General features: G+C 40.9%; 2 protein-coding genes across 2 annotated transcripts; one reads left to right on the top strand and one right to left on the bottom strand.

The window, feature by feature from the left end:
- The first annotated feature begins 1,427 nt into the window (after positions 1-1,427).
- Positions 1,428-84,060, top strand: LOC139202669 (adhesion G protein-coupled receptor D2). Its single transcript, XM_070832215.1, has 24 exons — positions 1,428-1,433; positions 1,541-1,565; positions 2,406-2,630; positions 2,970-3,611; positions 6,198-6,386; positions 6,652-6,725; positions 7,129-7,428; positions 7,711-7,822; positions 8,237-8,383; positions 8,797-8,899; positions 9,044-9,155; positions 9,587-9,642; positions 9,894-10,020; positions 10,553-10,656; positions 11,979-12,081; positions 13,461-13,614; positions 14,032-14,165; positions 14,580-14,695; positions 16,650-16,770; positions 42,284-42,325; positions 46,880-46,933; positions 50,171-50,324; positions 66,103-66,185; positions 82,903-84,060. Exons 1-24 carry the CDS (start codon positions 1,428-1,430, stop codon positions 83,038-83,040), a joined length of 3,321 nt encoding a protein of 1,106 aa, XP_070688316.1. The 3' UTR covers positions 83,041-84,060.
- A 285-nt stretch (positions 84,061-84,345) lies between these two features.
- Positions 84,346-153,145, bottom strand: nr5a2 (nuclear receptor subfamily 5, group A, member 2). Its single transcript, XM_070831881.1, has 7 exons — positions 152,483-153,145; positions 149,091-149,209; positions 145,012-145,153; positions 136,942-137,651; positions 113,966-114,085; positions 109,825-109,972; positions 84,346-87,456 (listed from the first exon to the last, which is right to left on the bottom strand). The coding sequence occupies exons 1-7, from the start codon at positions 152,562-152,564 to the stop codon at positions 87,209-87,211; spliced, it is 1,569 nt and encodes a 522-aa protein (XP_070687982.1). The 5' UTR covers positions 152,565-153,145; the 3' UTR covers positions 84,346-87,208.
- Positions 153,146-206,628: the final 53,483 nt, after the last annotated feature.

Genomic DNA, 206,628 nt, shown 5'->3' with positions numbered 1-206,628 from the left:
ACAACAACGTCATTTTAGTCTTTTTCTCTTACTTGGCGGGAAAAAAAAGACCACCTATAAGAAGATTTGTATTGGTGATGGTGAATCGGCACTGGAAAAATACAGTCTGGATTGTAATTGGGAAATGTTTAATGTGTTTTTCAGGATCTTTATATACACAATCCTTATTCGAGCTAAACTCTCAAACGATCCCACATATTTACACACACTATATATACTTTTGTGTCCCAGGTTCTTCACAGCTGGTGCAGCCTTATTTGAACGACTCTTGTAAGTGGGCAATGAAACCTGTAAATGAATCTACATTCACCTCACTGTGTTTAGTTATTAGGAGTTAAATTGTTGCATAATTATTGTTCCTAATATCGAAGGGGGTCTGCTTTGTAGTCCCTGTGGTGCACTATGGCCCTTGGAGGTCCTTGAACCCTACTTTTGGCACCCTTGTGCTCTGCTGTCCGCTGGTTACACCCACTCCTCCTCTGCAGCCTCCCTTCGTGCTCTCTGGAGTCAGACACTACCAGACTCCTCCTGTACTTTTCTGACGGACTGAAAGAGCGCAGCGGAGAGTAAAACATACTCTGATCAACTTTACACTCAGTGGAATAAAAAAACAACAACAACAACAACACCGTCACTTTTAGGAGTGGTTGCATGCTGCGTTCACTGACACGACGCGATTGGAATGAGAAGACGCGCAAAAAACTTTTTCACAAAACGAGTAATTCAGGTAAAACAACCGATTCCTTTTGCTTTTTATACTTGACCAATATAAGAAAGCATTGTACGATGAAACTGCATGTCACGCTCAGCTAATGAAAGTGTTATTCTTTTTCAGGATGCACTGGTTGTTGTTCACCAATTTAGGCTTGCTTGTGAGTACTTTGACTTTGTATTTACGTTTTAATCCTGTCGGATATTTTAGACAAACACGTGTCGGCTTTTAACAAGGGAAAGTTTCCAAGTTCCCAGATTTTATTATTTTTTTTCCTGAAAAACAAAATACAAGGAGGCTCGCTGTGTTTACACGTGTGGAATGGTTCTCCTGTGAACACCCCATAAGGGTCGCTAAAATGTACAGAAAAGCCATAATCTCATACTATGAAGTTATATTCGTGCCATTAGGGATGTTTTTTTTTCTGCTATTTTATTATATTTCTAGATGTTAAAATATTTCTTGTGATAAAAGTGAGTTTGTTATCGCCACACTGCACCTTTTCTGTATTAATTTGAATAAATCCATCATTATTTTATTCCTGCACTACCTCCTTAGATCTTGTTCCTGTTTAATAGTAGGCGCTTTAATTGCTAAATACTGGCTTTCGATTGGCTGATAACGTTTTACGTCAGGACGTCCACGTCAATTAACTTCTCTGTGACACAGGTGTCTCTCCCTGGCCTGTCTCTTTTTTGGCGTAGGAGCGAACCACATGATGGTGTGTTATGTTATTAATGAGGAGACTGTGTGGTATTGTTACCATATTATTAGTAAAGTGTCCCTTCATGCCCTCAACATTGAGCTAAACTTGAACTTCTGTTTCAGGTTTGTTTTCACAGCTATGTATCAGGTAAGTCTCTTTCTATTTATCTTTTTAGTCAAAGACATTGTGAAGCTAACCTAGCTTTAGCCACCTTAACCACCAGCTACTAAGCTAGAGGTTTGAACCAAGGCTAAGACGCCAACTAGCTTTAATGCTAAAGCTGTTGCTAAAGCAGGCCTTTCTGGTGTCAAGAGCCCCCATATTGACACTTATCAGGCAGTGGTCTGCTTAAAATGTCTCAGGGATTCCCATCTGATCACATTTAGTTATTTGATTACTGTCTATACTGCAGGATGGCAGATGAACAGTAAATAGTGTGAAACTGGGGAACAGAATAATCATTCTTATACATTTTTTCTCACTGGTCTAACTCTTAGTCTCTGAAATAATGTGAGAAATTAAATGATTCTACATTTTCTATGGGAACCCCCTGGAATCTCGCCATGACCTGAATCAGTGCTCTAAAGTGTAGTCATTGAAATACACATTCTCTCACTTAGCTGACGTCTAGTGCTATCTAGCTGCCCGGCAGGGGTGGACAACCAAGTTAGCTTGATTCCTAAGCTAACATCGCCAAATGTACATTTCAAAACAGTTGCAATAAACTACCAGAACAATTCAATTTAAATATGTTTGTGGCTCACGAACAGAACTGAGACATTTGTTTGTGTGTGAGAAGCTTCACTGCTCTTCCTCTGGCATTGGTTACACAGCAAGAAGCTCCACATATGATCTGAACAGGATTAAAATGTCCTTGGGGCATCAAAACCAAACCAAAACACTTTCAGCCGTATCAGTGTGATTTGTTACCAGTGCAGTGTGGTAGGGTTCTCTCCTCTAATTTCTTCCATTCTCTTTGTTGAACAGCCTTCACACTGGAAACCAGAACCCTGACATACGATGAGTCTTACTACGAGTATGTGCCTGATCGCCTGCAGTGGAACAGTGCAGGCAAACTGTGTAAGCAGCGCTCTGGGACCTTAGCCACCGTCTCCAACTCGGTAGAAAACCAAGAGCTAACCAACTTTTTAAAGTCCTTGAACATCTCCCAACCTGTGTGGATTGCCTGGAAAGTCGTGACACATATGACAAGTAGGTTCAGTGGGCCATTTGTGACACTTTATATTGATATATTAGCATGCCTTCTTGTTAAATTATAGTCTCGTTGTTTTTCCTGTCCCAGACACCTTTCTGCCTACTCACTGACTTAACAAAAAGGGTAATAGAATATAAAATCATACTGACGATGCTGTGTTGTGTTGGCACAAGCTGTTGGCTTAGCCACAGTGAATAAATGTTTCCCTAATGTTTACAGTAGGAATGGGACCACAAAGTGGAATTTTATGATTAGGTTCCATGTTTTCCGTGAGCTGTGCCAGGATTTTCCCCCAATAGTAATGCCGCTTCTCTCTTTGTGGGGTGAAACCAAAGGCTCCTCCCAGACCCTGATTCTGAAGTTCAACGGACGTTCGGACAGAAAGCATGCTCGTCTCCTGCACAAGTTCCCCTCCATGGGCTCAGTGACCGTTTGCACCCGTCTCCGCTTCAATCCAAATTGCTCCGGAGTTTCCACCATCTTCTCTTATTCCATCCAGTCATATATTAATGAGTTCCAGCTCCGAGCGAACCTCATCCAGGGCAAGCATGTTCAGCTGGCTCTACTGGTCCATGGCATGCATGGACCTTACCAAGAAGCCTTCGACCATGATGACTCCTGGCACTCGGTGTGTGTGTCTTGGAGCCAGGATGGTGGACGCTGGGCTCTATTTACTCATGGCCTTGAGGTCTCCAGTGGTGATGGCCTTAACAGTTTTGACAGCATTGGCCATGATGGCGTTTTTATCATTGGGCAGGAGCAGGACACCTTTGGGGGCTCATTTAAGAAGGATGAGTCATTCTCAGGGAGCATCACAGACCTGCACATATGGGATCGGGTACTGAACAGCAGCGAAATCTACACCATGGAAAAGGAGTGTTCACCCATTTCCTCTGGGCTGGTGTTCAAGTGGAGTGGAGCAGCCATGGAAATAGACTCCTCCCTCAGAGGGCTGCGGATAGACAGCCCATGTCAAGGTACATTTGTGAGGATGCAGCAGGGGGTGGGGGGAGAAGCTGAAGGCTTACAAGAATCCAACTGGAGCTAATTTAATCAGCAAGTACAGGGAAATACAGGAATAGTTTACACCATAAAAAAACAGAAAACAACCCAATCAATCCACAAGGTTCAGTGGTCTAGAAGCATTACTGTTAATGCTGTTTACAGTTTAGCTTAGCTCACTTTGGCAGTAAGGCTGGGTGGGGTTGCTATGCTGAAAAAAAACAATCACATAGTGACCGTTTGAAATTCATTCTGGACTACTCACTTTTCAGTAACATGCCAAAATCTGAGCTGGCCTGATGTGGTAAACCCCACCCATCTGGTCTTCCAAGCAGTGTAACACAAATTCTACGAAGAAGCTGCAGATACAACTGGACCCAAATCTGCTCTGTCTGTTTCATCTTCCTCTACACCCACACTGGACTCAGACACTATCAGGTTCCTTCTGTACTTTCCTGGCAGACTGAAAATAGATTTTGATCACCATTACACTGAAATTGAATTAAATGACAGACGTTGAATTAAAAACAGTGACACCACTTTTGAAACCTGCATCAAACATGAATTAAATCTGTTATTATTTGAAAAATCTAATTGAAGACATGAGCTCAACATATGACTGCAAGATCATTTTATAGCCAAAGACCAAGACAAGACGTTTTGGGAGAATCTTGGCTTTTCGTGATCTATTCGGAATACTTGACCAGATCTGTTCCAGACTAACTTGGACAATGCCCTAATCTATGGCTACAATGCACCTTTGTTTAAAAAGACTATTTTTAATATCTTGTAAATTCTCCAACCTGATCCTCAAAGGTTTTGGAGCTTGTATAAATCTCATCCAACACTTTAGCTGCATTACCAAGAATTTAATAAAAAAACATACAAAAAAAAACACATAACAAAAGAACAGCTGTTGTTGTTACAGTAATAGAGTACCTATGTTACTAAGTTTATTGTATATGCAAGGATTGGTTGTTATGTAAATTCAGTGATGGTATTGGTACACACTATTCCAGTTATAGTGCATTGTACAGCTGAATTATTTAGGAAAATAGAAACCATATAGTAGGGCTCTGTACTGACAGATGCTCATTATTAAATGACTCAGATTTGGATCAGGAAAAACACTTAATCAGGGTATTCCTCATCCTGTCTGAATTTGTGGCATACTTTGGCACATTTACACACACTGAACACACACTGTCATTTACACACACACAATCTTCTCTCTCTCTCTCTCTCTCTCTCTGGCTCTAATGCTTCTTGTAAATGTTTTGTGTATTGCGTCACTATGAATCCCACCCTTCAAAATAAACTTCTCCTGTTCTGACATCATCCTCCCTAGTGAGCAATGAGAGTCCAAAACACTGACTCCCTCTCCTGGAACTTAGCATGCAGACAGAATAGTGAGCTTGCACTTGCAGGAATTCATTAGCCATTTCTTTTTTAATTTAGTCGGGTTATGTGTACAGTAGCTGTTGCAGGTGCGGGTCTCGCCGTTGCCAAGATTACTCCTTTGATTTTTCAGTAAAAGGATTTTAACCAACATGGCAGACTCCTTAAGTTTTCCCATTCTCTTTCTCATCAGACCAGTTCAACCATGCATATATAGGCCACACTACTCCCGCAGATGGACTGCCATAGATTCAACCATTGTAAACGGCTGGTCTTCTGATCAGCAATTATCTCTACCACTAAGTGTCCTCGACGAAGACCCACATTCTGTTGGCTGTTCAACCATAAATGTCAGTATATGCTTATAACCAGAGTTGTTTCAAAGGTTTTTACCCACCAACAACAATTCTTCCTCTCACACATGATCTTGTTTTGGTTGAATCTAAATGCCTGGACTTTGCTCTTGCAGACTTGCAGACTTTGCGTTGCACGTTCCCTGGAAGTCAGAGAGCGTTGAGGGCTGTCAAACCACACAATTCATTCACTTCACAACAGACCACAAGCAGACTTTCTGCAGACTTCCGGAGAGTCTGCTTTGGGATGCAGACTTCACTAATTGAGTTACTCAAAATTTGTTGCCATATGGACATGATGTAATTTTTCCAATTGCCAACTAAAGAACAAAGAGCTTATTATGAATGCGTAAAATAATCACTTTATCAAAATGTTATTTGAATCATATGGGACAGAAAGAATATTTAGCCTCATCATGATACAGAAATATGTACAAGTATAGGCACGTCAATTAAAATGCGTTTTTTAGTATAGTAGTCCTTAGGCCTGTATATCACCGGCCTATATAGCCATGCAGTGTTGCTCCCTCGCACACTTGCTGTGATGACACATCACAGGACATACATCTGAAGTCCACAGTTGCTCAGTCCAGGGGGGACTTTGATTCGCAATGTGCACGGAGAAGAAGGACTATTGACAGAAGGGTCCATTATCGTTTTTTTTTGTTTTTGTGTGAAAGAGAGAGAGAGAGGGAGAGAGATATTAATGAGCTGTTTTAAAATATTGCATTATCCACACTACTGTGACTGGACCTGACATTTAGTCAAGAATTTAACATCAAGACTAACCTTCACCATTTCCTCCGCTAGGGAACTTCACTGTCTTAACAAATTCATTCTTGGATTCCCTCCTGGATGGAAACTCTTTGCACAGCTCCATGAAGCTGTTCCACAGCCCTCAATCTGGTGATGATTGTGGCGTCTTTGACCCTGTTATGGGGAGCAGGGGCCTAGCCAAGTGCAACTCGTTCAGAGGGGCCGTCTGCCAGTTTCAGAAAGGTACCAATGTTAATAATGTCAATTCATTTTCATGCATTTTAGTCTTGATGTAACATGATGACTTAGTCTGCCGTATCTAATCCAGAGAGACCATGAAAATAGAACATTACCCGTCCATTGCCTCTCAATCCAATACAGTAGCGAAGCTGTCAATACAATAGCAAAGATTGTTGAATCTTTGGACATTTCTAAGGCTGTAGTGCTAGGTTTTCCTGCAATAGATTATAATATGTTGTATTATATTTGTCTCTATTTCTGTCAGCAGAAGTGCTGGATGTTTTCAATTTACCAAAGACGCCATTCTTCAGTAGATTAAGCATGGATCCCCTGACCAAACCTGTGAGTCGGACAGTTCAGCTGTCTTTAGCACATCATTACTTTAGCAGTGTAGAGCGATGAATTGACAAGGATTTCCCCACTTTGCAGCAACACAGAATATTTCTATGGTGAACTTTAATTCAGCCCATGTAGTGGAGAAAATGTTGGCCATGTTTATGGATTTACAGGTCTGATACCAGATATGAGAATATCGGCATGCCATAAAAGTAAAGTGAGGTAAAGCACTGTCCTAATTAAAAAGAATAATCTTTTTGAGAACTATACCTTTTTAAGTATTAAGTAAAGAACCTGTTGTACTTGGTGAACAAAAGTGTGTAGAAAGGAAATTATTAAATGAACAGCTTTTTATTGCATCCACCTTTCCCCAGATAGATAGATCTTTATCCATCCCTCTTTTCCTCAGGTGATGGAGGAGCTGAGCGTTAACACCTCCTGGGATAGAGATGTGACCTTGCTGCAGCCACTGACCCAGGCTGTTCTGCAAATATTGGAGGCTGGTGACCCGAACCTTCTCACCTCCAGTGATGTCCTCTACCTCTCCCAGATGATTGAGACTGACCTGACTGCACTGGCTAGCGCTCAGCCTGCTGGAGCTGACACAGCAGAGGTCATGGTGTCCATTGCTACCAACTACGTAAAGGTGGCGAGTTTGATGTTGGAGCCCCACATAGCTACACAGTGGATGGGCCTGACAGAGGATGGGGTAAGGGGGTGAACTGTGTTTATCTGTTTTTCCCCCGGGAAGTAGTAGCAAACTGCAGAAACCCTTTCTAACCAGTCAAAAAACATGAACCAAAGATCTCTGAAAGAAATCTATTAGTCACTCAGATTCAACCCAACCGTTGCTTTTATCCCAGGAAGGTCTCCTACCACGCTTGTGTTGCATATTTGGTCCCACCGTAAAAGGTTGAACTTTACCCATGAAAGTTGCTTTCTCTCCGCCATGAACCTGTCTAACTTTTTGTTGTCTGTATTTCTTGCACAGGTCAGCGTGGGGCCATTTACTATTGTCAAGAGCATTGACAGTCTCACTGAAACTCTTGCAGACATGCTCTCTGCTGAGGGAAGAGACTTCACTCTTTCTACCAAGAACATAGGTAATAAAAACATCTTCAATGAAAATATTGATTATCTGTCAAAACACAGAGGCCATAGTTTCAGTGGTACTCAAAAGATGATAGAAAAATCACAGGCACGCTTCACTTGAAGAAAAGAGGCCAGTATTCTTGTGATGTGAAGATTGCAGTATTGCACTTTTTTTTCTTGTTTGTTTGTGGTGAGGCTTTTCTGACTTCTTTAGTTGTTTACCCTCCTTCATCTACTTGTTTTGCAGTGGTTACATGTTCACAACTTAGGGTATAATTTTTAATACACCAATATGCGTACCATATGTAACGTTATTGACCCCAAACCGTTGGTAGCTTTTGGCTTCATAACACAGATATATTATTATAGATATTGTTGCATTTCTACTCATGGTTTGTGAAATACTCTGTTGTCTTTGTTTCCAGATGTCTACATGAAGTGGCAGAAACTGTCTGAACAGAGCTGTAGTCAAGTCTTCAAACCACCTGCGGTTGGCTCACACACCGCCGGCAGCAGCGGTCAGAATGAGCTGCTTATCCCCGACACTGAGCTCCAGAGGATATACACACTGGGTGGGAAACACACACACACACACACACACACACACACACACACACACTTGAAAATCCATTTACAGTACAATTATGAGTTACAGTATATGGTTAAATTATTAATTATTATTATTTATTATTATTATTATTATTATTATTAATTAAAATTAGACACATTAATTGCTATAGAAATTTTTATTGATTTTGTCCAAATGCCTCCAGACTATGGACATTTTGGTGAGAGAATTTTGAGAATATGGGTAAATAAAAGTCTTATTTTTCGCTGAACAATGGATTTGCATTACGTTGCTGTCTTGTGTAAATGTGTGAAAGTTGTTTTTAAAGTGCAGAACTCAAGTGATGCTCAGCAGAATATTTTGTATCACTCAAAGATTAAAGAATATACATTGTTCTCCTCCCCTCTCTATGATCAGGTTATGAAGAAGTGATGTTTATTCATACCCACTACAGCCATCTGAGTGAGATTCTATCTGAAACACAGGAGCCTCCACCGAGTCACCAAGAGAAGGCAAAAAGGTCGGCTGTAGTTTGGCTCTGGGTTTGTCTTGCGTTCGGTTTTAAATGTCGCTGACTATTCTGAAATAGAGCCACCTCACCTCACGCACTCACAGAAACAAACAACCTACAGATGTAAGCGGCAACCATTGTCTGCCTCCCCAGAATTCTCCGGGGTCAACTCGCCTCTGCCGTCATATCCGCCACCGTCCGCGACGCCTCCAAGGCCCAAACCATCTCTGTGGCTGTCGAGTACACCCTCTCCTCGTCACACGTGGTACAGTGAATTCTTTGGGGGGGATGATAATTAATGGACATTACAACTGATCAAACCAAATGGGACCATTTTAAGCTAATTAGGGTCTGCAGTGTTAGCTTGATAAAATGGATACTTTTTGGAGTACAGCTTTGCTTTTTTGAAAGTTAATAAAAGTATTCACTTCTGGCTTGAAACTAAAATTCATGCTGATGGCAGGCTTCTTTGTAAAAGGGAACTGTGCTTTTGGGAATGGAAAGTTGAGTTACAGTTCAGTGATTAATTCACCAAATGCAGCGTTTCTCTACTCAAATTTCATCTCCCAGAAAGCAGTGCATGTCTTTTATTCATTTCACTTTTGGCTGGTTAGAGTCCAAGGTAATATATTAGATATATAAGAACGAAATAGAAATGGGAGGAAAACAAGTGTAAACATGTGTTCCTGTTTCTAGGTGGAGTATTCACAGCGTGTGACTCCTGCTTGTGTCTTTTGGAATTTCAGCTTGATGTAAGTTTCACCCACAATACAGCCACAAATGAAGAGGTGGTCTCCTCTTGTGGGATATTGATTTACATAGACATATTTCACTCTTTTGATGCTTCATGTCTTAATCTTGCCCGGTCTTGAGTAAACATAATAAATATACATGTATGCAAATCCAAAATTTGACATCCTTAGATACGCAGATATATTCTCCCTGAAACTGATTGATAGGTGTGTGTCTGGGTGTGTCTGTGCTTGTTTGTTGTGCCGTCTAGGTATAATCCTACCAATAGCTGGTCTAGTGATGGATGCCGAGTGACTTTTACCGGCTCTGGTCTCACTTCTTGTCTATGTAACCATACCACCAACTTTGCAGTGCTGATGAATTACCTGGAGTCAAAGGTAACTCACAAGAAGTGTTGTAATGCAGTAAATCACACATACTGAGTCAGAGGTTGCATGATGGAAAGTTTCAGCTAGGTCTTATATTTTAACTGTTGTTAAGGTTGTGAGTAACGTGAAATTTTTAGAACTTATGTCGCATTTATCATGTGTGTGATAGTTGTTTTTACTTTCTTATAACAGAAATTATTCCAATATTTTACATCTTAATCTGAATGTTGCTGATGTCAAATCTAAATCCAGGTGTGATGTTTAACATCTAAAATTTTGGATAGGATTTAGGAAGTACACTATATAAACCAGCAGGCGTCACTCCCAGTGTGCCCATCCTTTTGAAGAATGCGGTGAAAAAACAAAACCATCATGTTTTGGTCTGAGATTCCATATAAGAGAAGCTTTAACATTTTTGAATTGTATATTTTTCTGCATTTAGCTGTTACACAAATTCAGTGTCATTGTAATATTTTGACAAAATCCTCCTCTCTCTCTTTCTCTCTCTCGCTTGCACACCCACCGTTTCCCTCTGTCCCAGTGGAGTCCTGAGGAAGAGCTGATTTTGACCAAGCTAACGTTCATTGGTTCTGGGGCATCTCTGTGTGCTCTGGTGGTGACCTTGATGCTGTTCACTGTGCTCGAGTGAGTAGCTGATTTTTCTGTCCCGCTTACCTGCGATGCCAACAGAGCTGCCTGCTTTCTGTCTGTCTGTTAATGCCAATGGTTACAGGTCAGCCTCAACCCCTATTGAGTTGCTCAATAAATTCAGCAACGTAAAGTTCCTACATTTACAGTTGGGCTGATAATCTGTGTTTACGTCTGAGTATTTCTCTGCAAGAACACAAGAGGAATAGGCATACTTACTTACTGTGAAACCTGATCAATTTCTTTGATCAATCAGGTCAAAGGAAGGGCTTCCCATGGGCCAATGTTGGACTTTTACATTTCTTCATTTACTACTATTTAGAAACTTTGCTCCCCCAATAATATGGCATCAGCAAAATTCTAATTCATAGAAATTATTTCATGCTGCCACACATGATGTTACCTCATGTAAGTTCAGTATGCTGAAATTGATTTATGCGTATTTATGTTTGCTGACAACAAAGTCAGCGCACCACAGTGAGATGGATTTTGATGTGGCACTCTCTCCCACACACTAAAAAGAGAGAGAGATAACCTATTGGCTCAGTATTGCTCATGCTCTGTTCCTAAGGCTGCTGTGAGTATTGACTAGTGCTAATCCAGTAATTACTGTGGTCTGCATGTGAGTCCACTGTAATGGTTTATGGCGGCACCCTGCAGCCGTTAATTAACATTAGGGTCACTAAGGGATCACAATCAGCAGGAGAGGGCCGCCATGGCGATTTACGGCTGTCCAGAAATCAGAGAGTGCAGCCATGCATTTAACGCACATGCTGGTGTATGATGTACATGCATTTGTGTACTTAAATACACACACACACACACACACACACACAGGTTTGCACAGCTATCGTTATCAGGACATTGCACTTCCATTCATTGAGGTCAGCCTAACCCAGACCCTTAACCATATCCAATTCATGGGTCACCTTAATGCTAACCTAACCTGAATCCACACAGTACCAGTAACCTTAACCAGGATGAACCCACGAGAACTACTGGACCCACCATAGTTTGTGTTTATACTGGAAATGGTGCCAATAAGGATAGAAAAACACACACACACACACAAAGCAGGGGTAAACGTGTCCATGCATGCATACATTATGACAGTGGCTGAACCTGTCAGTGGGTAATGAGATGCTCTTTACTTCATTTACCTCTAAACCAGATTCAGCTGTCGTTTGATTTATGTTGTGTCATTAGAAATATTAAGCTCAACTGTGATGTAATGCTCTCACGTCTAACCATATCTTATTTTAAGACAACATGACAACATCTGTCAAAAGATTTGAAGTCATCCCTGTCTCTGTTCATAGTATCCCCAAATCCGACCGGACGTCCATCCACAAGAACCTGTTCATCGCTCTGATCTGCGCTCAGGTGCTTCTGCTCTGCAGCGGCTCGGCCATTCACAACAAGGTAAAGGCAGACTACTAAATTATCTTGATTTATTTACAAATACATAAGATTTAATGTTATTTTATCAAGTGGCAGACTGGTAACACATGAAGGTGCATGATAAATAGGAAGGCAATATGCTTATCGTTATTGGCTGCTGTCGGATCCAGTCCCACTCTTAATGAAAGATTAATTATTAGTTAAAAATTAGAGCAATGAGAGATATATGTAGCTTATTTAGATTTAATGAAGCTTGTTTTTTTTATTTATTTATTATGTAGGAAGTTTATGTTCAACTCTGACAATTATTAGAATGATTTTCACAATAAAATAAACTTAAGTAATGTAAATCAAGATCTCAAAAATTCCAAAATGTTTTTAAATGTTCTAATCCTCTCAGCATCCATGTCGTCGCTATCTGTGGCATTTACAGTACAAGCTTTTGTTAGCTAGACAACAAAATTTGAAATGGCTGTCAACATATTGTCTACTCTCCTAAAATTCATATGTTAATCAGGTTTTTAATAGCTACCTTAAAGAGACTTGAAATGCCAATCCATTCTGGGGTTCCCAGTAAAACAAACATTGACATTGGATGTTACATAAGTGGCCACTAATGTCATATCCATCAGCATGAACACATGGCTCAGTCTCTCAGTAGTCACTCAGTGGCCTGCAGTTGGTTTGACCCCTGGTCCTTTGACCCCAGGTCATGTCAGGGTGGGCCTTACCCCTGGGGGCAGATGGCCGCTTGTCGGAAATTCATCAAATGGTTCCACATGTTGATATGTATATATAATATGGGCTTGACTGACCATCAGGAAGGTAATTTTTCAGATTTTAACAAGGTTTTTAACACTTGATTTAGGCCAATCCAGACCTATTTACAATCAATTAATCTGGAGGTAGGCCTGTCACCATAATTACTTAATCGACTTATCATACGATATATGGACATGACCGTGATCATTTTTCTGACCTCAGTATTTGCCCAAGAATGTCACCATCATTTAAGCCAACATGAAAAAACTATGCTGAGGCTTCCTTTGCTGTCATTTCTGATTGGCCATACGTGTGGAGATTTATCAGTGCCCCAATGGGCGATTTTTCACATTCCAATTTCATTTTCTGAATTACTATTACTATTATTATGCTATCATTTATATTGTCATTTTATCAACAGCATTAACTGGTCCTCAAATGACAATAATATCACTATCACAATTGTTTCTGGGACAATATATTTTCCAACAAATTTGACATTTCTATAGAATACACAGTTGGTCAGCTATACTTCCTTTTGGTCACCATAACTGTCCTTAGGAGGGGTTTGTGGACGTAGACAGTTTTCCACACAAAGCAGACTCCTTGAACACGTGCCTGTGCTGGTGTGTTTGCAGGTGGCGTGCACACTTGTGGCAGCACTGCTCCATCTCTTCTTCATGGCAGCGTTCAGCTGGATGCTGGTGGAGGGTCTACTGCTCTGGAGCAAGGTGGTGGCAGTCAACCTGAGCGAGGACCGACACATGAAGTATTACTATCTCATCGGCTGGGGTACAACAGTTTAACAATAGTCAAATCAGTGTCTTTAAGCATGTGCAGCTAATCTCCATGATTTAGCTGTGAAGGATATTGTAATCTACTGATAGAGGATATGAAAAAAAACCTGGATGTAAAAGATTCCCCCAATTGTTTTTCATTTTCATTTATGGATGCTCTTTTTGATTGACATAAATCTAATGTAAATTAATTTTCTACCCCATTTGTGGGAAACGTAAAATGATACTTTTATGAAACTAAAATTGATTTTTGCCTAATGACTGACTATTTTCACAAGAATGGTCTCTTAATGTAGCTCAGTTTTTCTCCTCTCTCCTACATCTAGCTCTTATCCAGCTTCCTGACTCTCTGTGTCTTCCTTTATTCTCCCCCCCTCATTTTTTTCTTTTATTCCCCCATCCCTCCCTCCAGGTCTGCCGGTGCTGATAGTCACCATCACTCTGGCATCAGCCTCAGACAAATACTCGGCTGACGGCTACTGTTGGCTCAGTGTCCAGAATGGCGTTATCTGGGGCTTCGCTGGGCCCGTCATCTTCATAATCATGGTCTGAAAAACCTGAAATCTTGATCTTATCATGTAGTTTTGTCATGAATACTTAAAACACAGAATCAGCTTGTCAGCATCAAGTTGTACTTGTAATTCTGTCCTGTAGTGCTCCACATTAGGTTTGACTATGTAAGATAATGTTACCAATAAAACAGGAAACAGGATGATGTTTCACATTGATGCTTTTTAAACGACAGGAGTTTAGTACAAGTGTAGTCTGTTTCATTACTCTTCTCTCCCTCAATCTCCTCCCCACAGAGTGTCAACATGTATATCTTTGTATATTTATTTTCCTTCATATTTTAATTGGCTTTTTTTCCTCACCTCAGTGCACCTCTTATGCACTCATCTCTCTCTCTCTCTCGCTTTGCCTTTGCCTGTTTTCTTATTTACATTCTTGTATTTTTGTCAGGTGAATATCATGGTGCTGACGAGGGTGGTGGTCATCACCATCTCCACAGCCAAGAGAAGGTCCATCATGTTGGCCATGGGCACTAGTCCTGTGGAACAAGCCTATGAGCAAATGAGGTATAAACCACAAGGAGGCACCATTTGTCCTCTTTTTTTAAGATTATTCACCCAGGCCACAGGCCTTGGAGCAGACAAGCTGTAGTCACTGAGCATCAAAAAAAAAAGAGCAGCAGTAAGATTTTATATTGGATTTGTCATTTTAAAACCGCAAGCCTCATTCGTCAAACAAGATGGGAATACAATTTGAATGGATTCCATCAGTACTTTTCATATAAAAAGCTTCAAGCTTAAACCATTTGTAATGTTTCTAGTATCTCAGGTCCTGCCTTTAGCGTTTTTAATATCTTTCAGTGTCGACAAGATACAGAAATTATTCAGATATGACTTTTCTCGTGTTTTTGGTCTTGGCTCTTTTAAATTTAAAAGCTCTTATTGACCTGTCATATTGTTTAGTTCCAATTTATTGGCACAGTATTATTTCTGAAACATTGCATAAATATTATAGAATTCATCAAAACATTTTATTTATCTCAGGGTCTATTTTTTGCAGCAGTTTCATTTGAGATGCATTGTACTGTCAGTAGTAGAAGCAGGGGCAGTAGCTGTTGTAGTGATATTATTAACATTGTTATTATGGGGATCCTAAATATGTTTTGGGGGAAACTCTGTTGTTAAAAGTGCTGTTAGCAGCACTTTTACTGTCAAGATAACCATATGGACCAAATCCTAATTCAAGTATTAATGGAAGAATTTCTCATTCCTTCTAATAACAGAATGAAAGAATATATAATTTTCTTTACTTGTCCTTTTAAATGTATGTTATTTAATCATCTAATTTTTGTTGCGGCCTTGTAATGGTAATGAAAAAATACCAGAATTTCAAACTGCAATGTTTTGAAATATACAATGAAATTACATTTCAAATATATATATATTTAACATCTTACTTTTGTAGCTACAGATGCTCAGCATAAATCCTCACCAGTCTGCTTTTTTTAATTTGTCCTGTATTGTAATTGGTTATTTGAAATGTAGGCAGTGTTTGAATTACATTTTCATTACTGGTTTTGCATGCAGTCAGCCTGAATAACTGCATGTAACTTCCTGTAAGATTTCTCATGAAAAGCTTTACTTTACTGGTTTATAATATAATGTATCACGGTTAAACTTTCCTTGTTACACTGCGTTCTTTGTGACAGCGTTCATGCAAAAGCAACATTTTGCCATTATTTTTTGCTTTCTTTTTTCTCGCATTGGTGTTCGGTCATTGGAGGGAAATTCTGTTGCGTATGACCCAGTAGTTTTCCCTCTGCAGGCTGGTATATGATCCTATCATGTTAAAGTGTATATGTTTTCTCACTACCTCAGCCCACCAGGGCTCACAGTAGGTGCTTTATGAAAGTTTTCAAAGCTGGCCTTGAACCATTTGGCACCCCTGGGTGGCAGCCATCGCGGAAACTCAAACACATTCCTCCGCTGAGTAAACTAGGGCTCGCCACCCGCCATGTCACACACACTCGAACACACACACAGCTGGTGTGGTTTGGCGGTCACTTGAGCGGGAAGATAATTCCACTCTAAACAGAATTAAGGCGGATTTAAGGTGGGAAGTTGTCACCCCATGAGCCTTCCCAGCCAGCAGTGTTGTATATGGAACGAGCAGCCTGCCAAAGCTGCTCAGTTTTGTCCAAAAAGATCTGAAAAGTTGACAAACCCAGAATTGAGCTCAGAACGATCAGGGAGGAAGGAGAATTTTTTAGGGATTACTTAAATTAATTTTATCGGGTGTGGTGTAAATTCAGCTCAGTCAGCCAGTCAACCAGTTCAGAGTTTTTATGGCGTATGCATGTGTGCTCCATTATGATCTTATGTGTGTGCATGTATATTTGCCAATATGCATGTGTGTATGCTTACATATTTGTGCTATGAATTGTTTTGGTGTGCTTCATATTTTCTTGTGTGTGTGTGTGTGTGTGTGTGTGTGTGTGTGTGTGTGTGTGTCTATGAGCAGGGCTGCAGTGAAAGCAGTGTTGGTGTTGCTGCCCATCCTCGGATTGACATGGCTGTGTGGCGTCTTGGTGCCTTTCTCCATTGTCATGGCGTACATTTTCATCCTCCTCAACTCCCTACAGGTACATAAACACACACACACACACACACACATCATTGACTGTAAGTGTAATGGTCATATGAACGCATATCATTTAAAGTCAACAGGAAAGTAAACAGAGAACATGCAAGAATCAATAAAAATTAAAAAAATAAAAGCATATATTCAAAAAGGGCATATTTTGTGATCCAAATGTAAACATAAGGATGGCCCACCACTAAACACAGGATGAGAACCTATCTTTATTGATTCCTTTTAATACAATGTCGAATGCAAGGGCCAGTAGAGAAACAGGTGAAAACAGGTATACTCAATAATAATACTTAATTTTACAGATGTTAACACGCTTAAGATTTATATTGTCAAAAGTGACAGCGTGGGCTTTTTTTAACACATGAATCCAAGCGTGCATCACTCTCTTAGATGTCGCACTTGTGATAACAGAAAAACAACTCAAATTTTGTTACCAAACCATTCTCGACCATGCACCTGTTGTAATAAAGTAGAAAAAATGCATGACAAAATAATTCTACAGCTAAAAACTTCAACAGTTTAAAGACTTTAAACGGACTTTTTTTTCTTCAATGAGAAACAGAAAGGTTTTCCATTATACATTGTAATTCTGCCCTTCTCTCGTGGTTAGGGTACACAGACTGTCAAGGTTTTTATTTGTCAGTGACAAGGCTGAGGCAGAAAGGAGGGTGCGGAAAGAGCCTTGGTCTGGCTTGTGTTAAGCAGGTGCTTCATTTTAACAAGGAAAGTCGATTTGTATTGTTTGTTTGATTATTTTTGCTTTATGTATTCAGAGGTCAGCATTATTGTTGTTGTTTGTGCCTTATCAGCATTGATTTTGTGCTTTTAGTGCTGAAACCCGTCTTGTCACAAGGAGTTTACCCGTGGGCATCACTGCTCCATTTGCAAATGGTCACAACTTTGAGAAATATTGGTAATGCAGAAAGGGTGATATCTGTGCAGCTTCATTCCCCACTGCACTGCAGTGATGAGGGAGAAGGTGGGGATGAAATCATATACACATTACCCAGCTTCCCTAGCATGTCCGGATCCACCACTGCGATTTGTAGCTGTCTTTTAATCAGCGGTATCTTTAATTGAGCTGTATATTTAACGAGAAAATCAATAGAGGTTTTAGCTGCATTCTGATCATTAAGTGAGGCCCCTCGTTTACCATAAATAGTTTGTTTCCCCATCACATCTAATTATATTTTTCCATGCCAACAGTAATTAATACAGAAGGTTTTTCTGGCCTCTTATTATACAACTCCGTTGCTATTATGTTAACACGCCTCATATGGATTTCTATTCTGTTTCATGCAAGCTGTCATGTGCGTCTGCAGTCTTTCTGTTTGTCTATCAGCCCACCTCTCTTGGTCTGTTACCTGTCTGTTCATCTGTCTTCCTGCCAATCTGTTTGACTCTCTTGGCTCAGTTAGAACAGAGCAGAGCCAGATGTGTGTTGATAAATCATTATCGTCTCTTATCTTGTCAGCCACATCACTTGTCTCATCCCTTTCAAAATGTGCTGAGCCAGTCGCACTGTTGACAAACAATACAACTGAATGCAGATTGTACTTGTATAAGATAGTTATATTTGTGGAGATATATATATATATATATATATATATATATATATATATATATATATATAAAAAGCCTTATGATTTGGTTCGATTTTGAAACATCATCAGAGCCCTACTAAATTTAATAGCAACTACTACAGTCATAATTCTGCCGGATCTCATACTGAAAACAAAAGCGATAAAAGCATTTTATATATTTAATAAATTCAAGTTATCAGGACAGTGACGACGCTTGCTCCTCATTTTAAAGGTGACATGTGATTGGGTCCTTGCGACATTGACCTTGTGTCCTCACAGTGAGCACACAACTGCTTTTGGAGTTAGCACATTGCTCGGCTAACGTGACTCCCCCTCGGAGACGCCAGAGCTGATGCAGGATTAAGTGGACCGTGCCTGCATAGGCTTGTGGGGGCTGACCAGTCGAAGCAGACTGGGCTTTTTTTTCAGGAGGGGGGGGGCTAAAAAAGACGGGAGCTTAAGTCTTGAGAAAGAGGGTGAAAAGAGCAGTATGCACAATATAAAAAAAAAATGATTTTTTTTAAACATTACCGCATGTAAAAATATTCTTGTAAGACCCCTAAATAAAAGTGTGACCCTGAAAATGAACTCTTTTGAAACTTGGTCCTCAAATCTCCTCTCAGCTCAGCATTAAGGACTCAATTTTATCTCATTTGATCCTTGGTCATGCATGCTGCACAGGGCAAAAACATGCCTCAAGACATTCCTCAAATCAATTAAATAATTGATTTTGATTTTTTTTGGATTGATTTAACATTTCTTTTGTGTGTCTTGATGGGCTTTCTGGGTAGCTCTAGGACAGCCCCGGTAAAAGCCAGCTGCTCTGACATAATAGAGCTTCCTAGTGAGTCTTTAATAAGCCTCAACAGGTCAGGACCCAACAGGAACCCCACCAGGCTCCAAGCTGCTCCAGTGGCACACTGTTTACCCCACGGCTCTCTGGTCTGCATGGGGTGTGGTGACACTTAAAGTGGTCAAAGATCCCGCATGTTTTAGAAGAATTTCCTTTCATATTTAGGTGAAGACCATATTCCTGTGCTTTGGCTGCATTTCCGTTAATTTAGTTAAATAGTGTTGGCATGACTGAACATGATCTTATGTAGCTATGACATTTCTGTCGATGTTTTTTTTGTTGTTGTTGCCATATAAGTTACAGGATGAGTTTTAGTTACAGCTACACAAGATCCTTCAGGTTTGAACAAAGTAGAAATGTAAAACACACATTCATATAATTACAGACACACTGCCAAACAGAAGGGTGCATATATAATTAAAATGGGTTTTAAGGTGAATCCATTTAAGAGCTATTAGACCTAAAAGTGCTCAAACGTCTGTGCAGTTCACGTTTGATTTTAAATTTTCAGCACTTATAGAACTTGAGCTCAGAAAACCACGGCAAGAAAAGTTTTTAGCCACGCTAGCAGTTTGGCTCTAGGGATGGCAATGTGAGTCTGCCTGCTGGTTGGTTGACTTTTTTGCTTTTTATTGATCGCTGTCTGATCAAAATTTCAGTTTGTCCAGTACTTTGGTTCACAACCAAATAGACATTATTCCCATCACCCTCGGCTGTGCTTTGTGTGAGCATGCTACTCTAAAATAATCTAAGATCGAGCTCTAAGCATCAACATGCTAGCATTATCATTGTGGGCATGTTGGCAGGCTAATGTGAGCATTTAGCCCTAAAACATTGCAGCCTTACTGGGCTATTAGCACATCTGTAGGCTCTTAGTCTTAACATGGGCCATTTTTTGCTTATCCTTAATGATGCGGCACATTAATGAAACCCTGCATTACAATAGACTACTGTTGTCCTGTAGAAGACAGTCTTGCCCTCCTCAATGCCAGTGATTCCTTTGGGAGGCAGAACACAGTTGTACATAGTCTCACCATAATGGCTACTCATAAAGATGATGAAATGTGTGAAACCTTAACAATAATGCATGCAAAAACTGAGCTGGTAGGCAGGAGATGAAAATGAAAAAATAAAAATAAACGCTTAAGTTTTTTTTTTTTTTTTTTTTTTTTTTAGGAAATCGTTTTTTATTTGTGGCTGTTGTATTTTCAATGGGGCCAGCCAAAGCAACATAAAGCTTAAGCGGCAAGCCTTTACTGTTAAATCAATAAAACAGATAATGTTGACAAGCCTTTTTCATTGCACTCCCTGCTGCCCTCCCTGCTCCTGCTCTTTCCCCTGCATCCTGACCACACCGTCTGAAGTGTCTCTACCGCTGCCGTTATTTCTCTCAATAGAGACCTGAGCAGGCCATTTTGACAGTCTGTACCTGGCAAAATCCACGTCTGCTGCAGTCGTCTGATCTTCATCTTTTGGTTTGGTTTGGTTTTTACTTGTATTTCAGTAACTGATGGCTTGAGATGATTATAAGCTTGAGTTGCAGTAGCGTCCTGGACATACCTGATGTGTAAAACTTGTTTCAAGTTGTTTCATGTTTGACTTTGACAAAACAAGAAGATAAAGGATTGCGTTTGCTTTTTTTTCTTTACTGTTCTTCGGGTCATTGTGAACTTATATGCAACTGATTTGCGTGGAGGAGGTGCATACTGAATTTTTGAGTGGATGTGCTGTTCCCCTGAGTCGGTGCTAACTTCCTACACTGAGCCAGTAGTTTTTATGAACATCTTCACCATAAATACAGGCATGCCTCATCTGCTTCCTTATCAAGCTAATGATAAATAGCATGGTGTGCTGTGTGTGAGAGAGACAGAGAAGGTGGATGGGGGGGCTCTTTGGGTAGCCCATAAATCGCTCCACCCTTCGTCATCCAATCTCTGGGCAATGTCATTCAAAACCCCGGCACTATCCATTACCTGGGTATAATAGGCTCCTGGCCATGCAGTGTCCATCTTATTATTACCCCATAACTTAAAACTATCAATAACTTTGAGCTGCAGAGGGAGGCAGTGGGGGAAAGAGAAAGGAGCAGAGGGAGAAAACAAAGTAGAGAGGTGAAGGAAGTTAGGGAGTCGGAAAGAAAATGTTAGGGTAACGGTCGTCTACCACAAGTTGCTGAGAGCACAAGCGAGTCCCTGTGGTTTGTTTTGGTAACTTTGCAGGCAAGGTATTTGTCAAAAATATCCTTTTACTTCTGTTATGTCCGTTTTCTGCCTGTGGAGGGCAACCCTGTGCCTTGTCACTGCAGTGTGGAAATACAGAAAAATCAATAAGAGATTTTTTCTTAGCCATTTCATTCATATTGCATTGATGTCTTTCATATGGCAGGAACTGATGACAGCAGTGTTTTTGCTTTTCTCATGAAATTAACAGACTACTGAGTCGTAATGACAATTTACATGCATTCAGTGGAGCTGTGAAAGTGAAAATTTATCATTTCACTCAGAGATGAACCTGATTTTTTGAAAAGTAAGACTGTATATGTCCATGAAGAATGCAGTAATAGTACCTTAGTAGTTCATCATTTTAAAAGAAAACAGACTACACATTGTTGACATAATATCCCTTTCTCATCACCAGCCTCAAGTCGTAACAAATTCTAATATGCGAAAAGAACAGCCCTTCCTCAGGTTTATATGGGATTATTTCAGAAAATCATTCAGTGTAATTATTTTACACTTCATGTAAAAGTCCTATCTGCTAAAATGAAACAATATAACCCCCCCCCCATCAGTACATGGTTTTCATCTGCTTGTGATTATCTGTAGTTACAATTTGAATGGGGGGGTTGAAATAATGCACAAAATATTAGACACTTAATGCAAATGGAAGACTGAGGCATGTTTTAATTCAAAATGAATATAGTTTCCATTGAAACAAATACAGCACCACCTTACTTCCATAAACAGGCACTCCCACACTTGTTTAGTGGAGCATGACATCAGACTGTATCCAAGATATAGAAATGATCAATAGAGTGTTGCCCTGCTTATTGATTTTTGCCATATGGGAGATTTGTTGTGTGAGTAAGCAGTGCTTTTACAGCGTCTGAAGTGATTGTTTGAGAAGAGGTGATTTCTCTTTTTTCGTCAACCGTGCAGCTCAGTTACTACAAAATCGTATTTGTACTACTGGAGTCAATGGTTATATTCCCAGTTTGACTTAATGCGCAAAGCATAGTGTTATCACTGCCAGGTAGGTGTAAGGTCAGACTGATGTACTACCAGTTTATCAACCTTTTATTAAATGCTACATTGTTAAATATTACAGTTATATCAACCACCTCAGCACTGCATTCATAAAAAGTTAATATGCACAGATTTAATTTTAAGTGTGCTTATTTTCTAGTTATAGGATTAATTCAATATTTTATGATTTAAGAAAATACAGGTTTAGATGGTCAGGATTCCAAAATCATCTGTGTTAGTTTTGAAGCGATTTGTAGGTCATGAAATAGCATTACTCCCAGTGAAAATCCTAAATTCTGAACATTTTGCTCTATGCTTTTGCTTTTTTTATGCTTATGCCAGTGTTGTAGAAATTCCAGCCCAGTGATGCACGATGCTAGACCACACTCAGACCCGTCTTAGTTGTTAAGGAATTGTTCTGCTCCTGCAGAGGTAAAACAGAGGTCATCTGCACGTTGAATTTTACACATGTCAAACAGCAAGTGCTTTGCCAGGAAAGACACTCATGTAAAGAGGAAAGAAAGGAAAAGTGAGTTTTTTATCGGTATGTTTCCACAAAGTTGGTGTTCATACTTCTTCTGATCGCTGTTCTAAATTAGATTTTGTTGGTGTTTACTTATTTTGATGTATGATTATATTTACATATGCTGCTGACGTGCTATTAATATTTAAGATCAGTTTTTACTCCAAAAGATTTTCACATGTGTAAGAACAAGTCACTCATTTGCACATGCCTTACCAATCAAATACAGCGTATTTTCTATTCTTCTGTTACTTGGTTTTTGCAAACTGAGTAAAAAATAAAACATCTGTGAGTGAGGCCTGATGATTTTTACAGGGAGCTCTTATTTAGGTGTTTAGGCCTTAACAGGTGGTAGGCAAAAGTGAAAACTTTCCTATATAATGTAAGTGGGAGAAAGTGTGCCTTTTAATATTACCTTGAGTCAACCTGCAGTTTTGAGGCTTTGTAAAAGCCTGAGTAACGCCATCTCCATACTTGCTGTCGAACTAGAAAACTAAATAAATCACATGTAAGTGGATCCATAGTGGGGTTCCTGTTTTGCCTAACACTGTCACATATTAATCAGGTGTGATTTACTGTTGCTGCTATCTCGTAACAGTGTGGTTCATGCGTCCTAAAAAGCTGGTGCATCAAAAATATTTCCCCCACAAATTATAATTTCAACCTTTACTTTGACTCCAACCCCACACAGTTCAATATAGAATTAGGGAGCGTTCACCGTTAAATTGACCAGATCAAGAATAAATCACAAAAAAGTGTGCGCGTGTATGTGTGTGTTATGCGCATAATGTGTGTAACCACTTGTCACTGTTACCCACAGCTCCCTACAAACCAAAGAGCTAGAACTTATTTTAATTCCTCATTTGTCAGAAGAAACAAAAACTGCAGAACTTGGGTCCAGTTTCCCGGTCAGTCATCTCCAGTCTGCTCATCTGGACCTGGACGACTGTCCCATACGTTTTTTTTTTCCTTTGCTGCTTCCCCTCCTTTTTTCTTTTTTCCCTGCTTCACTGTGTCTGAGGCTCAACTGGTTTTTGAGGACTGATAATGATACCTCTATAAATAAGGTGAACTTCCTGATATTTTACTAACATTTACTCACCTGAAGGTTTATTTTAGGGTGGGCAGATGCTTTAAACAAGGTAACCCAACACATTTATTCTATCGCAGGAGGAATATGCTTACTGCCATTGAGCGAGAGATTAAAAACTGTATATGATGAAACAATGAACTGAAGAAAGAAATGCAAAACGCATCACAGTATTTGCAGATTTAAATACCGACGTGCAAATATCTGATATTAAAATCATAAGCAAATTAGATATTAGTGAAAACTGGCCTCATGCATTTCTGATTAAACATATTCCAAAAAATAATTCATAGAAATTTGATGTGAAAATCCAGTTTGTACAGTTGTAAGTCTGGGATGTTCACTGGAATATAGTTGGATTGTACGTAAAGTTACCACACAAAGAGAGAAAGTTATTTTTCATTTAAACCTTGTATCAGTGCAACCTTGGTTGTAACCCAGTACCTGGTGCAGGCAGTCATGATACGTACGGGCATACGTACACATACAGGGACACGTGTAGGAGCATACACACACACACACACACGTGTCAAACCCCTCATTGGTCAGATTATGGGGTGAAATGTTTTTCTTTTTGGATTATTTGAGAAAACGGGAACCATATTCCCATGACATCCTTATTCAGAGTTGTCTGTATCTCACATCACACACAATTTATAATACTATGCTTATGTACTATGCAATTACTCTATATTCACACAGTATGTATTCTTTATCCAATGATAATTACTTTAAATAGGTTTGAAGTGAATTCATCTTTTTCATACTACACAAATATTTCACAATAGTAGTCTATAGGTACGCATTTTTACATTTTAAAATACACAATAAGATTAGTACAAAAATGTACTAAAGACGCTCAAGTGTTTGCTTATGGCGTAATGAAAAACTGCAAGGGTGATGAAAACTTTTAAGTTAATGTAGTCATAGGTAAAATCATGGAGATTTATTTATAAAACCATATTTTAATTAGTGTCTTGGATAATTATGAGGTGGGGTTGAAAAACAAACAAATAAATGCACGACATGATTGTTTGCATTCCCATTGCCTGGGAAAATAACTTTCCCTTTGAAAAAGAGTCCACTGTTTGCAATGCATCCTCAATTACCAGCCGCAGCATTAAAACAATATTCAAACGGGATACCAAGGTCAGCACTGACTCCCACCACGCTTCTCTGAGATGGCACTTATAATGAGGATGTAGCACAGCTTTTTTAAGTAGTATATTTATAGTGTGTTTTGTCTCAACTTGTACTTATTTTTTCCCTTTTGTCTCTTTTCATCTTTTTCTGTATTTTTATGTTTTGTTTTGTTTTTTTTTAAGTTTGAACATTAACATTACAGCACTTTTGCACATTTCATAATACTGTTCGGTCCCCTACTTGAAGGAAGGATTTGTTACAATTCAAGATCCTTTATGCCAATCATCACCTGCATAACCTCGAAATTAAGTCAAAAAGGACGAATAGAGAGAAGCTGTTGGAAAAAGTCACCTATATTCTCTACTGTAAATATTAAGTCTGGGAGCGAAGAGGCGGACAACCAAAAATGAACAAGGAGCGGCGGCAAATTAGAATGAGGAAGGACTGATTTTGGAGGGGGGGGGGGGGGATGAAATACAATCGCAGAGATCAGTTTTTAAAAACTAGCCTGGGAAAATAAAGCGGTGAGAATAATAAGCTTCCTGTCAAAAGAGGCGAGAGAATTCCTGTCGTTGCTCACGCCGGCACCCTAAGACCTCTCCTTGTGTTAAACCCACTGGCATTTATTTGCCTTAGAATTACCTGCCAGCTCAATTTAGTAATAGCCTGTGTCATAAGAAAGCAAACCATCCCCTTTGCCCCTGCCCTGCCATACCTGAATGTCTGCACTTGTGTGTGTGTGTGTGTGTGTGTGTGTGTGTGAGGGCCTGAGAAAAAAAAAGAGAGAGTACTCTCATTTGCCGACTTACTGCACATTTATGTTTGTATTGTAACCCGGGCTTTGATGCATTTACTTATATGCATGTGTGTCTGTGATTTTTTTATTTTTATTTGCGTGTGTGTGCATGTCAACAGGCGTGTTATCCCATCAGCTGACTGCCAGCATCATGACCTCACTCCCCCTCATCCAACCCACACAGCCGACAGCGTCAGGAACAACTCTGACACCCGAAATTACCCACGTCGAAACAATGACTGTTCTATATATAAGTTCACCGCCTTTTGTATTAGCTGACACCACTTCACATGTGCACACAAACTCTCTCCCACTCACACACACACACACACACACACACACACACATATCAGTGCTGGTTGGTGGTGACTAGGTTAGGGATAGTCCTGGCTTCCCTTATCCTGCCACGCCGCGGCAGATCTGTAGATTTGCCAGGCTTTGATGTATACTTTGCGGGTAATTAGTGAGAACTGGGTCAGCACAGGGCAAGAAAGCAAAGCCCTGTTGTTCTTCTAGTGGGTGGGTGGCTGGGAGGTGGTTGGAGGAGGGAGCTGAGGGTGTCGGGAGGTTAAAAGGCTGTCAAATATCAGATCCAGTTTACATGTGAGCCATTTTCTTTTCGCTGCATTAAGGTTAAAGCAAATAAACACTGCCGTCTATCTTCTTGTTCTAAACTACATCAATATGAGAAAATGTGATTGTGTTCTGCTGCTTTTTATCAAGTCAAGATTTGATAACTGTATTAACTATTAATTAATTAAACACGTTTGCCATCGACCAAAACATATATTTATTATAAACCATTTAATACCAACCAACTTTATTTAGACTTAATATGAACTTTCTAACTTTATTTAGGCATAGTCAACCAGAACAGAAAATGTGTTTTTAGCTTCATTCCATTATATAGTTGAATAGCTAAAAAGGTTGGAGAGGTGTGGAACAGCATCCTTTTATTGAGAAGCTGCTGTCAAGAGTGTCATAAATTAAGCTTAGATCCTACATAATAGCTATAATGATACATTTTGATGATTTAAGACATCATAAAATACGTCATGACCAAATCCAACACAGAAAACTCAATTCAAAAAGACATCTGTATAAGTGCAACAAATTGTAACCAGTCAAACAACATTTTTTTTTTTACAGTAACTCCATTTAAACATGACAAGAGCTCGTTGTAATACTTTGATTTATGATACTGGTGTTACACTATAATCAAGACAACTACCTGTACACATGGGTAGGTCATTAAGAGACCATTTAGCACAATGTAAATCCCATGCAGAGATGATTTATGGGTAGTGTGCGGAGGTGTCCGGGGAACAGGGCGGCTACCTATATATTTTACTACCATTACAGCATTGTGTGAAAGTAAACAAAACAGTGACGATGGGAGCTGGGAAACAACAGCTCTGGCAGCAGGACACTGATTGGGATGTTGATGTTGATCGTCCCACTGGCCTCTTGCCCTTCCTGCTGTGGGCCCTGGCTTGTCCCCGACAGATACCCCAGGTCATTTCCTATGCATGTCAACACACAGATACACACTCTTCCCGCTGAGTGTTTACAGCCACATGCTGATTCCTATTAATCTGCTTCTTGTCGGGACGAGGTGGAGGGAGGGTCCTGGAGGGTCTGTGTTAGACTGGGAGGCCGCTGAAGGTGGGTATAACATTTACACGCACAACCTGAAAGCCCTGTCTGACAGTTTGCACCAGGCCTGGACTTCTTTTTACACTGAGCAGATGTGGTCTCCCACTTGTTTTCCTTAGTAATTATCCCTCATTAAGTGAAAGCATGTGCCAATCAAACAGCTTGAGAGCGAGAGCAGCGCCTGGGCCAGGGCAGAGAGGGAGGGAGGGAGGGAGGGAGGCAGAGAGACCTATAGCCTCATCTCCACAGTTTTTTAAAGCACAGTGTCATTTCAGAGTCATTACTAGATTAAAGGCAAGCCTTGCCGTGGTGAGAGAGCTGCAGCAGCTGCAGCACTGGCATTATTATGGCTCATTTGATTTTCTAGTGGTTACAAATTTGATGATTATCACATTTAACACTTGCCATGTTCAATTATAGCTTAATGTCATGTAGACATTTCAATCTTAAAAAGGGTTTCTCTGTCATTTATTACATTACCATCAAAGCATATAGGTTTTAGGAATTGTAAGGCATTGCTTCAGAAATGAAATCTGATCTTATCAACAGTATTACATGTAATCGACACGCAAATGTTTTTTCTTTTCTTATTGAAATATGTGAAGCTTAATTAAATGTATTTCTCCTATAAACATCTAATCAAAGGACTTCATGTAATGTGAAAGTATTGCTATATTGGTTCTGGGAGTGAAAAACAACGGTCAACTCCACCAATCTGTCTGTCATTTCATAAGTTTTGGGGAGCTAGTTTTCTATTTACTCAAAAAAAGCCAATTATTCATTTAAGGTTTCATATTATGCTCATTATTTGGTCCATTTTTTTATTTGACAGTCCTGAAACACCTAAACTCTCCGTTTTTAGCTCTTTTCTTTTAAAGGCCCCTCTCCCGAAAAGCCCAGTCTGCTCTGATTGGTCAGATCCCACAGGCCTGAGCAGACTGCCCACCTTGTTTTCAGTTTAGCTCTGTCTGTGATTTCGAAGTTCCAGAGCCACATCAGCTGAGATAATCTGCATTTCTACTGTGAATAACACCACAATAATTGCTTATAAACTAAAAACTTAACCACATATGTTTGAGCAGGGATCTGTTCTAAAATTGGAGAGAAGTGAACAACATTGGCAAACAAGATTACATTTTTCCATTACGTTTACCACAGGTAAATACTGCTTATGTTATTTATAGCTCTGTGTCACACGATGTTAGTTTAGTTTAGTTTAGCATTTTATGTTTATCTTTACAGGGACAGTTGTGAGAAGTCACCTACAGAACCCAGTGAGGTAGAAAGCAGCCAAACAGCCAGTGCTATGGATGAAGTGTGGACATTACGCCCTTTTTTTAAAAATTAACTACCCACACAGCTAGTTTGGCATGCCCTGACCGTAGGGTACCATTATCATTAAAGGGCGCAGAGGAATAGCTAAACATAAGACACATCGAGAGGGAGACGCAAGGAGAGGGAGAAACCAGGAGAAACCATTGTAGTATGAGTATAAATGTACAGTAGGTATTTAGCCATTATATTGATGAATATAGCAAAATGAGCTGGCTTGATATAAACATACTGTGGTTACTCATACTCCACATACTCTAGAGTAGCTGGAAACTGTAAGTGAGTCTAAGGTTGTAATAAAAAAAAGCTTAAATCAAAGTAAGAAGTTTAATAAATAGCTTATAGTGGTTACAAGTTTAGGGTAGGTTATGATTAGGTTTAGGGTGGGTTATGGTTAGGTTTAGGGTGGGTTATGGTTAGGTTTAGGGTAGGTTATGATTAGGTTTAGGGTAGGTTATGGTTAGGTTTAGGGTAGGTTATGTCTAGGTTAAGGGTAGGTTATGGCTAGGAGTAGCCAAGAGCATCCATGTAGCTTATATGATCTGTCCTCTTTACTAGAGTAATGAGCAACATTTCCATTGCATAAGAACCTAATGTGATGGCAATGACTGTTCCATGTGTCAGTCAAACCCTCAGGCGTTACCAGGGAAATGGATTTATGATTACTAGTGTTACTGACACTAAGTGTATCTGTGGATGAAAATGGTTGTAACATTAGTAGCCTCAGACTCACTGATGTTACATCTGACGTTGGATCTGACCCAGTTGGCCGCTGAGTGCTAATCATAGTTAAACAAAGTTGCCAAGCAAATTAATTCCTGCAGTCTGACCATTTCGTTTTCATACGTAGCTATATAATCATCTTCATGGCATGTCTATCAAGTATATTTGCGTAAAGTTACAGCAGCAGCTCGTACACGAATACTGGAGAAGATCACAGAACAGGAGGTTTTTTCATGCAACGGTAATAACGAAGGTAACACTATCTCAGCTACTGCTGTAGTAAAAAGTTTTACAAAAAGCAACAAGAAAAACTGCTACCAGCATGCAGCTCACTACTCTTGATTTTTAGTTGGCTTCAAATGAGGCTTAACATTCACACGGTTTCTCTTTATTGTCCCTCAATATTACAATATTACATTAGTCCACTTTCGCCTGAGCCTGTGTGATTACAATAGATGCTACCCATCAACAGGCTGACCTGTAAAATATACAGTAAAACAGCATAAACATAGCAAAACTTAGAGCTTCCAAGTGTGAAGCTGGGTCACAGACCGGTGCAGAGTCCATCCTTGAGCTTATATCGGTTGAGTCTGGGTGGGCCAGGCTGGGGATGTTGTGACATCACAACCTTAAAGAAGTCCTAACAGCTTGTTTCTGAATAGAGGCTGTGTGCATTTCTCCGTGAATTGAACATTTTGATAGTATTTATACAGCACCTTGAGCTACTTTATAATAATTTCTAAAATATAGGACTTTTAATAATTGAGTCAAAAGAAAGAGGCACAGAATTCACAAAAACAAAAAAGTAACAGGGCAGACATATGAGTGTATTAAAGAAAAACATTTGACTGAAATTAGACGGGTGGAAATAAAAAGGATTGCACTGGGATGCCCAAATTATTTGTCTAAACATGAGTCAAAAGAACTTAATAAGGTCATTGTAGTATCATGACTCGTTGTTAATGCAGCTTTAAGTTCAGCACAGTTCCCCTCATACATTCTTTATCTCATATGTAAATATGATCTTAATTGTTTGCTGTGTGGGAAATATGAGGAAAGACATCTTCAGTTACTGAAAAGCTGTTTATGCAAAATCGTGTTTGAGTGGGAAAAAAAGTTACTGGTTTTAAATTTCCTGATCGGAAATGATCGATGGAACAGATTCTTTTTTTTTTTTTTTTTTTTCAAAATCCATGTGTCCTGCCATGCATTTCAGGCAGTGACAAAAACACAAGTGATCTTCACAACAAAAGGGAGCTGGGATAAAAGAGACAAGTCTCCAAAAAATAAAAGAGAGAGAGAGAGAAAGCTAAAGAACGAAGATATATGAAGTCTTCATGTCAATGAACTACCATTCATTTTCACTTTGAAGTCCTGCGAACCGTAGTGAAGTGTGATTGCATGTGACAGTTGCCGAGTCTGCCGGTTTATCATGATGGATACACCCTGCCACCACGGTGGTGCTGCAGCACGCATGTACACACATGCACACACTCATGTATGCACACACACACACACACGCACAAATACATGGATACATAGACACACAGAAGTGGGTTTATGAAGTGTACACAGGAACAGATAGAGAACCACATATACGACCCAAATATTACACTTTTATATGCTCTCACTCAGAGACGAGGCTATGTTAGAGACTCTCTTCAAATTGTACATTACATTTCAGGACTTTCAACATTCTTGTGACTTATTTTGATTCATTTAAATCCAGGAACCTGTTTTGTTTTACTTCTAGCTCATTTTGGGAAAATAAAGAAACAAAAAAAATTGGTCATTTTGAATGTTGCCTCAAGGAGTATTAAAGGTATAACTTGTGTTTGGGATATTGTTTCAACTTCAAAAAGCCTCAAGACAGAAGCAGATAGATTGAGACAAAGTGTGGAGCTACTGCTCTATTGTGAGGATACAAACTTATAAAAGGGCTTTTTGAGACGAGTTTTTCTGCTCGCAGTTATCTATTATATTTAAAGATACCCTCTGTGGTAGATACATGTGCCGAATTAAAAAAATATTACTGCTCACACGTAGAACTTAGTTGTATCCGTGCATCATTTCTTCATATCCAAATAATGTATTTCATGTCATTTACATTCCTAACAAATACAAGGTCACAGATGCACCACAATAATGTATCACAAAACCATTGACAGTTCACACCAGTAAATAAATGAAAGATACACATTCTCTCTCTCATGGACTCACATCTCACACACTCATCTACACACTTCTTGATGTTGACACATGCCATTAAGCCCAGCTTGGCTCACCTCAGCTGGGAAACGGGAGAACAAAAGCATCCCATAATGGTACTTGGAGCAATCTTTTTTTTTTTTTTTTTTTTCCTGTTTTGTACCCAAAAGCAACTTGTTCAGACTTTGCATATTGCATCCATTTGTCATTGTTAGTCAAGGGCACTGCAACACAGACTTGTCAGCAGCGCAGTTTTAGTTATTCTGTTCAAATGTTACAGCGAATGTGTAGGGTGCGTGTGTTTGTGTGTACACATGTATCTGTCAGGTGATTTTAAATGTATTTTCATGCCTAGAAATGTATGCATATGAATAACTGGACACAATTCGCACTAGCTGAAAAAGAGTGGACCAAGGGTAAGCATCCCATTGTTCCTTGAGCAAAGCGTACACTCTTTAATGCAAAAAAACATGGTTCCACATATTTGTTTTCACAGGTTAGGCTCAGAAAAATGGTAAGCTGAGGCTCTGTTGGCATACAGGTACCCATCATCACAGAAACCTGAGTACAAAATTGGTGTTTGTACGTGTGAAGCCAGTGAGACGGATTTGTAGACGGATTTATACTCAGATATTTGAACGTTGCACTGTGCCATATTTATGCGCATTTGTATGTGTATACACTGATGTGGTAACCGCATCTATGTGCATGTACAGCACTTATGTCGGTAATCGAGCACCTTATGCACTTTGCAACGGAGCATCTGTAAAAGTGTACGCACGCATTTGTGCATATGTACAGTTTCTATAAACCAAACCCAGTTCCCAGCTGCTGTTTTTCAGGGCTTGTTCTCTTCCAACATTTTTTTTCCCTCTCTGTCAGTGGAAAACTATGCAATTAGAAAACAATCTGGTAGATTGACAGCGGGATCACATACAATTTGACAGGGGGGTGCCACAGAAAGGCCTGTTGGATACCTAAATATTTCTAATTAAACAGCCCTCTGGACTGGCAGCGTGCTTTCCCTCACCAGTTCAAAGACTCATGCTTTGACCCATGTGTTAAAAGTTTGTATCAGTTTTCCATGGCTGTGTTTTGCTTGGCGTCTAAGACACGCAACCCGAAATTGTCTTGTTTAAAAGCTAGTTTGTTTACAGTTCACTCTCTTTCTCGTGCTCTCTTAATCCCCCCCCCCCCCCCCCCCCCGCACCCCTCGCCCCCCCCCTCTCTCCCCACATTACCACATGTGTGCAGTGTGATCAGGTTCAGGGTGTAGTTATCCACTCCCAACAGGCCCGGTTTGTGTAAACGCCTCGGAATTTAGTTAATTTCAAAGAAAAAAAAAAATTCAAACACCACGTGTATTAGCGAATGGAAAGATCTGCTACGCTAGTCCATCACTCCCCATCCCCCCCAACCCCTCAATTCTGCTTTTCTTTAAACGTTAAAACAAGTAAAATACAGTGCTCATCTGTTACTTGGGCGCTTCATCAATAACATTTGTCCGTCTGATGTAAAATCGATATGACATACACTGACACAATGCCAGAGCAATGGCAAATGTGCCGTCATTTGTCATCGACTGGCAATAAAGATATGTCAGAATTGATTTTAGCCCATTTTTCCACCTCTCTCTCTTTATCCCTCTCTCTCGACCCACCCTCCCTCCCCCCTTCCTTGCTCTTTTGCAGTAGCAGTAATAGAAAAAAATAAATGAATCTTATAATGACTGAGGCATGGTCAGCCTTGCCAAACTCAATTAATATTGGAGCAAGGGGCTGTAATGATTTGAGGGCCCACGTGTTATGTTTTCATTGAAATGCCCTGCCAGAGATGTTGAAAAAGAACAGAAGAGGGATAGATGGATGGCCGGTTGGGTGGGTCTGTTCTCTGGTGGGAAATGTTTTGTTTTGACCTCTCCTCAATATAGATGTTTCTAACAGACTTAGAAACTCTTCCCTGATTTTTTAATACTTCTCCTCTTAATTCCAGTTTTGGGTTAGCTGCCAGGGAATCTTGTGCTCCTGCATGAAGAAAATACAAACTCCTCACCAACCTTGGATTGATAGAGTTTACGAATCCTGAAATCATGTTTAAACTGGAGGGAAATGCATAGTATGTGTGTTTGTCATGTTGTGTTTTTTTTTTTTTTTACATTTTAAAAACATATTTTAATGTTCCTATTATCTGTTCAGCACAGCGCTGGTGACCAGTTTTATGCAACTGTGCTCAAACTGACAACAATAAGTATTTTATGAGAGGTTTTAGAGCTAATTCTATTTATTTATTCCAAAAACATATCAGAGGGATATATATATATATATATATATATATATATATCCCTCTGATATGTTTTTGGAATAAATATATATATATATATATATATATATATATATATATTACACAGGTGAACACTGGATTAAAGCCTCAATGATAAGAAATCAGAGTGAAAGATTATTAAAATGCCAATCATGATGTAGATACTGGAAACAGCACTGAGAGTGAGCTTTATAAATCATTACTTGTGCGCATAGTGTACAACTTGGTGTTAATGGGCATTTCTGGTGCTGCTTCTTTCCCCTGTACATGCAGTTATTGTACAATTCCATGTCCCTCTCTAGTGTGTGCGATCCAGCCGGTGTCCGCCGCGTGTGTGTTTGTGTGTCAGATTTGCCATTGCGGTTTGTTGCCGCTGGGTTGTGTGTACCCAAGTTGCGCCGGTGGTAGCGAGCAACATCTGTTTCGGGGTTGTTGTTCCTCTTGGCTGCTTTTCAATTGGATTTCCTCAAGCAGGGCCAAAAGCTGTCACCTCTGCCAGGCTCTGTTAGCAATCACCGCCGGCCCCTATATTAAGTAGGTGGTTCAGGGCTAAGCTAATAACTCTCCCTCCTCTCCTGAGCCATCACACACCAGTACTGGTGTTGCTGCCGGCCTCAGTGTGTTCCTGTGTGAGTGTGTGTGTGTACAGTTTTCCTCTGTGGCTATACACCCTGTAGAGGCAGGCTGGCTAGGGGGTCCCCTCTTCAATGTGACAGCCCAACTGACTGGGTGGGTGTGTGTGTGCGTGTGGGAAAGAAACAGGGAGAGTCCTAATTGCTCCTCTCAAAGAATGACTGATGCATTTTCCTTAATAATGTACAACAGGATGGAAGCAGGAAGACAACTTTGACCCCGATCCCAGTCTCACACACAGACTATATACTGTCATTGTGAACCGAATAGAGAGTTTAATGATACTGATGGACATCATGACGTGTGCATTGTTTGAAATGCAAAATGCTGCAAATTTATTTTCTTGCAATTTTACCAGCAGTGTAAACTTTTGAATGCACAAATATGGTGACTCAAATTAAACCTGAATTAAAGATGAAGTTGCAGTTTGACAATAGAAATTCCTCCTGTTTATAGATGTGCACCATTCCTAGTTGACAGACTACTTTAGATAACTTGTAACTGAGAATGTGGTGAACAGTTTTAAATCTTCACTAATAGGCCATACGCTGTACAATGCCGGATGGTTCACTGTTCTAATGAACATAGCACAGCTTTTGGGTTCATTATACATTAATGTCCTTAATAATCTGTATAGAGAACATTTCTGCACTTAGGTATTACTCTGCACGTTCATATTTACCTGTACAGCCTGGTATTGCTTCAGTTTTAAAACCAAAGAAAAAAAATTGCAGCATTTTTTTCCTATCTTGAATGTTTATATGGTCAGTCACAACTTCAGTGACCTTTATGTTTCCTGAACTTTAAAAACCTGTTAGACTGAATACAAAGTTACTATGAGTTCTTTTGTTTGTTCCATATTTTGCTTTCCCACTGAAAACTGTCTTGCCTCCCACATGAGTTGAGCAAAGCTTAGCTGGGCGTTAAAAAGCCTTTATCTGGAGGTGTTTACCTCATCAAACTGACAGAGTGGCAGGCTGCCCGTCTACCTGCCTGCCTGTCTGTCTGCTTTCATGTCTTATTGCCAGCTTCTCTGGCCAGCTGGAGCGGTTACACAAAGCTGGATTTGAACTGAGGACCTGCAAAGTATCAACTCCCTGTTTCACAGCTTTGACAGACACTTTGATTTGACATGCCATGAGCAGTTAAAGTGAAAGTTATGTATACATGTTAATTAAACTGTTTATGCGTGGAGGGGTCAGAGACATTAGCAAGCCCCAGCGCAGAAGTGTGAATTTCTTTTCTTTTTCCCCATCACAGCGTTTTAACCTCTTCTGTCTCTCATTTCCGTAATGATTACCAGGTGCGAGGGCAGAATTTTTCCTCCCCTTTTTTTTTGCCAAGTGGGGATGCAGACAGCTCTATTTGTGAAAAGTGTCTCTGTGTGTTTGAATTTAAGCTGGGATAGTTGACGTCGGGTCCAACTTGTTCAAATAGTTCTCATTTTTGGCATTGGGTGACACTGAAGCCTGGAATTCTTTAAAAGGATGTGGAGGTTGCGGTCTTCAGCTACTTAGGAGAAAGCTGTTGGCCCAATTGAAAGATGTCATTTGTAAAAACTATATCTATTTTGAATTTTGATGTAGGGTTAGACAAGTATAAATCATTTTTGACAAGGAGAAATGGCAATGCCCGAAGTTCTCCTAAAAACTGTGTAGCACACGTGGTTTATAATTATTCTAATGAAATGTTTGTGAAAGGTCTGTGAAAGGAGTGTAACTTGCTCAAGCAAACATAACTTTTTACTGTCTGCCATTCTAATGGAGGACATTCTTTTGAATCATAGTTTTTAGTTTTAGTGCTTGCCCTAGAATAACTTGATTTATGCAGTAAGTGTTGACATGACAGACTTGCCTAAACGACTCTGATTTCTGACTTTGTATGTTTGTTAAGGCTAAATTTATTTCCTCTAAGAGGGAATGTAAAGCTTGAGGTTTTGTTTTTGAGTGTTTTCACCCATTTTCTACAAATCATATATAGATGTGCATTATTGTAAACCATGCTGTATTTCTAACCAAATCACACTGAGGACGGGCAGATGAAGAAATTTATGTTACAGAGACTGTCGCAGCTACAGTGACGCACAAAGTAAACTTTGAGCTTTGACCACTGAGGTGGCCCATCACAAAACACTGAAGGCCTGTTTGTAATGCGGGACAGTCACCATATTCAGCATACTGTAAAGAGAAACTTGTTCTGAGTTCCATGTGTGGAAATAAATGTATTGCTGGCAAAAGCACTATGTATACATTACAGACCGGGCCAACCTGTACCAAACAAGTGCAGGCGTAGGTGCTCAAGGTGTGAAGGGGCCCTTAAACCAGAGCACCTGTGTATTAAAATGTCTTGTTGAAGAGTCAAATGGCTCAGCTCTTGTGAAAAATGGGAAAAAAAAGAGCTTTAAGTTACTATTTTGCACGACTGAATTGACATTGAAGACATCTTATCGGATTTGAACATAGCTGGCTACTGGCTTGACACTAGTATGACATTTTTTTTGATTGGTGGAGCTGATTAAGTTATTATATAGTGTTAGTCATCATTGGCTTAAAGGATCATTATTGTTAATTTCAACCTTGTGCATTTCTCATAAATAAAAACTATTGTGACCCTGATTAGCTCTATCTTTCCACTCGCTATTGAAGATATTCAAGAAATAATATCAGGTTGAAATTAGCCCATATTATCCATTAAAACATCTCTTAAACATCTATTAAAAACAATCAAACAAAAAAAAAACACAATTTATTAGCATTGCACAATTTGTTATATAATATATCTTATGTTAACTTCTCATCCCCCCTCGTTTAAATGGGACCGCTAAACTGACAGCAACAATATATTCTAGCAAAAAAGAGAAAGCTGCCCTGTCAGTCCCTCCTTGCACAGACATTGCCCTTCCTCCTTCATCATAGTTCTCATATCTTTACATTGAAAATTTGTTTCCCAAGGACAATGTCATAAATGTGCTGTTTTCTGAGATTTTTTTTTCCTGCCAGTGCTGCGCTCCCTAACTTTCCACATTTGGGAGGTTGATTGAAATGGGGAAATAGGAGTGCTGAAAGGTTCAGGAGGGGAGTAAACGCATGGGCATTGTTCACAGACAGACAGGTGGAGCGACTAACGCTGTGGATAACATTCATTTGTTTGTGTTTGCGCTGTTGTATGTTGTAATGAAATGAATTTCTGCCCACTGTCACTAAGGAGATAGGGCACCTTTACATTATGTCACCACAGTTTGCTCATTGTCAAAATACAGACTACGTATGTGCTGCAGATGCCTTGGGGCTGATGTAGGGGATTTAATGAGGATTTATCAATGTTCACAGTCAAGCCTGTTGTGGCTGTTGTGTGACTACTGGACATATGTAAAGATGAGGTCCGCTGGCCTTGATATTCTTTTTCAGGGTATCAAAGGCAGGAAACAACCAAAACTAGGGCAATCTAGAATTACCTATCCTATTTTGCTTCCTCTTTATTTGTCACTCTATAACTCTGCTGCCACAGTTATATGTGGAAGCCAATTACTTAATCTTATGTAATTAAAACCACATTTTTTTCTGCAAAGTATTCCCCAATAACTTTTGCTGAATTGACCAGTTCTACTGATACAATTTTCCAGCGACACTTCGTCTTGATGCAAAGCCTTCATTATAGCAGGGATAATGAAATTCTGCCTGTAGAAATAACAGGCAGAATTGCAAGTTATTGCAGGAATTTCTAATCGGTAAATGTGTGAATAGGGCTTACATTTTTATCCATCTTTCTTGATTTTATTAATTTCTTGTTGGAGATTAAAATAGATGTAATGTTTAGTAGGTTTTGACGAAAAGCGCATTGTAGTTAATTGTACATGAAATGTGCTTATAAAGCAATGTGTAACTTTGCATCATTAACAAAAAATTAAATATCATATGCTGCCCATTATATGTTGACTGACAGACTTCAACATAATAATGGTAACTAAAAGGTCACAGACTCGATCCTGGCAGCTACAAGCACATCCATCACAGCCTTGTACTCTTTGGGGGAAAAAAACCTTCAACTAAATTCTGAACTCCTACGTGCTCATTCACGTGCTCAGAGAAAGCTAAATATGTGAAAGGCCTGGAAACTGATTCAGTTAACTGAAGATGGAAATTCAAACTACATTTTACCTAATAAAAAAGAGAGCTGCCAGTCTAAATAGACTATCGCTACAATAACATTGTTATTTTCCAAAGATCTTTAGCTTTTGACATTTGAGGTCATTTAGCTTTTTTTTAATTCATTTTTACATTTTTACATACATTGAAGCTGTTAAGCAGACACTTAACACAGACACTGGAATAAAGCTTTTATTCGAGTATTATCAGTGGTTGATGGATCATCTTAAGCATTTGATGCACTTAGTTGATGCTTTTAGGAAGAGTGAGTCACAAGGACGGCAGAGATACAGTAGAACATGGCAAATTTCCAAAAAGAAGGTTGTCAACATTGCAAAAGCCCAAAAGTAAACAGTATAAGGGTGAGAACCACAACATCCTGGTTTAATCGAATTTACCGAGAGTTCTTGTTAGTATATCGAACACAGACTTTGAATTGTTCTGTTTGAATTGTGCTTTCTCAGACATAGTTCTGAGCATCTGATTTGAAGGAACACTCTTGTTAATTTAAACAAATGCTATTTTCTGTCTTGTCTTGCAGCATCTCTCTGGGGTGATTATGTTTTTTGGTCAAACAGTGTTTGTTGGCTTTAACTTTTTAAACATACAATTGTTCCCTAATTAGCTGGATGCTAATTAATTCATGCTCCCCTGTTTGATGTACAGTATAGCAATACTTTGAAAGCAACTGTGTTCATTCTTTGCATAAATTTGTAGCATTTGCCGCTGAGTTCAAAAGAAACAGGACTGGGTTTAGAAAAGCACACATGCATTTAAATAATGCGCCCCATTTTTTGTCTCTGTTTGTTTTTAGTGGGAATATTAATGAATTAACATTTTAAACAATCTATCATTATTGTTGTGCTGCCACTTATTTTTAACTCAATTATATTTTAATAGATCATTTTTCCTAATGTGCACAGTATGTTCTCCCCACTTTGTTCACTACACAACAAAAGATTAATTACAAATAAGAGGAATGATCAAAAACATGATAATCAAATTGCAACAGTAAGTTAGAAATTGCAATTCTAATGCAATACAATAGGGTATGTGTTGGAAATTAACCACCCACTGTCTGCTATTGTATGTGTGTGTGCTTGCGTACATGGCGCATTCATATGTATGTGTGTGTGTGTGTGTGTGAAAATAGTATATGACAACAGTATGTTTCTACACATGATAAACTCTATGAACAATACTTTGCTTGTGCTTTTAAATGCCTATCAGTGAAATCAAAAGTTGTGATTGCAATTACATTAATTAAAAAAAATGAAAATCATATTTATTCATATTAAATTCATATTTTTTTACTGCACTGTTGAAACTGAAACTCAAGGTGCTTTATAACTCTATGGCGAGCAAAGTGGAGCAAAGATAACCTGCCAGTACATAGATCATTTGTCACCTTGTTTAACTACTTGTGTAGCTTCGTCACTAATATTCTTAGTTAGAGGAAAAGGCTTTGCAGCCATTTTGATACATGGTGATTGTTCTTTTGTAGTATCGTCCTCTATCACTGAACATTCAGAGTTGGAAATAGTTATGTGACTTGTTGAGGGGAATTAAAGCAGAGCTCAGCTCCACAGCAGTCGTACTTGCTCAATCTCTGATGTTGGTAAATAACCTTGTGCATTTCTTCATGGCCATATTGTGCTATGAAGCAAAACTCTTTTTTGTCTTCAGTGAATCACATTTGGTACTGCAAGTACTGAGATAGAATGTAGATCTAAGTTTGAGATCCCTTGTTATGCTTATTGTCTTCAGCATGTCAGAGACCAGCGGAATTGTCAGTTTAAAGAGGATGGATGTCCTAAGGTGGCACCTGACAGCCCGACAGGGCAATTCAGTCCCTAGAGGACAGGAGAGCCGCCAGTAGGAGGTGAATGGGCAGTAGCTTGGGCTAGTGGTCGTCATTGTCGGCCATCGTCGGCCTGTCAGTCTGAATGGGCCCCCAAATCATGTTGTCAATGGTGATGCATCGAGATCTCCCTCTGGCAAAAATTGGATGCTCCAAACTCAACTTGATTGATGCATTGACCAGGTTGTGCCTGCCTGTCCTCAGGATGTGTCCTTACCTTCGTTTAAAGATGAAGCAACACAGACACACTCTGAGCGGTGAAAGGGGAAAGATGTCTTTAAAAAAGTGTTTCTTTTTGTGTTAGCTAAAGCTACATCGATGCACTGTTGGCTTATCAGAGAATCACTTGTATCTATCAGCCTTGAAATTTATAGGATTTTACCTGCCTTTTCATTTTTCTCGGTACATCTTTTTGTGGCACAGTTCAATTGGTGCTCTGAGAATGTTGTTCTCGCTGTTTCTTTTGACGTAGCAGTCTTACATTATGGCCCGAAGGCGAATGCACAGCTTGTTCAGTACATTCAATGGATGCCGCAATGGATTGGAATGAAAAATATCTGTTTTTCTGTGACCAAAAGTGTAGCCTTTATGCATCCAAGGGCATGGCATTCTTGGGCCCTGGGCACTAGCCGTGGAGTTCTGTGAACATGAAAAAAATGACACATAAAAGAAGATATTTCATTATGCTCCTCCTGTCTCTCTCTTTCTCTGCTTTCCTCCAATGGTTTTCCTTGATAGTCTCGTCTGGCCTGAGTTGCTCTCTTTATGTGCCTTTGTGTGTGTCTGTGTGCTTGTGTGTATGCATGTATGTATGTGTTCATATTGTCTTGGTCGTCCTCATAATATATGGCAATTTGTGTATGTGTCTGAGTGCGTGAATGCTGTGTGTGTCTATGAATGTGTGTATGTGAGCTCGAATTGCGCACGTTATATACATATTTGTCGATACTCAATAGAATATGTGTGTGTCTCTGTGTCAAAGAACACAGACGGAACACAGGCACTTGAGATTTTCTATTTCGATAAAGCTGTGTGGAACCTTGGGTTTGAGCCTTTGATGGCTTAGTGGGGGCTGGAATGAGGAGCACGAGCATTGTAGACGAAACAAACGCAAGCTGAGCATTACAGAGGTGGCCCAGTTTGGAGAAGTTGTACTCTTTAAAGTCCTGCTTCTTCTCTCATTACTTTTCACGACAGTCTATTTCAGCTCGATGTAGGTGGGATACAGCACAAATAAACCTAAACCGTTCATGTCGCTTCACTCATTACTTTTGATCTTTTGTTTTTTTACAAGGGGATAAGAGAGAAAACAACTATAACAACTTTGTCCTCCTCTTCCTCTCTCTCTTTCTCTCTCTCTCTCTCTCTCTCTTTCTTTGTCTGTGTTTGCAGGGCCTGTTCATCTTCCTGATATATGGGGTGTACAACACAGAGGTAAGTCTGCATTGTGTCTCAAGGCTGTCGGAGTGAATGAGAGAAATGACAAGTTTCTGATGGGCTCCCCGCTTAAAAGCTGTGTGGGTGGGGTGTGAGAGTATAAGTGTGTGTGTGTGTGTGTGTGTGTGTTTGTGTGAGAGAGTGAGTGAACGTGCGTCTGTGGAAGGGAAGGAGGGGAGGGGACATCGTTTCCACGCGAGCGTCCCACTGCCCTTCATGCTTGGACTAACTTATATGCATCCGAGTCCGACCATTAAACACTGACACGCCGCGGTTCTCAGCCACTCATTCCTCACCCACATTGGCTAATATTTCACTGCCTCTTTAAGTTTTTAAACTCACGGCCCTCCATTTAGCATCCTGACAAAGCCGCTGGCCAGGGCTTCGTGGGTCTCCAAACAGTAACCATAGACAAAAAAAGAAAAACAATATGCAACCAACAACATGTAATGAAGGAGCGCGGATATCGTATCGAAATGCTGCTTTATTACCATTTAGATACGCCGTAGCTGTGTGGGAGTGGAGGGTGGGTGAGTGGTGAGAGACGGAGATACGATTTAATGGATGAGACGCAAGTCGTGAAAATCACTCTTGGTCACATAGAGCTCTTAGTCTATGTAAATAGGGTTAACTTTGGATGTAAATAGGCGATAATGTATCTTGAGTCTTCTTAAAATACAGCACTTTTTTTCTGAACTTTTGATTCATTTCTCAGTTTTAGACACCTCCTATTACAAACTTTACGGAGAAGGTGAAAATACAAAAAGGATTTGCCCTGTAGCCCAGTTAACGATTCAAGACACATTAAAGACAATGTAGCTTCCGATTTAACGATAAACTCTGAAACAAAGCATGCAATACCATTGCAAAAGTCTGTTTTCAAAGCAGTGAAAACAGTTTGGGATATGGTAAATGGCAAAATATTGACTATTAATAGAACACAATTAATAGACTATTAATAAATTATAAATGCAGAATGCCAACGGTAATGTAACAAGCTGCAGCCCGTGCGGGTAGAATGAAGCATGGTTGACAAGCCTGATTGAATACAAGCCTCGTCTTTTTATTTACCTCGTGTTGCTTTGACTGAACGTAATAGGTACAAGGTCATCGTATACAAGCAGCTTTTCTGAAAAGCTGGGTAACATATAAGTGTGTTACATGTAACTGTGTTACCCAACTCTCCAAGCATAATGGTCAGTTGGACATTCGATGCCACTTCATGTTTTTTCTCCAGACTCCTTTATTTTCATTTTTGTTCGTCATCAGCTTTGTCCATCTAACCTTGCAAGAGTACGTCTCTCACGTAACATTTACATTCCCTGTCCTTTTTTTATTGTCCCTTTTCTTTTTCTTTTTGTTTATCCATGTCTTGTCCAGAGCATGAAGAGCTGTCCCTGAGTCATAGACGATGCACCAACAATGCAGAGCCAGGGAGGGCTGACCCTTCACACTGTAAAATAAATCAACACCGCATTCTTGCTTAAGTGGCTTTTTTAGTGCTTGGGAATTCATTTTCTTACACTGGCATTGTCCTTGACCCCGGGGTCTCCACAATTTGTGAGCAGCTCATGTACATGTGCATATGTTCCGGTTTTCAAAAGGGCCACACTTGTTTTTTTTAATGATAAAAAAAAAGCCCTCAGCACTTTCCCTGGGAGCTCCTTTTGTTCCTCCTCACCCTGCTTGTCGTTTGTTTTGTATCTTTAACATGTGACACACAGCACTGCCGTTCTTAGGTTTCACCTTTCCTGACACCTAAAAGGAAATATTTTCTTAATAGAAAAATCACAGAAACACTGAATGGGAATGTTCCAATTTTTTTTTTTCTTCACTGTAATTAGAGTGGCAGGGAGAGGCCAGTGTGAGCAGGGAGGTTCCTGCTCTGTCTATATTCGTTTAAGCTAAGCAGCCTCGATGGCTGGGGACAGTAACCTCTCCTTTGATTACATTATCACACAGATTAGGCTGCTCTGTGCAGCAAAGTCTATAAAGTGAAGAGAAAACTTTGCAAAGTTGCTGTTAGTTGTTAACCTGGTAGAGCAAATCAGTCTGTAACCATCTTAGAGTGAAGAAATTTTACTTTGATATGCTAAAGGAGGGTGTTGAATTAACTAGTGCCTCAAAGTCAGAAAATGCTCCATTCATGAGGCTAGTTTCCAGGCTCAATTATTACAAATATGGCATGGAAGACAGACTGTGTCTGCTGCTATTACACTCAAAATGCATCGTTTTAATTGCTAATTACCTGACAATAGCTTTCCATTATTCATTGCAATTAGCTTTTCCTTGGTGGTCACCTTGTAATCCCACGCTTTGATGACCTTTTATTTCCATCAGCTCCAAGGATGTCGGCAGGTGTTTTTGGGCGCGCTGCTTTCATATGGTAATCGCTTAGCGCCCATTTACATGGGGAACCACGCTTTGCATCATTGCGAAACCTTGAGTGTGCGCAAAACCCCTTAAACACATAACGATCATCTAAAACAATGCCCTTCCCCTCATTGTCAAATGATTAATTAAGTTGTGTCATGTAATTGCCTCAGCACGCCGGCTGCTTTTGATATCAATGAAATCCCTAGGACTTACTTTCCCAGTTTAATAAATTGTGTTAAGACGATGTCTCTCCAACATCTGCACCGTGTCGAAGGCCTTCTGTGGATCTTGTCAGAAATAATAGGAGGGTTTTAGAAACGCGATGCTGGTGCTGTTCATTCTGCCCTGTCACAAGGCTCAGGCTCTCTTCATTATGTGGCCCTTCAACGTTGGTATATATGCAAAACATCCTCTGTATACACATGCTGTCTCTGAGACTGTGTGTGTGTGTTTGTGTGTTCAGAGCGGAGTCATAATTTATAACACGCTGCGACTTAATGAAGCCATAAGCCATAATGCATATTCACTAACATGGTGGGCTGGGCTGGGACGAGCTGTAGTGATGAGTGCCCAGCCGCTACAAATTTACAGTGAGCGCTGACAATGTGCACGGACACGTGCACATGTGCACACACACACATACAGGCCTTGTATGTGCCAGAGGCTTTCAATGCAAGACTTCAGCCTGCTTAACTGAACCACTAACTCACTGAGTAACTCCTGCTATTCTGTATGCTTTTCTCATGTTAATTTAAAAGAGATAATTATCTGTTTGTTGTTTACAGTGACACAAATAGCTCGTAGAGAAAATGATATGAACATGTTCCAATATCAAATTAAAAGAAAGGCAGCAAATTACATTATTTAACAGTGAACAATTTCAACAGACCCTTTTGTAATAGTAATTAAAAACATCACTAAATTGCTGAATCCTGTGTGTTCTAGTAGAGAAATACATTAATCTGGCCTTTGTAAATAATATTTAGGAGGAATTTTAGGTGGAATCCCAACTTGTGAATATCTTTTTTTTTTTAACCAAAAGTATGTCAGGTAAAATTCATTTCATTGTACCTAACTGTAATTAACTAAAAAATACTTTATTCATCTGATCCTGCAGACATAACACACATAAGTGAGCAAGTGAGCATGCAAACATAAATTATCAATTAATTTCCACAAATAAAAGAAAGAAAAGAAAAAATAGAAATGAAATGACAGAAAGACATACCCAAAGTATTTCTACATATTAAACTATCACTCAGTGATCAGTAAAACTGTACTACCATAAAGTTGCAAGCACATCATTTTTGAAGTGATTTTTGAAAAAATGTAAAATGTGTTGTACCAAGTTTCATGGGTTAATTAATGTTGAATTTTAGTCAGTAGACACATTAAATTGCTGACTTATTGTCTTGTATGAGGTGGTATTGATTACAATATATTTATATTAGTTGACTAAATATTAGTTGATATTATTAATCAGCCATACACACCTGTATGATTTTAATTACAAAATACATTTTATCAATTTAAATTTGTATTTCTATTTTTAAATGTATTAATAATTAATGAAGGAGTTTAGTAAATTAGCAGGTAAATTTCAAATCAAGGTTTGGGTCTAATTAAATTACAACTATGCACTGAAGTTGTACACACATGTGTTCTGTATCATTATACCTCTAAAATCTGTGAAAGTTTGGTCTGGTATTGTACGTGTTAAATGACGGCATGCAGTACACTGTTTCATCCGGAGTGTAAAAATGTAATCTGTTCTGCTAGGGCGGTCCCTTCTCCTCCAATAGCTCCATTTGTTGGTCCCGGTGCTCTATGCTGACAGATGATAGCTTGAAGTCGTCTCCTTAGTTTGCCAGCTCTATGTGTCACTTTCAAGTCCCATTAGCCACTGGGACATACTGGAACACCCTCTCACACGTACAAGCGCACGCACGCATGCACACACACACACACACACACTGTCAGTTCCTGCAAACTAACACTTAGAATTTGTTATTTTCCTCCCACGTTCTATTCTCTTTTCTCTATTTTACACTTTGTGTGCCCGCAGGATTTACTGTGAAAGATTTTTTGTTGTGATTCATTGTAAGTGTGTTTCATTGAGCACTGTGTCAGATACACTTATCTCTTTCTCTCCCGTACTCGCTCTCTCTCTTTCAGGTTCGAAGCACGGTCAACAGGATCAAGGAGAGGAGAAAAGCGCTTAATTTTTCAGTATGTAATCCTCTATTTTCCTATGAACAAGTGTGTTTGCGTGTGTGAGTGTGTGTGAAACACACTGGTTCGACACATTCAAATTTCCTTAAAGCTTTAGCTTCGAAAAAAAAAAAAAAAAAGAAGAACGAAAAATCGCCACCAGTCCAGCAATGCCAATGAAAGCTGGCCACAAAGCAACATTGTACATCTGCTAGCCTCTCACTAGTCGACAGTCCATGTTAGATGCCCTTATACATCAAATATAGACCCCCTGTAATAGTCCCCCCCCCACCCTCGCTCTGCCCATTGCAGCACCTTCATCCCAGCAATGTCAAGCTCCATGGTGGGTTACAAGTTTCTAATCCAGGACAAGCAGTCCCCTGACATTAAAGTGTCAGACCAGTATTTATACCTTGTTGGATGCTGCTGTTTGGCTGAAGTGGTGGGATGCTCTGTGTGTGTGTGTGTGTGTGTGTGCGTGTGTCTACAGAGATCATATCCTACGCACAGCACTTTAAGAGTACTTAATAGTCTCCAGCACACACAAACCGATACATACCACACACACACATATGGACAATTACAGACCCTAGCACCTTGACAAACACCCAATCTCATCATTCCACACTGCTTTCCCCCCTTATGAATGATCACAGCAACTCCAGTCCTCTTTGGCCGGTAATACTTTGCACTGCCCCTACCACTGCACCCTGATACACGCATATGTACCCCCCCAATATTCCCCACCCTGATGCATTTAAGGTCACCGATGAAGGAATGAAACCATTTCTGACGACAGATTGATTTTTATAATATCAGGGTGCCTCTGCTTCCTTTTGACCCCCCACCTCAGAGATGGACACTATAAGGATGAGAAGAAATGAAATAAATAAATGTAGAAATTTAATGTTTCTGTGTGTTGGGAGAGTGGGGGGCCCCCTAGGGGCCTCTTGCCACCAGGTGCAGTCTGATATATTGGCTGCTCATGTTATCAGTGAGCCCCCCACCCTACCCCCTGTCATTTTTACTGCTTCCTCACCCCTCTGGTCGTGGCAATTTTCCAATCTTGCCGGGTTCCGCTACCAGAATGCGTTTTTTGGCCATCACTGCTGCCTGACGGTTTTTAGCTAATGCTATTTTGTGCCATAAATCCTGCTTGAAACACTGTATCTACCTGTCCTGTGGTTAGATAGGAGACATTTGGCTCTAGATGACCGCACATGCCCCTATATATCCCCTTGTTGTAAAACATAGGATTGGGTATTGTGCTTCACCGGCTGAGGGATAAAGAGGCTTTGGCGATGTTACTGCATATGGGGTCATTTAAAGACGAATGGCACTTGTCGGGGAGAGAGGGGTTTATATGTTGTATTATTTGCAACGATTGAAGGATTAACCCAATGGGACAATTCGCAGCAACTTCAATTTAAGGATTGAAAGTGATTATTCAAATTTAAAAAAGATCATTTGAAACTTTCATTGTCCCTTTTTATTTCTTGATGACCAACATTACAAGCTGCAAATACCAAGCCTTGCTAACGCCATCCTACAGTTGTCTCGCATCTACAGGATGATCATGACTGATATAGATTTTTGAGGGAAGGGCACAAGGTAACAGTCGTTTTCTGTATCTAAACAGTGTACATGGTGTCAGATTGATGTTGTTTATAACCTAGCACAAAAACATGAGCATCATTTAAATATAATGGGAACAATTTAACTATATATTGCTCCTGGTACAGTGACATGACACACCTCTGACCCTGACGACCTCTCATATAACTTCCACCAAACCTAATCACACACTCTCCCCTCTTAAATTCCACACTTCTCGTCGACCTCTTTAGCCCTCTTCCTTGTAGAAGACCTCCTCATGGGCGTGGGTCGCGCACACAGCTTTTTTAGCCCTGGGGGTGGGGTTTTATACCCACACACACACGCACACACACACTTTGACCAGTGTATCCTGCCTCTTTGATACCAAGTACCTCCTGACCCACCCTGACCTCCCTCTTGTACACACACAGCCAGATTGCTTTGTGAAATAAAGCTGTCAGTTGCAGGACCCAAATAAAAAACAGCCCCCCCTCAATACTCCATGCCCCTGACACCACTGAAATATAGATATAAATTGGAACCGGATTAGTTTTTTTGATCTTAATTCAAGTTTTGACAACATATAGGAAGATTGTAATCAGTCTTTGTGCTAGACGAAAATAATTACGCTGAATTTGATTTTCACAAGTGAAAAGTTTAGTTATTTTTTGTCTTGTCAGATCCCGCAAAACTATCAGTGGAGTAGCTGCGTGTTATAAGGCTTGTTTGTTGACAATAAATGAAATTAAATTCAATTTATTTCTGTGGCTGGAATCCCTAGCAGGGGGAGTGGCTTACAGTGACGTAGCAGTGCATGTATTTGTCTCTTTGCACTTGTGTGTGTGTGTGTGTGTGTGATTACATGTGTTTGTCATATGCACTGAAGCGGGATATCAACAGTACACAAAAGCAGCCAGAATACCAGGCTGTGTTTGCCATGTGAGGCATTCCCGCCTGATAGAAGTACAGTATGAAATATAAGAGGCCCTGGAGCCTGTGGACGCCTTCCAGTCTGCTTGAGAGCTCTTCAAACGAATGGGTTTTTTGTGATTGCCATTTATTTTTGGTCTCGCTGGAAGATGCGTGTATATGTGTGAAACAAGGTCTTTGAGTTGAATTCATAGAGCAGGGAAGGACATTAGAGACTACAATAGCCCATGTCATCTTTTTATGTTCATTTCTAATCGTGACTGATGATGAGATATATATACTATTGGTAAATTTGTTCATCATTAATCAAATCATCATCATTAATTCTTGATTTCTTCAATGCAATTCACTTTAATTCAGTATATTACCTCATGATCTGTTTCAATCCACAGTGTGGACAAACTATGATTGTATGATTTTCTTTTCTTTCTGTTCTTCTTTGCATTGTGTTTAATACAAACACAATATGAATTTACTATTATTCATAAAAACTCAACACACATAAAATGCAAAATGAATGGGATATAGAGGAGGAAGTTGTAATAAGGCTGATGATCCTTGTAATGAAAAGCAAATGTATGTTACTACTTTGCATCACCAATGATCAGATATGAACGCATGGACGAACTTGATTATTTGTTAACAGGAAAGTTTACCACTTGCGCATCAACAGGTATAAAATCCTACAGTGATCTCACGCAGCTGACACTGCCTTCTCATTTCTTACAGAACTGTGCCAGCTCCCGACCGTCCAGCTCAGTTACCAGCTCTCGTCCCGTCAGTTTCCCACTTGGGACTACTCCAAGCCAGGAGGAGGAGGCCAGCCCTACCTACTCCTGTAGCGCCACACCAGACTTGGGAAAAGAGGAAAAGGGGACCAGAGGTAAGCTGTCAGACCAGTACCAAAAAACCATGGGGCGAGTCAGTTTAGTGGGAGTAAGATTATCTTTTTGGCACTTCTGTTTTCAGTCCCTGGCAATCATGACATAGAGCAATAGTTATTAAAAATGTTATTGTAGATATTTCAGTCAACATACAATATACATATTAACCATGACATCCCTCCAGTAGTGGTATCAAAAAACGACACATTGGCAGACAGCTATGCGCCCTGGTATTCTCAGACTTGGATTTTATACTCTTATGTTTCAGGATAAACATTAATTCCTAATTGTTATGGACCCAGAAAAACTCAACTGAGCAACTTTCGCTGAAATGAAATAAGTGTCATCTCCGAAGACCATATCCAGTATTCACAATATATCCATTCTTTGACCCCAACAGCATTATTCAAAATAGCTGCCATTATTTTGAAGCCATTAATATTTCTATTCCTCTGGCTAACTTTTGATTACACTTGCCTTACAGTTGCGGCTTTGGTGCTTTAACTATATTACTACTGTCTCTAATTCACTTTTCCCACACAGTTTTTCCTGGATCAGAGGACCTGTCTTTTAGAACTGAACATAATAGCAAGTCACAAGATTGCTTGCTAATTAGATTTTTTTTTTGCTGGCCCTGCTTCTCAAAAAGAACAGCCAATACACTGTCACTTAAAAAGAACAAGGAAGGTCACCTATCTAGTGATATTTTTGATTGGAATGAAAGATGAAATCTGCATTTATAAGAATAAGTGAAATATTTTGTCGGTTTTGTACCTTTTTTCCCTATGATTTGAAGAGGGCAGCACCCATGTAGCCTTGTTCAGTTCAGAAGAGGCAGTTTTGCCTGTGAAGGATTTTAATTTTCACTGTAGAGTTTTTAGTACCTCAGATGGAGCTAAGCCTTTTCACAGATTAATTCAGTGCCATTAACATGTTTTTAAATCTTATGTGTGGCATGTCTGAGTGTACAGTATGTGGCAAGCTGCACCTAATTCATCGAAACATCCACTGTATGATCAAAAATGACTTGAGTCCCAATGGAAACCCTCCTCTCACATCTTTAGAGGGAATATGTTTTCATTTATGCTTTCTTTTTCTCTGCATAAACTTTTTATATGCACTTAGTTATAGTGTATCAGGTACATCCATCTAAAACTAACACAACAGCCTTGCAATATATTGTGTCTTCATTAAGGCTCTGATGTTGGATTACTTTTTCAAACTCTATTAGCGAGGCATTTATTCGTTCTTGAGGGTGTAGTTACTTTGTGATGCTGTTGTGTTGTGGTATACTGAGAGGTGTTATATTGAGGTTACATTCATTGATATTTAACTGGTAAAAATGTTAGAGACACTGCACCCTTCAAAATTCTCACAAAGTTGAATCAAGTTTTAGTTACGTATATTGCACATGTTTATCCACTGTTCCCTCACTGGCATATCTGCAAGGCATTACTGCAAGGCTTTCTGAAACAGAGAGTAGCGGCTGGCCTCTTGAGTTAAGTCAGACATCTGATATCTCCTGTTAAACACTAACCAGACACCCTGGCTTCAATCTAGCTGCCTGACCCATGCTGCACTCGGCAGAGTTAAGAGTCATTTGGTTGTGGAAAAGATTGGAGACACCAGTTTGAGAGCAGCAGAAAGGAAGAGGGAGAGGTCGATCCCTGGTTTCATTCTGTAAATTAGAGTCACTCGTTCTGCTGCCCCAGCTGATGATTTTAATTTCAAACTTCTTTATGCGTTTGTTAAAGTGATAAAATGGTGAGAAAAATATGGTTTTAGGTCTTTGAAAATGTGTCTCTATAAATTACAACTCTAAAAAATGATTGGGCTGGCAGTGTTAGGTTATGACCCCCATTTATGGGAGAAGCTGCTATGCTGATGCTGAAGGTATAAAGTCACAAGAATGTTTGAGGGAAAAAACAGGTGGATAAAGCCCCACTTTCCTTTTTCAAACACATTGTTCTTTTGTTGTTTTATTTTTTAAAATTTTAGTTAACACTTAATTTTTTTATTGGCAGGGAGATGGAACAATTGAATATAACTTAATGCGCAGTTTCCTCATCTGGTAGGCACTGTGTGGGTCATGGTTTATGACTTGTGCAATAATGATATTCACATTTGAATTGTACATGTGCTGTGTGTTATCGCTCCTTGTTGCCGCTCTGTGCACCTCTCAGGCGGTGATTTACATCGTTTCCTTTGCCGGTGATTTGCATGGTCCTCGACACTGTTACTGTCTCTTTCATTCACTCGGCGCGCAGTAGTTAAATCAGTCCCTAGGTCACATTTACCTGACTGAACCGCCAAATCAAACTCAGAAATCATGCTTTTGATGTAACACAATTGCAGAAATAATTGATTGTCAAATGATATTATTCAGCCCATTTGCTGCGGCTCTGTGTGACTGAGTGCTGGTACTAGGCTGGCAGTTAAGTGCTCATCCTCTAGAAACGCTGCACATGCTACTGTATGCGTACTATCATGCAGCAGAGCACAAACAGGTAAACATGCACTTTCAGTTCATTGTAACAAACTGTTATGACAAACCCAACTCACTGCACTATAATCTTTTACTGCACGAGACGTGATTGACTGCTTGCTGTCCCACTGGACTTTTTTAAAAAAAAACTCCGTCTGTGATGATGTGAACAGGTTATACAGCAGCTGACTTGTTTGCCTGGAAGGCAAGTAGACAGTTTTGTTTTGTTTCATTAAATCAATTGTTAACTTTGTCATACAAAATTATAAATAAAATATAAACATAATCTAGACCCTAGCACAATACATTAGAATGATTGCTGTATCTGTCATTTCTGATCAAATAGCATCTCTATAATTTTGTATATAGTGATGCCTCAACTATACGCCACATATGGTACAATATGTCTTACTTAACAAACAAACCGATGAGTCCCATTTTTTCCTAACAAAAACCACAGCATCTACAAGATAGTGGTAGCTTGCATGTACAAGGTCAACCCCTTCTTGGTAGGTATGTCTGTGTGTGTGTGTGTGTGTGTGTGTGTGTTTGGGGGGTGGGGTCGGGGTTCTGCTCCTGATACCTTTATGCCTTTTCCATCTTCCTGTTTACTCAAGATGTTTGGCAACAGATGTCCAAGGCAGACAGTGGGTTATGCTGTGGGTACATGGTGAAAAAGGTGAACAAAGTAAAACACATATTTGCTGCGAGCATAAGAGAAGGACAAGTGCATAATGAAGGAATAAAAGAGAAATGGGAGGTGAAGTACAGGGGGATTTGAATCGAAAGTGGAAGGGTTGTGTGGGTGTTTGTGTATGTGCAGGAGTGTTGCACTCCTGATGAGATGGCCCCACACAATGGCTGAGTTGAAGGTTGCAAGCCCTTCTAAGCAGGAACAATATGCTGGGTCAGAAGTGTTGCCTCACGTCATGCTCTTGCTTTGTTAAAGCCTCCCTCTCAATGAACAAAGACGGCCATGCAGTTGTCTTTCTTTTATGGTTCATGTTTTGAATTCAAAGATCATTGAGTTTTCCTGTAGGGTCTCTTTTGCTTCAGACTGTTTTTAATGGACTGTAGTTATTGCTTTATTTCTATTGATATGAGGGTATGTCATGCTGTCCGGACATGTCCAATTTCTGTCAATATGTGACACTTCTTCAAATCATATTATTTCTAACTGGGGTTCAAAATCATGTAAGAATTTTTGTCAGGATTGTATGTGGTGGGACTGATTTTAAAAACCTGCACTTCAGCAGCAGACAGACTGATCAGTTTGATTGTTCGTCTGTCCCCGATTTTGGTAACCTGGTTAACAGGTGGCTAATGAAGAAAAGGTACAGTAATTGCGCATGTTGGTCTCATTTCTGATTTCTGGTGTCATTTCCAGTTTACATAACCCACCTTGTAGGAACCATATGCCTGCGCATTGCTGACATTTGAGACCCCTTCCCCTTCCTCTTTTGCTAACATGTGTTCCTCAACATCCCATGCAATTAGGGGCCTTGTAGATAGCGTAGTGTGGCGGTCTATTGCATGCATCTTCTGCAGATTACACACAGATCCTTTGCTGACACCACCACAGGGTTACCTCACCTCTCTCCACACACACACACACACACACACACACACACACACACACACACACACACACCATCACTTGTCATGCATGTTTAGCCAAGTTCATTGACAGGCAACAGGATCCCCTACTCAGAAAATACAAAAAAAGAAATATTCCCTTGTGTAATGACAGCATGTTTGCATCAATTTCATCCGGGTGCTTGCTGTTCAATCAATTTCTCTTCCAATCATGGGGGACAGAGTCAACTGTCACTGAAATGTTTTCAGTTAATTACGTCATTTTCTATCAAGGGAAAGTGATAACAGTTTAGCAATAAATATAAGCGCTGTCAGAAGATATTTACGCACAAGAAAACGTGTGCAAATTGATAGAGGCATATAATGTTCAGCTAGGGCAGTGTGATAGCTCAAACAATTTGTTACTTATCTGTGTGCCACCTTTACCTGACAGTACCCTGCAAGTCATGTAAATTGTTGAGGAGTAACCATGTGCAAATGAAGGTTTGAGACTTTCAGTTAAACAAAGTTTCCAATCTCTTTCCGTTTCTATTATGGTTTTTGCTTTGATAAATCTGTTATTATACAGATGCATTGTGATTTCAAACATCCCTACAAGTATACTGTATCCATGGCAGTATACTTGACCGTGTATGTCTTGCCCAAGCGTTAAAGGAATAGTACGGAATAACTGAACTGTCAGTCTGTTACTTAAGGTAGATGGTGGACAACACGGCCCCAGTTCAGAGGAGCAGACAGGAGTCCCGGCATAGACCCCAAACAATGTGCTGCTGTGGATGGGGTCAGAAGAAAAAGGTATTTTAGCCACCCCAAAAAAAAGCCCATCTAAAAGAGTCAACATTAGTTTAAGTATAGGTTATATTTAGAATATTTTCATCATTTTACATTTCCGTCAGACAGCCCTTTTATCGGTGAACTGAAGCAGTTCTCTCTTTCTCTTTGCTTGCTTCAAACCCACCAGAATCCATTCAGAAAATTCATTCAAAAAGTCATTTTGCCTCTCAGAAAATGGGAGCTGCTAACTGATCACTGCCTCAGTCAGTTAGTTTGGATACGACTTAAGGTGTTAATTCATGGATCAAAGCAGCAGTAGCAGTAGTAGCAAAGTCTGATGTTCTTGTAAGGTAAAATTTTTCACTTCTAAGAAAAAAAAATTCAGTTTCACTATAATGTACAATTCTACAGTTCTGTTTTTTTCTAACAAAAGGATTACAGTGTCTGGTCTGAAGTTCTGAGGTCTGTTTACAGCATTGCAAGAGCTGTTTGCTGTGAAGTGTGCAAACTATTCTTTTCTAGTTTGATAGTGGTATAAAACCGAAGCTCTGTTAGGATTAGTTTCAAGCGGTGTAACAAGCCACTGCTATTTGGAGACACCAAACATGCTTTAGGAAGAATAAGAAGAATTTGTTGCTGTGGGAGTTGACATCATATTCATAATTACAACAGCGGAATCAAAGACACTAGAGGCGAGGTGTTCCTGCGTGTCTGTGTGACAGAGACGTATTTGGCCTCTGAGCGGCAGCTTATGTTCAGTGTCTCTCTGATGCAAAGTGATGTGTACTAATTCTACATCTGCTCAAACCAAACAGGACTTGAAAGTTCAGCCAAGTCCCAAAAAAAAAACAAAAAAAGCCCCACTTCCTCACAACCTACCTTCCCCTGCCCTCTCTCTCTCTCTCTCTGCTCAAATTAAATGTGGTGCAAATTTCCCTGCATCCTTTCTGCATTTTGAAGTGATAGACAACTAAGTGCATATGACTTTGGATGTTTGTGTGTGCATGTATGCATGTATGTGTGTGTGTGTGTGTGTGTGGACTGAGATTTGGTTTGTTGGCTTGGCTGTTTAGAGGATATGTGGCCCTGAAATGGGCTTGTGTCATGTGGGCTAAAGCTTTGAGGACTTGATTGAAGCCTCACAGTGTAAATACCCAAACAAACAGGCAATGATCAAAATGTGCTGCCGGTTTGCCATGTATTCACATTCTTCTTCTTTTCTTCCACTTGGTTTCTCTTACTCCCTTTCTCGTCCTCCTGTATCTGCTTTGTTCATTTACGCATTTACTCACTAGCTTTCCTTTCTTCTTCCTCTGACACACATTCCTGTCTTTATATCATTATTTTATATTGTCTCATTTTGTGAATGATATTTGTGGTGTCATGGATAATGTAGGAAAAGGGCTTTATGACAGGAATTAAGATTTAAATTGTCAGGCACTTGTCTACCATTTCTCACTGTTGTGTGAAAAATCTCAAAAACATTGTGAGATCATTTGAAACACTTAAACAGCTGCTTTTTCTGCACTCGTACTACAGTCTGGCATTTCATATTCATCACACCCAATGAAACAAATCCAAAGATGAAATATTGAGCCCATTTAGTTGTTCTTAAGTGGCTTTAAGCGCAACTGTTTATGCATATTCTCCCAGCCGCTACAAAGCGTACCAGGCTTCTTGAATTTGTTTTCCGCAGCTGTTCTGCATAACAACGCCACGCTATCACGCACAGGCGGAAGTCTGGTGAAGGGAATCTATTCATAATTCAAAGAAACAACAAGGCACAAGCTGTGGCGTTGTCAGATATAACAAATTGAGGAGGAAAAGAGTTGAATTTGTATCTGCTTACAGAGGTTGACTGCATTATACATACTGCAGGTGCCGCTGAGTGCGTGGTAATAGGATATATGATGGATGGCCAAGCCGCATGGGCTCCCATTCTTCTGGGTTATTCATCTATTTATCTGCTTATTTATTTATTCCTTCACCCAGAGAGACCCTCACAAACTGAGGATTTGCCTAAGGTGCAGTGCCTTAAAGAGCGTTGGCCAGTATGGAAATGGGGCCGAGCTCTCCGAGGTCTAGAAGTCCTCAGTTGTGCATGTGTCAGGTGTGCTTATATCTGTGCTGATCATTGGTGATGCTGATTGTTTGAGATCTGCGGTTTGCTAAATCTTGATGGTTCCTCTTTCAACTACGAGAAAATAAAACCATGATACATTTTCTTTGTAGGAGTTTATTTTAGGAGCCGAAAATGAAATACAGTATATTGGAACATGCATGCAAATGTGTCCAGATGTATTTTCACACGTCAGAGCCTAGCTTTTGTCTCTTGAAAGATTGTTATTGGTACCGGAGATGTCCCCCCACCCCCCCCATTTCGCTCTTGCACCGCTGCTGGTGTAGCATTGAATGCCACCAAAACATCTATCAACGTGTCTGCCTGTTTTATTTTGCTCCCCTCATCTGTCTTACTCTTTAAATAAACAAAAAAAATCTAAAAGTTTCACAATTACGAGATTCACCTTGAGAAATGAACGACAACATGAAATTGAAACCAAACAAGATTGAATTAAACTTTTGAAAACTTTATGATATATTTGAAGAATATTGGAGTGATACAGTTTAATTTTAGCAGTCGGCCACCCATCACGAAAGCAAACGCACGGGGAGATCTGGGACGCAGAGGTAGCGACCGCATCTTTGATCACACACAACCGTCAGCTAACTGCCTTTCATATTTAACCCTGTCACTGCTCCCCTATCAAGGGTGTCACTTCACTCAAGGACCTGCATGTGCCCTGGGGCAGGTCACCTCCCCTGGGCCAAACTGTCTCTCAGTTTACCACTCCCCCACTCCACGTCGTCACCCCGCCTCTCAAAAAAAAAAAAAGAAGGGACTCTACACTCTATCCTAGTAAATATGCATTGTGTAAAGCTGGACTGCACACTTTTTTAAAATATGAAAATTCATCAACTAAAATCACAAATTTTATCCCTCCTTCCTTTTTGTCCTGCATGTGTTCACTGTGCGTTTCACACACACACACACACACACACACACTCATTTTTGTCATAACACAGTACTAAAGCATTCACCACTACTACCATGGTGCAGCTGCCAACAGCACCTCTAAACCAATATCAGCACCTCCACCCCCCACCCCCCACCCCCCCCAGAACATTTTTCCATCGTCCTCATCTCAACAGCCCATGGCAACGACATAGCCGGCAGCTTACGATGAAGCAAAGTGGGGAAGAGGAAGGGGGTAAGGGGGGGTAGTCGGGCCGTAGATCAGGGCAGGGAGGATGGCGGCGCGACCAGGAGGTGACAGGGGAATAACATCCCTTTCTCCTCAATCGACAGGGACCATAACTCCTGCCTCTCCAGGGACAGATTGAGAAAGGCAATAGCCCAAGGGGCTGTGAAGCACGGATGCTTAGGAGAATTGAAAGTTAAAAGAAAAACGCAGTTTGCCGAGCCACTGCCACTGATTCAGCCGACAGCACCGCTCTTTGCTACTGGAATTTTCTTATTTCTTGTAGTTCCTTTTTTTTTTTTTTTAAAGACAGGCCCAAATGGGATACTGTCCATATAGATTATCAAACAATAAATCTCCAGAGGTTGTCATGTAGTATATTCCCCATTTTCTTAGAGTTGTCTGCACTTACTGAAGTTGGTGGGAGAATGTACACATTTCTCTTTTCCGGTGACCTTAGGTGTTGGCCTCACTTGGCCTAAAGTAAATTATATTTTGGTTGGGACAGCTTGATGAGAGGACAATTGTTTCTTTAGAGAAAAACTTTCTTGTTTGACCTCATTGCCACTAGTTTGCGATAACCTGGCGTTAACTAATGTTTTCACACAAACAGTAACAGCATCTATTCTGATGCCAGACATTCTGTGTCACGTTGGGTGCAGTGTTAGAATTTTACTATTCCATTATTACCTTTGACAGTCAGCAGGGAAAAAATATCACTTTGTTACTTTATGTCTTGTTTTATTTTGTTTGTTTCAAAATCTGAATCACCCTCCCCTCATTCTGACTGGTGTCTCACTTTAGGCTCTTTCCTCTTCCTCTTTCCTCGCTTTCCTTTCCCCTTCTCTCTCTCTCTCTTTGTCTTTTTCCATACTCTCTGCTGCCTCTCCTTCTACTCCTCCACAGCCACATTCTCCTGTTTGGAGCGGGTGGGAGGGATGTAGAGCAGGCGGGTAGCAGCTTTTATAGCCTGATCAATTTTACAGTGGCTTATTGAATAGCTTTTAATGCCCTTCTTTATTTTCTGTTGTAACCCGCAGAGTGTCTGCCGCTCCAGGGCTGATGTGATGGCTCACCAGAGAGAGAGACAATAAATTTTAATACATCGTCTCTGGAAAATTACACATGTTTAATCATTGATTTTTATTGGCTCATCATGATAACATTATCCCAGTGGGTGAGGGTGGCTAACAGAGGGGCTCATAAAAGAAAAGAGGTTGAATTAGTTATGACATTTTAAAGAGTGAAGTTGACAAAAATGAAGTGTTGGCGTAGCCTACTTCCTTTGTCTAATATGCATTGTATTGATTGGCACCGTATCTGTTCTATACATGGACAGTTTGATGCAGTAACATTTAAATAACTGTGTCCCTCTCCAGATTTTTTTTTACTTCCTGTTGTGGGTTAATCAGTATGCCTGATTGTTGAGACAATGAACAACATTAAACATTAGTATGACAGTATTTTTAATGGCCAATACATTAAGAAAAGTTAATTATTATGAAATGAATGTGATAAAAATAATGATGATTAATTAAAAGAGAATGCATGTTATTTGTTTTTATTACACAACACTTTGCTAACACTGTAATCAGACTCTTAACTGCTCATTTCTTCTGAAATACTTTGTTCGGTACTTTGGTCTACTTTACTCTCTGTCACATCCGCTGGAATTTCACCTCAACAACTAGAGAGCAAGAAAGGTGAAATTTGAATGTGTGTGTACTGAGATTTATCATCTGCATATAAAAAATATCAGGATCATTAAGTCTAACTCCACTGCCATCATACTGATGAAAGCTGGCAAACACACAGACTTCGTAATGCCTGGTGTGTGTGTGTATAAGGGATGTGATAAGGTAGATTGACTTCTAATATAAACGGTAGAGGTGTCTACTGATATTCGTATAGCAGTGCCCTTTGTGTCCCTGCCCTGGCAACCTCATTCTCTTACGTGTGTGTATGTGTCAGAGAGGGTATGAGAGAAGGGGGAGCCTGTTGTACTGTGTGTGTGTGTGTGTGTGTGTGTGTGTGTGTGTGTGTGTGTGTGTGTGTGTGTATGCATGATTTGTATGTCTTTGTGTTTGAAAGATTACAGTGCTGTTATGTTCTCGTTCTTGTGTCTGCGATCTCGTGTGTTTGCAAATACTATATTGAAGCTCGCAAGTACAATGAGTTAGTTAAGAATGAGCAAGTCTGGGGAACTGCCTACATGTGTGTGTAAACACAAATCTCTCTCTCTCTCTCTCTCTCTCTCATTCTTTCTCTCTCTCTTACACACACACACACACACCATCCATAGAACACACACAAACATACTAGGGCAGGTTAGCCCTCCTTCACACCGGCACCTGCTCCGCTGAAGGTGAAAGAAGTGCTCACTTGAGCTCATTGAAAAGTAGATGTGACAGTAAATTTTTCAGGCCCTTGTGAGATGGGAGATCTTGTTATAGCAGTCAGGATGGGGGTCAGGGCAGTGGCTGCTTGATGATTGAGGAAAAGAGAAGTAAATTCATTCTGCTTCGGGCACTTTGTCAAGTGCCAGTAGCTTACTGTTGAGAGCCACTCACCCATCACCGTGTTACGGCCCCAGAGGTCACCTCCACTGCCATAAATCTGCCTCGCCTGCTAAACCTACTGCCTTCCCCTGGCTGAGCACGAGCAGGGAGAGAGGCTGCAGCTGCTGCTGCTGCTCCTCCTCATAGTCACTCAAATGAAAAAAGGCAGAGGGGAGAATATAGATTTTCCTTTTGATGCAGCTGATGGTGTAAGAGCAGGACACTGGGTGTGTTATGCCACGGGGGGATGCATATGTTTGGACTAATGATTGTTTCGCGTGTGTGTGAAAGCATTTTTTTTTTTGGTGTATTACAATATTGGCGTCTGTGTGCTTGCATGTCATTTTGTTATTAGGAGTGATACAGTGTGTTTGTGTGTTAAGAGAGGAGTTTTTCTAGATTTTTCATGTACATCTTAAAATGATGTTGTAAATAAGAGAAGTGTGCACAAACATGGGGGAAGGAAATATAACAAGAAGGCTGACATTGCAAACTCAACACTTGCTTTTCGTGTGTTTTTGCAGACAGAAAAATGACAATCAATTCAATCCTCTCTGTGCAACATGCTCATCAGCAACACAAGCCATAAATCCACAAGAGAGGTGTAGAAAAGAGGTGAAAAAAGAGGTATTGTAAAAGGTAGAAACAGACCAGAAAGACGAGAGAGACAAAAAGGAAGGAAGGGAAGTCAAGGGATGTGCAAATAAAATTAAAAAACTTGCATTAATGATATATGGTTGCATCCATGGAGGTAATTAATTAATCTCCCTTTTAGTTTCTGTGTCCAAATACATACAATTACACATATGAAAATACTATGTTAATTGCTGTAATACACAGGGGACAGTAGGCTACAGCAGTGCCACATTTTTAAATGGTGCCGATTTCAGTTTGGGCTCAAGTCCACCAAAGCTGGTTGATGCTGAGCCATTTTTTTTTCTGATGAAATGTAAAATTGGTGGTTAGAAAATTCCTTCGGCTGTTGTTTCTTTTTTTTTTTTGTTTGTTTTAACGCTGCCAACACACTCTCTAGACTTCATCAGAAGTTTCTCCAAGAGACAAAAGAAGCACAAAATTAACTTTTTATACTTAATGAGGACCAAAAAAGAAAGAGAAGAAGAACTTTTGGCTACAGCATTTAGAAACACGGTGAAATTCTGTCACGTTTCAGAGCAAACGTTGGACCTCACTTTCTTTGCTCAACCTCATATTCTTTCATATGGTCACACCAAAACAGACACCAACCATACATAAAACCATAGGGGATCCTGTTCTGTCTTTTTCTAAATTGATAATTGGTATATCATGAAATTATTGATATCTTATGCCATATGCTAACATTTTTCTAGGATGGTGGTAGAGGACTGAAGTCAGAAGAAGGAAAAAGGATCTGGATCTGCTGTGGGTGTCTTGTGTGTTTTATACGTGCATGTGAGTGCGCTGTTTTTTGTACACACGCCCGTCCACATGCGTGCAGATTGTGAGTGATACGCTTCTTTTTGAAGTGTGTCATCGTGCACCATAATTACACCTGCCCTAACTATGTGTGGCATATGTATTCAACTACCCTTGTGTACATGTGTGTGAGCCCGTATGTACGTGCGCACGCCTTCAAGCTCGTAGTGTATGAGCACCAGCCTGCTTCCAATATAGCCTCTTATTAGGTGGTGATTATCCTGCCTGCATCTGGCTTCTTTCAGCTTTTGACTGGAAGTTGGAGAGGCCAGGGGCACCCTGGGAAGAAAGGAGTGAAAACTTCCTGAACCAAGCTTTCACCCCCCCCCCGCCCCTTCAACTTCAGGGTACCCCTTAACCTCTCATGGAACACCTTATATTCATGCTGGTGGTGTTTTCTATAAACAGTAGAACATTCTGTGCAGTGAAATGTGTAAGTGGTGCTCAGACTGTGTTTGCATACAAGGATGCTTGGTGTCGGCCAGGAAAAGTATTGTAGAATTTACTCTCCAATTATGTTTTACCACTACACCATGTGTCTGTCCTCAATTAACCCGTTGAATCAATGGTTAGGACTTGTGAACTCCTGGTTCCTAACCCCTGCATTTGTACGGCAGAAAATTCTCTCACAAACGTAATCCTTTTTATTACCTTTCTAGCTAACATCTTACTGTATGTTCTCATGGCTGGTAAATTTAAATGTACATGTGTGTGTGTACATATTTATTATAGTAAACTAACTTAACACCACTGGAATATGCAGACTGCAACACCATTATCTGAAAAAAAAAATACTCTGTGAAGCAGAAAAGGGATAAGGAAAAGAACATGACAAAACATACAAAAGAAGAAGAAGAAATAGATAATAAACGTGGAGAAAACAGTGTGGCAGGATCCCGAGGGCCTGGCTGGGGACTTTGTAAGAGTCCATACATCAGCTGTCACCCGATGGGTTTCCAAAGAGCCACAACTGAGAAACACAATAGACTGGACAGATGGTCCCAAACAAACTGCAGAGGGTTTGATGCTATTAAAAGCTGTTTACCTCATGCCAGACGCCAGCAAGTGTAGTGGATGTGTTGTGTGATCATTTCGCAATGACCGAATGTGTGTATATGTTGTATGTGTGTATTTGACTACCAGCCGCTGGTGTTTCAGTAAAACCTCTAGTGTGTTTTTAGCCAACAAATTACCATTTGTAGCTTGAGTAAGATGTGTATGAGCGTGTGTGTGTGTGTGTGTAGTTTTCTCATAATTAAGATACAATCAAAGACCACACGTAATGGCGCAACACAAACAGTGCAATGATTGATTTGGGCACAGTGGGTGCATGCCAACTCTGTAGGCCGTGACGAATTTTTGGCTGATAACCAATAACCAGACAAATATGAAACAGTCACCCCCCCCTCCTCTTTCCCTGTTACTCCCTCCCTCGCATTCCTCTCCTCCTTCCTCTCCCCTTCATCTGCTCTCTTAAAGAGCAGCTCTGACACCTCAGAATGATGAACTCCTTCAATGCACTGACCTTTCTCCTTCGGACTAGTCACCCGCCCTCCTGCCCTCGTCCATGTAGATGAGACAGAGACAGATGAAGATATTTTGCAATGTGTGTACATGTGGGGACGGTGGGCGGGGGTGTCACACAGTGACACAGGGAAATTAGTTTGGGTGTTGGTGGATGGCGGCCGACCCACCTTCAGATCAGCAGTCAACCGGGGAGATTAATCCAGACGCATCAGGCCTGTTGGAGAGCAGACACGGCAGGCCTGAACGAGTGAAGAGAGACAGGCAGGAAGACAGACAGATGGGGCGTGTGTCTCATGACAATGACATACCTGCTGAGATTGTATCCATATTTCTGTATGTACTTTTGGTTTAACATACAGATTGTTGGACTGCCAGAGACACGAACAACATAACGTGACATGTAAAATTACCCCAAATTTAGCGTAATTACCAAACTCCTGATCATTAACAAATTTACACATTTTAGGTCTGGCTAGTAGATGAATACCCTAGTTGGAAAAAGAAAACTTAAAGCCTTTACAAATGGGACATTACCAAGCTGTGTCAGTCAGATCACTACATCCTACAGTCAGCAGTCTCATCAGTTTCAACTTATTGCTTATAATTAAACTAACTAGACAAACAATATCCAATAGATAAGCTGCATTTGCAGCATTAAACTGTTGAATTGATATGTAGTCAAACTCTTTCAACTTAATTGATGCAATTTACATTCGTGGATGTGTGTGTGTTAATATTTTTTGGTATGTACAATGGTTGAGCAGAAATATGAAACGGTGCAAATGCAAGTGTAACAGAAATGTTTTTAATTGGTAACGTGATAGCAAGGCATTAGGATTAGAGATGCTGTCGCATTGATTCAGAGCAGTATCCCTGATGTCCGTCAGCAGTCATCTGGTCTTTTGAGGTGTCCTTGAACAACCCTTACAGTACCTGCTCAGTCATTGAAAGACAATCCTGATGAGAGCATCTGCTAAGTGCCTGGAATGTAAAATTAGAAGTTGATGAATACGGTATCATTAGCCACGCTTGTCTTGCTTTTTTCATTTTCTGCTTCTAATTGGTTCCAATTTATAATCCTCCACCTTTGGGCCATCCTTTGTAATTCTGTCTTGTTTCCTTTTATAATTGGTTCAGATCTTACAGGTCACATTGAGGGGAGAAATCCTTGGATCATTTTTAATCTATTTAACTTGACTCATGGTTCCCATTAATACTAACATACCTTTGTTTTGTTCGTTATTTAAAGAATTTTGCCATTTGGAGTAACAGGCACTTACACACACAGTTGTGAGTAGGATTGCCTAGGCTCATATTTTGAAGTAGAGAATGATCAGCTTCAGTAATCTTGTTTTTCAAGATTGATCCTGAATAAAGAATTTTGGAAGAAAAGTCTTTTTTTGCTAAATGCCTTAATGACAGATCATACAGTATATCATAGGAGGAGAAGAGTTCTTTATTTGCTAAAGTCAGCCCTTCCCTTGCCCACCTCCTGGAAATTAAAACATAATATTGTAGTGACAAGGTGTGGTCCATTTCTGGGTGACAATTCTGAAATTCAAAAGAATATTACCAAATTATGTATTTAATTGATGCTCCTATTCGAGTACATGTGTGCTTGGGAGGGCGTACAGCACATGCAAGTGAATCAGTAAGACCACATCAAGCCTCAATTTAATGTTACTCTTGGATGGTGCCTGTATCATTATTCAGTACAAATATGAGATAGAAAATTTACACCCACAATGTTATATTAGGATTTTTTCAGGGTAATATTTGGGTTATAAAATAAACATGAAATTCTATCATCTTATTAACCACAAATATGAAAATAATGGTATTTTATATGTTATTATTCATTGCAAAATCACTTTAAGACTTCTGCTTACTTACTTGCTACAAGCACGTGTCCTTGTGTGTGCGCACGTGTGTATTCGTTACTTTTCAGTGGAGCTGAACGCTATTGGCAGACTTAACTGTGTGTGTGTGTGTGTGTGTGTGTGTGTGTGTGTGTGTGTGTGTGTGTGTGTGTGTGTGTGTGTGTGTGTGTGTGTGTGTGTGTGTGTGTGTGTGTGTGTGTGTGTGTGTGTGACACTGTATCTCTGTGTGTGTCTGTCTTCAGGTCAGCTGTCCATTCCTTGTGTTCCAGAGAGACTAGAAAATCCCTCGAGCCAATCCCCTAAAGACACTCATCTACATAGAAAGGTAACTGACTCTCTATGCACACACACACACACTCACACACACACACACACACACACACACACACTCACTCACTCAAACACAGCAGGGTGTATCGGTCACTGCAGTGGGACTCTGAGCTTTGGGTAACAGGGCAGTTCAGGGGGTCAACAGCGGCATTTGATCTTTGACCTTAGGACAAAAACAGACCCAAGTCAGGGGCTGAGCAATTACTGTGTTGGGATCATACTCATTCAACAGCAGCAGGTCTGTTATTACAGTTCAGTTTGACTGAATTTAAATTCCAAAACTTATAAGAAATATTTGTGATTCTCAGTTATTACTATAGTAGAAACATGATAAATGTTTCTACTATTAAAACTAGAAATATTAGCCTTATGAAAAATGAATTCGGTAAAAAGTAATTAATTAAACATATGAAATCCCATACTTAAGTAAAACAAAATTTGAGTTTAACCCTCCACACATTTCCCACATTTCCTGTTACACAATGACGCCTGGCATGAACCGGCATTATTGGTGCCAGACCCATTTCATTTGACTTTGACATTGTTAAACAACATAAATCCTGTTGAAATGACTTAGTTCATTTAGAACCAATTAAGCATTTACATTCATTCATTTATTTATTTATTTTAAATTACAAGCGTTCCCCAAAATGATCTTTGCTACTTAGAGGGCTCAGCAGAGATCCCTTTCTCTCTCCCATACGCTCTCTGTCTCTCACATAGACCTTCACATATGCTCACCAGTGCTCGAAATAAATGAAAGCCTCAGCCTTCCTGTTCAGACCGTGCATATCCCCGTCCCCCTGGTGGCCAGCATTAGAACCACATCTCCATGTACTTACTCGAACAAGTTACTATGAATTATGTGAAATTCCTTTTGCATCCCACATTGTAGACAATGATGTTGTCATGATATTGATAATGAAGAAACGGCATAATGTAGGATGTTATAAATAAGAGAGAGCACTTTATATGAATTACATTTGCTTTGAGAAAATATTGTTTGTACATGGTGTCCTTGCCTTTGTTTATCTAGGCAAAAGTCAACTGAGCGTCATTTGTGCTTTAGATTCATACCCTAAGAAGTTAAGTACTTTGATAAAGGGCACATGAGTGGTTATTGTTAATGGAGGTGCACTTTACTTTCTGAGGTTTTTCCCGCTGATAAAGTGATTCATAGCCGTCCATAAGCCCAACTCTTGAAACCTCCGGTCCAGTGGTTTTCAATCTGCCATTTAACTCTTAACGTTTGTATAGTGTTTGATTATTTGAGCATCTATGTTAATTTAATGGCACAACACAAAACTGGAATTTTAGAGGATCTACCCGACTTCCCATTTACAAACTCTGACTTACAATTTAATGTATTTTTTTCTATCCTGAAGTAAGTTATTCTGAGCTCTGAATTCTAAGTGAATGAAGTGTTCCTCCACCCCTCGTGATAACACAGGAAATGATCACACAACTGACGAAAAAATTCAGTGTCTTTCAAAGACAAAAAAATTGATTTGATAAAGAAAATTGTAAGTTCACTTTATTCTAAAGCAAAAAGGCGATATCTCAACAAAATAGCAGATTTAGCATTTTTGCTTTGAGACAAAATGCTACTAAAAGCAAACTCCAAGATTAAATGACTTATTCAGCGCTCCACTTTCTCTCCCGCCTCTCTCACCCTCGGCGAACCGCTACCACACATCTCCCAACTGTCCTACCTCCGATGTGATCGAAGCTGACTTTGCTCTCCACCCAGCTTTGTTTTTCTTCGTTGCCGTTGGGTGGTCCGTGTCTCTCGCTCCCTCTCTCTTTCACTCTATCTCCCTCTCTCTCTCTTTCTCTCTCTCTCAGTCATTGTCAAGTTCACAGCGTCTGTTTCTCTTTGAGTGCTACGGGACCCAGGCATGGTCCGAAACTCAATACCAGAGTATACACAATTAAGTTCACACCAGAGGTTATTGTGTGGAAGTGTGGTCTCATTCCACAAAATGTGCAAGTCAGTCAAAGGATAGGAGGGTGTGAGTGTTTATGTGAGGCTGGTTAGTTGGTCAAGGTTAACTAAATGATAGAGATGGTGTGTGTGCTCTCGGGGGCGGTCCTCTGGCTTTGGCGCAAACAAGAGTCAGAGACTGTACCGGTTGGCTGTTGCTATCGGATACTTAGGCTTGACAGGTTGTGCTGATCAATTGCAATCAAAGGTGTTGATAAGTGTGACGGTTGTTTTTAGCTGGGTTTGTTTAACAATGTGATTCATGATGCTTGATCGTTGTCATTGGCATTTTGTGCCTTATGCAACACTGACGTGTTTTAGACAGTAACGAGTAGTTTTGTAATGTCATTTTATCAGAATAAAAGCATAATACTTTTTTCAGCCAACTGAGTGGCATGCTCATCCTTAAGTAATAGTAAAAAGCATGCTGTGTTTTTTTATAGATATCTTACAGATACTCTAGGCTACTTTGTATTTCAGAATAGCTTTAGAGATGAATCCTCCAAAGCATTACGACTTGAAAAATAATGACAATAAAACTTATGGATTATGGAAGGTATTTTTTTTTAGTTTATCTGCCAATCAGACCCTCTTTTGAACTCCAGGGAGTTATTTGGATTTTTTGCAATTCACGCAATAATTTATTATCTTGCTCTTGAGGTCCGTTGGACAAAACAGAAAAATAACGTTCCTGATTTTGCCCTGCTGAACTCACCCCAGTTGACATCTCTAGCCTGTTGAGTGTTTCAGTGTTGGACCAGTTAGCCATAGCTCCCTCTAAGTACCATTCACACGCAATTGGGAGTCCCATGACAGGCCAGCTGGAAGCTTCAGCACCCCCCTTCCAACACACATAAAGAAACAAATCCTCAACGGAGCCTCCACTGGCCAGCCACCCTGTCATTCATTCAATGGGAGGGTTATGAATGTGTGTGTGTGTGTGTGTGTGTGTGTGTGTGTGTGTGTGTGTGTGTGTGTGTTGTTGAGGTTTCCTGTTTGGGCCTGTGTTCTTCAGTCCTTCCTGGCAGGGGGACTGCTGGTGTCACGTCTGTCAGCTAGGGGACTTGCATATTGTTGTAGATGTTATATTAAATGTTCATTGAAAAATCTGTCAAACTGTATTCATGTCCCCACCTCATAATGAATGCATTCAGGCAGAATGAACTCCTCGAACCCTCTGCTTTTTCAAGAGCAATGCCTCAGATGTTGCTGTCATTTTTCAGTACACTAATTTAAACTACTACTAAAAAAACTAAAATTGAAAGCATCAACGTGGAAAACAGCTCTTCTACTTTCACTTCAGTGTTATACACTTCCCTATTAAAAAATATGCTCCTCACTTCTGTAAGCATCAAAGAGATTCGGTGTATTTATGATAAAATGCAACATTGGGCATTTCACAGAGACTGTATGTTATGTAAGAGAGTCTCTCTTACATAGAGAGACTCTATGTAAGAGTTACTATTGTCTCTTTTTCATCAAAAGTATTCTCACTGTAGTTTAAGAGGAATATTCTAGCACTCTTTCTTCTCCTGCTCCATCACATAGAAATACGCATAAACATATGCACAGTGTAAATGTTTAAACCGCACACACACACACACAGGCCTCTCCATGAGAAGTCGGTGTGTCTTAGGGGGGAGCACCAGTCATGTTCCATTAATCCAAAGCAACCAGTGGTGATTGATCAATTAGCCCTGCTTAAAGCTGGGGCTCAGGCTGATCAATAACACTGATCACCAGCCAAAGGTTTTTCATTAAGACCTGCTGCTCTGCATGAGTAGACTCCATTAGCATAGACCAAATGGGCTGTGAGGAATGCAAATGCAAGAGAAACACACACACACACACACACACGCACGCACACACAGGCCATATAGCTTTGCCCTCTATGTAGTGTATATGGGTGGGTGAAGGAGAAGAAATATGTAAGATCACGTGATTATACTTTGTGTCATTTACAAGCGTTTTCATGACTTCTGACGCAGTTGACGTGTCCATCATTATTATCTAGGTAAAGTAGTGAGAGTTTTGATATAAATAAAATAATAATAAAATATATATAAAAAGTTCAACAAGAATGTGTCGCAATATATTTAATAGCGTAATCGTTCGCCTTGAAATCATCATCTATAATATACCGTAGTCTTGAACTATAAATAACTATAAACTATTCTATACAGTGTCACTGTATTAAAAGCAGAATCGATGCTTCCATTGTTTAGTATATGCTGCTCGCTATTTGTTTCAAATTGATTATTGGCGGACACTGGTAAGTGAGACTGTCCCGTGACCATAATGTTCCAAACAGTACTCGTGAGATTGAGTGTTTTCTCAAAGACACTTTGAGCAAACTTTGTCCTTAATACCTTTTTATTCATTGCAGGGTGTTCTTGATGACATGGACAGGAAAAAATATAATCATATATGAGTCATGCTGCCTCCAAATAGTCTATACGGTACAATTAATGAGCATGCCTGGTACAATTTCCCTTTCATCCCACTCTTTGTCAGGCTTTTTGTTCGTTACCTGAAAAACAACGGATGCTGCTGCACCACAGCGATATTTCTGATCCACGACCCCATCAAACCCACGGGATCATCCGCAGCTTAAAATACAAAAATACCCATAAGCCACCACTGACAAACTCACCTTTCTCACCCTTTCCCAACCCCCAGTGGGGCAGAGAGCCATTGTTTCACTTAAACAATCCTCATTGAATTAAACTCTGGCTGCCTACTTTGTTCAGTGAGGCCGATGCGTACTGCTGTCATGGGTCCTATCGTTAATGTGCCATCACTGCACCTCACATCCTTAGCAGACACAGGCAGCGCTGAGCTTATTTCCTCCATCTGTAGGTGAACATGTGTGCACATATGCATCTATGTGTGTGCGTGAGAGACTAACACAAGCGTACAAGCGCGTTGGTAGATGGGGTGAATGAGTAAGACAGGAGGTTGGAGTGTGGGTCACTGTGTGTGTGTTCGTGTGTGCAATAGTCAGCATTATAAATCGCTCAACAGAGAAGAGAGCAGATAAGCTTTGTGGCATGGGGTGCTTTGGTCACTGGTGGAAACACTACAGAGACATAGTGACACACACACACACCCACACAGTAAGTTATTTCTCCATAGAGAGAAATGCTGGCTAAAAAATGCACCAAATCAGCCTCTCTATATCTAATCTAATGCAATCTATGACAAACAAAAAACCACAGCCAGAGATGAAGGTAATGATGATTATACTATTAGTTGATCACTTTTTCTTTTTCAAACATACCTCATTTCACCTCGTTTTAGTTTTTAGCAATAGGAAATGCTTCAAAGCCTTTAGTAAAAATTAGTATTTCTTGTTAAATACCTGTGTGGTTCTGATTTTAAGTGACAGGATGGCCTCGTAGTTTTATGCATTATTATTAATGTACAGTCACAGGATTCAATCTCCTCACTACCCAAAACTGTCTGGCTAGGTGTCCTCTTTAAATTTTCTTCACCTTGATATTGCAAATCCTGGCAGCTCATTTTTTTGTAAAGCTTCACTAGCAATCAGACCATCAACTAAACTGCTCAAATTAAACAGTTGAAGTATTCAACAGGAATCTACCATGAATGAGGTTTTTATCCATCATTTCTGAATTTTCATGGTACCACTGATGAGTAAAGTTTGGATGCCAGATTTACCCTCCGAAGTACTCTTAAGAAACAAGTTACAGTTAGTGGTAAAAATCTAATTATAAACTATATATAACTCTAAACCAGTACAATATCACTGCAACAAATACAGTACCACCCTTGTAGCCTGTGATGTTCTGTTTTTAGTTGCTAATGGTTCTTTGAGGGGCTGAAATCAATCTCTAGGTTCATTTTGTAGGCTGTGGTTTCATTGGATTGTATTACATTTTTATTCATCTAATCCTGGGAAAAAAAAAACAGGATAAAACCAAGAGTGTTCATTAGGGTTAAAACAAGAGTCGGATTTGGGTAAGGATTAGGGTTAGAGAGACGATGCCTTCAAGAGGAGATGCTCATAATTTTGGTAGCACCAGTCTGTGTGTGTGTGTGTGTGTGTGTGTGTGTTTGTGTGTGCACGTGCGTGCCCATGTGTGTGTGCGTGTTTGTGAGTCAGTGTGTTTCAGCGGAAAGGAAGGGAGTTGGTCACAGAGATACTGAGGCAGACAGGAAGAGATCAGTGTTACCATGGCTTGGGTTGAGGCCCATACGTAGCACTCACACAGGTTATTGCTCATACCTTAACACACAGACAAACATATTCAAATAGATGGAGATGCCTGTGCAAACATAACAGTAACAGTTACAAACATGAAGCTAAAGTCTCTTTTCTCCTGGCCTTAATTTTTTTAATCTTTTCAGCAGAATTGGTTGGTGCTATTTTCATAGTCTTAAAATGTAACCATTTTAACACACGTATGATTATGAAAGCATCAGATAGCCAGACACCAGATACATACATACACACACACACACACACTCTTTGTGACCATTTGCACTGATTTCCAAACAGTTCAAATAATAGGATTGCATGGCAGCAGAATGATATTTCCGTGAGCTGTGGGTGGGTACGATGGATGGATGGACGGATGACACCCGTATCCATCCCCACTGGGGAGAGGAAGTCACTATCAGAACACAACAGGAAAGAGACGGAGCAAAAACAAGCCCATGTCTTTTTGGACATTAAATCACTTCCTGTAGGGCTCTGGGCCGATTCCCCCACCTTCCTCTGTCTCCACCTCTCAGCCCAGTTTAACCACCCTTTCGGCAGAAATTGATCAAGCCTCTTCATCTTTGTGCGTAGAAAGTGTGCATGTTCCTGTGGGTGCGTCTCTAACGTATTGCATTGATTAGTCAAATAACTCATCAATAACGGAGAGAAGAGGCTTGAGACCTCATATAGAGCAACTGTGTTTTTTTATCTTTTAACAATACAAAACACCTTTCCTTCAAAAGAAGAAGCCATTGCCTCACGACCACCACGTATACATCTAATGCTGTGCAGCTTGCCAATCTGATTTATCACCGTGACTTGCAGATGTGATGAGTATCGTAGGATGCAAGTGCCATATAAATCCCTGTTCCCTGACAGATCACAAGCCCAGAGTCTGGACCTGATGCTTTGATCTTCATCCAGGAACAAAAACAAAGAGACAAAAAGGTTTATCTGTGCCTGGTGCAGGAAAAGGCCTTTTTAATTGTGACAGGAAAAGACAATGACCACAGATTTCATTGAAAACATAAACACTAGCCTCACTCAGCCTGGCTTGTCATTTTTTCAGTTTGTGCGTGATAGTGAGTGGCTCTTTACAAACATTAGATATAGGTAGTCATGCGTATATTGAAAATACAGCTCCTGCACAATGCTTTCCTCATTCAGGGCACAGCCGTAAAAAATATGACTTCCTTCCTGTAGACCATTTCCTGTTTATGTCTGAATTCAGGTCAATAGAGGGGGATATTGGTCACTACCTCATCCACCGTCATCTGTCCCAAGAGGTGACCCCAGTTCTGATAATGCAGGATGCCATGGAGCCCAGGACAGAAAACCAGTGTTTCTGCATCTTCAGTTTTTCGATTCTCTCACTTTTTCTCTCTATAAGAAATAGTTACCAACACTGTTCATCTTCCTCTTCCTCTCAGCGCACACAAAGATACATCCAAAACACGAACTACTCTTGTAGCAACCTGTCAAAACGCATAACTGCAAAACACAAAAAAGGAGATATGACATTATTTGCGTTTTCTGCTCTCCACAAGATTTAAGGGGACCCCCCTCCACTCTCCCCCAAAAAATGTCTCAATTGCATACATGGATCTTCCTGAGGTGCCCTGTTTGTTTCATTTTCTGCTGATTTGCCTAAAACAGGCAGCGGCCGCTGCCGTGAATGTTTAATTTAAGAGCTCATGTTCCCTTCTGTACGATCTGTGGTGGTTGGGAGCGTGGACGGGCTTGACGAGGGGGGTCCGATGGTGGAGTTCAGGGGCGGAGGGGGGGCTGATGGAGACCCCCAGGTCTCCAGGCGCAGTCATTAAGATGGCTCCTCGGTTTGGAGATGAGAAAGCATGCTCGGCACTCTGGGCTCATTGAAGATGCTCCCCTGCCTACTTGGAGCATCCATTATTTATGAGTTTTTACAAATTTCAACTGACATTTTTATCAGTCGTGGATGCCTGTTTCTGATTTGGTTACGCTGGGTGTGTCTGCCCTCTCCCCAACAGTATTAAAATATTGGTCAAATACAACTGCTTGGTATTACAAAGCAAGAATTGTACTGTTGGGTGCAGGTTTCTATTAATGAGTTTTTTTTTCAATGTAAGACGGCTGCTCCTATTGCCAAATCCACGATAATAATGAAAATAACACTTAAGTCTACATCTCTATGTTAAGTTTTTCAGTTATTTTGTGTTTTTTAGCTGGTTTTAGCTATCCATTCACCAGTTGGTTAATTAATATACCTAATAATTACAGGTTTTTAGAATGCAACAATGACCGCCATTATTGTCATGAATGAATGTGTGTGTGTGTGTATGTACATGAATGACCAACCTGGTCCCATCAGGAAGTGTCGTCTCTGCATTCAACTACGCCGACCTCGTTTGTCTGTGGCTGAGCCGGTATTGATCCGACCGCTGCCCTGTGCTTTGGTGCTCAGCCGCAGGCTTCCCACAGCCTCACCTCACCTTACATCACTCACCTCACATTAGTCTCTCAGCTTGAAATGCACTGTTAGCCTCTGGTACACTCCCAGAGAGAGGACTTGTCAAATGCCAGTTAATATGAGCTTTTTCAGAAGATCGCCCACTTGCTGTCAATCTTGCATCAGGTGCTGGAGGTCAATTCAACAATGCTGTGCCACCTATTATATATTTTTGTTTTTGAAAGTTGTACTTGGAAATTTATAAATTGTTGTGTCTGACAGTAGAACCTTGATTGCAGACGCGCACAAAAAATCATATTCTTTGTTTTCTGATCTTGTAGGAAAACAGTTACATAATGAACAATGTCTGTTGCTTTACCCACTTATTTTATAGCTGGTAGTAATGTAGTGTTCATGGATGATGAATACTCTCTCCTGACATTATCTCCCTCACTTTAAAAGTCTAATATATCTTTTTAAATAACTAAAGAGACTTTTTGACATAAGGACGCATATATTGCTCAACAAAATAAAGAATAATTAACATCAAAATCAGCCATGATAACAGTAATGTTTTTGCCCAAATTGAAAGACTGGAAATAGATTCACCAGAATTTATGATGTTCTCGGGCATTACTTCAGGACTTCTGGATGGGGGTGCAGTGGAGGCCATATACATATCATGCCTCTGTAGAAAAATAAGTAAGATGAGCAGTTAACCTGTTGGAATTGTCCCTTGTACTACCAGAGCTTTTTTAGCTAGTTAAAGTATACTATATAATTTTTCGTTTTAGAGGACATGCCTAAATGAACCAAACATCACTTTACCAGTGCAACACTAGATGCTGTGTCATATGCTGTAGCTTTAAGAAGGCCATTCAGGTTCATTCCTACCATTCAGCGAATGGTAGAATTTAATTGGACTGAAAGAATGACCTGGTTAGGAATCTGAAGAGGCAAAAATCATCAAGCATACACTCCCATTTAGGGCCGGGCCATGGTCTTGTGGTGTGGTTTGCAACGACCTCAGCCAACAGAGGTCCAGCCAACACAAAGTCTGTGCTCCCAAACTTTCTGTCTGTTAGGCCCCAAACCAGAAAGAACAGAATCACGATAATAAGATGCTTACATACTACAAAAACATTTAATAGAGGTTTTAAAGGAAATTAAAGAAGCACTTCACTGCTGGACAGATGGTCTTATAAAACTGGGCTATCTGTAAGAAGTGCAATAGAAAAGGTGCAAAAAGTTTTGAAAATGGTGGAATGTGATGAGAGGAAACAGAGAAAAGGGGCTCTGGAGGTAGAAAACCTGCAACTACCAGGATGTACTGGACTCATTCGCTTATAAGCCAATCCAATAGGAGCGATCTGTTAGTGCTCTGGCCGCTCCTGTTGGATAGGCTTGACCAGATCTTCCATTGTATCTAGTTTAGGCAGCAAACCCTGTTTCCCATTTTTATTTGGTCAGAGCTACTAGTATTAGGCCAAACTTTCATAGCACCGCCAGGTACCAAGTTGCGGCGGTGTGTGTGCTAAGCTAATCTTGAAAAAACCTCATAAAAATGCGTACTGTATGTTTTTACACTGTAACATTGTCATGTTAGTAACAAAAAAGTGTAGCTATTGCACTATGCTCAGACTTCACCCATAGACTGTTAAAAATGGTTTCACCCTGCTGGCTTTGGTTGTTTTTTTCATTTTTTTGGGGGGATAATGAATTATGTTTCCAGTCCCCTAAGTTCCTGTTCCAGTTCCAGTTCCACTTCCTGTCCCCTAACGTGGCTGAAAGCTTACGTGTGATGTTACAGATGCTCGTGCCCCTTCCTCTGCAGGTTCAGCAAGTTCATCCAAAAGAAACTGGCTTCTGTTAAATTGAGTGCAGCACGATGACACCATTCCTGTGTCAGTAAGTGCACATTTACTACAGCGGCACCACTCGTTGTTCCCAACGCGAGGCGGCTCTGCGTCAATATTCTCACTGGCTGGCAGTGCTTGACTCTCTGCTGTGGCGGTGTCTTCCTCGTCCTTACGCTGTAATTCCTGGAATCTGCATCCTGACTCATATAAGTAGCTCCAAATTTCTGATTCTGGTCATAAACTATTAAAATCATTTTCTTCCATATATACAGGAACATTGCCTTCTGCCATGGTCTTTCAGTGGTTGTTTTTATTTTGTTGCAGTTAGAGATGGGCATACAAATAATGCAGAAGTACAATCTGTAGTTTGAGCAACAGCCCCAGAGCCAGAAAAAATCCGCTCGATGACACGATGCACGCCATTGGGCAGACTTTTGGTTGAAAATTGGTGAAGTATCCCTTTAATGAAGTAATAGGTCTTCTTATTAATCTTCTAAATGAATGGTTCAGTGGAGTGAATCCAGGCCTTGTCAGGTCTAGCTTGATCAACACCAGCTTGACGAACCCAGAACTGCAGGTAATGATGAGAGGCAGCCCTTTCCTTCTTACACGAAACTCCAGGCCTCTGTAAAACAGAGCCACAGCTCCAAACAGATGCTAAGGCGATGTTCCCCAAAGATCGTCCCTGGGGCCCATACTCCTTTTCATAGATATGTTTAAGTCTGTGATGTTCGTTCTTGGGAGCCTCCATTACAGTCTCATTGCTGCCTCTGGCAAAGGACCCAGCCTCTTAAGAGTCTTCTGTAGCTTACAGAAACTGTTGCTGTCCCAAAGGGGGGACAGCAGACTAAATAATCAGTTTCCCATCACAGTGACAATCTGAGAGCAGCTGTTTGCATCTGAAAGCCTGCCAGCAATTGTCCATGGTGCTCTGAAACAGAGAAGAAAAGACAGGAGGCATGGAGGGAGAGGAAAATGAAAGGAAAGTTTTTTTTTTCTGTTTGATTTAGGCCTCTTAAGGGTTTTGATATTGATCTCACCAACAGACCTGCAGATGTATATGTTGAGACACGTGCACAAATACTCACATCCTTCTGTGGACACACACGAACACATTCGCAGAGGCACACACTGACGCACACTAAATTGAAGCTGAATCTTTTGTTTTTGTCATGGGTATGGAATGCAGGACACTCAAGGATGTACTGTATTTGATTTATGATTTAGATGTATTACTGTTTTGTTTTGCAAAATGTATCTAGCACTTTGTAAGAAGGAACAAGAAAAGTGTATCACTGCAAACAAAGGCTGGTGTTAAAAGGAGTATCAACAGTAAACTCCTACATTAAGGCCAGTGTTTAAAAAGTGTATTTTCCATACCGCGCATCACCTCCACAGGCATCTGGTGGAAATTGCACAGGGTCTTGATGGGAAACATTCAGTCTTTCATAAAAGCAGTGCTGGCCAGACCTTTTTCTGCCTTTGTTTGACGCCAAGCATGCCTCTCAGCTCAGTGATGTATGCGTCACTGTTTGCACAAAAGGCATGAATAAGTGTGTAAATTTGTACGCTCACTTAAAATTGTTTTCAGTAGATAATTAGCTACATGGATCCTTATATGTGTTTATAGGACATGGTTGCCTTGTGAGAGGTGCGTGTATGTGTGATTAGTGATGGTCCTGTTCTGTGTCGGTTCCTCGGCTCTCCAGCAGTTGGTCACAGCTCAAGGCTGCCGGTGGTCCTGTGAGATTAAAAACGTTCTGGTTTTATGGGATGAGATGGATGTGATGGGATCTGAGGCCACCATCCTGCCCCAGTTCATACTGTTGGACATATATTGTGCTCTCTGTCCACCAATTTTAGTATGAATGAGCACACAGACCTCAGAAAGTATTACACTTTCACTTTTTCATTTTTCGCAGTGATAACTTTTAGTGTTACATTAACTCTATAACCCAACATAAGCTTGAAAAAGTGACTGCGTCCAAATATATTCAGCGACCAACATGTGTGTATGTGTGTCCATACTATGTATTAATCACATTGTTGGGACGACACCCTAATAAGGAGAATTACCCAAGATCTGGGTGCAGAAATGTGGTCTTCACAACCATTTATATGATGGTTAAGTGTTTTATACTTAGGTTTTAGGTATAGGACTAGAATTAAGTCAAGGTTAGGGTTAGTGCTAGGGTTGGTTATGTAGCAGCCTCCAGTAATTTAATTCAGTGTTGTCAGAAAAAAGTAGAAGTAGTTTAAGTTTTAAAAAGCTTAAAAAGTAGACTATTCTATTATTCTATAGTAGACTAATCTACTTTAATGAACTTTCTAATTCAGTCTCTGTTCATGAACCACTTTACGTTTGTTGTTCGAAAACACTTCCGTCCCAGACTGAAACTTCTGGTAGTTATCAAAGTTTCCCCCCTTCTTCCCTTCAGGTTTCTAGGATTGCCTTTGCCTCCAAAAATCATTTGTGAATAAAATATGTTGTTATTCTTTTGTAATTTGTCACAGGAAAACATTCTCTTAACCCAGGGATCTGCGGCTGGCGAACAGTGTGGTGACATTCAGTTTGTCATGTTATTACAAACGCCTCAGACGTCTGTCTTTGACATTCCCGCAGAGCACTCTTTTTGACACTGTCGAAGCAAAGGTCAAGATTCCACATGCAGCGAAGCATTCACCTTCGCCACTTGGCTGAGGTCTGGCAAGATTAATTCTTTGTGTCTTGCCATCTCTCTATGTGCCAGGTTCATCTTTCTTACAATGGAGCCAAGCAAACACAGGAGAAAAGTGTGTGCCTCAAAGTGTGTGTGTGTTTGTGCGTGTGTTTTTAAAAGACATTGGTGCAACCGTTTTAACAGGGCGACTCTGTTTGAATTAGATGTTCTAACCCCCCGCTTGCTAAATGGATTTCTGAAGTGGCTGTAGTTGGAGGCTTTCAATCGGATGCAACCTTGAGTCCTTTTTTATGTGAGCTCTGTAGGATTTAAGTGCCGGTATAACATGAGCACGACTGAATGCATGCTCCTCATTTTTTGAAATTGAAAAATCTCCAAAGGCTCTCCCCATTGTGCAGGCAATTAATGGAATGCTGGCAGCGAGGTTCAGGTGCTTAAAAGTTGTATTTTTTCTCTCTCTTTCGCTCTCTTTTTAATGACTAATAAAGGATAATCATCGTGGAAAAAAACATCATAATGCTGTAGGCTTCCTCTTTATGCACAATGATGTATAATGCATGTTTTGAAATGAAACGGCAGCGGCCTTCGAACCATTCCATCTCCAAACCTTAGTGTATTTGTTTTGCATGCCACAGTGAGGCTTTTGCATAACAATAGTGAGTGTTCCCATTAACAATGCTTGCCTATTAATTTGATCTTTACATTTTTAAAGTTTGTCCATCAGGCCGCCAAACAATGGGTCCCCCAGTCGCTGTTTGGTATAAGTGATTAGAAAGTTGGCTAATTGCCTCTCTGAAGAGTTGTGCTGTTTCTTTCTAGCCTTCTTGCTCCTGATCTGTTTGCCCGTACCAGTTTTCGCACTCAAAAAAAGACAAATAAACTATTTAGTCAATATCAATCATATTCAGTAAAATGTTTTTTTTTCTCCCTTTGGTTTTGGAGTTTATGTCCAAATAATTTTTCAGATAACCTAGTAAGTATGTTGATACATGAGGCAAATATACATAAAGTGCCAGGGACACTTAATCCTACATTAATGCTTGTTTTATGACACCAAGACCAAATGATCTTTTTTTGGTATTCTGCAATATGATAAAATGTGACATTATGACTAAATGCCATAAACTTTGCTAGTGCTAAAAATAGCTTTGTCTCAGCTATACCTGCACCTGATGAATGACAGAACCAGTAATGAATGATGGGAGGACGGTCATTGCCTATTGCATACGTGCGTGCAAATAGATTTTTCTAAGTGGTGGCAGTACTTGTTCTGGCTGTGTGCTTTCATGAAATCTTGGTTCAGCAGCAAAATTAAGAGTCGCCGAACACTGAGGTGCGAATAAAGAAGCCCACGTTCAACTTGATGACCTACAGTGACTGAGCCAATACATACATGGAAAAATATTTAAAGGGAAGGAATTAAGATTGCCTATATAGTAAATGATGCGTTGAACTATTAGAATCCATTATAAAGCTATAAAGTTTTGCCACCATGTGGCGCTGGGCGGTTGTTCATTTTATTTAGACTGGTTGTGCTTTTCTCAGTTCTCTTGGGTCTCTGGTCCTGCCTGAAACTGGACTGAATACCAGACTGAAGTATTCCAGTGTTCAGTTGCACCTTTTCTTGCAATCTTGGAACGCTTCCAAAAGCTTTTGTTTTTTCTTGTGCCCTCAATCTCTTTCTCTTTGACTGTGCTTTGACAATGGAGGGAAACATACAAGCGCATCTTGGTAAACACGAGTGATGTGGTTCCAGAGTTTAAAAGCTTCACATAACACTGACAGACACAACTTGGGGCTGTTTGTGTGATGGAGAGGAAAACTTGTTTAGAAACTGACAGCACTGTATCTGTCTGTGTGTGTGTGTGTGTGTGTGTGTGTGTGCGTGTGCGAGAGAAAAACTGTGTGTTTATGTTGCTTTTGGCAAGTTATTCATTTGTGCTTTTTTTTTTCTTGCTCTCTGTGTGGTTATCTTTTGAGTTGGTTGGTTTGGAGCTGATGTCCACCTTCAGGGATGCGCATAGCATGCATTTCTGAGTATTTTCACCTGAGGCTGCACTTGTTAGAGTCTGTGGATAAATGTATATACATTATTTATACAAATTCAGGGCGAGTGAAAGCAGGTTTAACACATTTACAGACAGGAGGCCAGGCACTGCAAGCCAAGCTCCAAGTGAGGATTGCAACGCTGTGCGCCGGGGATCAAGCTGGCCTCTTGCCCGACTGTGACCAGCATTCTTAATGCTGCACGAGAACACCACTAACATTATCATAAACTCCTCAGCAATCAAATGATCCCTCACATCATTTGCTTCATGGAGAAAAAATGAACAATAGAAGTGAGCAAGAAACATTTAAGAAACCTGTTGGTGTTTTTTTTTTTTTCCCCTGAAATCCTGAAAATGTAGAACATTTTAAAGTCTGCTGATTACGAAACGTTGTCAGCAGTTTTTGCCTCGCTGTGATTCTTTCAGATCGACTTTTTGCAGAGACTCTTACAATCCTAATGTTAGGTGTTAATCAAAATATTAGAAGATATGAATGTACCTGAGAGAGAAAGGAGGAAAAGGCAGGTCCTGCGTTACAGGTAGTTGCAGGTTGTAGTTTGACATCTGATCAGTCAGTCTAGTCTGATGTCATGCCTTGTGTAATATAAAATACAAGAAAATAATGAAAATAATTCTTAATTTGTTTGCTAATCATCCCATGTATTTTTCACAAAACTGTACCCATTAGGAAAGTGAAGGTCTTTACATAATTCAGTAACTTATTGCCATTTCAATAAATAATGGAGGTCTAATTTGTATTAACACCAACATTTGTGCTGTTGAAGGTTGTGGGATGAGTGGAGTCAAAAGTTGAGACAGAGTGAACAGAGCTGCTCTTTAAATTTTAATTGCCTTTGATGTAAAATAATTTTCATCATACGCGTTGAAAACTTCAATTGAGGACCTTAATTCTGGTTATTTCTTTTACTCAACAATAATTGAGGGTTTGATTTGAAAACACTAGATTTAATTTTTAGGAAAAATTACTATTTAATCAATTCCTGATTGAAAAAAAGACAAAAACAGTATTGTAATTTAGGCAGTTTGATGGCAAGATTAAACCAAAAGATCCAGACAGAAACTGTATGTCATGTACTCTAAAACAGGCTTAATCCCACTGAAACATTAAATCTTCCTAAATCGTGACGGAAGTGTTCAACAAGGTTACATAACAAACAGGACCCTTCGTTTAAAGACAAGAAAATGTTTTTTACAAAGGTAGTTTTTTTTACAGAGGAAGGGAAGTTTGGACTTGTGACCAAATTCAATGATAAAATGCCACAATAAAACCTATTAAGACGCTAATTATGAATATTGTATTCTGTTATATAACGTCTTCTTGACATGAAGTGGAAAAATATCCCCGTCTTCTCCCATATCTACCAGTGTGTTTAATGACCTCAGCCTTGTGTTATCACAGCTCAAACAATATTGTTTACCTAATTTGACTTGTCACTCCCCACTTACTCATTCCCTTCTCCATCCAGGGGCCTCGTCCCTCAGAAGTGGACACCTTGCCGGGTGGTTGTAGTCTTCATGTTCCCATGGAGCTGGAGTTTACAGCTTCCTGTTTCCCTCACAGCCCTGCACCTCAGAAAAGCTATGGCCTCGTGTACGTCGACTGACCTGGCCAATAACGGTGACTGTAGTTCCATATTGTGATTCATTTTTTAATCGAGGTTGGTGAAATGTTATTTTTGTACTATAGCTCAATTTTTCCTCAACTCCTCAGTCATTCATGATCATTGTAGAGATGCAGTTATATTTGGTACCTGTCTCCCTGACTGTTGCATACCTTCATACTGGTTGTAAGTATTTTCAACGAGCTACTGTAGGTCTCCGTCTGCCTTTATCACTTAAGTAAGCTAAATGCCTCAAACATGGTTTTAATCTGAACTTCAATTCGTATTACGTAAATTCAAGCGTTTCACTAAAAGTTTATTGTTTTTAGCATTTAGTATATTTGTATGTTTTCACGGTGTATTCTCTTTCATGGCTTCGCTTGCTGTACATTTGCTTGTGATAGCGTTACCGTATATTGTCTAGTAAAGTGTGCGGTGGCACTTCAGCATGTTACATGAACTGAGTAATGGGACATACTTGTGTTTCAGCAGTGGCAGATACATATCATGTAACCGCGATGTCCCTGGTGTGATTCAGGTGGACACTTTTATCACATGCCATCCCCCTTTCGCTCCCCTGGCACTGTCGAGCTATCAAATAAAGGCCAGAATGGCAAGAGATAAAGTAAGATGAAGCAGAACGGCCCAATGATATTGTACAGCACGTTATCTGATTTCTTGACTCTGCCCATGTACAGGGGAAGGCATATTTCTACAGACAAAATGTAATTAAACCCCTTTTTAGCATTAACTGTCCTCATGTTTCCTGCCACGATACTGTTAACCATCAATTAAAGGCCAGAATGGCATAAAAATTAGAAGAAAAAAGAAGAACAGAGAAGTCATATTTTCTGTGTATCGTTTTTGATTCAGACCATGAACTTTGCACAGAAGCAAAAACAGAATGAAACCACTAGCCCTGACGTCTATAATAATGTTATAAAATTTCAGTGTCCCAAAGGCATAAATATATTTCTAAAATTTCATCTCACAACAGTAAAAAAATGAAAATCTCACTTCATGTGTTTTCTCACATTGGCAGGAATTGAACTTTTTCTCTATGGAATTATATGTTTCTAACTCTGCATATCACTTGGGAATTAATCTCTTATTCCTACATGTTCTTTTACTGTAATGTTATTAAAAGGATGTTGGAATAGCCATTCTTTTTTTTTTTTTTTTCTTCCCCCACAAAAGAAACACATGTAATGGAACTGGACAGCGTTAGTGTGCGCAGGAAGCAAGAATCTGGTGTTATAAGCATAATAATTATTTATTGAAATATGAAGAAAATTCAATTAGCCTCAGAGCGACACTCCCCGGGACAGGGGTAGTGATAGGGGCAGTCAGAATGTCAGCAGGAGGGGCAAAGACTCATAGACAAGCGGGAGGGAAATAGCATTTTGATGCACTGTGTATCCATGTGTTGACAGTATACATGAGCAAGTGAATGCACAAAGTTAGTCATTGTTTAAGTCCTTGTTAGAGCATTTATGCTGCATACAAGTCTCTCTGACAGTTACTCTTCAGCTGCAAGAGCGATTTGTTGGAAAACAGCTGAATGTCAGATCTTCCCTTTACCTTCTGACAGCTGAAGTAACAAAACTATTTCCCCAAGATTTTACCAAACTTCATCTCCAAACAAACTCCTGTTGGGGATAGCGCAGGACTGCAGCGGTTCCATCAAACATGCAGAAAAAAATGGGACTTCTGCAATGACCACATTGATGTGCACAACTGTATTGCCTGCATATGTTATAGAGTTCACCTGTATGTTATAGGAAGTCCAAGGCAGCTGCAGAACCTAAACACGGAATTTGAGGAGGTGGGTGATAAAAGATTGTCTGATCAATAGACACAGTTAATGGGGGTGTCAGAAAATAGAGTTAGGGACCAGGAACTGCTTGATGACATGGGGTTTAGGTGACTTTTCTGTACATTAAACATGCCATCGAAAGACTTTTGATCGTTCTATGACTTAGTTAACAAAATGTCAACAGGTAAACAAATAAACACCACAGGTTGCTGTGGGAGGCAAGTGTTGGGACACTTTGAAGACAGTAACAACAACTACTGTACATGTGAAAAACTCCACATGGAAATAATTTAGGGTGCCATGTTTTAAGGAAAATAAAATAAAAAAAACAAGCTAGTTTTGTTCATTTTGGACACAATACTAGAAGTCACAGCTCACAGGGGGAAAGATGCCGTCTTTGGTACAAGAGCAAACGACAGAACAATGACGCAGGTTGATATTCAATAAGAAAAACCGATGTAGCACAAACATCTTTCACACCCACTCGCTTAAATACAATACTCTTCAATGTACAGACTTGCATAAACATTTGAAAGACAAAAAAAATGGTGATGATTTTTTTTTGTTTTAAAAGCCCATTATTTTTCTCCAGACCTGCACCACTGAACTACTCGTGGAAACAAAACAAAGAACATGCTACAGTAAACAAATTTATTCTGGGGCGGACACCTTACGTCATGTAACACATAGATGGAAACCCAGAGACGCAATAAATTATCTTCATTATTAAGCGTAACCAGTGACATACTGTACATCAAAAAGGTAAAAGCACTGTAAAAAAAAAAAAAAAAAGTCTACAAAAAAGGTTGAAAGTGAAATGGAAACCTTGTACAGAAATGCTTAAGAAACAAATGTTTGAATGCCAGTAGACACAGATAGAAATTAATATTTTAAGTGTGATTCCTTTTTGATTTTAGTGTCTCACGACATAATTTAAGTACTGCTCAAAACAAATAAAAAATAAAAACACTGTACACACACCAAAGAAAGCAAACCAGAGGGATCTTTTTTTTTTTTTTTTCATTTCATTGATTTCATTTTTTAGGAAATCATTGCTTTGCAAATTATGCTTCATCACAGTTCTCTCCCATATGACCACATGAATGTAAACACCAGTTGAATTATTCTTTTTTAAATTTTTACAACATTAATACTTTATATATATATTTGTACATATTTCCATTCACATCTGCACAGTTAGCTAGCATGGTAATGAAATAAGGCAAGACTCACATAACTGTGACATCACAAATCTTTTTTGTTTTCTCTTATAATACTGATTATTAAGGTTTTTGTAATTTCCTTCTTCTGTTCTGCAGCAGGCTTTGGTCTTTCCGGACAAAGGCAGGGTCGAACCTTCTCCGTCTCCAAAATCACACTTTGTTTTGTTCCAGTTGTAATGAAATAATAAAAAGGGAGGGTGGGGTTTTTTTTGCAGGAAAAAAGGGCTATAAATACAATTGTTTCAGTTGACATTGTTAGTTGAATTTATTTAACACTGGTCTTTCTGAGGTACATAGTTTAAGATGATTCGGGGAGGTGGAATAAGAAAGGGGAACCACAAGGTGACCATGAGGAGCAAATGACTTCCATTACAAGAGAAAAAAAAAAAAACATCTTATTTTTCTTCTTATTGGCCTTTTTATCATTTTGTTCATTAAAGAATGCTTCTCTCTTAGACCTTTATTTTTTAACCATCGGTTCTCCCTTCTCAGTCAGGTCAAGCTGCCGTGGCAGGCATCTCATGTGAGTTCAGAAAAACAGACGTGACGGTAGGTAAGAGTCTCTGGCCTGGTTGACTGCTTGTCCGTTTGTCTTTACAGTACCAACGTCAGCTAAAAGCCGGTTTCGGTGAGAGAGCGCACCGGAGGATCACTGACCGAAATAAGCCACCGCTGTAGCCACAAGGCAGTCTGAAAGCTTGACGGTGTCACTCTGCTTCTTTTCGCAGCACGTAAAGCCTCTCAGTGTCACCAGCACTAAAACACTCGAGGGTTTTTAATTCTTTAAGTTGCAACCTGCCAGTTTTGATAGTCTGTGCTAGTGCAGATGTTTACATCCCATCTTGTAGTGTCAAATGCAGTGTTTGTTTCAAGTGTTTTTTCATTTTTCCTCTGTATACTGTCTGGGTGGGTTGAGGAGAAGCTGCTCTTCTTCAAATGCTTCTTTTCTTTCTTTTTTTTTTTTAATAAAGGGATCCGTATGTCGTTGCGTGTGTGCACTTTACACAGTCTGAGCTGGAGATTCAGTTTGGTGAAACCATCATTTGGAGTTTTTGGGCTGCAGCAAAACTCTCTGGATGTCTTCACAACTGCAGTATGCGTAGCGCAGTCCACCACCACCCCCCCCACACCTCTAAGCTCTCTTGGCGTGTAGCATTTCAATGAGCAGGTTGTTGCAGGGCACGTCACCGTTGAGGTGTTTGTAGTAAAGGTATTCTTCAGCCTGCAGGCTGATGGCTCGGATCTCTGGCAGCCGGAGGAGCAGCTGGCCAAACTTGTCCGTTTGCTGCGGGTAGTTACACATCACGTAGTCCAGCAGCGCTGCGTTGACCTGCTCCTGGACGCTTTCTACCAGGTGGAAGTTCTCCAGGTTCTTCACATCTACAGGAGGAAGAAAAACAAAAAGGTCAGACAAGATGACACTTGAATAATCTCCGTTGGGGTGTTGAAGAGTATAACGACAAAATCAGAAAATGATAATAACTGAGCCTGAATCCTGACATCATGGCAGCTAACAGCTGAATGAGTTTCTAAAGGCAAAATGTGTCCCCATCAACAGAATTCATCCAGTTACAGTTTCGGTGCTGATTTGACTGCTCTCTTTAACAGCACCTCTACATGCCACATAACATGTCAGGTAGGATCAAATCAGGAAACGTGTCCTGGTTTGAATATCAAACTGCCTTTATCTCAAATTACAACATCTTCAGGGCATAAAATGTAGCTCAAAACAGTTTTATGTTGTCCCACTATCCTCAGTTCTGAGACAACAGAAGGGGCCACAGTTCAAAGACAAAAAGATTAGAATAATTTGTACTCTCATTTATCAAAGCTACCGTGTTAAAATTTGACAGCTTTGGTTGTGGCTCGTGTTTTGCTTTAAAGAGGATCACCGCATGATGGACCCCCCTCCCCTCCCCTTTATTTTCCCTCTGAATTATCTCATGAGACCGCGTTGTAGGGGGAATCAGGTAAAGGCAGAAAAAAGGTCCTCCTCCTGAGAGATTCATTCCCCAGGAGTCGATGAATTATGTAGGACAGAGTTACAGTCATATTAGTGCCAGGGCTGCTCCTTAACCTAACGCCTTCACTGTCCCTTTATACCGTAACAAAACAGAATGTGCTGTTATTATTAATGAAAAAAAATTAGAGATTTCGTGAAAAACAGCAAGCAATTTAACTGCAGGGTGCGAGCGCAGTAATTCATCCTGGTGGGAAATTCTTTTTTTCACTATTAATTCCTGGCCCACAATACATTTTGCATCTTTCCAAAATCCTACCTTTACGCGCAGCTATAAGCACTTTTCCTTGACAATAATAAGCTCACTGGGGGTTTGGGCAGATTATTGCAAGACAAGACAAAAATTTGCTAAATGGATAATGGTGGACCAGAGCGCCGTGTGTACTTGTCATGATTATGAAGTGCAGGGCTGCAGCATATTTAATCAGATCGCTCTCTATGTGTGAGTGTGTGTGTGTGTGATCTTTTATTAATCTGTTTGACCCCAGGTCGAGTGTGCTCACGGTGGGCTAATGTGGAATGACAGAGTCCCTGTGTCTGGTTGACACCTCCGGACCAACACACACACACACACACACACACACACACACACACACACACACACACACACACTAAAATACATTTTTCACACCAATTCTAAGCCTTTTCTCTCAAACACACACATATATGCACTGACGCTAATCCATCGAAATACACATAATATTTCGTTCGCTCACTCGGTATCGCCTTCACACACACACACACACACACACACACACACCCCATCCACCCACCTAGAGCATTAGGAGGGAGGAGGGGGAGATAAATCAGCAGCTAATGAGGTCTAGAGAATGAGAAGCAGGTCCTTCAAGGCACTTCCATCTATGATGCACTCTACCATGCTATTACAGTCTGTATGCATGTGTATGTGTGTGTATTGCTGTTCTTGTCGTGCCTGTATATGTGTGAGCTGGCGTGTAGCGTGTGCGTGCTCACCCTGACCTCTTGGTGACACGGCGGAGGGCTAAATAAGGCCAAGAGGAGGGCAGGAAAAGGGGAGGGGGGGGTGGGCTGTGACAAAGGAGGCTCCAAACAAACATGACATGTGCTTTTTCCTGCTGCCACTCAGCTGTCTGACCCCCTATCAGACTCCTGAACCTCCTTTTCACACCACCAACATCTCAGATAAGCATTAATATAGCATTACATAAGCTAACCCAGCAGAGCACCGGCTCTAGGCTCTAACACACACAGACATCCTACGCAGGTCAACAAGAAAACCAATGTTTCATCTGTGTGTTTAACAAGTGTAGCCAAAGCATTAAACGAGAAGTTTCTAAGTTGCTCAGAAAGTGTGGAGACAGATTTTAGTCCACAACCCGCCTCTGCACTTCCCCTAACCTCTAATTTTATTCTTAGGGAATATTTTTATACTCCCCAAAGCATGATTTTGTATTGGGCCAGTTATCAATGCCTAGTTGTAGTTCTTTATTAAATACAATTTTGTGGGCCCGAAGGTAGTAAAATGTAAATAAATTGAGTCTAAACCTTCTGGAATCATTATTTCAAATGGTCAAGACATGGCCTCAGTGGTAGCTGCAGCCCTGGTGCTGATTCATGAATTGCTTTTTGGAATACTATATCTGTTAGTGAGGGGAATCATTTCTGCCATGAAAAGATTAGAGTTTTGTCTGTTGCCCAACTGTACAACCACTGAATATTGTATAGATCAAAGGGAAAAATCTTCAAAAGCCAAACATAAAGTCTGAAAATTGATGAGATTGTCTTAGGGGGGAGGGCAATTAAAATGTGAAATTTATTACTAATATAGTAATTACTTAGTGCGAAACTGATTTCATCTGTGAACATTTTGATATAATGTAATACAAGTCTGCAGCGCAGACGCCGTCAATAGCAAACATTTCATGTAGCTTAAAAATCAATGGCAGGATGTCAGAGCCTCTTCTGAGTTTGATTTGGTTAATTCTGCAGCAACATGACAAGGTGAGCCCAGATCACAGCAAAAACATGCCAAGTGTTGCCATGGTTTCCCAGAAAGATTTGTCTGTTTGTGTGCGTGTCTGCGTGAGGCGTTTGATAGGTGTATGTGTGGATGTTAGGGAGGGGGGGGTTGGGGGGGCAGGACTACAGAGAATTAGCACCCAATGTCTCTGTCAAGCTAATTAGGGGAAAGTGAGTCAAAAAGATAGCATTTTAATTGCTAATTATTACCAGAACCCCTTTTGAAAAAATAATGAATGAGGGCTTCCAAAAAAGCAAAAAAAGGAAAAGCACAAATGACAATAGTTTCATATCTACGCTTGTTTGCAAAACCAGCAGACCAGAGAAACGTTTTTTTTTTTTTTTAATTTTGTTGCTAATCAAGTGAGACAAGTGGATTGATTCTAATTTAGCGATCATTCAAAGGCAGGAGAGGGATGGTGAAGGAGTGGAAAGGGTTGAGGGGTTGGGGGAACAAAAACATCAACAACTGATCAATGTTTCCCAGACAGTGTCAGGTTTTAGCATTAAGTGTGCTAAGCACTCTCTCCTCTTCCTTCAGTGCCCCCCCCCCCCCACCTCCTTCCCTCTCCATCTCATTGTTCAGTCACTGTGGGACTAATTATCAACTTTTTTTCACATAAAACAGCCACAGTTCGTTGCAGCGCCGCGTCTGAATACTCAAATGGAAACCCCGAGGTCCCACCGAATACATTGTTTCATTTGACGGGCGATCATGCTGAAGCCAGCGACCTAATGCAAGAGCACACACAAACGCACACACACACACACACACACACACACACACACATCCATTCTCTCTTACACAGAGCCCCTGAAATCACCGCTGTGCTTTTTAATTAGACTAGATCTGCCCTGTGCTGTGTGTGTGTGTGTGTGTGTGTGTGTGCATGCGCGCCTGCCCGCATGAGCTTTTCTTTGCTCTTTCACCGCCCCTTACAATCAACCTGCTGTAGGGATACACACACAGCATTTAGACACACTGCACATTCACTCAATCACGCCTCACAATGTGGACACCGTGGTGTGAAAACCCTGATCAGAAATATAAAAAACATCACTTGGTGTCAAAGTTCATCATTGTGTGCCAAAGCAAACAGGCATCACTTTGTTTAGGGCTGTAAGAAGTCAAAGCTAGTAGTAAAATATTGCACTGTACATTAAGGCAGATTGATATATACCTCTTTGGGCGAGGCCTGACACTTCTATACATCTGTGGTACAAAAACAATGTAAAAAAAAATCTGAACGGTAGATTATGTGATGAGTTCATCTTTGTTTGCCCTTAATTTAATCCCTTAAAACAACCTAGACAACCGAGATAGAAATTGTGATAAGATAACAGTAAGGTCATGTCTACTGAGAAAAAACTGTAGCATAAGAAACTCTTCTAGCATACGTTGAGAAGTCACATGACACGTCAGACGAACCTTTTACCCCCTTCCACACCTTTATGTTCCTGGATGCAATTTCCTCATCAAACTTGCGACTATTTCAAGTCATGTCTTCGTCACATAAGACGCTGCGATAAGGGTAACAGTCATACAAGGCAAACGAACAACATGGTCTCTCACATCACACTTTTACTGCCCCAATCAATAAACCTCAGTCACATGCTGCCAATTCACTCTGCCTTTCAAACTTCACAACATGTGTTTCCTGCTGGGTCCAAAAACAACACATAAAACTCTGAGGTCATAAACGGTTATTGAGTCGAGCGCTGTCAGTAAACCCGGCCAATTAAACATGAGTGGAAGACAAACTGGTCACTTCCTGAGTAGGCGGGAATTAAGGGCTCGGCTCTTCCAATTGGGACTTTCACGGGCGTTTATACAAGCCTATCAAAGCTGAAGCACGTTTTACTATGGCAGCGGCGCTTCAAAGAGCGAGTAGTTGAACCCATGTCCAGGCCAAGTCCTCTTTATTGCACCACACCGGATTGTTATCAAGTTAACACTGTCCACTGCTACTTTATTCATTATTAATCTGCCTCGCAGCTTGGCTCCAATCAGAGACGGGGGCGTGGAAAGAAGAGAACACAGTAACCTTTGACTCTGGGTGGGTTGAAGGGACCAAGTGAGGCCTAAGGACTGCCTACAATAAGCAACATGTAGAGCTACAGGGTCAGTGGGAGAATGTGAATGTGTGTGTGTATGAGAGGGGTGTTAAAAAACAGGGCAGCAAGGGCTATCAAAGCAAATAAGGTTCAAGGGGCAAGGGGCAATGGCCGCATGGTTAATGGTATCACTTAAGTAGGCTATTATCTGAGTTATGGTACACTGCCCAGATATGCAAGCTGGGCTTTGCATTGAAGAAAAGCAACCCTCTTTACACCCCATTTTACCCTCACACCACCATAAAGTCATGAAGTACACAAACACACACTGCAGCTACACACACACACACACACACACACTCACCTCAGCTCCCATCAATACTCCACTGACAGCATTTCACGTGGAAGTGTGTGCGCTTTTTTTTTCCCTCTCTACAGGAGCTTCTGCTTCCCCATTAGAGTATTTCAGTCCTCATCTATCTATGCTTGCCAGCAAACAAGTTTCCCAGCTCCCTGGAGCTCTCAGCTTCCTTGTTTTCCTCCAAGTCCCATTTGGGGAATTCCCTCTCTCCGATACGACGCTTCCACGTTAGAGGCGAGTAAAGAAAAAAAACACAGGATGGGTAGAAATGAAGTATGCTCCTTAACATTTAATGGGGCTTCTTTGAGACTTGATACACCAAAGGCTAACGGGATAACTGGCATCATAACTATCCCATCACAGCATACAACAGGAGCACGTATGAGCTCAAAAGAGAGTTCAATAGACCATCTATTGTAAGTTTTGTCGGCTTAATTTTGATCTCCAGTAACGATGGCTTGAAGCACAGACAAGCCCTACTGCTAAGGGGCGGATATGGTCAAAAAAGACTACAGTGGTACATATGATGTGTTGGCTAAAGTGTTTATTGTAGCCTTTTGGAACAGTCAAACTCAAAGGTGGTGTAAAAAAAACAGGCGTCATAGATTTTATGGTGCTGCACTCATTTGTACACCCGATAAGTGAAATAGTTGTAAATAATGAACAAAGAGAGGTGGAAACAGATGGAAAGAGTTCAAATCCTGCGTACTTTCTCACCTCTGCTTTCTTGGCCAAACGCTGCACGAAGTGGGTGTGTTTGTGGGATTGTTATATTCAGAAAATTGTATATTTTGTCGGATACAGCCCCATTATTCTGACATCGCAAAGGTGTGGGGGTTAGAGGTTTCAGACGCTGTTCGACCGCCCAACAAGCGCTTTGGATGAAGCGTACTGATGCCCTCAGGCTATATAACGGGGTTAGGCCGGGGTTATCGCTGAAACACCTCATCCACAGTCAGGTTTATGTGATTCTTGTTTTCATGTGGCAATTTATTTAATTCTATTGTGAACTGGAGTTAAACGTAATATCTGCATTCTTAGCGTACCGGTTGTTGCCTCTCCACAACCTTATTCATATCTTTATTAGAGCAACAACAACCCAACGTAGACCCCTTGGTTTTATCTGAGCTCATTTAGCACCTCTACGCCATAGCTAATTTCCAATCTTCTATTCCTCTGTATTTAATGGAATGAAAGGATCTCAGGAAGCATCCTTTACACTCATTAACTTTTTTACTCATTTAACACAGGCCTCATTAAGCACTGAACAGTGACCCTTCATCTTGAAAAGTGACCCTTTATTTCATCAGCATAAAGTAACATACCGTGCGTTCATGCCCTGAAGCTAACATAGAGCCCCATGTCCAGAGGCCAAATATCCTCTGCTCTAACAATGCATAATAATAACTTTCTTACAGTTCCTGGTTCTGGAAGCAGGCCACCAATGGGGTCAGGCTATTGTCAGCGTGTCAGAATAAAGCATGAAGGCTCAATTTGCCCGCCGACTCATCAAACCCCCCCTTTAGCCACTCATGGGACCAAACGCCATGCAGGCTATGAAAGAGAATTAAGCAGGTATGGTCCAGTTGGGGATATATTAAGTCAAATCTAAACCTCTGCCGACAAGATTGCTATTGTTGTTACGCTAAACAGGTAGCGGCGGGTTCAGTTCTGTCGCCCAAGGACGGGTTGGCAGGCTCGGCGGGGCGATGGAGAGTGGTGGAGAGATATTGAGAGGAAGGGAAAAGTGCCTTAGGTCCGATAAAATAAACAAGAGAAAAGGTGCTCTGAGCAGGAAGGAGACAAGCTTCTCTCATTGCCTATGCTGGCTGGAAGGTGCTGGGGATTTATCCTTAGGTGAAGGGAAAAACAAATTTATATCTTATATCGGATTGGTGCCGTCTGTGGTTTTGTTAGTATGGACTTTGAGAGCTCCAGTAGATGGACACAGTCAGGGATAATGTCAGTGGTATTAAGTTTTAAAAGGGTAGTTCAGACTTTTTGATATAGGACGTATTTACTGTATTACTTTACTTTTTTTTTTCCTTTCAACTTATGACAGTGATAATTATTTGCTGTATTTACTGCTGAAATGATTCATCTATTAATCGAGCAGTCTATAATCACTGTGTGAATGTCTTTCAAACTATTGTTTGAACAAAACAAGAAATTCAAAGATGTAACTTTGGGCTCAGGGGACTTGTGATGTGGCATGTGGAATTTTTTTACTATTTTCAGATGTGTTACAAGCATTTTTACCCCTTTAACGATTACAGGGGTACTTTGCTGCTTTCCAACCAGGTTTGTGTCATTACAATGTGGCTAGTTTAGGCAAATGAACAATGTGTTGCCTGCTTCCAGAGCTCCCTGCTATGGAAACAAAAGTCCCTCACAAAAGTCTACTTGATGAAAAGAAACATCTCATCGAGGGCTGTTATACTTTTTTCTGTATTCCCACCGTGAGGAAACTATCTTAATGATTTATGGTTGGAATAAGACATTCATGGCTACCTATATTAGAAAGAATACAGTGCTGAGGCCACCAACCGATGTGGATAGCAGCACAGTGCATCGTTGTGGGTTGTAGGTTTTCTACCTTTTGAGCAAAAGAGAATGCCACAGCGTTTTTTCTCTGCTTTCACTGTTTGTGTAGCATCAATTTCAAAACAATTTGTGCCTTTCTACTGCATAGACAGCTCAGTTTTCTTAAAAAAAGACCATCTTTGCAGTGACGAAGCACAGTGAAAAAACCACAGTGGACGTTCATTTAGGCTGCACATCTCCTGGTTGGAGATAACTTGTAAGCTGTGAGCTGACCGGACATTGTGAACATAGTAAAGTGATTCAGGTTAACATGTTCAGAGGGTAGGGTTCTTTACTTCTCTGTTGTGGCTTAAAATCTTTTCGTCAAACTGGCCCCATTTGCGGTTGTTCATTTCTGACAAGCTGAGGACTCGCTGGGATAAAAGTCATATTGTTAAGGAGAAAAAAAATCACATTGTCTCAGCATTATGAAAATCAATTTGCCAGAGGGATACTGAGAGACTTGAATCAGCAATGAACCCAGTGCTTAGCCCTCTGTGGTCCCTCTAGTCCCCCCCCCTCCTCTTCTTATTGCCCCCTTCTTAAGTCCCCCTGGAGGCGGAAACAAATGCCTTTCAATGAGCCAACCTCGGACAGAGCGGTGCACCCACAGGTCCCTGCTCTTTCACCTACCTAATGCAGTCTGCATTGTATGGGACAGTTAACCCCCCCCCCTTCCTTTTCACCAATACAGCTCCCAGTCATGTTGCTTCAGTATATGCTACTAATGACACTAACACATGAGTGACAGTATCAAATCTAATCGACAACAATCCGGACATAAAGTCGCTGTGTTAGCTGTGATGTCGGGGAATGATCTATGGAGCAGAAAAAAATAAAATTCTAATGAATTAGAAATCACTATGGCCGTACCTGTGAAGTGACTCTCTCAGGCTTCACCTCTCTCTTCATTTGTGCCTGTCAGCAACAGTGGAAGCAGGCGCAGCACATAATGTGTGTGTGTTGTTGCTGCTGCTGTCTCTGTCTGTATCAATGCACGCGTGTGAACCTCGTTTACATTCAGTGCACTTTTGCACCCCTTGGCTAATTACACACAGGGTTTGTTTGGTGGTGGAGGGAGGATGTGGGGAGTGGAGGGGCATGTCAACCTTTCTTGTTTATGATAAAGTGACAGGAAATCATTGGGGGGTCAAGTACCCCCCCCTCCAACCCTCCACTGCCCCGAAAAATCCTGCAGCAGTACAGAAGGTGCCTGTGTGGGAAGCCTCCCCTTTAATGAGACCATTAAAGGGCCCGTCTCCCCGTCAATAGATTTCTCTCATTCTTTCTCTGACAAATTTGAATTAATAATTCAGTGCCAAGCGCCTGGGGATGTATATTTTCAGCATGAAGGACAGTTAATCCATAGCGTCACCCCCCCCCCTCTCTCTCTCTCTCTTACTCCTTCCTCTTTTCTGCACTCTCTTATTTTACATCTACCCCACTCTCACCCTCCTCCTTTGCTTATTTCTCATTTGATGATGGAAGCCAGCAGGTAGAGGGTGCCGCATCTTCTCCACACCTTCTTTTAACTTTTTTGTTCTCTGTGTGATTTCCGTCCCCTATCATATGCTTAGTGGAGTCAACTTGAGTGAAAATTGGGGTTTCATTTATTCAAAAGTATTGGATGACGGTGGCCGTTCCCTCCTCCCCCCTCAGGGCTAATGTAAGATGACATGTTTGCACACGGCCTCTCGAAGCTGGACTTGATTTAGAGAACTGGGACTTTACTGGAAGCTTCTTCTACATCAGATGTCAGGACTTTCAAATGCATACTACAAGGAAATTAGAGGAAATGACCAATTCTGAGGATAAACCACAAAGACGCTCGCTTAATAAAAAAAAAAGATATTGTGGAGTGTGTTTGTCTGTGGTTGTGGGTGTCTGTTTGTATTCTGCACCCACTGTGGTTTGAGAGTTTTACCAATTTTATTGGAAGAACTTCAAGAGACAAAGTGGGCCTGTTTCAGTGTGCTCTTGCGTCCTCCATTACACATCTGGCTCAATTCCTAACTGTAAAAGTAAATCTCCAAAAACAACAGAGCATGAAGAGAATGAAGGAGTAAAGATGGGATGTTTACTTCCCTGAGGATTCATAGGATGGTAGCTTTTATTAACTGTTGCAAAAGAAAGCAGCTTGTGCCCAAACTGCGCCCGAAAAGATAAACACTGCCGTGTCTTCAATATTAACAGTGTACTCATGTAATCAGTGTCAAACTAGCAGCTCATCTTTACGGTGGCTGCTCTCCTTTTCCACTCTGGATATGTTTGTTGCCTCCGGCTTCGTGTGAACAGAAGTATCATCTGTTATTTGGGGATTTGATAACTATTTACAGAGCAAATATTTTCTGATGCTGACTACCCGCGTATTCTCTTTCATCATATGTTTCTTTGCGGACAGTGGACAGTATATTTTATTTATTTATTTTTGTAGGTTGTTGGGTTTGCTGCAGAATTTGCAAGCTTACAATGTAATGCCAGCAGTAGCTATTGATATTAGGTGGCACTAAAGCATAACTTTACTCTTAAGGCAGCTCACACAGACCAAAAGCTGGCATGACAAATCTGTCTGGCAGTGCTCAGGTGTATTCCTTGACATTACACACAATCTTCTGATATATATATGAGTGTGTCCACTGAAGGAAGAGTGTGTTGGCTCTCTGACCTTCATTTCAAACATTCGCCAGCAGCTCTAAAGGTTTATATTGCACTACCGTTTTTTTTTTTATTATCTTTTCTTTTAAATGCAGTATAAGGCACAGCTACGCTCAACACGTGTGTGTCTTTGTGTGTAAGACAGTGGACTCCCAGGGCTTTGTTGCTTAAAATATCCTTCAGGACAAGAACGGAGAGACAAGTAAGGAGCTGTGATGGTTGAGGAGTGTGTGGGGGGGTGGGGGGTCACAGAGTGGGTGGGGGCTCAATGTAGACAGAAAGAGAGGGAGAGAGAGCGAGGAAGGGTGGGAGAACAAGAGACAGCGAGCCAGAGCACCTGTTGGATCATCTGTGCTTTAAAACGTTTAATCACTGTCTCTGGTTACGCACACATACACGCCACAGCATGCACACACACATCACCTTAAAGCTCCGCTGTTCCCTGCCCTGCCAGAAGTATCTTGTAACCACATTGTCCGAAGACACACGAACACACACACGCACACACACACACACACACACAGAAGCTCAAAGAGCAAAGGGAAGAGGGTGTATAATCTTATAGCAGCCACCTGACTACCATATAGCTTACCACCACCATAGTTTAAACACATGCCTCTGCACTGTACACATTCAAAGAGGAACACAATGGCTGACAAGCCACATGCCGGGCAGTACTGTGATGCCAGTGGGCTCCATTTGTGATATCAGGGCGGTAGGTGAATGTAGAGGATTATTTTTACTTCTACTCTAATCATCAACTTTTCAAGCTCACACGCTCACAAGGGTAGAGTCTGTTGGCAAAATCCAATGAAGAGTTTCATTCCAAAAACAACTCAATTTTTAACATTTTAAAGCCACAAAGCGACAAATTTAAATCACAGTAGTATCCTGAGTGGGCATTAAGTCTTTTTAAATAGCTTACTGTGAAATCCCTTTTATCTCGCGCAGCTATGGCAACTCTGAGTTCAAGCCACACCTTTGTCTTTTACATTTTACGTATAGTAATGATTGTCCAATGTGTAGCACTAATGACACATCATGAGCTAAAGTGGCCATAAATGTCAGGTCATAAAGATTTGTCTTTGCTTCGGAAACAACAATCGCAGCTTTAACACTGTAGCTACTACTGAGACACTGATTGAAGGAGAGGACTGTCATTCGCATTTACAACTTTACAAATGATTGACAAGGCGGGTGTGTAAAACTGGGGGTCCATCTGATTGCATTAGTGTTTTTGAACATTTGGCCCGTGACACACTTCAAGACTGAGAAGCCACCACCACCTACTATTTGGCTAAATCCTATGTTGTGTGTGATTACATGAGTGTCCGAGTGTGTGTATATATATATTTATATTTAGCTGTGCATGTGTATGTACACACATGTATGTGTGTGTGTGTGTGTGTGTGTGTCATTGAGGCCTTCCTAGAATGCCTGAGAGCAAAAAAAAAGGAAAAATAAAGCAACCAAGAAAGAGTGATCACGAGGTGAGAGAGCTCCATGGGGAGGGTTGTGTAACTCTTTGCTGCTGTTTGTATGTAATGTTTAAGTAAGGTAGAGACAAGCGGTCTGATCAATACGAAGCATGATTGTGGCAGTTGTTCTTTCCCTGCTGTCACGTAACACTACAGACCACACACACACACACACATACACACACACACAGGCATGCAGTCATCATCTCGCAGCACTGTTGTAAATCCACAGCTTGTGAGTGAAACATTGATGCTCTTTTGGTCACTAGAATCAGCTCAGATTTGTTGAGGCTCAGGCTTGTCTTGCTTTATTCACAGTGCTCTTGTTTTTGACTCAAGAAACTGTTCTAAGTGTTTAAAATGGCTTAAAAAACGGACTAATAGTGCGTTCCGTGTTGCAGAATAAAAGTAAATAAGTCCTCTACACAAATTATTAAGCTTCATGAAATCACAGCCAGGGATGGATGATAGATGATATTCAGTCAACAGAGCATTCAAATCATGAGTGGGGTTTTCTGCAGCACTCCAATGTATTCACAATTTGTTCTCTGAGTCTGTTTTTCCTCGACTAATGTGAGCCTGTTCTCCGCAGGGCCCTGCATAGCCCAGGCCTGTCCTCCCTACCCCAAACAGACATCCCTCAGCCTTTAATTGGAGAGGAGTAGCAACCTAGCTTGTACAGCACTGGGACCTGAGCTGTGGCCACTGAGAATGCATTAGCATTAGCATTGCAGCAGACCGACCTGTACATAATGATAACCTCAAGCTCTGGCCACTGGGATCAGCCCCTCCTCACACACACACACACACACACACACACACACACACACATGAACACACACACAAATGTACACCAGTGCACACTCCCCGCCCCCCACCCTCCCCTGTACACGCAGTCACGTAAACAAGCAAGTGTAATGCAGCACCAGCAGTGAGCTGCTCGACGACTGGGGGAGGAGGGGGAAAAAAAATCAGTTGCCGCCGTTCGGCTGAAAACTGTATGTAATGAACTTCAGTTCCATTGATCGGGACTGAGAGTACAGGACCGGGGGCTGTTTGTCCCAGAAGGGCTGCCGTACCGCTGCTCAGTAGCCCCTCATAAATGTTTGAGAGGCCTCGGCCGCTGTAGATCCACACTACCTGGGTTACAACACACATGCATCCAGGTTGATGCTTATGATGGATGGATGGCTGGTCAGTGGTGGTGGTTGAAGGGATCGATTGTTATTTTAGCGTGATGACATTTAGGTTTTCTACTGTATGTGTGTTTTTGTGGCTGAGAACTGGAGATATGCCTTGTATATGTGGAAAAAACTATTCAGCAGGAGAAGTTTAGATAAAAAAAACTTCTCTGTCAGTCTTGTGTGTACACTTCCTGTCCAGGCAACAAGACCGATATTTGCAAGCATAGACTAATTTGTTTGGCAAGTTATACCCTCTTTTACTCTTGGGCCCTCAACTGGCCCCTGAAACCACCTATATTCGGCACACATGATTGATATTACTGCAGATATCACTTAGAAAACACCTGGTGTGCCGGCCGGACCATACGTGCCTCCTTTTGACTGCTAAGTACCAGCTGGCAGGAGGTCCTCTGCGTTATGCAGTCGGTAATAAAAGTTGAACATTGATTTTCTGTAGCAGCTTGTAACTGTTAATGTTGAGACATCAATAGCCAAAGCAAAGCGCTGGTGCCTTAATAGGAGACCGAGAATGTGGAGGGCGCGAGCAGAGGCTGACTCTAAATCACAGAATCTATCCCTGCCGATCGATAGGACAGTAACTGCAAGTGTCCCTCTGCTTTCCTAATGTTTTATAATAAACTGACAGCCTGTAATAAGGCCAAAGGAGAGGGAGAATGAGAGGGAGGGAGGAGGGGAGAGATGGAGGGCAACAGTTTCTCTATAGCTTGCCCATCTTAAATCACCCCACATGGGAGTGTAGGAGAAGAGCAGAGGAGGACGTAGCAGGGAGGAAAAGGTTTTTTTCTTTAGTAAAAAAAAACTTTTACAGGAGCATTTGTCTGCTTGTACTCACTGCTACGGCAGTTAGAAGGTGTATTGATGGAGGGGAGCAGAAGTTTAGGGGATATGTCCTGTATTGCTTTGGCGGGGCACTGAGTTAAAGTGTGTATTAAATCCTACTGCCACCATGCAGATGTCACCATGTTCAGGTAGGAGTGGAGGGCTGGGCTGCACGTGTTTAGACTGTTACTGGGTGTGGATACTGTCGAAATTCATAAAGAGATTGGTACTCTTGTAACACTGTTGGTAGATGGTAAGAGAATTCGCTACTGCATTGCCACTTTGTTGGCCCAACCCTGCTGAAGCAGCACTCTGCTTTGGATTTATATTAGTTGTGCACTGAACAAAAAAGTATCGTTATTCCATTTTTTGGTTGCTGGTTCTCAATGTTTTGTAATCAGAACATTTAAAGAGTTTACAGAGCTACAATATAAAATATATTACTACATTTGAAAGCCAGGTCCCTTCCGTTTTGATACACATGAGCAATGAGAAAAACTTTATTCCACCGTGCTAAGATGCACAAATATCAACATTTAGACGATTAAAGATGTTGGGGGGGATCAGGTGGTTTCACATTAAAGTCTCTCTGGACTATAGAAAATGTACTGTATAGATAATGAAGGAAAATGATAGCTAGAAGTCTGCTGTCTGTTGTTTCATCCCCATAATATGTTTAATTATGGTAACAGCCGTAGAACTCTGTAGTAGACCGTGCTCCCAATCTACCATCCCCTGCGAAGAGCAATCATATGGGTTTTGTCTTATCACTTATTTATTCACTTAAGTGTTAAATACTGGTGTCTGTCAATTTACAAATCCCTATTTAAACAAACCCTCCCTATTTTGTTGCTTTACTTTCTGATAACTGGCCTTGTCTTGAGTCAGATAAACTACGGTGTCAATGTCATTACCATATAAATCCTTGTAAGAATGTGATAAGACCTAAAAGTGGAAGAAAAGAAGGCAAGCTTGAGCTGTAAATTAGAGAGATAGTTTGGAAATAATCTGGGAAATGTCAAAATCCATGTGGAAACTACCATTCCATCTCAGGGGGGAGTCAGGTCAGGGTCAATCAGGGGCAAGAGGTAGCGATCCTCAATATCCCTGCCACCACCACCACAGCTCACCGCAACAGCTGCTTAATGACAACAGCCTGCAGTATTGCCAGGTAATAGTGGTGGGCTGGAGACCTGGAGCTTTTATTGCTTGATAAAGTCTGAAAGCCTTTTAGGCAGCCTCATTATATGGAATTCCCTACAAAGTGGCGGCCGGCGTCAGGAGCCGACTGCACGCTATGTTAGATTTCTTAGGCTAAAATTGACAGAAAATAGGCAGAAGTATTAGGTTCATTGCTTTAGGGCACACTCCCACCTGCTCCTGATAAGATGAAAGAAAATGAAAGAAAAGTCAGGACACTCAAACATGATTAGCTGAGTCTGGCTCTTCTGTTGGGGACAAAGTTTGAGCGCATTTTTTTTTTGTTTGTTTCCTGCGTCACAGTGATACCTGGCAGAAGCTGATGGGGGTAAAAAGATTTGTTTGAAAGATGAGAGTCCAATGCTTTTCAATCAGCACGTGTTTGCCGAGCACTTCGCCAAGTTTGAAAACAGAGTGATGAAAAAGCACTAGATGCAGTCGCCCTGTGCATGGATTCCACTTTATGAACCTTATACATACGTTTATAGTCTTAGCCCCACTGCAATCACCGCTACTGTATTTTCCATTACCGCTGTCATTGCAGCAATCCAGTCACTGCGTTCGTAATTTGTGCGAGTTGCAAACACAAGTCAAGCATAGTGGCAGCACGCCTGTACACACACACACACACACACACACACACACACACACACACACACACACACACACACACTATGACGCATTAGTTGCACATTTCATGCACATGCGTCATACAGTATCCGGGTCTTGTCTTGTGAACTTCTAGTGTGGCAGAAATTGCATCAAAATTAAAAATACTCCACATATGAAATTGCATACGGGCTAAAACATTTAACGCGTGAAATGTCTGCAAACCACATATATCTACTGTTTTCACATGTGACTTTATCTCAGATGAAAAGAGGATTTTTTATATCCAGTAAAGTCCTAATACAGCACACACACACACACACTGCCCTCACTTGTGATGGTTGGTGTAATGTCCTCACAACAGGTCTTGGCCTTAAATGCATGTGTTATTCATAGGGACCCAATGTTGGCCCCAGGTGGGACGCCAGTCCCGACAACATGAATAGATTTTTGTTCCCACAGCAGTAGATACACTGCATTTGTGCTATTATATTGTAAATAATCACATGTACTACCTGATAGCAGCCTTGGGAGACGTAGAGGCAGGTAGTGTTTTTGTTTATGCCTGTCATATCTGCTGTTTCGACGAGTTTCTGTAAATTATTTGTACTTATTCATTCTGTGGTTGGCACCGGTGCTTACATTACAGGTTAAATTGACTAACTTACATTTTGTATGTCAATTTAGCTGTGTTCCTGTTAGGCAAGACTGCCTTAATCTAGGAAAAAAAAACATGCTTTACTGGCTGCTACTACATGATGTTTCCTCGTCCCTCTTAAAAGCAGGAAATGACAATCACATTTCATGCTGACTCAAGCTTTCCCGTAGGCCAGAGACTAACAACCCATACACACACTAACCGTACCTTTATACATGTATTGATCAGGTCAAAGGTACAGACAATGACTCTATTCTGTTGACTTACAGCCCAGGTAAAAGCTTGGGTCCCACACAGCAAAAAAGGAAGGAAAAAAACATCCCTATTATGTTGCTTTTAATTAAGTTGTAAAGCGTTGTTCCTGTTATATGCTCCATTATTTGGCCCCTACATCAGTCTCAATGGGTATAAATATTGAACCGTCGCTGCCTCCTGATGTTAATCAATCCCCGACCGAATTCTAAATGATTTGGTTCGTTTCAGGAAATGAATATTTGCCAGGCTTTATGGGGGGAGGGTGGGGTGGTGTGCATGAATTAGCCAGCTCCCTTGCTCGCTGGCCAGGGATCAGGGCATTGATTCTTTGCAGCCTCGGCTTTTGCTTAATTAGGACGTACCTGTCTGGGAATTATGTGGGTTTTTTTCTCTCATTGGTGTGGAGAGACAAATATGACAGAGAAATAGAGAGAAAATACTTGTTTTTTTTTTTTTTCCCCATCAAGGTTAATCACATTTTCTGTGTTTGTGTTGTCAGCAGATTGGTGTCTGACCTCGTGCTGCACAAAACAGAGAAAAGTATGCCGTCGGTGTGTGGTGCACCAAACATGCTAATGAGAAACATATCCTAGCAGGCGCCTACCAGCAAAGGTAAATGGAGAGGTGGATTAAACCAATACAGAAAAGAGAGAGCCAGAAAAAAAATCAATGTGGTGTTTTTGTGACACATTTTCGCTTGTTTTCAATAAAAATCACCCCATTTGATTTTTTTTTCCAGAATTCATGTCCATACAATTTCAAATGAACATCTTAATAATGACTCATTCCAAAGACACGCCACTTGTTACAGAGAAAAAAAAAAGTAGACTAGTGAAATTATCTCAGCCTTATATTAGACTTGTTTTCAGTTGTTTTAGAGCAAAGTACAGATGGAGCCTTAACACAAGTTTAAATGACTGTAGTTAAGACATTTTAAGGAAGGAAGGGGGTGGAGGAAAAGTTAAGGGAGGGAGGAAAAGAGATGAATGGCGGCTCAGATGTGGATAAAGATAAATGAGGAGCAGTTGAGGTAAATGTGAGGATGGAGTTGTGATAGATCGCGGCATACAAAGACGAATGTGAAAAAAAGAGAGAGAAAGGGCAGAGCAATGAGAGGGAGAGACAATGCAGAGGGGCTGGATGGATGGTGAGCGATGGCTGGTGGGAGGGAATGGATGGGTGGGTGTCTCTAAACTCACACCTCAGAACCTGACTAATCACTTGACAGATGGCTAATGTGGTGCTGAGGCAGCTCTTGAATCACTGGCTGTCTTGGTTTCTTATGAACGGAGAACACTTCTGATTTCTGATCACTGACCTAGGAATAAAGAACAGCCAGTATTTATTTCATTAATTGGCTATATTTTGTGAAAATTGATTCCTAACCTGTTATCCTGAGATAAACTTAATGGTAGGTATCTTTCTGTTTAATCCATACAAGAATCATTTGTCTGTTTTGGGTAGTTGATGCTAGAGCTGCAACTATTACTCTGCAGTTCCAGCTTAAAAAATGTGAATATTTGCAGGTTTTCTTTGTCTTCAGTGATATTGAACTAAATACCTTTAGGTTTAGGACTGTTGGTTGGACAAAACAAACAATTTAAATACATCAACTTGGGCTTTTGGATACCGGCATGCCCATTATTTATTTCATTCCGACTCAGACTCATGATGTCTCGGACCACATTAACTGATTCATTGAGGAAATAATCAACAAATGAATCAATGGCAGATTAAATAAACATGCATATCATTATGGATCAGTGTTTTTTCAGAGACTGGGCTCCCAAACTAAAGATGGAATCGCTTACAGCACCGCAATCCATAAAATTAATGGATAATACAGTTTTTCATTTTCACCAGTTCCTTCATTCAAAGCAGCATCAGGCAAATTCAGTTGAAATAGTTGATAATACTACCAATTTCTTTAAATAAACCTCCATTACAGAGGAATCAAACACGAGCCTAAATGCTCCACATTTGATCAACTTCTCACTGGCTTGTTCCTCCTAAAGGCTTCAATATGGCAGCGTTATTTAGGGCTGTGTCCACAAATCTGCTCTCTCCGCTGGGAGCATTTACCACCCCGCGCTGGTCTGGCAGCTACTCTGGCTCTCCTCTTGGCTGACAAGGACTGGCAGCGCCTGTCTCACCCAATTACACCTGATGGGGTCTGACCTGTGGAGCTAGGTTAACTGGTTGTTGGCTGAACACTCCCTGACCTCTCTCACCGCGTCTGCTTTGCCAGTATGGAAAGTGTCTGTGTAGGCATACATCTGGTTGAGCAGGTTTCAAGCAGCACAATATCACTATAACTTGCTCGTTTTAGGAAGCACATGCTCCTCCGTAACTTTAGATCTGGCAGATGCCTGAGTGCAAACTGAGATTTCTTCTACCAGTCTACAGTTTGGATTAAATCCTCCTAAAGTGGGGAGAACAGAATCTTTTTTCACTTTCCACGGCCTGAATTTGAACTTGTGACCCACTTGTGTCCCTGGGCTTCCATGTCACCTGGTCATATATAAAACAACCTGTCAGTCTTTCTATTAAGCCTTTAAGCCTTTTAAAGGAAATCAAAGGCCCATTAACAGTATTCTGAGACCACACAACAACTAGTAATAATCCTTTACTGAACTCTGACCCAGGCAGCACTCACTCTCTCTCGCTCTCTCTCTCTCTCTCTCTCTGTCGTTTCGTGTGCTTCTTGCTCAACGGCCAACACACACACAATCATTGCTCGAAGTCTTACAAACACTTAAGAGATCAATGCTCTTAGAGTGATAATCTCCTCCTTGATAGAGGGTGAAAGCCTTCACTTAAGACAAGCAAAGGGTGACTGGGGACAGAGAGAGAGAGAGAGAGAGAGAGCGACAGAAAGGGGTAGATAGTGAGGGAAAGTTTAAAAATAAGGAATAAAGTTTAAAAAAAAAAAAAGGATGTCTAACCCTGAGAGCAAATACACACACACACACACACACACACACAGAGATCAGGACAAGTGTCTCGTCTCACCTGGAGTGACATCTATATCCCTGTGTTTATCGACAACTGGCTTAACTAACAGCTCCTCTGGCAGGGAGGTGGTGACTGATTGTCCATCCACAGATTGAGAGAGAGGGAGGGTTGTAGATAGAGGGAGAAATACTAAGACACAAGAGAGTGATAGGGAAAGAAAAACAGACAGGGAGAAATAGGAAGAAATACAGACTGCACCACTACCACCATAGCTCACAGGGTAGAATATTAGTTGTAGTGGTGATACTGGTAATGCCTATGTATACTGTATATGCATATATACATATACATATATATTTAAGGCTAGAGAAAGATCATGGTTGCAGTTAATTAAGAGGCAGAGGTCCATATGGGGATGCAAGTATGATGTTTTAGTTCAGCAGTCAGTTCAGAGCTACTGTCGTGCCTCATTTCACTACAATCCTTATTAATTGGCTCTGCTTGTAGTTCAAATGAAGCTGTGTGAACATACACACGGATGCGTGAATACTGCTTTCTCATTGCTGCACACATTATGCAGTTTCCCTCTGGTAAATGTATGTATCTCCACCTTCTAACAGCCAATCACACACACACACACACACACACACACATCTCTGTTCATCTGGGTGTGATATTAATCAGATCAATTCTAAATCTCCTGGCTTTACATTACCCAAGCCTCTCCCCATCCCTCCGCCTCACCCACACCCTCTCCATCCAACGCTGATCCCTTCAGCCATCTCTACGGCATCTGTTTCGGGCTTCTTTTGCGGGAGGCCTAGGCACGCCGGAGAACAGGCACTGCCGGGGGCGATACACATCCCTCAGGTGAGCCTTTCATTATGGATGATGTTTCTGCCAAATTATTTAGACCCTGAGCCCCAGCCTCACCCCTGCCACATACCCCTCGCCCACCCCCACATAAATGAACGTATGCATGCACACAGACATACACACTCCTAAGCCCCATTGCAATCCTCCTCATCCCTCTCTCTTTTTTCTCTGTATCACAAACACCACTAACAAAAACATTAATCCTGCCTGATCACCTCAGTGTGTGTGTGTGTGTGTGTGTGTAGGTACTGTATGTGTGTGCACTTTTGTCTCGCAGTTCATTAGTCCCTCTTTCTTTGTTTAGTGGAGGTAAACAAGTAAAAGTGTGACCCTTTTGAATTACAGATGGATGGAGGGAGGGGAAGCGAAGGATAAGGGGAAATATTCATCATATGTATGCCACTGTTGCTCTCGGTGCCATAGAGGGGCAGGTGGAGCGAATTACCTTAACATTTTCAGCTTCAGTAGTGTAGGATGTTAAAATAGATTTGGCCAAGTGTGTGTGCGTGTGTATTCCTCAGAGGTCATTTGTTGTAGACTTATTAGGAAAGAGACAGAGATGCCAGTCTCCTGGCAATGTCTGACCTCGGCTTAGAGAGCAGAGAGCTTTGGGATCTGAACACACACACACACACACACACACACACAGAGGCACACACACATCAGTGTACCCCTTCGCTTCGTCCCTTAACTCATCTAGCTATTTATCCCTCCACTTCCCTTCCTTCCCAAATCCCATGCTCCCTCTCTCTCTTCCCAGCTTCAGCCCTTTCCCACCTGTCCATCCCAAATGCTTCACACAACCTGCCTTCCCCTCTCTCCCACTTCTTCCTCCTCCCATCTCATCCTTTCCTTCCCCTCTTCCTCCCTCCTCAGTTGATATCTATGCCCTCCAACTCCCGCCTTTCCTTTCCGACCCTCCAAAGCTCAGCCATAGAGAGAAAAAAAACCTTAAAATCCACTTTGAAAAAAAATAATATAACACTCCCATTCCCTTCCAACTCTCCATTCTCACTGTCTCATGCACTTATTTTCACCAAACAAGCTCACCTCTTTTTTCTATGTCCTAAAGCTAAATCATGTCTTTATTCCTTCTCTTTAAATTTCGCATAACGTAATCATGCATCTTTTATCACTTATTGCTTCTAATATTGCTGATCTAGGAAATTATTCTTATTCTACTACTGCTGCCTCCACTGTGCTCCACCGGAGAGCCACAGCTAAATTTTAAAAAGTGTATATTGTCAATAATAATTTTGATCTCCCAACTCTTATTGATGTACCCCCTACCGCCTCTCTCATCAATATTTTGCAGAAGAGGCACAGAAGGATCAGGTGAGCGTGAGTTGCTGCTGGTACTGCCAGTGATTGTTTTTTAACTTATGAAACAGCTAACAGTCAGAACACAGGCTTGTAATGTAAGAAGCAAAAAAATATATGAACCTAAACTTATTAAGTTTGTTTGGTATAAAAGGAAACTTGCATAGTTGTGTGTAAAAACCTTTCTTTCTGTTGGAAGAGCATGATAACTCCCCTCTTTCTATCCCCCCTCACTTTCTCTTTTGTCCCTTCCAGACCACTGGTCCCTTTCCTTCCTCCCCTCCCACCTCCTCTCCTCCACCCCCTCTTTCCCCTATAGAGGTTCTACCAGTACCAGGAACCTGTTTTGCTCCCCCCCTTCCTACTTCCATTTCCTTTCTCTCCCATCCTTCCTGCTTCTCTCTACCGCCTGCATCACTTTGACCCTCATCCTGTACTCTTATCTCGGGAGCAGCAACTTTTGGAGGGGCAGGAACAACAGTCCAGCAAGAGCTGGGAGATAAATAATTGCCCAAGAACTACTTAGGTTCCCCAGATGGCAGGTACAATTCAAATTTACTGTCAGTTTCTGGAAAAAGTCCTGTGGTCTAAAGAGGACATTAGGTTTTTGACGACCTACTAAAGTTGAGGAGGACCATGAGCCACTACCTCCTCTTTTACCTCCTCAAATGTTCAGGTCAGGGCTTTCGGAGACTCACCCAGGCTGAATAAAACCAGGAACTTGAGGCAGACAAACTCCCGTTGGTCCAGCTGCAGGGAGCGTAGCTTGGCCACCAGCTCCTGGGCATGGCTCAGCAGATTGTTGAGGGTGGCTCCTGCCTGTGAAGCAATTACTGCATAGTCCACCTGGAATAAGCAGTGAGAGAGTGATGTAAGGAGATGGTAAACACCAAAGTAGGTCAGATTGGAGTTTAGATGAACAAAACCATTGATTTTCATTGATTCATGGGTGTTGCATTCATCATCCAGATAGCTATTGCAACTTGTAACCAGACTAGCCATCTAAATAGATATGTTTAGATGAAGCAGACTTATGATTCTTTTACTATTTTGCCTTTTCCACCTGGTTTCGCTTTGTCTAACTGTGGATATTTGTCATTTTTTTTATGTAGCTTATCGTTGCCCATTCAAGGGTTCATTCAACCAGCTTGTACTACACAGGACTGTACCCTGAGCACATCACCACCGTGTACTTCAAGTAATGATTTTTTTTTATCATCTTTACCTGCTCTACTTCACTCTCAACACGGAGTCAAAAGCTTTGGTCTGTCTGCCAGAGTGTGAGACAGTAGTGGATGTGTAACAAAGCAGCAAGGAGGGCAGTTAGTTTATGTAGTTTAACAGTTTTTTTTTTATGAAAAGGTGTGAGACTTCACCTCCAACTAACTGGGACTGCCAAAATTGAGTTCTCTTTTTAGATAGATAGATAGATAGATAGATAGATAGATAGATAGATAGATAGATAGATAGATAGATAGATAGATAGATAGATAGATAGATGTGCTTCCTATCTGCAGCTGCAGCACATTTGTCTCAGAGGCAAGTCCTTACCTGTCACTCAAAGTAAGCAGGACCGTATTAAATTTTTATATTTATTGACAATTCATTACCATAATTGACTGTGCTAGGGTTTCCAGGAGAAGGTAGACGTTGCCGTGCGCAGTTCCTAAAGCTCAGGGAGGAAGAAAGTCCCTGTGAGCCCCCATTTGCAATTAAAAACACCTTTGGATTTGGAATTTATTTATCGTGTAAATGGGATGATTGGAGTCTGTTTTTCGTCTGTCTGAAGAAGGAAAGGGCCAAAGTAAATGTTATCAATACGCAATGTTTTCCCTCTCTTCTCCTGTCTTCATCCTCCCTTTTCTTTCTTTTCTTTTTTTATTACACTCCTGTACCTCTCTCCCTAATCATCCTCAACTCCTTTGTCCCTCTCTCTTTTCTTCTTCCCACCTTCGAGACGGTAAGAGTTATGACTTGGTGAAAAGCAGACACTGCCCCCCCTTCCAACGTGTCAATCAATTTACATAAAATCAACTGTGCATGAAATAACTTCATTGAAGGATTGGACTGTTGATGGTGATGCCTTGGGTTATTGCCTTCTAGCCTTAAGTAAAAAGAGAGAGGAAAAAACGCTATAATGTCACTATAGCAGACTTAGCACTAACCCTGGTGACCTGCGTATCAGTCAATCAATCAATAATACTTTATTATCCCTCCTGGAGAGACATGGAGAGTAAATATATGAATAAACCTTCAAATCTCAACCCATCATGAATACGATGAACAATCTTAGCAGAACATTAAAGATGAGTGTGGAGAGAGAGATCGGTTTGATGCGCAGAGGGCTTTGATGTGTGCGGAAAATGGGGGAGGAAAATGTACCTTGTTTGAAAGCACAGAAATCTGTGACTGTTTTTCCATTTCTTCATCATTTGAATTTCATGTACACCAGGAGCGGTGTGCTCTCAAAATATCAGGATTTTTCTTACCAAAAAACTGGCTGCCAAGCTGCAAGGCCTTGCTTAATCATTCAACAGTTCGGTCCTATCTTTGTCAGTTCATTTTTGCATACATTTGTGCAAGTTACACTGTGCGTTTGATCCTATGACAGGATAAAGAACAAGCCTCCTTTCTTCCACTCAAAACTTAAGAAAAAAAAATCAAACACTCATGGCCATTTCTCACTGTCGGTGGTGGCATGACGACACGCAGCAGTTCGGAGTAAGGCAGAAATAAGAGACAGAAATTAGCGAGCGCCGAACATAAGGACAAGAGAAAGAAACATCAGACAGTTAATCTGCTGGTACCGCGGATTTCTTTTCAAAGGTCAGTGTGAGTGCAGCGTGTGACCGACGAGAGCAAAAGACGCTGCTTGATTCAAAGCAAAAATGGAGAAACATCTGTCCAAATTTCCATTTGAGCAAATCTTCTGTCCTAAACTCACATTTTTCTAAATAGGACTGAAATTACGTGCCAGCGTGTGGACATTGAAGTTGTTCTCGACAGAGACTTTATCAACTTAAACGTCTTTTATGATATAAGTGTCCTGATCTGTGTTATTGGGCCAAAATTATTAAAACACGAGAATCTGAGTCATGATTTTTGTCACTGGGCCTGTGTCAGTGTTTGAGTTCTACCCTATTTTACTGCAAAATAACCAAACCGCTGATTATCTGAATGTGTGTGTGTGTGTGTGTGTGTGTGTGTGTGTAGCATTTGCTTTAGGTGATGCTGCTACTGTGTTCTAAATATCCCTGGTGTTATCGCTGTGCTGTCACCCCTGGCCAGGCAGAGAATAATGGGAAATAATGAAGTGTTTCAGAGCCTCACGCTCATACATCCCCCGCCAGTCCCCCACCCCCCCCCAACACCAGCTGTTCATTAACCAAAGTATGCAAACGAAACCACCGTCCTGTGCCTCCCCTGATTATCAGCTCCTCCTCCTCCTCCTTCTCCTAGGTGCTGTGGTCTCTTCAAACTGCCTTGTCCTCTATGCCTCATCATCTCCTCTTAGATACTTTTTTCATATTTCATCTCCTTCTTTCGCCCTTCTTGTCCCCTACCTGCTTGTTTCTACTCCTGTCTTCTTCTTACTTGTGCCCAAATCTTTTATTTCTCATCAGCTTCTCATCCTTCTCCATCCTAGCTCCTTCTCACCCTCTTCCTTTCTTCCTTCTCTTTTCTCAACCTCAACTTCTTTCTCTACCTTTCCTCTTCTAAGTCATCTTTATTCCTTGTTCTTCATCTTGTCTCCATCGATTCATTTTACTCCTTTTCTCCTCTCAACCCCAATCCTTTTCTTTCGCCCTCAGTGACATCTGTACTTCTCCATTTTTTAATTCTTTCTTAACCTTGTCACCTCATTATCACCTCTCTTCAGCATCTAATTAATCAAGATTGGCTGAGTGACACTGTCAGACCAGTGCATGCTGGTAAATCATGTACTTATTTAAGGCAAGTAAACATTTGTCCTAGAACTTCCACCTTGATGCTATTTACTACAGTTTGTACTACTTACCACTAGAAGAACCACATCTTCATTTCCACAGGCAGTACTTCTTCACCTATTCTGAAAATCTACCCCTGACCTTGTCTTCATTCAGAATCAGAGAATTAAAGCTGGGCTTCCCTGTATACAGTGCACTTTGTGTCCACAGTGCCTCGCTTCAATATTTATGCCATCATCTATTGTTGTAAAACATTTTGGTGAAGAGCAATATTTTGGAGAGACAGCCAATCAATAATGTATGACTTCTCATTGCACTGACAGCCATGCCACTGGTCAGAGGAATTTTCATGATGAGCAGTTTCGTGTCTTTGTGTGTGCATGAGATTATGAAAATAACTGACCGCCGCAGAAGTCTTCGCTGCGTGCTCGGGGTTTGTGTGTTCACAGTTTGACAGCATGCTTTGTGAGCGTTAGTATGAAGCAAAAACAGAAAACAGAATCACTGTATGAAGCGTTGAGGACCTGCATTTGGGCTTCAGGCATCAGATCCCACCAACTTCCTCAAAGGCCAGAGTAAAGCAAAATAACACACTTAGCCACATTCTTTATCTGTCCACCCACTCGCTGCTGCATGCGTAACCGAGTGCTTTATTAATTCGCTGTTGGAGCCTTTATGCAATGAGGGAAAAAAAATGCTAAATTGATTATTCTGGTGACATTAGTATATATCTATAAGCATAATGTATTTTTGATTGCATTGAGACTCCTGGCTGAGTGATCAATAAGGCTTTAAGGGAAATGTTCTGGAGGTGTTGCACAGTCCCTTGAGGGACAAGTGATGCATGGTTGGCAGGGTTTTAGAGGAAAAAGGAGAGGGAGAACCAACTCACCTGCTGGCCAGTGACCAATAGGATGGAGCCCTCCTTGGCGTGCATCACCTGCCGGAACACGTGGTCGAGGATGAGCAGCTCACTCCAGCAGTTCTGCAGCAGCTTCATCTGGTCATCCACCTGGCAAAAAAATAAACACATCAGGTAAACCACTTGATTTTCTCCCCCCTGTTTTAAAATAAGACAAGTAAAACTGTTAATGTGTGCTTACGGCTCTTTATTAAATACTACAATAGTCGGGCAATCACATCATACTATACCATCTTTACCAGTCCTTGGATCCATTTGAAATGGGAAACTATATTTACTTGGCATGTATAAATTCAAACATTCAAAAGCATTCACTCAAACACAGGACAGAATCAAGTGTCCCCTCCACAAAACAAAAGTTGAGGCACCATCAGCCTTAGCGGCTTGCGAATATCACAGGCAGCTGTTTTCAAGGTAAGCTTGCTCACAGATCAATCAGTTGCCCACCACAGGTGTAGTTTTTTCAACCTTACACAAAGCTCAAAAGTCCCCTGTACATACTCTAAAGCTTTCTCATGTGAACCTTTCCACACGCAGTTAAGCACTTTGCTACGTGCCTGATTTAACAATGTTGCCAGGTTTATCTGTTTGCCCATTGCCAGCAGTTTCTGAGTGATTCCACAGATGATAATGATTAAATAGCCTTATATTTTTTCTACTGAATGCCAGCCGCTGGCTCCCAGGGACCTGCCAGGTGAGCTTGGGAAGCTGGGGCAGGTCAATCGGTGGTTCTCTACACCAAAACAACCCCCTCCATTGTAAGTAGTCTCTTCCCATGCCTGGCTGTGTTAATCATTACTCCACATAGCCAGACACAGACAAAAAAGGCCACATTGAGAAGGAAAGAATGAGGAAAATGTATGAGAGGTTCTTTCTTTCTCCTCCCTTCCCCCCCTTTTACCATCAACAAACATTGTCCTCTGTGTGGTATCATTGGGAATAATGTGTCTTTCTGGGCACACTGCGGTTTTGTGGTGATGTGAAATACTTTGTTGCCGTGAGTGTGTGAGAACTGTCTGTGACGTTCATCGCCAATGTCACTTGTAGCGTCAAGAATGTGTATTGATGTTATAACTTTGCGACATAGGCAGGTGCAGCACGGATAGGAAAGGAATGTCATTTTATGCTGTCTGGAAATGGTAAAGGACACATTTGTTGAAATTTACAATGACTTTAGGTACTAATTTAATGTCAATGACTGTATATGACACGGCAGTGGTTGGGGCCTTTTCTGAAGTCTATTGCTTGTTGATTTGGATTGTTATGACTGGTGGTTTCGGGGCTGGTGTCAAACAGTGCCTGTTTACCTTTAAGAACAGACATAACAATAGCTGTGCCATAACATTGCTCTGGCAAAGCCAAATCACACACACTTGTTGGAGGACATGAACACTCAGGCCGCACGACTACCGTTGTTTTTGGCCACAGCTGCCATGTGGTAGCTGCTCTGACTGCACTGACCTTATTAAATAACTTAGAATGACTTTAAAAGTGACGATTCAATTCAGATGAAGATGAAAAAACGAATAGAAAGCATTGTCATTACATCATGTTGTTTGATGATATGTGGGCTATGCTTGTGCATTAATATATTAGTTTCATTTGCCAAAATGTCATTCCGAGACAAAGACTTGAGTAGTGAGGGCTAATAAAAAGCAACACCAAATCACAAATATATAGCAAATCCATTGTATTCAACTATGAACGTGGGTATCTGGACCCCAAACACAAGAAATGGATAATTTTCTGTTGTAACCTCTGAAACATGCCATCATTGAGTCATTAAGTATGAAAGTGATAAAACAACATTATTCATGTTTCTGGGCTTTTAGAAGGTCCAAAGTCATTAGGGTTAGTCAAGGTTGTGGCTTCTCGACCATTGTGCCTCTGTCTTGATGACGCTAAGCATGATAAATAAACGGTATGGTGAAATTCTGCAGCAATCCAGTGCTATCCAATCTTGGAACGCCTTACGTCTCCCATTTTTTTTTTTATCAGTGAAATTCAAATGACAACACACAACAAAGCATCTGTGACCTTTTCGAACAATTTTGACAGTCTCCCTCCTCCTCCATCCCACACATCTATTTTTTTTTTTTTGGTCCCACACTGAAGGCGTCTCAAGCACTGGATGAGAAAATTCAAATGCCTTCATTAAAGCCATCATAGAGCAAGAAATGTAGTCAAAGGAGGGAGCTCTCTGTACTCTGCCCCAATCCTCTTCATTTCTCCTTCTACCCTGGAAACAAGTGTAACAGTGTGTATGTGTGTGTGTGGATGGAAGGGTACATGTAAGGCCCAGGCTCTTCAAAGGACCCCTCTGCATGTCAGCGGTGCTGGCAAGTGTCGGGGTCCTCATCAAAGGGCTGTCCTCACTCTGCCTGCCTGGAAGCTCTTCTCTGACAAGAGGCCTGGGTCATCAAAGGGGGGCAGCTCAGAGGGGATGACGGCGGGTGATAGCAGCCTGGACGAGGGCTGGGGACACCCGCCTGGAAGAGGGGGAATGGTGACAGACAGACAGGCGTGAGGGTGGGCCAGGGGTTGGGGTTCAGTTCGCTGACCTTTTAAGTGCCAGCGACACGAGCTGTTTCCCTGACAAGCTCTTCCTTTGCTCTGTCAAAGGAGCAACGCTCATGGCGCCTGATCTTACAAGATCTGCTGCCTGCTCTCCCAGATAATATGAACTTTCTGACATGGAGTCGACATGGATCGCTTCGTCTTGTGTTTTCACGCAAGCAAGTCTTGAATACTATCTCTATGGAGAGGAACTGCAGTCACTATAGTCATTAAAACATTGGCTGATTTCCACTGGCTGATTACAACCTGTCTCAATATGACACTGCAAAGTTCACATGAGCAGTTTTTTTTTTAACTCACCAGGAGCAATAAAACAGAGCATTATTTGATTGGTTAATTCTTATCTGACATGGTCATGGAAAGTTAAGATAACACTGCCAGTTGCTAATTTACCAGCATTGTCAACTTAGTAGGAAATTAATCTGTTGTTGGGAGTTTTTCCACTTTCTCATCTGCTATCACTGGTTACTATTTTCTTACAAATGAATCATGATATGATACTTCTGTGTTATTTATGACAGGTGAAGCAAATTGCATCATCATCGAATTTTGTAAAATTTATAACTCTGGACATCAAAATAGCAATATGGAAAGTCAGGATGCGGTAGCTGGATAAGTAGTTGTAAAGCTTCTTTCAATTCTACACCAAAGAATGGAGGCTGAAGTGAGTGAGTGAACATCCTGACTTTTGGACTATTTAAAAGTAAAAAATTATTTTATTAGCGAATAGAATTCAAAATACATTAGTTAACGTACATTATACAGTATCATACTGAATCTGCGACTCAATATAGGACCAAAATGTTTTCCATGGTCCAGATTATTTTTTCGTATTTTCATGCAACAACACCAGTTGCCTCTAAAACACAAATTAAACCAGCATTAACTTTATTCTTCCAGTCCAACCTATTTATTTAGTTCCTACACATGAGCACCTCTTTATGTCACTGGATAGACAAACCTAATTAAGGAGGATAGGCTATAAAAGCTGTACCTTTTCACTGTGGATTGATGTATTACAGCACATTTACTGCCTTAAAAAGACAGAAATATAAAAATCAATGACAAAGTTCAAAGTTTTCATTTCTCCAGTTTTCATTTGCCTTGCTGAATGAAATTCAATTTGCTAAATAGAGAATTTTAGACATTTAATTCTGCAAGTGAATTACTTTGAAGGTGAAGGAGAGACGTTTCCTTTTTTAAAAAGATAATACTGGATTTTCCCTCTTTTAATTTCCAGGAGCAGCACGCTCAAGGTTGTGAAAACAGTGGGTTACACTGGCTGCTACAGTACACGGACAAAATAAAAACCAGGCATTGCCGCTAAATGCTTTTCATAGCCTCATATTGTTAGTCTTTGTATGCTCATTGTAAACTTGCAAACCAACCAAATACGCTGCCAATGAACATTGGTATTTCTCTTTCTCAAACATGAGGCCTTTGTTTTGTTCTCAAAATGCATACTAGTGACTAAACCTTACTCTGAAATAGTTTATTGTGTAAAGATTAGCTGGTCATGACCTGATGTGAAAATGACACGTAATCTGTTTGTGCTTGAAAAATATAATGTGGTCTTATGAGAGAAACTGCACACATTTAGTTGCATTGTAAAAAAGCAGCATAAGTAAAGGAGTTTTTTTTACTTTTGCTTCCACTGTACACATTTGGACAATCCCAAGTTTCTACCTGTCCTTGGATGGAGCAAAACTCATTATAAGGATTTAGCTTCTGAGGTTCACACTGATGCAGAAAACACACTCCCCAGAAATCGCTTCAAACTGGCCTCAAAATCCACATTTAAGGCTACTTTTCAAGGTGTGATCTATTTAATATTTTAATATCATCACCAGTGTTTGGTTAAAAAAAATGAGAGAAATTCCAAGCAGGAACTTCTACTTGCAGCAGCCAGCAATGAAAAATACATATCCTCCAAGAAACCAATTTAACACCTTTATGATCGTTCAGGCGAGTGGGATCAATGCCAGGATCAATCGCTTAGCCCATAGCTTTTGTTCAAAACCACTGCCTAAGATTAATGGGATTTTCCAGAGAGAGAGGTAGAAAAAGAAAGAGAGCGTGGGTGAGAGGGGGAATGAAAGTGCCAGACAGGGAATGAGAGAATGAGAAAAGACTTGGGGGAAATTGAGAAAATAAAACATAGTGATTAAGAGCAGATATTCCCTCCATTTCTGGGCAAATGTAAATTAATTGGAAATGGAGCATTCAGACGCTCACTGACAAAAGTAATGTTTATTCATAGCCCCCTGCTAAGAGTAGAGCAATTATCATGGTGTGTTGAGTCAAAACAGGCCAATGTAGTAGAATCTTTTCCCCCTTTCTTGTGGCTGGGTTTTGGTCTAGTGCCACGAGCATTGTTAAGCTTCGTACGGTACGGCAGGCTTTAACGAGAGTACACAGCTGGATCTGATTTTAATAAGTAGTTCCATTTTTGATGTGGCCTAATGAACAGATTAATGGAATCTCCTTCTGTGGAGCCTTAATGAATGGAGAGAATCATGCTATTTTTTTTACATGGGGGGAGAACACACACACACACACACACACACAGGCCGTGAGTTTATCTGCCTCAAACGACTTGTACATAAACAATAGCTGTGCCTCCATCTTTCCATCTCTCTATGCTGGACAAGAATCAATGCTGTCTCGAAGTACTACAGGTGAGGTTTGAAGCTGACATCAATGCTCGTGCGTCTCTAGCAGCCATCCTTTGGTGCAGTCCTGTCTTGGCATCTGTTCGCCTTGAGCCAAACAGGCCCTGTATTCACCTGGGAACAGGCATTAATTCACCTAGAACAGCGCCTGTTGTTCTCAGAGTGTTGCAAACACTTAATTATGTCGTGCTTGAATGGTCTGTACTGTAGCTCATTTCCAGTTTAGTTTGGTAATTTAATTGAAAAGAGTCTCAGTGTGGGGTTCGCCAACGATACGATTTTATTCAACTAATTGGTCATCAATGTATCACAAATCATGGAGAGGTTGATACTTTTTCCTGTGGAAGCAAATGCAACCCTGCTGACCTCAGAACAAATATTACTACCGGTCTGATTATTTCTTTACAACCCTTCCTATTGTCTTACAAAGAAGGCAAAAAAAAAAAAAAAAAAAAGGTCACCACTGACTCAGTATCTTGTTCTAAGTGAAACAGCAAATGCGTCTTGAATCCCACTGCAAATCATTTTTGGCAGCCATAACTTTCAAAAGCCACAAATAGAGTTACATCCATCAGAAAAAGATAACAGAGTGAGTGACAAAATCCTCAGGATGTTCCAGCTATGTGACCTGGGGGGAGGGGAGAGGTGGCCTTTGGGTGCCCATGTCCTAAACTATGTCCTACTCCTCTCTACACACTGCACAAGTGGATGAGACTAAAAAGTGTCACCCCCACTCAAACAAGCTCTTGTTTATCATGGCATACAGTTCACATGGGCCTTGATCCGACGGTTGGCGGGATGATAAGAATGCTGGGAAAAAGAGCAGGTGGCCGGTGGTGCTGCTAGTCGTGGAAGAGGGGGCCTGAAGAGAGGAATGATAATACTAAAGATAATATACTGAATGACTAGCTTTAGCAAAGCTGAGTTTGTCAACCAGCAGACAAGGCTGAAGATTAAACCTACCGGTATCTGTTATTTACCAGTTGGTTACCTGCCATTTTGCCCGTCCATGTAGCTTAATTTTAGGTTGCAGGTTTCCCAGTGCTAACTGGCATGCACACTGTGAATAAACATGATCAGCAATGATGAGAAATCCATACTTTCCAGGCAGCCAGGGTAACTCAACTCAGCTGTGGCGACAGTAAAAAAAAAAAGTGGCCAAAGCTGAATTTCTTACTCTGCTACAAATGTTATTTAGTTTCATAGGTTAGACATGTCAATGGAAAAAGAAAGATAGCCATTAAAAGCTTTCTCTTTGTTCTTATAGATGTTGCTTGGACAATGGTTAAGAAACGTCCTCCATCAGGTCGGTTGAAGTAACACACAAATACTTGAGGGTAGGCTACAGAATGGCGAAGTAGTCACTAAAGAAAAACCTCTTTATTCTTGTCATGTATCTTACTGACTTCCATGAGGCCTTTAACCAGAAAAATATTCACGTAATATGAACTTTTTAATATACTGTAGTACATTAAACTTTCTGATATGATTACACTTTCTGATATTGGTGAGGAAACACCAGAGAAAAAGTTAATGCCTATCTTTAAGAGACAATAAGCTAGCAGACCTGCACTGTGAATGTGTGCTATGTAAGTATGTATGTGACACTATATGTAAATCATTACGTGCACGCTCATCAACATTTCATGTCACTGGCACCTGTTTGTTGGTTGCATGTATCTCTAATCCTACATATCAGGTAGTGGAGAATGCCTGTGGGTTTATCTCTGACCGAGCACACAGAAACCCTAGATTGTTATTATGTCCCTAAACAGCCAGAGAGATGCCACAGGCCATCTGTGAGCTCAGGAAACATCACCATTGTCACAAGAGGGCCTTGCGTCTGCCGGAAAATCTTTCTTCCAACTTCTAAGAAGAAATATATTTGTGGAAAAGGAACTTGCTTCGGTCTTTGCAATTGCGCGTCAGTTTCTAAAACTGGCTTTAGGAAAACCTACATGAATTATCCATTCATTTACTGTAGCAACATGTCGAGTATAGTATTAACATCGTAGAGCATAGCACATAGTACTGTTAGAACTAAGGCCTTCATTAGTTAGCTTTGAGCACATCCATTCAAATACCCAAAAAAACCTGTGGGTCATGTGGGAACTGAGGACCTGTGTCCTCATATGCTGACTTTGTCTTTTTGGCTTCAGAGGATGACCTAAATAATATTTAAAGCTCAAAGGTAAATTTCTTCCTCACTTAATTGAAGTTTGCAAGTATAAAATCAGTAAGGATTTAAATACTGAACTGTGGAGGCCACATGGCCACGAATAAACCACAAGTTATCTGGCTTGTCTCTTCTTAGTTGGTGGTTGCGATGCCTGTCTTCATTTTATGAGAATTATTTTACTGAAATGTGCCTTTTCATCATCAGTAAACACAAGTTAGCTGCTGAATGTTAGCCATGTCCTTTAGCGTTTCTTGTTGTGACACAGAACAACTGTATCATTTGAACACTATGTGTGTTGGACTTATTAGATAGAATTACATTTGCTGCTGTGTAGAAATTGTGTTACTGCCAGGAAACTCAAACGTATTCAAAGAAAGTCTGTTTTGACTGCTGAGTTTCAAACTGTCTCCGTTCAGACAGCAATTATCTACAATCTCTTCTCTGAAAAACACAAGGCAAGGTGTTTTCAATGAGTTTATGTGAGCCAAGGCATACGAACTCAATGGGCTGAGAACAGAAATCACTTTGTAAGAGTGAATAAAAAGCTGTATTGTGCGTGTCAGAAGGGATGTTAGTGTGTGTCTAAACGTGTGTCCACGTGTGTGTGTGTGTGTGTGTGTCATGTGTGATCGATACTGCCGCGGCACTGAGATTGATCGGTTCCCACGGTGACTGCATTAACAGACTCTGGAGGCTGACCTTTGACCCTGAGAACACTCTGCTTTCGATTGGCTATGCTTTCTCCCTTTCCCCATCTTCACATCTTCTCATCCGTCCACACATCCTAACATTCTTCTTCTTGTCCCAGGCTTGTGGTAGAAAGGGAAAACAAAAAGCTAGCCAATGATTGGACATGCCCTCATTCTCTCCTTGCCCCCACCCATCCATCCTTTCATCCCATACAGCATCCTTTCATACAGATTCTTCTCTTGAGAGTAAAGTCGTGGGCCTAATAACGTCCTCCTGCTCTGCCTGGGCCTCACTTAACACACCAGTGATATAAAGCCACTACAGATACAGGAAATGCAGATATGTCTATGGTAGCAAACCAGTGTAGCACTGTGTGTACTGAATAAATATGCAAATAGATCATAAATAAATAACAAAGATGCAGAAGGATGGATGGATCACGGCACTTAAGGTTAAGTTTTTAGCTTAAGCCAGAAAAGCACACGTACACAAATGCACACACATCTGTGAGAATCCACAAGAAGCGTGGCACGACATTCATGAGGCAGGAAAAACAAAGTATCTCTGTGGGTCTGTGTGTTGCAGCTGGAAGAACGTCTTGTTTTCTCAAGGTCGCTGACGATGGCAACAAACCCTCTTCTCTTTTTGATACTAGTGCTGGGATTTGAGGATGAACCAAGCACGCCCAAACTTTCCTATTCCGTTTTTACTTGATGCATAAGCATATGAAAGATAGAAAAATCAATAAGGCAAGAGAACGGACCAGAGAGAGGCCAGACATGAATTTCAATTGATATCTTTTCATGCATGCAATGCTTATTGTTGTCTGCTACGGCTAGTCTGTTTACTAGATATGTACAAAATTTGCAGGTAACGTCTGCCAGCGTTTTTTTTTTTTTTATCATAATCATATGTGAAATGTCTGAGAAGGTTCAGCTCAATCATTCAGGTTGTACAGTGTCTAAAGAAAGGTGAGTTGGGCTTAACTTTTTCAGAGATCTTTATTAAGAGATGAGAGAGAACTCCATTAAGAAATTAGGTTATGAGAAAGAAATATATGTTCTGTTGCCTCATATCTGAAGAAAGTTAATCCATGAGTGCATGGCTTAGAGGAAAGGAGTTCTTTTTTTTTTTTTTGTTTTTGAGAGCTATTGTTTTCAGGATACCTCAGAATTGGACTACCTACCCCCACCACATACACACACTCTCATACACTCTCTCTCTCTCTCTGTCTGTCTCTCTCTCTCACACACACACACATACACGTGAAATCTCAGGGCTTAGAGCTAAGAAGCTATCAACTAATTATCAAAAACACAGAGAGGCCCTAATCAATTATTCACATGAACATTAGACCACTAATACACATGCAGCCCAGGGAACAGCATCTCCCAAAAGTAACCCTTCCTCCTCCTTCACTCCAACACACACGCATGGATGCAATCATGTCAAGACCTGCATACTTACACAGAGACACACATATAAATGCTCAGCAGTAATATCTCTACCTGCGCACACACTTACGCACACACACTTGCAGCCTCCTGCTGCCTTCCCGCCACTCCACTCTCCTCTTTGCAGATAGAGCAAATGCATGCCATCCAAATGAGTTGTGCGAGTAGACTTTCTATAAGGTTCCTGGCTGAAGGGTACTGATCATACGACTCCTATTGATCTATCAACACCCCCCCTACAGACTCCCCAAGCACACACAAACACACACCCAGAGCTTAATCTACCCGGCGATTCCTGGGCATTAAGCCTCAGCCATTGAATTTTCATGCTGTGCAATCATTATTTGAGTTAATGCTGCAATTTATGACTTGGTGTTTGTGTGCTGAGTGTGAAACGGTTGGTGGAGAGGGTGCAATATAAGGAGGTGTGTGGGTATGTGTGCAGGTACGGATACGACTGGGTGCTGATTTCTATATCTGTGTGTTGATTATAATTGGGGTTTTGCATTCACTTCATTATGTGGTCATGACTCTGTCAGCTGCAGGCGAGAAAGAGGATTTATGTGCGTGCATCTACGTATACGTGTGTTTTGGTACAGTTGGGTGTGTTTGTGTCTGTGTAACTTTCGTTGACAGACAGCGGGAAATGACCCCATAATCCTTGTCTGGCTGTCTGTGCATTAAGAGGAAGAGTAGACGAGGAAAATACGGAGACAAAGGACCCAATAGCATGAAGACTTTTCCCTTTTGTATTATTTAGAACAGTAGAGACATTCCTTCTTAAATGTCTTGCATACACACACTTACACACGTCTACACACAGACAGACATATATGCAATAAACCTTAACGCAGCTTTGACGACCAAAGCTGTTTTAAAATGCAGAGACTGATGCAGTCATGCTTTCTGTCTGAGAGGGCGGGAGACACAGATTCCCATTAGCGTTTGATGCACTGGGATGGGTGTTTTTTGATGGGCGGTTGTGAGGAGGTTGAGATGGTGGGTTTTGGAGCAGACAGCTGTGAATCCACATTCAAATATGGCACAGCTCCAGAGATCACAGGGATCACAGCCCTTGATGCACAAATTAAATATCTGAATTAACTAATTGAGCATTTCCGGAGCTCCTGTGATATGTAAACAGTCGAACTACAAGGAAGATGAGGCATCAAAACCACAACGCTGCAGAACAGATGGAGCCCTGCTTCTCCCTGAAGTGCATCTCCAGACCTCGTCTGACAGAAACTGCCGTGAATGCATCTGTATTAGGAGAAAGACTTCTCCCTATAGCACTGCTGCGGCAGTACGAGGCCTATTGGTGCTGCTGCTGATGGGAAGTGCAGTGCAACATGTGGCCTATAAAGTATTGGCCTAAGGGAAGGTGAGACTGCGGCTTGCCACCTGAAAACCTTGTCTTTTTTGGTTTTTGTTCAGCACCCCTGGTTCATTTCTCGAGGTTTAACGGTGTTGTCAACACCCTTCTCAGCAAGTCCCCTTTCAGTATATTTGGTTTATTGCTCGTCATTGTTTCAGCTTGCTTGAAAAGCCTTTTTTTATCCCCCTCTGAGAGGTCGCAATCCTAAAAGAACGCAGGACTGTAATGCCTATTATTAGTGCCATACCTTTATTTCACATGTGTGGAATCATTTATGTTTGGCTCGTGCCAGGTTTGCAGTTATGGCGTTTTGGGAGAAATAGAGAAAGAGATTGACAGATTGAGATGTGAGGAAGAGGGAATGGTGTGAGAGTAATAAAAAGTCCTGGTGCAGTGTAAAAGAAATAAGGAGAGCAAGAGCAAAATTAAAACCAGTGAAGAAAGGAATGCCTAAAGTAGGGACACGGAACAGGTGACTTTGTCCTACTTTGCGAGTGGGGCTGAAGCCATTTTCTAAGCTAGGTCATTGTTTGGCGTGCGGCTCTGTTGTAATTTGTTGCTCGTCGTCACAACACAACCACAATGTCTAGTGTTACTCCTATGAACTGCATACATCAGTCATCTCTGTTAAAATTCAATCACCCGCCTTCCCAGTCGAATATAAATACCCCTCCACTCTTTAAGTGTAAAACTAGCCGGCAAGCTGTCGACTCTGCTCTACCACTGTCTTATCTATTGTCTCGTGGACCCCTGACACCCCCCCCCCCCCCATGCTTCCCCACTCCCTGTCCAGAATAGACAAGCTGTAAATAAGCATCAAAAATAGACGTTGGGGGACAACTGTTGACAGCCCAGTGACGAAAGCGGCAGACACAGGCACAACCTCTAGGCAGGCTGGATTACACACAGATAATTGAGGCCACGCAATATCGGAACATAAGAAGCTAGGGGCACTTTGTGCTTTTTATTTTTTTTTTTTACTCACTTGAAAAGCCAGTTGAAGCGTTGTGTTTCAGGGTGCAGTTTGGGAAACAAAATCTTTGTCTTAAGAAGTTTGCCATGTGATATCCCTTAAGATACACACAATTTGGCCTATAAATGTTTTTTTTGGCCTATAAATGTCATAGGACATTTTATTTGAAGAACACAAACTGATGAATCTCTGAATCAGAGGCGCTGGTGTTGCCAGCTAATCATTATCCATGTACATTTTAGTGACAAATTGTTCAGATTTACAATTATAATATTCAAAATGAGTAATATGGGACTTAAAAAGTGTCTTTTATGAATAATTTACTGAATATATTAACAGATGTCACCACCTGTAATGTTTCTTTTTTTTTCTTCTTATTTCAAAGTGAAGCCCTTCGACTGGATGCCCTTTTAGCAGCTATTTGTGCTTTGATGCTTTCCAAACTGTGACTTTTACAAAGATGAAATGCAGGCAAGCGTAAAAGAGGAAGATAAATTAGCTGACAGGTTTGCATAGTTTTGTGTGGTGCGTTTAGTTTAGAGGTTGAGGGTGGGTGTAAGGCTGCAGCAGCTACACCTCGTCCCCTCTGACCTCCAGGAAACCCTATAGCTGAGAGCTATTTAGAAGCATAATACCGGCACTTCTGTCTGTATATTTACCACTCGCCTGACAACATATTGCCACCCTCAGCTACCAAGCAGATAACAATACTTTCTATGAGGATCACCTCTAATTCGTTCTTTGCTGCAGCAGACTGTGAGCACCACTTTTTGGCTTGCAGAGTTTCTGATGGGAGGCACTTTGGAAAAGTTCCTGCATAAACTGTAGATTTAACACGGTTCATAACTATAAGCACAGCAGAGAGGAGGAGTGGGAGGGGATAGAGGTGCTTTGTACTTCGGTGGAGTGTGTAAAGTGTTTGCACGCTGTTGAGTTGATTTGTTAGCAGCCCAGCCAACTAAATCAATTCCCCATATCCACATATCCACTTTGCTTTCTTTATTTTCTTTGTCTCTCAGTCTGACTTCCTCTCTGCCTTTCAATCGCTCGCTCTCTCTCCCTGCTGATTTGACTGACTGCTGCCAACTTATGAACCAACAAAAGTGTTAGTTCGGGGCCACCGAGGCTAACAACACAGCCCAGTCACCTGCATCACCATCTTAACAAGTAGCATGACCTGCCAATAAAAAAGGCTTTTACCCTGATCGTCCCAATACAAGACTTAAACACAACCTGCTCTTTCTTCTGCCGAATGCCCAAAGTGCTGGCAAATGCGAATCAGGCTGTGTTAACTTGCTTGAAAATGAAAAACTACAGAAGAGGTGGAGGCAATTTTTGCTTATTTCATCAGCGGCGGTTTGAGGAGGAGGGAGAGATGGAGAAAGGCAGAGATAGAAGGAAGTTAAAAAAAAAACCCACATCTCTTCCACAGCTTTAATGGGGTAGTGCAGACACCTGATCTATGCAACAGTGCACATTTGTCGCAAGCTACGTATCTTGTCTGTGTCTATAAGACAGTGTACTCTTATAATGACAGAATTTTAGTTAAATATTGAAACAGTGAAAAAAAAAAATGGAATGAGTGTGGATGATGAGGTAGAAGAACAAGGAAATGTTGTTGAGGACAGTTGAGTCTATCATTGCCCGGAGCTCTGTAAACTTGTACTTCATGACAGCCTTTCATCCTTCATCAAAGCAACAAGTAGATGAGCAGACTTTGCGCATGCTAAAACCTCCCAACCCCCGCCGTCTCCTTGTAGCTGCCGCTCCACTGGGACGGGTGACTTTAAATCTTCTCTTTTAACAAGTTTCCTGTTCTTCCTTCCGGCCTCCTGCAGTCCCCCTGGGGTTGGACCTGCGGGACCATTCCAGTATTTGGAGAAGCTGTATCTTAAAGCTCAGACAACCATCAGGGGACGTGAGGAGGACACTGGAAAATTTGATTTTTGTCAGGTCAGTGGACGCCTGCAGTCAAACATGGCAGACGTGATTGGAAAAAGCAGACTTTGGCAATGCCAGGACATGTTTTGTCATGTTGTCCGCACAGTTGAATAAGGACCCCCGGATACAGTATGCATTTACATTTATGTATATGTTTCACCTATGGGACCTGTGGGAGCCATGCTTCATGGTTTCAGTGATTTGGTAATGTACCTGTAGCCTTCCAGGTACAGAACACCCTCTGTTATGTCTGATGAATGCTTTTCTTTAGACTGACCACACACTGTGTCTTTAAATCACATCAAAAATCAACTTTGTCCATTTTGTATTGGTGGTATTGAAAAAAAAACTGAAGGGCCATTTTACAGTATTTATGAAAAAGAGCAAGAGAGCGATGTCTTCCGCAATGGTCAATAATTTATGAATGAAAAGAGGTCTTTGTGAACCCCCACCACCCTCTCCCTCCCCCTGCACAAGCCCCAAACTCCTGCTCCTACCCAGCGCTACTGATCAAACAGATATTGTTACCACTAAAATAGCAACTTAAAAAAAACACAGGCGGCCATAAGACCTGCCTGCAGCCTGGGAGAAAGACTGACAGCAGACGGGAGGGGGTGAGGAGCGCTAGAGGAATAAAAAGACACACACACAAAGAAAGGAAGAAAGAAAGAAGCCAAAATAACTAAAAATGTAGTCAAGTCTCCTGACTACAACCACAAAAATTGTACAGGAGGCTGGAGTGTGTGTTGGGGGGGACAATACTGCATGTGTATTTGTGCATCCGTGTGTTAGAGTGGTGTGTGTGTGTGTGTGTGTGGGGGGGGGGGCGTGTCATCTATCACTGGACAAATGCTGGGCTGTGGGGGGTGTTGGTGGAAGTGGGGGTGAGGGTGGCGGGGGTTTGTCGGCCAGAATGGTGCTGCTCCTCAAATGAAATAATATATCTTTGAAAGCCTACGCCCTGCACCAGGCCCCGGGCCCATATATCAAGCCCAAGAGCGTCTGGTGGATCCGCTCCAGGCCCATTAACCTTCCACCTGTTCCCCCCTTACACCCCCACCCCATCCCACCTAACCTAGCGGTCCTCTTTTCACCCCCCACTCCCTCCCCTGTTGTCCTTCACTATGCCGCCTCTCCTCCACCTCCTCCTCTTGCCCTTGGTCGTTGCATCTCGCAGCCCCTTGTTCATCTTCCCATTTAACCCCCCACCTTCCTCTCTTCCTCATTTCCCTCTCTCTGTCCTCTCCTGACTGTCCTTCATTATCTCGAAAATTCTCTCTGTGTCTCGCTCTGACTCTCTTTATCTCTCACAGTCTACTGTTTTTGGTTTTTTTTCTCCCTCTTTCATCGGTCTGATATCTCTGTCTCTGACTCCATCTCTGACCGTTTCCCCTCTCTCTGTCTTGGTCAGTTTCTCACTCTAAATCATTCACTCATCTCTTTTTCTCTCTCTCTGCCTCTCAGTTTCAAACTCACTTCACAGTCTTCCTTCTCTCTCTCTACTCCTTCTGTAACTCATTTAAACTCCACGTTTCCTCTCCTACATCCCTTTTGCTCTCCCTGTCCTGCTCTCCACCCTCTTACCTCACAGCTAAGGTAAAGCAAGCTTGCTATGGTGTGTGTGTGTGTGTGTGTGTGTGTGTGTGTGTGTGTGTGTGTGTGTGTGTGTGTGTGTGTGTGTGTGTGTGTGTTGGTGGGAGCAGCACAGCCGGCCGAATAATTCAAATGCAATGGACCAGGGACACAGTTACAAATCTCTGCCAACTGCGTGCGACCGCCAACCCCATCACGCTTGCAGTTTGTCAGGATTGGGGTGTCGGGAGGGGAGGTTTTTGCGGGGGGGACCGTTGACCTCTATGACAAGACAGACATTGCAGCCTAAGGCTCTGAATCTGTGTGTGTGTGCATGTGTGTGTGTGTGTGTGTGTATGGAGGGTAGTATAGATATACCACTTCCCAGGGTTCACAGATCACGCCTAAAACGGCTTATTAATTTCCACTCAGTTATGGGGTGTGAAGAAAACAAGAAAAGGTGCAATCAGCGGTCAAAGCAAGGCAGGGGCAGTACAACCCCCCCCCCCCTCCCTCTTCAGCACATGCACGCACACACACGAAAACATGCACGCACACACTTGGTTGCACCTTGAAAATTAAACTGCTCCTGGATAGGTCATGGAAAACAAACCGTGTGTACGTGTGTGTGCATGAGGATAACTAAGACTGTAGAAAAAAGACCCTCCAGTCTGAACTGGGTGGGTGGCTGGTGTAAGTATAATTTTACCAAAGTAAATTCATGTAATATTTATGGATGTAGATGGGGGGGATATGAGAAGGGGGTGATATTATGCAGCCGGGCAGAGTGGGGCGCATCAGAGGACCTTACATTATTCACTCAGGTAAATCTATAAGTGGAGAATATTCAGGTGTGAGATGTGAACATCAGCCCCCCCCCAGGGATCTGTCATACTATGTGATTGACTGACGTACAGCCGCTTAGAGGAGTAGAATAAACTAGCAGAGAAGAGTCAGTGTTGTAAATAATTCTACTGCTTAAAATGCATGTCGTCTTTTTTAGGTTGTTGAAGATTTCTGTGAAATTTGTGAGATTTTAAGACCTTTTGAAATTTGAGTTGGAAGAAGGTTGATGAAGTAAATGGAAAAAGGACTTTGAGCCCTTTCAGATCAAATTCAGCTCAAATGAAGATGAAGATCACCTTTGCTTAATATATTAAGTAAGGCACCTATTACTTTTCTGTCTAAAACACCATTCCAGTAAGGAAACTGAATTTATTGATTTGTTGTTAATAATAGTATGCTGTGTTGAAAAGCCAGCAAAAGCAACAAAAAAAACGTAATTTATTCAAATAAGAAATCAAGTTTTATGACAGTTTAAGTAGGACTTTAAAATTTCTGTATATCTTTGAAACAAAACGCAAAATGCCTACCAAATTATTATCATTATTATGCATCTCTGCCTTTATTTGACAAGAGCAGAAAAAAAAGGTGAAGTGATAAAGGTGCTACAATGGTCGAATTCATGGATGTTGAAGTTTACTACAGTGAAATACAATAGTATTTGGCCTTTAAGTTGGTGTAGTAAAGTGTAAACACCGATTAAATAATACGCGTCTTGTTCCATGTTTTACATGCATTACGTCATCCCTTTCCTGCCCCTGCTTCTAGTGACTTGTTTTTTTTGACTCTCATCTCTCTTTTTCTCTTTGCTTATCTGTGTTGTAGTATCCTGCTCCCCTAAATCACATCACCTTTTATATTTTCTCCCTTACCTCGTCCTCTTTGTTATTCCCTTTTTCCTCCCTCTTCTCTGCTCTCTCCACATTCCTCCTCTACTCGTCTCCTCTCTCATCTCCCCTCTTTGTTTCACCTCTGTTCTCCTCGCCTGTCCTTTCCTTTCCCCGGCCATCTGTTTATCCAATATGGCCGTCCCATCTCAGCTGGGAGCTTTCCCAGGGAACAAGACTTCTAATACAGTTCCTCCTCAACTTAATGGCCCTCAGTTCTGCTTTTGCCATTCCTGCTACATGCAGAGAAACAAAACCGAAAAAAAAAAAAAAAGACAGACAGAGAGGCACAAAAAACTGACTGGTTCCCCCCCAAAAAACTGTCCCTGGATGACTAAAATAAACAGCAAAGCCACATTTCAAAACGTCACATCTATTTTCCTGCTTGCTACACTTTTATCAGGTGGACGGACTAAATATATGTATTAAGTGTCACAGCGTTTTACTCCACACAGATTCTAAACTACATGTCATCTTTAGCATATAAGTGAGGTAACAATATTCCACCTCAGAGTCACAGACTTGTTTAATTGCTTTTAGGATTTAGACAAAATAATAGTGATGCTTAAAAATCTGTAAATAGAAACTTTAGGCAACTACTCTCCTCAGCCTAATCCTGCAAACACTGTATTATTCTTGCATGTGTTGGCATGAGTTGTAATAATTTTTAGACTGTTTAACATTTTTGTTTTTTTCTGTAATGAACCTCAAAAGTGGTTCTGTGATGTTCTGTGTGGCTCTGTGATGAACCACAAAAGGCCCTCTAGAAAACAAGGAACATTTATTAATAATGATACATTGTTTTACTCGGTTTAACATATCCGAAGGTGTGTTTTCTCTTAACTGTAATTTGGCTGAACTGTAGCAACCTCAAGGTATTGGATCAGCTTTTCTTTCCTAACCTCTTTTCTAACGTGGTAATTTCCGTTACTTCATCAACCTCTGTATGTTGTGTGTTGACAAGGCACACAAAAGTGCTCGCTGTCCCAACACCAGGCACACATCCTTTTTATTAAAGGGTGTAGAGAGGAAGGGGGCTGGGGTGGTGTGGTGAAAAGGGAGTAGAGTTAGGAAGGTAAGATATAAACATATGAATCATCAATAGTCCCGATTGCCCTGCTAAATTCTCCCTCTCATTGTGTTTGTGGTGGGAGTCTGGCCAGCCATCCCAATGCTGGAACAATAAAGGAGCACTGGACCAGCTACAGTATGACTCACCCTCACACACACACACACCACTCACGCACACTCGCTCTGTAAATACACATGCAAACACTTGCAAACAGTTGTCCACTCTCATATACGGCACAAACAGGAACACTAGAGGAGGCATTTTTAAGAATGCTGTGTTTTCAGTTTTCACAAAACATGACATCCTTTCTTAAATCCAATTGTTATTTCAATTCTGTCAACTAGAAATCAAACCACTATTTGTTACGCATCTAAAAAGTTTAATAATTTAAGTCTGATGTGTTCCATTAAAGCAAATAGACAAGACACTTACAAGAGCTGACTAATTTATTTTTACATTTTTCTTTTTATGCATATTTTCATTTTTTGTTTGTTTTCATTGAGATGTTTGTGCTAAGCATGATTATCATTTTGACAGATTTTTTTGGTTTCATGTCAAAAGCTCAATAGCGAAGAAGTGAGGTCAGAGACAAAGAGAAAAAAAAAATCGAATATGTGCATATTCCACCGTCAGATACCCTGAGATGCTGTCAAATCGTTGTTTGTGCTGTACATAAGAAATTCAATGTATTTATGAATCTTCATTTTGGAGTGTAATGTTCCATCTCCCTCATCCTGCCTCAAAAAAAGAGCATCCATTTGGCTGCATAAAATCAATTTTTACTGAGGCTGCAGTCAATAGAACAAACTGCTGTGTGGGACGTTTAATACCACCAAACAGCACAATTCATGCAGCCATTGCCAGCAGCTACGTTTTTTGGTGGATTTGTCCTTTAACGCGCAAACGTTGGTTGGTTGGCGGTTGGCACCAGGGTGGGCAGAGGGGTTCATGGCAGGACAGGGGAGGATGGGGAGGGGAGGGGTGACAGAGTACCAGCCCTGTGCTAGCAAATGTCACTGAGAGACAAACATGTGTTTCCCCCCTTAGAACACACTCAAATACAGGCATACTCATAAATAGACACACACACTCACGTACCGGATTAAGTACTGATAATATACTTGTACAGTGTCATTTTAAAATGCAGTTGTGCCCACTCCTATAATGAAATAAACACTGATCCTACAAAACATTTCCTGCAGCCCTGAAAGAATTAGGTAAATAACTACCATTTTGTCAAAGACATTAGTATATTTTGAATGCAAAAAACACCTCTGCAATATTTTTTTTTTGGGGGGGGGGGATAAATAGCAGTTACTACAGCATAGGTTCATTAAACAACAATCTACTCTTTCAATAAAAAATGTAATATATATATATATATATATTAAACAACTAATCTATATCTACATCTGTAACAGCATTATTATGCTTGTGATTAGAAACTCATATTAGGCCGAATAGACGTTGCACACATTGAAAATATAATAACCTCATGTGTAAGTGCAAACATATCAAGACAGACAAGCTTCAGACACAAATACACACATACACATCCACGCACGCACCTGTCTTCGCATTGCTAAAAATTTTATATAATAACCACAAGTGATCGTGACTCTGAGTCATTGATTTCAAAACCAGCGCACCAGGCCTGACTTTCCCTAATTGTCGATGTGTTAAACCAATCAAAGCCGGGGTAGGCTGGCGGTAAGAGCCCACCCCAACTTCTCGGATCCAAGGTGTTAGAAATAAACGTCCCTCACGTCATGCCTCATTCCCAGAAAGAGAGGGAGAAAGAGACAGGCAGCATGCCGCATTGGAAAAGAATGGGGAGAGCTCTTTAGAAGGTACTCCTAATGGCTAAATATTTATGAGTCCCGTGACCGAGGCCAACTTATGGAAACTAAATCTTTAAACACTTTTTTTGGCAGACGCTTTGCACACACCCTCCCAGCTTGGCTCTATTACCAGAGAAATTCTTTTGTTCTTACAGGGCTAATAATAGTGAGAGGGGCTGTGCGTTATGTGTGAGCGGTGTCTGTGTCTTAATGTGGGTATGTGTGTGTGCGTGAGATGAAAAGTGTATTTATAGCTTCCTACAGCGCCACACTGCTCCTGTGACAAACTTTTAATTCTACTCTGCTTCCTGTCTCTCTGGACCCAAGGCTCAACCTCACATCTAATAGTCAGATCTACATTGACAGGGAGATGTCACAGGTCAGGTGGATTCAAAAACACGATACCTTTAATTGAACTAGCAGTCATAAGTAAAACGGTTGGACACACACCACAGAGTGAGACAACTATACCATTTTAGCATCTACGGACATGAATCGCCTAATGTTGGCAATGTTTGTCATGCTTGAGCAGTATGAGAGCATTAGCATGCATGTATTTCTATGTATGAGCACACAGACACACACGCAGAAAAAAGCAGGCATATTAATGGGGAGATAAAGTGTAGGGGGCAGAGGTCGTGGGTGCATTTTTCAACGTAATTTGTTGAACTGCAATACATAAAACACACATAAAAGCCAGCACCAGCACAGAATTTCAACAAATCTACAGACACACTCATACAGACACATATAATTATGACTGATGAGAAACAAATCAAACTCAGTAAAGTAAAGCTCAGCTGAAAACCTTGAAGCAAACAATGTAAGGCAGACATTTTAAAACCAAATGTGTCACAACAATATCCACAATGCCAGTGAGAATGTGTTTGATATCGCCATGAGACAAATATGGAAACTGATCAGTTTGGCTAGCGCATAGTTTGCTTATTCTCCTCATTATCACCAACACTAAGCCTCGCTCAGCAGGCCTCACAGTGCTTACTAATGAGAAAGGAAAAGAGCAAGAAAAAGAGGATTGTGTGGGAAAAACTGTCAGAGCCACAGCTAGCACATTATTTTTTCCCCCTTGTACTTTAGATGGCTCTTTAAAAACAGAACGAGGGAGGTTCAGTTCCATTAAGTGAAATACGCCCCCACCTCCCCTGAACCAATGGGCTCTGTGCAACAGGAGCAGGAGAGGTTTTTTTTGTGGGGGCGTGCAGGAAGAGGTTTCTCCTGCATTGAGCCCAGGTCATTTTCTACCTTTGTAACAGGGGCCCAGCTCAATTACTATTAAGCTCCAGTAGTATGGGTAGTCATTAGGCAAACATAATGACATTTCATTCAGCAACAAATCAGGGAGTGACAAACACAAGTGGGTGAGATAATTGAATTAGGACGAGGGTGTGAGAAATAGAGAGGCTTCGCAGTGCAGCAAAAATGATCATTCAGAGTTAATGGGCAAACCGCACACAATTATAAGCTGTGGCCACACCCTACAACAAGCCTGTGTGTGTGTGTGTGTGTATGAGTGAAGTGCTGTGCACCCCAGATGAATGCAAATGCAGATCTCGAAAATGTCAATAGCGGGGACACGGCGCGTGCTAAATGTCAACATGTGTTTTTCAAGGACTCTTGTCTGTGTTGTAATTGGTTCTGTTTTTAATATTACATTTATTTCATGTGCTATTTTCCCCTTTGAAAACAAAATAATATTAAATATTTGAAGGGAATTTTGCAACGGGCCCAGGCCCATGAATATGCAGCTGAGCCTTTGGCAATGCGATGTGAAACAAACAGACAAAGGAGTCAGACAACGGGAGGAAAAACAGGTGAAGCACAGACTAATCAAATGCTTTTCATGTCGCTCCTAACATTAACCTTCATTCAGAGCAAATAAAGCCGCGAGTGTGCAAACACACACCAGGAACTCTCCCTTGGGCTCTGTGATGAATGAGCTGGAATTATCACATTTTTACAGTGAAGCATTGGTGGACATTTTCTATTGGTCAGTTGGGAATGACTGTGCTAAACACTCACAGAGTTGTTTTCACACTGTTTTCCAGGCTCACATTTTGTTATTTCATTAGAGCATATATACCTAGTGCAAATTCTTCGAAAGAATGTCCATCACAAACAACCAAAGGTTAAAAACAATCGATATGAATCAAAATCAATCATTGATTTGTTCCCGTTGTGACTCTATCATGTCTGTAATATTAAATTTTGTTTGACTGATATGCTAATGGTCAATATCTCTTATCATCACCCAGTGTGTGCCCACTTAGATCTGAGGAATATTTCAAGGGGAGATGGGCGGTATTCAGTTCACATAAAACCTTCAGACTAGGACCCTGTTAGTATGAAAAATGCCTGAAGCTCATAGTCAAAGTTTTCACAACCCATAGCCAAAATGTGTCACACACAGGGTAAATACGGCTCGGTGCTGAATTTTTGATCAGGCAGGGGGACAGACAGCGATGGCAGCTACCAGCAGACCCCCCCCTTCACCCCCCACAGCCCTGTGTACTCCGCATTAGTGTTGAGCCAGTGCATAAAAAAGGAAGATTAAAGGCCTGTTGAAGATAAAGGATTGAACAGATGATGTTCATGAACTGTGTAAAGTACTGTCAATTATGGATGACAGCGTGGTGAAAGATTTAGCATTGAAACAAAATGCAGGATAATTTATTAAAGGCCTGAAGAGAAGCTGCGAGAAGAATTAAAGCTTAAATAGCCGCGCTAAATTAACTGATAGGAATGTTGACCAAAGCCATCAAAATAAGGTTGTAAAAAATAACATTATTATAAAATGTTTTCCCACGTTCAAAGAAAATCCCTCTTTATCACATGGATCATGCAAGGCCTACCTTGAGCTCACGGAAAAAGATGCTGCTGCGTGCCCACTCCACGATGGAGAAGAGTGTCTGGTCGGCCATCTTGCACATGAGGCCGAAGGTGTTGAGCTTCTCGTGTTTGCCTCGACTGGCCTGCTCCTGCTGCAGGTAGGCCAGGATCTTGGCCTGAACCTGTGGCTCATCTGGCTCACATTTAAGCAGCTCTACGATTAGGTGAGGGAAGCTGGGCGGCGAGCCTGACTGGTAGGCATCGACGTAAGCGTAGCCCATGATGGACTCTGGCGAGCTGGTGTACGGGTCAGGGTACTCGGACTTGATGGTGCGCGTACTCTGGAAGTGTCCGTAGGCCGCCTGGTAGCCCTGCAGGCTGCCGGCGTGTGGTGGCATTGCCATGCTGACCGGCGAAGTGACAAATGGGCTGCGGTCGTAGTCTGTGGGGGGCAGGGCGGTGGCGTGATGATGGTGATGGTGATGGTGGTGACCAGTATGGTGGCCGGTGTGGTGGCTCAGTGGAAGGCCCTTGGATGCAGCCGAGTGGATGTTCTGGATGGCTGAGGAGATGGTGAGGTCAGTGGGCACGGCTTGCATCACCTGACTCATGGCCTCAATCTTCAGGCCGTTGGCCCGGATCAGTGCCTTCTTTTGCTGCTTGAGAGCCCGGTCACGTTTGTACATTGGGCCGAACTTGTTGCGACCGCCACGCATGCGGTCTGCCCGCACAGCTGACAGACGTACGGAAAGAGAAATGAAAAAGGAGACAAGAAAGAGAGAAGACATATATTAGCTCTATAGTATGTAAATCTTGCATGTTGCTCTGCCTTGACACTGTTCCTGCAATAACAAGTCATGTTCAGTACTAACTACCTTTTAACATATTCACACTTAAACTTAGCAATGAATTAATAGTTTGATCTAGGATGAGAAATCAACCATGGATGCAAATACAAATACAAATTTCACAACCTGAAAAGATTAAAAACTAGTTTGTTGAGCAGAACAGGTGCAAACTCTTTTACAGACTAGACCCTCTATGTTTTAGCAATTCTATTAAGATTTTTAATGTATGTATGGATACAAGTATGGTGTTATGGATGTGAACTTCTCATTTGTAACTTGCATGTAGGGCAAAGGTTTTGCTGTGGTGATTACACTTGACATTTACCTTTTGACTCCTAAACCCCACAGGTCTAACAGATAGTGTTGTTACTCATTGACCAGAGACACAAACTTCTGTGAACCGCTCTGCTAAATGATCACTGTACAGCTGTCTATCTCTGTCTACCACTCAGAAAATGCACACCTCAAAAGCTAGGTATTTATGTAGACTCAGACAAAATTCTGTTTCATTTAAAATGCTATCTGATTATGCTGCAGCTATCTAAAGCTTCAAAATTTCACAGTCCATTAGCAGAAACCTTTCCCTTTACAAAACCCTTGAGGCTGAAAATGCTGACAATAAGCAAATTGGGTTTTATTTTCTGATGAACCAAACATACCCATGATGCCCCCTGCCTCCCCCCTCAGTGCAGGATCCTGCGGTGAGGATCACAGCAAGTCTGTGCCATGGGTATTTCTAATGAACGTGCCGGGCACAAAGTGGACTGCTACGAGGACCATGTGTGATCTGGCCGACTCCTGCCATGGGGAAGCTGCTCTGCTGTCTCCCAGTCGGGGGGCACTGGTGTTAATTATTCATACTTAATTACCTCTTACTCTGACGAGGCTCGCAGAGCCCAGCATGCAATGAGCTAACGGACGTCTGGGAGACTATGCAATAGAAAAACACTCACCAATTCCAATAAAGTAGAGCATTTAACACTTATTGTCACTGCATTTAATGAGTTCTTATCTCCCTCTTTATAAGAAAACCACATATTCAACTGTAAATGCAAATAAATGCACATACATTTGCCCTGATCACACACAGTGAATAGTCAGATAACATGGCGAGTAAGACTGGGTCCACTCCAGCCCATGATGTCTTGATGGGTGAATAAAAGAACAGAAGAGGAAAATTGAAGAGGGGTTGTGGAGGGGTGAGGTGGGGGATAGGAGTTTGGGGGTGAGGAGGGGCGCACACCCACACAAAAACACACACACACACACACACACACACACACACACTCCGTGCTGCCTTGGGAGTGATTTTAATGACCTCCGTCACAAAAGTGTCTGTCACTGATCTGAGCGTGAGGAGGCGAGAGGGGAGACACACACACACACACACATACAAACACACACTCACACCCACACGCCGACTCTTCCTCATACATTCTTGAATAAACACGCACAGACACACACTGGACACCATCACACAGTGGTCCAGATCACACAGAGAGATGGTAGCAGTCCAGACGCTGCGCCCACTTTAGAGAACCCCCAACAGCTCATGTAATTTACACAAGACAGACAGACAGACACACAGACAGACAGACAGACAGAAAGACACACACACAACCATTTCCTAACATGCTTGAGGTCAGCTCCGGTGCCCACTTACCAAGGCTCAGGATTACCATGACCGTTAAAAAATTGATCACACATCAATGTATCCATTATACATTATTGTAGGGCGACTTTAACTATTAATGATTTCTCCACAACAGCGTAATTAATGAGCTGAGAAACTAATAGTTGGCCCTACTGGGAAAACAAAATTAGTCCCTGACTGTCTTCTTGCTTGCCTCGGACCCAGGGACCCACATCACATCATGAATATCAGGATTGGGGGATGTAGGTCTCACCAGCACCAACAACACCACACACACACACACACACACACACAATAACACACACACATAGAGACACACAATCTTACTAATTAAACAAAGTGATTTGCATGTATGTAACACAGATTAATATGGAAGGGGGAGGGGAAGAGGAGGACAGCGTATGTGTGTGTGTGTTGGGGGAGAAGGTGAATGTGTGTGTTGGACTGATGTGACGAGATGTTAATGGGTTAGATGCCACAGCATTGAGCACATGAGGACAACGTTATAATATGACCCTGCAATTTAAGAAGGTTAAATGATGTAAAAACAGTTGTAATATGAGCAAAAGGATGTACATGCTATAAAAACAGCAGTAATTGAATTTCCCTTTCATAAAAGCTTTCATAGTGTCACAAGTTACAAACTCGCGGGTAGGTCTTTGAATGGTGTCAAGAAAGTGAATGTTATTTGTGGCTTGTTTGGCAAGAACAACTCAAACTGAGTGGCTTGCATGGCAGTGACAGCCATGCAATTTCATGAACAGAAAAAAGAAGAAGAAAGACTTTGCACAAAGCTTGATTGGCAGCTATGTGCAAAAGGAGAGCAAAGGTAGAGGCTGAAAGAAAAAAAAGTGGAAAAAATGAAACTGTAAATTGATGAAATGAGGGGAATACAAGAGGAAAATTCATATTTGAAGAGAAAACATCACAAGGACGAAGAGCACTGCTCGGATATATGAGAAGAAACTTCTATTAGACTGAAAAGGATCTGAGTTGGGGGATATTATGGGTTAGCAGTGAGGCTTTGGGGCTAAAGCCAGGCTGAAAGGCTAAAGGACTGACACTGTCTTCCACTCTGAATTCCCCTGAAATACTGTCTGAGCGCACAGAACACTCAAAAACACACTTGGGCACACGCACATCCAAAAATATACAAACTGACCCAACCAAACCCATGTTCCTCTTTCCCAAAAGTACCTGCACAAACATAAACAAGCACACACACACACAGCATCTTTCATACACACAATTTCTATGCACACATAGCCTCTTACACACTCAAACACATCACACACACACACAGCCCTCAGCCCTTATATCCTCTGATTTATGGTTGTTTAATATACAGGAATATTAAGCGCACGTAGGTGAGGATCCCTGTCGGCCGCCGGCATATTAATGGCTCCCGCGGAGCCTTGCTGACACCCTGTTTGTCATGTCGGGGCCCCGGCCCCTGCTCCGGATGCGCCCTATACCATGCACACACATGAATACCTATGATACCTATGCATAAGTAATGGGACAGCTCCCTGGCTTCCACTGCAGGTACTGGGAGGCTGATGGAAGACAAATCAGAGCGAGAAAGATGGAGACAGGGAGGAAATAAAAAGTGTAAGGAGAAGGAGAGGGATACAGAGAGGAATATATAAACACTCAGATGGTGTCGCTAATTTGCGCCGAATGGATCTATAGAGGTTTTGTATTTGTAGTAAATAATGAATTTAAATTGGATGATGGATTAACTGCATGAAAAAAAAAACAGTTAGAAGTAAAAATCACCAGAAAAGAGGTAATCTATTCAGTTATGCTGCAAGTTAAAGCAAAAAGTCCAATAAAAGTTACATTTTATCTCATGTCTTGTTTAAAACAAGACAGTGCTGGCTGGTCAGCGTTGAATCAAACCAACTAATCTTGGTTTTTGTTAAAATATCATTCATCATTACCATTTTTCATGCGGCGGCTGCCACTGTGACTTCATTTTCAAAGGTTATTTACAAAAAAAAGAAAAAAAATGTAACGCCTGCTTCATTAAATAAAAGGCAGCCAAAGAGGAAACCGAATGTATTCCAGCTCACAGTATCACAAATACCACTGTTACACTCTGTCTTTAAGATGATACATAAGTGAGGGTAATATTAGGCAGCTCAGTGAAGCATATGATGCAAGGCAATTTCTAGCGAGCATAAAAAGAAAATCATACCAGTGGGAGCTGTTCAGATACGGCACGCTTCATCAGCTTTGGTGAATGACGTGCTAATGGGTCAAACCTTAGTGGGCTGTGGCTTTTTTTTCTTCTTCTCATTGAGTCAACACTGGCTGAGATGCTACAGTGCATACCAAGGAGCAAAGGATTTTTACAGCACAGTAGCACGTGTGTGTTTGGGTGGTTAAAAGAGAGTTATGAAAGAGAGAGTGTGTGTGTGTGTGTGTGTGTGTGTGTGTGTGTGTGTGTGTGTGTGTGTGTGTGTGTGTGTGTGGTGTGTGCCTTTTTTTTCCTTCAATACTGTTTGACACAATGGCACGTCTGGCCCTGACAGTAACTGGAAAAGATAAACCAACAGATTAAACAAGCTTTTTAATATTTTATATGAAATTATAATAAGTCATTTTTTTTGTGCGGCAAAAGCACACAAAGCAGAGCATCATACACCTCTGCGGCCTGTGCCTTCACAGTGCAAAGACAGACGTCACAGAGATGAACTATTTCTGTTTTTCTTATCGGTTCAAGATAGCACGACAGATCTCCGAGTGTCGGGACGGGGCGATAGAAGTGTCACGACACTCTTTATGTTGCTCTGATGTGCGCCTGTCTGCCATTTTCGCCTTGTTTCGACTGCATTCTGTCAACTTTAAAACATTAGCAACAAACCGTAGCAGACCACGCTACAGTGATAGCACCCTCACAGCAAACTTAAAACTGGTTGGCACTGGTTGCTTGGCAGACTTATCAACAAACAGAGAGGGCACTGAACCACACCAGAAAGGCATAAGTACAGTTTTTTAAAAAAATTACAGTTTGAGTCAACTTTAATGTTTCCCTCACATTTCTGTCCACATTTGGTCTCCACTTGATATCCTGAATTCACATGTTGCTGCAAGCTGCTGTGTAATGGAATGATAGATCGCAATAACAAAGAACATGACCCCAAACCTCCTTTCCCCTTTCACCGCTATTGTACACACTTTTTAGATCAAATGACAGCTTCTCCCTCTTGCCCGTGGCTTTCTGAACACCTTTTTGGGCATCTGATGAATATATGTATGTGTTTACCAGGGAGAATTGGATGTGTGTGCATAGTGTGTGTATGTGTGTGTGTGTGTGTGTGCTGAGGGTTGTCAGCCTTTCTGTATGGGACGTCTCCACTGGTTGTGGCAGGACTTGCCCATTGGAGCCTCTGGCCCCTGACACAGCGCTGCAGGGCCTGTCTTGCCCCCGAGCTGAAAGCTACCGCCAGCAAAACAAATCAAACGCTATCCCCTCCCCACCCATGTCAGCTCGAAAATGACAGGTCAGGACATTCTGCCCAGCGGCCATTCACAATTAACAGCAATTAATTACACCGCACATGGCAGGTAAAGAGAGAAGAAGCCTCCGGAAAGATTTTAGTTAGGCTGTCTTTGCTCTACTTTCACCCTCTCAGAGTATTCTTTCTTCAACACATTAACTTTTCTGGATTGTATGTGATCATTCCAGCAGCCTAGGGATTTTGTAATTGGTTTAAATTACCAATGTGTGAAGAATTTTGTTTCAACGTTAGAATGAAGCTATGAATAACAACAGCGCTTATTAAAAGACTGCACAAAGTACAAGTGATATATGATATATATGATATTACCTTTAGCTTTCAAACCCTCTATTTTACATTTATCGGAAGACGACCTGTAGGCCACTTTATTTCCTCCAAAATTAGTAATTTCACAATAAAACTTGTCAAATAACACATGGAAAAATAGTTTATATTAAATATTTTCTTTGAACATTGGAAGAATGTTTCTTGCCCTGCCGTGCTGTCACTTCTGGATAGCCATGTTTGAACAAGCCTCTGAGCCACGTTCAAATTAAACAAAGAGGCCTCGAAACGGCCGGCCAACAGTATCATCATTACCATTCTCTCCCTGCCGCCAAGTTTAATATTTTATCTATTACTCTGTCTGGCAAGTTTAAGTGCAGAGCAGCTACCAGATACCCCCCAACTCCCCCTGACCCCATCTAAAATACTAATAAGCAATGCTGGATTTCAACGCTGTGGTAGAAGTGAAAGGTTTCACTTCACAAAGTTCTGGGTTTACATTTTCGAGAGCAGATATTACGGAGATGTTCATTGTTAAATGTTTAAATAAATATAATCTTCTCCTTCCATACAGGCAATCATTATGTCAGAGCAGGTATTAACCTTTTTTAAATAGAGGACATCTCAATTTGGAGGGAAACTATTCACATGCAAATTGATCTTGGAAGAATATTTTCACTCTGGGTTTCCAAAAAAGTGAATGTGCTATGATTAACTCAGTTCAACTGTGAATCAATGGAAAAAGACTAGCTCTGTCATCTCACTAGAACTGAAGTTTTTACACCTCTGTGGAAGTCCAGAAGCAGTCTGCGTCCAATTTAGGCTGCTCCATGTTATAATTTTTCCCTCTCCATCTTTCAGTAATAGTAATTGCAAACAGGCGTCATATCTTGAGAAATACGGTATATGATGCAGAACACAGAATGCAATAACACTGCCTGGATCTGCTTTTCCACTTCTGCAGATGTGTACTATAAGTTCTAGTGAGAAACGGGTTTACTACGAAACCTGCAAATAGACAAACGTCTGTGTTAAACTATTCATTGAATGGCACAGAAAAGGCAGTTCTGTAAGTGCCCTGTAAAACTGAAGAATATTCTCCCTGATTAAAATATAATTTATTTTAAAAAAAACACGATCTGGTGCATCTGGCAGCCCTGATACCTTCTTGTTACTGGTAGTACATTTACTCAAGTACTGTACTTAAGTACATATTTTAGGCACTTTACTTGACCATTTCCTGTTTCGGTCTGTGTCATACTTCTAATCTACCACACTTCAAAGAGAAACATCATACTTTTTACTCCACTATATTCACATTTTTCCAAGATAAATACTTTTACTGTTGCTAATAAATACATTTTGCAAATAATACATGACATTTTTAGTCCAGGACTTTTTATATTGCAATATTTCTATTTCTACTCAAGCAAAGCTTCTGAATACTTCCTCCACCAGTGGTCACAAGTTGCATATTCAGTACTAATAACAGCCATCTGTTCTGTCTGAGAGCCCTTGAGCAAGACATTGAAATCCCAGTAGCCAGTCCGTTATAATCTGTGGTTGTTTGGACATGAAACAACCATGTTATGCAGCAACCATATCCCATGTATCTATTTTGAAGAAATCCAAACTTTTGACAGCTGCACATTATCTACCAGCCACTGTTGCACTTTCAAACCTCATGTTAAAGATGGAAGCACATTTGAAGCACAGAAGCAAAACGCCAGCAAAACTTGTGAAGTCATTCTGCTATAAATCAAACACCTGAACTGTAAAAATGTAAACGTGCTGCTGTACCTTCTAGCTTCATGCCGACGGTGAGGCACTTCTGGAAGCGGCAGTACGGGCAGCGCTTCCTCTGGGTTTTGTCAATCTGGCAGCTCTGGTTCTCAATACATGTGTAGCGCTTGTTGTTCTGGACGGTGCGCTTGAAGAAGCCCTACGGAGAGAACCAATTAAGACGTCAACCCGCTTGACCCCTGCAATGCGATGGTAATTGGCCCATTCACACTCCCAGACAGATGGAGAGGGACAGGCTTTATGTAGACAGACACACACACCACACACAACACACACACACACACACACACACACACACACAGTGAAGTTTTGAAAGCTATACTCCAGCTGATATGGTGATGCTTTACGGACACTCACATGCAGAATATAAAACAGGAATACACACCTTTTACAAATGACATGATTACAATGATTACAAAATACTTTTTGATTAAGTGACACAAGAAAATGATTCATAAAAATACACTTAAATCATAAGCAGTGCATCATTTTATTCAGTCTTGACAAATAAGCAAAGCATAATTTCTTTGCTGACCTGCCTCACATAGTTTTTACTGCATTATAAACTACTTTATAAAAGGGCATAAAATCTGATTTGCGTCCTCTTGAAATTACATTTCCATTCTCAATATTCTCTGTTCACGTAAATACTCTAGAATTTAAGGGGAAAGCATCTTTTCAGCTGTCCACTTAATTATTGAAAAATATGAGCACAGGAGTCCAAAAGATCCAATAAATTATATCCATAATTCACAGTTCCGGGATTACAGAGATTCATACCTGCAACGTGGAATTAATTATAAGCAGCAGGAGTGAAAATCAAACGAAGGGAAGATAGTATTAACGTATTCTAGATCCATAACCTAGGAGGAGAATCCTTAAACCTGGTCTTTAAAAAAAATAAAAATAAAAAAGAACATGCTGCTGTCAATATCTCACCAAACACAAATTTAATTGACAATCTGCATTGCCTGATCCATCCAAAAAAAATCCACTGCACTCGGTTTTGGATTATCGACTTCTCAGCACTAAAAAATCCATGCTTCAGAGTGAACTTTCTCTCCAATTTTCCATTTAGTGCACAGCATGTGCTATAAATATCTGAACCAAACTGGATTCTAGCATGCTTTAAAGAAAACACACAATATCATGTCTGGAGATTAAGCGGACAACATTTAACTGAAAAGCAGTCATAGGAGCAGAGAGTTCAAATGAAGAAAAATCCCTCATTTCTATTTGTTAAGGGACTGAAAGTTTCTCATTTACGAAGAAAACACAAAATTGTTATAAACCAACATTAATTCTGAAATCATCACAAAAACCTAAAATTGTCTGTTGCAAAGTAAATATAGTGTCCAGTTTCAATTCGACGTTGCCTGTGTAACTGGGTATTCCCAACCTTGGAATTCAAGCCTACAAAACTGTGCTCGCTGACACACTTGCATGATATGAGCAACCAGAAAACTGATTTTACTAAATGTCAATACTGGTCAGTAAATCTGTGAAAGTAGCAGGACAAATAGAGCTCACATCACCACTTAATGTCCTCTAATCCCTGTCCTCCACACTTTTTACTTGCTCTCATATTCCTCAACTTGCTTTTCTTGTATTAAATTTCCCTTCATTTCTGTAGATTTGACATTATTCTTAAATATGTCCACTGTGCACTATGGATCTGACCTTTGACCTTAGTAGTTACTTCTAATGTTGTGAAGGTCACCCTGCTGTTGCTCTCTCAACTCATTCTCATGCTGGCACTGAGCCTGTTTGTGAACCACAAGGACCATGACGTCTGTTTCAACTTGCTGTTGTTTTTCCTACAGGTATGATGTGGTACCATATTTACTTTATGTGGGCTGGTGTGTAGCATGAACTAACAGTGTCTGTGTGTATGAATAACAGTGTGTGTGTGTGTGTGTGTGTACATATTCAGTACACTATCGTAGAGTGCGTATGTGTGTGTTGTCGGGAGGTGGTATTACGAGGGGGAGGGCAAAAGTATCTTTACTGGTCTGATTCACTCTTTCTGTGTGTGTGTGTGTGTGTGTGTGTGTGTGTGTGTTCCTCAGCCCAAAAGTGGCAACACAACCAAAGCTCTGACCCTGATAACAAATGAACAAATGCTTCCTATTCACAGCTGCCTTTTTGGTGTTCGGGGGGGGGGGCGGGTAAAGGCAGAAGTTGGGTGAGAGGGTGCAAGGAGGTGGTAGATGGTCGTTGTATATATTTAGATTCCAACTCTCTAGAAATTCTGAAATATTTCAAAAATTAGATACTTGGGAAGAAAGTTGGGAAATGTGAATCTTACTGTGGTAGTGCATAATAAAAACTGAAACATAGGTATTTTCATTTTTATAGAAAACTAAGAATAAAACTTAACTGCTGTTTCCACTTGCTGTTTTTATGCAGCTGTGGCCAGGGAGGAACCTCCATTACACTGGAGATGGTTTACACTGCCTGCCTGATATCGGACATTTATTGTCAAAATGAGCCTCTAACGTGTCAGCAAACTGATTTTTTTTCAGTCCAGCCCTGACAAGCATACTTTTACTGAATAGATTGCCTGCATTTTAGAGATAATCAATGATAAGCTTCAGGTAATTATCAATATTATTCATGCCTCAACAAGGATATGCAGCACTTTATAAAAGACCTCTTCATCTACATCCTGCATGCGCGCACACACACACACACACACACACACACACACGGACGCACTAGAGCGTGTGTTCAACTAAACTGGGAAATGTGTTTGTGGATTGGCTATCCAGCACGAGCCCGTGCTGAGGCTGAGAGGCAGCAGAGATGCCACTGACGTCTCCCTTCAAGCAACTGCTGAGCATCTCAAGGTCAATAATATGGGATAAAATCTATAACATCTGCTTTGAATAATGACCACATAGGCAAGAAATGTGCGCCGCAGCATCAATACAGTGAGCTGCAATTTTACACTGAATAGTGTTAACACAGAGACATTTGTCTTTGCTTAATTTTGTGCTGACAGCTTTACTGAGCTAACAAAAAACTTGGGTAATGCCTATTAGCTCGGCGTTGAGGAGAGCGGTGGAGAGAGGCAGACGGGGACAAACAGGTTGTTGATGGAGCTCAAATTAATATCAGCAACTGTTTGCTTTACAGTAGACTCATTATTGACCTGTGCGAAACATTTCGCAACCACACAATGTTGTTGTCCTCTTAATGAACTTGTGATGAGAGTTTTAGACAGAAGGATACAGGCTTGTACAAACAGAGACAGTATTGCTGTGTACTTTGCTTCCTGGGTTTAATCCTCCTCCTCCTCCCCCCCACCCCATGTACAAAAACCCTTTTGCACGCTTTTTGTACTCCTGTTACTGTTCCAAACCGTTTGCCACTTTACGAAAACCCTCTGACACTCACAGGAAAAGTTTGTTAGATCAGTTGTCACAACAATATCTGACCCCCGGCTTATTCACCTTCAGCTTTCCTGTAACGTTTATGACGAGGAACTGAGCGGTTACTGCACAGTTACACTTGTTGCAAGTCACTCTGGAAAGGAATGTCAGCTGAATGCCTGGTGTGCAAAAATGTAACTGCGAGAAATGCATCTCCACAAATGAGCAGAGGTTAATACACTGGAAGAAAGCTGCTGTAGAGCAATACAAGAGCCAAGCTATTACTGCATGTGGAATTCATTTAAAAAAAATTTGCACGATACAAATATGGCTGAACCTGCAATATTCAAGGAAGATAATGGCTTTAAAGTAAATAAAAACAAAAGACAAAGGGGGCATTAACTTTGCCCAGATTCACCATTGACTACAACACAATGATGATGATAATCCAAACCACGTTCAGCCACTGTGAACCAGACACTGACAGGCTTTGATGCACTACTGGAACTTCATTATGATCGCATTAATTAGGCAACTTTACATAATTGAGACTTCACCGCCGAAAACAATTACAGACATTAGGAATAATTCACATATCAAAGCAGCCACAGGCAGGACACCACAGCAGACACTTTTCTTTTTGCGTGGCAATATTGTTGTAATAGTGTCTAACAGCTTTGAGTGGGGAATGAGGGCACCAACCTTGCAGCTCTCGCAGGTCAGGAGTCCGTAGTGATATCCAGAAACCTTGTCTCCGCACACGGGGCACATCTCGTCCAGGTCTTCGTCATATGAGTAGTCCATCATTTTTAACTGGTGTGCTGTGGATGAGACACGGACACACACACACACACACAGAGAGAGAGAGAGAGAAATCTATTTCAGTGCTGAGAAATTTCTCTTCCAAAAGCCCACTTTCATCCTTCCAAGATGAACCAAGAGGAACCCCGCGACGCAGCTGAATGAGTCTTTTTTTTTTTTTTTTTTTTTTTTACTTCTTCTCCAAGTTCTGTTGGACTTTAATTTGAGGAGGGGCAAGACGATAAATAAAGTCGATTTTGGGATGAGTTGAAAGGACGCAAGCATTTATTTCTCCTTGTTGCCGCCTTCTCTTCGACATTCGTTGCAGATAGGGGCCAAGAAATACAAAAAAAAAAAGATAAAAAGCGCATGGAAGTGAGCCTCATAAATATGCATGCATCTAAGTCGTGAAATCGCTGGGGGAAATGGAGAGATATTAGAGTTAAGGATTGGAGGAGAAAACGTTACCGCCCACAGACAAATGAAGACACACAGAGAAGCTCTTATCTCTGCAGGCGAGGAGAGAAAACATCCAAAAACCCAACTTGAACCAACATCATTTTTCCCTTTCGAAGAATAACTCTCAGTGTTGTGGACCAACTGCTTTGGTTACTTTTATGTGATTTGGTGGCGCTAAAACAGAGCCAACAATTTTTTTGTGTGTGTGTGTGTGTGACTTTTTGTGCATGCGCTGGAAAAAATAGTCCAATTTGCAAGTCGTCAATGTAATTTTACGCAGTCAAATCTGTTATTTACAAAGCAGCTTCAGTCATTATTAAGAAAGAGGAGCAAACAAAACAAAAAAAAGTACTAATTAGTGCAACTTCAGATCAGTTTAGAAAAACCCGTAATTTCACAGCATTGGCACATTTCCCCCCCCCCATTTGTTTTAACCAAGATTTATGACTCAGTGTAGGCTACTGAATGAATTCCAATGTCATTGCGATGCATTTGTTGTAATTTGCCTTCCGTATTAGAAATATATGCACTGATAAGACCGTGTGTGACGCCGCTGAAGCGAAGCAGCCAGGCTGACATTTACGACAGTTCCAAAAGCATTTATGGTTTTAATCATTAAAAGCTGGCCAGGATCAAACAGGGAAAAAAAAAAAAAAAAAAAAACCTCAGCTGATGTGGCTGTAAAAGTGGAAATATTTTGTCAACTAAACGCCTTCCAAGGTCTTGACATATATTACTGCTCCACTTCAAAATCCACTCAAGTGTTCGCTGAGACCTTTTAATTAGACATGATTTCTGGTTTGTTAGCGCGTCGCCCTGCTGGGATGCTGCATATTCCAGCTGAAGCAACAAGTCCCAGCGAGCTGCCGCTTTTTTCCACACGAGCTCAAAGCAAAACTCCTTTCTCCGTAATTTCCTCTGCTATTAAAGCGCGCAGAGGAGAGGATCTGTGCGGCCTGCTCTCGTGACGCACGACAGCTGCAGATTTTGGACACATTTTTGATAAAGGAAATAAACATGCTCTGGGGGGAGGGGGGGCATTGTGGAGTTCTACAGTGGGTGAGGCGGTGGTGAGCAAATTAATTGAAATAAATGAGTACTTCGGGAAAGGGTCCTCCGCCACAAATAAAGAATATTCGTCTTCCAGGGTTTTATCCAGATATTTTCTCCTTAAAGTTATGCAATCTCTAAACCCAGTGCTCACATTTTAAGGAATGGTAATAGCAGGGGGGGGGGAGCTGGTTTATGTCTGTATTGCAAAAGATAAGCCACATTTTTTATGTAAAGTGGAAAAAAAAACTGATCTTAGTTCCTTTTTCGTCCCTCCTGCATTCAAAGTCTGCACGTTTAGAAGGTGCAGGGACACGTTGTCTCTCACCTGCTGGCTCTCACCTCGACGGCACCTTACTGGTGCAACTTTTAACAACAACAAAAAAAAAAAAAATCTACAAAATTTGTGAAAAAGGCCGATTCCAAGAGAAAACCTCTCTCAGTCCGGGCTACCTTGATTTAGCCCAGCAGAAAAGCAGATAACGGGCCCTGTGAGCAGCCACTCCTTGTCTTGTGTGAGTGTGTTATCAGCGTCTCATAAACCAGGACCGGGCTAATTGATTGCCCGTTTATATTGCAGTGAAATGACGTGAGGGGACTGAGGAGGTGCGCGAGTTTATCTTAGCAGGAGAATCAGTCCTTCTTTAAATTGTCCGCTGCTTTATGTGGGCTTTGTCGAAACAGAACAAAGAAGAAGAAGAAGAAGAAGAAGAAACACTTTAATGTAATGAACGTAGGGGGAATTTTAATAAATAATTATATATATATATATATATAAATATATATATGCCCAATCTGAAAACATTCTCTCCTCAGTCAAAGCTGCACACAGAAGCCTAAATTCGCACGTTCACAGATTATGCCCTAAATGTTTGATGTAAAATGTGGTCAAAAAGTATTATAAAATAAGTATAGATATATGAGCATGGCAACATTTAGTGCTGCTTTTTTTTTTTTTTTTAATTTAGTTCAACCTGATTTTGAAAGTTGCATTCAATTTTAGACCAGCAATTTATAACCAGACACTGTCTAGCAACATAAAGAAAATATTGAATTTGACTTGAATTTATTTGTCATCCAATCACGACCGTTTTTACGACGTCTATGAAGCATAAAAGAGGGATCAGAATTAATCGGCTTCTTAAGACTTACAAGTTCACTGGCCCGAGGTCAGCCACTAAATGAAATCTGTAGAATGTGTGCTTTCTTTTTCTTTTTGAGAAACTGGAAACGACTGTAACTTTAACCACTGTTGGTTACGCAGTCAAAGTCACCACTGCTTGTACACAGTCAGTTATGCATATTAGTTCGCGCACGGAGCTCCTCCGCTCTGTCTCACCGCTTTTACGCACCAGGCGCCCCGCACACCTCCAGCATGAGTGACAGCTGAGCGCAATCATTGTTTGATCGGGGGCCAAAACCTTAAAAGAACCGTGTCCAAGTTGAATCTGCACTCGTACTTTCTAGTTATTATGTCGAGAGTAGGGACTGAGTTATTTCCTCAAACCATTTTTTTTACAGAAATTCCAGAAGTCTCTGTAAACTAATGACTTTCAGAAGTCTAATAATTAAACACGTTCATCAGTCAAGAATTGCCTGTTTTGACAGCAAACCGGTTAACCGGCCTGCACTGTCCGCAGAAATGTGTTGGACATAAGCGTGTTCAAAAAGTTTTGGTGACACTGGGATACACACTGGTGACACTCCGTAACGCTCTACTTAAATGGAAGCCTATAAATATGCCTCGTAGCTCTGAGAGATAAACAAGAAATGGCACTTCTTACCTTGCATGTTCCTTGGCATGTGCCCTTGTTCTCCATACGATCGAGAGAGTCCCAGTGATTCAGTCTCGACTTTGGGCAGCATGTCAGCGCTGCCGGCCTGAGCTGGAGACTCCGCACCGCCCGGCGGAACACCTGGACGTGAGAGGCAGACGTCCCCCACAAACACAAGTGTCCCAATTTTTTTGAATTTTTTTTTTTTTTAGCTCTTTACGTCTCACTTTCTGTCCCTTCTCTGTCTTCCAATTATCGGACCATATTCTGACTATGAAGCCTGATTCAAACGATTCAGACTGTCTCCAAACGGCCGGGCTGCATAGCCGGTGCGTGTCTACTCTGATTTGACTTCACTAATTTAATTTCTCAAAATTACATTCGCGCACAGAAGCGCACCAATAACGCAGAGCACACGCGAGTGATCCCCTTCGATACTTTTCGAACAGTTGCGCGCCGAGTTAGGGAATCTGTCTCTTACTGAAACGAGAAAACTGCACAGCGTCCGGATTAAAAGACGATGGTAAGTTTCCCTTTAGCTTTTCCACAAGTCTTTTTTAGCGCGTCACCCATTAAAGTGGGACTGTCAGTGTTACTTTCAGCCTTTAGCAGACAAGTAAGCGCCGGCGGGGCCGCCCTCTCCTGCGCGTAAAGTCGGATTCGGTGTGTCGGTCGGACTGTCTGGAGATGTGGAGACCTCTCCTCCTCCTCCTCGCGGCTTTGTTTACTCCGCTCTCTCCAATCCGGGGCGCATGCGGTCGTCTGACATCATCTTTCCCCGGTCCAATCAGGCGAGGAGACCGGGAAATATCGCCTCAAACCCTCCAGTTCCGTCTCTCAAAAAATCTCAGCTGTTTAATCCCGTTAATGATGGACTTTAAAAGCGGAGGGAGAACAAGGAAATCAAGCGAAGTGATGCAACCGCGTGTGTGAGCAGACTCCCCATGAGCGCAGAGGCAGCGCGCAAGGTATGTGCGCGTAACATCTACGACAGGAGGGTATTGCAGCAAATGCACGCACACAAGCACGCGGGTACACACTCACCTCTGTACTTAAAAGTTGTTCGGATAAAAGTCTCCATCTTTATATGTGCGTTGCATATGTTGTATTGCAATATTCAGTTAAAGTCAATGATCAATTTTAGCACGTTGTTCAAAGCTTATGTGGTCATTTAATAACGATCCCCCTGATCATTAAAATGTCATGAGATTAATTGTAATAACCTTTCTTTCTTTCTTTCTTTCTTTCTTTCTTTCTTTCTTTCTTTCTAAAAGGTGCGTTTTCTAATGCAGGTGAAGGATGTAATAAATTCTGCATAAGACCCATATAAATAAAAAAAAAAAATGTAAAAGAACCTCTGCAGCATTACTGCCTTTCGGGTTATTTGTTCAATTTTGTGAAAAAACGTGAGCAGCGCCGGCCTCCGGCTTAAGACGGCCTCTATTTTCGGATCAAATCAGCCCCCTTACGCTATAAATTATACCTTTGCTTCTGAATTATTACCAGTAATTGGATGAGCAGGGATCAATTAGTGATCTGACGTCAGGCACAGACTATTTAGATTATTCCAAATTAAAAACACAAAGACAAAAAATAATTATGCGCCTCCGTCCCCATAAAGCCATGGGAAAGTCGCGGGGCAGACCGCCAGACACACCTGAAGGGTCGCTCCACACACACACACACACACACACACTTGGACACTCACAAGCACAGGCACACGCAAGCACACGCACACACACACACGCGTGTAAACACAGTCATACCCAGGTTACATTTTCTACCGGATTTTCTACTAATTAGATTCTTTAAATTAATCACTCTACGCAGTCCCTCTACATTGTTATTATTTCTATAATTTGTAAGGACAGAATTTAATTTCCAGGTGATTTTTATTTACTAAGTGTACATAAACAGTATTTATGGAGCGCTATAAGGCTGCTCACCCGATACAAACCGCTTAATCATCTCAACCTTTATTGAAAAACAGGACAATTACAGCCGCATTATTTACAAGAGTAGAATAGAAGTGTAAAACACAGACACAGCCCAACCTGTTGCACTTCGTTTCTACTGCATCAGTTGAAATGCACTTCATTACACATACACATATTTTACGAGTGCATAATACATTATGGAGCTTTAGAGATCCAGCAATTAAAGGGCATTGTTGGTGGGAGACTTTAGAAAGGCATACAAACACACACACACACACACACACACACACACACATACACATCTTTGAATGTAGCACATTTTCCCTCACATTATAATTATCCCCATATGCAATCCAGATGTTTTTTCAGGAATTTCAATAAAATCTACCTTCTAAAAAGTTTGTGTGACTAACGTGACGTTGGCTAATAGAAATACATGTTTAAATGAACATGTGCATTGAGCTGCAAATACAGTACCATCAAGTACAGCCGATTTACATAAAAGGCAAAACACCTTGAGCTCACAAAGAGCAGGCTTACTTGCCCTGATCGGGTCCTCTGCGGAGCAAACCTGATCATGTTGTCACAATTTTTTCCTCCTTTTCTTCTTCTTGTTCCAAAATGAACTTCTCCCCACTCCCTGCGCACACAGAGTGATTTCCCACTACTTTTTCTTTAATGACTCCACACTGAAAAGCTCCTATTTCACCCCTGTTGAATAACTTCCTCCGCAGAGTCACCTGGACTCTTTGTTTCTTGCAGCAAAAAGGGTCAAACAAGTCAGATACATGCAATGCATTCAGTGATAATACATTATGATAAAATAAGATGCAATTAAATGTAATAAACTAAACCTGCTGCGAACTTTGTTGACAGAGTGCAGGAGGTTCCACCAATCAGTCACATACTCTTAATGCCGGAATGTGATTGGTCAATGCTGGGTTACTTGCAAGCAGTGGGTTGTGTGGTGGAAGGGGGCGGGGCTGGAGGCTGACTGGGGGGATGCTGGTTAGGTTATAAAATGACACAGAGGCTGATAAGACCTTCTCTGGCAAGATAGCACTGCTGGAATGATTAACCTGTTTGGACACACAGAAAGAGAGAGAGAGTAAACGAGAGTAAGAGAGAGACATAGTGGGTGCTGTGACACAGAGAGAGAAGGAAAAAGGACAGGTCAATGGGTTTGAACACAGAAAGACAGGCGACAGACAAACAGTGCGGAGAGCACAAGGTTTGTTTATTCACATCTACAATAAAATCATTGAAACTCAAAAGTGAAATGAAACGGTGACTAAAAGACAGAGCGACAGAGAGAGAGAGAGAGAGAGGAACTTCAGTGGTACTTTATTGACATCGAGTCCGTTTACAGTTTCAGGTGGTAAAAGTCACATCAAAAGCGAGGGGAGCTCATGCCGACAGCATGACTCAAACTTTGGACTTATCTTCTGCCACGTTTAACTCCCAAGTTTGGATTTATCTGTGATGGCACACACACACACTGACAACACTTTCAGCAACAACATTGTGGGCTGTAAAAATAATATGTTTACATGCCGTGGGTGATTAAATCACATGTCATTGTCCATCATTTTTAATTTAATGAGGAACATCTACACATTATGTTGTGCGTGTGTGTGTGTGTGTGTCAAGTTGTAAGTGTGTATTTTACCATGTTGATACCTGGTGGAGACACGTGCAGCATTTCCATGCAGGTCTGTTTGCATGTCTGCATAAGACTATGTGTGTGTGTGTGTGTGTGTGTGTGTGTGTGTGTGCGTGTGTGCGTGTGTGAGTGTGTGAGTGTGTGTGCACACATTTCTGTTCATAGATGAGTGTACGTCTGCATGTATGACTGATCTGTTCTGATCAAATAACAATAGCCTTGGAACACACATACTCACACTAACATCATTAAATTATAATCAGCACACACTTGCTATTCATATCCCGGAAATCACCCCCCCACCCCTCTGATACACACACATGCAAACACACACAAACACATGCACATGCTTAACCCCCCCCCCCCCCCCCCCCCCCCCCCACACACACACACACACACACACACACACACACACACACACACCTACCTCTGTTTTCTGTATTGAAGATGTAATGTAAACAGTCATTCACTCTAAAAATACTGCAGGATCCAGCGTGCAGAGAAATCGCTCATAAAACAAAACAAAGAAGGTGGTGGTGTGACACAAACATGGCGTGACTAACACGAAAAGTTCTTCTGCTGCCTAGTTTAGAAGTAGATACAGGTGATAGTAGAGGAGTATAATAATAATATCCCCTCTTAAAGATTGTAGACTAAAAGTATATAATAAAACTAGATGGAAAACTTAAAACTACATTAACCATTTTTGTGACCACTTGCAACAAGCTATAAAAACAACACTGACATACTGCGACCTTATCAGGTGGCTGGGGCGAATGTGTCGAGAAACAATGTCCTGTTCCAATCCAGCAAGCTCAAGCCAACACAATTATTCATTTGAAGCCGGAATTCTGGCCACCTGACGAGTGGAAGTGCAATTTCCCCCCCTCTTTTGGCCCTGTTTTGGTCTCCACCAATTCCTGAGGGAAATATTTGGCTCTTCAGCTGCTAAATGCTCCACTGCTCATTTGCAAGTCACCAACTGTAGTATACTGTGTGTTCATCAAGCCTTTTTTGCTGAAAACAGCTCCCTGCTGTTCCTGGAAGCAAGGTTGATGACAGTAGAGTTTGCAGCAAGTAAAACTAAAAAAAAAAAAACACCTGAAAGAGATTTAAATGCTTTAGGGAAACCTAACTGTAGCCCTAACCCTACAAAGCCTGACACAGAATGATGTCCTTTTCTGTTTTAGGGCAACACCTGCAGCTTGTGATCAACTGTACTTACATTAAAAATGAATGACCAAAGAGGCAACAAAAAGTTGTCTGTCATAACTTCTGTTTAGTCATTTAGATCTAAATAGCTTAGCAGACAGCTTAGTTTTGCAGTTGAGAAAACTGACTTTGTATAGCCAGAGGGTCAAAATGGAAAGGGAAATGATGCATTTTCAAATTTAGCTAAGTCAATCAATCAATCAATCTTTATTTATATAGCGCCAAATCACAACAGCGTTATCTCAAGGCGCTTTACATGAAGAGCAGGTCTAAACCAAACTATTTAATTAGAGAGAGACCCAACGATTCATGAATTCAAAATTAAGGATTCAAGAATTCCCACATGAGCAAGATGTTATATTGAGCAGCAGTGGCAGGAAAAACTCCCCTTTAACGGGAAGAAACCTCGAACAGACCCAGGCTCAATGTGGGCGGCTTCTGTAGGGGTCCGCGTTGGGTGGAGGTTGGACAGAGAGACAGAGAGAGAGACAGACAACACAAACAGCAACCAACGTACTAACAGTGACTATAGCACTAGCAATAGGAATGTGACTAAAAGATTAGCAGTATGATATTATTGAAAAACATGACGAGGGTCCGACGATCCGCAGCAGTGATTCATGAACCAGAGAACCACATCAGCAGGACCAGGACCAGGATCCACAGGAACCTGAGAGATGAGAAAGCACAGAACGGCTCCGGGGAGTCCCCCGGCAGTCTGAGCCTATAGCAGCATAACTAGGGGCTGGTCTAAGGCCTGATCCAGCCCTTAAATATAAGCCTTATCAAAAAGGAAGGTTTTTAGTCTACTCTTAAATGTAGAGAGGGTGTAAGTGTGGGCATAAATCCTTAGACACTCTTGCCTTCTTTTTTGATCCTCACTCTGTAATTCCTCGGTATATCTGGTATCTCTTTGACTTTCTATTGTGCCCCAGGTCAACTGCTGTTACCTGCTGGTCTCCAGGTCTTAGGATGTGGACAGTCACTGGATTATTGGAGGAAACGGAGTCTGTCAACAGCAAGTGTTGACATTTGGGCTTAGCAGATAAACCTCACAAGGGATCAAACAAAAACTGGCCCTTTTGACTAAAGAAAAAGTGTGTGCAGGTGTGTGTGTGTGTGTGTGTGTGTGCGTGTGCATGTTTGTGCAAAGAAGTTTCAGTGGTGCAATTTGCTGCTGACAACTTTAAGTGGAAGGGCCCTGATATTGTCTGTGGGGTTTGGTTATCTCCATGTCAAACGACTGAGAAAACGTATAAGTGAGGTGAACTGGAGAACACACGTGCACTCACATTTTAATGATTTACATCCCTACAAAAGTAAAAACAGAGATAAAGATATAGAAATGATAAACGTGTATAAAGAGTACTTTCAGGCTTAACTGGCACCAGAATAAAATTTGGAAGATCCTACTGAATGTGTTGCATCGTTACCACGTCAGTTCTCAGACAGTTGTTGAAGATCAGCCCCTGTTGACTCATACTCTTCATGTCACAGTTTTAGCCCTTAGTAATATATTGCTAAAATATTGTTGATTCCTTTACATGATGCAACAGAAAGTAGGTGCCACTTCTTCTGCTACAAAAGTGTTTAAAGTTGAATTATTTCTCGCAATGGTTGATTGTGGAATGGGCAACATATTTGTCTTCTTCTGTAAATCTGAGGAGAGAACAAATAACATCATCTCCCTACAAGGGGAGAGGTTTTATGGGAAATGTGGCTAAAATCATTAACATCAACACTGGAGACACAGATGACCAATTATGTTTGCTAGTCTCATTCATTAGTGGTACTTACAGAAAGGCACCATAATTAATTGGACAATTATGTACTAATATGTTAGACAGAGCAGCTGTAACATTGGTTAACGGAGTGCAGTGGTGCAGGCAGGAGATAAGGCCTTAATAAAAAATACCGTGGGCTACTGTGACTTTGAGCAGGTCAAGGCTTAGCACTTCCACATGCCTGATGAAATGTCAATCACACTGGAGTGAGGGATGGCACGGTAAACAAGATGGTAAAGAAAAAGTGGAAGGAGAAAGGAGAGCATCAGAGAGAGAGAGAGAGAGAGAGAGGGAAGACGTTAATGCTTCTGACAGAAGGAGGGGAGCGGAGAAGAGGATGAAAGAAGAAGATCTACACAGAGCTAAATGTCCCACTAACATCTTTGACAGAAGGACTGAGAGAGGGCAGGGGAGATGTGGACTGCGAGGGAAGAGCAGAAGTAAGAGGAGAGAGGAAGCTTCCACAGGTGAAAAAAACCAATGACTTGTCCAACACAAGGAGGGAGTGGATGCAGATTTAGACTCAAAAAATCACTTCATGTTCCAAGCGCATCAAATGTGCAGATTTTTCCAGCTTTGCTGAATCCTCAGTTCAATCAACACACATGACTGGATGATTCTGCAAAACCTTACATTACATTCAAGTATTATTATTATTATTATTTTTACCTCCAATGCAGTGTTGTTGTTGTTTTTACACCAGATGCCAAAATTAATCTGTTTAATCTGTTTTCTCCAATATGGTCTACATGGATTGGGAAAGATAATGTTGGTCAAGGTATAATTGATGTTAGGCAACTAAAACAAGATTAAATTCCTTGTGTTTAAGATTAGGATGTGGTTAAGGAACTAAAACTCGTGGTTAAGGTTAGGAAAAGACTGTGGTCACAGTTAACAAATCATAATAAAAGCACAGAATTGTATAAAATGGATGAAATTCCAAAGGACACCCTGTGAAAAGTAGGCGATGGTGAATGAATCAGTGGGAGAATGTAATGAGTTTTCAGACAGGACACAGGAGGTGACCGAATGGTTTGATGAGTATAAAAAAGATGTGAAATCTTTTGGAAGACTGGTGTTTCTTCTTTCCGGTACAGTTCCATAATGCCAAAGTGCATTAAAGCCGTTCGAGCAGCTTGCAGTGGCACTAACGTCTTTTGTGGTTTTCTTTCTAATTTGTCACCCATCTGTTTTGTTACATAATCAAATGGATGTGGAACTCCAACAAATTGACTCCAACAAAACCTGATGACAAGTTGGATTATTCTGTAATTGCAAAAACTGGGCTTTGGCACCTAGACACAGGAATGTGACCGGGTAAATGTTATCTGATGGCTGAGAGAACTGATAACATAAACTGGGAATGGAAACCCAGAACAACAGTTTTTTAATGCAAATGCAACTCGACCCATTTATCAAATCCACTTCCGCCCCAGCATGTCAGTGTCAAGTGATGATCTCTTTCTCGTTCTGTCTTCCAGATAAACTGCTTTTGTCGTGGGAGACCCTGTTTGGTGTTAACTGCATATGCTTCACTTGCATTCTTGGCATTGCATGCATTTTACAAAGTTCGGAACCAGGCTGTCAGATGAAGAGCGCAGAGACACCACAGGACAGGATTACACGAGTAGAGAAGGGAAAGAAACAATTAAGGTTGGAAATGTTAAATATGGAATATACTGAAAGAGAGGGTTGAGGGGGAAGTGTGAGACAGCATACACACATACACACATACAATTCACCCTTGTATAAACATTATGCCCGGAGAATGTCCAGGAATATATGCTGCGGTAACTGTGACTCACACAACCTAACCACTTCTCCATCGTCTCTCTCTTTCTCACACACACACACACACACACACTAGCATGTCCAAGTTGATAATTAATTTGCCTGCTTCTTGGGTCTTTTCCAAGCACTTCTTAGGAACAGAGGTATAGCTGTTATATTTACTGTCACACTGCTGCACCTCTGACCCTTGACTTTCTTTCTACTTGTTTCTTTAATGAAGGCCAGTTAGATGTAACAACTCTTGGACAGACTGTGAATGAATTTGTAAAGGAGCATTAGGCCAATGCCTAAAATGTCAAAGCGGAAAATGAGGATATGAAAGCATTTTCCTGTTCACGATACAAATACCAGACACTACGGCCCATTGCAGGTTATGCCCTTCTGTAAAAGGAATGCATGCTGGGACCTGAGACCTGTTGTGTGACTTTAAAGACCATACGTTTTCCTTAATCTGTTTAATGGTGCTTTGAATACACACAAACACATTTACATGCATGCGTGCGACCCCACAAACACACATGCATACACTCATCCTCTCTGCTGTGCTTGTCGCTTGTTCTGTCCCTCTCTCTGAACACACACACACACACACACACACACACACACACACACACACACATGCAAGCAGTGAACGACTGCTAGATCCATTAACAGGTCATGTAACAGTCATTGTTCATTGCTGCATATAAGCTTCTATTTTCAAGAGCCAGCAGGAGGAACAATAGTACTCGCCAACACTGTCAGGTGTTCAACGAAAACTAAACAAACCAGAGAGTGAGGTCTCAATGGAAATACAGTATTTGCGTGTGAGAAAGAGTCCGTGTTTATGCTGTCATGTATGTATGGATTAATAACGTCACACACCTTATCAGCCCCTCGCACTCCCTTATCTGTGGATGTTTGTTTACAGGAGCTAGCATTAGCATCGTCAGGTGAAATTCCAAGGAAAGACTGCTCTAAAGTGGAGGTTCCCATAAGCGAGCGCAAACGCCAAGAACAGCTGCAGAAGGAATTTCTGCTCATGGCATTGTTTTCCTCAGACAGGCGTGCAGTGCCTAACGTGCATGTTAGTAAGTGCTGCATTTACTCCATAGCGGATGTTTGGCCAGGGCAGAACTGAGAGAATCATAGGACGTCTGTTATTGCTAAATGGGATTGGCTTAGCTTGGATTAGCTGCTACATATTGATTTAAGGATGCAAAGTTGAGAATCCAAAAATCACATCACCGTTGGGCTTAGTCTTTCAGAAAAGGGACACAAACCTTTGCTGTTCAATGTGATTGAACAACATGCCATAGTTTGTTAGAAGGCTTTAAATGTCTCTACTAATTTCAGCTCTGGAATTGCAAGGAAACCCAGTACACACCATCAGAAGTGCATGTTGGATGTTTCAACGACATCTAAAGACTGTGAAGTTTAAGACTGACTTTTCTTAAATTGGGTGCAGTTTCTTGCAAGATGATTAACAGGACTACAATGTGAGGCGAGGCATCACAGACATGATGTATTACTGAAATAGATCATAAGAGAAAAAGTTTCAACAAGCATTCTCGGAGACAGGGATTAACTAACTCAAGTGGAAGCAGTAGGCTGAAGCAAAGTGGGTACAAACAGAAGTAAACTGCATCACTTTATCACCAAATATGTAATGGAATAGTAGAGGAACAAGCATTACAGAGTAATGATATATAACAGAGAGTCTTTGGATGGATTTTCCATCAACTCCATCATTCACATTCCCTATGCAGACTTGGTGATTTCAATAGAACAAGGACAAAATCCTCTCACTGGGGCAGTTTCAGCTGCCAGGTGAGTGTGCGGTCATTCATGACAGAGGTACACTTACACACACAAACACACACACACACCTGACTCTATACAAACTGTTCTCTATTCACATCACTGTTAATATAGGTGAATCCTGGGTGATTGTGTGGGTTGTTAACTGCTTTACTTTTCTGTCGGAGACACACACACATGCACGCGCACATACACACACACACACACACACACACACAGCGACCCTGGGGTCAGTGTGCGGTTGGCTGTAACAGTCTGGATAGTGAAAAAGTGTGAAAGAGGATGGACTGCTCTTACTCTCTCTTTGCTTGTAACACACACACACACACACACATACACACTCACTTACAAATAGTGGTGGCTGGTGGAGTGTTGTCTGTGGTCGTGGAGCGGTCAGTTGTGACAGACACATTGTATCCCCTCTGGCTGACCTTTCGCCACTAACACACACGCATACATACATATACACATACACACACACGTACATACTCTCAGAACTGCGGCCAATGGACCATTTCCTTCTCCCTTTATCCAACCCCTGTCCCCGTCTACAAACCTGCCATACTATTCACCACTGCGCTAATGGCAAAGGCCATCTAAGAAGCACACGTCCACCTCTGCCAAAATGCATAGCTTAAGATGAAAGTCTTAGCTCCTGTATGCAGTCCTCATAGAATATAGAGAGTTGTTGGCGCATTTTGTTATATATTTTGATGTCTTTTTAGGTATGAGAGGGCGTATTTTTTTTTTTTAATTTTGAACGGTGTTTTATGACAGCTGCATATAAGCTAAAAATCACACTCAGACAGATAAACACTGCCAAAAAACTGCATTATCAGCAACCTTGCAAAAACTAAAACAATTGCAGTATGAAAGCCTGTTTACTTTTGGGATTAACTTTTCAAACACATCTTATTGTGATGGAACATTTATGTCTAACACAACTATAAAAACACTGTTTTAGTAAAGATCTCTGCCTGAAACATCTAAACAATTGGAAAAAAAAAGCTCTTGTTCATCCTCCCTCCGTATGGCAAACAACATTTCCCTGCATCACAGCCAACATATGGTCAGAAGTAGGACAGACACAGCCCAGCTGATCAACTCATTACTTCATGATCGCTATGTCATGTCACAACATTGATATAAATACAGGTCAACAAGACAATAACAGCTATGTGATCAGCAATATCCACAGTTAAACTGAATGAACAGATAAAGTTAGAAGCAACTAAATATTGTCTTCTTAATTTTTTTGCCACGACCCTCAGTGGGCTTACATCATCGTCTGCATTTTGAACCTTATAAACTTAGGAGAAAAAGCTCCAATTTGGTTTGAGAAAAAATGGCATTAATGTCTGGTCGGGGGCTGAAATGGAGAAATTTAAAATGGAGAGATTTAAAATTCAATAAGCTCAATATGGAAAACTCTAAGTTAACCGGTTTAATGTCAAATTGATCACAAATGTTTGTAAACATTATGCTCTATCTTTTTCCTGAAATAATTAAATCCACTGTAGAAAGTGCACAGTGAAAGGAACAATCTAATAATACTTATTTACCCATATAGGATGTAAAGATATCAAGGGTTGAACTTTTCCTTTAAGGTGATGCATTCTTACACAGCTCAAGGATTACTGCCATATTGCCCTAACAATCACCACCAAGACAATCCGCCCTGCACATTTACTGTTCTTGTGATGTGAACATTTCTGACCTAAATCCTCCACTGCTGCCCAGTGTGAAGGGCTAACACCTCCAATCAATGTGTTGCTATTCAATTAGGACAACTATTGTGCTGTGTCATTCAGAGAATGGCTAATAAAGCCTAATTGCAGTACAGAGATCCATAAAGTCAGGCAGGTGAAGAGGCCGAGAGAGCTGCTTTATGGGTTTAAAACAGGGGATGGGGGTGGGCATTGTTCTCTCATGATAAAGCCCCACTCAGCTCTGTGTGTGTGCATGTTTACTTACCTCTCTGTAGAGGCCTGAAGGTATAATTTTTGGTGATGTGTGTGTGTGTGTGTGTGTGTCTGTGTATGTTTGCTTACCTCTAAGTGAGAGGCTGAAGAAGAGGGTGATGTGCAGGTCACTTGTTCATTATGACAGCTTGGGTGTGTGTGTCTGCTGCTGCGTGCGCTTAATGGAGAGTAAATACAAAGATCCTAACCATTAACTGTGCCATAATGTTTGGTCATGGAGACACTAGGAAACATTATCTGTGGTCAGTTCCTCTCTTTGACTGAAGGAATTTGGTTCTGGAAATTTATGTTATTCTGTTCTTTTCCTTAAATCCTCCAGAAGTGAAACAACAGAGGATATAGTATAGTGTGGGAGGAAATCAACCATAATCCATCAGTTGTAGCAATTTTGTCCAAATCAGTTTTATGAAGTGGAAAATTTGTGGATTATTTTACTTCCTGCAAGGGGAATGTTACCCAATGTTATGCAACAGTGATGCTAAAAGATAACATACGTGTGAAATGCCACAAACATATAAACGCAAGCAAAGCAGTCGTCACACATATATCAGATCAGAATCAGTGCTTCCTTGAACAACACCTATCAGATGTGACTCATGTTGAGTGGTTTCTCTTGAAAACAAACGGAAAACAAAACAAGCATGAACAGCAAGAGCACCCACGGCTTAAGAAATGTAAGAGCACAACAAGGGAAGCAGAAAATCAAAGGTCAAACACGTGCATGTACAGTGAAGTATTGCTGCACTCATATCAAGGCAGTCTTTAAAATCTTAAACTTACTTTGACAGAACTTGGAGAAGTTAGTCAATAATAATCATAATATTCAATAATACTGCATCAGAGTCTCATACCATCAAGGGCGCTCCCTTTTCTCAATTTTTTTTTTTTGGAGCCAGTGGCCAAAGAATCACTTCAGTCTTTTATTTCTCTGGCAACAACTGCTCACCTTTTGAAACCACACAAGAGCAATTTGAAAGAAATAAAAAATGTTGCGCTTTCAAAATGAAGTGTAAAATGACTATAAAACCAGTTAGTATTTCTGAAGCACAATAAATACTTTAAACAATCACGTTACACTTTGATAATGTTTCTCTGGACTAGATCCACAGTATTGGAGACGTTACATGATACTTTATCAAAATGTATAATTTTCTCCATGTTTCTATTTTCTGGTCTGGCAGCAGCTGATCGCAGCATTAGAAGAAGCTCCTCTAACCTAAGGATCACCAATTAATTCCTTGCCATGTCACAGCTGTCAACCATTCTGTCTGTCTTGATGAATTGTCTTTGATCATCTTTCTGAAACCTCACCTGCTCACTCTGGTTAAACCGTCATCTAACTGCATGAGATGAAAAAATGTTTTGTTCCTCACTGAAGCTATTGCAATCATTTTGCTGTCTGAGTTGACGTGAGGAATGGAGAGAGGAAGTTGGCCAGTGAGATTTCTGACAGAAGTTTGGACAGAAGGAGAGTTGAGATGTGAGTTCATTTTATCTGGATGGAGTCCTTTCTGCATTAAATCATTTAGTCAGCCAGACGGTGAGGCAGCCATTGAGTTCACAGTGTGTCTGTCAGATGATTAGCCAGTCCAGGCATCAAGACTCAGTCATTTAGCCAACCCACCAAACAAGGAGGAGGAGGAGGAGTTAAGGAGATGACCAGTTAGCCACTGGGTTGCTTGGTAAGGCGCTGGTATGGATCAGCTTGTCCACCAACTGGCCAATGAGTTAGGTGGACATTAGGTCTAACTGGTCAAACTATCCAGATAGTTAATTAATTGAGTTGGTTAACAAATAAGTCGACCAGTTTGTTAGTGAGCCAGACATCCACACCCAGGCATCCAATCACTTAGTTAGGAAATAAATTCAACAGTTGGCCATCCAGCTGGTCAGCAAGCCAGTCAATGATTTGGTCAGTTGACGTGTTGGTGAGTAATTCCATCAAGTCTGCTAGTCACTGTGCTGGGTTTTCAGTTTGTGGAACCATTTATCAGTTAATCAGTCAGGTTATTCCACCAGTAACAACCAGCCAGTCAGTCATAGGGTCAGCAAATCAGTCAAGTTAGTTGATGAGTTGGTGAGTCAGTTACCAGTCAACAGTTAGTCAGCTATACATCTGGCCAGTTAGCCCATCTGGTGGGTTCCAAAACAGCCAAGTAGGTCCTTTGTATATTTTCAGAGCTGTGCAGGCAGATGTGTGTGCATGTGTGTGTGCGTGTGTGTGAGGAAACAAAAAGAGGGAAAGCGAGTAGTACATTAAATGTATAAACTGCGCAGCATATACATTAGGTACAGTATATGTGCGTGTGTATCTGTGTGTAGTATCTATGTGTAATTCATTGTGGACCACCCATAGGCCCAAAGTGGTTCTGGGTGAGGCCTGGACCTGGATTAATTATGGTCCCCGTATGAGGTGGTTTTGTGGCAGGTTGGGGGGGTGGGGTTGGGGTTGTTACACCTGTGAACTCCGTCACTGCAAACCTCAAGCCAGCTCCCTGACATGGGGCGGTAGGTATGTTGGCCAGGGTGAAAATGACTCCCAGCTTTCCCCCCTTTCAAGCCCGAGGGGGAAATCTCACACATATGGTTCGTATACTCATTTTCCAAAAGTGAAGAAACATCATGACAGAAATCCAGATATGTTTTAAGGAATGAAAAAATTCTAGCTTTCCAGCTGGATAGGGAAGTGAGAGCAATTTTCTAAGAAATGCAGGCAGAGTCCCCTGTTGCGGAGATATATAGGAGCTGCCCTTTACTGGGACCCCAGCAGATATAAATGGCGCTTCAATCTCGTCTTCCCGGCAGTGGGTCTTCGGGCGTTACCAAGGGTTTGAGGCGTTTTACCTCGTGCCGATGCCGATAAATCTGTCACCTGGTGGAATCCGTCTTCGGGCCCCGAGTTGGAGGGAACAAATTGTGGCTTTGAGTGAAGGGAGGGGGTGGAGAGGCAGGAGGAAGAGGAGAGGACGGTGGGAATGAGAGAAGGAGAGTGAAAGAGGGAGAGGGAGAGAGAAGTGACCTGTCAGCCCAGCCCATTCATCATCTGGACAAAATGGTCGCCTTCGTCCTTTTCCGCTGACCAGCCAAAACATCCTGTGGTAAGCAAGTTTTAAGGTGACGTGTAAGTGTGTGTCGTAGGGTTTCTTTTTCTCTTGTTTGCTACCTCTCTTTGGCCTCATCAGTATTACTAACATTTCCTCTTTTTTTTTTTTTCTTTTCTTGAATGAAAAAAGAATACAGAATCTCCATGCTTCCACTGTTTTCATCTGGCACAGTGCAGAGGCTCACTGTTGCATCTTCTCCCATGGCATCAGTATTTAAGAACACACCGTGGGTTGGAAATAAGATGAAGTCATTGAAGGTTGGCACCAATACACAGTCAGAAAAGTCGTGTGTGGTATTTATAGAATGCGGTGAGACGGCTTCTCTGGTCATTCTTAATTATTATTTTTTCATATACAGCAGCGAGCCTCATCATCCGACTTTGTACAGTTGTGTATAGCTATTACAAGTTGGCATGCTGTGGACCACTTTAATGAGGACCTCCAGTTGGAGCGGTCAGGTAGAGTCAGGCCTGTGGCGGCCAGGAAGCTGACAGCTTCATCCTCTGGAGAAAATGGTGAGCCAGTTTGGGTTTGGCAAGGCTCTGTACGGAGGAATTGTTCATACGGTATGTTCTTATATAGAGACACAGAGCGCAGACAAATGAATGCACACAAATGCAAACCTGGATGCGATTTCTCAAGTGTACACACATATATAGTCACGGACATTAGCAGTCACACGTAGCGGCTCTCACACACAAGCACAGATGAAGAAACAAATTAAGTTAAGTTAAGTTTCTCAAATGTTTCATTATACCCCTAATTAATTGGGTGCCAAGTGTTTATCCATAAGACAGGACAAAAAGTCTGCTGTCAAAAGGTGGGGCAAGGGACGATGAACTGTACATATGGGTATAAGGAGTTGGACAGTCTTTCTGACAGTCTCCGTACAAAGACACCTATGATGCTGTAGACATGAAAACATTAGGAAGTGAGTGAAATCTTAAAAACCTACAGACCTTGAGAGAGAAGTTAAAATCTAGCTTACTCTCTTGCTGCTATACATCTAGCCAATTGATACTTGATGTGAAAATACTTTTAAATCTTATCTGGACGTTATCTGGATGCAAAATTCTTGAAATAACAAGTGGGAATGAGGCGTTAGACGTTTCATCAAGCACTTTGTTTGATGCTTAGTATTTGTTGCACAGGTGTCACGTGTTTCCATCTATTGCAAACCGAGAAGCTCATGTGAAAATGCGTTCGAGTTTTCTATTGTTACCATGATCTGATGTATTTATGGTTGTGTGGGGAATAAAATTGTTTCTCAAATTGCAGATTTAAAAAAAACAAACAAAAAAACTATGTACCCTCCCTCTCTCCTACTTATTCCTACCTCTCTCTTCCCCCACTGACCAGAAAATTCAACTGAATGCAATATTTTCGGTTTTACTTGTACTTCTGTATTTTCTACTGCCTGTCCTTCACTATTCAAAATATACAGTAAAGCATCTAAAATACAGCAGGTATACAAATACAGGATGTATGCATAAGCTCAAAGCAAACCATCTGAATCACATACGCTTCCTAACAATATTCCATAAATCTCCACATTCATGTACAGTGTGTGATGACTGATGGGTTTCAGTGATGGCCTGTCAATAAGCGGCATGTGCAGGAAATAAAGAGACCCCCCACCCCACCCCTTTTCCCAATAGGCAGCAACATAAAGAGAGGTGGGGTGGTGGCGAGGGTGGGGTGAGCAGATAGATCATAGTAACAGCCAATAATAAATGGATCATGCTTCTATGTTTTTAAAGCCAGTGGCAGCTGTATTGAATGGGAAACCTTGTGTGGGGGAGAAAATAGAGGTTTATTGATCAGAGACAGTGTGTAGGGTGGAGTGTTTGGGGAGATGCAGGGTTTGAGGCCCGTCGACCTCCAGGAAAATGATGTTCTCTCTGAGTTTTCTATTTCATAGACAACCAAACCCCCACCTCTCCACACGCACTTCAAATCACTCATCTCCCTGTCCCATTTGCTCATAACACATACTCGGATAAACATAAACATAAGAATAGATGGGTGGATAATGAGGAGGCCTTTAGGCTGTAGCCACATAGAGCTCGTTTCAGATATTTGTTTGTGTTAAAGGTGAGGTCAAATAGGACTATTTTTGCACCCGTCGTTGTTGTTTTTCTTGTGGTTTCTCAGACTGCTGCAGAATATGGCAGTAAGTGAAAACTTCCACAGTGAGAGAGAGAAAATGGCTGGCTTCGGAAAGAAGCACCGCTCTCCCACCATTCTCCCATCACTGCTCACTGTGCAGAAAAGTAACCTTTTGATTATAAACTATTCAGGAAGTATACGCTACCCAGTACAGTGAAACAACCATTGCTCACCACAAAAACGCTGGCTAATCGGTCAATGTGACGTATCAACTACGTTAAATTACTTCAGTGAAAGTCTGATCCTTATTAGTCTTGCTAAGGTACTTGCCTTATTACTGTATTTAACTATTGTGGGATCACGGACACATTATACTGTGTTGACTTTGATTTTCATATAAATATCATGTAAACATCATAGCTAATCCATCATGGCTGATCCATTCACTCCTTGCTATTTGTCCGCTCAGTGTAAATAAACTCCCACTTTATGATTTTATTGTCCAAATTCAATGTATAATTTGGTCAAAGTACCTGACCAAAATACGGTAACTGGGGTACAAAACCTACATTCGTCTATATCAAGTATTTTGCTTTCTTTAAACACTTTCTCTTTTTACATGATTAGATCTACAAAATAAAAAAAGTTAGGCGCCACTCTCCCTACATAAAACATTTGACACACTGATGGTGTTGTGGCAATTTGATTTGCAAAAATGGGCTTATTTATTTTCTCAGTTGCCCTCGCCAAGCTCGAATTCCGAAAAGGATTTTCTCTCATTTGTCTCTCCTTTCTTTTCCTGGTATTATTTTTCAATCCTTCTCCCTCTCTCGCTTGCTCCAAAACCCCAGTCGCATGCAGACTGGGTCGCTGACCAATTTAAACAGCGAGGTTTTCGGCAGCTAAACGCCGGCTAGCAGGAGTGCTGTGGTCTCTGCAGTACTTTGTCTGTGGCCACACAATTAAGGATTTAGGTGTGGCGATAGGAAGAATGTGGAAATCGGATCCTGGCAGCCTACACCCTACTAACTCTCTGTTTCTTTCTTTGCCTTTTTCTTTTTTCTTTCACTCCACCATGTTCCTCCTGTCCTTTCTTGTCTTTGTTAGTCTTCATCTCTCTTTCTCTCTCTTGTCACTCCCTCTTTCCTCTCCTCACCCTCCTGTCTCTCTCTCTCTTATAGCCCTTTTCTTCCCAGATGCCTTTTCCTCTCCTGATCTCCCTCTATTCCCTCTGTTTTTTTCGGCAGGTCTTACTCTTTCTTTCCCCTATAACAATTCCCCAATTTTACTCTGTCACCCTCTTCCTGTCTTTCCTGCACTTTGAACCCACAACTCCACTCATCTGTCTGGAATGAGCTGTTAGGTTTTCCTCCTTTCTTCCGCTTCCTGTCCCCACAGACACTGAAGCTGGAGAGAACGATAAAGAGGAAGGTAGATGGTAGTGGTGGAGAGAAAAGGGAGAGCGGGAAGTAAAGGTAGGGTGCATATATTCTAGACTGAGAAAAGGATGGATGTAGAGGTAGAGAAAGCTGCAGAAAATGACAAACTTTGTGTATCACCCTGCTTCTTGACTTATCGAGCTTATTCTTGAAGTTAAAGTCGATTCATCTCACTACACTCGCAGGTAAATGGTTTCAATGAATGACTGATTGCAGATTGTTTCAATGCATTTGCTCGAAAATTAAAGTCAGAGTATTTTAAAACAGGTTTCATCTTTCAAGGTTTCATTTCTTATATCCTGAATTACGGCTGCCAAGTCTGGCTGCAACATAAAATCCCTTGCCAAACTTGTCATTTTTTCGCCATGTGAAAGGAAGGGAGTGAATATTTATATACTGTATTTTTCGTAAAACTTTTTCTCTCTAGTTGTCAGTATCCTACCTTACAAAATGCACGCACACACAGACGCACTTTAGCATGCCATTTGTAACCTGTGCAACAGCAATGGGAACCAATCCATCAAACAGGACCTCATGGGGCCTTCCTGTTACAGGATTTTTTTTTCCACATTGTGTTCACCACAGAGACACCCTGTGTTTAAACGGATATAGATTGCTTATTTAAACTTTAAAAAAGGAAGGATTTTATTGCGCACATACACAAAAGACATACGTGCATGTATCCATAGATGCACATGCGTGAACGCATTTTCACGCATGCGTGAACTCAAAAACTCACACACAGACACCAACGTAGGCGCTGATATATTAACTGAAATGTGAGATACTCACAGTGACATGGATCAGACAAATAAATCAATTTAAAAAAAACAAAAAACATATAGTGTCTTGGCAGAATGGACCACCATCCTTCATTCACCATATTCCCCCTCAAGAGAGAGGATTTGGGTCTTTGATAATAGTGGTGGAGAGTTTTATCTCCCATAGGTGGTCAGATGGCAATTTTGAAATTGTGAAGACCATAGAATATGATTCACATTATCTTCATACTCACTAAACCATTCAGTGACCCCTCATACTCTGCATTCACACTGTGTCTCCACCGTTCATATACAAATATGACATAATATAGATGGATCGACACACATACACACATATTTTTAATATTGTATTTGTGTAAATGTCTGTCACTGTACTCTACTAAAGTCACACTGACACATACATTATGTACACACACTCACACACAAACACACACACACTCATTGTACCTTGAAGGCTCAAAGGGACTTGAACTGCACATAACAAAATTCATCACTTGCTGACAAAATGCTGCCTGGAAGAAGCATTTCCAAAGAAAATTCGAGCACGGACCAAACAAACTGCTTCAGCTATGACTTATCAAACCCACAACAAGACCATTCTGCCTTTTGACCCATAAACTTTCCCCATTATCCCCCAGACTGTCAACAACTTATGATCCATGCTCCATAAAACCCCTTCATTCATCACCTCCAATTAAATCAATTATCATTCTGGGATCGGATCCCGACAAATCACAGCGGTCGATGGGCAGGTAGGCCCGGGCCAGTGGGGGCATTCGGACAGGCAAAATGAGACAGCGGACAGATAGAGTCATCCTTCATGCTAAGTGGGATTGTCCTGACGCAGGCTGAGATAGACCCCGAGGTGTAATGGACCTCTTTGCCTTGACTTCTTCTGGCCTCAGCGACAGTGTAGGGTGGAAAGCAGACCTGGGTCAAACAGCGGCTGAATAGTTTTGATCCAAGTGAAATAGCTGCCATTTTAAAATTACAAAATGATTGATGGCACAAATCTTAAGATGTGCATTCATTTTTTAAAGGTGCAGTATTAACTTTTCATATTAGATAGCAAAGTAAACAGAATATATTCGTAACACTCTTTATCTATCTCTGTGTATGTGTGTATTGCCTAAGTGTCCCTATGCCGTCCTCCTCAGAGTGGAATTTAAATGATATGTGACAACTGAGGTGATGCCAGCAGTCACAGAAAAAAGGGAAATCAATGCAATAACAATGGATGAATAGTAAAAGAGAAAAGTTTCTTGAAAAATTGAATAAATGTCCAGCAGATAAAAAAGCAGTTACTTCTGAAATCAATGTTTTTCATTTATTTATATTTAAATGAATTAGTATATAACAATATCTCCAAAGTTCTTGCACTTCACAAAGTCTTACACACAGGTGCGTCAGATCAAAAACTCTGTGAAAGAGCCAAGAAATCCTGCACACCGTTGATCACTTGTACTCACTTGTACTTGATCACTTTGTTAATGGTCATCTGGTCAAATTCTGTACTTTTTATTAGCACTAAGTCATTTCGAAAGTAAAATAAGGAGAGGTAAGTTACATAAGTTCAGTAAGATTTTAAAACTAACATTGAATAATGGACACAATAAAGGAATGTAAGATATGTACACAATATTTACAACATAGTTAATGTATGGTTAAGGTTAGGTATTGAAAAGACTTGATATGGAAAATCCAGATGGCAATACATTTCCTCACAATTAGTCAATATGAATTAGGTGCATATATGGATAATTCACGCTTGCGTTTGTGTTTTTGCTTTGCATTTGATATATCTAACCATCAGCTGCATTCAGGATATCCCTGTAAAGCAAACTTGGGGACACCTTTTGATTACCATGTTGTCCTCCAGCAAATGAAGCAGATGCCGGACTTACTCCCTAGTAGCTACCTGGGCCTGTATGTACCATTACTTACAGTGTAAAAATAGTATAAGTAATCCATTTTTTTCCCTCTGACTGAACACTGTTCGTGTTAAACTCATCTCAGATAATACCCGTAAACTCTATCCCTTCCATACATGCACTGAACTTATGCACACATTACCCAGAGAAGGTTTGTTTGAGAACACAAATCTCAGACTCAGTTGGACTGGACACTAAACAGACTTTACTATGTCAGCTCCTTTGTACAAAGTCCCTGTAATGTCTGATTGAGCCCATGTATAAATAGAGCAGATCATTGTCAGGAGAGTTCACAGCGAGCGAGTGGGTGTGATGATGATGATGTTTCTACTATGTTTCTATTGTGACTGGTGAGAAACCAAGCATCCATACACTTTCTCCCTTCTTTCGTTGATATTAGAATACGTCTAAATAAAAATAACATTTATATCAGTACAAAAACCCCTCGCCTAAACCAGAGGGGGTATTTCCACAAGGTGTGAATGCGCCTGACACGGACCGCTTCCTTTTGTGTGCTACATGTGTAAAAGAGCAACTCTGGACAAAGTCTGGACCTGATTCTCTGTACGTTGTGCGGAGTTCAAATGAGAAAACTGCTTTAGATTATAGTAATATTGTGTAAACTTATATGAACTCGTCCACTTGTTGTATTGCTATCTTAATAACAAAATACATTTGAACTATAAACCCAATATCCATCAAATTATTTACAGCTCTCTCGCTGCAGCCTCTGTGAAACTATATTTTAAACATGCTCTGGTCCATTGCTCTCTAAAAAGCCCAGCCATGACCCTCTTTTCTGAGTTACTATCGACCTATTTCAACACACTCATTCCTGCCAACTGTCCTGAAAAATGTTGTCTATACGCGTCTGATAAATTATAAGAGTTGCAATAAATTATTTTGAAAAAAGTCTAATCTGATTTAAGGTCATGGTGTATCAAACAGCTTTACTTTGAGTATCAAATAACCTTTACTTATCTTCTGAGGATAGTTACTGTTCCTATAGTGCTAGACCTATGTGCTGTATTTGACCCTGATTTGCTTAAATCCTTTTTTTTTTTTTGCATACACACATTTCTTCATGCAGAAAAGACCCTCATCTTCATCTCTGCCAGAAAGAGGAGATGACAGTGAGACAAAGTTCACAGAACAGAAGTCATATTTTTAACGTGTCAGATTTCCCACTAAAGAATCTAAGAAATTAATTAAATTGAGTTGAAAGTTGTTGCTCACACTGATTTAACCACAAGAGTCTAAAACATGTTAAAAAAACAAAACAATGGAACGTATTAAGAATTTTAAATTTCTGTGGGTTTTAAGTTTTCATCCTCTAACAGCAATCAGATCCAGAAATATCTAGATGGAATGGTGGGAGGACAAAAGAGGTCTTAAAATGCTTTCATGGGAATAACGGACAGGAGCACAGACAGACAGAGAGAAGCAGACAGGGAGATGAGACCACATGGGGTAAAAGCGATTTCCTGAGCCGATGGTATCAATACATTTAACATGTCCTCTCCATTTTACTACCCCACCACTGGGTTCCCACCCTTCTTCCCCACATAAAACACATCATCGAGTCCTTCCTTTCCTCGGCAGCTTGCAAAGATGTTGACGGATGTTGGTTCAGACTCAAGGATGGGGATGGTTGCCAAAATCTAAGTCTTATCTTCTCCTTAACCTGCATCATGTTTGAGAAAAAGAGAGGAGAAAAGAAACACTGCAATGATCCCCGGGCTACAATGTTTGAGCTCATTTTTTAACGCACATGTATAAATAACGATTTATTCAAAGTGATTTAAAAAGAAAAAGCAGGAAGCAAACCTCTAAGAGGCGCTCACACACACACACACACACACACACACACATCTTTGCAGGTGCTGCACAGTAATTATCAGCATCAGACTAAACTAGCCTGCTTGGTCATTCCTTATTCATCTTTTTTTTCCATGTTTAGACTAGAAATTATATTTTCGGGTGGCAAGTTTTTAGTGATACAAAAGATGGACACATCTTGAGGTGTCTAATGTGTGACCTCTTATTTCATGGATGCCTGCAATTTTCAGGTTACGATACTGTGGATGTATGTTTTAATGTCACATCATAATTCTTTTAGACACCTCTTTTTGCGCAATAATGAAAAAAAAAACACGTTGCAACACTGCAGTTCATTATTTTCATCCCGCACCTCACAAGTGTTACACGCTGGATTACAGCACACCGGCAGAATTTAAGAAGTATAGTAACAATATGCAAATATTGCATGCAAGTCTCTGCCACAAACACCTGTTTCAATAATAGGAAATGTTAATACTTTTCCAGGGTAAACCCCCCTGATGAGTTTTATAGTACCTTATGCCAACTCTCAGACATTTTAGCGACTAGTAGATGATTTTTTTCTTCAGTCTAAATATTTTCATATTGTAAAAATTATTAACTGCATTTGTATCTGTAATTGCTTTGGTTCCATTGGTTGTAACAAGTTTCTGTTCTTAGGGAGCAAAAAGGGAAAAGGAAAAAAAAGAGGAGAAAACAGAAACTGCCAGAAACACGGGAAGAAAGAAAGATAGAAAGGCAGAGTGACAGAGAGAGAGAGAGAGAAGGGAAAAAAGAGAAAGAAAAGGGAGGGAGAGTGAGGTTGAGGCCTGTGGTGGATTGTGGGCTGGGGCTGCTGCTGCCTCAGCATAGTCAGCCGACGGGTCTAGCCTGAGGTGATATGTTTTCCTCAGGAAATATCTGTGGAGGCTAGTGGGTCTAGTACTGGGAGCCCTGCCGGCTGTGAGCAGCAAGGGTGGGTGGGGGGTGGGGGCAGCGGGGCTGCGGGTTTAGAGCAGCCCCAGGAAAAGACTCCCTTCCTGGGGTAGAGACGGGAGTGAGGCATGCTGAAGCACAGAGCCCCGACATGACGGAGCTTTGACATTGTTTTCATGCAAGGTGTATGTGCTGAGCGGTGTAAATAAATTAGACAAAAGGAGCACTTACATTCTTTTGAACATATTTTCCTGATTAAACTCTTGGCCAGCAGAGCATTGCCTTTTTCTTCCAATAATGTTCTGTGATTTACCACAAAACCACAATGTTAGACATGAACGTTGTGCTCTGCTCAGATTGAATACATGCATCTGCAGTAAAAAGTATGTTCTTTCCAAACTTTCAAAAGCATACAGATTTTTTACTGACACATTTTGACATCCAACAACTGAGTTTTAACATGTACAGAGGTCATAAAACTCAACTCAACACACATCAGCGGTCAAGTAAACTTTCAAATAATTATGCAGTGATGTTTTTATGAAAATCGACTTATTTACATATTTTGAGCTCAAATATACTGTAGTTACATGCAGTTTGATCCTGAGCAAAGGCGAGTGTTTCAACACAGAAAAGAGCAGTGCTTGCTGTGCTTGGCTAGTTCCCAGTCCAAAGAAATAAACCTTAAACCCTTCAGTATTGAGGATGTGAAGCTCTTTCCACGTCCATGACTGTTTAAATGAAATGTTTACGATGCCACGTGACGAGTAATCTGCATTTTATGTGCAAATGTTTCATTCCAAAATGAAAGTGTCTTCTCTTACAAAATAAATAATAACAGAATATTAAAAGGGAGGTAACTGAAACTCTTGGTTGACAAAATGAGAATCGGATTACAGAGTGGATTTAGATTTAGAGACACTCAACAATAAATGTCTGATAGTGATTTGTTTTCATTTCAAATGATGTGAAACGTGCTGCTCCCAGTGTAATTAAAAGGATTTATTTTCATTTGATGAGTCTGAGTATCTAGACTATTCAGCATTATCTGGGGCTGTTCTCTGCCTGTCTGTGTAATGTTGATGTTTTCCAGCAAGTATTTTAATAGTTTAGAAACTATTTCCCTCTTGAAACACAGACCTAATAATTGATATGTGGATGTAACAGAGGAGAAAGGCTCCAGACTGGAAAAGAAAAGTCGTGTTCAGCAGAGTCTAAAAAAAACCTCTCTACATCAAGTTCATCTGTTAAGTCTGAGCATGTTTACATAGATACAGGTGTGTATGACAATGTGTATGCTTGTTAATGCTTGGGAATGGGGTGTATTTGTATATGTTTTACTGTGAGTGTAGTGAGAACATATGGGGACTCATGTCAGTTAGAAATCTGTGTGAATATGTAAAATGAGCATTTGTGTGTGTGTGTGTGTGTGTGTGTGTGTGTGTGTGTCCTGAGCAAATTCTCGCAGAAGACTTCCAGGATCCCCATTGTTGATCACAGAGGGATAGGATGGGAGATTATGCCTGGATTTCCATGTTTCAAACTTCATCAAAGAGCCAGCACAGAGTCCTGAAACAGGATGCACATGGAAACCAGCTCACACATAGACACACACGTACAGTCACAACCACACAAGCAGGAATATCCACAAATGGGGCATACAGTACACATTGTTATGGAAGCGCTCTGTGTTTGCATTTTGAATTCTGGGATATAATCATAATTTTCTCAGAGTATAAGAACCATATGAGGAGTCGGTCATATACCCAGAGCTGCTATTGAAGGAAAGCAGGTCACAAGTTCTTTGTTGAGAGGAACCAGCTTGCAATCAGTCTGTTTCACAAAGCAAGTGATTGGTGCTTTAGCATCAGTGAGTCACTGACACATTAAATATATACGTTTTTTTGTTACATTAGTTACCATGAACATGTAAACGCCACTTATGACAAGACTGACAGCCAGTAGTGGAAAGTGTGCAAGTACATTCACTCTTCTTTGATACTCAAAGTAGTTGCTGTACCATTCTGAGGTACTTGTACCTTATTTGAGTATTTTTATGTCACTCTATACTTCATCTAGTAACTTTGCAGATCCTGATTATTAATGTGAAATCTAATTAGCAAATAGATTATGATATAATATTATAGATTAAGCAGTATATACTATAAAGTAGATAGAACTATTCTGCCTAGACCAGCTGCAACATAATGACAATGGTAGGGGATGTAAAAAGAAAAAAAAAATGATAATAAAGGTAGTCTGTGGAGTTTTTGACCATTGGCAGCACCGAGGAGCAATGATTTTAAGAGTGGGTGCCCATTTTGTTTGTCATGTGCATGGGCAGGAGGACTCTCATGCATGCATGTATGCAGGCGACACAATGGATGCAAAGCACAGTCCTGTGGTTTCACATTATTCCACTGTTGAAGAAATGTATGAGTGCTCCAGCAGCAGAGCAAATGTATTACAGCCTTCCTTTAATGACTGCCTGAATGAGCAAAACAGCATGAACAAAGTTCTGGTTGATACTATTTAACAGGTGGTAAATATAGAACTTAATGTATAACACTTGCTCACACTGAGACGCTAACATCCACTCTAGAAACTTCTGCATCTGGAACGGGACAAAGGCTACAAGCTGTCGTGACCTGAGACTCATTTGTTTACACTAATTACACAAAGCACTCATAATTATATCCCAATATCCTCTCTGCTTGCCAAGCACTTCCCTGTTTCTAGGTGTTTCTGTTGACGGGTGTTTGTTTACTGTGAGATGGGTTTGGAAGTCAAAGCAGGTGAATGACTCAGTGATTGGAGAATCTTCTCATGCTGCTCAAACAATGCAACCAGCCAGTAAATAGAAAACCATCAGAAACATTGCCAGTTTTAAAGATGTATTTATCTATATGATAATGTGGAGGTAGTGTAATAATGAGGATTTTATGTCTTTAGTTTTTGGTATCTGTGTGTGGTTCAGTTTGGCTAGTTAGATTGTGTGTGCATCTGTAACTACCATCAATCATAACTTACAAAAAATGTTCAATCAATTGTTGTGCATTTGCAAATTATGTATTTTTCTTGTGATTTTGTCTTTGAGTGGGTATACAGACCTGGGTGAGTACTAACTAGGTAGGAAACAAATTACGCTGTCAATATTTGCTGTGCATGCGTAAGTATATGTGTTTGTGTTGTCCAGTTCCTCCAGGCTATCTCAGGAAGAGATAGAAAGTCCTGGTCCAGTTTTGATCGATGTGCTCCTGTTCAGAGGAAACGACAAGTGTGTGTGTGTGAGTGTCTGAGTGAGCATGGTGTGTGGAGGAAAAGGGGGGCAGTTATTTTGGAACTGTCCAGACGGAAATGGGACCGAACCCAAGGAGGATGCAGATAGGGTTGTCAACTCACCTACAAACACACACACACACACACACACACACACACAGACACTCACAAAACACACTTTTACAAGTATTCCCACATACAACAAAAAGAATTTATGAAACTACATTGTGGTTGGGCCTTTTTGCGAACAATGACCTCACACACACACACACACACACACACACACACACATATGCATCTGAAATAAAACAATTGGGCTGCTGGCCAAGAATGAAGTGATAATGAAAGATCAAGGAAATGTTCTTGGTAACAGCTCAATACAAATACCCCCTCACACACACACACACACACACACTCACGCACATATTTACTCTGACATTGTATCGTTCTCGTAACTCTTAAACTCACAAACTTCATGCTTGATGCAGGATAATGATCAAGTATTCATGCTTAACCTTCTGTCACCACTTAATCCATCTTTGTCTCCATTTAAACAAAACCTGTTACTATGTTTTAGTGGTTCCCAAACATTTTTTGTCTGCCTCTCCTTTTGTGGATAAAGACATTTTTTCATCACTGCGAACCATAGAATGATACTAGATGATATTAATATACTATATTTGCCGAACAGCTGACTTTCATTTCATTTTTTCATAAACTGTTTCTCTGCTCACAACTCAATCAGCTGACTGAAGGTGCGCACTCTGTTAAACCAACCAGATTTTACAACATCAAACTTACTTACAACTGTTATTTTGTCTTTGTAATTTCAGTCTCAGATAAACACTAATGGCAAATCTTCACATGACCTTTTTCAGTTTCGCGTTGTTGGTAGCTTAGATGATATGATTTCGACCATGATCCTCTCCCGGGGGATCCAAAGCCCACTGATATTCTGCTAGAAACTGCATCCTCCCCCTCAGGCCGTCAGGCTGTGTGTGGTGACTCTCCTCCAGATTATACATTGCAAGTCATGACATCACTCCAGCCCCGGACCTTTGGCTCTCCTAGCTCCACGAGCCAACGAATCAAGCAGTCCGTAGTGATCCCACTTAATATATGTGACTTCCTGTTCAAAACTCACTTGCTCCATGCTTGCCTGTGGGTTTCTTCTCAGGCTCCTTAGCAGATGAAACATCTTGTCTCTCATACTCATTGAGCATTTGCCTAATCTTTAGCAATCTTTGCCACCACCCAGACCTGCATGATGTCCAAGTTCAACCAGCCCTTCACTTCCATTTGCTAGCCCCTCTTTCCCAGCCCCTCCATCCAAAAAGAGCCCCACTGATCACTGATTTTGCATTTAGTCATAGTCATTGCACCCATCTTAAGCAAATGTGTCCAATCTGTGATCGAATACATCAATTTTAGACCCATTGCCTGTTCTTTTCCCAAATAAGGAAATATACTACTGTAGGAAATATACCTTTGTCAAAATCTTGCTTTAGCTTTCATTTAGAGCAAGTCCTCATTTAAAGCGACCTATTATCTCTACATTATTCGAGGCATTCCTGTAGGATTGGCACTGCTACTTCTGCCAAAGCCAAAGCTGAAATTCTGCTGCTGTGGTAAATCATAATTCATAATTCAAAGATAAGAAACGCCCTGGTTTTGTGCTTGACATCCCCTTTAAACAGGAAAGATACAAATATCTTCCAGTATCATTTTCTATGTAGGTGGCTGGTATTCTTAGTTCATTCATGTGTTCTTTTTTATTTGCCTTGAGAGAGGGGATCATAAATCTTTACAAGAAAAGTCAAACTGGAGGAGCCTTTCCTCTAAAAATACTCTTGGTTTCCCTTGTCAGGGGTAAGAGGGCTTCACGTGTGGTCTCACCTTAAAGAAAAGAGTTAATATCACAGCTGGAAGGTGGCGAACCTTGTGGTTAGTGCCCAAACAGAAACAAAATCTCACTTCTCCCCAATAAAGAGGAAAAGGAGATTCTGTATCTTTCACCCTTTTGGACAGCAGAGCTATGCTTTTGCATAGAGCTTTGAGAAGCGACACAAGTTTTCACATGGATCTTGTATCTCTCAAATGGCAGCCATAGAAAGTGTTTGCTTGCAGATGAACCCTCCCTCTCTTTGTCCTTTGAGAATCTCCCCCACCAGCATCTCTTCATATCCAGTCCAGCGTCATAAGTGGTGGTCGAACCACAATGTTTTCTCAAGGCGGTTGGTTACACTGTTCTCCTCCCGCGGTTGCTAGACCATGGCAGGGGAAGAAGCTTGTTCAACATGTTTCCCGTTTAAAAGAAATGTCTACTCTCTCCCTCCTTCTCCAATACCACCCAAGTGTTGGGGAGCCTCCTACGCCAAGTGGGAGTAGGCAAAATGTGTGTAAAATGAATCTTGTGACATCACATGATTTAGTCTGCTTCAAATACAGACTGCCGATGTATGTTGGGTGCCCCAAAAAGTAATTCACCTCAAACAGTGGTGGTCCATAATCTGGGATGCATTAGAAATATCCAACCACAGAAACAGAACTTAGTTCCACAAGACTTCAGAGAGGTACAAGCATTAAAATACACAGAAGAGAGAAGGTTCCTCAGAAAATATATTCTAAAGCTCATTGCTGCTGCTGTAGTTAGGTTGTTTTTCCGAGGGTTTGGCTAATGTAAATTATCTTTCCTTTTGACTAAATCAGTGATTTCAATTTAATCACTGTATTTTTGCAGGTTAGAGAACCCTCTAAACACAGCAGTGATACTTGACTTGGGATAGACTCAGGACTGTGTGTGTGTGTGTGTGTGTGTGTGTGTGAGTGAAAGATAACCCATGTAATATTCCAGTAAACTGAAGTTACTGTAAATACAGCCAACCGTTTTTCCAACTCTGGTCAATGAATTGCAGTTGTAAATTGTTCTGATTGTACTCAATACTACTAATAAGCCAATTTTCAGCAAGTAGTCATATTTTTCAATGATAAAAATATATACTTTGAATGTAAATAAAATGTCAGAATGCATTAAAAAGCATCAAAACAGAGCCTGTTTAACAAAAAAAAATCACAATGGGTGAGTCTAAGCCACTAATGTCTTCAAATCCTCGAGAAAAAAAACACTTTTCTCCCTTGTAAGAAGTTTAAAATCCATTTCATCAAGCTGCAGTCCAGGCTAAAGTGCTCTTTTAGTCTGTCAGCCAGGATCAGTGGATGAATGGTATTAAATGCAGATGAGAAATCAGCAAAGAGGCCTTGGGTAGATACACAGGTGGTGCAAAAGCATATAAATGGCATCATCTTAGCATAATAAGCAAATTGTAGGGGGTCCAGGAGATGCTTTTGAGGGTGCCCCTCATAAGGGGGCATTCAAGTCTGGCACAGACGCTGGCAGCGTATTCTTCATAAAGGCAAGTACACAAGCTTTGTATTCAGACAGATAAGGGTTTGTTCCAAGTTCATTCATTTTTCCTCTGATTGACTACATGTTGGCAAGTATAATGGAAAACTTTTATTTTCCTCAGTCTGTGTGTAGCACCCTTCTCTTCCTCTTTCGTCCATTTGTAAAAAAAAAATGACCAGAGATCTCATAATGGATATTAGGAAAAGCCTCATTCTGCTCTCTGCCATGAAAAATGATATGCTGCTGGAGGAAGTCTCTGCTAGGTCACAAGCTGGGTTATTTTCAGTGTGGATTGCAAACAAGATAGCTCTTGGCAATAAAACAAATCAAAACATATAATAGTGATCACTAACAACATCGCCCAAAAAAGTAATCAGCAAAACAAGACACACAACAAACTTCTGCTGCTGGTCACCACAGTGCAGTACCCGTACACAGCAGCGTACTGAATATTGCATGCACTCATTTGCTATTCAGAGCCATAGAAGCTATCAACTACAATGCTTTACCCAAAGCATCTGTGTGATTGTCGTGACCAAAAAGGATAATAACAAATTATATTATATGTGGTCAAAGATTAGTTATCTTTGCTACTATCCTCTGCAATCCAACATAGCCCCTCACCTGCCCACCACACATCACTGACAGACAGTACCTGCTATGTCAACCAATTGATGATGTTGACTTGGAGATGGGCTGCACAGTGTTTTCTTAAACTTTCGCTGATGGAGACCAACGTGGATTTGCCAAGGCAAGTTCAAAGGTTGATATCCTTTTGCGGTTTACTTGTGGTACTATGTAACTTCAAGCAGACTTCTGTTCTTCCCGAACAAATGATCTTGGAAGGTGGCCTGCATTTTTGCATGAGGTCATAATCATACTCTAGTGTTGTGTAGTTGGGTGTCATGGCATAAGTAAGTATTCAGTTTTGCTCCTTTAAGTCTGTATTAGAGGGATAGGGGTCCAACAATTTTGACTTAATCTGAAATGGGCCTTGAAGCAGATACATTAAATAATTTTCTAACAGCACAGATGGAACCGTTCATCTTCATCTCTCTGCAACTTCTCGAGTCACTGACGCTCTGGATGACGGGTTAGGATTTTGACGTGAGTTCATCCTGATTTAGCTAAACAAACATGCCTGATACAGTACGCCACATTTGTTCATAGCTCCAGAGTTGCAATGGTGTGATCTTCATTCCCTACTACACCCCAGTGATGCAGGCTATGTAGCGATGCAGACATTAAAGATAAGATACACCCCTCCTCCCTGGCTCAATCTGTCACTGTAGTTATTACAGTCTTGGCCACAATGGGACTGACCTTCACCAAAACTCAATGGATCTGTGTGACACACACACACCAATCCATCCACAAAATCAGCAGGCTTTTTTCCATCAACAAACTCATCGATTGTATTGCCTTATTATCACATGAAAAAAAGACCTGTGGTGACACTACTAACACATTTGTAGATGTGTGTATGTACACAAATTGATGACACAGAAATAATTTCTCCATTTGTCAAAAGATGGTACTTGTATTGGAACGAATTGTGTTAATTGGTGGAAAAATTTAATGTAATGTACACTTACAAATTAAAAATGGTGGGTTTAACCATTGTAATGCCCATAATTACCCTTTGAATTAAATGATGTTTTGGGGTGAAAACCTCTGAAGCAATTAAAACAGCATTTGGGCAATAGTAGCATTGGCTTACATTATGTTTGGAGGTACTTTGGAAGACATTAGGCCTTTAAAGGAAGCCTAAAGAAAAAACAAAATACACACTGAGCAATAGTAGAAATGGACTGATGTTTAATAACAAAAATACTACCCGGGGTCTGTGGTTACTGCATAAAATGTTCAGTCTCTATCATTTTAATTAATTATCTCCAAAGCAAAATCCGTCTTACAGCACAGTATACCAACACTAACAGGTCAAGTTCAGTCAACGTTTCCATTTGTTACTTCATCAACATTAAAGCTGCAGTAACCACCAATTCCACAGTCATTATAAAAGAGACCCTATCTATTTATTACCAAGAGTGCCTGTGACCTCCACACCACAGCTCAGGAGACGTTGGTATGATCTTCTTATTTGGATGAAGGAAGTCAATTAATTCATAAATACTTTAGCACGTTTACAGTAAGGCGAGGGGAAGATGGCTATTGATTGATCCCACTAACACAGCAGCCCTCCCCCTCCCTCCATGTGGAGTACCTTAATGAACCAGGGGCTTTTCTTAACCAAGAATAGTGCAATCATAAAACAGAAGAAAACATAATGATTTTTTGCCTCAGTTAAGTGGGGAAGGACTTGGAGTATGATTTGGCTCACTGTAAGTAGGATGTCAGGGGCTGGTAATTGGTATCTGATGAGCATTTTTGATGGAAACTCAAGATGAGGGCCGAATTTAGAGTTTTTCTTTATGTGTGAATTTTGAAGTTAACTGCAGACTGATTTTTAGGAGCTTGAACCAAATAAGATGGAGGGATGTTTCATGGAAGACAAAGAAGAAGCTGGGTGGCTCGGGATCCTCTGTTCCGACCTTTGATAAAAATTTGGTGAAACAGCAGGAAAAAGTGACCTCATTTTTACAGCACGAAGGTGGTCACACCTATGGCGACCCAAATAGACCTGAGCATCACAGAACTCAGCATTTCACAGAAGTAATTTTCACTCTCCGGTCACAAACAAGAAGTGATAATGCAGAATCTGTAAAAGAATATCTTCAAGAAAAAAAAAAGAAGCTTTTCATCATCTTTCTTCTGTCTGTAGGAAAACAACCACCATATTTCATAGCTGGTTGACAGGGAAACTGGTAATTGAACAGATTAATGTTTTAGCTCAGCAGTGGAGAAACCTCTTCCATTGGAAACAGCTTTCCTATCAGGAAAGTCCATGCTCATCTGGCTTTTACCCCTACTTAGGTTTATGAATTACCGGCATCCCATCAACCAAGCAATATCTCAATAGAATAAAATATGAATGCACTTTGAAGCCGATTTTATGCCATTTAAAAACCCCTGCAGATAAATGGACGTGTGAAACACTTCTAAGGCTGACTAATGTGGGAAATATTGAGCTAAGTAATTGCAGCTGTTTCATCAATAAGCTCGGTAAAGTAGATCATTACAGCGAAATGTGATTAACACTGAAGTTGTAGGGTAGTACGGAGAGGTAAATGCAATGAAACAAGTGTTCTACATAATTTACATAACACAAATTACTGTTGGAAAAAATGATGAGAGGATACCGATCGAACATGATCTGATGGTGACTTCAGATTAGTCAGTGCTGCCGGAGAAAGTGCAATGAGCTTCAAATGTGTTGCTGTAATAGAGATAGTTTTTGTGATTCATTTTCCACCTGATGCTGAGGTTGACAGCAGTACAACATGTAAAACACACTTCAAATAAAGATTAAAGACAAGGAGTTGAATTGAGAAACAGTAAAAACAGTGCTGGACAACAAATAAAATGATAGCAATCAGAAATCGGAAGTTGGATGTAAATGTTAGAGTTCTTTGTCTTGGCAATTCAATCTTCAACTGGCTTATTTTTCTTGACCAGCCCCAGACTGTGAGAATACATACTCATCTACATTAACTCTCAGGACTGGTGCGCCACCGGGGTACTGTCTGAGTCCCCTATAGCCTATTTACACGACTGTGCTGACAAATATGATAACAATAATGTTTTTTTATTTATAATTTGCTGATGACACCACATTGATTGGACTGATACGCCGTAGGGAGGAGAGGGCCCACAGTAGCAGAAGCAGAAGACCTAGACCCAATATCTGCCTTAACGTCAATATGACAAAAGAAATCATCGCTCACTTTAAGATGGATCAGAGGTAATTATACTCCTATTTTATCAATGGGTGACCTGTTGAAATTGTTAGTAAAGGGAACTGCAGCTCTTGTGAACTTTTATGATTCTACTAATTTACTGGATTGTAAAGACAGCAGCCAAAATCATTGGCACGGAATTACCCAAACCTGTTCTCCAAAAACAACACTCACGGCAAAAAGAAGGCTTATAACATTATTAAGGACTCCAGCCATCTAAATCAAATCAAACTGTTTTTTTTTCCACAGGCACACAGGCTGTTGAATAGCTGATGCTACCACTTTTTTTTTTATAAATATGCAGTGTTGAATGTAAGTGCACTGGGTTTATGGCCATGTGGTTTCTAAGTGTAACTATTATGTGGGCTATGAATGTTGTTGTGGGCTTTAAATGTGTTGGTTTGGGTGGTCTGTATTTGTTCATGTACACAAAGGATGAGAAAGCCGCGGCACAAGAATTTCAGAGTGACACCATCCTCCCTGACGCTAAGGCTTCATCTCCAAGCAATAAATGATGTGAGGGCCTTCTAGCTGACTTCCCAACTGTACCACTTGCCTTTAAATGATGTGTAGCAGTTTCTCATGCTGTCCGATCCAATGTATGAAACCCAACAAGTGGCATAAAATAGTAGCAGTGTCATCATTTCAAGTCTCTCCTAATGATTCAGTTATTCACTTGTACTTGCAGTGCATGACTATAGATTGTATGGTAGATGTGTAATATTGAAGAAATTTTCTTTAGTACCAACCATTTCAATTTTTTTTAAAGACTAAATTCAACCAAATTATGCTTCGCATAGTAGCCTGCATTGATTAAGAGATAACACACATCTATATTGAGTAAGCAGTTCAAAATTCAACCATATCATCATATTTGTGCCATCTTGATATCATAAATTGCAAGGAATTACCTCATTTCAGAGGCCAACAATAAGTATAAAAGTGGGCTGACTGTGTGGGATTGCCTTTGTGCATGTACGAGTTCTTGTGGGAGTGTTTTTATAAGGTTCATATACCTCAATTTTGATCAGTGTAGCAATTGTTTTATATGCAGATTTTAGTGTGTTAAAGTATTTGTATTTATTTGTGAAATATACAGTTGGTGTGAAAGATTGTAAAATGAGGGAAGAGATGTTCTATGATATAGGTGTCTGGGTGTGAGAGTGTGTAGACAGGCAGGGGCCATTTGTTCTCCTCAGGGCCCCCAGAGCAATCAGTCCGTCAACTGAGGTGGAGCCTGGCTAATTTCCCACCCCTCTTCCCACCCCTCACTCGCTCCCAAGACGGATGCTCTGGGTAATAAGGCTAATCAATACACTTCCTCACAGTCCTCCCCACCCGTCCAGACCCAAGACGTTTGTCATCAGGAACGTCACTTGTTCTTATCAGGCATCACCATCTTGTTTACATGGTAGTACGGCCTGCCTCACACACAAACACGCATAAGGTGGAACATGCAAACATGAACTAATCCTAATATACACACATTTTAGCCCTACGAAATACTCACACACAAATTTGAACACAGACAGTGACCACCTGCCTCCTACAGTACATGCTTATACAATTTGTCTTGCACCACAAAATTATACACAATATTGTGCACCATGTCAGCATAGGCACACACACACACACACACACACATATCCCAGGCAGTGATGAATAGACACATGGGTGCTCTGTGACAGGTTACACATGCACAGTGGTGTCACGATCTATACGGAGGAATTAATCAACAATGACAACAGAATCAGCGGCACACCTCTCCCAGCCCTCAGCTCAACATGCTGTAATTTCCCCTGTATGATTACCCCAGGGTCCTGGGGGCAATTGGCACCCCCTTCTTAATTAATTAAGCATTGTGCCAGCAGGGAAGTGTCTCAGGAGCGCTGTGAAGAGGCACACGCAGTGTCTTTACCTGATGTCATCTTTTTACATAAGCCTTGTCTGAAAAGTTATGCTGCTACATCTTAAGACAGAGAATGAAGTATGGATGTCGTTGTACTGTATATTTCGATTACATAAATCAATCATCCATGACTTCAAAAATGTATAAGGAAATTAAAACAGTAGTTAATCAGAATGAATTTGTGTAGCATTGCATTTTCAGTTTTTGGAACGTAATGGCAGACCTATTATCAGTACAAAGCGATGACAAGTATTCACAAAATGATCGGCAACAGCCTTGTAGGATCACTCACTCTATTACAGAGAAGGAAAACTTATAGTAATAGCAAGTAAATTGTGAGTAACATTAATAAAAAAAAGTTAAATTAATGGTAAATATTCACAGTTACATTCAAAAACAGTGTGCAGGTCAAAGGGCATTGAACATTGGAAATATACAGTTGGCAAATCAGAATGGCGGCATTGTTATGGCACAAGTATTATATTATTGGTTTCTAAAGTGGATTTAGGTTGAATATCAGGATGTCATTTATTGTTCATTCCCTTGGTTGAATAAGTTAATGACTTAAAACTTAAACAATATGTATATATTCATATATTTGTAGTGACACTAACTGTACCACAAGTTTACTTTGCTCTGCCTTTTAGCTGCCTGTCACTTCAATTGCCTTAGGCATTTAAAAGCAGTCCTTAAGCCTGCAGACAACCGGCAGAGATTCACTTTATTGGAGTGGTAGCTGAGTTTGGAACAGCTTTGGTCCCTGCCAGGTAGAGGTAATAAGTGGCCCTCTCTTTGATTTCTTTTTTATTCCCTCATGGCATGTATGCTGATTAGTTGTGGGGGTGGTCCATTCCCAAGAGAAGACAGAGATGGGAGGAGGCAGCAGGTTGACAGTGTACCATGTGACACCATTGTTTGCCTCTAATAATGACCAAGAGACTCCTGATGATATGGGAGCCTTTGATGGATGACTCATTTATCAGGAGCTGTCTTGGCCTAATGATGGTTAATGATGTCACTGGTGGCTTGGCTGGGGTTAATTGTCAAAGGGTAGGTGACATGTATTGTTTAAAAATATTTTTTTTAGGTTTTTGGGCAATAGATAGAGTGGAAAACTTACTTTACAATGTATGTATCGAAATTGAAAGTTGACTGTTAGCCTTGACTGCTAGTCTGTTAGCCTTTTAACAGCTGCAAACAAAAATAATTAGTTTCTTCTGAATCAAAGTCTGTGCATAGATAACGCTCAGTTTGGTTGCATGGAGAAAACATTTAGTGAAAACTTTCCATTCAGGATCTATTTAGATTTCAGCTAATATTCACCCTGGAGGCTGAAGTATTTATACAGTATATATCTGTTGTCACCATAATCATAATACAAAACAACAATACGGCTATAACTATCTTTCATTGTTGGTAATTTGAGACCGGGAGCGCATGTAGTTAAAAAAAAAAAAGAAGCTTACTTTCAACAAAAGGACTTGATGTCTCCGTGGTGTAGAGACCATACCTTTCATCATACAGTTGTTCCAAGGCCTCTGTGCCATTGTTCTCTTAGCTATTCCTCCCTGGTTGTGGACCCCACTGGAAAACAGGTGAGGCAAAACAATCACGCAACCTCCCATCACTCTCTCTACATTCGACAATAACACTCTGACTGTATCTTTCAGTAGTAAACACGGTTCTCACATGCAGACGCCGGGTGAACGTCGCTCCGGAAACAAATACATTGTTGGAGGCAGAGTAGGGAAATAAAAGACAGAGGCCAAAGCGTATTGGAAATCGGAAAACAGCCCTCTCCTCCCTTTGAAAGAGTCATGGCGATGAAAATATGTAATATAAATAAAGCTGTGGACGCTTTGAAAGCCAAAGCCTTCCTTCCTGGCCCAGTCCTCTGTGGGAGGAAACGCCCACTTCTGAGCCCTTGCTCTTAAATTCCCAAAGACCACTCTGTCATCAGGATCCCAACTGCTGCTTTCAAACATGTGATGGCTACACTCACTTCCCCGCCTTGCTTTCTCTATCTGCCCAGCTCTTAGTCACTTTCGCCCCCTCACTTCTTTTATGTCTACCCCCCTCCCTGGACAGGATCTTTCCTCGTACTTATGTCTGCTTAAATATCCTCAAACAAGCTCCAATTATTTCACCCGTGACGTGTTTGTGGCGAGTGAGTGTCACGACTCCGATCTCTTCGTTGGTGCTTTAAAGTGCTTCTGATATTGGAACCTGAAAGGCGGATGCAAAGAAAGACATAGTGACAGATGACTGGCTGATGACTGGTGACAATTATAAAACAGCTAATTAAAGCAAAAACCACAATATAGGTTTGTTTTGAAACGGACTCCAGCTCCTTCGTTTTTGCACACTGTTATATCACTTAACTGTACCCACAGAGCACTTTCATGTTTACTGCAGGAAACACCTGCTGTCTTGTCAGTGTTTCTTGGGATTCTCAGTGTATAGTAATCTTTATGTACCATGGCTAAATCAATAAAGAAAAGTGTGTCATCACCTGAAACTTAAACTGCAGCAATCAAAGAGATGCACATCACAAGGATCTCTGGTGAAAGGTGGAACTGCAGTGTGCTTTGCACCAAAGACAAAAATAAATAAAATTAAATAATACCTTTGTTCAATGTCGTTTTCATTTCTCTGCTGTTGACTATCGATAAAGGCATGCAAAAATGTTCGAAAACACATCTAATAAATAAATAAATAAAAAGCCAAAGAAACTACAATTCCTTGACCCGTGACTTACAGAACATAAAGTAAATATTCTTTCAATTGAATGTAATTTTTACATGTACATAACTTTTGTTGCTTTACAAGGAAACACCTCAGAACCCCTTTAAGCAGCATCGTGGAGATGATGAGGGGAAAGGTGTTTACTGAGAATTCACGGTGCACACATTTACACTCATGCACATACACTACACAGCACAACAGTGAGGGCACTGGAGGGTTTGTGTGTGTTTATGTGCAACATTGCCCAAAAACCTTCTGATCATACATCAAATTCAGCCCAGGACACAAACTGGGCCTTGTGGTGACCCTCAGTAGCAGGGTCCCTAATGACATCCACCAGCTTGGCTCAGACAGGGCAGTGGTTTCTACTGAGGACAGGCCTTTTTGATCTATCTGCTGAGCTGGTGGACTGCGTGGGTCAGGGTGAGAGACCTGCTGGTCAGCCCGCTGGTCAGACCTGTGATGAACTCCAGTTAATTGCAACTGACTCCACGTTCTACCTCTTCAGTTTTTTGGTCATTTCATCAAACAGGTTTTTTCTTTTTTCCACCTTATATTTTGCTGCGTCCAGCTCAGAGGTGGTCTGGAAGCAGAGGGTTTTTAACTTCAAACCACAAACTTGGATGATGTAGGTTCAAGTAATAATTTTTGTCTACACAGTATTTAAGTAAAAAAAACATGAAAGCACATAATCCATTATCCAGAAGATACTCACTACTGAGTGATGCAGGGAACTCCTCTGCTTGCCCAAGAGACTTCATTGGTTTTTTCCTGTTTTGCTATCACTTTGACAAGATATTATTTTCCTCATTATTACAATGGGCATGGAAAATATTATTGTTGACATTATATTCACACTGAGTATGCATTAAATAGTAATTATTATTGGCTTAGCAATTACTATGTCTGCAAATTTCATCAAGAATCATGATTCACTTGTTTATAAACCTGTACATGCTGCTCTTGGTGTTATGTTCTTATATCATTCTGGTTCTGGTTTGTCAGATGGACCAACAGAAACAAAAAAAAAAAAGACAATAACTCGAAAGTCCTTTATAGCTTCCTGCAAGAAGAAACCATTAAAGTGAAGCACATTGTCTGGGGGTCAGGCTGAAAATGTGTGAGGAAGCGCATAGTCATCAAGTGAAAGAGAAAAAAAAAAAAACACTTCGTGAGAAACAGACGTAAATAATGGACCAGGAAACGGGAGATCAAAGCTTCTGAGTCGGGCCCCCGTTTGTTTTCATACTCACCCAGGCCTCGCAATAAAACACGCAACAGTCGCACTTCAGAGGGAGGGGGGTGACGCAAGGAAGTGCTGAAAGCGGTTACGTCCCATCCTGAGGATCCCGTGCCACTATCCCCATGTTAGGGAAAGGCGTCAGGTACAGCACTGTTTACCAGGAAAGGGGGCAAGGCACAGAAAAATGTTCACATCAGAGGGGATTGTCACTGGCGAGGGGCCATCTTGTTAAACACAGACTGTGTGTGTTTATGAAAGAACCCTTTCCTTATCTCTTAATGCTATGGTGGATACAAAACACAAAGCGTGCTTTACGTGGCACAGAAAGCTCAAACTTAAAGCCAGGACATCAGTGTGTTTGCATATCTTCAAGTAGGTGAGGTGGCGTCACTGGGTTTCTAAGAATTACTCATGATGAGTTTACAGCCAAGACAACACAACAGAAACATAGTAATAGTAGTAATTTCGTCTGCCACAAACAAACAAAACAGCTGTTATTCTATCATAGACAATGCCCGCTAAATAAATAAATACTGCCCTTACATTGAGATAAATGCCACTCAGCATTTCATGAAAGAACATTTCATTATCAGACTCTTCATAGTATAATGAGTGCTTCATCTTTTTGAAGGTCAAATGCTAAACGTGGGCATTCTAGCTGGTTGGTTTACAGATAAATCCCCAAGGTTTTGGGTACAGATGTCTGTCTCATCTGCTCTTTCTGAAGACACTCAACCTGTCTTCCTCCATCTTTACCTGTCTTTAAATAATTCCTATGTGATCCGACTTTGCTCAAAAATCAACTCAATAAAATGTGCTGACAATATGTATCAAGTTATCTTTCATCTAAACCTATCTTCGGTGCATTCCACTTTATCAGTAGATAAACTGTGGGATGAACTGTGAGAGAGCATCTGTCTGGGAGAGAGAGGATGGCAAAGAGTGACACACAAGTGTGGTCCACAGCTGAAATCAAACTCCCCACAGGGCACAAACATTTGCTGCAATTAATTAATAAGTCAGTCGAGAGGCACTTTTTCATCAAAACTGCAAAACAACATGCTTAGAATTAAGTGAGATAGTAAAAACATTTTAATTGTGAAATATTGTATAATAGTTAAATTACAATGTGATAGAGTAATATAACTTAATGTAAAGGTGAGGATTAGACAACAAAGCAATAAAAACTTTTTTTGGAAAATGAAAAAAAATGTATATAATACTTTGCAGTGAACCTGGTCAGCACAACAATACAAAACCAAAGTAAGGAGAGTGCAATCTAAAGACGTAATCAAGTTCCCTGTATAAATGTGTATTTGTCCATTTTCACAGCACAGATATGTGGCTTAGTTGTTTCTGCCACTGGCATCATGTCCATCTCCTCCTGAATGAACCAACCTTATAGTGAGGTAATATAGCAATGTCCAGTAAATGTCTTTGCACTGAATCCCATTTCCCTGGGTGTGTATGTGCTTTCAAAATCAATAACATTTTGGCCCCTACTTGACTCTGACCTCAGTCTTTTAATAGTGTTTTGATATGCAGGCAAATTAATTCACCTTAATGGAGTACAGGGGGTCAATGGACTTTGATCCCATTTGGGCTAAAGGCTGGAAAGATTCCATTTAGCTTGCCACGGTATTGAATAGATGTGTGTGGGTGTGCGTGTGTGTGCAAGTGTCAAATTGTGACAGGCAAACTCACTCCACTTCCCAGGACCCCTGAATGATCCCCTGGGTTCAATCCACATAAAATAATAGCTATATTAATCACAATTTCAAGATTGGACCTGTAACGTAGATTAATTATTTTGCCTTTACCATGACATCCTGTTGTACAAATGTGTAAATATCCATCTTAACCAGCTGAATTTGTCAAGTACTTCTATCACTCCCTGCAAATAAGTAATACAGGCTGAGAGAGCAAGTAAAATGGATTTGGTAGGGAACCCATTGACATCCAGATAAATTCAAGTTTGGGGAAGGTTTTCAGACTGTACAGTGAATCTAGCTCACTGCACCCTTTGCCTCTCCAGTCCATTCATATTGATTCCAATCTCTCAGCGTTTTCCAATAAAGCTGGGTTCACGAGTTCATTATTACAAGAATGGGGGTGTAATTGGCTTTCAGGCATATAAGAGGCTATTTGCACTAATCTATCTGGTGGGGAGATGTTAATGGCCACTTTGAATGGCATAGTGTGAGCAAACTTTACTCTGTGATCCTGTGGTTTTGGAGCTATCAAGTCAGTCAATAAGCACATAAAAAAGATATACTGTAAAACCAAAGGTTTACTAACCTGTCGTGGCATTTAAGAAAAAAATTGTCATTGCAAAAATTATATCTAACAAACAGCAAACTTAAAAAAATCTTTTTAAAAGAGAAAGATCAGCAGGGTTACAGGTTAACAACAGAAACAGCAACAACAGAAATAGGAAAAAATAGGTGAAACAAGGGAAAAATGCTTTGCGAACATCATATACTTCATGGCTGGAGGTGCTCACAACTGCAAGATGAACATGCTCTCAAAAAAAAAAACAACGCAAGCAACGCAAAGCTAGCCCTGACTGCAGAAAAAGAAATAAGACCAGTCATACAGAAGACCATACAAACAGTTTCAGAAACTACTACAGACATCTCTAAAAAGGTCACAATTATACAATGATATAATGATATAACACTAAGAAGACCAATATACATATAAAATTGCATCATCTGCATAAAAATGCATATTATAAGTTTCTGTTGGAATAGTCTGTACACATGAAGGCAGAATCTGTAGGAGAGGGATACGATATTGGTATTTGAAGCGCTCTAATTTCCATTTGTAGCTGGTTTGAAGGTTGTGTCGTACTGATGGATCATGTTTGAGCAGGCAGCCTGTGTGGTGAGCAAAAGAGGTGAAATGCATTAGCTAGAATGCCAGAACCCATCTGCTACAATTTAGCTTTTTATTAGCTGTTTTAAAAGATTATCCTCATTCACATTCAGACATCTGTTTATACAGAATAGCCAAAATGTAGTAGAGCAGACTGAGTAGAGTCTTGGCCTGGATATCCATCATCTGGATGTCTGCTCGCTACTGTGGAAGCACTGACACATTGTCATCAGGCGATAGTTGATAGAATTCCAAGACTGTTGTTGGAGTGATAAAATCTTTTAGCATGGTGGTCTTTGACCACTCAAGTTGACTGCCACTGTAGATAACATAATTGAAATAATTATGCATGCAGTACTACAGCGGTTGAAGAAGAAAATGTTGAGGCCTCTACTGAGTGATTAGTCCCATTCGTACCTCTGTACTGCTGTTGGTTGGCACTGACAAAGCCAGAGTCTGGACTCACACATTTGTAAAATTAATACATGATTTCATGGCATAGTATGTAACTTTTAAATAACTGTCCACCAAACAGCAGGTGTTACGTTCACTAATGTCTTAACAACCACCTCCTGTTGATTTCTATTCCCAGTGCAGACACAGTGTGGGCTTGTGCGAGACAGGTGCAAGCTGATGATCACAAAGGGCAGCCAGCACAGCTCCACTTTCCACTTTTAACCAGCAAGATAGAGTCATTGAGAAAGATTCCTGGCTTTTGAGTAGTAGGACTTCTGTAGGAGGGTGGGTGGGTTGGGTGTTTGAGGCAGGGGGAGTAGGAGGAGCAATGGATAGATGGATGAGAGCTGGCGGAGGGAGGCCCCGGCGGTTGTGGAGACTTCCTATGATGAAAAGGTCAGTGGCACCTGTAAATCTGAGCAGCTGGAAGAAGTATAGGAGCAGGAGGAGAAACAGGAAGGAGTTTAGCTGCTTAGCCAGCTCTGCACTGCCCCTGCTGCTTTGCAAACACACACACACACACACACACACACACACACACACACACACACACACATTTTTGCGCTTTTATACACACACTCACACACACACACACACAATGGAATGGAAGTACTAGGAAGTGACTGGATGTAATTTGTAACTGTACAAACTAGAAACTGAGGTTAATAATAGAAAATGTTTTACTATTTTAAAAACATCCCTGCTGTGGGAACATGAAATACACTGTTAAAGTTGTCACGCAGTCAAAGTGATAAAATTGTTGATGTATTTCAATCAGCACCCCACACATACACTAGGACAACACTTCATACGAGTGCAGGTGCAGATACATGTGTGTGTAGTCCAGCTGTGCTTGTGTGTGTGTGTGCTGCCAGTGTGGATTTACTGCCCACCCCTTCAGGGCAGCTGGGTGGTGGTGGTATGGGGCAGAAAGGCCTGGTCAAGGCTGCTTCCGCCTCCTGCAACCCAAAAGGATACAGCCTGCTGACAGATACCTGCTCTGAGCTGAAAGAACACTTCCTCCTCCAAAATATGTTCATGTTACTTTTAGCTGACATGCTGTATCCAGACTGACTTAACAAATGCACAGACAGGCACTGTTGGTGCTGCATTGAACCTGTAATGTTTCACATAACAGCTACTCCTGTAAAGACAGAAACCCTAATGTTGATAATAGAAGGATACAACTGTGATGTTAAGTCAGTTAAGTTTTGTAAATAAAACATATTTATGATAATCTTAATACATTTTTAAGAAATGTTAATTGTCCCACCGTATTTGGCCACACATATATCATACAGATTTTAGAGAATCTTCTGATGCAAAATTAAATTAACTTTTCTGTCTTCTCAAGGCAGACAATTAGTCCTGCAATTTATTTATCATTTACCTGGGTACGATGTTAAAGCATTTGTTTTTCATCACAAACAGAAACATTGCAAATCACTGCTGGAATCATCTGATATTTTGGCACTATAACTGCATTGGTAAATATTTAATTATTACAGACAATTGCGTAATATTTCACTTAGCTTAGGACATTAAGAATTTAAGCCTGTATATAGCACTAAAGTATATGCAGCAACCCCACAGTTGCTGGCAGCTTGTTGTATTGCTTGCTACTATATTTAATCCCTGGATTGTCCTCCATGTGCAGACTCAGTGGTGGCCTGGAGTTAAACTGCATTCTGAGGACGCACCCGAGGACAACGGACCTTCTACATTTTCAGGTATCAGTTGCAAGGAAACAATTCATCCTGAACTTTTTCACTTTATGACACACAACCCACCAAGTATCCTGAAGTTGTCACGTTTGATTATCTTTAGTGTTTATCTCCCCCTCCTGCTCCTGCTGTGTTTTATTTTTTGGTGGTTCGGACTACATGCTCTTGGTAATGCAATCCTCCCACTGTGCACTTCAGCGTCATGATGCCTCATGTCTGTCAAGAGAGCTCTGGTCGCTGTCACAGGAGTGCATTGTTATTTTGGAAGTAGCATGTGTTTGTCTAACCGAGGCTCGGGTTTCCTGGTGCTCCACTGCGACTCCACTCGCTTTGGTCTGCATAGGAGCCATGACTGATGGCGACCCCAGCAGCCGCCATGTGGACCCCCACCCCCCCCTTACTGCCCTCTCCACACATTCCCATTCTTATTTATTAGGGCCAAGATGAACAAGAGGGGTGTGCAGTGCTGGTAGCTGCGGTTAACTGATCAGATTTCAGCTACTTGAATGAGGCTAATTTAAGTTGGAGCAGGTGTCCAGGTTAAATGTTGATGTGATGGCCGGTTTTCCTGATCTAATACAATGATGTGGACTGTTTTCACATGTAAGCCAATATGGTATCGAAACTGATTGTTCAATATAAACATCCATCCCAGGATTTAGTCTAAATCGCTGAAATATGGAGCACAAGAACATTAATACTGGAATTCTTCTACTTATATAAATCAAGTAATAACTTCCTAATTTATTGAAAACAGTAGGATATCTAGTCTTTGCTTTCCATGGTGTACTTTGGCCCCTGAGAAGGAAATAGAGTCTGATTGGTCGAGATGAAATCTTAAGTTAGTAAGTGAACGTGAATCTGCCATGTTATGCTTAATTTGATAATTGATAGAATGGGTTAATTGCCTTGATCAAAGGTCAGATGATTTAGTATTCTGAGGTTAGGCTGTAGGATTTGAATTGGACATGTTGAATGTTTATAAGATGAAAACCTAATGCAGTCATGGGACTCTGGCCAATTAAGAACATTAAGAATGTGTTTTTCTAATCGACAGTGATATCAGTTGCAGACATCCACATTAAGCCTGATGAATATTCATGAAATCTCTTCTCTGAACCTATCGAGCGCATATTAATTTCAGAAACGTGTGTCTGGAGTCCAGAGACGTGATCATATTTCCCACTAGCATCAATCCTAATATGCAGATGAATGCTCTTTTCAACCCAGCACGGGCCACTGAGGTACATTTGATATTTCATTCATGTGAACGACTGTGGAAAAAAGAAAGGAAAAGGAAATGGCTAAAACAAACAAAAATACCCACAATACCCCAGTGTGAACTCTCCAGAGGTTGTGCATAATTACCCTGTGGAGCACCTTACCTGCACACCTCTGGCTGCCTGTCAGCGCTGCATACAGACTCACACACACACACACACACACACACACACACACACACACACACACACACACACTCACGCACACACTCTCTCTTTTCCTCTCACATACACAGTCGCATAACCCTCCCTCCTCCTTTCTCTCTCTCACACACATACACACGTACTAGCACACACACCAACACTTAGACCAGCGCATCAGCAAAGAGCATTGCGGCTCTGCGGCCGACCACGACGTTCACAGGGGAGAGATCTTCAGCTCATTTCTGACCTGGGCTGCCGAGGTGTTAATTGCCCTCCTGAGTTGGCAGAATTTTCAGGGTAAAAGGTGCTATCCTTGATGGATCAGCACTGTTGCCACCAGTGACTGGTTCTTTCAACTTGGATGTGCACTGTGCATATCCTATATCTCATTAAAAGACTGCGCAGGTTAGGGATAGAGGGTGTGTTAGGGGGGCACAGTTTTGTAGGTGTAGCTGGGCTGATGATGCACTAGAGCCATACTTAGCATGACCCCTCTTTTAACACTATATAAACACAACATGTTCTCATTCCCAGGCCATCAAATACCAAGGCTTTGTCGCGCAATTGGACGTCTAATAACAACGCACAAGCCAACCTTTGGCATCAATATCAGAGCAACTGGTCATCCTTTCATTCCAAACAGTTCTCATTCCCACTTGTCAAATACTGATCCCCCTGACTGTCACAGTCACGATACAAATTATTTGGTTAATGTTCTGAAATGGTTCGGTTAGGTTTAGGCACTAAAGCTATTTGGTTGCATTGATGAAAAGATGATGGTTTGAAGGGTTAAAATATCAATGTTACTCATGTAACTTAAGTTTCACTTTTGGTTTCACAAAAGATGGAGAAAGGGCATTTCATACAAACGCTGACTGGACCACACAACCAATAGCTTTCCCTTGTGAGCCTTCTCACACTGCTCAACTGAAACAAATAGTGCTAGTATATTTTAGTGCTATAGTATATTAACAGAGGGAAGGTGCTTTAACTCACGGACACATCACTGTAGATGAGATACCCTGTCTAACTACAGAGCAGTCAACACAAGCCATAGTAACTCTGGTTATAGAGTTTGGTTGACTGCAGTGAAAAAAGCTTAACTGGTAACTTGGCTAGGTTAAACTAACAGGGAAATAGCAACCCCCTAACTAAAGAAACAAATTCAGCAGACATAGACAGAATTGTATTGCATTGCATGGACTTTGAAGAACAACTTTGAAATCTGAAAATCGAAACATTTGCTTAGTTAAATTATGTTTTCGTCAGCAATGGCTCCAAAGGCTACCAGCCTGGAACCTTAAGATATTTTCCCATCCACATGTCCGGACCTTAATGTTCTCAGCTCTTTTTACTATTAACAATTAAAATTGTTAACTCTTTGCACTCTTCGAATACCAATTGATTGCAGAATACTGACTACTTATAGCATATTTCTATGCCTTGACTTCTAAAAAGTAACCAGTAGTAACTTAAGCAGTATGCACTGGGTAAGAACAATATTATCTGAAATAAGCCTCAAGCCTATGTGCTGTATTATCACAGTTGGTCCTTATATAATTTTAGGTAGCACATGTTCCCAAAGCAAGTTTGATGTGATCAAATTAGCAGTATTTCTCCCTTGGGAAACCAAAATTCAGAATACAGCACTGCTACTGTTTCTCTCCCATACTGATTCACAAGTCTTTAAACACAGCAACTGATGCTTAAATCTGTTATTGATGTTTTCAGATTCAGATTTTTTTTAAATATATGTCAAACCCTTCAGTTATGTATGAGAAACACACACACACACACACACACACACACACACACACACTTAACATGCGTTGTGTTAACATGTGACACAATGCATACTGTAACTAAAAGAATACTTGCCTATCCTTGATCCTGACCTTAACCACTGCCAAACAAACATTTTGACCCTTTTGATTCTATCAATAACAACAATATAGTTTAGAAAACATTGTTCTCCTAGTAATACAAGAATAATACACTAAGTAATACAAGAACTCCCTCTCACACACACACACACACACACACAGACATACACGCGGACCCACACACGCACATGCACATACACAAGCTTGGCTCAAAACCAGTCTTTAGGTTCCTGATTCAGGTTAATCAATCAAAAATGTAAATGGAAACTTCTTTTCTGATAATGAGTAAGAGTTTCGTTCACTGTTCTTCCATTATTGATTGAGTCATAAGTGCCTATTTATGATGGTGTTTCCAAAGGAAATCCACATTCTGGACTAATTGAACTCAAAGTAATTCCAACATCCAGTTTATAGACATTTCAGTGATGCAGTGAGCAATATTGTTTAATAAAGTGTGAATGTGGCCTTGTAACAGCAGCAGCAGACTAGACAGAGAGGCTTTGGTAAAGACACGAATTCTGTGTGGAAAATCTTTGTGTGTATATGTGGGTGTACGTGCTTTAATATATTCTGTAATAGAAGTTCAGTACACAAATCTACCCAAAGTTTTTCATTGAATATAAAAGATCCACTCTGTTAAAATGTCTCATAATTTATGTATTAGTATTTTTTTATATCACTTTTCTTCAGATAGCAGTTATGATGATTATGATGATGATATCCTTGAGCATATGTGTATGTAGATTAACATGTCTTTGACTGTATGTTTGCATTTGTGCATTTCTTGGTATGATGAACGTGAATGTGTGTGTGTGTGTGTGTGTGTGTGTGTGTGTATGTGTGTGTATGCATGGATGTAGCGTTCAATGACCATGTGTCCATGTCCACACAACTGAAAAGGAAATCACTGAGCCCATGAACAACTGTATCACACACGCACACGCACACGCACACACACACACACACACACACACTCTCACACACTCTCACACACACACACACAGAATCCACACTGAGCACTGGAATGTACTCTAATAATAGACAACACATTACACGTACTGCCCACCTTTGTCTGTTTGTCGTAAATGTTTATGGGTTTCCATCAAACCAAACTTTATCTTTGTTCTCTTTTTCATAGGAAAATTGTGTTCAAACCTTCGTTGGTAATATGTCCCCATGATAAATGCCAAAAGGGGTTTCTCAAAGCATTACAAAATGACTCATGATCATTTTGATCTGCCTCCCTTATTGTTAAGTTATGATTAAGATTAGAAAACTGAAGTAACTTGATCAAGGGAAGTTTGCAGTCATGCTTAAACAGCAACATGCACCTTACACGTGTCCAGCACATTTTCAGAATGCACCCTAATACAAACAGACGTTATTATGTATACATGGTGTATGAATAAACACAAAATCTTCACACACACAAATATAGAGACAGATGGACGCACAGATGTCTGTGTTCACGCACACAGATACACACAGTATCTGTGTATTAACATAACAATTTGCACGGGCTGTATTATATACCGTTCTTCCCAAAGCCATTCAATATTATAGAAGAAAACCTGGCATCTTCAAAACCACACATATATTTTCAGATCAATTTAATTATTGCTTTTTGAGCTTCAGTTTCACATTTTATAAAATCACACCAAAACCAATGAGTGACAACCTTTAATTTAGCTGGAAATGAGAATAAAATCCAGCTGTAAAACAATCCAAATGTTTGCAGAAATTCTTTCCCAGGACCGATGTCAAACATTAACCTTTCCTTTTTTCTATTTTCTTTCCTTTTTTTCTTTTTCTTTTTCCACCCAAAACCTCTTTTCCCAGTTTGACAGGAATCCCACCCTGTACCTTGTCTGGGTATTACTGAAAACTATATACCAAACTATTGATAATTTAACTGGCTTTAATTTCTATTGCTCATCATTTAGTCTAAAATGAAATATCTATTGATTAACTGAAGTGAAGTTGCTAGTATTAAATGCAATAGGATAGACATAAATGACTTGAATATAAGGTCTTGAACATTTAAATAGTATATAGTCCAGATATGAAAACATTTGCTTTGCGTGTTCTACAGCAATCATGAGTGATAATTGTATGCAGTTGCAGACATTAACAAAGAAGAGTTATGAATTACTTAATGAGGCGAAATTATTATTAAACACCAGTGCTGCTGTATGTTGTTGTATATTGTGTATTTTGAAATATTGAAAGCTGATACATTCACTCAGCACTGACAGACATTCATACAACATTCATTCTGGCCTTGAGGATACTTTTTGTCTGATACGATTGATTTAAGTGAGAAATTAATCCAGCGGTGCACCCAAGCTTAGCAAAACATAAAAAATTGACAGAGAAATTTTTAGCCTGACAGATAAATGAAGATTTAATTGGGTGTAATTGTCCAGTCAGAATCATTTAATCCACCAACCGGATCTTGCTCAATTGTTATGAATGATGCTGCGCTGTGCAGTGTACTGTTTTAACTAGAGCCCCACCTGTTTCTCAGTAGTCAGTATTTAATTTCTTGCACACTGTTTATCCATGTTGTCAGAAATAATTATCATGGGAACTGGACTGACATCATAGTAGTTATATTTGGATTAAGAGTGTTCTTAACTGGTTAAAAAAACAATGAAACCTTCATGTTATTTAATATATTTTTCTTTACTATCCAAGGGAGACAAACTGAAACACGCACACATACAAGCGTGAGAAAAAGACAGAGACAGAGAATGTGAATTCAGGTAGATGGCAGCCTCTTCCTCTCTCTCTCTCTCTCTTACACACACACACACAACACACACACACACACACACACACAGCAGGGGGCCTCTGTGAACCGGAGAAAAGATATATAGCTTCAGGTCTACTCCCAGGCTCTGTGGGCTTTAGGGACTTCACTTACTGGTTCCTAGGCCCTGTGTCTCCCCTGTCACCAGTAAAAACAAGGAAGAGTCCAGTAAAACACCTGTTCTACACATCTAGAGAGCAGCGGCAATGCGCAAGTCAGCTATTACAACAACGTGTAGAGATAAGTAAACCTGGGACTATGGACTAATTCACTTGTTCCTCCATTTCTGGTGTAGATCTGTATGTGAAAAAGGCGTTATTCATATGTGTTCCAACTCTTATGAATAGTTTAAATAGAGCTATAATCTATAATCAGGAGATGTGCTGCTTTGGCAGATACACATTGTAACTGTGATTCAATCAGCCAGTACATGAATGTGTTGACATTGTCTATCTTACTGGAAAACACTTGCACTTAACCTTTTTTTCTGTGAAAACTCTTTAGGTGGATTGGAAGCAATACATTTAATGATTACGCACTGGAACAAATGCGATATGAAGGGGGTAATTAGCATTAAAGGTCAAAGCCACCATGAGTACTGACAGAAACAAGTTTGATAAAGAGAGTAACGCAGGTACAATATGCTTCGGTACTGGCAACAATTTTTGATTCACAAGTGATTCATGGCATGAGCTCTACAGAAACACGGCACATATGTTAGGACTGTGAAATGTCTTTGTGTCAGTGGTACCTAGAAGTGAAGAAATGTGACATAAGGAAAGAAACATAAAAAAGTGTGATTAAATCGTCCTTTTGAACAACTACAGTAAAAAACGCCTGTGGTGTCAGACAAAATCATTTAATCAGTAAGCCCTTATAGACAGATGTAGATATAATACTGAATTACTACCCAGACCAGAAACAAACACATAACCTGTCAAATTTACATCTTAGGTGCCTTCTGTATCTGCTACCTAATAAACATCTCAGCACAGTGAAGCATGTGTTAACAGACTCATTATGGACTGAGTGTTAAACTGATCTATGTATAGTAACAATGGCATTCCTACAATTTAGACCGCTTTAAATACGCTTGAGCACGGCAAACTGCTTAAGATCAAAATAGAAGAAGACAGACAGGGAGGTGATTTGGGACAGCTGAAGTATTGTGACTTAAAAGAGAAGCTGCAACTGTTTGCCATTGTCAAACATACATCCTCAGTGTAGATAGTTTGTTGAGAAATCCAACAGAGCTACAAAAGAGTATTCATTCAATTCATAACTGTTACTCCAAAACTGGCCTTCGTTGCTGTTACCTTGAGTTTTTTTTTTTCAAAAAGAGGAACCTTCTCTCTTTCCAAATAGCATCTCACTACTTTACCATTGAGACACAGTCAGTGCCATTTTTTCTGATTTTCTTGGAAAATAATAAACCGGTTATTAGATTTTACACAGATCATCACAGAAAGTTATGAGGTCAGACCATTAGAGGAAAGAACGGGTACTGATGAATTTATAAAATTTAGTTACATAGATTTTTTTTCATGAAACATGTATATGATAAACACACACTTCCAAACCTAATGACAAAATCACATGATAGACGGAAACTGATGTTAGAGAGTCTGATAACCTGCCTGTCTTTACCAACACAATACTGCCATCTAATGACAGACAGACCACACAGACTACATAATCCACACTGGACACTTTTACTTCAGGTTCTATTTAAAATAACACATATACACACGCATACAAAGACAGATGCTGTCCTCACAAAGACGATTTTTATGTTATTGTGACTGAGGTCAGAGGTCAGACGGCAACCAACAGTATTTTAGTATTTCTCTATAGCTTTAAACACTATTTTAGGGATCCAAATTTCTTTTTAGGAGTTTACTTCACACACACATACATTTGTAATGTAGAGTTTGTATTTCATGTCGAAGGTTTTACATTTTACATAGTGTGCTTAGTGAAGTGCAGTGTTGATTTTTACAATGATTTCTTTCTATTTTAACTGTGGGTAGGAGCAAAAGGTGCACAACATTTGAGTAGGCATGTTGTGTTTTGGAGGAAATCATGTAAAAGTGTTTATCTTATATGTCAATGATATAGGATAATTGTAACACATTTCCAAAATAAAGTCTTAAAAGTATTCAGCTCCGTTATTGTCCTACATTGTCAACAAAGTTTCTCAAAAGGTCTCAATTTTATGTACATTGAATTATCGCAATTGTTTTTATATAACT

Source organism: Pempheris klunzingeri, chromosome 6 (assembly GCF_042242105.1).
Source record: "Pempheris klunzingeri isolate RE-2024b chromosome 6, fPemKlu1.hap1, whole genome shotgun sequence".
NCBI lineage: Eukaryota > Metazoa > Chordata > Actinopteri > Acropomatiformes > Pempheridae > Pempheris > Pempheris klunzingeri.
The sequence above is the reverse complement of the archived record's forward strand: the minus strand, read 5'-3'. Positions and strand labels throughout refer to the sequence as shown.

What these genes read in the sequence shown, in the direction of transcription:
- LOC139202669 (XM_070832215.1), top strand. An exon ending in CACCAAGAGAAGGCAAAAAG is followed by an intron (nt 8,900 to 9,043) that starts GTCGGCTGTAGT and finishes CTGCCTCCCCAG; the next exon opens with AATTCTCCGGGGTCAACTCG. An exon ending in CCCTCTCCTCGTCACACGTG is followed by an intron (nt 9,156 to 9,586) that starts GTACAGTGAATT and finishes TCCTGTTTCTAG; the next exon opens with GTGGAGTATTCACAGCGTGT.
- nr5a2 (XM_070831881.1), bottom strand. Translation starts at nt 152,564, where the DNA reads ATGCTGCCCAAAGTCGAGACTGAATCACTGGGACTCTCTCGATCGTAT. An exon ending in CATGCCAAGGAACATGCAAG is followed by an intron (nt 149,210 to 152,482) that starts GTAAGAAGTGCC and finishes TCTCATCCACAG; the next exon opens with CACACCAGTTAAAAATGATG. An exon ending in CCTGGTTTTATTCAGCCTGG is followed by an intron (nt 87,457 to 109,824) that starts GTGAGTCTCCGA and finishes TTCCTCCTGTAG; the next exon opens with ATGTGAAGAACCTGGAGAAC.